This window comes from Lepus europaeus, chromosome 17 (assembly GCF_033115175.1).
Source record: "Lepus europaeus isolate LE1 chromosome 17, mLepTim1.pri, whole genome shotgun sequence".
Taxonomy (NCBI): domain Eukaryota; kingdom Metazoa; phylum Chordata; class Mammalia; order Lagomorpha; family Leporidae; genus Lepus; species Lepus europaeus.
The window spans coordinates 31528597-31786071 of record NC_084843.1 but is presented as its reverse complement, the minus strand read 5'-3'; the positions used below and the strand labels follow the sequence as shown (position 1 = coordinate 31786071).

At 51.4% G+C, this 257475-nt stretch overlaps 12 protein-coding genes across 21 annotated transcripts in view; 8 read left to right on the top strand and 4 right to left on the bottom strand.

The window, feature by feature from the left end:
• Positions 1-14780: 14780 nt before the first annotated feature.
• Positions 14781-21619, top strand: PGAM1 (phosphoglycerate mutase 1). Its single transcript, XM_062214474.1, has 4 exons — positions 14781-14983; positions 18691-18965; positions 19360-19540; positions 20508-21619. The coding sequence occupies exons 1-4, from the start codon at positions 14845-14847 to the stop codon at positions 20675-20677; spliced, it is 765 nt and encodes a 254-aa protein (XP_062070458.1). The 5' UTR covers positions 14781-14844; the 3' UTR covers positions 20678-21619.
• Positions 21620-26922: 5303 nt separating this feature from the next.
• EXOSC1 (exosome component 1) lies at positions 26923-38843 on the bottom strand. Its single transcript, XM_062214555.1, has 8 exons — positions 38752-38843; positions 38529-38644; positions 37351-37425; positions 33051-33139; positions 31576-31609; positions 30501-30551; positions 30288-30372; positions 26923-29808 (listed from the first exon to the last, which is right to left on the bottom strand). Exons 1-8 carry the CDS (start codon positions 38780-38782, stop codon positions 29702-29704), a joined length of 588 nt encoding a protein of 195 aa, XP_062070539.1. The 5' UTR covers positions 38783-38843; the 3' UTR covers positions 26923-29701.
• Positions 38844-39017: 174 nt separating this feature from the next.
• On the top strand, positions 39018-48962 carry ZDHHC16 (zinc finger DHHC-type palmitoyltransferase 16). 3 transcript variants are annotated; one of them, XM_062214854.1, is made up of 13 exons: positions 39018-39178; positions 40583-40693; positions 40858-41018; positions 43097-43344; positions 43510-43704; positions 43834-43922; positions 44604-44632; positions 45524-45657; positions 45795-45842; positions 46654-46739; positions 47385-47508; positions 47675-47745; positions 48378-48962. In XM_062214854.1, exons 4-13 carry the CDS (start codon positions 43102-43104, stop codon positions 48490-48492), a joined length of 1134 nt encoding a protein of 377 aa, XP_062070838.1. In that variant the 5' UTR covers positions 39018-39178; positions 40583-40693; positions 40858-41018; positions 43097-43101; the 3' UTR covers positions 48493-48962. The 3 variants fall into 3 exon arrangements, with proteins under 3 accessions (XP_062070838.1, XP_062070837.1, XP_062070839.1); XM_062214853.1 differs by lacking the exon at positions 40583-40693; XM_062214855.1 differs by lacking the exons at positions 40583-40693; positions 45795-45842.
• A 350-nt stretch (positions 48963-49312) lies between these two features.
• MMS19 (MMS19 homolog, cytosolic iron-sulfur assembly component) lies at positions 49313-77752 on the bottom strand. Of its 4 annotated transcripts, XM_062214847.1 has the most exons (31): positions 77632-77752; positions 65504-65552; positions 62402-62502; positions 61469-61554; positions 61066-61140; positions 60744-60813; positions 60226-60354; positions 60078-60139; positions 59559-59645; positions 59113-59187; positions 58642-58719; positions 57975-58113; positions 57567-57721; positions 57228-57306; positions 56806-56931; positions 56531-56612; positions 56086-56183; positions 55834-55983; positions 54755-54910; positions 53218-53317; positions 52639-52741; positions 52425-52493; positions 52071-52197; positions 51511-51611; positions 51306-51362; positions 50976-51162; positions 50612-50694; positions 50325-50489; positions 50184-50243; positions 49781-49881; positions 49313-49702 (listed from the first exon to the last, which is right to left on the bottom strand). In XM_062214847.1, exons 1-31 carry the CDS (start codon positions 77732-77734, stop codon positions 49675-49677), a joined length of 3081 nt encoding a protein of 1026 aa, XP_062070831.1. In that variant the 5' UTR covers positions 77735-77752; the 3' UTR covers positions 49313-49674. The 4 variants fall into 4 exon arrangements, with proteins under 4 accessions (XP_062070831.1, XP_062070832.1, XP_062070835.1 ...); XM_062214848.1 differs by lacking the exon at positions 77632-77752 and having other exon boundaries at positions 62442-62502; positions 65504-65548; XM_062214851.1 differs by lacking the exons at positions 62402-62502; positions 77632-77752 and having other exon boundaries at positions 65504-65525.
• A 566-nt stretch (positions 77753-78318) lies between these two features.
• On the top strand, positions 78319-138901 carry UBTD1 (ubiquitin domain containing 1). The gene is made up of 3 exons (XM_062214160.1): positions 78319-78677; positions 135749-135976; positions 137882-138901. The coding sequence occupies exons 1-3, from the start codon at positions 78608-78610 to the stop codon at positions 138265-138267; spliced, it is 684 nt and encodes a 227-aa protein (XP_062070144.1). The 5' UTR covers positions 78319-78607; the 3' UTR covers positions 138268-138901.
• Positions 138902-140416: 1515 nt separating this feature from the next.
• ANKRD2 (ankyrin repeat domain 2) lies at positions 140417-148849 on the top strand. The gene is made up of 9 exons (XM_062214777.1): positions 140417-140573; positions 143480-143581; positions 143829-143987; positions 144097-144204; positions 145494-145592; positions 145880-145978; positions 147560-147658; positions 147811-147909; positions 148638-148849. The coding sequence occupies exons 1-9, from the start codon at positions 140487-140489 to the stop codon at positions 148818-148820; spliced, it is 1035 nt and encodes a 344-aa protein (XP_062070761.1). The 5' UTR covers positions 140417-140486; the 3' UTR covers positions 148821-148849.
• A 408-nt stretch (positions 148850-149257) lies between these two features.
• HOGA1 (4-hydroxy-2-oxoglutarate aldolase 1) lies at positions 149258-175480 on the top strand. 2 transcript variants are annotated; one of them, XM_062215325.1, is made up of 7 exons: positions 149258-149783; positions 162719-162847; positions 163040-163167; positions 163741-163875; positions 164134-164230; positions 165743-165876; positions 174591-175480. In XM_062215325.1, exons 1-7 carry the CDS (start codon positions 149573-149575, stop codon positions 174738-174740), a joined length of 984 nt encoding a protein of 327 aa, XP_062071309.1. In that variant the 5' UTR covers positions 149258-149572; the 3' UTR covers positions 174741-175480. The 2 variants fall into 2 exon arrangements, with proteins under 2 accessions (XP_062071309.1, XP_062071310.1); XM_062215326.1 differs by lacking the exon at positions 149258-149783 and adding an exon at positions 157324-160005 and having other exon boundaries at positions 162719-162801.
• On the top strand, positions 149791-157261 carry C17H10orf62 (chromosome 17 C10orf62 homolog). The gene has a single exon (XM_062215327.1). It carries the CDS (start codon positions 153579-153581, stop codon positions 154413-154415), a length of 837 nt encoding a protein of 278 aa, XP_062071311.1. The 5' UTR covers positions 149791-153578; the 3' UTR covers positions 154416-157261.
• A 2678-nt stretch (positions 175481-178158) lies between the features above and the next one.
• MORN4 (MORN repeat containing 4) lies at positions 178159-194505 on the bottom strand. Of its 3 annotated transcripts, none has more exons than XM_062214517.1 (5): positions 194408-194505; positions 182675-182772; positions 180217-180331; positions 179725-179834; positions 178159-179475 (listed from the first exon to the last, which is right to left on the bottom strand). In XM_062214517.1, exons 2-5 carry the CDS (start codon positions 182739-182741, stop codon positions 179327-179329), a joined length of 441 nt encoding a protein of 146 aa, XP_062070501.1. In that variant the 5' UTR covers positions 182742-182772; positions 194408-194505; the 3' UTR covers positions 178159-179326. The 3 variants fall into 3 exon arrangements, with proteins under 3 accessions (XP_062070501.1, XP_062070500.1, XP_062070503.1); XM_062214516.1 differs by lacking the exon at positions 194408-194505 and adding an exon at positions 193836-193951; XM_062214519.1 differs by lacking the exon at positions 194408-194505 and adding an exon at positions 185278-185353.
• A 2900-nt stretch (positions 194506-197405) lies between these two features.
• Positions 197406-231230, top strand: PI4K2A (phosphatidylinositol 4-kinase type 2 alpha). Of its 2 annotated transcripts, XM_062215116.1 has the most exons (10): positions 197406-197881; positions 207101-207301; positions 208656-208832; positions 212944-213075; positions 213858-214011; positions 219157-219218; positions 222839-222938; positions 223642-223775; positions 224222-224281; positions 228905-231230. In XM_062215116.1, exons 1-10 carry the CDS (start codon positions 197447-197449, stop codon positions 229064-229066), a joined length of 1617 nt encoding a protein of 538 aa, XP_062071100.1. In that variant the 5' UTR covers positions 197406-197446; the 3' UTR covers positions 229067-231230. The 2 variants fall into 2 exon arrangements, with proteins under 2 accessions (XP_062071100.1, XP_062071101.1); XM_062215117.1 differs by lacking the exon at positions 208656-208832.
• An 836-nt stretch (positions 231231-232066) lies between these two features.
• On the bottom strand, positions 232067-239659 carry AVPI1 (arginine vasopressin induced 1). Its single transcript, XM_062215118.1, has 3 exons — positions 239495-239659; positions 233422-233718; positions 232067-232649 (listed from the first exon to the last, which is right to left on the bottom strand). Exons 2-3 carry the CDS (start codon positions 233706-233708, stop codon positions 232493-232495), a joined length of 444 nt encoding a protein of 147 aa, XP_062071102.1. The 5' UTR covers positions 233709-233718; positions 239495-239659; the 3' UTR covers positions 232067-232492.
• A 17209-nt stretch (positions 239660-256868) lies between these two features.
• Positions 256869-257475, top strand: part of MARVELD1 (MARVEL domain containing 1) — a 3948-nt gene continuing 3341 nt past the window's right edge. The window contains exon 1 of the mRNA XM_062214778.1: positions 256869-257475. This exon is cut by the window's right edge and continues 1255 nt beyond it. Coding sequence (XP_062070762.1) covers positions 256869-257390 — 522 coding nt within the window. The 3' untranslated portion in view covers positions 257391-257475.

The following is a 257475-nucleotide window of genomic DNA, read 5'->3' as shown; positions in this document are numbered from 1 at the left end:
CCACTTTGGATTTTTCTTTTTAAGATTTTATTTATTTATTTGAGAGGTAGAGTTACAGATAGAGAGAGGGCGAGACAGAGAGAAAGGTCCTCCATCTGCTGGTTCTGGTTCATTCTCCAGATGGCCGCAGCTAGGCCAATCCGAAGCCTGGAACCAGGAGCCTCTTCTGGGTCTCCCACACAGGTGCGGGGGCCCTAATCATTTGCAGGCCATTAGCATAGAGCTGGATTGGAAGTGGAACAAACAGCCAGAACAGGAACCAGTGCCCACATGAGATGGCAGTGCCACAGGTGGAGGCTTAGCCTCCCATGGCACAGCGCCGGCGTCTGCCCTGGATTCCAGCTCCTGCTAATGCAGACCCTGGAAGGCAGCACTTGGGCCCCTACCACCCCCATGGGAGATGTGGCTTCGCCCTGGCTTCTGTGAGCCTTTGTGTCGTGGACCAGTAGATAAAAGTTTCTCTCTCAAATAAAAATAAATAAATAAATATAAATAAAATGATACACTTAAGAGGAAGTTAAGAGTGGCCTAGAAGCGAGTTTTGGTCTGAGAGCCAGGGGATAGAAAGCAGTGAGGAAAGGGAAGACTGGCAAGAAAGCCACGGAGCAGCAGCCTGCATGCTGGCAGGCAGGGGTCTGTGTCTCCCAGGTCACGGGTCACAGGAAACCTAGATGACTGCTGACAATATTCCCATTGTTCTGCAGTAAAATAAGAACAATATAATGATGTGCAAGTGCCCTTTCTTTCATAAAGCAATAGTAAAAAGGAGGATTTTTCAAAGAATGTTATTTACCAAAATGAAGGGTTAGCTTGCTGACGTTCTCAGAATGTCTACAAACCACCAGTGTTGGCCAGCTCTTCATGGTTTGCCCAGTCCAGAAAGGTGGAGGGACCTGCTCAAGCGCTCACAGCGTGGTCATTTGTTTACTGAGACACAGCGACACTTGCCGTAAAGGAACTCAAATACACCAAACGGAGAAATTCTGTTCATGAAAAGACACCACGAAGAGCATTAAAAGACAAGCTGAAGAGCAGAAGGGGATATTTTCATTAGACTGCATGTAGTACGTGTTACCTGTCTCAAGCCGGAAACAATTTGCAAAGGGACAAAAACTTCTATTTGACATAAAAGCGTCGGGTCCAAGAGGAGACCAGGTGGAGTGCCCGAACGGGACACTGGCTTTGAGGAAGTGTCCAGGTTTTTAAGGCATTACTGTCTGTTCATCGGGTCATTCTATTGGGGTGCCCATCGGACAGGGGTTTCATATATGGATGTTGATTGGCCTGGGGCTCATGGAGATAACGGAGACGGCTTGTCGCGCCCCCTTAGGGGCTCAGCCTCCTCCACTGCCAACGCTGGGTGAAAGATTGCAGCCAGCCTGGAGGTGTGAGTTAAAGGCGTAAGGTCACACAAGATAGCCCAGATCTCCTGGAGCCGGTCCGACTCTCCCCAGGGGCCCAGCCCCTTCCTCTGCCAGCTCTGGGAGAAAGACTGCAACCAAACTGAAGGTGGGGAGTGAACCAGCGGATGGAAGCTCTCTCTCTTTTATTTCTCTTTTTCTATCTCTGTCTATCTCTCTCTCTCTCTCTCTCTCTCTCTCTGTAACTCTTCATTCCAAATTTTAAAAAGAGAGAATATTATAAAACTTAAAAAAAAAAAAAAAGTGTGTATCTGTTTCAAAACAAAGACATCCCCAAAATGGTGGTTAGCCGCCTTGCAAAGGGTGTATGGTGCCTCTTCGCCACCAGAGGGCGCTCCACCAACAACATATTAGGGCTGAGACTCCGTAGAGAAGCCAGAAAGGGAAGGCAAGGAACCAGGTGGGATTTCTAAAGTCGGATGGGGAGATGCAGGGGCCCAGGGTGGTGATGGCCTCTCCATTCTTTTCCTATTGGCCTCCAAACTGAGTCTCAACAGAACTGGACACAGCCACTGGATGAGCCACCATCTGGAACGGGCATTGGAAGTGCCGCAGGCCACCACTGGTGGTGCCAACACGGAGTCTCCTCCAGGAGGCATGAGTGTGGGGAGAACACAAGGAGCCAAAGTACACTCTGCCCCGGGTGCACCCCAGGGCTCACCTTCCTTCACCTTCCTCCCCAACAACGCCCCCCGACGGGCATCAGCAGTGCCCAGGATCAGCCACAGTACCTGTGTATGGCTGAGAAGGACCAGGCAGTCCTGTATGTGGATAGGTCCCGGTAGGCCCTCCAGAGTGGAATTCAAGCACCACTACTTGCTGTGTGTTTCTGAGCTTACTCGCTGAGCCTCAGTCTTCCCCGTCTGTAAAATGGAGGTGATAACATCCACCTCTAAGACAACGCATGCGAAGTCCTGAGCACACTGCCTGGTGCGGTGTGAGCAGCCTGCAAACGGAAGCCAGGATGATTATTAAATGCAAAACTCCTCTTGGGACCCGAAATATCTTCTCATCTGTGATCCAACTGAGGAGGACAGAGCAGGTGTCCACACTTCACAGACAAGGGGACACAGTTCCAAGGGATTCAGACATCCCTGAGGTCACACAGCGTGAGCAGAGGCCGGGAGATCCATCGCTCAGCCCAGGAAACTGCCCTGCAACACTGCTCTTTTTTTTATTATTATTGTTATTTACTTGAAAGTCAGAGTTACACAGAGACAGAGAGAAGAGGCAAAGAGAGGTCTTCCATCTGTTGGTTCACTCCCCCAGTTGGCCACAACAGCCGGAGCTGTGCTGATCCCAAGCTAGGAGCTTCTTCCAGGTCTCCCACATGGGTGCAGGGGCCCGAGGACTTGGGCCATCTTCTACTACTTTCCCAGGCCACAGCAGGGAGGTGGGTCAGAAGTGGAGCAGCCCGGACTCAAATTGGTGCCCATATGGGATATAGGCACTGCAGGCAGTGGCTTTAGACGCTACGCCACAGCACTGACCCCAACACTGCTTTTTAAAATGTCTGCAAGGGGTGGGCATTCGCACTGTGATCAAACCACTACTTGGGATGCCCACATCCCATATCGGAGTGCCTGGCTTTGAGTCCTAGGTTCACTTCTGATCCAGATTCCTGCTAACACAGACCCTGGGAAGGCAGCAGACGATGGCTCAAGTATTTGAGACCTTGTCACCCATGTAGGAGGCCTGGATGGAGTTCCTGACTCTTGGCTTCAGCCTGGCCCAGCCCTGGCTGTTGCAGGCATTTGGGAAGTGAACCAGCAGATGCAAGATTGTGTGTGTGTGTGTTACTCTGCCCTTCAAATAAATTAAAGTAAGTATATAACCATCTGTGAGGCTTATGTGCAAGGAACAGAACTGCCACTCCCAAAGCACCGAGGCCATGCAGAGTGGGAAGGCCAGTTTTAGGTTAGTGGCTTGTAATCTGTTATGACACTGAGCAGGAGGAAAGGGAAATTGAGGTTTAGTCTCTTGCTCCAGAGCGGAAATGGGTGGCCTGTGAGTGTAACTTGGGGCTCAGGCTCTGGGGCAGGGAGAAGGAGCCTTAAATTCCTGCCATAGCTGGGGCTAGGTCAGGTCAAAGTAGCACCAGGACTTCAACCCAGGCCTTCTAACATGGACTATGGGCATCCCAACTGCTGTGCCAAACGCCCACCCCAGGGATTTTGTTCTAACAACAGAAAATGGACTGGGGCCCACACTGTGGCATAGAAGGTTAAGCCACCACCTGCAGTGCCAATATCCCATATGGACGCTGGTTGGAGTCCTGGCTGCTCCACTTCCAATCCACTTCCCTGTTAATGGCCTGGGAAAGCAGCGAAGATGGCCCAACTCCTTGTGCCACTGTCACCCATGTGGGAGACCCGGAAAAAGCTTCAGACTACTGGCTTTGGTCTGGCCTAGCCCTGGCCATCACGGCCATTTGGGGAGTGAATCAGCAGAAGGAAGACCTCCCCTTCTGGCTCTCTGTATTTCTGTCTTTCAAATAATTAATTAAAAAAAAAAAAAAAAAGAAAAAAGAATGAAAGTGGACTGAGAGAGGCTCTCTGCGGTCGTGATAATAAAAACTACTGTGTACTTACCGAGCACTCACAAGAACCCTGTGAGGCTGGTGCACTATTGCACACATTTTAAACCCGGGGAAGCCAAAGCCAGGAAAAGCCAAGGAGTGGCGGGTCCCAGCCATGTGACGTGGCGGAGTGGGAACTGCAGCTCATTCTTCTACCCTGGGTGGAAGGAGGTGAAACTTCATGGTTTGCACACACAGAGCTCACAGGCTTGGGTCCAAAGGGACGTGAGTTGTGAAAGCCTGAGGCAACCCACCCCTGCCTGTCTCTCTCCGGCTTGCTGGGCTGGGGCTGGGCCGTCTGCCTCCCATGCGTGCTCCCACCATCGAGGTCCACCATGATGGGCTGCCATTAAGGGGGCTCCATGGGAGCCAAGCCAGTGACAGCACCAAACCTGCAAGCCTCCAAAGCAGTGGACCAAATAAACATCTTTTCTTCATCCAGAAAAATGGCTTGGGATAGCAATAGAGGATGGCCCAGGTCTTTGGACCCCTGCACCCATGTGGGAGACCCGGAAGAAGCTCCTAGCTCCTGGCTTCAGATCAGTGCAGCTCTGGCTGTTGCGGCCATCTGGGGAGTAAACCAGCAGATGAAAGACCTCTCTCTCCTTCTCTACCTCTCTCTGTAACTGTCTTTCAAATAAATAAAAGAAATCTTTAAAAAAAAAAAAAAAAAAGAGCCATTGCTCAGCTAAATGGAGATGACCCATGTTGGCGGTCCCTCATTGTCACGGCAGCAAAATGACCACTCTCTGGGGTGCGAGCTTTCTCATTCTCTCTTAGGTAAGAACGCAGTAGCTGAATACACCCACCTCGCCACTCCGCTGTGCTCTAACAAAGGAGCACCTGTGAGGCCAGAGTCACACCATGACAGGCTTCTCACAAGACCAAGGGCAGGCTAGGCCCAGGATGCTCCTGGTAGGAGAAAATGAAACCTGACACCGGGCAGTCCTTGGTCCAGCAGGGCTGCGGGGGGGGGGGGGGGGGGCAACTAATGGGGGAGGACTCAATATATGGCCATATGAGGGGAAAGGAATGCGGACGTAATACTTGTTTGTCTGGGAACAAAGAAAAGGGGTCTTGGTCTCCCAGCACTACACCGAGCGGGAGGTCAGGCCCCAGCATGCTGGACCCGTAATAAAGTCCCTTCGTTCTTTGCTTTACAGGGAGTCTCGCTGGTTCTTCCTATCTGGGTGGTCTGGGACACTTCACACCTTCGCTCAAGGCACTGGTAGGCTAACTGCCTGCCCAGGTTGTGGCTCAAGGCCCAGTGTCCGTCATCTCCCGCGAGGATCCCAGGGCCAGGGTGGCCCCTACACAGGGACCAGGGAAATTAGCTGCAGAGACGGGATCTGGGAACTCACCTCCACTGGGCTGGGTTTGGCATTAGTCAGACCTCGTGGCCAAGCTTCTCCCGGCCCTGCTGTGGCCTCTTCTTTTTCCCTCCTTTTTGGCTCCTTGGCTCCGTGAGAACCACGTGCGCTCCATGGTCTCAGCTCCCTTGGCACCAGGAACGACAGCCAGTGGCTGGCCACCTCAGTCCCCTCCCCCACCCCATCCTCCCTTTCAGCAGGGGCTCCTGTGGGTCATTTTTAGACTTTTGGAAAAACAGCTTTACTGAGATATAACTCACAGACCACAAATATGTATTTATTTATTTAATTTGAGAGAGTTAGAAGAGAGAGGGATAGAAGGAGAGAGACCGCTGGTTCACTCCCCAAATGGCTACAATGGCTGGAGCTGGAGCCAGGAGCTTCTTCTAGGTCTCCCACGTGGGTGCAGGGCCCCAAGCACTTGCGCCATCTTCTGCTGCTTTCCCAGGCCCATTAGCAGGGAGCGGCTCGGAAGTGGAGCGGCCAGGACTAGAACCAGTACCCCTATGGGATACAGGCAGCTTAACTGGCTAAACCAAAACTCAGCCCCCACACTTCACCTACTTAAGTTGTAGGAGTCAATAGTTTTTAGCATCTTCACAGATACATGGTATAAGGAAGAAGGGGAGGACAAAGAGGGGAACAAGACATGAACTCGCAGCCAAAACAAGTTTATTCAAAAAGAATAAGCCTGAGAGGGGCCCACAGCCAGCATGTGTGTGGCCCTGCCCTCCTGCAGACTGGCACTTAGTACTTAGCACTTAGTACTTAGCTGGGGGTCTGCTAGGGAGTGATTAGGTGGAGCTTAGCTACTTTGTACAAGCTTTTCAAACTCAGCGGGCCTTCCTCTCTGCGGCTGGTTAACTGGAAAGAATGCGGGGCGGGGTGGGGGGGTGTAGGGTTGAACTGAGAAACAGCCCAGGGGCTTGGAAGGCCCCAGGAGATTGGATCCGCTTTCAGGCAAGGAGCTAACATGGCTCTGAGGCCTAAGTCTTTGCTCTGTCATGAGACATCACCACTGTCAGTTTTAGAACACTTTCATCAAAAATGAAAAAAAAAGGAAAATGTAAAAACTCAGAAAGAAACCCCTGCCCCGGCCCTGCTGGCACTGAGCAACCTCAGGTCTGCCCTCTGTGTCTGCATCTATGCCTGCTCCTGCTCCAGACAGCTCAAGCACTTGGAATCGCCAGCGGAAACCGGCACGTTTCACTTCCTGTCTTCAAGGCCCATCCGAGTCGGATGAATCCGGGTTTGCATGTAACAAGAGCTTCATTCCTTTTCATGGCCTAACCCCATTCCATTGTGTGGCTGGCTGTGCATGGCTGTGCATCGGTTTGTTTGCCCGCCCATCAGCTGATGGACATTGGGGCTGTTTCTGCCTTTGGCTGCTGTTAACACTGGGCATGCCCGTTTGCTTTCCTAGATCTATTTTTTTTCCTTTGTGTCAGCAGCTGGGGAATTAGCTCATGTGGTAGAGCGCTCGCTTAGCATGCGAGAGGTGGTGGGATCGATGCCCACATTCTCCATGACTTATTAATGGTGCCTTGAAAAAAACTGTTTTTAAAGATTTATGTACTGGGACCAGCACTAAGCCTCTGCCTGCAGCCTCACAGCCCTGATGTCCCAGTGAGCTCCTGTCCTGGCTGCTCCTCTTCTGGGTCTTGCACACGGGTGCAGGGGCCCAAGGACTTGGGCCATCTTCCACTGCTTTCCCAGGCCATAGCAGAGAGCTGGATCGGAAGTGGAACAGCTGGGACTTGAACTGGCGCCCACATGGGATGCCAGTGCTGCAGGCGGCAGCTTTACCTGCTACGCTGCAGCACTGGCCCCAAAGGCCAGATTTTTTTAAGAGTTACACAGGGTTACCAGAGAGAGAAGGAGAGGCAGAGAGAGGTCTTCCATCCGCTGGTTCACTCCTCAATTGGTCGCAACAGCCGGAGCTGTGCTGATCTGAAGCCAAAAGGCAGGAGCTTCTTCCGGGTCACCCATGAAGGTGCTGGGGCCCAAGGACTTGGATCATCTTCTGCTGCTTTCCCAGGCCGCAGCAGAGAGCTGGATTGGAAGTGGAGCAGCCGGGACTCAAACCGGTGCCCAGATGGAAATGCCGGCACTGCAGAAGGTGGCTTCTCCCATTACACCACAGCACCAGCCCCTGGTGTGGATTTTTTAAAGATTTATTTTTATTTATTTGAAAAGTAAAATGACTGGGGGGGGGGGGGTGGCGGGAGGTGTCTTCTATCTGCTGGCTCACACCCTATGTGGCTGAAAGGCTTTGGCTGGATCAGGCCGAAGCCAGGATACTGAAACTCTCACCCCATCTGGGTTTCCCACGTGGGTGGGAGGGACCCAAGCAGCTGGGCCATCTTCTGCTTCCTTCCCAGGCACATTAGCAGGGAGCTGGATGGGAAGCAGAGAAGCAGAGATATAGGATGTGGGCGTCTCAAGTGGCGGCTTAACCCGCATTGCTACAATATCTGCTCCTGGCTTGGATTTAAAAATCTGTTAATTTATTTTTATTGCATTTGGAAGGCAGAAACAGAGACGGATTTTCCATCCACTGTTTTACTCCCCACATGCCTGTAACTGCTACAGCTGAGCCAGACTACCAGCAGCCAGGGGACAGGAACTCCATCCAGGTTTGCCACATGGGTGGCAGGGACCCAGGTACTTGAGCCATCACTTAGTCCCTCCCAGGGTGCGCATTCTAAGGAAGCTGGATTGGAAGCTGAGGAGCCAGAACTTGAAACTGGCACTCAGATATGGTATGTGCGTGCCCCAAGCCGCAACTTAATGGCTGGGTCAGTTGCCTGGCCTCTGGATTTCGTTCATTCAAATTCATCATTTTCTAAAAAGATTTATTTATTTATTTTATTTGAAAGTCACAGTTACAAAGAGAGAGGGAGCGGGAGAGACAGAGATCTTCCATCCACTGGTTCATGCCCCTGATGGCTGCAGTGGCCAGGGCTGGGCCACGTCAAAGCCAGGAGCCAGGAGCTTCTTCCAAGTCTCTCATGTGGGTGGTAGGGGCCCAAGCCATCCTCTACTGCTTTCCCAGCCATTAGCAGGGAGCTGGATAGGAAGTGGGGCAGTGGAGACATGAATTGGCAGCCATATGGGATGCTGGCATTACAGGCAGTGGGTATACCCACTACACCACTGGACCCTGAAGTTCATCAGTGTTGAGTGCCTCTGGCTTGGGGTGACTGCCACAAGGACACGGAGCAGAGAGCCACGAAGGTCTAAGCAGCAAGAGAGACTTATTTGGCCACAGTTGCTTCCTTCTGGCAGAGGAAGAAGCAAACCCCCGCCAGGAGCTGTGCGGTGGCTCCTCGAGGGGAAGAGGGTGCTGGGAAGTATGCTAGACAGGAGGACTCTGGCTGGGGTCACAGCCTGCCAGCTGCTTGTCTCCAGGACTATGGACTTTCTGCTGCACCTGCCCAGGGCTTTCCAAAGCCCAGGAATGACAAATGTCTTTGTGTCTTGTGTTCAGCAGAGATAAGAGTAATTAAAAAAAAAAAAAAAAAAGGCGGGGGGTGAAACTGTTATCTGTCACAGGCATTTAGGAAACCTTATTTTTTATAGGGTTGAAGTTTCTTCCCGGATTTAAGATGCTGTGATAGACGCTGAATGGATTCCTATTGCTGCTCTGGAATTCTGGCTTTGGGCGCCAAAGCTCTCAGGGTCCTTATCACAGGTGCCCTCCACCCTCACCGCCCCACCCTGATCGCTCTGGACAGCTGTCTCCTTCCCTCCCTCCCTCCTTTCCTTCCTTCCTTCCTTCCTTCCCTCCCTCCCTCCCTCCCTCCTTCCTTTCTATCTTTCTTTCTAGATTGATTTATTTATTTGAAAGGCAGAGTTATGAGAGAGGAACAGGTACAGGGTTGGGTGTGGTGGAGAGACAGAGCGAGTGCTTCCATCTGCTGGTTCATTTAACCAATGGCTTAAACAGCTAGATCAGGGTCAGGCTGAGCCAGGAGCCTGAACTCCACCCGGGTCTCCCACGTAGGGGTGAGGGTCCTGAGTCCTTGGGCCATCTTCTGCTGCATTCCCAGGCACATTAGCAGGGAGCTGCATTGGAAATGGAGCAGCTGGGACTCGAACTGGCACACATGTGGGATGCTAGTGCCACAAGTGGCAGCTTTACCCGCTGCACCACTACGCCAGCAGCTGTCTTTCTCCCCTGACTTTGGGGCCCTTCCCTGGAGATCGCCTCTGACCTGATAAATCTTGTCTCTCACCTTCCTGTTCTTTTGAATGGTTTGCCTCACTTTCATCATCTGGAATTGGAAGCGGCAGGATGTGGGGACTCACAGTGGAGCATCTTCCAGGTCTCTCCCAGCCCTAACACTGAGCATCACCCAGGGCATCTGCCTAGGGCATGAGCACTGTGCTAAGTGCATGGGCGTGTGGGTGTGTGACATGGCCCCAGTGCAGTCCCCAGTCTCTAGTAGATCTGATGCATGCATTAAAAAACTGCTGGGGCCAGCGCTGTGGCGTAGCAGGTAAAGCCACTGCCTTCAGTGCCGGCATCCCATATGGGTGCCGGTTCATGTCCCGGCAGCTCCACTTCTGATCCAGCTCTCTGCTGTGGCCTGGGAAACCAGCAGAAAAAGACCCAAGTCCTTGGGTCCCTGCACCCACTTGGGAGACCTGGAAGAAGCTCCTGGCCCCTGGCTTTGGATTGGTGCAGCTCCAGCCATTGCAGCCGATTGTTGAGTGAACCAGTGGATGGAAGACCTCTCTCTCTCTTTCTCTGCCTCTCCTTCATTCTCTGTGTGACTCGGACTTTGAAGTAAATAAATAAATCATTAAAAGTAACAACAACAGCCAGTGCCGTGGCTCAATAGGCTAATCCTCCGCCTTGCGGCGCCGGCACACCGGGTTCTAGTCCCGGTCGGGGCGCCGGATTCTGTCCTGGTTGCCCCTCTTCCAGGCCAGCTCTCTGCTGTGGCCCAGGAGTGCAGTGGAGGATGGCCCAAGTCCTTGTGCCCTGCACCCCATGGGAGACCAGGAGAAGCGCCTGGCTCCTGGCTTCGGATCAGCGCAGTGCGCTGGCTGCGGTGGCCATTGGAGGGTGAACCAACGGCAAAGGAAGACCTTTCTCTCTGTCTCTCTCTCTCACTGTCCACTTTGCCCATCAAAACAACAACAACAAACTCTGATGACCCAAGGTAAATATCCTATCAACGAGGTACAAAGTTACTGGAGTTTGTCCAAGGAATTCCAAGGAGAAGGAAGTCTTTCTGGAAGCAGAGGAGGTTGCTGAAAGAAGTAAAATTCCTTCCCCAGGGCTGGCCTGATGCCCAGAGTGCCAGTTACCTGCCACCCCTCCCAGGCACGGCGCTGGAGGAGAGGCCTGAACGCCTCTTCCCAGATTCAAACCTCTGAATTGGCATCTTTCATTAAGTCCTGCTGCCTTCTTTTTTTCCACACTTTTTTTTTTTTTTTTTTAAGATTTATTGGGGCTAGCGCTGTGGCACAGGAGGTTAAAGCCCTGGCCTGAAGCGCCAGCACCCCATATGGGCGCCTGTTCTAGTCTTTCAATCTAGCTCTCTGCTTTGGCCTGGGAAAGCAGTAGAAGATGGCCTAAGTCCTTGGGCCCCTGCACTCACGTGGGAGACCCGGAAGAAACTCCTGGCTCCTGGCTTCAGATTAGCGCAGCTCTGGCTATTGTGGCCATCTGGGGAGTGAACCAGCAGATGGAAGACCTCTCTCTCTGTCTCTACCTCTCTCTGCAACTCTGTTTTTCAAATAAATAAAATAAATATTTAAAAAATTTATTTATCGCCGTGGCTTAACAGGCTAATCCTCCGCCTTGCGGCGCCGGCACGCCGGGTTCTAGTCCCGGTCGGGGCACCGATCCTGTCCCGGCTGCCCCTCTTCCAGGCCAGCTCTCTGCTGTGGCCAGGGAGTGCGGTGGAGGATGGCCCAAGTTCTTGGGCCCTGCACCCCATGGGAGACCAGGATAAGCACCTGGCTCCTGCCATCGGAACAGCGCGGTGCACCGGCCGCAGCGCGCTACCGCGGCGGCCATTGGAGGGTGAACCAGTGGCAAAAAGGAAGACCTTTCTCTCTCTATCTCCCTCTACTGTCCACTCTGCCTGTCAAAAAAAAAAAAAAAAAAAAAAAAAAAAAAAAAAGAAAAGAAAAAAAATTTATTTATCTGAAAGAGTTGCAGAGAGAGAAGGAAAGATCTTCCATCCCCTGGTTTACTCCCCAAGTGGCTCCAATGGCCGGAGCCAGGTCAGACCAAAGCCAGGAGCCAGGAGCTTCTTCCAGGTCTCTCACTTGGGTGCAGGAGCACAAGGACCTGGGCCATCTTCTGCTGTTCTCCTGGGTACACTAATAGGGAGCTGGATTGGAAGTGGAGCAGCCAGGACTTGAACTGGTGCCCACATAGGATGCCAGCACTGCAGGGGTGGCTTTACCTGTTATGATACAGCACTGGCCCCTTCTTGAATTTCTTGAGAGCAGGTGGAGCACAGAGGGACACAGTAAGTAAGAGCTAGACTGGGAGTACAAATTAGGACCAAGAGAGAGGGACAGAAAGTCCAGGCTCAAAGGTCAAGATTAATGCCGGAAAGCCTGCACATCAGATAAGGGTGACGGAGCAGCAGGAGCCCACAGAGGGGACGTCCTGAGTGAGTGTTCTCAGAAGGCCCCCACCTCTGTGCAGGGCAGGCCCAGAGCTTGGCCAGGAGCCCTGTGAGGGCACAGCCTGGGGTCCTGAGTCTTAGACAGCAGCTTTGAGGTCTGAACAGCTTTCTAGTCTTCCAACTATCTTTTTCCTGCTACCGACGAGGAGGACGACAGAGTTCTATGGTTAGAGTGCTGAGCAAGTCATTGTGTTACCGGTGAATGGCAGGGTTCTTCACACAAGAAAGAATTCAGGCGTGAGACAGAGAGTAGTGGAAAGTAAAATAGCAAGGTTTATTAGGGTAGGTACATCTGTAAGAACGGATGGGCACCTCTCCATTCAGGACCTGAGAGAGAGTGCCCAGTCGCTCAGACTGGGGGAGAGCGGGGTTACATGGTTGAGTGGAGAGAGTACACCTGGGTGGGCCAGGCAGGCAACTCAGCAGAGGGGCAGAGGGCTGAGTGGGCAGTCTGGTAGAGGCCCAGGGTTTTTAAGGGGATGGGTCTTTGTCTTCTCACCTCTGCTCCTCTTGGAACAAAGGACTTCTTGGATGTAAATAGAAAAGCTCCTATCTGAGTTTTTCCCCTGAAGTTATCAGACAGGAGGAAGCCTGGCTGGCGCCACCCCAGTTAGAGGAAGGGTGAGCAAGACCCCCTGGAGGATCATGATCATCAGGATCAGAGAAGGATATTTGAAGTGCAGATACTGGGCTGCATCTGGAAGGTTATCAGGCAGAAGTGGTGGGACCCCACCACCCCCTGGCAGGTTACTGGGTAGAAGGGGAGGGGCAGGGCAGGATGTAGATACTGGGCTGCCCCTGAAACGTTATCGGGATGACTTTGAGATGCATATGCTGGACCCAGATGTCTCCTTAGGCCAGCTGGACTTCCTGGGTTGGAGTCTGGCTTTCTTCCCACTTCCTAGCTGTGACTCTGTTACCGGAGAAATTGCAGGGTTCTTGTCTTCGCGCAAGAAAGAATTCAGGCGTGAGACAGAGAGTAGGAGAGTAGTGGGAGGTAAAATAGCAAGGTTTATTAGGAAGGGACATCTGTAAGGACGGATGGGCACCTCTCCAGACAGAGCCTGAGAGACTGGGGAGGAGGAAGGAGTGGAGAGATTACACCTGACCAGGCCAGGCGGGCGGCTCAGCAAAGATGCAGAGAGCTGAGCGCGCAGTCCAGTTGAGGCTGGGGGTTTTTAAGGAGATGGGTCTTGCTTTCCCACCTCTGCTCCTCTTGGAACAAAGGGCTTTTTGGATGTAAATAGAAAAACTTCTCTTGAAGGTCTGAAACAAAGGACTTTATGGATGCAAATGTTATCAGACCAGAGGAAGGGAGCAGGGTGTTTGAGATGCAGATACTAGGCTGCACCTGGGAGATTGTAGAAGGCAGAAGGGGGCGGGGCAGGATGCGAGGGCCAGGCTGCCCCTGAAACATTATGGGGATGACTCTGAGATGCAGATGCATATGCTGGACATAGATGTCTTCTCTTTAGGCCTGTCACACACACATAAGCTCGTAACTGACTACCTACCTAACAACTCTGCACACAGTATTTCTCATCCATGGAATGGGGCTATTGCGGTACCCACATTGTATGGATTGCCGGAGGGTTAAGAAAATAATTTAATTACTCTTGGCACACTAAAGTCTCACAAACAGTAGCCATTACTGCCACTTATCTTCAAACCAGTTGTAAGGGTTTCGGGTCACGTTGTCCCCAAATTGCTTTTTCTCTTCTTCTCAAATCCTCCCCTTTCTTCAAGGCTGATTAGTGCTTACAGCACAACAGAAATGTGCAGGCCACAGAGCCAGTTAGGGCAGAGCATGGGCTTGGGAGCCCCGTTCCTGTGGCCTTGGGCAAAGTACCTGTTTCCTCATCTGTAAGTGGGGAAAATGATAGCTCAAGATATGAGGATTAAATGAGTTATTGTCTGCAGTGATAACAAGCCTGGCCCTAGTAGAGGCTCTCTGAGTGCACATCAAAAATAAAACCTCCCCAGGGAGTCTGCTCAGATAAGCAGATACTTAACTATCTCACCCCGCCCTGCACGTCTGAAGGGACCTGAAGTTTGCTCTGATTTTGGAAGCCTGGAAGCGTTAACCTGAGGCCTGCGAGGGGCTGTGGCCAGAACTGGGATCAAACAGCCCCGCGTTGCGATCCGCAGGGTCAGTCAGTTCCTAAGCAAAGATCAGTGTCCCACTGAGAGGAGCTAGCAACCGCGACCCTTTACTGGGGCCCTTCAAGCAGACAGTATTTAATTTATTTTACCCGTATTCCTCTAGTCAACCTTGGCTGCCACAATCAAGCAGCCCCCAGGCGCGAGGACATTTTTCTTGCATCCGTAACGCAGGTAAGAACTTACTATGCCCATCTTAAAACTGAGGTTGAGAGCGTGACGCGTGGACCACAGGTGTGTGACCCAAACTGTACGGATGGGACGGGGATCCGGCGGAGCCGAACGACAGCTCACACGCAAGCGCCCGTCTTCCAGGCGGAAGCCGCCCGGCTGCACGCGCGCCGCTCGCACGCCCCCACCCTTCGCGTGCTTACGTGCGCTCCGTGACTGCCGCGGCGGACGCGGCGCCGGCGGCGGAGGACGCATGCGCTCTGGCATGCCGGCGCGCGCCCCCTCCCCTCGGCGGCCGCCGCAGAAGGAGGGGGCGCATGCGCGCACTGGGCGGCGGCGGGGCGTCACCGGAGAGTGGAAAGATTTGGGAGAGAAAGTGCGCGGGAGCCGGGCGGCGGAGCGCGAGTGCGCAGGCGCGGCCGAGGGGCGGGTTGCGACTTCGGAATCTCAGCGAACCCCAGTCGGCGCCGCATCTCCGTCTCGCCGCCATGGCCGCCTACAAGCTGGTGCTGATCCGGCACGGCGAGAGCGCCTGGAACCTGGAGAACCGCTTCAGCGGCTGGTATGATGCCGACCTGAGCCCGGCGGGCCACGAGGAGGCGAAGCGCGGCGGGCAGGCCCTGCGAGGTACGGCGTGGCCGCGGGGGGTGCGGCGGGCCGCGTGCGGGGACGGCGCCTCGGGCAGCGCGCTGCTGGGAGCGTGGGCGCGGGTGCGGAGTCTGCCTGCCGGCCCAAGGTCGTGCAGCGGGACGAGAGGGCCCGCGCCGCGGGGCGCACCTGGGCCGGGCGCCCCGCCGCCCTGTGCGCTCTGCCGACGTCGCCTGGGAAGTCCTCCACCTCTAACCCGGCCATTTACTGACTCGGGGCCGCGTCGCCCTGGATGGAGCCACCTCTGGTGGCCAGGCCATTTCAGGTTCTCCTTGGCCAGAAGGGTGGGTCGAGGTTGGGGCCCCTGGAGCGGCCGTACGCAAGCCTGGGGGCGGCTGCAGACCCTCACGGTGGGCTGTTGTGGTGCGCTGGGGGGCCTAACGGGCTTCAGGACTGCCCGAACCCCACGTGCTTGTGTAGGGCTTTGCTGTTCAGCCACATTCCCAAGTAGCCTTCGAAACGCATTTACAGATGGGAATGAGTGAATGAATGAATGAATGGAGTCGGTCCTGTCCACAACCCCACGAAGCAGGTTTTATCCTCCTCCCCAACCCGCCCTGGCCTCCTCTTCTAGTTGGTTACAGTGACGATTGGAAAGATGGTTTGTCCAAGGTCATACCTTTTCCCAGTCCGGTGTCCTTGCCCCAGTTCTGGGTGGAGGAACTTGTGGGCTGTTGGCCACGGAGGGGCAAAGGTGGAAGTGACAGAGAATGCCCATCAGGCCTGCCCCTCCTCCCTCTGGGTTTGGAGGCTCCTGGACTGAAGAAGTGCTCCCTGCCCCGCCCTTCTGCCTTCTAACTTTGAACAGAGAAGCAGCTTCGTGAAAGGGTCCTTGATGCGTGGTGGTGAGGCTGATGTTCGGCCTCGGGTCGCTTTCCCTGGCTTCTTGCCGTCATACATCCTTCGGAAATGAAGCGGAGCTTTGGGAAGGCTGGGCAGTGTCATCCTGCTGGAGAGGACTGGGTGCGTTGGGACGGCCCGTGGTGACCCCACGCCCCTGGGAGAGGCCAGGATAGGGAAGCACTGGTCAAGGAGGCCATTTTCTTTAGCTGTCTGGCAGGAAGTGCTGTGTGGGTCTGGTGGGTTGCTGATGACTAGCCCGGGACACAGCGATTGCCTCTGTCCTCCAAAACAGAGCGAGTGGCTAAACTTGCAGTCTGTAAAATAACAGACTCTGTTTCTTTTCTTTTCTTTTTCTTCTTTTTTTTTTTAAATTTATTTATTTGAAAGGTACAGTTACAGAGAGGCAGAGAGGGAGGTCTTTCATCTGCTGGTTCACTCCCCAAATGGCCTCCTCAATGGCTGGTGCTGTGCCAATCTGAAGCCAGGAGCCAGGATCTTCCGGGTCTCCCACGTGGGTGCAGGACCCCAAGGACTTGGGCCATCCTCTACTGCTTTCCCAGGCTACAGCAGAGAGCTGAATGGGAAGTGGAGTAGCCAGGGCTCAAACTGGCGCCTGTGTGAGATGCTGGCACCGGAGGCGGCGGCTTTACCTGCTATGCCACAGCGCCAGCCCCCACCAAGTCTTAATGCTGGGGTGAGGATAGAATTCACACCATGGCGTCCATCTGGCTGCCCTTTTGTTTCATGGGCAAGAGGCTTTATGCCTCTCACCTGAGCATTCTCTGGTAATGGTACTTAAGGGAACTGCTTTCCTCACTGGGGACGACTTGTGTATCCAGAGAAAGAGGCCCCACTGCGAGTGGAAATCGGTGCCATGAAACAGCCTGTGGCTGCTCAGCATGGGAGCTGAGGCTTGGGCCGTGGGCATCACTACCCATGACTCAGCCTTTCCTTGAGCCATTCCTCCTCTTCTGGTTAGGGAGGCCACCATAACCAAGCTACTAGGACTTGTCCTGAGGCTCTGCGACGATTGCGGGTGGGGTTGGTGTTCCCTGGTGATTAACCCTTCCTTCCTGGACTGGTGTAGTTCTTAACTACTCTTGTTCTCAGTTGAATGACTGCTAGAAAAATTCACTCTACTTTTTAGAAAAGTTTCTTTTTCTTTCTTTCTTTTCTTTTCTTTCTCTCTTTTTTTTTTTTAAGATTTATTTATTTCTTTGAAAGTTACAGAGAGGCAGAGGCAGAGGGAGAAGTCTTCCATCTGCTGGTTCACTCCCCAAGTGGCCACAATGGCCGGAGCTGGGCTTACTCGAAGCCAGAAGCCAGGAGCTTCCTTCAGGTCTCCCACGTGAATGCAGGGACCCAAGCACTTGGGCCATCCTCTTCTGCTTTCCCAGGCCATAGCAGAGAGCTGGGTCAAAAGTGGAGCCAGCTGGTTCTTGAACCGGCACCCATATGGGATGCCAGCACTGCAGGTGGTAGCTTTACCCACTACACCACAGCACCAGCCCCTCACTCTACATTTTATTACCATTGCTAACCTCAAGATGAAGCGATTTCTTTTTTTTTTTTTTTTTGACAGGCAGAGTGGATAGTGAGAGAGAGAGACAGAGAGAAAGGTCTTCCTTTTTGCCTTTGGTTCACCCTCCAATGGCCGCTGTGGACGGCGCATCTCACTGATCCGAAGCCAGGAGCCAGGTGCTTCTCCTGGTCTCCCATGTGGGTGCAGGGCCCAAGGACTTGGGCCATCCTCCACTGCCCTCCCGGACCGCAGCAGAGAGCTGGCCTGGAAGAGGGGCAACCGGGATAGAATCCGGTGCCCCAACCGGGACTAGAACCTGGTGTGCCGGCGCCGCAAGGCGGAGGATTAGCCTGTTAAGCCACGGTGCCAGCCTAAAAAGTTGGATTTTTGAGGGCCAGCATTGTGGCACAGCGGGTTAAGCTACCACCTACAGCTCTAGCATTTGAGTCTCAGCTGCTCCATTTCTGATGCGGTTTCCTGCTAATGAACCTAGGAAAGTAGCAGATGATGGCACAAGTGCTTGGGCTCCTGCCACCCATGTGGGAGATGAAGTTCCAGACTCCTGGCTTTGGCCTGGCCCTGCCCTGGCCATTTGGGGAGTAAACTAGTGAGTAGATGATTACCCCCTCCCTCTCTCCCTCTCCCACACCCTCCATGACTCTAGCTTTCTCACTTATAAATCTTTTTAAAATGTTGGGTCTTTGAATGACTTTTAGTTTATGTAATCCTTTAATTCTTTCCTTCATCTGGTAAGATGGCTTTTAAGAATTGTCTCCTAGGATTGCTATGAGGAAGACTAAATAAAACATATAAAATATTTGGCCCAGTGTGGGACAGATGGTAAGCTTGCTATAGAAGTTAGCTACTGCCGGTGCCGCGGCTCACTAGGCTAATCCTCTGCCTTGCGGCGCCGGCACGCCGGGTTCTAGTCCCGGTCGGGGCACCGATCCTGTCCCGGTTGCCCCTCTTCCAGGCCAGCTCTCTGCTGTGGCCAGGGAGTGCAGTGGAGGATGGCCCAAGTGCTTGGGCCCTGCACTCCATGGGAGACCAGGAGAAGCACCTGGCTCCTGCCATCGGATTGGCGCAGTGCGCTGGCCGCAGCGCGCCTACTGCGGCGGCCATTGGAGGGTGAACCAACGGCAAAGGAAGGCCTTTCTCTCTGTCTTTCTCACTGTCCACTCTGCCTGTCCAAAAAAAAAAGAATTAAATATCTGGTCAAATGGCTTGCAGTTGAATTACCTATGTAGGAGATCCACATACAAGAAAATTCTGGCACAGAGTAGATCTGATGAGCTTATCACTTTGCACTTGTGATTTTCAGACGCTGGCTATGAGTTTGACATCTGCTTCACCTCGGTGCAGAAAAGAGCCATCCGGACCCTCTGGACAGTGCTGGATGCCATTGACCAGATGTGGCTGCCGGTCGTGAGGACTTGGCGCCTCAACGAGCGGCACTACGGGGGTCTGACCGGCCTCAATAAGGCAGAGACTGCTGCCAAGCATGGTGAGGCCCAGGTGAAGATCTGGCGGCGATCCTATGACGTCCCCCCGCCCCCCATGGAGCCTGACCACCCCTTCTACAGCAACATCAGTAAGGTATGGACAATGGAGCTTTGCCCCTTGCCATGGCACCCAGCCTCTGGGCTTAGAGTCAGAGCTGCTAGGTAAAATTTTTATAAAAGAGAGAGATAATCTGCGATTCTGTGGTTCAATACCCAGTTGCTGGCAGCAGCCAGGCCTGGCAAGGCTGAAGCTAGGCAGTGGGAACTCAGTCTGAGCCTCCCACATAAGTGTCACATACTTTAGGCATCATTTGCCTCCTAGAGTATGCGTTACCAGGAGACTGGAATTGGGACTGGAGCTGGGGTTTGAACACAGTCCTCAGCTGTGTTCTGGACCCTGGCGAGACCTTTACCCACCCTTGGGAATTGAGAATGTGCTAACAGACAACGCTGAGTAATTGGTGACGCCGGGTTTTCTCGTGGCTTAGGATCGCAGGTATGCGGACCTCACTGAGGATCAGCTGCCTTCCTGTGAGAGCCTGAAGGACACTATAGCCAGAGCCCTGCCCTTCTGGAATGAAGAGATTGTGCCCCAGATCAAGGAGGGCAAACGGGTACTGATCGCGGCCCACGGCAACAGCCTTCGGGGCATTGTCAAGCATCTGGAGGGTATGTACATTTGGAACAATGCTGCCTCTGACCCGGGACTGACTTAGGAGGAAGGCGACCTGGACAGACCTGGACGTCCAGGGACGTGTTGGTAGCCTTAGAGACAGTCGAGACAGACTCAGACCCTGAGGCGTCTCCAGGCCTGACTCAGAGTTGGCGTCTACCCCCAGGTGGTCCCATACACAGTCAAGTTGAGGTGCTTGCCCACCTCTGGACTAGGAATGCCAAGTGCAGCTGCTAATAAAAGCTTCCTGTGACAACTGGTCTCAGCCTCACACAGGATCTGTCTGTGTCTGGAGTTTATAGGGCCTTGTGCCCTGATGCTAAGGTTTGGCAGGTGTGTAGGTTATCTGGGACGTCCGAGATGGGTACTGGCTGCCTCCACTGGGCTGCTAGATCCCCATGGTAGGGGACCTATGGTATACTCCTCTCTGCACCTTGTTGTGCTCCATGTTGTGCTTTTTCCTTATTTGCTTTTGAGGTGTAGAAGTGGGAATATGTCTGGCCCATGGGCTGTATAAACCTGTGAAATCATTTGATCTGGCCCTGCCAAGGCAACTGGAGGTGGGACTTGAAATGTAATAAATCTATGGCAGGCTAATTTCTAAATGCATAATTTGGGATTGGCTGCAGATGATGTTAACTGGAGCCCGTATGGGATGCTGGCGCTTCAGGCCAGGGCGTTAATCTGCTGCACCACAGCGCCAGCCCCAATGTTATAAATATCCAAATGCCCCCTGGCAGACTAAGGTTTCTCCACCCCTGGTTTAGTGGCTGAGAAATAAGTGTTGGCCTTTCCTTCCATAGTGGAGCTGTTAATACACTACAGCTCAGAATTATTAATGAAGATCAGAAAGGGTGTTCTAATTCTTACCAGATTCCTTTATCACCTGCAGCATAAACAGTAAATCTAGGGGGGTGATGTGGATTTACACTTTTCATGGCTGATCATGGTGGGTGTTTTCAGGTCTCTCTGAAGAGGCCATCATGGAGCTGAACCTGCCGACTGGTATCCCCATTGTCTATGAACTGGACAAGAACTTGAAGCCCATCAAGCCCATGCAGTTCCTGGGGGATGAAGAGACCGTGCGCAAAGCCATGGAAGCTGTGGCTGCCCAGGGCAAGGCCAAGAAGTGAAGGCAAGCAGGCGGACCACAACCCCCAGGACCACCCTCCCTGCCTGCCCATCCCTCTGCACCTGTCCCCTGCACATGTCACACTGACCACCTCTGTAGACACCTTAGGTTGTAGCTGCAGGGGGGGACTGGTGGCTCCTGCTTTTCTTTTAGCTATTTTGTCTCTTGCACCACTCTCTTCACACAATCTAGTCAGGACAGCACCCCTGGGGTACGGGCTGTCAGTCCAAGCAGAGGAAAGGGTCCTCTCTCCAACAGAGAGGTTAAAACGCCCATGTCTGATAGTGCTCTATTCATTATTTGCCTGCTGGAGTAGGGAGAGGGAGGAGCCATGAGCCATGCTAAACCTGACCAATGAGGAGAGGCAGGAGAGTCTGCCGTGTTCCCGGGAGCCAGACCTGTGGCTTCCACAGTCAGGTCACTGCCCCCGGGGCTCCAGTCATTCCAGTGGAGGTGAATGTAACTGCATGGGGATTTAAAAACACCACCGCCACTGCCTCCCTCACCCCAGAGGAGCTGGCTCCAGAGGCTGGGATCAAGCCCGAAGTAACTTTGGGATGCATTTACTTTTACAAAAGTGTGTGTGTGTGTGTGTGTGTGAGTGAGAAACTGATACTAAACAAAAGCCCTTCTGGGTTCCTAGTGGCGGTTCAGATAGTCCCCAGTGTGGTCACCAGAGAATCAGCCATTCCTCACACAGTATGGGATGAGCCTGGCCTCTAAGGGGTGGGAGCGCCCCCTGCTGCGTCTTAGGATCCCTCCCCTGCCTGTTTTGTGGCAGTGAGATGCCTCTTGATCACGTCCAAGTGTGACTTTCGCTGTCTGGTTCTGAATCGTGTTTTCCAGTTGCTTGGCCCTGCCACGTGTGCCCAGTCCTCATTCTGAGCATAACTGTACTGAATCCTTTTTCCAGGTCAGAGTAATAAAGGAGTGATGTGCAATATTTTCCTGTGTGATACTTCTTGTCCGAGGAAACCTTAGCATCCAACTTGGAATGTCCTGTTACCCAAGTCCTGTGTGACTGATTAAGATTTTTAGGAGTTGTCACAACTACACTTGGGTCTAAAGCCCAGGTCTCTAGGTTTCCCAGCAGAGCCTGGAGAGCTGAGCAGGGTGGCCCGGGTGGCCAGGCCCTGCATTCAGGTTGCTGCCCTGAAGCTCCTGCTCACAGGTCCTGGCTACTGAACACCCCTCGACCACAGTCAGGTTCTGAAACTCCATTCCCCTTTGCAGTAAGGAACGGCTTCTCATTTAACCCTCTCTGTCAGTAACTTACCAACTTGGTTCACACCTTTCATTTTGGGTCCTAAAGTTTTAACCTTGCCAGTCAACTAATTAATATCCTCAAAAATCATACACCTCCCCAGCGTGACTTAGTATGGAGGAGGAGGGATTTAAAGACTTGTTAGAATCTTTTTTAGTTACGGGGGTGTATTTTGAAAGAGACAAAGCTGATTCACTTCCTAAATGCCTGCTACAGCCAGTGCTGGGCCAGGTCAAAGCTATGATCAAAGAAAGCAACTCAGTGTCCCAGATGGGTAGCAGGGACCCAACTACTTGGTCCTGAATCAACTGTTGCCTTTCAGGATGCAGGCAGGACTCAAGACCCAGGCACTCTGGTATGAGATGGGAGTATCCCATGTAGCATCTTAACCACCAGGTCAAACACCATCTAAATGGAGTCTCATTTTATCTGGACAGTAACCTTACAACCTTCAGTAAGTCTAAGAAGCCTGGTGGATGTTATTCTCTTAACCTGTGCTGAGTCCTAGACTAGAAGTTTGACCAGGTGTTCTCACCCCAGCTGGATCAGTTTGTTCATGGCATCCAACTCCAGCTGTGGATGTGTGGGAACCTGGCCTTCCTCAGCAAAGGGCAGGTCTACTGCAGGAGTGGTGGATGTGTTGGTGAAAAACCCTCTATCTTCCGTGGTGTCTGCTGCCTTCGCAGGAAGGCTCTGGACTCCCTGTAGCCCTCCATTTGGGAAAGAGGCTCAGGATTTGCTTCTTGTTGCCCTCTACTGCCACCCAGAGTAGGGATGTACTGGTGGGAAATGAGATAGGGGTGTCCCATAGAGTTAAACATTTGTTGAGTTAGGCCAACTTTGTTCCAGTGACTCAGCCTATTTTTATAACCTAAGGTGTCACATGGAACAAGTGCTAGATCTTTTTTTTTTAAAAGATGTATTTATTTACTTGATGAGTTACAGAGAGAGAGGAGAGGCAAGAGGTCTTCCATCTGCTGGTTCACTCTCCAACTGACCCCAACAGCTGGAGCTGCGCCCATCAGAAGCCAGAAGCTGCTTCTGGGTCTCCCATGTGACTGCAGGGGCCCAAGGACTTGGGCCATCTTCCACTGCCTACCCAGGCCATATCAGAAAGCTGGACTGGAAGTGGAGTAGCCAGTGCTTGTATAGGATGTTGGCACCACAGGCGGGCAGCCCCTTAGATCATGTTTTGAACTTAGGTCCTTCTCAGGTGACACCCAGGCCAGACTCCCCTGCTTGGGACTGAGGGATTAGCTATATCTCTCCTGCCCCACAGGGCAGGTGTACAGTTAGAAGAGCTATACCCACAAATTGTCTCAATGCTGAGGGCCTGCTGTCTGGCTGAACAGTATGAAGCATGACTCCAAAGTGAGGCCAGCTCTGGAGGACACTCTTCCATGTAATCCATGGTGTCATTCGCTGGAGTCGGTTCTGCCACAGCCAAACTGCTTTCTGGTGCGACAGCAGAAGCAGCTGAATGAAAAAGTAATCCACTTCAGCTGGGGATGCCTCGTGTTTGGCCAGTAACAGCGAAACGATGCAGACGCTGTCATGAATCAAGGGAGTGGAAATCAGGTCAGAACAGAGCAGTTAGAGAAAGGCTGGGGTTCATTTATCCAGCCCTGGAGGAAGCCAGGCGGCTCCAGAGGTTAAACTCCTGATCCCTGAGAGCAGCCTGTCAGTGAAGCTGCTGGAGGCTCCAGCACAGGTCGCAGGACGGAGCCTCTGTTTTATTTTTCTTATTATTATTTTTAAAATTTTTTGACAGGCAGAGTGGACAGAGAGAGAGACAGAGAAAGGTCTTCCTTTTGCCGTTGGTTCACCCTCCAATGGCCACCGCGGCTGATGCGCTGCGGCCGGTGCACCGCGCTGATCCGAAGGCAGGAGCCAGGTGCTTCTCCTGGTCTCCCATGGGGTGCAGGGCCCAAGCACTTGAGCCATCCTCCACTGCACTCCCTGGCCACAGCAGAGAGCTGGCCTGGAAGAGGGGCAGCCGGGACAGAACGGTGCCCCAACCGGGACTAGAACCCGGTGTGCCGGCGCTGCAAGGCGGAGGATTAGTCTAGTGAGCCGTGGCGCCGGCCGGAGCCTCTGTTTGCTGTCCTCACCTTTTTTTTTTTTCTTGGACAGGCAGAGTACACAGAGAGAGACAGAGAGAAAGGTCTTCCTTTGCCATTGGTTCACCCTCCAATGGCCGCCGTGGTTGGTGCACCGCGCTGATCCGAAGGCAGGAGCCAGGTGCTTCTCCTGGTCTCCCATGGGGCGCAGGGCCCAGGCATTTGGGCCATCCTCCACTGCACTCCCGGGCCACAGCAGAGAGCTGGCCTGGAAGAGGGGCAACCGGGACAGAATCCGGTGCCCCGACCGGGACTAGAACCTGGGGTACTGGTGCCACAGGCAGAGGATAAGCCTATTGAGGCCGGTGCCGCGGCTCAATAGGCTAATCCTCCGCCTTGCGGCGCCGGCACACCGGGTTCTAGTCCCGGTCAGGGCACCGATCCTGTCCCGGTTGCCCCTCTTCCAGGCCAGCTCTCTGCTGTGGCCAGGGAGTGCAGTGGAGGATGGCCCAAGTCCTTGGGCCCTGCGCCCCATGGGAGACCAGGAGAAGCACCTGGCTCCTGCCATCGGATCAGCGCGGTGCGCTGGTCGCAGCACGCCAACCGCAGCGGCCATTGGAGGGTGAACCAACGGCAAAAGGAAGACCTTTCTCTCTGTCTCTCTCTCTCACTGTCCACTCTGCCTGTCAAAAAAAAAAAAAAAAAAAAAAAAAAAAAAGCCTATTGAGCCGCGGCGCCGGCCTGTTCTCACCTTTTTCAAAGCCCCATGTGGTCACTACTGTTTCTCACTTCCTTGACACTATGCAGGTAGTGTCTTACAGAATACTGATAGCTGAACATTTCTTGCTGGGAATTAACAGAAATGTGTATTTTTGTTGTCAGTCTTGTGGAAATTTAGAGTGGATCAATTCTCTAAAATATGATTACCTCTAAGACATTTTTACTAAGATGCGGCAAACTGGGATGGCTCTTAAGTGTGAGAGGTGTGGGCAGTAACACTCAAGGACCGGACTGAGGCGAAAGACAGTGCCCTGCCAAGTCCTGCCCAAATCTAGCCCACAGACGCCACCCCGTGGACCTAGGAGTCTGGTAAGTGTTTACTTACCTTATGGATCCAAGCTGGACTTTACTCTCCAGATCAGTCTAGCTTTGGGGAATCTGGTAAAATTAAGTTCTTGAGTGAACAAAATACAGGACTGGGCCTTGGAATCCACAGGTGACCTAAAAGGTGAAGCCCTCCCAAGTGCTCTCCACAGTCTTTACTTCGGGTGTCTGCTATGTACCCTGCATCCATTCTTAAGCCCCCAGCTGCTAACTCATGTCACTGTTCAGTTTTCTGGTTCAACATGTGACTCCAGTCTGCTTCCGATGGCCCGGTTAGGTCACGTCTACTGCTGCTCCTTGCCAGGCTCTCCTTAGTGCTCAGCAGCCTTTTAGTTGATGTTCTCATTTCCTTCCCCCTTCTCAAGTTTGATTTTCAGAGCTTAACTTTTGATTCCCCCCTGCCCTGGCCTTTATTTATTCGAGGCAGAGAGAGATCAACACATAAAGCAATTTAGAAATAGAGCTGCCCCACCTCAGCCAATCTAAATATCTGCCACAGGCAGGACTGGGCTGGGTTGAACCCAGGAGCTCAGTCCCTAGGTCTACGTGGGTGGCAGGGACCCAGGTACTTGAGCCATAAGCTATCTGCTGCCTCCCAGGGTACGCATTAGTAGGAAACTGGAGTCAAGAGCTAGAGCTGGGCCCAAAACCCAGGCACCCAGATGTGGGATGCGGGCACCTTCACTGCCAGGCTGAAGACCCAGCCCATGCTTCTGCCTGATTTTTCATCCTGCTGCTGGGGCCAGGACTCTGTCCCTCAGGCTGTGCTCTTTGTAAGTATTACCCCTCGGTCACAGACACATTTTTGGCATCTGTTCCCTGATTTACCTGTCAGGGAATCTGCACTCACTCCTGCTCAGGACGAATCCTGAAACCATGACCCACCTTGCCCCATCAGGAGACTCACGGGCCTGCCTCTCAGAAATGAGCTGGGATCAGGCTTCTCTCACAAGGCCCTGTAATCAGGAAATTGAGAGGTTATGACTCATTTGCTACCTGGAGCTGACCGAGAAGGCCAACATGGCCTGTTCCTGGCCGTGTGCAAATCAAGACAAAAAAGACTTCCAAGAAAAGGGAAGCAGAGTCTTCCAGACCACACTGCACCCACTTCCCACACTGGCACTAACATTCCTCCACATAGCGCTGAGCAGATGCAGGTTCCATTCCTTGCAGCCAAGAGCCCTGCCGAGGGGGTAGGTCAGGTGGTCCGTCATAGCTGTTACGAGGCTCATATCCCACATCTGAGTGCCTGAGGTTAAGTCCTGGCTCCACTCCCAATTCCAGCTTCCTGGGAGGCTCAAGTGGTTGGGTCCCTGCCACCCAAATGGGAGACCTAGATTGAATTCCTGGCTCAGCCTGAGCCATTGCAGGCATCTGAGGCAGTGGGTCAGTGAATTGGAACTTGGTCTCTCTCTGCCTCTGAGAAAACAGAAAAAGAGCCCTACCTAATGGCGGAACAACAGACAGCTAGCATCACCTGCCGGTCACTGTGAGACAGCAACCGACTCCGAGATGGCACCTCTCTCCCACAGAAGCACATCAGGTCCTCTGGGAGGCTAAAACACAAAGACCTACTCTGGGTTCACCCCACTGGATTCAGATCCAGAGGCCAGGAAGCAGGGCTGGGACACCTGCCTTATTTATCTTTTTAAGTTTCACAGGCAATTTTGAAGTGTACCTAAACTAGGCATAAAACCTCCATTCCAAAGCACAGAAAGAATAATTTCTTACTTGTTCTCGAAAATGAATTTCTGAGCAGCAATCTGTCCTATCACTCAACCATCCCTAACACTGTTCAGGCACAGCTGTTCAGTCAACTATGAGAACACCCACCAAGAGTTTTATTGAGCAATTGCTACAAGTCTGTTAGGCACAGTTCTGGCACCAGTGAGTCAAAGATAAGTAACACAGAATCCTACCCTAAAAGGAGCAGAGGCTACTGGGGAGATGGGCACGTAACTAACTCACAATCCAGTACCCAATGGCAGAAGGGAGAAAGTCCAAGGTGGTCTGCACCCAGGTGCTTCAAATGCTCTTTGGAAACTTGCTTACAGGTAACCATCCATGCTCTGCTTCTCCATCCTGACCAAAATGAGCCCATGCACATACGGGATGCCCTACCGAAATCCTCCACATGCTAGCCAGAAATTCTCCTGGGATGGGAAATAACTCTAGCTGGGTGCAGTTTGCTCACAGTGACTAGCAACCTCACCCCATTTGTGGTTATCTTTAGTACTGGCAGACAGGGAAAATATACACAGGCAACACAGCCTGCTCCAATAAAGCATTACAGAACTGCTCAGGCTAGACTGTGCTACTTGGGTGGCTCTCAAGGGCCCCCAATAACCTTCTATCATCATGTTCTGCTTCAGTTCTCTCTTGACAAATTTCTAACTTTACAAATTGTTTGTCTTTCCCCACTAGAATGTGTGCTAGACAAGGAGAGGACTCTGTCGTTTTTACTGCTTTACCTCCCAGCTCCTGCAGTAGAGGTAGGCTGAGCTGCTCAGTATATACTTATTGAACGAACAGTGTCCAACATGCGCTCATGACCAGGGAGCCTGTCTGACTACGAAGGCTCTCTAACGGCATGCCCCTGGCTCTGTTCAACAACGGCTCAGGGGAGAGAAGCTTGTCAGCTTAACCTAAGACTTCAGTGTGAATACGGCTCTGCTACTTGATGGCTAAGTGACTCAGGAGTAGATTCATTTGTGAAATGGTCTTTCCAGGGTCACTGTGAGGTGCAGAGGAGCATAAACACAATGGCTACGCTGATGTTCAGTTGGTAACACCTGGAAAGCACTGGAAAGAACTGAACTGAAATTTTAAGTGTCTACACAGTCTTTGATCAGCATTTTGCTTCTAGAAATTGTCTTGTGAAAGAATCACTGCCCACACAAATAAAAATGGCTAAGGGTTTCCTCCATAGTGCTAACAAAATCTGTAAAGTCTCAAAATACCTATCATTAGGGAACTGATTAAACAGCTACATCAAAGCGGCACAAAGCCTGGCATTTATTAGACACCTGATAAAAGGCAATCAGACAATAAATGTAACAAAACAGTAACATGTCCTGGGTACTTTTATGCATTTCTTCCTCATGATCATACCATTCAGATGAAGGAAAAGACTTAAACAAGTGTCAGTGTCAACATTCTGGTTGTTATGGAAAACTGGGCAAACCGCAAGAGGGGTCACTCAGTATTATTATTATTATAGATTTATTTATTTGAAAGGCAGAGGTATAGCCAGAGAGGGAGTGACAGAGGTATCTTCCACCTGCTGGTTCACCCCCAAAATGGCCTCAATAGCTGAGGCTGGACCATGCTGAAGCCAGGAGCCCAAGACTCCATCCTGGCCTCCCTTGTGGGTGGCAGGGGTCCAAGTACTTGGGCCATCTCTGCTGCCTTCTCAGGTGCATTAGCAAGGAGCTGGATTGAAGCGGAGCAATCGTGCCTCGCTGGTGCTCATATAGGATGCCGGCATCACAGGTGGCGGCTTAACCCACTGCCCCATGACACCGGTCCCGCTGTATTATTTAAAATTGCACGTGGATCTATCATTATCACAATCAAATTTTCAATTAAACAAACAACCCAGCATCAGCTACCTGTGGCTAGCAACTAGAGGATGTGAGGACACACCCAGGCAGGCTGACTCCAAAGCTTGCCCTCAGCCTTGGTGGGTGAACACTGAAAACGCGGGCCCCCGATGGACGTCTCTAGCAGCGCCACTTTAGGCCCGTCCTTCCCCTTCACGCTGCAACCCTTCCATCCTTGACTCCCATCCCTTCCTCACTCTGAGCTGGACCCTTCTTTCGGCTTCTGCACTTTATTAGGGCTGCTGTCTGCCTCGAATAGCTTCACTTTACTCCAAATGCTGTAATTCCTTTCTTGGCCACCTCACGTGAATGCTCTGTCCGTCTTTTCAATTCAGATGGGTCACCCAGTCCTGGAGTACCCATTACATCAGAAACCCGATTTTCACCAAACACTCTGCAGACCTATTCACGCGCTACCTGGATGAGCCCATCCGTGCTACAGTTTTCACTGTGCCATAATGTACTGAAATGAGGGGTGTACCTAGAGCTGGAACAGCTAGCAGAAGCACTTAAAACAGAACTCAAACAATGCAAAAGAGGCTAGTGCTCAGGCTTCGTCTAAGCAAATGACACCCGTCGGTCAGTGGGTGCGACTGGCAAAGCCTTGCTCTAAACATTATGACACATTCAGGGGTTTTTCCCAGCTCAAGACAACAGCAGCCTGTAATAAAATCCTTTTAGTAAAAAATGTTTTCTTGATCACAGCAAAATATACATATTTATAACAGATACACTGTCGGCAGGAACAGGCTATTTCCCACAGGCCACAGCTCCATTTGCTGAGCCTCCGGAGGAGGAATGTCATCACTCGAGGGAAGGAAATCCACCGAGAGCAAGCTCACAGGAAGGCGTCATCTGCACAATGAGTTTCCTAGTCGAGTCTTCTCGGGCAGCTGCTGGCCGACCCTGGCCTTTGACGACAATGCATCCAGATGCTGTTTTCATACCTATGCTCTCAGAAACAGCTGAGCCCTCCGAGGGGTGAACATGGCCTCCTAGGTCTGCAAGAATTCAGGCTGCACTCGGGCCACTTTCCGGAACTCCTTAGTGTGGGTCTTAGGGCACTGCATCTCACACCAGCTGATGGGAACCATCTGGACACCTGGAAGGGAAAAGCTGGGTTTGCAGCTGGGACCTCGATATTCGCTTGAAGCCCTTTTCTTTCGGATGGGTACAAAGCTGAAGTATTACCAGGCTACCAGCGAACCTCCCCTCATATGGGAAAACTGTGTTTATCTCACTGATTTACGAAGTGAGCCCCACCTCCTTAGGGCTAGCAGGATCTCTCATCTCTGCAGTAAGCACAACCACTCATCACCTGATGGGGGCATGCGATTTCATAGTTGTATGAACATCACAGGATGTACAGCTGCAACATTACTAGGTGATAATCTCATGCGACCACCAGCCCAGATGCAGTCTGTCACTGACCAAAATGCTGCTATGCAGTGCATCATGGTATCTACACTTATATTGCTTCCCAAACAATGACAAACTAGGGGAAGTCAGAAAATCAATGCATTGATCCCAAACCACACCACCCAGGGGAGAATCAGAATGTAGACGTGTAGACCAACTCACCTGACTCACTATGGGCCACCACCACTCCCAGCTCATTTTCAGCTGTGGTCAACAGGTAGTTGGACTGGGCGTCACCTAGAGAGATCTAGTCACACAACAGTGGTGAAGGAAAATGAGGGGTTACAAGTCATCCCCCCTTAGCCACTTGGGTTGTTTCTCTAGTTCCATGTCTTCCTCACGAAGAACCAGAAGTCTGCTGGGAATAAAGGATACCACTTTGGCCAAGACAATGTCCCCTGGACGGAAACTCTTGTATATTTCAACCTGTGAAGAAAGCATAGTGGTGTTAAGTGAAGCTCTGGATCAGAGCCACACAGAATCCTTAGTCCCTCTGGGAGAGCCTGTCGCCTATCTAGCCCCAGCGGGGAGAAGGCATCATAGCCTGTCAGTCAACATCATACAAATCCGATTTTGAATTCAGTAATCCAATCAGGAATCAGACTACTGAATTTACTGTAAAAAGGTACTACAGGGGCTGGCTTTGTGGTGCAGTGAGTTAAGCCACCACCTGCAACACATATCTGCATCCCATTTGAGCGCCAAGTAGAGTCCCTGCTGCTCCACTTCTAGTCTAGGTCCCGCTAATGTGCCTGGGAGAACAGCAGAGGATGGCTCAAGTACTTGGGTCCCTGCCACCCACATGGGAGACCTGGAGTTTCTGGCTTCTGGCTTCAGCTTGGGGAGTGAACCAGGGGATGGAAGACAGTTCTCTTTGTAGCTGCCTTTCAAGTAAATATTTATCTTAAAAAAAAAAAAAAAAAAAAAAAAAAAAAAAAAAAGGCGGGGCCAGCGCTGTGGCGCAGCAGGTTAATGCCCTGACCTGAAGCGCCGGCATCCCATATGGGCGCCAGTTCTAGTCTGGCTGCTCCTCTTCCGATCCAGCTCTCTGCTATGGCCTGGGAAAGCAGTAGAGGATGGCCCAACTACTTGGGCCCCTGTACCTGCATGGGAGACCTGGAAGAGGCTCCTGGCTCTGGATCGGCGCAGTTCCAGCCATTGCAACTATCTGGGGAGTGAACCAGTGAATGGAAGACCTTTCTATGTCTCTAACTCTTTCTGTAACTTTCAAATAAATAAAATAAATCTTTAGAAAAAAAAAAAAGATCTAAGAGGTACTGCGGTTGGCTCGGAAAGGTCCAGGATTAAATCTGAGGGGACAGCAATGAATACTTGGCTTCAAGGGCAAACCTAGCCCCACTCAGGTCAGATGAATGAACATAAATGTGAGCAACTGTAAAGGACTTCAATTGCTTCATTCATGGAAGAGAAAAACGAACCAACCAACAACCTTGTCTTTTTCAGTGGCTCGGACATCTTCCTTCCTGCAAAAAAAAAGTTCACCAAAGGTTAATTATCTCTGAGAAAGAACTGTCCTGAAGGTTCCTAGCAGGTGAAGGGCTCTCAGAGCAGACAGAAAAAGGCTTGATGGACCCAGAGCGAGGTGGGGAGGCATCCTTATCTTCGCCCACAGGAGAAAACACTTCCCCACTCTCAGACCGTGCGGAGCAGCAGGAGCAATATCTCTGAGTACAGAGAGAGATCAGAGGCGGCAGGAAAAGATAAGGAACTTTGCTGCTTCAAGAGGACTGGAACGAAGTGCCACAGAACCACATCAGATCCTGAAAAACTGAATTATCTGAGGTGGGTGTTTGGTACAGTGGTAAAGCCGCCACTTGGGATTGTCCACATCCTATCCTGCACTGCCCGGGTTTGAGTCCCCAGTCCGCTCTCCATTCCAGCTTCCTGCCAATGTGCACCCTGGGAGGTCGCAGGTGATGGCTCAAGTAGTTGGGTCCCTGCTTTCTATGTGGGACAATGGATTGAACTCCTGACTCTTGGCTGCTGTAGGCACTCAGGGAGTGAAACAGTGGATGGGAAATCGCTTTGTCTCTGTGTTTCAAATAAATGAAGCGAATAAAAAAAAAAAAAAAAAACCCTATTATCTGGCCTGTAATAATTGTCTTTTCTATAAGGAATCCATTGGAAAAAATATACCACCTCACAAATCCTTTCATTATCTTATAACCTTTGGGATTACTCTATACTAAGTTCAAGAACAAAAGTACTGGGGCCGGTGCTATAGTGCAGTGGGTTAACTCTCTGGCCTGAAGCGCCACTGTCAAGTGGGCACCAGTTTGAGACCCAGCTGCTTCACTTCCGATCTAGCTCTCTATTAGGGCCTGGGAAAGTAGCAGAAGATGGCAGAGGTCTTTGGGCCCCTGCACCCACGTAGGAGACTGGGAGGAGGATCCTGGCTCCTGGCTTTGGATTGGCACAGCTCCAGCCGTTGCGGCCAATTGCAGAGTGAACCATCGGATGGAGGACCTCTCTCTCTCTCTCTCTCTCTCTGTCTCTCCTCTCTCTGTGTAACTGACTTGAAAATGAATAAATAAATCTTTAAAAAAAAAAAAGAAAGAAAGAAAAGTACTTCTTTAAATGCTTTCTACTTTATTTGGTTCAAATCAGCCTAACACTGTCAATCTTCAGCTCTGTTTAATCTTTTAAAAGTCCTTTGTAGTATCTTATATACATATAGCTCATATAACGTGTTCTTTGGATATTAATGGGGAGAATCAAAGTACAAAGACAGAAAGATGGCAGGAGCAGGTACTGTAAGTGTTCCTAAAAATTCCAGTTGTCCTGACTATTCTAACCTCATTCCAGGTGTTGAGGCAAGTATTACAACAAGGATACTTCTTCTTAAAGATTTATTTATGTACTTGAAAGGCAGCGTGTGAGGGGGAGAACAAGGATACTTCTTACCGGATAGTTCCTCGAAAAGAGTTCTTAAGAGGTGTGGATCCCACGTAGAGGATGTGTACTTTGGCAAAACGTGAATTGATGCTGGAGACCTGTGGAATTCAAAGAGGATCAGCACCGGAGTATTCACAATTGTCAGCTCAAGGAGGCAGCAATGAACAGGGCTTTACTAGGACTTCAGCCCAAGATTCCAGTAAACATACCATTGAAGACAAGCTAGCTTCTAATTATCTCTGCCTCAGTGAGATTTGTGGATTAAGAGCAACTGTGGGCCGGCACCGCGGCTCCCTAGGCTAATCCTCTGCATGCGGCGCCGGCACACCGAGTTCTAGTCCCAGTTGGGGCGCCAGATTCTATCCCGGTTGCCCCTCTTCCAGGCCAGCTCTCTGCTGTGGCCCGGGAGTGCAGTGGAGGATGGCCCAAGTGCTTGGGCCCTGCACCCGCATGGGAGACCAGGAGAAGCACCTGGCTCCCGCCTTCGGATCAGCGTGGTGCGCAGGCCGCAGCAGCCATTAGGGGGTGAACCAACGGAAAAAGGAAACCTTTCTCTCTGTCTCTCTCTCTCACTGTCCACTCTGCCTGTCAAAAAAACCAAACCAACAAACAAAAAAAAAGAGCAACTGTGGCCACCCTACAGGGTGACTTGAGAACTAAAAATGACATACGTTGGGGCACCGATCCTGTCCCGGTTGCCCCTCTTCCAGGCCAGCTCTCTGCTGTGGCCCGGGAGTGCAGTGGAGGATGGCCTAAGTCCTTGGGTCCTGCACCCCATGGAAGACCAGGAGAAGCACCTGGCTCCTGCCATCAGAACAGCGCGGTGCGCCGGTCGCAGCGCGCCTACCGCGGCGGCCATTGGAGGGTGAACCAGTGGCAAAAAGGAAGACCTTTCTCTCTGTCTCCCTCTACTGTCCACTCTGCCTGTCCAAAAAAAAAAAAAAAAAAAAAAGACATACGTTATACAGATATATATATTTTTTATATTTATTTGAGAGACAGAGAGTTACAGAGAGGAAGACACAGACAGAAAAGTCTTCCATCTGCTGGTTCACTCCCCAACTGGCCACAATGGCCAGAGCTGTGCCAATCTGAAGTTAGGAGCCAGGAGCTTCTTCCGTGTCTCCCACGCAGGTGCAGGGGCCCAAGCGCTTGGGCCATCTTCCACTGCTTTCCCAGGCCACAGCAGAGAACTAGATCAGAAGTGGAGCAGCTGGCCTATGAACTAGCGCCCACATAGGATACTGGCGCTGCAGGTGAAGGCTTAGCCTACCATGCCACAGCACTGCCCTGGTATTTTTATTTTTATTTATTTGAAAGGCAGAGTTAAAGAGAGGCAGGCAGAGAGAGAGAGAGAGAGAGAGAGAGAAAGTCTTCCATCTGCTGTTTCACTCCCCAGATGGCTGTAACAACTGGACCTGAACCGATCTGAAGCCAGGAGCTTCTTCCCGGTCACCCATGAAGGTGCAGGGGCCCAAGGACTTGAGCCATCTTCTATAGCTTTCCCAGGCCATAGCAGAGAGCTGGATTGGAAGTGGAGCAGCTGGGACATGAACCCGTGTCCATATGGGATGCTGGCATTGCAGGCGGTTGGCTTTACCTGCTATGCCACAGTGCTGGCCTCATTATTTAAAAAAAAAAAAAAAAATTTTTTTTTTGACAGGCAGAATGGACAGTGAGAGAGACAGACAGAGAGAAAGGTCTTCCTTTGCCGTTGGTTCACCCCACAATGGCCGCTACGGCCGGCACGCCGCGTCAATGCGAAGCCAGGAGCCAGGTGCTTCTCCTGGTCTCCCATGGGGTGCAGGGCCCAAGCACTTGGGCCATCCTCCACCGCACTTTCGGGCCACAGCAGAGAGCTGGACTGGAAGAGGAGCAACCGGGACAGAACCCAGCACCCCGACTGGGACTAGAACTGGAGTGCCAGTGCCGCAGGAGGAGGATTAGCCTATTGAGCTATGGTGCTGGCCATGGCCTCATTATTATTATTATTATTTTTTTTTTTTGACAGGCAGAGTGGATAGTGAGAGAGAGAGAAAGGTTTTCCTTTTTGCCGTTGGTTCACCCTCCAATGGCCGCTGCAGCCGGCGCATCGTGCTGATCCGAAGCCAGGAGCCAGGTGCTTCTCCTGGTCTCCCATGCGGGTGCAGGGCCCAAGCACTTGGGCCATCCTCCACTGCCTTCCTGGGCCATAGCAGAGAGCTGGCCTGGAAGAGGGGCAACCAGGATAGAATCCGGTGCCCCAACCGGGACTAGAACCCGGGGTGCTGGCGCTGCAAGGCGGAGGATTAGCCTGTTAAGCCACGGTGCCGGCCGAGCTTGTTAATATTTTTAAAATTTATTTTTTATTTATTTCAAAGGCAGAGTTATAGAGAGAAGAGGAGAGACAGACAGACAGACAGAGAGGCAGGCTTGTTCATCTGCTGGTTCACTCCCCAAATGGCTGCAATGGCGGGGGCTAGTTCAGGCCAAAGCCTTGAGCCACTTTTTCTTCTGGGTCTCCCACATGGGTACAGGGGCCCAAGCACTTGGGCCATCTTCCGCTGCTCTCCCAAGCACATTAGTAGGGAAATGGATCAGAAGTGGAGCATCTGGGACAGGAACCAGAACCTATATGGATGCTAGTTTCACAGGCATAGGCTTAACCTACTACGCTACAATGCTGGCCTGTTATATTTTTAAAAGTCACAGTCCAACATAAATAGACACAGGGCATGGCAGCAAATCTAGACCTTTAGAAATCTTACTAAGAGGTATGTATAGCAGATGGAAAATTTTTTAAATGTTTATTTATTTGAAAGGCAGAGCATCACAGATCTTCCATCCTGTCTCCTCAAATGCCTACAATAGCTGCGGCTGGGTCAGGCCAAAGCCAGGAGCTCCATCTGGGTCTCCCTGAAATGCCCTAAAGTGTACATTTGTGACACAGTGGGTTAAGCCCTGCCTGCAACACCGGCATCCCACATGGGTGCTCTTTTGGGTCTCAACTGCCACCACTTCTGATCCAACTCTCCGCTAATGTGCCTGGGAAAGCAGTAGAAGATGGTTCAAATACTTGGGCCCCTGCTACTCACATAGGAGACCTGGATGCAGTTCCAGGCTCCTGGCTTTGGTCTGGTCCAGCACTGGCCGTTGCAGCCATTTGGGGAGTGAACAAGCAGATGCAAGATCTTTCCCCATCTCTCTCTCTCTCTAACTCTGTCCCTTCAAATAAACAAATAAAATCTTAAAAAAAAAAAAAAAAAGACTTTACATTTAATAGGAATCCTAGAGAATAAAATCTTTTGCTTCTCTGCAGAAAAAGGTCTCAGCCCCAGATGTTCAAAATTAGGTTTCCTTTTCACCCATTTCCTAGATGTTGGAGGGAACCACAAACTCAGGGAATCAGCTCAAATAACTATGCATACCCAAATTTAGTTCTCTTGATCGTTTTCCTAGAAATATCCAGACCACTCAGTCCAGTGAGACATTCTGTGATGATAGAAATACCATCTGCTGACCAAATTAGCAACCACTAGCCACAGTAGCTACTGAGCTGGAAATTTGATGAGTGGTTAATATGCTTAATGAAAAAAATTTTTTTTTTCTGACAGGCAGAGTGGACAGTGAGAGAGTGAGAGAGAGAGAGAGAGAGAGAGAGGTCTTCCTTTTGCCGTTGGTTCACCCTCCAATGGCAGGAGCCAAGTGCTTCTCCTGGTATCCCATGGGGTGCAGGGCCCAAGCACTTGGGCCATCCTCCACTGCACTCCCAGGCCACAGCAGAGAGCTGGCCTGGAAGAGGGGCAACCGGGACAGAATCTGGCGCCCTGACTGGGACTAGAACCCGGTGTGCTGGCGCCGCAAGGCGGAGGATTAGCCTATTGAGCCATGGCGCCGGCTGCTTAATGAAATTTTGGTACTGTCTGGCTATTTTGAAGTATTTATTTGAGAGACAGAAAGAGAGAGAGAGAGCACTTCCACCCACTGATGTATTCCTTAAATGCCTGCAGTGGCTGTGGCTGGGAGTCAAGCACTTAATCCAGGTCTCCCACATGGTGGTAGTAGCCTAACTACTTGGGCCATTACCTGCTGCCTGCCAGAGACTGCATTAGCAGGAAACTGAAGTCAGGAGATGGAGCCAGGGATCAAACCCAAGCGTTCCAACGGGCGATACAGGTACTTCAGCGATGTCATATGCTTGCCCTGACACTGTTAAATTTAAATAGCCATATGAGGCTAGTGGCTATCAGACTGGACAATGCAGTTCAAGAATGATCTTGCTCTGTGCACTGGGTTGGTGTCCTAAGCATGGAGGCTGGGAACAACTTACCTTACATGTTACAATAGAGCCCACATCTGGAAGTAATTGGGATTCTGCTTCTCTCATCACAGACACTACCGGGAGCTACAAAGAGAATAGTAAAAAATGAATGTTCTGGCTAAGCCCTGAGTAAAGTGTGGCTGGAGAGTTCGACAGGAATGCCTTGGCACAGAGCTGAGGTCACAAGGCAGATGGACTATGGATTCATTTACAGTCCAAGCCAGAGGGTCTTCCATTAGGAAGAGCCCCCGGAAGGCTGCTGTAGAAGACATAAGCTACCCACTCCAGAGCAGAGTTGGTTTTTTGGTGACTCTCGGAATTTCTCGGTACACCACTATATTACCTGTAGCCGTGGATTTGATTCTTCCCTCCAAAGTCGCACTGTTTCTATTTCTTATTCTATTGCCCAGGCTAACATTTGTAAGTGTTTCATAATACTGGATACTGGTTTCCTTCTATCTTTAGGGAATATCTGTAGGGCTTTCTTTTTGAGCACAAATGTTCTAATTCTGAATCCTCTTTCTATTGTGCTACGCATCTTTAAGCTGCTCCTTCCAAGACCGCGTATCTGATCGGGAGCTGGTCCTGGTTTAATCTCTGGAACTGGCCAGGACAACGTCGCTCATGTATTCAACTGACCATCTGCCTTGTGCTGGGCACTGCAGGTAAGGTGGTGCGGTCTGCTTGCGTGGAACTTTGGGCGTTTGCATGCTGAAACAAGTGCTGGGAAGTGAGTTGAACAAAATAAAAACAAAACTCAACCTTCCCCAAGCCCACCCCCGCCAAAATCCTTTCCAAAAAGTGATACGAGAGGCTAGTTGAACGAGGTCAGAGTTACATAGACCGAGGAGAGGCGCGCGTTCAGGCGGACTGCAGGAGACATGGGGGGCAGCGAGCCAACTGCACTGCAGGCAGTGCCGCCCAGCCGGATGAAGACGGACAGGTCGGGGCTACTCGGGCGGGATTCGGCTGGCTGCCGGGTTGACCGGGGTCACTCTCAGCTCGCAGCTGCCCCTAGGGGTCGGCAGCCCCAACCGCGCGAGGTCCACACGACCGGTGTGCGGCGCCCACGGCCACCCGAGACCAAGCCGTTCTACAGGGACGCGCCTGCCCCACCCGGGCCTTAAGGGCCGGAACTCAAGGGCAGCCCATGACAAAGAAGGGAGATGGCCAGCCGCCCCGCGTACCGCGCCGTTCTCGCTGGTCTTCGTTAGACAGCCGGCGAGGGAAGAAAAGATGTATCCGTGCCGTGTGTAGGTGCCGCTGCCCGGGCTGCCCTCCTCCAAGTTACACAGACGTTCGCCTGCGGAAAGAGCGCAGCATCGGTCACGGGTCCCCAGAGGCTGCTAGGCGTCCTGGCGTCCTGCCTCCGGCCCTAGCCGGGACTCCGTACGCGAGCCGTGCACTTACCCGGGATGCAGTACCTTACGGGTGGCGCCATGACCGCCACTCTTCCAGAGCCCGGATGGAAACGAAGCCGACGTCTCGTTGGCCGAATCCAGACACAGTGCTGCAGTAAGGAACGTGCCAATTGGCGGGCTTTGTCACGTGGTCGGCAGACGCGCCTCCTGCAGGGCAAACTCCATTTCCCAGGTTTCCCCGGGAGAAGGCCGGGGGCGGGACTTCGGACTCGTGTGCCTGCGCCTGCGCCTGCGCCTGGGGTTGAGGATGGGCAGGCGGCGGGTCCGGGTCCATAGGCAGGCGCGGCGGCTGGCGGGGCATGGTGGGACGGATTGAGCCAGGCCCGCCCGGGGCGCCAGGCTGGAGTAGGTGGCAGTGAGCTGCGGCCGAGGCTGCGGGGCGTGATTTGGCTGATCGAGGAATTGGCAGGCGGCAGGTAGGGGCGAAGCCGTGGCCCTTGCTCCCTATCAGAGCCCCTGTTTTGTAGGGTCGGGCCCTGCCCCAGGGCCCTGTCTTGAATCTGGTTTCTTGCTCTCCTCGCCCCGCCCTGCAGGGCCGTGCAGTCCTCGGGCGAGGCGCACCCTCTGAGCAACCATAACGCACAGAGCAGAAGTTAACCAACCCAACTTGCCCATTTCTCAGATTTGGAAATCCAACGCCAGGGTTTGACTTGGCCTGAGTCTTGAAGATAATTCAAGGTAGAGCACAAGCCGGATCCAAGCTCTTGGCTTCCAGTGCATCGCGGTTTGACCATGCCGCCTACCTGCAGGATGAGACTCGCTCTGCAGCTGTAGTTATCCGGGCCCTTCTTTAACTTTTGACGAACTGACCCGTGAGAAAGTTGCTACCCTTTCTCTTAGCGGGTTAGCCAGGAAGGGAAGTGGGCACGTGAATAAGTTGCTACTCTTTATGACTTCTGACATCTCTTGCTTGAGCTTGCACACGTCCTGAGAGCAGCATCTTTGTCTAGATGAGATTTGCCACAACTTTGATATTTTTTTTAATTTATTTGACACAGAGACAGAGATCTTCCATATGCAATGGAAGCAGGTTTTTTTGTTTGTTTGTTTAATTAATTAATTTGAAAGGAAGACATGGAGAGGAGGAGAGAGATCTTCCAGCCACTGGTTCATTCCCTAAATGGCCACAATGGCCAGGGCTGGGCCAGCCAGGAGCCAGGAGCTTCTTCCGGGTCTCCCACGTGGGTGTAGGGACCCAAGCACTTGGGCCATCCTCTGCTACTTTCCCAGGCGAATTAGCAGGGAGCTGGATTGGAAGTGGAGCAGCTAGAACTCGAACTGGTGTCCATATGGAATAGCCAACACTGTAGGTGGAGGCTTAACCTATAACAAAGCACTGGCTCCCTTACATATGCTATTTAACTCCCTAAATGGCTGCCCCTGCCGAAGCTGGGCACTGGAAATTCAGTCCGGGTCTTCCACATGGGTGACAGTGACCCACATACTTGAGCCATCAGCTGCTGCCTCCCAGAGTGCACCTTAGCAAGAAGCTGGAATGGAAGACTGAGTATGAGAGGCCAAGTGGGGTGTTAATCACTGCCAGACACCTGCCCCTGACTTTGGTCGGCTTCATCTGCCTTCCAGTGGCTTTAGAATCTGTCCTCTCGCCTCCCCCCCCATTGGTTTCCCCTTGGGAAACAGATGGCGCTTTAGAGCCCTGGGAAGAGGGAGCCTGTAGTCTCCTCTAATATGATGGCAGATGGCCACGAGAGCCTGTGGCTGCTGCTGCCAGGAGGACTCCGGTTGGTGCCTGGTGCAATAGTAGAACTGTCCTTTGCTCTGTTTCCTTCTCTCTGCACTGAGATCACCCCCTTCCTCAGACGCACAGGATGTTTGGAATTTTGCTTCGCCTCGGGGGAGAAGTCCATTTCAGTGGTGGCCCATGGGTGTGTTCCCTGGCGTCTCCCTACCTGCACACCCCACCAGCTACGGTGAGGAAGTGAGCAGGTTTCAGAGTCTGTGCACCCAGCTCTGCATCTACAAGCTCTCCGTTTACGTGTTCGGCTGATTTCTGGTTGGGTTTGCTTCCTGAGATGCTCTCAGTGCTTCAGTGCTACGATTCTAACAGTGGTTTCTGTTTCTCTCTCTTCATCAGGAACAATGGTAGCAGCAGATACTTACTTAGTGTTACTGCATTGGCAGGAGTGTCTCTGTAGGTGTCTGTAGGACAGACAGACATCTGACCAGCGTTTCCGCTTCACCATCCCTCCAAGTCATTCATCCAACAAGTATTTATTGAGTACTTCCATGAGCCAGGTATTGTGCTAAGTGCTTTATAAATATTTCATTTGTAACTTGCTGAGTATGTACTAGAATCCTAGAGGGTTAGAGCTGGGAGGAACCTTAGCATCTAATCCGTTCGCTCAGTGAATGGGAGCGCAAGGAGATTGAGTTCCAGTTGGGTTCAATAGTTTGCCCAAAGTCACAGGAGTGTGTGGGGGCACAGTTGAGCCCAAGTGAGTGGGCAGTTGTAAATCTAGTCCTGGAGGGAGGAATTTCCTGGAGAGCTCAGTTGAGGATAATTTAAAACGTAGTCTGACAAGGAGGTATTTGTTTAAGAGTAGGAGTGGTGGCTGTGAGGTGGCATATAGTTTATGCTTATTACAGATGAAAATTGCATGCTGTTATAAATATATATTTTTTAAAGATTTATTTATTTATTTGAGAGGTAAAGTTACAGACAGGGAGAGACAGAGAGAAAGGTCTTCCATCTGCTGGTTCATTCCCCAAATGGCCGCCAACGGCTGGAGATGCACCCATCCAGAGCCGGGAGCCTCTTCCAGGTCTCCCACGCAGGTGCAGGGGCCCTAGGATTTGACCCATTCTTCATTGCTTTCCTGGGCCATTAGCAGAGAGCTGGATCAGAAGAGGAGCAGCCGGGACTTGAACTGGTGCCCATATGTGATGCCGGTGCACAGGTGGTAACCTTACCCGCTACGCCACAGCACTGGCCTCCCAGGCAGTGTCTTAACCATGGAGCCCCCCTCCTACCCTGAGCTTTTTGTTTTCTTTTCTGTTCTCCTCCTTAACTCTTAACTTGCTAAGTGGTGATGGGAATGGCCAGTTTCTTAACCCGGTGCAGAGCATAGGTTCCTACTGAATTGTCTTCTCATTTTCTGTAGGCCTTGTCTGCTGGGTTTCTTTTCTTCACAGGGCTTGTGGAAGGCAGTAATTAAGTGTTTTCTTTGAAAGGCCTTTTGTGGGGATGAGCCAGGGTGCAAAGAGAGTACATTGCTCCAGTTACTGAACTGAAACCATGCCTCCAGTGGAGCAGCCTCCTCCAGTTTCTGCCGCATCTGAGCTGCCTATTAAATAAGTCAGTGGAGTCGCTGCAAACAAAGCAGCCTCCCTGGCTGCCTTGTGGGAAGGACTCCATCTGCAGGGTAGATGAGAGTGTCATCAGAAGATTCAGAGCGTGCGTGTCCTCTGTTCTGGGCACTGCCTGGGAAGCCAGTTTCCTCCCATGTCTGTTGAGTGAGGGAGGAACCAGAGAGATGAGTAGGAGGCACTCACAGAGGAGCATGAATGGGGCTAAAGAGCTGGAAGCTGGATGCAAGGCAGCGATTTGGAGGGGAGACCCACCACAGAGGGGCAAGCCCTAGGACCAACATGGAGACCCCTGCCCCTGCCCCTCCCCTGGTGCTCTGCTCTGAATACCGAAAGCTGGCCACTCTATCCTTGGGGTGGAGCTGGCAGTGGAATTGGAGACAAAGCATCTTATATCCTGCAGCAGGGAGCTGTTGTTCCTGCCGGAAGCCCGGCTGAAGCCTGCGGGCCTGACCATCAGCCCAGAGGGAGCAGGGGGAGTATCTTTTGCCAAGACTCAATAGTGCTGGGGAAGAACTAGGTGCGGGATCTGTAGGCTGTGGGCTGTCTCTTACACTGGCTGCTCCGTGGTCAACGGGTCAGGGCAGTCTGGAGACCCTGGGGTTTGGTGGCTGAAGTGGCCATGCCCAGGGACATAGAGGGCAGCTGTGTTGGCTATGCTCACTCAATGGCCTGCCCGCCCAGACAGCTCCAAAGACTGCTGTGGTGTGGGGCCACTTGCCTCTCACCCTTTTACCATGGCCCTTTACCCTTGGATTTGCTATACACTCACATGCCATACCGCAGGCTCAGAATCTCCAGGCCCTGCTCCTGTAATCTGGTTGGGACATTGGCACTGACATTCCTTAAAAAGAGTGAGGAGAACTTGCTTCACACAGCAGGTGACTGTCCTAGTTGGACCTCAGTCAGAGGCCTTTGCCCTTCCAGCTGGTGCTGTGGGCCTTCTCATTGGTGGGGTGCAAGGGACAGAGCTCAGGCTGGACCTTCACAATGGTGTGCTCTCCTAGGAGCCATGCGGGGCCGGCGGAGCCTGCTGCTGGGCCCAGCCCGCCTCTGCCTGCGCCTGCTTCTGCTCCTGGGCTATAGGCGCCGCTGCCCACCTCTGCTCCGGGGCCTGGTACAGCGCTGGCGCTATGGCAAAGTCTGCCTGCGCTCCCTGCTCTACAACTCCTTTGGGGGCAGTGACACCGCTGTCGACGCTGCCTTTGAGCCTGTCTACTGGCTGGTGGACAACGTGATCCGCTGGTTTGGGGTGGTGAGTGATGTCCAGGGAGCAGGAAAAGGGGTTTGTGGGGAGCAGAGGGATGTGTCTGATGGAGCCACACTGTACTTGGGAGGCCTGCCCCTACCCCCAGGGAAATGGGCATCCTCTCTGGGTGCAGCCGGCTCACCCTCTCTCAAACCTGCCCGGTGCTGGCAGGTGTTCGTGGTGCTGGTGATCGTGCTGACGGGCTCCATTGTGGCCATCGCCTACCTGTGTGTCCTGCCTCTCATCCTCCGAACCTACTCAGTGCCGCGACTCTGCTGGCATTTCTTCTACAGTCACTGGAATCTGATCCTCATCGTCTTCCACTATTACCAGGCCATCACCACCCCACCTGGGTACCCGCCCCAGGTGGGTCCATTTGGGGGAAAGGGAAAGGGGAGGGCTGCAGGCTGTGGGAGGCAGTCCCAAGAGTTGGGGAAGAGTGCCTTGATGTCTTAGAAGTGCTGCTAGTTGTGATACTCTTCTCCCTTTGCACAGGGCAGGAATGATATTGCCTCAGTGTCCATCTGTAAGAAGTGCATTTACCCCAAGCCAGCTCGCACACACCACTGCAGCATTTGTAATAGGTGGGTCTTGGTTTTGCTGTCTGTGAACCCCAGCTGGAGCCCTTTTATTTATTTAGGGGCAGAGAGATTGATCTTTATCCACTAGTTCACTCCCCAAATGCCCACAAAAGCTAGGGTCAGGGAAGCCTGAAGCCAGGGGCCTGGAATTCAATCCAGGTGTCCCACGTGGATGGCAGGGACTCAACTACTTGAGCCATCATCTGTTGCCTCTCAGGGTGCCCCTTTTCAGGAAGTTGCATTTGGGGGCAGAACTAGGACTTGAACCCAGGCACTCCAGTATGGGGTGCAGGCATCCCAGGCAGCATCTTAACTACCATGCCAAATGCTCACCTCTGCCTGTGGGCCTTTTGCTGTAGTCCTAGGCCTGGTGTTTTCTGACATCCGTGAAGCCCCCAACATATCTGGGCAGTGTGTCCTCTACCTGCGGACATGCAGTACTGGGATGATCCTGTGCTAAGGTATTATTTCCCCTTGTGGAGATGGAGGCTCAGAAAGATGAGTTAGCTTGTCCAGTATCATATAGCCAGTCACCTGCAGAGCTGTGGTTGAAGCCAGGCCTGGCCATCTTCAAAGTCTGTGCCCTTTCCACCTCAGCAGGATGCTGGTCCTTGTAGGAAAGGATTGGCACTGACATCTCAAGAACCTTGGCCACCATAACAGAGCCTGTGTCCTCCCTCACAGGTGTGTGCTGAAGATGGACCATCACTGCCGTATCCTTTTGCTGTCTCCTGCCTGAGGCCTTCCTTAGCTCCAGAGCACTGTCCAGGGTTGATGGCCACAGACCCAAGGCTTCTAGCGTCACCCTGCAGAAAACACTGGGCTCAGAAGTTAGTAGAAAACTTGTGGGGGTTATGTCCTGGGGGACAAAGGAGGTTCACAGGCTCACTGGGCCAGATTTCCTAAAGAAAGGGAATTTTTTTAAGTCATGCTGACGGTTACTGGGTAGAGATATTTGGGTTTCAGTGGTTGTCCAGTGGGTGCTAAATAGAACCACAGGTCCTGGTCCCCTTCTGCTATCCTTTACAGATATCTGGATAAAATTTACTCAAGGATTTCAATTTTTAAAAAAGATTTAATTAATTTATTTGAAGGAGAGAGTTACAGAGAGAGGTAGAGACAGAGAGAGAGGTCTTCCATTTGCTGTTCACTCTCCAGAGCTGGGCTGATCCGGAGCCAGGAGCTGGGAGCTGCTTCTGGGTCTCCCATGTGGGTGCAGGGGCCCAGGGACTTGGGCCATCCTCTGCTGCTTTCCCAGGTGCATTAGCAGGGAGCTGGATCAGAAGTGGAGCAGCTGGGACTCAGACAGACACCCATATAGGATGCTGGTGTTGCAGGCCAGGGCATTAACCCACTGTGCCAAGCACCAGCCCCAAGGATTTCAATTTTTATGATTTCCTGGTGGCATGTGAGGGCTCTGAGAAGTGTAGAACACTTTAATTTCAACCTTGGGAAAGAGTTCTGTATTATTCTGTGATGGAAAACAGTTTGTGGTAACTAGAAGCTCAAGGCTTGGGAGAATGTCCTTATGAACCAGGGATGACCAGAGAGGTCTGGACATCCTCTGAAATTATTGCTCTTGTCCTTAATCATTGACGCACCAGCCTGGCTAAACAACTGTGTGGGCCACTATAATCATCGGTACTTCTTCTCTTTCTGCTTTTTCATGACTCTGGGCTGCGTCTACTGCAGTTATGGAAGCTGGGACCTTTTCCGGGAGGCTTATGCTGCCATTGAGGTGAGCACGAGGTTAGATAGGGTGGCTCAGTAGGGTCCAACTTTAGGGGTTGGAACCTGTCCTTAAGGAATGGGGCTGGTAGCACTCCTATCACAGGGGCCTGAGAGTATAACCAGCACTGTTTTCCATCCTCTTAGAAAATGAAACAGCTCGACAAGAACAAACTACAGGCGGTTGCCAACCAGGTGGGCCGTCCCCACCCCACTGCCTCCTGCTGCTCAGGCCTGGGGGTACAGAGTTGCTCAGGCAACTGGGGCCCACCTGTTAGTTTGGTGTAGAGACAGGAGTGTTCAGGAGGCTGTGTGGGTAGACTAAGCAGCCTGGGAGCATCAGGCACTTCCCTGGCATATGAGTTTTCCTCTCTTCCATCACCATCTCTTTGGGCTGAGCAAGGACTCTGCCTTTGTGACGGCCTGAGCAGCAAGGAGTCTATGTTTGTGTGGTGGGATTCCAGGGACAGAGGTCAGGCTTGGCCAGTCTGCTTGTTTCTTGCGCCTGGTCTGCATCTGGGTCACCCTCCCCCCACCCCTGTGCCTTGCAGAGCTCCGTATTCTGAGCACATCTTGGGTTCCTAGGATTATACCTCTGCTGCCTTTCACAGTCCTCAGTGGGGCTCACGATCCTCTCCAGTCCATTTTGGGTGTGGGCCTGGTCTCTCGGGATCCAGCCACACAGTGAAGGAGTCTTGGCTGGGGATTGGAGTGGCTTCCCCTGGAGCCCCATGTGCTTTGTCAACCTAAAGGCTCAGGGTCAGCTCCACCTGTGCTTTGCCATCTTGTCCAGACCTGCTCTGCCCAGTGTTTGTCCACGTGGTGCCGCTGGACTTGGTTGGTCCCACCCATCTGGCTGCTGCCTTGACTCCTCTGTGGCTTTAGCCTCCCCCCTTCTCTCCACCTTGGTTTGGATCACTTCCTGCCTGTAGGTGCTGGGGCTCTGGGGGTAGCTGCTGGAACCCAACAGAGCAAAGGAGCCAGGTTTTGCCATTTTTTCCTCTAGACTTACCACCAGACTCCGCCACCCACCTTCTCCTTTCGAGAGAGGATGACTCACAAGAGTCTCGTCTACCTCTGGTTCCTGTGCAGGTATTAAACTCTCATTGTGACAGTTTTAAGGGGGCAGGCAGCTTCAGGAAGACCTTCTGAGGTGCAGGCAGGAACCTACCCTAAGAGAACTGGCACTGCTATAGTCTGACAGGCTGGCAAAGAGGCAGCACTTAGTTTTCTTCAGCATTTGAGGCAGGGTGTGAGCATATATTGGTCATGTGCCAAGGTGGGTTCAACTCCTTATTTCATTTAATCCTCACAGCACCTACCTAAAGGGTAGGCATAGACTACATTTTATGGATAAAGAAAACTGGAAACCAGGGGTAAAGTGATTTGTTCCACAACATACAGCCAGTACTGGCAGAGCTGGAATGGGAATTTTATGCCATCCCACTCCAATCTCTGCTTTTACTGCCCTCCACTATTTCCCAAACATGGGTCTTAGGAGATACAGAACATTATTCTTTATAAAGTAATATCTCATTTCTTTTCCCTTTCCATGCAGTTTATTCCTAGCCCTTTCATTGATGCTATTTATAGATGCTGTGAAATAAACGCTCTTCTAGGATGTTTGCCTGGAGAGATGGGGCAGAGGGCATGAGCCAGCCATGACTGCTCAGCAACTTCAGACCAACATCTCTAGATCTCTAACCCGCTCACCGATCTTTACCCCTCCTTTCTTAGTTCCGTGGCACTTGCCTTGGGTGCCCTAACTATATGGCATGCTGTTCTCATCAGTCGAGGTGAGACCAGCATTGAAAGGCACATCAACAAGAAGGAGAGACGTCGGCTACAGGCCAAGGGCAGAGTGAGTAGGATTAAGGGTTTGGGATGAGCAGGTGGGTAAACGAATCTATAAACAGGTTATATAAGGTCAGAATTTGCCAACCTGAGCCTTAGCTTAGCTAATTTAGTCTCAAACACTAGAAGATTAATAGAAGAAGTTTGTAGAAATGTTTTTCTTGGCCCTATAGGTATTTAGGAACCCCTACAACTACGGCTGCTTGGACAACTGGAAAGTGTTCCTGGGTGTGGACACGGGAAGGTAAAGTAAGACATGTAGATAAATGGTGTCCAACAACTCTGTTGTGAGCAAAGTGTTCTGGGCTGGCAAGCTCTTGGATTGTGGCCAATCACCTCCATGAATTAAAATGAATTAAAGTCATAATATGGGCTAGTGCTTACTGTATTAGATAGCATGTTTCCAGAGTTTAGAAATAGAGTTAACTTGAGCCAAAGAAGCTTGAGGCCCGAACTATGTGGTTTTGAGTCCTCAAGATGACTATCAAAGGGACCACCAGGTAGGATACAGTGGCCACTAGTTCCCTCTCAGTTACATGGCAGTGTCTTCTTCAGTTCAAGCCAATCATTCCTGAGATGAGGCTAGCCGTCCCACCCCAGGGGAGATCACTGCTTCCAGTGCAGTTCCAAGGGAGTGACAATCACACGACCACCAGTGCCTTCCAGCCTCCCTATCCCATCCTCATTACACTTCTGCCTACCACTGCGCTTGCAGCAGTCCCTTCAGAGTACCAGAGGATGTACACAGCACACACAATTGGATAGGGAAATGTAGGACTCTGTTATTTTTGTGCTTGGTGTTATTTGCAGAAGAATTTTGAATAGGAAGGATGACCGAGGACACTTGAAACTCATACATTTCTTTCTATTTTGCAGGCACTGGCTTACCCGGGTGCTGTTACCTTCCAGTCACCTGCCACATGGGAACGGAATGCTATGGGAGCCCCCGCCCTGGGTGGCTGCTCACTCAGCCTCTGTGATGGCAGTGTGAGCTGCCCTGTGTCAGCCTCCATTGGAGCATTCATCTTGCTTCCTACGTTGACCTTGTCTCACGGGCCACCAAGGGCAGCGTTTCTTGGAATCCTTGATCAAAAAGAGCCAATGGGCCTGCCTTAGCGTACCAGGCAGGGACACCTCCAGGACCAACCTTTTGGCCACTGCAGAAGCAAGACAGCATGGAGAAGTCCTAGGAACGACACCCCTTTTACTCAGGCAAACAGAAACTCCAGCCCCACACCAGGGGTCAGGCAGCTAGCTACCTTGCGGTGCTGACCCTGACTGCCTCCAGGCTGCAGCGCTGGCCTCGGGCACCACCTCTTCCACTTGCTGTCTGAGAAAATACCTGACTGGTACAGCTGAGATTGTGGCTTTTCAACAGGGCACATCACCAGGCCTGCCACTGGGATCACTGCCGCTTCTCACGTTGCCGAAGGGAGCAAATAAAGGTGTCTGGTTTGTAAAGATATGTAGCTTTTCACTCTGCCTCCCTCGGTGTAAGGCAAGGAAGGGGAAAGTCAGGGTCAAGGCCTGGTGAGTAGGTATCCTGGCCATGCCTTCCGTGCCTTTACTTGGAAGGGATGGATGCTCCAAAGAATTCTTTTTTTTTTTTTTTTTTTTTTGACAGGCAGAGTTAGACAGAGAGAGACAGAGAGAAAGGTCTTCCTTTTTCTGTTAGTTCACCTCCCAAATGGCTGCCACGGCCGGCGTGCTGCGCCGATCCGAAGCCAGGAACTAGGTACTTCCTCCTGGACTCACTCCAAAGGTCACGGATGCCTGGTTATGTGATACTGAGGCATATGGAGGGTGGGGAAAATATCTGACAGATAGCCCCATTACCAAAAGAAATGTTTATTCTCCAGCAGGTACACACATATCCACCATCCCTGGTCCTTGGGCCATGTTCATCTGCATTCACACCTCAGCAGCATATCTCCCTTTTCTTGACCTAAGACTTTTCTCCAAACCCAAGTAGTTTTACGCTTGGCTCCATCAGAAATCCATGAGAAACCAGGACTCTAGGTTTCTTATATAGCCATGCAACAGAGGGCCGGCATTTGTGCTGTGTCCATGGGGAAGGCAGTCCAGTGGTCTCCTTGCCTTGAGCAGGATAGCCAAGAATTAGTAATTCCAGGTAAGATTGTCTGACAGAACAGTCTAGACCAGGACCAAGGGCTCAGCTGCCAGGGCTCCCCAGCAGAAACCTGTAAGCAGGAAGAATGGTGGCAGTATTAGCATGGGGCTTGTTCTAGTCCCTTCTCTCCCCGGACCTAGAAACTCACCACTCTCCCCTGGCTGCTACGGCCTCCTTGCGCACCAGTCTCTTCTTATCATCCAAGGGTTTGGCTAAGGCTCGGATCACCTGTGGTTTGTAGGGGAGCAGCTGTGAAGACAGAGAGAGAAGCTTAGCCTTATTCAATCAAAGCAACTGGGTGTCACTTCTCTGTCTGTACAATGAATGTTATGAGGAAAACCAAATGTGTCTGATTCTTTAGTGATGCAGAGGAACAACATGGCCATTCTATTATGAGACAGTCAGGATTTACTGGGTCCATTCCAGGCCCAAGGAACAAAGTTCTTGCCTATCTAAATGCATGGCTAATCCCACTTAACTAACGCAAAAAAATGCTTTTTGGGCTCTCCTAAGACATTGCCAAGGCAGGGAGGGATACATGAGGCGCTTACCACCGGGGTGGGTAGGCGAGTGAGAGCATGCATGCACTGCAGAGCCGCGATCCGGACAGCCTGGAACACAACCACGAGGAAGGAGGTGAGGGGAAACTCGAGGAGCAGTGTAGCTGCCAGAGTTGCTGGGGCCCAACGCACCATGGAAGGGCTGGAGCTGAGGTTCAGAAACTTGGTGACGAGGGTATCAACATGAAGACTCATGACCTGGGGTGCTTCCAGCAGGAGAGGCTGAAGGCAGCTGAGCGTGGAGAGTTGGACCACACAGTCAGAGCAGGACAGGGCCTCCAGCAGCAAGGAGAGAAGCTAAGGAGCAATGGGAAGGGTACAGATGAGGATACTGTGCTGGCAGATTCTCTCTCCCCTGAGCCCCAGCTATGGGAAAACAGCTTTGTTGCCTGCTGCGAGGCTCCCACTGCAGGACTTACTGTGGGCAGCTCTGGCAACAGCACAGGCTTGGGCAGCCTGTTAAGGACATGGGACAGGCCCTTCAGGTAGTTTGGCTTCACATCTGTAAAAAATGAAAAAGTTGAGGGAAGAACCTGGGCTTAGACATTCAGCTTGAGAATTCAACACCAATCTCTGACAAGGCTGGGCTATCAGTCTACAGAGACATGAGCTGGGAGGGGAGAGGCACTTAAGGTAGATGCACTCACCAAAGGAAAAAGTGGGACAAGACTCAGGGTATTGAGCTTTCTCTGTAAACACACTATAGCTCTAAGGAACCACTCAGCGCCTAACTTAAGTCAGGGGATGTGGCTGTGCAAAGAGGGCCTTTGAGATTCTCCTCACCTTGGGGAGCAGCATGGAAGCCCTGGACCAAAGCAGGCACATTGTCTGTGAAGAACCGCTGGCGGAACATGATCCGCACCTCGGCGTGGCCAGCGCGAGTCAACACATCAGTACAGTCAGACATGAGCAGAGAAAAGCCATCGGCTGCTGCTGGGCCTAGTTCTGGATCACTCAGGAGGCCCATGAGCTGAAGAAAAGAGAATCTTTGAGATATGTCAGGGAGGAGAATGTTAAATACCAACATGGAAGATGCAAGTTATTTCTGGGAAGAATAAGATCAACAGCAAATTCTGTTTAGGTCCTAGGTTCTCCTGTTGGAAGAGGACTTACCCGGGTTGTAAGGCAGGAGCTGAGAGGATGGTATCTGAGCACTAGCGCCTTTGTTACCTGCAGAGAGAACACACAGGGCATGACATTTGAACTCCTTCCCAGCACCCTGTGAGGCAGCTGCTTATGGCTCAGGGTAAAATAAGGGCATTATATTGAACGAGATGCAACTGCCTGGGTCTAGCCAGAGTCCATCCCGCCTCCTTACCCACAGCAGCAGTGTGAAGGCCTGCCTACGAGAGGGCCCAGAGCCCAGGCTCGCCTCCACTGTGTCCACAGCCAGCTGGAGGAATTCGTCTAGCTGCTGCCCTAAAAGTGAGGGAGGAAAAGCTGATGCAAAGGCTACACAGTTTTTCCTTTAACAATGAAGGATATAAATTATTTAAATGCAGAGTTCCCCGAGAAGCCATTAGAAAAAGAGAGCATCGTTTTGCCTGGACAAAATGACTGGACACCAGCATGAGGGCCTGGTATTCTCATAATGCAAGGATACTAGTATTCCAAAGGATCGTCTGCTTCCTAAAAAGCATTATCATAGGAGCTCCACCAGGATGGCCAATCTAGAGCATTTCTTCTCTCTCTTAGGTTCCATTATGCTTTGCCCACCCTGACTCTTGGTCATGACTCTCGACACAAGGGCTGTCCAAGGATAGTGCTTTAGCAGCTGATGCCATTAGCAAGCTCCTCTTTCAAGAGAATGAGAACAGAGCTTGAAGCTTTCGTAGTAGACGATTCAGGAAGTCTCCTGGCCCAGTCTCATTGCAGTACCTGCAGGATGCTTGTTTAGGAGTCCTGCAAAACACTTGGCAGCAGCTGTGGAGGAGAAGGGGCAGCCATGGCAACAGCTCAGTTCCAACAGCTCCCGCATAAGTTGGTTCAGCTGAGGGATTTCCACCTGTAGAAAAGTTGGCCATGTAAAACAGACCCAGAGAACACTTGAACTCCAAGACCTACTCAGTAGAAAGTGGTAGCAGCAACCACGATGGACAAGATTTGACTTCTCTGGAGGGTCAACTACAAGATGAGCTCAGCCCATGGCAAATTTCAGCCCAGAGATCACCTAGGATCCACCTCTCCTTGGTGAGGGTTAAACCAGGGACCTGTCCAAATGTGCTCACTCACCTCTCGAGGCAAAGAGCAGACAAAGGCCATAAGCAGTGCAACCAGCCGCCTTTGCTCCACAGAGCCATCCTAGAAAGGAAGAGTAGCCCCATCAGGCCTGTCCTGCCAGCAGAGGGCTTGTCTGACCTTATACCCAGCCTAGATTAGCCTAGGAGGGTTAAGTTTGAAAGATCTAAGTTCCAAGATTCTCCCTGATCTAACCCATCAGACTCACGTGGAATGGCTGGAATCTGCTTGGAAAGCTGTTTTCAGGCAGAAAGGAGGTGTTGCCATCCAAGAAGAGGGGTACAATGCAGGTAACACTCTGGGCAGCTAATCTGGGGTAGAGTACTAGGTATTATCAAGGAGCCAGGATTCGAACGCAGCCCTCCCCTCCACAGCAGTGCTTTTGAATCTGAGTGGGAGTCACATTAGGGCCGCTGAGCCAGTGATCACTCGCGTATTCCACAAATGTTAACCTAGCTCATAGTATGTCCTATACTAGACCCTGCTGATAAAGCAGTGAACCGAATAGATCTAATTCCTCTTAGAGCTTCTAATCTAGTAAGAACTCAATGTAGTTTTAAAAATCCACAGCTGATTTTTAGGCACATCCACTGCTAAGAACCTCTGGCCCATGGCTCACCACCACCATGGTCCATTTTGTTTTGTCAGCACAACTCGCAAAACAAGTAACTGCCTTCACATTTAAATGCCTGTTAAAGGACAGATGATGAGATAGCTTGCTAGCTAGTGCTTCTTCCCAGGAATGCCATCCTCCCTGGGTTCAAGTTGTGTTTAGGATTACACTCACTCAGGGTTCAGGTGGGTGGTGGCAGTGCCAATAACAGACACCATGGCGACCAATACCTCATCCTCCAGCAGCACTTTTCTCAGGACAGAGGGCTCCTTCTCTGCAAAACCAAACCAACACAACACATGTAACACAGAATCCTGTGGTGATAACTGTGGTTCAGAGACCCAAATTATTAGGTCCTGTCATCCTGACTTGGGCTCAACTCTAGCCAGAGGAGCAGTCTTTTTTTTTTAAATATTTATTTATTTATTTGAAAGTCAGAGTTACATAGAGAAGGAGAGGTACAAAGAGAGAGGTCTTCCATCCACTGGTTCACTCCCCAACTGGCCATAACTGCCAGAGCTGCACCAACCCAAAGCCAGGAGCTTCTTCTGGGTCTCCCATGTAGGTGCAGAGGCCCAAGGATTTAGGCCATCTTCTACTGCTTTTCCAGGCCACAGCAGGGAGCTAGATTGGAAGTGGAGCAGCTGGGACTTGAACTGCCACCCATATGCAGGCACTGACTTTACCCACTATACCACAGCGCCGGCCCCAAGAACAGCAGTCTTAATCTGCCCCTGGTAGTCCTGAGAACCAGCAAAATAAGACACCAGAAGCAGAAGTGACCTGAGGGCCAGATAGAGTTCTTGAGAATACTGAACACAGTCCTTAGATTAGGCAGCCAGGGAAAATATAGAGTAAATCTGTTCCTAACATCAGAAACAATACTGTTAGAGGCAGCGCTTGGGATGCCTGCATCCTATACTGGAGTGCTTGAGTTTGAGTTGCAGCTCTGCTCTTGATTCCAACTTCCTACTAATATGCATGCTGAGAGGCAGTGGTTGGGTCCCTGCTATCCATGTGGGAAACCTGGATTGAATACTGGTTCCTGGCTTCAGCCTGGCCAGCCCCAGCTGTTGCAAACACTTGGGAGAGTGAACTAGCCGATGGGAGGTCTCTACCTGTCTCTCTCTCAAATAAATTTTTTTTTTTTTTAACAAAGTAGTAGTACTGTTAGTCTTTTGCAATTTAACAATAACATGGGTTTACCTTTATGGGTTCTTATTATTTATAGCAACCACCACATAGAACACTTACTGTTTGGCCAGGCACTACACACGATCTTATTTAATCTTTACTAACTACTCTGTGATGCACATATTACTCTAGCCTCGTAAGTGGGAAAGTGAAGCCTAGAAAGGGGGAGTTATCTTCAGTTGAGTTAGCAAATGGCAGAACTGAGGATAAACCTCAACTAGGTCCACCTGACTCCAGAGCTCAATTCTAACTAAACTAATTACGTTGCAATTAAAGGGAAACACAGTGTGCATCCTTTTGAATAATGCTAATACTAGTGGATTCTGGGTTTTGCCACTGGTCAGGTTGGAATCCTTTGCTCTCAAATGGGATCTCACCCTGCTAATAAGGGATTCAGAATGGGCCTCTGGTGGTATAAAACACAGTACTACTGATGCCCAGTGGGTTGCAGTGCTGCTCAATACCAGTGGAAGGCAGAAATTCCAGAGGATGGGAGGGAAGACAGGTGGAGAGTTACCTGGCATGGAAGCCTGCACAGCCAGGGCAAGCAGGCAAGGGATAGCTGTCTGGTGGAAATACCAGCAGCTCTCAGGGTCCTGCTGGCATTTTTCTGCCACCTGCTGGAGGCTCTGACAGATGGCAATAACTTCATTAGGTCCTGCAACCATATTTCCTGTAGTGAAAAAGTCAATGTTCTTGTATAAGGTTTGCTTAAAAGCACTTATAGGAAATGAGAAAAACAATCAAAGATGAATGGAGAGACCAAGAAGATCTTATTAAACAGATGAGTCATTTCACTTTCTTGGTTACTCTTCATCTGTTCAGCAATAGAAGCATCACATGCACATTCTCCTGCATTTTTCTTCACAACTCTAGAAGTATCGTTTCTTCACTTTATAAAGGAGGAAATGGAGGTCCAATAAAGTATCAGTGGTTTTTCCAGGGTCATAGTAAGTGCAGAGTCCAGAATCAAACCAGTGTTCTTTCTACTATGTAACAGCTGCTGAATCAAGTGCTGTGGAACTGGATCTACCACCAGGGCCAGGCACACAGAGCAGGGAGCTTAGGTTAGTGAGGACCATGGTGACCATGCGTAGGTTCCCAGGAGCAACAACTATTTTAACTTTTGCCTGGGAGGAATGCTTCTCAAACTGGAGGGCACCTATACGTTAGCTGGAGATATGTCAAAATGCAGATTCCGATCAGTGAGGGCCTGCCCTTCTGCATTTCTAACAGGCTTCCAGATGAATCTCACACTGCTGGCTGACCAAACGTTGAGTACCATGGCCTTAACAGTGACGCTTTTCAATTTTGACCCCACATGAAGATCACCTGGTCATTCACCAGTTATGGTTCCTAAGTCCCATTCCTTCTCAGAGACTGGCCCAACTTCACTTGAGGCCTTGGCATCAAGTGTTTTTTTTTTTTTAAGTTTATCTAGTAAGAACTAGATCAGGTTTATTTTTTTAAAGTTGACCATTCCACTCTTTACATACAGCTACAATTAGAACCACTGTCTTAGAGCCATCAGCTTCCAAACCTGGCTATAGCTTTCCAATTGGCCTAGATTCTTGCTTATTATTCCTGGGAGGTTACCTCTGTTCATCTGGCAGAGATGCTGCAACAGCAGAGGCAGTGTCTCCTTGACAATGCTGGGATGTGTTGAAACAGCTGACAGGGCTTGTAGACAGCGCAGATGCTGGCAGGGCTTGGTGGGCCCATCCCCTCTAGCCAAGTCTGACTCCCCTGAAAGCAACCAGAAGATAAGGCTGCATTGTGATTGCAAACATGAGGGCTTCTGGAGCCTTGATGGGAAGGGGTGGGCAAACGAAGCTTAGCGACACATACCTATGTGTAGCTCCTCAGCAAGCTTGGGTATTAGGTGGCTGCTGAAGGCCACAGGGTAGAGTGTGGCCAGGGCTCCTGATGCTTCCAGTGCTGCCACCCTGCTCGGGGCACAGAGCAGATGAGTATTAGCTGAGCCTTGGCCACCATTCTCTTGCCTAGTCCTGCCATAGACAGATTCAGGAGTGTGGGCTCCCAAGGCAACCTTGCTAAAGAGCAAGACTCAAGTACCTAGAGCCCTGAGTTGGACAGGACTTCTTAATGCCCAAGAAAATAGAGAACAGTCCCACATCTCTCCAACCAGTTAGCAGCCAGAGCCAAACAGAGCCCACCTTCCCTAAGGAGAGACAAGGGTCAGAAGCACAGAGCCCTGGTCCTTGCTGGATTTCTTGGTGCCAACACAGAGGCAGGGAACAGCTTGCTCTATCTCACTGCTTTAGATTCTCACCAACTCTGGGAATCCTCCTCCAGGAAACTCAGTCTGTGTAGGTGACCCACTGCCAGCTCCAAGTCCTCAGAAGATAGGAGATCTATAGTTGGAAGGAACATGAATCCCACTTTTCTTCCCCTGCAGCCACCACAACCCTTCCCAAAATCCCTTTAGAAATCCAAAATCATCCAGAGTTGCAGTCAGAATAGGGAATTGAGACTGCTCTTTACTTAAGACAGAAAATTGCAAGCAAGGGACCAATACGCTTATCTCTCCTTTCCGTTAGGATGTACCTGGCTGGGCACCCAAGACTGTGAGTGCACGGATGCCAACAAGCTGAAGCTGAGTGCTGGGGTCTGATAGGGCCATGAATACCAGTGAGCACAGCTGGTCCTTGAAAGCACTCAGAGGCCTTTCATCTAGGGAGAGACAGAGGACAAGTTAATATGGGATATGAGGATACCCTTATATCCCATACCCCTCACCAGCAGCGAGGCAAATTAAACTTGGGGCAGGCTTAAAGAGCCTAATCCTTTGAGTGTCCATGGAACACAGTGAAATAAACACACATCTCTGATCCATTAAGTGTTGTCTGTGCTTCAACCTCAGATCAGCAGACGCACAGTTCTAGACCACTCCTCTGTAGCACGCTGCCTTGCTACCCTTTATAGGCAACAGTGCTCACCAGGACACCACAACTGGCGAGTGATCTCACCTTTGTCTTCATAGCTCCATTTCTGCTGCAGCTTCAAGAAACCCAGGATCATTTCCAGGATTGTCCGCCTCTGGTTGCTCTGTAATGTTTCATGAAGTACTGTAGTCAAAGAACGTTTTTTGGTAAAGGATTTCAATCCTGCTAATCCGGAAGTAGGGAGAAGTAGCCTTTAGTCAAAGAGTGAGTCAGGGAAAGAGTGAACAAATGAACCAGGATCAGGGAATTAGGAGCAAAACTCAAGATCTACTATCTGGCCCAAGCAAACTTAAGGCTCTCCTGGAAAAAGGGATCCTAGCATTCTGGTGCTGTCACTTCCCCCATGACACCTGATCCCCTTACCTGACTGTGCTTGTGGAACTGTTCCAGCAGTAAAGGCAGAATGTTGCTGGTGATGTGGTCACAGGCCCGCGCAGATGCACCTGCAGCTGCCTGCAACAGTTTGGCACTAGGCCACACCAATTTCATGTCCGGTTCACAGAGATGATGCCTGCAGTCTAGAGAGGCAGCAATCACAGACCTGTGGAGTAGGCCTAATATTGTCTGATTCCCCTAAAGGCCACAGTGTGAAGACTGATACTTGGGATAATTTGCTAGCAGTTGCCACTTAGATTATTTTCAGTTCAAAGGAGGACTGCAGCCCCCATATCATCGAACGTATGGGAGCCACACATAAAAAAGTCACTGGCCCCTAAGGAACATTAACTCTACTGTGGTCACTCCCCTCTCTGGCTGTCATGGCCCCATTACCCTGTAGAATGTTGCTAAGGAAGGAGTCAAGGAGGTCCTCAGCATCAGCCCTCAGCACAGAGCGAGACAAACACGCAGTCAGGGAGTGGAGGGCCGCCAGGCCCTCTGCCTCCACCCGCTCACTTGCCGTCTGGAACACCTGTCAGGGAGGGATCCCATGGCTACTAAGATGACCTTGTACCAGGTGAGACCCCACCCATCTTATACCTATTTCCTTGGGGTGGGGCATGGGGTAGGGCTTTAGCAGATACCAAAAGAAATTAACATCCAGATTGAGTGTCTTTTCAAACTGGTATATTTTCATCAAGTCCTTAGTCCCAAGAAGATATACTTTTTGAAACAGAGAATGAATTCCTTTTCCTAAGTCTTCTCTCCCCTTCTACTCAGCACAGTGCCAGAGGCACCATGACCTATGCTTCATGCCACAGAAGGGCAGGAAGTGGGCATTGTGCAAAGGCGGTGAAGTGCTTTCCCCAAGCAGCTGATCCTCACACTGGAACACTGCCCTTTGTCATTCAATTAGAAGCATGTCCCTTTGCTTACTGAATAACCAGGCCTACACAGGACCTTGGCCCTGGAGACAACAAAGGGAAAAGGACAGGGTGCATTATTTCCCCTCATGCCTGACAACTGGGAACTAACAGAAGTGCGATTATTTAAGTAATACCTCTCTGCGGATAGAAGCCCAAAGGCTGGGGAGGAAGTCCTTCAGTTCCTTCTGTCCATACACAGCACAGCAAGCATTCTGCCAAGGGAAGCACAGGTACAAGCTGGCTACACACACAGACATGCTACATATGCAGGTACCTCAGTGCAATGGCACCTGAAGGAGCTTGGCTCTCAGCAGAAAAACCAGCAGGACAGCATCACAGTGCTACCCAGGGTACAGGAAAGCAGGAGTTTAACCTGACTGATGAGAAGCTAAGAAGGAAGCCCTGTCAGCCTTTACTTGGTTGCCATTCAGTTACAACAGGACAGTACTATGTGCAGCTGGAGACTTTAGCTCAACATAGACCCAAATCGTGGGTCATCCTCCTGAGGCCCATGAACCATTTCCTGGCTGTCTGAGAATCTATATCCGTAGAACTCCTAACTTGTTGAAAGGCAGCTGGATCCTCCAAGGAGAAAAATTACTTACCAGAGTCTGCAGAGAATCCAGCTTGGCACTGAGAATCTCGGAATCCACCTTCTCAATTAGCAGGGGCAGCAGGAACTGTGAGAGAGAAGTTGAGCCTGAGAGGTAGTGTCAGAGCCATATCAAGGAGCTAAACTCCAGTCTGGAATTGTGTCTGTAAGCTAAGCTTCTTGCCCAGCTGTGCCAGAACACCAGACACCAAAAAATGAGCAAGACAGCAAAGGTACAAAATTTCAAAAAGATTACTATCTTAAAGGAAGAGAAGATAAATTTTCTATACCAAAGGCCTAAAGATACCTTCCACAACACATTTGCAGGATGTCACATTCTAAAACATTTACCAGATCTTTTGTTTACCCCCATGCTTTCACTGTTCTTTCTTAGAAAAACTTTTACTGTTCTTTCTTCTATGTGCATGGGTTAAATACCCTAACCATGCCTAAACCCACCTCAGCAAATCGTGATGTAGAAGCCAGCACAGCTCGAAGACTCAGGATGAGATCCTCTCTCTGGATTCCATGGGGATCATTAGGTGGCTGGAAAAGAGAAGGGCCATGGGTTTGTATAACTCTTCGGAACACTCCTGGGCACAGACTTGAACCTGCCTACTCTAGCTCACACCAAACTCTGTCTTCTCCGAATAACTACAGTACTACTCATTTTGGTATCTAACTTCATAGTACTCCTTAAATGTTCCAATCTCCAAAGGCAGGGACCATGTTTTATAATCCTATAGCGCCCGGTACTGAGTACAATGGTTAAGGAGCTTAAGGAGGTCCTCAAATACATGCTGACTTGAAACCTTCCACTGATGTCAAATACTTCTCCATGTGCCTGTTTCCTGCAATGTAGATTCACAGGGGCAGTGATTGTTTTGTTTACCTGGACCCTCAGTGCCTAGAACCGGGCCTAGCATATGGCAGATACTCAACTAGTATTTGAATGAATGCAGGATGGCATTTACTTACAGGCGTGAAATCAACAGGGAAATAGCAAGAAGTCACTTCAAACAACTCCTCCACAAAGGGTCCTGTAGCAACAGAGAATGAGGTTGACTGACTAGCTTCATTCATTTGACAAACCCTAATCACCTAATTCACATCTACCAAGACATACCCAGGCTATAGTCTCTGGAGATGAGGTCATGGACGATACGGAAGGCCACCAGAAGATTACGGGGATCTTTTTCCCCATCCATCACCTGGATGAAGCCAAAGGTGAAGTCAGCTCCTAGGCCCTTTAGCTCTGGGAAGGAGAGAACAAGGTCACTACTGTTTCATGAGATAGGAAGCTTGGGATTTCTCCAGGTTTGTGCTGTCCCTCTGCTACCACTGCCTCTCCTCTCTTGCCTCTCAGAGCAGATCCTTTTTGTTTTCCTAGTCCAAAAGAAGTACTTGGCTAGATGTGTAATGATGCACACACTGTTACAGAGGCAGGAGTTTAAAATAGTGCCTCAAACTAACTCTACTCTGCCTTCATTTCACCAGGGAGAGAGTGGTTCTCTAGTTTCTCTTTATCATTCTCTTGAAATCTCGGCTCTTCCATACAAACCCTAGACTAAAATGAGTTCCATTAATGGGGGAAAAGTATGACATGCTTGCTTTTGAGGTTTTCCAGAGAGCCCTGCCTCTTACCTTCTTCCCGGATTTGCATGAAGTTGGTGATGATACTATAGACTGTGTGTCGGTCCACCTGTGGCAAGGACTTGGGGTGGGGACAGGGAAGTAAGTGAAAAACATGTTCAAGGAATATTTCAACTAACACAACTACTTCCTGCTTCACAGTCTCTAAGTATAAAGTCACCCTAAGAGGAACTATAGACCAAGGAATAAAGCATAAATATGGCCACAGGCCTACAAGAGTTCACAACTTAGAGGGTAACACTTTCTGCCATCTAATTCTAGTATGTCAATGGGTTGGAGACAGAGAATATGAAGATGATTGTTAATCACTCACCTGTACGTGTACCTCTTGGAAGATGGCCTTAAGCACAGAGACGGCCAGCCCTGGGGGCAGGGTTACACACAGGCTCTGGAGAAGAGAAGATAAATGAGCCTGGCTTTCAAGACAAAGTTCTACAGTAGGCTTCACTAGCTACAGTGGGGAGCACAACATCCTGGGTAACGAAGAAATGCTAACAGTGAGGGAGTTTCTCAAGCTGATTGGTCCTGTGCAGCTCCTTCCAGTTTGCTCCGAATTGCAGTGGCTCAAATGATAAAAAGCAGAAACAGTGCTACTAACATTAATGTAGTCCCACATTTGGTCCTCTACTCCTGTTGAGGCCTCACCTCCCCAAAGAGCAAGGACAGAACTGGACAGGGGGCCCCACTGTCACCGTTAAGCAATGAAAAGAACTCACAAGTGCCCTCAAACCCTGCAGGACAGATGGGATCACAAGATGATGGTCCTTCAGTCGATTCTCATAGAACAGGATCAGGTGTACAACTGCACAAACCAGATTCAGCCGTTAGTTGACAAAGCCATGAGGAGGGCCCACTAGTTTGCTCCTTCCCTAAGTTTGTAAGGCTGCTTTAGTTTGCGATGCACTAAAATTTTCTCCTTCAACAGATGCTCCATGCCCCCTGAACTAAAGGTATTGACTTGATTAATCAGGAAAACAGAGGGACATCTCTTTCCATTTCCACAAAGGTCCACAGTAAAATCAAACCCATTTGCAGACCCAGAACTATCTAGCTATGGAACTAATGCCCACAAATTTTTCTTCCTTCCTTCCTTCTTTTCTTTCTTTCTCTTTCTTTTCTTTCCTCTTTCTTTCTTTCTTCTTTCTCTTCTTTTAAGATTTACTTATTTATTTGAAAGGCAGAGTTAGAGAGAGAGAGAGAGTGAGAGAGAGGCAGAAGTAGAGTGAGAAATCTTCCATCCACTGGTTCACTCCCCAAATGCCCACAATGGCTAGGGCTGGGCCAGACTGAAGTCAGGAGCTTCATCCAGATTTCCCACGTGGGTGTAGGGGTTAAAGTACTTGGACCATCTTCCACTACTTTCCCAGGCATATTAGCAGGGAGCTGGATCAGAAGCGGAGCAGCTGGGACTCAAACTGGTGCCCATATGGGATGCTGGTGCTGCAGACAGTGACTTAATCTGCTGTACTACAGTGGCAGTCCCTGAAATCTATGTTTTAACGTCTTGATTCTAATCATCTCTGATACTTACACCAATGAGGAATGAAGACCTCGTGCCACCCCACCCCACCTTCCAAAATGGTTTGGATAGACACAGGAAGCCTTTGTACAGTAATCCAGGAAGCCATTCCTCCTAGTGATGCCAGTACCTTCCTTCTCCAGGAGCAGAGAGTGACACTGGAGTAGCACCTGTGACAAAAGCTGGATTCCTCGTGCCCGAGTCCTGGGTTCTGGGTTCTCCAGAGAAGATCTGAAAGTAGGAAGTAAAGAGAGAGTCTGCCATTACCCAGTTCAAAGCTCTAAAGAAGTATTTTTTTTTTTTTTAATTTTTATTTTTGACAGGCAGAGTGGACAGTGAGAGAGAGACAGAGAGAAAGGTCTTCCTTTTGCCGTTGGTTCACCCTCCAATGGCCGCTACGGTAGCGCGCTGCGGCCGGCGCACCGCGCTGATCCGATGGCAGGAGCCAGGTGCTTCTCCTGGTCTCCCATGGGGTGCAGGGCCCAAGCACTTGGGCCATCCTCCACTGCACTCCCGGGCCACAGCAGAGAGCTGGCCTGGAAGAGGGGCAACCGGGACAGGATCGGTGCCCCGACCGGGACTAGAACCCGGTGTGCCGGCGCCACAAGGCGGAGGATTAGCCTGTTGAGCCACGGCGCCGGCCTCTAAAGAAGTATTTTGCAATTAGTCAAACTCACCCTCTGCACATGGAAGCAAAGCCAAGCTCTGTTAAAAGAACAAGAGTCCAGGAAAAATGGTGCCCTTTAGTGATGCCTGATCCCCAGACTAACCAGGCATCAGCAGAGGCACTTGAGGGTTGTGAGCCAAGAGAAATCTCACTTCCAGGTCCTCCCAGCTGGGTGCTCTATGGGCACTATGCTCCCTCTTTAACCCCAGTGCTATGATTGTGATGTTCTTTTGACACAAAGCTTAGCAGCTACACACAGCATTTCTGAGGTGACTGGAAGCTACTGCTTACCCAAGACAGGCAGAGAATACATGTATTTTTGTAAGTTACCAAGGAAAAGATGCTGACAACAACCACCAAGGTCTAAGGGAAAAAGAAAAAAAACAAAAAAACCCAAAACTTTGTAACTGGAAGGTTACAGAGTGAGGTGGCCAGAATAAAATTTCTAATTGTGTTAGGCGATTGACATGGGGAATCCGGACTGAAGTGACAAGGTGGTTTGTCTTCAAAAGAGCTCTACAGAGATTACACTTAAGCACACTAGAAGTAGTTTAACCAGGAATGAGTAGGAAGCAGATTTCTGGAGGAGAGCTGGCCACACAGCTGTGTTAAACCTCAAAGAAAAGGCTATACACAATCAGGAAAACTGGGGCCAAAATTAGATGACTCTAGACAGAATGCTTAGGACATGAACTTATAGAAAGGTTTCTACTCAGAAGTAGAAAAATGTGCATTCAGAGCATTTAAAAATGGAACAAGGCACATAAATGCTCATAATAGCATTATTCAGAGTAGCTAAAAAGTGGAAATAATCTAGATATCCACTAACCAAGGAATAAACAAAAATGTGGAATATCTATACAATGGACTATTATTCAGTTAGGAAAGAAATGTAGCTGGGGCTGGTGTTGTGGTATAGCAGGATAAGCTGCCACCTGTAACACTGGCATCCCACAGGAGCACAGATTCAAGTCCCAGGAATTCTACTTCTGCTCCAGCTCTCAGCTAATGTGCCTAGGAAAGCAGAAGAAGATGGCCCAATTGCTTGGGTACCTTCCACCAATATGAAAGACCCGGATGGAGTTACAGACTCCTGGCTTTGGCTTGGCTCAGGCCCTGCCATTGCAGCCACTTGGAGAATAAACCATCAGATGAAAGATCTCTTTCTCTCTCTGTCTCTCCCTTTCTCCCTTGTAACTCTGCCTTTCAAATAAAGAAATCTGTTTTAAAAAAAAAAAAAAGAGTGGAACTGATACATACTTCAACATGGATGGACCCTGACAACATGTTAATTGAAAGAAGCCCATTATGAAGGTCATATAGTATATGAAATTTCCAGGTTAGGCAAGTCCATAGAGATAGTAAACGGGCCATACTCTGCTATCCTCCAGATGCATTAGCAGAAAACTGGAGGAAGCGTGCAGCATCCAGGACTCAAATCAGACACTCCAATATGGGATGCAGGCTTCACAAGTGGCAGGTTAACCTGCTGCACCACAGTGCTCTTGCCAAAGCTGTTATTTATAAAAAAATGGACCTGGGGCTGATGCTGTGGTATAGCAGGTATAGCAGGTAAAGCAGCTGTCTGCGGTGCCGAAATCCCATATGGGCACAAGTTCAAATCAGGGCTGCTCCACTTCCAATCCAGCTCCCTGGTAATACGCCTGGGAAAGCAGTGGAAGATGGCCCAGGTGCTTGGGCCCCTGCCAACCAGGTGGGAGACCTGGAAGAAGCTCTTAGCTCCTGGCTTTGGCCTGGCCCAGCCTGGTTGCTGCAGCCATTTGGGGAGAGATCAAGTGGATGGAAGATCTCTCTTTCTCTATCTCTGTGTAGCTTTGCCTTTCAAATAAATAAATCAATCTTTTTAAAAAAATAAAAAAATGGACCAAGGTCATAACAGTGTGAATAGAAAAGTAAGTCTGTCATGTGTCAGGAATGCACAAAAGTTTGTGTTATTTTCTCCCAATTTTCTAGTTTTCTGTTTCAGAAGACATGCTGGCTGTGACAGTGAACACCCTTGCTAATAAGACTTCCCAACTTCACTGGTCTACACCAAATGAAATGAGGAAAGCAGGCATTATACTATAAGTGTGTATTTCCTCTGCTGCTCAGAATTCCAGGTTAAAACACTGCTCTTCTGTTTCTCACGCCTTCTTCCTTAGTGGGGATCGGGGACAAGGTCATCCTCCTGGCAGTTCAGCTTATCTGAGTCAGCTTGGGCTGCCTGGACAAGGGGGCTGAGTAGCTCCCAGCTCTAATTAAATGACAGTTGATGGCCTTCACCCACCTGTCTCAACCCAAGTCTGAAGGCTGAGCCAGGAACTGATGTGGCTGACAGGCTGTGTGTTCCCAAATACTATCTGAAGGAACCTCAGTTGGGTGATGTGAACCCTTCTTTGGGAGAAAAATGAAAAAGCATAGGTTAGACTGAGTTTCTGATATAGAGAGGGAGTGTTGGGCTACCAAAGAAATTCAGGCTCGAGGAAGGTAACAATGTAAAAGTAATTTATTTTCAGAGAGCACAATCAGGGTTGGAGAAGAACATTCTTGAACAGAGGCTCTTACCCAAGGGCTTCCACCACTTGCAACACTGAATAGCTGCCAGATTTCACATCTAGAGGAAATAAAAGAAAGAAATATGAACATATAGAAAAACTCCCCCCATCAACTACCTCCAACTACCAATGTTTCCTGCTACCCTAGGCCTTGTGCTGTGGAGCCCATTACGCTTGCCAAGATCTTCTCCTAAACAAGCAGCATTATTGCAACACTTCAAAAATGCGGCTTCAGGTATTAAAATTGAGAAGTTAATATATCACTTGTAAATGTGGTTGTATATTTTCTCTGGAAAATATGAAAAAAAAAACAAAATATTATAAATGAAATAACTTATTAGGTGGCTGGGTACAAAATTAATATAAAATCAGATACCTTCATATACATACATGTAACAGTTTATAAAATGACATACAAGAAAAAAAGGTTTTATTTATAAAAGCAGAGAGAGAAAATATTTGACTATAAACTTAACAAAAAATGTACACCATTTCAATAGTGAAAAGTTTAAAGCACTAATGAGCTAATATTCAATGCTTGACAGGAAGGGTATTATCACAAACACAAGAGATAGAAAGCCCTGGTGAGGATGTGGGAAAAGGGAACCTTTGTACATCAGCTGCTGGGAATGTAAATCATTATGAACAACAGGTTTCTCAAGACCCTAAAAGTAGGACTACCATTTGATTACACAATCCTACCTGTGCATCTATAGCCGAAGGAAATGAAGCCAGAATCTGAAGAGATGTTTGCAATACTATTCATGATTTCAAAAATCTAAAAAATACCTGTGTTGAACTCATCATAGAGTTCATAGACAACGTGCATCATTAAAAAACTATGTATGGGTTTTCGTGAAATAATCAGACTTCTTACATGCGTGGGCTTAAAAATTTTTGCACCATAATCAGCTTATTTGTTATTTCTATTTTCCACAAAATTTCTGAAGTACCCTCTGTATTAGCATACACAATGGAATATACATAATTATGTACACCATAAAAAATAAGAAAATCCTGCCATTTGTGAAAGGATGAACCTAGAGGACATTACTAGAGGAAATAAGCCAGATATAAACAAATAGTGCAAATTCTCACTTCTACATAGACTCCAAAAAAAAGAAAAGATGGCCCAATTCCTTGGGCCCCTGCACCTGGATGGGAGACCCAGAACAGGCTCCTGGCTCCTGACTTCGGATTGCACAGCTCTGGCCAATGCATTGGGGCCATCTCGGGGGGGTGAATGGAAGACCTCTCTCTCTGTAACTCTGCCTTTCAAATAAATAAATAAATCTTTAAAAAACAAAACAAAACAAACCCAAGTGAGTAGGTAGGCATGTCATACTCTTCAAAGCCTCAAGGTGACAAATCCCCCAAATTAATATATAATTTTAGGGGCTGGCGCTGTGGCATAGTGGGTAAAACTGCCCCCTGCAGCTGCAGCGCCGGCATCATATATGAGCACTGGTTCAAGTTCTGGCTGCTCTACTTCCAATCCAGCTCCCTGCTAACGTGCTTAGGAAAGCAGTAGAAGATGGCCCAAGTCCTTGGGCCCCTGCACCCATGTAGGAGACCTGGGAGAAGCTCCAGGATCCTGGCTTCAGATCGGCTCAGCCCAGGCCATTGTGGCCATTTGGGCAGTGAACCAGCAGACGGAAGACCTCTCTCTGCCTCTGCCTCTCTGTAACTCTGCCTTTCAAATAAATCTTTTTTTTTTAAAAAGAGATTTCAAATACAGACTTAGATAATTTTTTCACTGTATCTTTTTTAAAGATTTATTTGTTTATTTGAAAGTCAGAGTTACACAGAGAGAGGAGAGGCAGAGAGAGAGAGAGAGAGTGAGAGAGAGAGAGTCAGTCTTCCATCTGATGGTTTACTCCCCAGTTGGCCACAACGGCCGGAGCAGCACTGATCCAAAGCCAGGAGCCAGGAGTTTCTTCCTGGTCTCCCACGCGGGTGCAGGGGCCCAAGGAGTTGGGCCATTTTCTACTGCTTTCCCAGACCACAGCAGAGAGCTGGACTGCAAGTGGAGCAGCCGGGTCTCGAACTGGCGCCCATATGGGATGCCAGCACTTCAGGCCAGGGTATTAACCCACTGCGCCACAGCGTCGGCCCTCTTTTTTGTCTTTAACCTTGCAGTTTCCAAACAAAATGCTGTCTCCCCAAATTATAAGGTCAATCCTTTCTCTCACTCTATTCCCTTCAGTGCAGGTACGTCTAACACTAGTGATATAGCAAGCTTCCTGTCCCATCACAGTCCCATTCTGGGAAGCAAGACCTCTTTTAGAGAGAGGTAGTCCTTCCGTTGGTTCACCCCCCAAATGGTAGCAATGTCTGGAGCTGGGCCAATCCGAAGCCAGGAGCCAGGAGCTTCTTCTGGGTCTCCCACACAGATGCAGGGGCCCAAAGATTTGGGCCATCTTTTACTTCTTCCCGAGGCCATAGCAGAGAGCTAGATTGGAAGTAGAGCAGCTAGGACTAGAACCGGCACCCATATGGGATGCTGGCACCACAGGCAGCGGTTTTACTCGCTACACCATAGTGCAAGCCCCAGCAAGACCTCTTGCTGTGTGTCCTTTTGGACTTTCCGAATGTGTACAGGTGAATAGATTACTTGGCAATTTTAGCAGCACACCAGTAACTCACAAAGATCTAGCAGATAAATAAATCTTGCACTGTAATATAGTGGGTAAAAGCCACCGACTGCAGTTCAGGCATCCCATATGGGCTCCGGTTCAAGACCCAGCTGCTCCATTTTCGATCCAGCTCTCTGCTATGGTCTGGGAAAGCATGGGAGACTCAGAAGAAGCTCCTGGCTCCTGGCTCTGGGGCCCAGCTCTGGCTGTTGAGGCCATTTAGGGAGTGAACGAGCAGATGGAAGATCCCTCTCTCTCTCCCTCTCTGCCTCTCTGTAACTCTACCTTTTGAATACATAAATAAATACAAAAAAAAAAAAAGGTGAGTTGAGCTGGAGCACGGAGAAGTCTAATCAGAAGAGGAAAAGGAGAGCTCTAGTTAGGATTCATAGCTTGTAAATGGCATCAGTTTAGACATCAGGCACTCTTAGCCATACTTATACCAGGATGTGGAAGGCCGAGCCATTGCTCCAGCTCCTGAGAAACAGACAAGGGAAAAACGAGAAGGCTGTAGGTTGGGGAAAGGGGCAGCAGTCAGACCAATGGGACAAACACACCAAGGAACTGACAGTTGTGTTACATACGAAATTCCTTAATGGCAACCCTATCATAAAAAGAAATACCTACTTCTGTGTTACAAACCATAATTATACTGCACCATTTGGGAAGGCAGAAAAAGGGCACTTCCTTGGAAACTTCTGGCTATAGCCTAGAAAGCTCTATTGAAAGATTTATCTAAAAATTATTTCAGTAGTGGCTTTAAGAGTTAGCAGTTGTACACAAGAAGCCACAGGGAACTGGTAACTGTTAATTGCAAAGGACAACACTGAACTGAATAATTTTTCTTCTGCAACATCATTAAAGTCTTTTGGATGGTGGGCTAGAGTCTATCTTTGGAAATACTTTGAGTGCTGTACAACAAAGACCTCACAGGCTCCATTCAGTGGCCTTTAAAAAAAAAAACCATAAACATGGTGAAATGCAAATATTAAGTGCACAATTAGATGAGTTCTAACAGAAGTGCACGCCTGAGTAACTAATGGCCTGTCAAAATACCGAACATTTGCATCACCAAAGAAATTTCCACTACGCCCCCTACTGGTAAAGTCCCATTCCCATAGGTTGCCTCAAACTTTATAATTTAAAATTACTTCTTCAGCATTTGCTATACATCAATCTGAGATTGGCTTCTTTACAATCACCAAGCAGCATCCATCTGCATGTGACTCCTTGAATCCTAGCACGTGGGCAAACTCCTGGTGCAGCCCTCCAACATTCCTATTTTTCCCAAGGATCCTATCTTGAATTCATGTAGCACAAACATAAAAGAAATGAGAAGTGTAAAAGCAGAATACAATTTTGGGGGAATACAAAAAAATAAATCCATCACAGAATAGTAAATAAGAGTAAAGAAAATAGAATTGATTTTGGGGGATGTTTTTTACAGAAGTGAGTAAATTGAACATCTTATTCTATTTCTGATGAGTTTGCCTCAGAAATGCCTTTCAAATCTTACTCCTCCTTTTCTTTTTTTTGCAGTATTTTTAAAAAGATTTATTTATTTATTTGAAAGAGTTGCACAGAGAGAGAAGGAGAGGCAGAGAGAGTCGACTCCTCCTTTTCATCTCTGTGACTATATAGTAACTGCCTTTAAAAGGCTTCCCACTTTTTGGTGTGGTGACAATGTTCTTGGGGCAGGCACTGTGGCACAGCGGGTTGAGTTTCTGCCTGTATCACATACAGCCAGTTGCAGTCCTAGCTGTTCCCCTACTGAACCAGGTCTCTGCTAATGCTCCAGAAAAAGCAGCGGAGACAGCCCAAGCACTTGGACCCCTTCCACCCACTTGGGAGACCTGGTTGCAATTCTGGGCTCCTGGCTTCAACCTGGCAAAAGCCCAAGCCACTACACCCATTTGGGGAGTGAATCAATCAATGGATGGAAGCTCACTCTCTCTCTCTCTCCCCCTTTCTGTAACTCTGCCTCTCAAATAATAAGTAGATTAAAAAAAAAAAAAAAGTTTTTGAATTACCATTGAATGTGGTAATAGTTGAGGAACACAGTGAATATGCTAAAAGCCATTCAACTGCTTACTTAAGAAGGTTAAATATTGAGTTTTACCTCAGTTAAAAACAATCAAATCTTTCAATCCATTCGTGCTCTGAATACACAATAGCTCCCCAACTCACCAAGCTCCATTTGCTCCTTACTGCTTAAGACTTGACTCCTTGGCTCGATGTCCTGCACCATCTAGTCCCCAAATTCCCTTCCCCTTCATGGTGATTCCTGTCATTCAGTCCCAGGAAATCCCAGTGTGCAACACCCTTGTCTGGAGATAGACAGTCTCTGGGTCTGGAGCGGCCCTTCCCAGCCCTTCATCTCAGGAACTTCAGCTCTCCCTTTAGGAGCCAGATGCAACGCTGACTTCTGCGACGCCTTCCTCGCATCCTTCAGAGTTACTTCCACTTTCAGGTTCCCTCCAGACTTCTCTATAAAGTCACCTATGTGTTTTCATTCAATATCTATTATAATCATATACTATGTCCAGGCTTACAATAAAAGTACAGACAAGGAGCTTCTAATGAGCTCACAATCACGGTGTAACAAGTGACATAGTGACAGAAACAGGCTGAGTCGGCATTTGAATAAAATTCCTGGGTTTGTGGATCACAGGTCACTAACTTTCAGTGATTCTCTCTCATATTTTTTAAGAGTGAAAATCTATCTTTATTTTATTTTTTAGAAAGCTTTTATTTAATAAATATAAATTTCATAGGTACAGCTTTAGGAATATAGCAGTTCTTCCCCCTATACCTGCCCTCCCAGCCTCACTCCCATCCCACCTCCTACTCCTTCTTCCATCCCATTCTTCATTAAGATTCTTTTTTTTTTTTTTTTTTTTTGACAGGCAGAGTTAGACAGTGAGAGAGAGAGACAGAGAGAAAGGTCTTCCTTTTTCCGTTGGTTCACTCCCCAAATGGCTGCTATGGCTGGTGTGCTGCGCCGATCCGAAGCCAGGAGCCAGGTGCTTCCTCCTGGTCTCCCAGGCGGGTGCAGGGCCCAAGCACTTGGGCCATCCTCCACTGCCTTCCTGGGCCACAGCAGAGAGCTGGACTGGAAGAGGAGCAGCCGGGACAGAACCAGCGCCCCAACCAGGACTAGAACCCAGAGTGCCAGCACCACAGGCGGAGGATTAGCCTAGTGAGCCATGGCGCTGGCCGAGATTCATTTTTAATTATTTTTATATACAGAAGACCAACTCTATAATTCTCTTAACATTATAAATTCTCCTAAATAACTGGAATATTTGGAAATACTATGTACTTAGGACTCTTGGGATGAACAAAGAGTTAACTTTCCTAAGGATAGTTTCAGTGGTATTAAGGAAAAATATGAATAAGTTCTTCTCCCTTTATAAGCAGGCCCAAGTTTTTCCAATGTATTCAAGGTTTGCTCTCTAAAAATGGACCTACTAGCACCTCCTGACCACCCATAATTTCCTCAACAGGGCACCCATTCGTGTAGGACACTGTGAAAAGGTCAAAGGGGTATTTATATGAGCACCTTCACAGAATGCACAATAAGAACTCTGTCTGGTGGACTTACAGCCTCTTGAGAATCCGGAGTAGCTGCCAAAAAGGGCAGGGAGAGGGGATGGCAGAGTGTGGGGTAGGAGGATAGGAAGGAGTTGGAGAGAAAATCCCAAACAGGACTAGATCCCAATCACACTCTCAAAATGCCCTTTCTGCTATTGATGCCACAGACATTTCTCAAAACTATATTCTAGCGTTTTTCCACAATTATTTGTGGAATAGTGATCTCAGGGAATTGCAAATGTGGGGGAATACAATATAATAAAGACTGACATGAAAGAAAAATTCACATAACTAAGTAGAAAAAAAGTGATATCCATCACCTACAAATACAACATGTCCAAAATTTACTGTCCAAATCAGCTCCTTTCTTAATCTCCATTTTTTTTTTTTTTTAATCGAGACAGGGCCCATTCATTGATTTACTCCCTAAATGTCTATAAGGAAGCAGGAACTCGATCCAGGTCTCCTAGGTGGGTGGCAGGGACTCAGACTACGTGGGCTTCTTTCCAGGGTCTGCACTAGCAGAAAGCTGGAACAGGATCTGGCTATCAAACCCAGGCATTTGGATATGGGATGCAGGCAACATATCTGCCAGGCCAAATGTTTGTCCCTCAAATTTCATTTCAGGGCAAAGTATCTCCTTTTTCCTCATATTTTGTTCAAAATCTTGATGTCATCTTTTGAGTCCTCCCTCTTCTTCAAGTCCTAAAACTACAAAGGTATTTCAAGTTGTGGAAAGAGGGAATTAAAAGGTAAGCTGAAGCAGGCATTTGGCAGTGGTTAAGATGTTGCTTGATGGGGCCAGTATTATATGGTAAGCTGCCTCCTGCAATGCCTGTATCCCATACCAGTGCTGGTTTGAGTCCCAGCTGTTCCACTTTTGATCTAGCTCCCTACAAATGTGCCTGGAAAGCAGTGGAAGGCAGCTCAAGTCCTTGTGCCCTTTTACCCATGTGGGAGACCCAAATGGAGTTCCTAGTTCTTGGCTTTGGCCTGGCCCAGCCTTTCTGTTATAGCCATTTGGGGAGTGAATCACAGGATGCAAAAATCATCTTTCTCTCCCTGTCACCTTTCCTCTCTTTTATAACTCTGCCTTTCAAATAAGTAAATAAATCTTAAAAAACAAAGAAACAAACAAAAAAACGCTGCTTGGGCCTGTGTCCCCTGCCCTGGGTTGGAACCCTAGCTGTGCTTCCAGTTCTAGCACTTATTTGTCAGTGCTATGTTTCAACAGCATTAGGCTGCAGCTTGGGACACCCAAATCCAGTATCAGAGTGACTTGGGTTTAAGTACTAGCTCTGCTTCTGATTACAGCTTCCTGCTTATGCATACCCTGGGAGGCAGCAGATGGAGGCTCAAGTAGCTGGGTTCCTGCCACCCATGTGAGAGACCTGGATTGAGTTCTGGGTTCCTGGCTTCCACCTGGCCCAGTCCTGGCTGTTGCAGGAATTTGGGGAGTAAACAGATGGAAAAATATCTCTGCCTTTCAAATATTTTTTTTACAAGCTTACTTTGGTGTCCAAAACCTTAAAATCCATATCGATTTTTCACAATATGGATTTTTCATGAACTTTCTGAAGACCTTCTGTAGTTAGATCTCAAATCACAGAATCTTTCTTCAACTCTCTCAAGCCATTCATTTAAGTAGTTTTTATTGGATGCCCACTTATGAGATTGTGGTAGAAATGGGAGGGTAGAATGCAGAGATGCATACAGACATAGCTACTAAAAATGTCTCCCTAATAAGTATAGGAGTGGTTGAGAAGTAAGTATTACAAAGACTCTGAATTCTGAGGTGTGAGATGTTGGCTGCTGAAATAATCTGAAAACTCTAGGTGTGAGGGCACACTTAGTCTTGGCCTTGACACATGGGTCTATCTTGGTTTAGACAGAGCTAGTGGAGAGAACTAGAAAGGAAAACAGGGAGTAGGGAATAAAGGTGACTACATGCAACTAAAAGTTAGGGAGGAACAATGGGGCTGGGACAGGTAACAACAGCCTTTGAAAGGCTGGACTGCCAGGCCCTTTTCATTCCATCACCAGCACCTTCTTTACAGCTGAATCCAGATGCAAAACAGAGTTGGTGGTAGCTGCCTTTCTGATCACAGTGGTCTGTCTACATTTACAATTTGTAGTAAGCTGCCGCTATTGCTGCATGTGGCCTGCACAGCTGGCTGGCCCCTTTAGGACTAACAGAGCTTGACTTACGAAAGAGGATTAGAAAGCACTCCTTATTCAGGGGTGCCTCAAAACTGTGTCAGCCTTCAACAATTCTAACTAGGGCTGTGATCTAAAATGGAGAAAACTAACTTAATCCCCTCAAATTCACTTTCATTTTATGGCTCCCTTCCTCAAGGATCTACAATGACTCCTATGACCTAAAATGGGTCATTCAAATTCCTCTCCCTGGAATCCAAGGTTATGCATAGTCCAATCCCACTAAACCCTTTCAAATTTACCTGTTATGCTTTCTCTGTACACCTTTTTTTTTTTTTTTTTTAGGAAGGCTATATTACAACAGGGCTGTTACAAAGTCTTTGCTGAGCTGAGTTGAATTTAAAATTTACAATAGTTTAGGCCATTTTTTTCAGACACGAATAAAAAGACAAATTTTTAAAAATGTTTTTCAGGCCGGCGCTGTGGCAAACTTGGCTAATCCTCTGCCTGCGGCGCCGGCATCCCAGGTTCTAGTCCTGGTTGGGGCGCCGGATACTGTCCCGGTTGCTCCTCTTCCAGTCCAGCCCTCTGCTGTGGCCCGGGAAGGCAGCGGAGGATGGCCCAGGTCTTTGGGCCCTGCACCCACATGGGAGACCAGGAGGAAGCACCTGGCTCCTGGCTTCGGATTGGGGCAGCGCAACGGCCACGGCGGCCATTGGAGGGTGAACCAATGGAAAAGGAGGACCTTTCTCTGTCTCTCTCTCTCACTGTCCACTCTGCCTGTCAAAAAAAAAAAAAAAAAAAAAAAAAAAAAAGAAAGTTTTTCACCTACTTGGAAGGCAGAGAGAGAGAGGGAGGGAGGGAGGGAGGGAGGGAGGGAGGGAGATCTTCCATCTGCTGGTTCATTCTCTAAACACCTGCCAGAGCCTGGAACTCAATCTGGGTCTCCTACATGGGTGGCAGGGTCCCAAGCATTGGAGCCATCATCTGCTGCCTTCCAGGATGTATCAGCAGGAAGCTGGGTTGGAAGCAGAGAAGCCGTCTCAAATCTGCAGTCTGATATGGAATATGGTGTCCCAAGAGGAGGTTTAACCTGATGTGGCACAGTGCCTGCCCCCCAAAATAAATCTCACAAAAATGTTTATGAGAATTTAGCAGTCCTTAATCAAGCTGCTTTCTCAAAGTATGTCCTGAACCAGAAAAAAAAAAAAAAAATTCTTGTTTTCACAATGTACAAATGTGAAAGAAATGTTACAAATGACAGGGATATAGTCATGAACCATTTTCTTGGTAGGAGATTGGATTAGACAGGTGGATGCCTTTGTTAGAATCAGTGAATGTACATTCAAGATTTGTGTACTTCACTGGATTTAAATTTTACACCAAAATAAACGATAAACTCTGGTCAATGATCTGCATCTCAAGTTACTTAGAGGGAAGTGTATTGATACCTGCAATTTAAGTGGTTATCTACAATTTAAATGGATGATAGACATTTGATAAAGCAAGTTCTATTAAAACGTTAATGGAAGTATTTAGTTGGAGAGTATGTGTGCTCCTTATAAAATTCTTTATAGACTGCTGAATGGTAGAAAATTTTAAAACACTGGGAAAAATGACACTGATAACACTACTTGTAATTGTAAGCACTGTTAACATATTACACTTTTCATATTTTTTTTAAAGTTTTATTTATTTATGTGAAAGTCAGAGTTATACAGAGAGAGAAGGAGAGGCAGAGAGAGAGAGGTATTCCATCCACTGGTTCACTACCCAATTTGTAGCAATGACAGCAGCTGGAGCTGTGCTGATCCAAAGCCAGGAGCCAGGAGCTTCTTTCAGGTCTCCCACGCGGGAGCAGGGGCCCAAGGACTTGGGCCATCTTCTGCTGCTTTTCCAGGCCATAGCAGAGAGGTGGATCAGAAGTGGAGCAGCTGGGACTCGAACTGGCACCCATATGGGATGCTGGCACTGCAGGCAGTGGCTTTAGACACTATGCCACAGTTCAGGCCCAATCGTAGAGTTTTAAGATGTTAAGTTTAGGGGCCGGCGCCGTGGCACACTAGGTTAATCCTCCGCCTGCAGAGCCGGCATCCCATATGGGTATCGGTTCCAGTTCTGGTTGATCCTCTTCCAGTCCAGCTCTCTGCTGTGGCCTGGGAAAGCAGTAGAAGATGGCCCAGGTCCTCAGGCTCCTGCACCCACATGGGAGACTAGGAAGAAGCTCCTGGCTCCTGGCTTTGGATTGGCGCAGCTCTGGCTGTTGTGGCCATTTGGGGAGTGAACCAACGGAAGGAAGACCTTTGTCTCTGTCTGTAACTCTACCTGTCAAATAAATAAATAAAATCTTAAAAAAAAAAAAAAAAAAAAAAGATGTTAAGTTTAGGGGCCAGCATTGAGGAACAGTTGGTGTCCTGGCTGTTTCATTTCTGATTCAGCTCCCTGCTAATGTGCTTGGAAAAGCAGCAGATCACACAAGTGCTGGGGCCCTTGCCATCTACATGGGAGACCCAATGGAGTTCCAGGCTCCTGGCTTTGGTAGCGCTGGGCCATTGCAGCCACTTGGGGAGTAAACCAATGGATGGAAGATCTCTCGATCAATCTCTAGCTTTCCCTTTCTCTCTGTAACAGCCTTTCAAATAAAAAAAATAAATAGGGGCAGCATCAGACATTTGCTGTGTGATGCTTGCAGACCACCTTGCATTTACCTCTTATAGCATGGCTGTCTCTCCCCCCCAAACTGCAAGTTCTTGGTGGGCACAGATCTAGTTTGTATTTATAGTCATACTGCTCTGCATCATTTTTGGAGACTGTTCAATAATGGTGGAATGACTGGTTGAAAGTGGAACATTTCTGGCAGATTCACTATTTCTCACATATTTTAAAAGTCAGCATGTTCAATTTCCAAGAGAAATGTACCCTTTATTTTTACCAATTTTGTATTTATCAATACAAAATTTCCAAAACTTGTCTGTACTGCCAAGATCATTTTGTATTACTCAAACCCAAGATCCAGTCATCCTGACATTCACTTAACAACGTTTTAGATTTTTTTTTTCCCTAGAAGAGCTAAGTCTCAGAACCAAAGGAAGTCTAGGATTGTTTTTATTCAAATCTTTGACAAACTGCCAGAACTAAGAGATTCCCTGAACAGGTTCAAAGCAGAGGAGACAGGGGATCTGGGAAGAAGATAAAAACAACGCCGCATAAAAGTCACGATGCAAAAGTAACCAAGAACTTCACCAAGACACAGAGGGAAAGTCTGGAGGAGGATGCGACACCACCTCCAGTTGCCCCAGACTGGCCGCTCGGTTCGCTCCGACTACAGCCACTCCCAAGATGCCGCGCGCCGCGAGCGGACGCGCCCAGCAGTCACCTCCTCACGTCAATCTCCACAAACAACGTGGTCTCCCGGAGCCGGCAGCCCGAGCCACCTGAACTCCCGAGTCTGAGCCCCAGCTCCCCTCCCGCCCGCGCCGCAGCTCTCCGGGCCTGCGTCTCCTCATCAGCAACATGTAATGACGGTCTACCATTGGCTGTGAGGAGACGTCGAGAGTAAAAGCGCTGTATGGAAGATGCGCGCGACTCTCCAACTTGTTACGCTTCTTAAGCTCGATGCTCACTAAGCAGCCCTGAGACTGATCTCTCAAAGTCATCCTGCCCCTCACTCCCTTCCCGCCCCGCGCCTGTGCTGAGGCCGCTCCCTCCTGTCGGCCCCCAAGCGGAAGGGGCCCGGCGCAGTCTGCCGTACCTGCAGCCACCTGGTCAGCGGGGCCCTCCTGCTGACCCATGACGAAGTCTTGCACGAGTCCCCACAGGGGGCCCGTAGGCGCCGCCGCCTCCTGGGGAGCCATGACGCTAACGAGCGACCGTGGGAGGGGAAGGAGGCGGAGGCGCGAGACAGGCTTGTCTGCGCACGCGCCCCCTGAGCCAATCGCCGGGTGGATGCCGCGGGGGCGGGGCGCTCCCTGGATCACGTGGCCGCCAGCTCCCGATCGGGCAGTTCCAGGGAGGGGAGGGAAGGGCAGGCCCCTCCCCGAGGGGCGGGGCCTGGGGCCGGGCGGTGGCGCGGAGAGCGAAGGCGGCTCTCTGGGTACGCAACCCGGGGCCATTGAGGGCGAATAATTCCCGGCCCGGCTCCCCGGGAGACGGGCTGCGGGGAGGACACCTGGTTGGGTGGGGCCGAGGGGCGGTACGCACCCTGGGGGAAGCCAATGAGAAAATCAGGCCCGGCCCAAGGGGGCGGTGCCGTGGGGGGTCACATGCGCACCTGGGGCGGGTGGCGGCGGCGGCGCGGGCACCGCGAGCCGGCGGAAGGGAGTGGGGCCGGGCTGGGGCGGGGCTAGGCAGGTGAGTGACAGGCTGCGGGGGGCCGGCCCCAGCTGGGCGCCCCAAGCGAGCCGGGAGTAGCTGCGGCGGTGCCCGCCCCCTCTCTCCGCCCCTTCAGCGGGGCTGGTCTCCGGCCGGGCACCGTCGCGGGCCCCCCTGGCCCGGCCACCTGGGACTGAGCTGGGGAGTCGGCCACCTCCCTCCCTCCCTCCCCGGGCCCGCAAAGTTTGTGGCGAGGCCGGCGCCGGGGCAGAGCGCGCCCCCGGGGGGGAGATCCGGAGCGTCAGATGCCGGGCGGCAGGAGCCGTTGACCCGGGACGCCGCCGTCCGGGGCAGGGGCGCGGAGCAGCCGACCACCCCCCCGCCTCCGGTGCATGGGGGCCGGCTGAGGAGCCAGCATGGGCAACTGCGTGGGGAGACAGCGCGGGGAGAGGCCAGCCGCCCCGGGACACCCCCGCAAGCGAGCAGGTAACCACGGGGAACGAGCAGGGCCACGGGCACCCCGCCGGCCGGCCCCTGCTCGTCGGGGCCCTGGGCTCCCGGCGCGACCTCCCACGGCCCCTGGCGCCTGGGCTCTCCCGGCGCAGCTCCGAGCCTGACGAGGCCCGGGACGCCGACCGGGCTGCGAGACCAACTCGCTCCAACTGGGAAGCTCCGGGTGGCCGGTGGGGGCGGGGGCAGGAAATGTTCGCAGACCGCAGCGGGGCCGCCGCGGGGAGGAGGGCCGGGGGCGAGGGCGCCGGCGGCCTGGCAGCCCGGGCCGGGGTCGGACGCCTGCCCGTCGGGGCGCGGCGCGAACTGCCGGGCGGCCCCGCCACTCGGCGCGGTCGGTCGCTCCTTCCCGAGACTGACTGTGTCATTCTCGGGCTGCGGATCGCGTCCGCCGGAATCCGACTTGCAAAAGCAGCGCAGGACTCTGGGAAAGAAATCTTTATTTTTTTTTCCCCCGCGGGGCTTTGTAGAGGCTCCTGGCCGTCTGGGAGTTGGGGCGAGGTGGGGTGCGGAGCGAGAGGCGCCCTCGGGTTTGCGGGGCTCCGCGCCGGCGCCTGGAGGGGGCCGCGCCCTCTGGGGATCCGCGGACCGGCCGCGCCGTCTCGCTCTCGCGGTGCGCCCCTTCAGTCCTGAGGGCCGGCGGTCATTCTGGGTCTCACTTCCTTCTCCGAGGGTGTTGCAAGGACCTTCTGAGAATGATAAAATCACAGACTGTATTGCTCGGAGGGACGCCGAAACTTGTCTGGGTTCCAGACAGATCCGCCTCCTCCGCTCCGAGTAGAAGGCTGGCCGGTTTGTCCGAAGTCACACAGCGAGTGAGCCGTGCGAGTGGGGCTGGCGGCAGCGTCCTCCTCCAGCCCGTTGCCACATAGCCCTCGGTGAAGGGGAGCCGGACGCAGAGTTGTGAATGAAGTGGGAACTTCAGTTTCCCACCTGCTCCGCCGCGGAAGCCGGGAAGGAGGATGGGAAACCGTCGGGGAGGCAGGGAAGGATGTCTGTGCGGTGCACAGGATGGCTTGTGACGGAAGAGACGTGTTTTCATAGGATGGAGCGGTGAGACTTAACACCGAAACCCCCGTGTCGGAGGGCAGCCCGGGCCATTCTTCTGGCTGAGGAAAGTGGATGGGCAACTCAAGGGCTTCCTGCCTTCCTTCCTTCCGTTCTTTCATTCATCCCACAAATATTTGTTGTTTTTGCAGTGAGCCCTGGTAACCGATTTTGTAGCATTTTCCTCTGTTGACACCTGCCTTTACTTGAAACTCTGCCCCCTTGCCTTCTTGGTTTTCCTGTCTGGTCACTCCTGCCCACTGGCGCTGCCACCTCAGAGGAGCCAGACTCCTGCGGTGCCGTCTGAACATTCTTTTTCTCTCACTGTGCTCCCTCCCATGGCTTTGTCCACTGAGAAGACTTTTTTTTTTTTTTTTTTTTAAGATTTTATTTATTTGAAAGTCAGAGTTACAGAGAGGGAAGGAGGGAGGGAGAGAGAGACAGAGTGCCCTTCCATCCACTGGTTCACTCCCAAATGGCCGCCACGACCCAGGCTAGGGCAGGCGGAAGCCAGGAGCTAGGGGTTTCATTCAGGTCTCCCATGTGGGTGCCCAAGCATTTGGGCCATCTTCTACTGCTTTCCCAGGTGCATTGACAAGGAGCTGGATCAGAAGAGGAGCAGCAGGGTCTCGAACTGGTGCCCATATGGGATGCTGGAGCGGCAGGCGGCAGCTTAACTCATTATGCCACCAAAGTCAGCCTCAACTGGGAAGACTCTTACACTTGATCTTCAGCTATTACCTCTCCCCTGTACCCCGGACCCTCATCTCTAAAGGCCCCCAGATGCTGATGTTGACCTCAGATCTAACGCAAGTCTGCATCTCTCCCTGCCAGCCACTTGCCTTCTTTCCTTACATTCTTCAGCTGCCTAAGCTGTGCTTCTCAGAACTGTTTAGATGACATCTTGGCTTACTTGCCTTCTGCCTACCTGCCAGTCACTGAGGCCTGCAGGTCTTGTGAAGCTGCTCCTTCCCACTCGACTTCGCACCCCTGTCACCGGCTCAGGTCCAACTCTTCTGCTAGGCTGAAGTGCGGTCTCCACCAAAGGCAAGTAAGTTTGTCTTCATTCATCCATTACCTACAGCTGGTAGTCTCCTCCCAGAAGGTGTTTGTTAAATCAGCCACAAGGGAGACATAGGAGAAGCTCCTGGCTTCAGATCGGCCCAGCTCTGACCATTGTGGCCATCTGGGGAGTGAACCAGCAGATAGAAGACATCTCTCTCTGCCTCTCTGAAACTGCCTTTCAAATAAATACGTCTTTTTTTAAAAAAAACCACCCTGTCCCAAACTCTGTAGTTTCTATCTTCAGAAATCTTTCTGCACCTTCTATTCATGCAAGAATTTTCCTTGTCAAGTCTGGCTGGGACTTTTAAGACCTGATTTCTTTCTCTTCCTGATGTTAAGGCCATCAGTGTTTGCTCTTACCATTTCCCCTTCTTAAGGGTAGACTTTCTTCTCTTCATGGTCCACCTTGAATCCTGTGTCTTTCCCGAAGCAGCCTGCCTGACAGCCCCAACTCACCTACCCTTGCCCCAGCCCTAACCCCAGGAGAAGTGAGTGTCCGCTCTGAGAACTCCTGCAGAACCTTAACCATGCCACTCAACAATTACCTCCTCTGTGTGATTAGTTATGCCTTGGATGTTTACAGTCTTGTATCAGCAACTGCAATGCAGCCTCGAGGACCTGGGTTCTCTCTTATCCTTGTGTGTGTGTGTCTCTCTCTGTCACTCAGCATACAGCCAAGTACATACGTACTCAGCACAATATAGAGGAAGCACTCAATATTTGTTGATTTTTAGGAAGCTAACCAGCTTCATCCTTCCATCTGAATTTTTCATGTAGACATTTTGCTAAAATATGTTTGCATTTTTTTCAACCTGCTAGTATATCGTTATTTTAATTCTGTGGGTCTGGCTATGAATAGCTTGATTCATAAAGTCCAAAGCTAAGAAGAGCTCTGTGTGGTGACCAATTTGGTAAAAGCGAAGGAATCCTTCTTAACTTCACAGCATGCACCTGGCATTCCTATAGCATCTGCAGCTTACCTTTGACAAGGACACAGTGTTATTTGTAAGGGTAATGCCCAAACTCCAGCAGCTCCCACTGTAACTCTTACCCTTCCTTTGTCACTGGCGTGATGGGAAGAATCCCTTTACAGAGAGCTAGATCCTGAGTCCTAGTCCTGGGCCTGTAGCTCAGTGAGCCTGGGCAAGCCATCATATCTCCTTGAGTCATACTTTCAATATCTTGGAAAGGCAGGGGGTTATCCAAGGCCATTAGAGGTGTTCTGTCATCTTCACAAAGGCATCTGTTCAAAACTGGGAAAGTATTGAGGCAAAATCATACACCTGTAATACCACCCTTTATCCTTAATTCCCTGGTCTGAGTTACTTGCCGTGTGAAGCTGAGACTCTGGTTGAAGGATTCCCTGGTCCTCTCATCAAGTTTTGTGATTGTCACTCTTCAAAAACATTTTTTTGGCCGGCGCCGTGGCTTAACAGGCTTGCGGCGCCGGCACACCGGGTTCTAGTCCCGGTTGGGGCGCCCGATTCTATCCTGGTTGCCCCTCTTCCAGGCCAGCTCGCTGCTATGGCCCGGGAAGGCAGTGGAGGATGGCCCAAGTCCTTGGGCCCTGCACCCGCATGGGAGACCAGGAGAAGCACCTGGCTCCTGGCTTCAGATCAGCGAGATGTGCCGGCCGCAGCGGCCATTGGAGGGTGAACCAATGGCAAAAAGGAAGACCTTTCTCTCTGTCTCTCTCTCTCACTATCCACTCTGCCTGTCAGAAAAAACAAAAACAAAAAAAAAACCCACATTTTTTTGTTGTTACTCTTAATGCATCCCCAGGGGGTCTGTGTTCCTCCCCTTCAGGTTCTAGTGGTCCTTGAATAATTCAGAGAATACTTGCAGATTTATCCCTTTGAATTGGCTCTTGCCACCCCAGAAGTATATATCGCTGTCCGCTGTCCGTGAACTGGGCAAAACAGCCCCTCCCGCAGCCACTGCAGGGAGAAATAGAGGTGGTCTACTGGCAAGTCTCTTGCCCAGCTCCACCCTTTGAGAATGTGGTAGGGCTGAAACCCAAATACCTGACTCTGATGTGCCAGGCGTATCCACTTACAGGGTGGACAGTCAGCCCCAGGGCCCTGTTTTGGGCTGGTTGGGCTTGGCACTGTGGTTGCAGGAGTCTGTTTCTCGTGTGGGCTGTGTAGCTATTCTTGAGGGAGTAATTGGGCAACTTCTCCCTTTGCTCAGTAAATATTTACTGAGTGCCAGGCACTTTTTTGGCTGTGAACAGACATGGTCCTTGGCCACACGGAGCTTACAGTCCTTGCAGGGGGGATGGACAATAAAAATAGTCATACAGATTACATGTGATCATAGACATGATTCTACGTACAATATTACATCTTATTACCTATGCTGGTGGCTCCCACATTTATAAGTTCAGCTCATCCTCTCCAGCCCTGGCCTTGTCTGTGTCTGCCACCTACTCAGCACGTCTGATGTCTAAAAGGCTTCTTAGTTTTATGAGTCCAGGACAGAATGAACCGTACTGCTAACCCTGCCCCCTCCTATCTTTCCCATCTCAGTTAGTGGTGATTTCATCTTTCCACTTGCCCAATGCCCCCCACACTCTGGAGTCATCCCTGGCCTCTCCCTTTCTTTCACATCCCACTTCCCTCTAATCAATAAATCCCGTTGACATTGCCTTAAATATATCGCGAACCTGACTCTCACCACCTCCACCGTTTTCACCCTGGTCTAAGCTACCATGAGCCCTCTTAACTGACCTTCCTGCTTCCTCCCTTGTCTCCCGCCAGACTATTTTCATCACAGCCACCAGAGTGATGCTATCAACTGTAAGTGAGATTTTGTTGCTCTTTTGCTCAAACCTTCCTGTGACGCGCCATCGCATTCAAAGTCCTTGTGTTGGCCTTTAAGACGCAATGAGGTTTTTGCCCGTCTACCTTTCTTAGGCCATCTCTTGCTCTTCCTCCCGATTATCCCCCTGGTATCTGAATGGGTCCCTTCTTCCCCTCCTCCCAGTCTCCTGTTTAGAGTCAAACCCTACTTAAAATTGATCTCTTCCCTCTGCTACCTGCTGTCAACGTTGTCCGACTCCTTCTGTTTTATTTTTCTCCATAGCCTGTATCATCTTCTGACTTTGGCTGTCTCCCTTTTCAGAGATTTCTTGTTTTCTCCTTGGCACTGAATGCAGTGTCTGACATAGCTGGTGCCAAATATTTGTTGGATGAAATTAGTCTGTCTAAACAGAGTTGGTAAGCTGTATAGAAGACCAGGAAAGAGCACACCTGCTGATGGATCTCACACCTCGGATGGGTGTTAGGGCATTTATTGTAATGAAGGGACTTAAACTGCAACCTCAGAGTGATATCTAGCTCTGTGCCTATGGCATATCTCGATACCCATTCTCCTAGCGAGCATTCAACCACAGCAGATCAAACAGTTAATTAAGCTAAGTCTTAGTGGTGTTTTTGTGCCCTAGGATTACCTTTTCTCTTGCTTGGGTAAGGTCTAAATACCTGGGATATGATTCCCTGTGGTGTGAGAGCCTTTGGCTGGGAGATCCTGGGGCTAAAGCAGGAAAGTAGAATGATGCCTCTCCCTGCTTAGGATTCTAACTGGACAGTAGCCCTTTCTTGTCATTTTGTGTGTGCATCTACGTAAGAACACCAGACACATGTGATGTTCTCAGTCTCGAACAAGCAGGCAGGGATGGGGTGGCTTAATAGACCCTGAGGCAAGAAGTAGGGTTTTGTGGATTCTCGGGCTCTCATGGACTTGCTGGATAATTTTTAGAATCATAGAATTTTAGAGCTGAATAGGAACCTAAAGATTTCTTTAACCTCTTTTTCCCTTATCCAGCTATTAAAAGGACAACAAAGATATATCCACTCCCTGCCTAGTTCACAGAGATGTGGTGCAACCTATATAAAAACTGGACAGACTCCTTTAAATTTTGAGTGTGCTGAGGTGAAGATATTGTAGGCTAGTGTTCAGGGCCAAGCGTATCTAAAGGGGGAGGGGGTCTAGTCTCTTCTTTGCCACTTGCTTGGGTGGTGATCTTAGGCAGGTCGTTTGTGTTGTACTCAACTCATCCTCTATATAAAAAAAATTATGATAGTATTTCCAGAGATGTTATGAGGTTAAAATAAGCTAACTGTTAAAATTACTTTCATGGACTTCAAATATGTGGTCCCAACCTGGAGTTTTGTCTGGCATTGGTGGGAAATGAAGCCTTGGTTCGCCACTCCTTCTAGCTGTTTGTGATTTTGGACTTGCCTGCAGATCTCTGTGTCTCGGTCTCCCCATTTGTACAGTGGGGTGACTGCCACCCTGCTCATCTCTCAGGTTGTGGGGATCAGGTAACTCTCTGGATGAAAAGAGTTTTTGTGAACCTGGAAAGTTTCTATTATTCAAAGCTACAGGATTTTTACACACAAAAGGCATACCCAGTGACGTGTCCCCCACCAGATCATTGAAGCTTTACTCTTTTTAAGAAACAAAACTTTAAAAGGTATATTTTAAAACTGTTTTTGGATGGGAATCTTTCTGAAACGAACGATATGCTTCCAAGCAAAAAATGCAGAGCATAAAGAACGTGCTTTTTGTGAGTCAGGGTTGGTGAGTTCATACGTGTGTCCAAAGGCCCTGCTTTGCTAGAGGGGGCCACAAAGGTTCTTCCTCTGAGAAGCAGTATCTCTGGAGGGAGAGAGTGGGGGGTGAGCAGGAGAAAATTGCTAGAGGCGACCCATTCCCAGAGTGCCCAGGCCGGACAGCCCGACTGACAACAAGGTGTGTGTGTGTGTGTGTGTGAAAGAGAATGAGAGGGAGAGAGACCAGTCACTTACTGTGCTTATATTACTGTGAGCCCCAAACTAAATGATTCCTGGCTGCTGGTGCTTTGGGGTTCCTATTTCCACCTACAGTCATTGCTCTGTCTTTTCTTTAGAAGTCAGTGGTCACTTTCATTCCTTTCCCATTTAAAAAAATTGTGGTTAAATACTGCACATACAGCGTACTGTCTGAACTATAAGGGTACAGTTCCATAGCAAAATACATTCGTGTTGTGTAACAGCCATCACCACCCTCCATCTTCAGAGGTGGTTTTCCGTTTTTCCTGCTGAAACTCTACCCCTTTAACACTAACTCCCATTCTCCCCTCCCCCGCTCCAGGCAACCGACATTCTCCTGCCTGTCCCTTGACACCTGTGCACTTGACCACTGTGCTACCTCATGAGGGTGGAGCCCCGCAGTGTTGGTCTTCTTTCCAGTGTCTGTCTTCAAGGACCATCCAAGTCGTAACACAGACCAGTGGCCTTCCCTCTGAAGGCTGGGTACTGTTGCCCTGCACGTGTCCTTTCACCCACGGATGGACTCGGCGGCTGCCTGCATCCGGGGCTGTTGTGAGGAACGCAGGCGCCCCTGCTTTCGGCGGCGGTGTTGGGTATTTACCCAGAAGTGGAGTGGCTGGGTTGAACAGTAATTGTACTTCCAGCGACTGTGCTGTTTCCATTCGCACCAGCAGTGCCGGGGTTCTGACTTCTCCACGTCTCGCTCAGCACTTGTTATTTTCTGTCTGTTTGCTTGGGTTTGGGTGTGAAGTGGTTTCTCGGGTGGCGGTCGTTCCCACGGGGCACACACGGCAGCCCCTCCTCTTCTCTGTGGAAGCAGACAGCTGGGCTTGTTAGGGTTGTGTCCAGAGAAGGAGCACATTAGTGTGAAGTGGCGCCTGAGGGTTGTCCAGAGAGTGAAGTCTGTGAGCTCGGGTGGACCGAGCCTGCCTCCCTTGCTGGTCCGTCTGGTCCGTCAGCATGGCTGGCTTCTGGGTTCTGCTCATGAGGTCGGCCGGTGGAGTGGATGGATACATGGCTTCTGCTCAAGCAGGCGTTCGGCTTGAGGCCCTTCGTCTTTGCTCCCACCGCATGCAGAGGCTGCTCTCTCAGCTCCCTTTTGCAGAGCTGGAGGACTGCAGCTCAGAGGGGAGAGTGCAGGGCTGTTACAGTGACCTGGCAGCTTGGGGGTGTGTCGGCTTTGGGAGGCCATGTGCTTCTCTGTCAGCCTCTAGGAACATGATCACTTCCTCTGCAAGGAAAGGAGATGGAGCTCAGTGTGCCACACCCCTCTGACCACCCCAGCCCCTCAACTCCTGGCCCTGTTGCCCTCAGTGGGGGAGCCTGTCGCGAAAAGGGCTGGAGCACCTTCTGCAGGGTGTGGGGCCCATGGAGAGGATGGCTGGTTCCCGAGTGTGAACAGCACGCTCTCTTAGAGGAATGGCTGGGGCAGCCCGTCAGTCACGAAGCAGCCTGGATCTTGGAGGTGTGCCCCTGAGCGTGGCGTTTTGTCGTTTCCAGGGACTCGGAGGGATGCAGCACACAGCAGCTCTCTCTTGCTGGTGTTTGCTGTAGGTTCATCGTCGTGACCACTGTAGGCGTAGATGTGCTTCTCACCTGTTCACAGGTGAAGAAACCGAGCCTCAGGGAGGCCAGGAGTGCCTGCTGCCTGCTGCCTGCTGCCTGCGGCCACACAGTTTGTAAACTGCTGAGCCATCGCCCGAGCCAGGGGCTCCAAACTCCGAGCCCAGGCTTTTGCCCACTGTACAGTTTATCCTCGTTAGAATGAAAGGAAGAGAACGTTTTATTCTTTATTTTTTTTTGTCTTTAAATGAGAGTTTATTCACTCTTTTAGGCACCTTGCTCAAGCCATTTGTAGAGCTCACCTTATCCTCCCCCTTTCCCTATGGTAATGTTTCTCCCTGGTTTCCACTTGACAAAACTGGTGGTCAGGAAAGTAAATTAGTTGCTGGGGGTCTCTGAAGCTGAGATGAGGCAGAAGCAGAGCTCAGCCTTAAGGACTTGGACTTGAGTTCCCGTGCTCAGAGCTCATTCTGTTTGTGAGCCACGCCCCATCCTATGAAAAGAATGAGAGGTCTGCAAGCCGCCTTGGACTGTGGCCAGCCCCGTTCTTCCCATTGCTGTCTCTCCCCAGCTTGCTTGCTTATTTATTTATCTATTAAAGATTTATTTATTTATTTATTTGAAAGGCAGAGTTACAGAGAGGCAGAGGCAGAAAGAGAGAGGTCTTCCATCCACTGGTTCACTCCCTGAACGGCAGGAGCTGGGCCAATCTGAAGTCAGGAGCTTCTTCCAGGTCTCCCACACAGGTGCTGGGGCCCAAGGACTTGGGCCATCTTCTGCTTTCCCAGGCCATAGCAGAGAGCTGGATTGGAAGTGGACCAGCTGGGTCTCGAACCAGCACCCTTATGGATGCTGGCACTGCAGGCAGTGGCTTTACCTGCTATGCCACAACACCAGCCCCTCCTCCTGTAGTTTTCCCAGCACTCAGACCACAGCCTCCATACTTTTTTTTTTTTTTTAAACAGATTTATTTATTTGAAAGAGAGAGCAAGAGAGAGAGAGGGAGAGAGGGAGGGATCGATCTTCCCCAAATGGTTACAATGGCCAGACTAGGCCAGGCTGAAGCCAGGAGCCAGGAGCCAGGAGCTTCATCTGGGTCTCCTATGTGGGTACAGGGGCCCAAGCACTGGGGCCTTCTTTCAGTGCTTTCCCAGGCACATTAGCAGGGAGCTGGATCGAAAGTGGAGCAGCCAGGACATGAACCGGTGTCCATATGGGATGCTGGCACTGCAGATGGCAGCTTAACCCACTGTGCCACAGCACCAGCCCCCAGCCTGCATACTTAAGAGCCATGTTGAGTATATCCTCTTGGATCAAGATGCTTGGCACACAGTAGGTGCTCAGTAAATAAGTGTTGGCTGTTATTTGAGGGCCAAGTGTACTGGACGCAATAGAATTCCAGCCAAGATTGTATTCCTAAAGAGAAACACAAGTAGGATGCAAACAGCATCATTCCCTCCTCTGTCCCTAGAGTGAAGCACCACTTTCCAGCTCCCCCATGCCAGGCACTTGGAGAAACGAGTGCCTGTGCTCTGCAGGCTTGGGATGATCCCCACCTTCCCGGGGGAAAAGAGGCACCAGAGAGTCACGTGAGCAGAGTGCTGGCAGAGTCAGGTGTCACTCTTTGTAATTAATAAGACTAATGATCCCTTGCTTTGCTCAGCACTTTGTGGCTGTCGAGTGCTGTCTCAGGGGCTGTGCATCAGCTGATCCCCACAGCCATCCCGTGAGGCAGGGCCGCCGTCGTTTTTCCATTTCACAGATGAGGATCCCGAGACGTGGGGGGGAGTGTTAAGCTGCCCAAGGTTGTTGCCTAATAAATGGCAGGAGCTGTAGGGAGGCTGTGGCTCTGCTATCTTCTGGTGCTCAGAGCCTCAGTTTCCCACCCTATAAAATGGGGACACAAGGGCACGCCACTTAGAGTAGTCGAGGGCTAAATGTGATGCGTGCCAAGTGCCTAGGATGGTGCCCATGCTCAGAGCGGATGCTGAGCAAGTAATGGGGGTGGATTGCTAAAGATGATAACCAAGGCAAAGCTCCTTGTCCCTTAAACTTGCCTTCTACCAACCCTCATTCAGCACAAGGTCGCCTCCCCTGTTCTTACCTGGGTAGTCTGGTTCTGGCTACCTCTGGTCCCTTGGAATCAGAGTGTACAGAGAGGGCTTGCCGTGAGTTGCTTTTAATCCACAGACTCTGACGTCCTTGAAAGAGGATGTTTCTAAAATAGTGTTCCCTTGGTGGCAGGTAATTACAACAATTATGTGATGAGAATTTATTCATTTGGTATCTATTTGTATTTTGTTACCCCAGTGCCTCCAGCTTATTAACTCTGTAACCTTGTTTTGAATTTGGGAGCCCTCGGTTTCCTCATCTGTAAAACGGAGACAACAGTACCTGCTCCACAGAGTCGTCGTGGGGTTAAATGAGCATCTGCATGTAACGCATGGTACCCGGGATGTATTGTAATTCGCTGGATGTTGGTTATTGTTGCTTGCTGTTGTCACCATGCATAGCACTGTATTTCAGCCCACTCCTAGTTGGGATGCATGGCCAAAGGACTTCAGACACAAGACCTAACTTCCTCAGTGCACCCTGGGTTATCTACGATTCTCACAGTTCCTTTCATTCAGGAAGGTGAATCGGAAACAAGTAACAAGACAGTGATGTTTTCATAGAGATAGCCTTGAATCCAGCTCCATTTTTTTTTTTAAACTGTGAATCATTCACAAAAAATGTGAGAACTGCCAGTCTCATTAGTAACAGATCACTTGCAACACACCCCACAACTCTTGCTGCTGATTCAGCAACAACCAGTGGCAACTCTTCCAGGCTGTCTCCAACCAGAGTCTCACGTCCGTTGCCCACTGGGTCAAGGCTGGTGAGTGCTGGCAGTTTGCTGTGGCCCATCTTCAACTGGGCAGAGTCTCTGCATCCCCCAGGACTCCCTTCCTGAGCTGTCACCCATGAACTCCTGCTCTGTGAACTGCCAAGAAGCTGACGATGATGCTGCCTGCCTGCGACACTGTCGCACATGATAAGCAGCCCTCTGGCACCCAGGCCTGAAAGCTCTTGTCTTATATTCACTGGATACAGCTGTTGATTTTTTTTAAAGATTTATTTATTTCTTTATTTGAAAGTTACAGAGAGAAGGAGAGGCAGAGAGAGAGAGAGAGAGAGAGAGAGAGAGAGAGAGGTCTTCCATCCACTGGTTCACTCCCCAGTTGGCCGCAACGGCCGAAGCTGCGTGATCTGAAGCCAGGAGCCTGGACCTTCTTCCAGGTCTCCCACACGAGTACAGGGGCCCAAGGACTTGGGCCATCTTCTACTGTCTTCCCAGGCCATAGCAGAGAGCTGGATTGGAGGTGGACCAGCCGGGACTTGAGCTGGTGCCCATATGGGATACTGGCACTGCAGGTGGCAGCTTTATCCGCTACGCCACAGCGCTGACCCCATAGCTGTTGATTGAATGCACATCTAACCCTCCTCAGCAGCCACGGAGCTGCAGCCCTGGCTCTCCTTCCTTCACTGAGAGTCCCGGTGCCATTCACTGACGTGGGGGTCACCAGCATGAGGGTCACACGCTGAAAAAGGGAAGATTGTGCATTCCTGACCACTGTTTGTAACTCTCAGCCTTGGGATCTTTCCATGCCATACCTACCTCATTGTGAATTTCAACAAAGTGCTCACTGGGCCCTGAACAGGTACGGCTGGTTTGCTGACGTCATTGCCACCTGTGACTGGCAAATGAGCTACTTCTGCCAGTGCTTGCACTACACATCCTGAATGTGCCAGAAAGTACACTTGGGACAACCTTCGTGCGTTTGTCCTTCCTCTTGCTTCTCCCCACCCACTATGCAGTATCTGGGAAACGGACCACGCTGTTCTCTGTAATATAAGATAGTGCACATAGTTGCATTGATTTCTGTACTTAGTGAAAATGCTCTATTCCCCCTGAATAGACTGCCACACAGCACAAGCATTTCATTCCATAAGCCCTCACAGGAGTGTCAGGGATCATTGTCATCAAGACCAGAATCATTTATTAATCTCCTGCCACGTGTAGTAGGTATTTGACCTCACTGTCTTCAGTTTTTTTCAGTCTACAGTGTAGGCACAATTCCCTCCACTTTAATCAAGGCCTGGGCACCTCCATTTTACAGATGAGGAGACTGAGGCTCGGGAGGTTCAGACACTTGCCTGTTTGAAACCTGGCAGTTGTGTTTTGGGGAACTGTACCTAACAGTGGTGAACCCCGTCTGCATATTTATTGCATTTGCCTTGTCCCAGGCATGGTCAGCCAGGGGAGCACTGTGTGAAGGCAGTTTCTGTCCTCAAGCAGCTTACGGTGGGATGGACCAAATTTGCAGTCTCTGTGATTTTGGTTTTTCCAGACCCCTTTCCACCTCTTATCCCCCCTCCTTTACACAGACCCATCACACACAATGCCAAGGGTCCAGAGCAGTGACTGCTCTGCGTGGCTGTGTTGACAACCCAGGCTGTCTGCTCTGTCTGCGCTCTGCCCTGCTGCCTTCTGTGCCCTCACAGCAGCTTCACAGACCCCCAGTGCATCAGTGGGCCCAGTGTGACGTGCCGAGTCCAAGTCTGGCTTCCGAGGGAGGAGACGGGAAGCCTTATTTGGCCAGCAGTTCACTGCTATTGGGAGTTTTTATAAGGCCCAAGTGAATTCTTGAAAAAATCTGGAGTTGGTGTTGTGGCACAGCGGGTTAAGCCACCTCCTGCAACACCTGTATCCCATAATGGAGCATCTGTTGGTGTCCCAGCTGCTTCACTTCTAATCCAGCTCCTTGCTGATGTGTCATGTGGAGACCAGGATGACATTTCTGGCTTCAGCTTGGCCTAGCCCTGACCATTGCTGCCATTTGGGGAGTGAACCTCTCCCTATCCCTGTCCCTGTCCCTGTCCCTATCCCTGTCCCTCTCCCTGTCCCTCTCCCTCTCCCTGTCCCTCTCCCTCTCCCTGTCCCTCTCCCTCTGTCCCTTGAGTTAACAAATCTTAAAAAAGAAAAAAGCACACAGTATCCACATGCTGTGTGCAGTGGGGTTGGGCTGTCTCTTAGGGACAGGATGGGCTTGTGTTTGGGGTCAGTAGGTGGAAGGAACACTGCATGCAGTGCTTTCATCGGCAGCTGGCCTCTCCTGTTTGGAACTGAGCCTAGCCCTGTGCTGCTGTGTCACGTGGCCCATGGCAGATGCAGGGCCTGGCCCATAGTTCACTGTACAGCCCTGGGCAGTCTCTGAGCTTGACGGTAGCATCTCTCTATGCTGGGGCCATGGCCTAGAGGAAGTGTCCCAGGAGAGACTGCAGCCTAAGAACGTGTTCTTCATGGGTCTGGCTCCCAGTATAGCACTAGTTTTGTCAGCTGGATCTAGAGCCTTAGTTCTAGAGGTGAAATGATCCCTTTTTAACAATGTGTGAGGTTGACAGTTTTGTTCAGAATCCACCCTACTTTTGTGGGGAAAATAATTGGTATTACAAGGAAGTTCAGCCAGAAGAACTTGGGGACTGGTTCAGACAAGTCAGCTCACCAGGCTGTGGTCCACGCTGCATGGCAGGGGGTACTGGTGTCTGATTCAGGAACTCCGACCCCATTTCCCATGCCCTTTCTATTCCATCCGGCCCTATTCTTTCACATATGTGCATATACTATGCATGATCAGTGTGTGTCTCCTGACCCATGATGGCTTATGGCCCACTGGAAGGAAGATGCAGAGACCAAGATGTGATACCACTTCAAACAAGACAGTATGCCGATGAGTGCAAAAGTATGCAGTGTAGATGAGCTGAGGCAAAGGCACTTTTGAAAGAGTCGAGCTGGGAGAGAACCTGTGGGCTTGAGTTGTTGAGGAAGGATAGAGGGACTCGGGTTGCTACTCGCGAGATGGGTAGGATTGAGATAGAGCAGGTGTTAGCGGTAAACGGGCAGAGTTTTTAGAAGGGCTAGAGGTTTGAGTAGGGGATGCAGGCTGGACAGAAGAGAGGCAGAGGCAGAGAGAGAGAGTTCCTCTACCTGGTGGTTCACTCCCCAAATGGCTGCAGCAGCCTGAGCTGGGCTGATCTGAAGCCAGGAGCCAGGAGCTTCCTCTGGGTCTCCCCAGGACCTGGGCCATCTTGTGCTGCTTTCTCAGGCCACGGCAGAGAGCTGGACTGGAAGTGAAGCAGCTGGGACTCAAACCAGTGCCCACATGGGATGCTGGTGCTGCAGGCAGTGGCCCCACCTGCTACACCACAGCGCCAACCCCATTAAGTTTCTTTCTTTTTTTTTTTTTTTTTTTTTTTGACAGGCAGAGTTAGACAGTGAGAGACAGAGAGAGAGAGACAAAGAGAAAGGTCTTCCTTCTGTTGGTTCACTCCCCAAATGTCTGCCACGGCCGGTGCTGTGCCGATCCGAAGCCAGGAGCCGGGTGCTTCCTCCTGGTCTCCCATGCAGGTGCAGGGCCCAAGGACTTGGGTCATCCTCCACTGCCTTCCCGGGCCACAGCAGAGAGCTGGACTGAAAGAGGAGCAACTGGGACAGAATCCGGCACCCAACCGGGACTAGAACCCGGAGTGCCAGCGCCGCAGGTGGAGGATTAGTCTAGTGAGCTGTGGCGCCGGCCAGTTTTTTTTTTTTTTTTTTTTAATTGTAAAAGTTCTCTGTGTTGGGGGCAGGTGCTGTGGCATAGTGGGTGAGGCTGCCACCTGCAGTGCTGGCATCCTATTTGGGTGCCGGTTCGAGTCCTGGCTGCCCACTTCCCATCCAGCTCTCTGCTACGGCCTGGGAAAGCAGTAGAAGATGGCCCAAGTCCTTAGGCCCCTGCACCCACGTGAGAGACCCAGAAGAAGCTCCTGGCACCTGGTTTTGCATTGGCGTAGCTCTGGCCATTGTGGCCATCTGGGTAGTGAAACAGTGGATGGAAGACCTTTCTCTCTCTCTCTCTCTCTCTGCCTCTCTGTACCTCTTTCAAATAAATAAGTAAATCTTGAAAAAAAAAAAAAAAAAGTTCTGTGTGTTGGAGTTGGAGTAGAAAATGTGCCAGGAAACCCAGAGAAGGAATTGTTCCCACCCCAGGGAGAGCCTCTATTCTCATTTGGTGTTTATCCTTCCATTTTTCTTTTCTTTTAGGCACAAAGATCAAACAAAATGTGTGCATCAAGAGTATGGAAGGGCTTGAATAGTGAATGGGGCCGATTAGGTAAAGGGAACCTCTCTTTGTTCTGTTTTTAAAATTTTTAAAAAAGATTTAGGTGGAAGGTAGAATTACACACACACACACAGAACAAATATAGTGGGGCTGGTGCTGTGGTATAGTGGGTTAAGCTGCTGCCTGCAGTGCCGACATCCCATATGGGCTCCGGTTTGAGTCCCGGCTGCTCTACTTCCCATCCAGCTCTCTGCTGTGGCCTGGGAAAGAAGTGGAAGATGGCCCAAGTCCTTGGGCCCCTGCACCCAAGTGGGAGACCTGGAAGAAGCTCCTGGTTCCTGGCTTCAGATAAGCCCCAGCTTCGGCTGTTGAGTGAGGCCAACTGGGGAGTGAACCAGTGGATGGAAGACCTCTCTCTCTGCCTCTCTTTCTCTCTGTCTGTAACTCTGACTTTCAAATGTATAAATAAATCTTTAAAAAATTAAAGGGAAAAAGAACAAATATAGTAATCTGCTGATTCACTCCTCAAATGGCCCCAATGGCCAGGGCTGGTCCAGGCGGGAGTCAGGAGCCAGGAGCTTCCTCCAGGTCTCCCATGTGGGTGCGGGGGCCCAAGGGCCATCTGCTGCTGCTTTCCCAGGTGCATTATCAGGGAGCTGGGTCAGAAATGGAGCAGCCAGGCACTCGTGGGATGCTGGTGGCAGCAGCTGAACCCGCTATGCCACAATGCCACCCCCCCCCTTTTAAAGATTTGTTTATTTGAACGGCAGAGTGATAGACATAGGGAGAGACAGAGATTTTTCTAACCACTGATTTACTCCCTAGAGTCTTATAATAGCCAGGGCTGGGTCAGGCTGAAATCAGGATTCAGAAACAGCATCTGGATCTCCCACGTGGGTGGCAGGAGCCCAAATACTTGGGCTGTCTTCTGCTTCCTCACAGGCACATTAACAGGAAGCTGGATTGGAAGCTGAGACTCGAAGCAGTTCTCTGATATGGGATGCAGGGTTCCCAAGTGGTGGCTTAACTCTGCACCACAATGCCCACCCCCTCTGTTGGGTACAGATGAACTGAAGTGGTATGGGGAAAGGCACCCAGCATCCTTGGGCAGGCAGGTTTGGAGCCTGTGCCTCTCACCCTCAGAGCCCATTTCATCACCTGCTGTGCCAGTGTCAGGTTAACTCTTCTCGAGGGAGACTCCGGGAGGAATTTCTCCTGGGTTGTGGCCCAAGCTTGCTTCCCACCCGCTACCTCCAGCCTCCTCTGCCCCGGACTCCTGTCTTTCCCCTTCACCACCTGGGCTCTGAAGCAGTTCTCCTCCTTGGGCTGAGACGTGGAGCCAGTTTTGCCATGCCGCAGACCTTTGCTGCTGCACAAGGTCATTTCGGGGGAGAGGCTATATATAGCGGAGGACCAGCATCAGGACGGCTGCACATTGTTCAGGCCGGGTAGCATCACCCTTCCGCTGATGCAGACAGGGTCTCCCCGCACCGAGCATCCGCTGGTGGGGTTGCAGTCAGGAGCAGCAGGGAGCCCGGGGCAAGTCCAGGGCAAGTCAGTTGTATTATCATTGCCCTGTCTGCAGATGCCCTGGGCATCTCTGGTTCCCCGTCTGAAAGTGGATCCCTTTCAGATACAGGCTTGCGAGGCAGCCGAGTGTGTTCAACCAAATGGGCACTGTGCTGGTTGAAGCCAGGGAAAAGCACCCCCTCCCCACCGCAGGGGTTCCATTTAAGTCTTGCAGGAATCCTGTGGAGCACACAGTTTGAAAACCACTGGGCAGGATGAAGCTCTGATGTTTCCTCCAGCCTTAGAATTCCTGGCTCTGGCCTCACGCGTTGTCTCTGGCACTGACGATGTATCAGCAGGATTGTAGGCGTTGTGACCTCCTGGAGAATCTTCTGATCGTCTTGGGTAGGGCTGGGAGTATGGCAGAGGGCAGCAGTCGCCGGGCAGAGTCGTCTGGAGTGGGGAAGTGGGGCATTTGCAGATAAACTTTGACTTACTGGCCTGCGCTTGGAAAAGCAGCTTTTTCTGGCCTGCTTCTGCCTTCCTTTCCTTTTGGTACTGGTTTGCCCAAGGAGGAGATGAAAATGAGGATATAATGCATTTTAGGCCAGGGAAGTGCATTTCATTTAAGTTGCCTGGGGCTGAGTTAACACGTCTTCTAGGGAGCGCATTTGTAGAGCGTGAGTATGCCTTAGGCAGAGTAGGAAAGCTGGGAGCTGGGGCCAGTTTTTCTTCACCCAGCGAGTGTTTGTTGAGTACCTGCTCTGTGCTCATGGAGGGGCACAAGGGAGATCCCATTTGTGGAAGGACCCCGATGTCAAGTAATAGAAACCACCTGGAGCTCGCCTAGCAAAGGAGGCATCTGCTACAGGTTCTCGGGACTCGGGAACCCACAGGCAGGTTGGCCTTAGGTGGGCAGTGAATAAACCTTTTTAGATTCTCCTTCTGTCTCTCAGCTTTTCTCTCTCTCCTTTAAAAAATATTTATTTATTTATTTATTTGAAAACAGTTACAGAGAGGCAGAGAGAGAAGTGTCTTCCATCTGCTGGTCCATTCCCCAAATGTCCGTAATGGCTGGAGCTGGGTGAGTCTGAAGCCAGGAGCCAGGAGCTTCTTCCAGGAGCTTCCATGTGGGTGCAGGGGCCCAAGCACTTGGGCCATCTTCTACTGCTTTCTCAGGCCATAGCAGAGAGCTGGATTGGAAGTGGAGCAGCTGGGACTTGAACCAGCGCCCCTATGTGATGCCGGCACTGCAAGTGATGGCTTTACCCTCTACACCACAGTGCCAACCCCTTTCAGCTTCTCTTTGGGTTTCCTTTTCTGCAGCCTGGCTCCCTCCCTCTTCAGCTTACAGGATTGAGCCAGACTGAGATGGCCAAGGTCTCCCAGCCCCAAAGTTACATTCGCAGGCCTGCCCAGCCTGAGTCACGCCTCTGGCTTTGGTCTCCTCAGCTCTAGCCAGGGGAAAGGGTTACACAAGAAAAAGAAGACCTGGGTAGATGGGGGCAGCCCCAGAAAAGGAGAACTTTGAGTTGCACAGACAGCCCAAACTGTCCACTTCCTGGGCCTTAATGGGTAGCTGTGGAAGGTTCCAGGAAGGAAACCAAGTGTACCTGGAACATTCTGTAGCTGCACAAGGAGACAATAGAAGAAGCGATCCTCAGCACAACCTGTTTGTTGTCAAATACGCGGCCTCTCCAGTTAGGGTAGTCGGACAGTAGGAACAGGGCTCCCAAGCTTGGTGTCAGCAGGGTCCCACACAGGGAGCAGAAGCCCATCCAGGTTAGCTCAGGGAAAGTGGCTTTTTTTGAAGGATTATGGCAAGGTGGCCTGCCTCCCGTGAGCTAGGGCTAGAAGGCAGTCAGGATTGGAGGTGGCTCTCTTTTGGGGGCACGTAGCCTCTCTACTTTTATCTGAGCATCTGCTCTTGGCTTCTGTCTCAATAGACCCAGCCTTCTCCTCTCACTCATCTGCTCAGTCCATGGCCAAGCACACCAGGATTCTGGCAGTCAGCAGACTGGTGTCTCTGCATCGCAGGCCACCACGGCACAGGCAGTGCATGGGGGCTGGATCACGCGCTGTGCAAGGCTGCTGCTTTCCGGCCTTTGTGCAAGGTGGGCGCTGAGGCACAAGCGGAGCCTTGAAGGCTGGCCTAGGGGAGAGAATGTGGGAAGGCTACCACCCTGAGCTAAAAGCAAAGGTGCCAGGGGAGAAGGGGGTATGTTGCTTCCAGGAAAGGGAGTCAGAGGTGAGACCTGAGATCTGAGCAGCACCTTGACTGCTGAGCTATGGGGCAGGGCTGTGGAGGTGATATGGAGACACTGGAATCAGGACCAGGGCCATGCAGAGGGGGATGGAAAGGATGGCTGGGCAAGCGACAGGGCAGGATGGAAGACAAGGATACCAGCTAGGAGGCTTGGGCATTCCAGGCAGACAGGGAGGGATCAGGAATGGAAGTGCAGGGGGGTCCTGAACTCCCTCTGAGAAAGACAACACAGGGCTCGATGACAAATTGGCCAAAGCAGAGCGTGGGCCAGAGATGTCAGAGGTGGGTGGTCAGAGCGTTGGGGAAGGCCCAGCAAACTGGGGGTGTGGGAAGAAGAGCAGTTGGGCTGCTGCAGAGCTTGTGGTGGTTTGCGTTGGGAGAACTTTGAGTTGGGAGTGGACTTAAAATGGAAAGAGAAGACCTGGGGTGAAGGAGGAGACTGCCGGAGAACAAGTCAGGAACTGTAACCCCGGCCAAGACTCCTCAACTTCCTCATCTTCAAAATGGGAACTACAGCTGCCCAGTGCCCTTACAGAGATATGGGAAAAGTCAAAGGTTATGTATATGACAATGCTGCTTTTTTAAGGTAAATAACTTCTTTAAAGTTTTATTTATTTTTATTTGAACAGCAGAGTGGCACAGAGAGATCTGCTGGTTCATTCCTCAGATGTCTGCAACAGCCAAGGCTGGGCCAGGCTGAAACCAGGAGGCTGGAACTCAGTCTGGGTTTCTCATGTGGGACCCAAGGACTGGAGTTCTCATCTGCTTGCTCCCAGGTGAACATTAGCAGGAAGCTGGATTGGAAGTGGAGCAGGGACTTGAATTCAGGCACTCTGATGTGGGACACAGGTGCCCTATATGACATCTTAACTACAGCCTGTGCCACAACTCCCTCCCTGACTGATTTATTTATTTGGGAGGCACAGACAGAACCCCCATCTGTTGGTCCACTCCCCAGATGTGCACAACAGCTGCAGGCCGAGTGTTAGAGCCAGGTCCAAGGAACCCATCCCCGGTTTTCCAGGGACCCAGCCAACCACATAAGCCATCACCTGCTACATGGGAACAGCAATCTGGGCTTGAGAGCTGAACTGGGATTAGAACCCAGGCACTTTGATGTGGGGTACAGTCTCCCAACTGCTTGGTCAAATGCCTACCTCCCTGACAATGCTTTGTGTATCAGCAAGTATCACACAGACAGGTGGCACCATTGCCGTGGCCTCTGTGGGTGGCAGTGCACAGACCCTCTGTGGGATCAAAGAGGCTTTCTTGGGCCTGGAATGTGAGTCTGGCTCCGCCACTGCTGCCCCAGGCTCCTGGCAGGTGACATTGCCGCTGGCTCGCAATTGCCCCGGGTGAGGTAGATGGAGAGCAGCACCCATCTGTCTGCAGCTCACATGCAGGGAAATCCAAGTGATCTCCCCAAGTGACGTCAGAGGCCCCTGCCCAGTGCTGTGTGTGTAGAGACCAGTGGGTAGGCTGAGGAGGAGGAAGAAGGCTGAGCTCTCCTTCCCGGGGGAAACAGGCAGCTGGGCAAGGGCCTGGGTGTGGGCCAGCTCACTCCAGAGTGGCACTGGGTGGGCTTCAGCCCCCACGTTGCCCTCCTTGGCCTGTTCCCCACAGAGAAAACCGTGGAGCACTTGCTTCAGAGACACCAGGAAACAGGATGATGAAACCTGTGTCCCGTTTTGCCTCTGCCTGGGGAAGAGAGCCCTGAGGGGCAGTAAGTGGTGGCCGTGACTGGAATCCTGGCTAAACCTTGGACCGTGGAGGAGCCAGAGGGTTTGAGGAGGAGAACCTGTGGCCTACCTCCTTGGTCTTTCCTGACCCTTCTCTGTCCAGGAAGGCACAGCAGCCTGGTTCTTCCTCATAGCTGTCCTCCCTCTGGGATGGGGCCATGCTCTCCTCTGTGGCTCACATCCTGTGAGAGCCAGTGGCTGGGGCCTGCCTTCTGGCTCACCAGTAGCCTCCTTCCTCCAGGAGGCTCCGCTTCGGGGTCCCTGCCAGTTTTCGGTGTGTGACTTCCTCATCCTCCGGCCCCTGTGGACACCCCATGTGTGTCCATTTTCCTCCCCGGAGCCCCTTTCCCGGCCCCTGCTTCCTTGGTATTCTCCTGCCTGCGCATTTCCACGCTCAGCCCCTCTGAGTGTTCCTTTTCCTGAAATGGGGCAGCTGTACATTCCCCAGGCTGCCCAGCTGCTCTTGTGCTCTACCACGGAGTCCGTGTCGCTGAAACAATAGCGAGGAAATGGGAACAAGAGGGTTGCCAGGTGCCTCTCGCCTGCCCTGCCAGCTGCCAGAACTCCTCCTGGGAAACGCGCTGGTGACAAACATTGTGAAGCCGGCCCTTGCAAATCCCTCCTGCGTTCACTTGCTGTTCTCTAGACACTGTGCTAAACAGCGTGCGTTTGTTATCTCGTCGTCTTCATAGCCCGGTGAGGCAAGTTTGTGATCATCCTCTCAGAGTTGAGGGAGACTGAGGCATGGAGTGAGTCAGTGGCAGAACCTGTGTCGTGGCCTGCCACGCCCATCCTCCTAGCCAAGGTGAAGAGGAGAGCTGCCACAGGCCAGGCATCTCTGAAATCTAAACTTGAAGTTCTCCTGTCCCCCAGCGACCTGTTGCGAGGAGGAATCAGCCCAGATAAGGAAACCCCGCGGTGTCGTCCTTGGAGCTGTGCTTCGTGTCTCTTCTCCACACCCCAACAACAAAAAGAACCTTTGATGCAAAGGCTCCTAGGGATGTGTCTCTGCTGTGGGCTCCCCCGTACTAATGTCACATTCCGTGGCTGGGAAGACAGCTTCTTAACAGCCTTCAGCACTCACTGGACACAGTGCTTGTAAAGGGACTCAGAAGTAGAACTAGTAGTCTACTCTCTCGACTTAGCTTTGATGATCTTCCCTCTTCGGCTGCAGCTCCATCCTGTTTTGAGTACCTGAAATGCCCCAGGGGTGGCCTGTTCTACAAATTCTTTGTGGACCTGGAACATTTCCACTCTTTGTGGTGGGTCCTTTGTGTTCTATTATTCTCTAGCCATGGTGATTGTCAGTCAGGGGGACAGAGAGATAGAAAGAAATCCTGGATTGGGGTGTATGTGAAGCTTGAGAAGCATATTTAATATCACAATCACATTTTGGGTTTGAAAAAAATACTGTGCCTTTTTTTTTTTTTTTTTAAGAATTAGTTAATTATTTGAAAGGCAGAGTTACAGAGAGAAAGGGAGAGACAGAGATCTTCTATCTTCTGGTTCACTCCCCAAATGGCTGCAGTTGCTGAGTCTGGGCCAAGCTAAAGCCAGGAGCTTCATTTGAGTCTCTCATGTTGGTGGCAGGGGCCCAAGTACTCAGGCCATCTTCTGCTGTTTTTCCAGGCCATAGCAGAGAGCTGGATCAGAAGTGGAGCAGCCAGGACTCGGATGCTGGCACTGCAGGCGGTGGCTTTACCCACTATGCCATAGTGCTTTTTAAATGTAAACATTGCAAGTGGAGTTTGACAGACTCTTGAGTGTGTTCCAGTAATTCTCCAGCAGGCATGGCAGCTTTAAGTGGGGGTGTCTATGTGTTTATCACTGTGCTTTAAAACATTGTCTCCCAACCCTGTGTGTCCTGTCATTCTGTCTCCTACAGCCCTGCAGGTGTTGACTGGCGGTCTTCGAGCATGGTGCCTACCATATGGGGTCCAGGGAAAGGGGCAGGAGCTTAGAGCAGGTGCAGTGAACACTATGTTGCTATTGGGGACCAGAATCCTGTAATGGAAAATCTTGTGCCTTGGTGGTTAAGAGAACAGGTTTGGATCAGACTGAGGCAGAGTTTGTTTTGTTTAGTTAATTATTTTAAATTTGCATTTATTTTCATTTTTATTTGATAGGCAGAGAGATAGAGATCTATCTTCCATCTGCTAGTTCACCCCCCAAATGCCTGCAACAGATAGGTGTGGCCCAGACTGAAGCCAGGGGCCTATAACTCAGTCTAGATCTCCTACAAGGGTGTCAGGGACCCAAGTACTTGAGCCATCATCTGCTGCCAGGTGTGCATTAGCAGGGCCCTGGATCAGAAGCTGAGGAGCTGGGGCTTGAATCCAGGCACTCTGCTATGGGATGCAGGTGTCACAGGCAGTGGTTTAGCTACACCAATGGGCTGCCCTGCCCTGCCCCTGGCAGTTACAATCCCTGTTTTACTACTTAGAGTAGTATTCCTTAATCTCTTTAACTAAACCCCAGCTCCTTCATCTGTTAAGTGTGAGGTGGGTAGTACCTGCTTCATGGTGCAGCTGTGAAGACTAAGTAGAATAATGCATGTTGCCTGGCACCAAGCTGGGACCCAGTCAACCAGGGTGGTGGAGGCTGTTCCTACCCACCCTGCTTGCCTTGTCTGGGATGAATCAACCCCTCTTGGAGCTCTGGGAGGGCTGACCCAATAGCTTTGCCACTTGCTTTGCCATATGCTCGGTTGAAGGTATTATTGGTCCTGGAGAGGGCAAAGCTAATCTGAAGCATATGCATCATTATGTAAAAGCCTCAGAAGCTCAGGCGTGCATTGAGTTCCTACACTCCGGGCTCCATGCCTGGTCCTGTGTGTGCAGCTGAACAGAATCAATGTGGCGCTGCCCGGGTGAAATGCACAGGACCGTGGGGAGTAATCAAAATGTAATATTTGCTGCAACGGAAAGAATAGGGTATAGGAAGAGAGTATTCGGGTAGGAGAAATGAATTGTTTTGGATGAAGGGTCAGGAAGATGACCCTGAAAAAGCTGGCACCTGAAGCCTGAGACTGGGGCAGCTTTTTTTTTTTTTTTTTTTGACAGGCAGAGTGGACAGTGAGAGAGAGAGACAGAGAAAGGTCTTCCTTTTTGCCATTGGTTCACCCTCCAATGGCCACTGTGGCCATCGCATCTCGCTGATCCGAAGCCAGGAGCCAGGTGCTTCTCCTGGTCTCCCATGGGGTGCAGGGCCCAAGCACTTGGGCCATAGCAGAGAGCTGGCCTGGAAGAGGGGCAACCGGAATAGAATCCAGCGCCCCGACCGGGACTAGAACCCGGTGTGCTGGCGCCGCAAGGCGGAGGATTAGCCTGTTAAGCCACAGTGCCGGCCAGCTCTTTTCTTATGTATCCCTCCCACCCCCTAGCTCTGGTCAGGGCTGTCTGCTGGGCCATGCACCACCTTTGAGTGAATTGGAAAAAGGTTCCTCAGAGCAGGGCAGCCCTGCCAGGACCCAGGGGTGGTGAGAGAGTATGAGCTAGCCCCTGGTCCTGGTTCTTAACATGATGGGCATGGCCTAAGGGGTGGTAGGTGGAGGGAACTGTGTGAGAAGAAGCCACTGGCAGAAGCTGGAAGCCACCTGAGTTTTTGCCTTCCTGGTGAGGAGGTGATTGGCCTTTTGAGGAGAGGAGGCCATATCTGGAATTCTGTCCAGAGCTGCTGAGCTGGGAGCAGTAGGCACTCAGAGGCTGGTGTCCATGGGGCTGTAGTTGGTGACTTTTCTGATCGTCTTCTCACAACAGATGTCCCTTCCCTCATGTTCAGTGAACAGAGGGCCATTAGGAGGGAGGGAGAAGAGAGTTCTGCTGGGGAAGCTGGGCCCAGACTGAAACCTTTGGTCCTGGCAGCTCCTGTCCAGCCTTCCTAGAAGTACTTTGTGCTAAGTTCTGTGCTAATCTCGTTATTTAATCTGGAAAATCATGGCCCTTTCTTTGCCTTCTATTTAAAAAAAAAAAAAAATTTTTTTTTTTTGTTTGAAAGAGATCTTTCATCACTGGCTCACTCCCCAAATACCTGCAACAATTGGGACTGGCAGCTTGGAATTCCATCCAGGTCTTCCACGTGGGTGGCAGGAACCCAAATATTTGAGCCATCATCTGCTGCCTCCCAAGGTTCCCATTAGCAGGAAGCTGGAATCAGAAGCAGAACCAGGAATCAAAACCCAGCACTCTGATATGGTGTGCAGGTGTCCTGAGAAGCATCCTAACTGCTACACCAAACACCTGTACCAGTCAGGGGTCTTTCTAGCTTTGTGTTTGTCTTCTCACCTAGGGCACACAGCCTTCCATTCCACAGGCAGGGATGATGGGCACAAATGCGAGTGATGGTTAGTAAAGGATGACTGTGCTGGACAGACAGGCCTCTTCCCGGGGGAGGGTAACTGGGCCTGCTGGAGTTCAGTTCTAGGTTTTTGAGTGCACATGAATCGTTGGGTTATGGCCTAAACTCTAAGCTGTCTTGTTTAGCAGTGAATCTGCAGTGTGTGGCGCGGTGCCTGGCTCATCATAGGTGCTCGATACGACTTGGAGATTGCAAAGCCAACCCCCTCCCCCAGCACCTCACCAGGAAAGATGGCCAAATTCTAACTGAGGTTTTCTGTCCCCTTTCCAAGGTCTGCCATTGTGCTACGGCTGCCTAGTGACAGAGCAACCAAGCAATGTTTAGGGAACTTGGAATCAAATCATGAGGAACTGGGACTGCTTAGCAAGAAAGCACAAAGGCTTGGGGAGAGCAGGAAGGCTGTCTCGAAATCCCCAAAGCACCGTCATCCTGATGCGTTTCCATCTGTTACCTGGTACATGGGACGTGCCCTTCCTGTGGGTCAGGCATGGTGCCAGGGCTCCACGCACACTATCTCATTCAATCCCCTCGACGGTCCAAGGAGGAGGATGTCCTCATCTCTGTTTATTTAATAAAGGAGGCAACTGGGGCTTAGATGAAATGACCCGCCTAGGATCATCGACCTGGGATTTGAAGTAGGCCTCCTGGGCTCCAGGGCCTGTGGAGCACTGGAGTGAGTGAGTGAAGCCGCCACATAGCGCTTGTTGCCTGGAGATCCGGCATGTCATTTCAGGAGCTCGAGCTGGCATTCACAGGGAGGAGTTCCAGAAAGTTAGTTTTCTGCTCCCCATAAGGGAGGCAGCTCTCTCTTGCTAAAGAAGAGCTGTTGGAAATGGGAATGGGCTGCCGCTGAGAGCCCAGCCTCCTGGGAAGGCCGGGGTCGGCATGGAAGGGATGCGTGCAGCAGCCAGGGCAGAGACCGCGGGCCTCCCAGGGGCACTTCGCTCCTGCGGGATCTGGTTCTGCAGAAGGTAACTCTTCTGCCGTAGCCTGGATCAAATTGGGAGGGCTGCATTTTCCAGACTGCCCAGGTCAGCCCATCAGGGTTCTGGTTCCTTGTTCTTTTTTTTTTTTTTTTTTGACAGGCAGAGTGGACAGTGAGAGAGAGACAGAGAGAAAGGTCTTCCTTTTGCCGTTGGTTCACCCTCCAATGGCCACCACGGTAGCGCGCTGCGGCCGGCGCACCGCGCTGTTCCGATGGCAGGAGCCAGGTGCTTATCCTGGTCTCCCATGGGGTACAGGGCCCAAGCACTTGGGCCATCCTCCACTGCACTCCCTGGCCACAGCAGAGAGCTGGCCTGGAAGAGGGGCAAGTGGGACAGGATCGGTGCCCCGACCGGGACTAGAACCCGGTGTGCCGGTGCCGCAAGGCGGAGGATTAGCCTGTTGAGCCACGGCGCCGGCCTGGTTCCTTGTTCTTGAAGCCTCAGCTACAGGCCTAGTTCAGGAGCTCAACAGCAGTGCATACGTAGCCTCCTTTGGAATGGCTCATGCCACCACCTGGCCAGGTCTCCGGACCCTGGCATGGAGGCTGTCCATGGATGTTTGCTTTGTTAGACTGGTGGCCCTTGACTCTGGCTTTGCCTCACTGACTCTGTGGCCTCTGGTTGGCTCTAGGTGTAGAGGGGTGTGGTAGAGTCCCAGAGCCAGCCCCTGCCATAACATCCAGTGAGCTGGGAGGAGTGGGAGCCCTTCTGCAAACCTCAGAAGGCTGTAGGAACTGGCCTGGCAATGATGAACTGAGCCCTGCAAGACATGGATGAGATGGCCTCCTCAGCGCCAGGGTGCTAGGGCAGGACAGCAGAGTTGGAAATGCCCTCAAGCTCATGGTGTCCAGCCGCCCATTCAGTGTAGAGTTCTTCTGCTTAGCACCCTGGGCAGCTGGCCAGCCAGACTTGCCTTGCATGAGACCAGCTTGTGAACCTGCTGGGGAGTAGAAAGTCTTCCTTGTGTTGGACTCTACACAGCATGTTTCTGGGCACCTCTTTGCCCCATGCCATTGCCATATGAGAGCAGCTCCTACCATTCATAAAACTTGGGTGAGCCCAGGGTGCCACTTCCGTGTCTCCCACACACTGGTCCTGCATGAGCAGGTCTGTTTCCCTGAGTGAGGTTTTCCTGTTCCTGCTCCTGGGATCCAAGTCAGGATGAGCTTTGGTGGCCTGACAGCACGGTGAGGGTCAGAAAGGGTGTGTGACTTACCCAGGTCATCTCAAGTTTGTGGCCAGGCCACAAACCCCGGAGACACTCAATCTTTTCCTTTCACTGCTTATACACATTGTGCTTCCTTCCTGACCTCTAGAATGTTTTATGGGCAGGATTCTGGGAGCCCTCCCCTCCCTCCCCCCCCCCTTCTCTTAGAAAGCTTTTATTTAGTCCGGTGCCGCGGCTCTATAGGCTAATCTTCCACCTGTGGCGCTGGAACACCGGGTTCTAGTACCGGTCAGGGCGCTGGATTCTGTCCCGGTTGCCCCTCTTCCAGGCCAGCTCTCTGCTATGGCCCGGGAGAGCAGTGGAGGATGGCCCAAGTCCTTGGGCCCTGCACCCCATGGGACACCAGGAGAAGCACCTGGCTCCTGCCTTCGGATCAGCACAGTGTGCCAGCCGCAGCGTACCAGCTGCGGTGGCCATTGGAGGGTGAACCAACGGCATAAGGAAGACCTTTCTCTCTGTCTCTCTCTCACTGTCCACTCTGCCTGTAAAAAAAAATAATAATAATAAAAAGCTTTTATCTAATAAATATAAATGTTATAGGTACAGCTTTTGGAATATAGCAGTTCTTCCCCCCATACCCACCCTCCCACTCCCACCCCACCTCCTACCCCTCTCCCATCCCATTCTTCATTAAGATTCATTTTTAATTATCTTTATATACAGAAGATCAACTCTATACTAAGTAGAGATTTCAACAGTTTGCACCCACACAGACACACAAAGTATAAAGTACTGTTTGAAGACAAGTTTTACTGTTAATTTTCATAGTACAACTCATTAAGGACAGAGGTCCTACATGGGGAACAAGTGCACAGTGACTCCTGTTTGGGAGCTCTTTCTAACAACAAGGTCAAAGCCTTTGCCATTCTTCCTTTTTAGAATTGTATGCAGCTGGTGGGGTAGGGGTGAGTGGGGAAGGACAACTAGGAACCATCTGGCTCCAGGAATAGGACATGGAACTCGGAGCAGGGACCCTGGGGGCCAAGATGCGATGGCTGAGGGCCAGGCACTGGGCCACCATGGCTGCTCCCTCCTTTAGAGGCCTTTTCCCTCCCTCTTTCTTTCCTGGTCTGCTTTTCTCCTTTCTCTCTCCCAGTGAAGCATCCCTGAGCTTTGCTGCCTGCCAGCTTCTGCAGCATCTTCAGCCCTGCCCACCTGGGGCCTCCCAGGCCCTGAGATGCAGCCCCTGACAGGTCATGTATCTTCCCCAGCTAGACAGCCAGACCCACCACTGCCGAGCGACCCCAGTGCACCTGGCAGCTGGGCCATCAGAACCTCAGCAGACACTCTGGGTGCCCGCCTGCCCAGAACACTTACTTGCCTGTCTCAGGAGCTGATAGCTCACTCCACAGGGACATTTTATAGACAGTGCCTTAGCCCTGAAGGACAAGTCCAATGGCAAGAATTTCATGGCTCATGGCGGCCAGCAAGGAGAACATTGGCGTTGGTGCCAGGCATATCCTATGTTTCCTCCTAACACCATGCGAGGTGGCACCATCATCCCTGTGTGACAGATTTGAGGGTTGCAGGGCCAGTTACTGGGTGGGGTCAGAACGTGGATCACGTTCTGCTTGGCTCGCCTGCGGTCTTCGCTGCCTCTGCAGGGCCTCTGTCTTCTTCACCATTTCCTACCTCGTGTGTTACACATGTCCTGCCTTGTTACAGTCCCTGCTGTGAGCAAACAGTGATGGTTGTGGAAGGTGGGCTGGAGCTGTCAACTGGGGCTTGATGAGCCAGATAGAGCTGCCGTGGTTGGGCAAGGAAGGGCGGTCACTGTCCCCCGTCCCATGCCTTCTGGTTGGTTGTGTGCACTGAAGGAGACAGCAGACCCAGAATTAAGGCATGGCTGTAGCCCTGGGTGGACTCCTGATGCTGCTGAAGACACAGCTTCCCTGAGCCCTACTTCCTGCTTCCTAAGTGGGAAGAGGCATGGGTGGGGTGGTGCCCCCTCCCTCCGGAGCCAGTGCCTTCCCTTTTCTTTTATTTGGTGAGTATGAGGAGACCTACCGAGTGCGCTTGTGTGCATTTGGATCGTTTCCTTAACCCTTTCTTTTTTAAAAACAATTTTTATTTATCTTCATTTATTTGAAAAGGCAGAGTAACAGGGAGGGACGGAGGGGGGGGGAGAGAGAGAGAGAGAGAGAGAAAGAGAGAGAGAGAGAATCTTCTGTCCTCTGGTTATTCCCCAGTTGCCTGCAACAGCTGAGTTGGGCTGGTCCAGGTTGAAGCCTGGAGCCTGGAGCTCCATTCAGGTCTCCCATGTTGGTGACATGGACCATCCTCTACTGCCCCCACACAATAATGCACACATTAGGAGGAAGCTGGATCAAAAGTGGAGGCAGGACTTGAGTCTTGGCCCTCCAATACGGGGTGTGGACATCCCAAGCCAAGGCTTACCCACTACATCACAATGTTTATTGCTCCGTTCAGTGACAGTCAGGCTTCTGTACCCTTTCCTGGCTCTGATGCTACCTTTCCCCCTTCCCACAGCACCCTGCGCCACGCCCTCGTGCCTCTTACAGGTTGTGCCCCAACATGTGATCCCTCTTCATCTCCCCAAGCTCAGTGGCTTGGCTGGGAGCTGGAACTCCCCAGGCCCTCCAGCTGGCACCAGGAGAAGCTTTTTTTTTTTTTTTTTTTTTTTTTTTTTATTTTTATTTTTTTTGACAGGCAGAGTGCACAGTGAGAGAGAGAAAGAGAGAAAGGTCTTCCTTTGCCGTTGGTTCACCCTCCAATGGCCGCCGTGGCCAGCGTGCTGCGGCCGGCGCACCGCGCTGATCCCAAGGCAGGAGCCAGGTGCTTCTCCTGGTCTCCCATGTGGGTGCAGGGCCCAAGGACTTGGGCCATCCTCCACTGCCTTCCCTGGCCATAGCAGAGAGCTGGCCTGGAAGAGGGGCAACCAGGACAGAATCCGGCGCCCCGACCGGGACTAGAACCCGGTGTTTTTTGTTTTGTTGTTTTTTTTTTTTTAATTTTTTTTTTTTTTTTTTTTTTTTTTTTTTTGACTAGGAGAGGCTTTTGTGGACAATGACGACTTCAGTTCCGTTGGCACCCTGCTCACTCTGTGAAGGCAAAGTGTGTTCAAGAGGGTAAAGCTAAGGCCGGCGCCACGGCTCAATAGGCTAATCCTCCGCCTGTGGCGCTGGCACACCAGGTTCTAGTCCCGGTCAGGGCGCTGGATTCTGTCCCGGTTGCCCCTCTTCCAGGCCAGCTCTCTGCTGTGGCCCGGGAGTGCAGTGGGGGATGGCCCAAGTGCTTGGGCCCTGCACCCCATGGGAGACCAGGAGAAGCACCTGGCTTCTGCCTTCAGATCAGCGCGGTGCGCCGGCTGCAGCACGGCGGCCATTGGAGGGTGAACCAACGGCAAAGGAAGACCTTTCTCTCTGTCTCTCTCTCACTGTCCACTCTGCCTGTCAAAAAAAAAAAAAAAAAAGAGTGTAAAGCTACACTGCTGTGTCACGGAGGCCTGAGAACACAGTGGCCTCAAGAATGGGAAGGTCTGGGTTTTTTTCTGTCTCATATAATATGCCTGATGTCCTTGATGTGAACAGGTTAGAGGAGAGGTAGCTCCACTTCCGGTGGCAATTTGGGAATCCAGTTCCTGGGAGTTGTTGTTCCGTCATAGAGCATTGTCGTCCACACGGTTGAACCCAGGGTGCTGCCATGTCTGGGTTTCAACCGAGGGAATGAAGAAAGAGAGGGAGGAGGCATGAATAATTAGACCCCAGGCCTCTGTGGCTCCCAGCCCTTCAGCTCACATCCCATTGGCAGGAAGGTAATCACATGGCTACCCTGACTGCAAGAGAAGCTGGGCTGGTATGTGCTCAAGAAGAAGAGGGAAATCCATCTGGGTGGACAGCTAACATCTACAAAAGGTGGGAAGTGGAGGCCAGTGCTGTGGTGCAGCAGATAAAACTCCCTGTGATGCCAGCATCCCATATGGGTGCCAGTTCAAGTCTCTGATCCAGCTCCCTGCTAGTGTGCCTGGGAAAAGCAGCAGAGGATAGCCCAAGTGCTTGGGCCCCTTCACCCATGTGAGAGACCCAGATGGAGTTCTAGTTTCCTGGCTTTGGCCTGTCCCAGTCCTAGCTGGTGGGGTGAATTGACAGAGAGCAGACCTCTCTCTCTCCTTCTCTCTGTGTAACTCTGCCTTTCAAATGAATGAATAAGTAAATCTTAGGGAAGGGATATATTTTCAGTTGCACACACTGAGACAAGAATGTATCCCAGCCAGTAATGTGCCTGCTCTCTTGGGCAACTTGCACACATCCCCTCCTTGGCAAATATTTGTATGCCACACTCTACTACACAAACCCAGTGAACCTGAAGCCGAGTATGGCAACCTTTGCCTTTTAGCAACGGCAGCATAGTCTAGAGAGGTGCGTGCAGAAAGCAGACAGTGTGAACATGCCAGAACGAAGATTCGCCTTTGTTGTGGGCAAGGCAGTACAGGTACAGAGCAGGAAGAGCTCACCAGGCCCTTGGTCTGCTCGCAGCCATTGGACTGGAAGGTGGAAGGAAGTGCTGACAGCAGGTCTGCCTTGGGGATTTGGGAGGGCTTCTCAGAAGCGGCAGCATTCAGTGGGTGCCGCAGAGGGGATCTTCACAAGGGAAGAGCAGCAGCAGACGCAGGGAGACATGGAAGCCATGGTTGGTGGCTCAGTGTGGTCTGAGCACCGTGGAAGGGAGTAAGAGAGGCATGTGGCTCCCTCCCTCCTCCATCTGCTCTGCACCTGTCTCTGTGTTAGAGGCCTTCCCTGGTTGGCCTTTCTAAAACTGTGTCCCTGACATTGCTTTATTTTCAGAAGAACACATCTAGATACCTGGCACACTCCGTCTTGACTTGTGTGTTATCTTTACTCCTGCCAGACTCTGTACTCAATGACAGCAAGGACTTTGCTTTGTATGGCAAATAGTAGGTACTCAAATATTTGTTGAATGAATAAGAATTTGCACTGGCCATCACATTTTGGAAAGTCTTGATTTCCATGTCAGGGAGTTTGGCTTTTATTTAAACAGCAGGGAGCCACGGGACGTTTTTGAGCAGGGGAGTGAAGGAGGTTGCGGGCAGCAGCGAGGAAGACGGATTGGACCAGGGAGAGCGTGGGCCTTCCTTGGATCTGGTCCTGCTCCAGAGGACTCACCCTTCAGCACAGGGTACTGTCTGTGTGGTCTGGCTATGCGTTCATGGGCACAATTATCTGGAGCCAAGTGTAGGATTCCATCTCTGACAGATCTTTGTCTCTAACCATGGGGTGACTGGGGGCTGACCTCTGCTCTGCTTATTGGGGGCCCAGGATGATCTAACAGGCTCTCCTGTGCCCTACTTGTGGACGTGAATATTGATAGTCTTTCTGGAAAGAGTTTGGCAAAAGATACCAAGAACCTTAAAAATATCCCTACTCTTTGGCCCAGAAATTCCACAATGAGGCCTTTATCCTAAGGAACCAAGCCAACGTGTGTGCAGAGCTTCATGTGCAAAACCTTGCATCCCAGCGTGAACAATTGGAAACAGCCTTGTGACTCAGATACCATGCATGTCCATCCCCTCCTCTCTGTCCCCACTAACACTCTGCCTGCCACAAAAGAGCCCCTCCAGAAGACCTGAGTCCAAGCCTGTATTATTGCTCCTTTACTGATGCAGCAACCTCCCAATAGGTCTTCCTGTCTCCAGCCTAGGTCCCCTGGCCCCACCCTCCATGTGAGGTCCAAGGTGAGCCATCCGAAATGCCTGTCTTCCTCCACCTCTCCTCTGCAGAGGTTCTCCCTGCTCCAAGGGGACAGTGTCCCAGCTGTGTCACCAGCTTTGGGGCCCTTCCTGCCTTGCCTTCCCTTTGACTGCATCTCCCATTGCCTTCTGCCTTGCATGGAGCGCTGTCGGCTCTCCAGACCCAGCTTGCCTAAGAGCACCCACGGGCTCGCACGGTTCCCCCTCCTGTGAGCCCCTCTTGCCCTCTGCCTGGCTAAGCTCTCCGTTAGCACCCAGCAGACTTCAGGGCCCTCCACAGGCTGAGAGCCCATCGCCTGTGGTCCTTGTTCTGGTGTACACTGGTCCCTCAATGTCCACATGGAATTATTTCAGGAGCCAATGTGGATACCACAGTGAGGATTCCTGAGTCCCTTGTGTAAGGTAGCATAGTGTTTGCATATAATATACGTACATCCTCCAGTATACTTTAAATCACCTCTAGATTACTTACAGTGCCTCACACATTGGAGATGTTTCAGTTGTTATATTGTTCAGGGAATAATGTCAAGAAAAAAGCTTGTACATGTTGAGTTCACTGTCTGTTAATGCTTATTTATTTTCATCTGCTTGAAAGGAAGAGCAACAGAGAGAAAGAGAGAACTTCCATCCTCTGCTTTGCTCCCCAGAAATCCACAGTAGCCAGGCTGCGCTGGACTGAGGCCAGCAGCCCAGAATACCGTGCAGGGGCCCAAGCACTTGGGCCATCATCCTCTGTTTCCCAGGTGTATTAGCAGGAAGCTGGATCTGAAGCAGGGCAGCTGGGATTCTAATCAGCTGTACACAACATCAGCCCTTTGGTACTTTTTAGAGGCTTTTTGATCCACAGTTGATTGAATCTGCGGATACAGACAGAACCCAGGCATTGGGGCCATATATTACTATCCTTGTACATTTTTTAAAAAATAGTTATTTATTTGAAAGAGTTAGAGAGAGGAAGAGACAGAGAGATCTATCTGATGGTTCATTCCCCAGGTGGTTTCAACGTTTCAGCGGCTGGGCTGAGCCAGACTGAAGCCAGGAGCCAGGAGCTTCATCCAGGTCTCCCATGTGGGTAGCAGGGGCGAAAGCACTTGGGCCACCTTCTGCTACTTTTCTCAGGCCATTAGCAGGGATCTGGACTGGAAATAGAATAGCTGGGACACGTACAAGCCGGGACGCCAGCATTGCAGGTGGCGGCTTTACCTGCTGAGCCACAACACTGGTCCCGTACATTGGTTTCTAACTGTCCCTTTACTTCTTGTCTCTGTTCCCCAGTATGGGGCCTGACACATACTAAAAGCTTGATACATGTATCTTGAATTAATGAACAAATGAATGATAAGAAGAGATGCATCCTATACAGTTCACAGCACAGAGTAAATGCTCAATAAACCTTTATTGGATGATTCTGTGTAACATAAACCAAGCAGAATTTTTTGAAGTTTCTTATTTATCCTGGATTCCTTTTCCCTGAGTCAGTCTCTAGGGTAGAACCTGGGCATCTGAATTTTTATGAAGCTGCCCCAGGTGACTCTTTGAGAGTCACTGGTATAGCAGCTGGTGTAGGGTTAAAATAAAAATAGGGGTAAGGCTGTGATAATGGTGGAAGCTCCGATCATACCTATCATAGGATCCCAGCAATGTGTATGTGCATTGAGATGAACAGAAAATACTTCCACATGCTATTGCTGGTTATTTTTGGGTGATGGGATATGAATGACTTACTTTTTTTTTTCTCTCTGTATGTTTCTATTATGTAATTTCTCTCCATTTTAGCATATGTCATCTTCTAAATAGCATAAAAGAAAGCAGCAAGGCAGTTAGGCCAGGGGTTCCTGATTGAGCTTGCAGCCTGAGCCTCTGGCCCTTTCTGAGCGCCGGCCTTCTGGAGCTCCAGGAACCTGCTTGGTGATCCTGGAGACAGATACTCCCTAGGCCCAGAGCAGGCTGCCCCGTGGTTTCCAAGTTCTCAGGCGAGGGAGGAGGTTGAGGAGTGTGATAGACCTTGATGAGATGAGATTTAAAAAAAAATTTATTTTTATTTATTTGAAAGACAGAGTTACAGAGAGGTAGAGACACACAGAGAGAAGTCTTCCATCCGCTGGTTCACTCCCCAAATGGCTGCAATAGCCAGAGCTGAGCCAGTCTAAAGTTAGGTGCCGGGAGCTTCTTCCAGGTCTCCTACGCGGGTGCAGGGTCCCAAGCACTTGGGCCATCTTCTACTGCTTTCCCAGATCAAAGCAGAGAGCTGGATCCGGAGAGGAGCAGCCGGGACTAGAACTGCTGCCCATATGGGATGCTGGGGCTTTAACCTGCTGTGCCACAATGCCCACCCTGAGATGGGATTTTGCTAAGAATTTGCCACTACCAGGTAGCCTCTAACTGGTACCCAGAATAGAAAAGCTGGCCTGGAGTGCGATACGGGGAGACCCCAGATCTGGGCCTCAGCCAGCAGGAAGGCTCAGCCTGCAAGGTACTGTGATGCCGGGGCTGGGTGTTCCACCACACTGGCAGGCATGTGGGGCAGGGTGGGACAGCCAGGTGGGACACTGAGAGTTAGAACCGTGAGACAGATGAGAAGCAGACAGTGAGAGGCAGCTAGCCAGATGGAGCCCCCTGAACCTAGGTGCTCAGGCTGCGATCCTGGGGCCGGTGCTGGTGTCAGCCCTGGGGACATGTGTTTACTTGTTTGTTGTTTCGGGCCTTCTTCCTCCCAGAGCCTGTTCTGAGTCCACCCAATCCGGGGAAGCTCTTCCCCTCCTTTAAGCCCTGCTGGCTTTTGTTCATGCCTCCATAGCCCTCATCCTTTTCTGTGTTTTGTTCTTGTTTCCCTGTTCTGTCTCAGGGCCCCCCTGAGTGCAGAGTGCAGACTCAGGCCCGAGCAGTGCCCAGCCCGTGGCCGGAATCCAGGGAAGGAGAAGGGCTTTGCGTTCCCTCTCCCAGCTGGAAAGGTCAAGGCCCAGTGCTAGAGCAGAGAGGGCTCTGCTCCTGGCCTTGTGGCTGGCTCTTGCCTGGTGCTTCCCTGGGTCACCATGGCAACGAGATGCTCACTGGCAAGCAAATAGCATCCCCCATGCAGGGCTGCCAGCCTCAGCAGTTCTTGACCTCCAGCTGAGCTGAAACTGAGCGGATGCCTTTTCACCAGCCGGGAGCTGAGCCCACAGGGCTCTGTCCCTGTCCCTGTGGTGGCTGTGCTGAAAACAGATACCTCCTGCTGTCCCGGGTTTGCCGCCTCCTCTCCCCTCCAACCTCCACACTGCCAGAGCCTGTCTGGCATCTGTGAGGGGAGGAGTTTTGGGGCAGAACAGGTGGTCTCCTAGCTGGTCGCCTCCTACCAGCTCCATCCTGTCTGCAGGGAAGCCTTCTTCCCTGGGTCCAGCTTTCTCCTGGGTTGTAGCACCTTGGGAGGCCGCCTTTCCCTAAGCTCCTGGGAAAGCTGCCCCTGCCTGGCACACCTGAGAGAATGAGGCCTGACCTGTCTGCTCTACCTTTTTACAGCCCCACCCCCCACACCCCAAGTCTGACTCAGCTCTTGCTTGACACAAATCTTAGGCTCTCGTTGGACTGGTCTCAGGAAGGGCAGGTGATACAGGCCTTGGCCCGGCTCTGCCGGGCTAACCAGGCCTTGCAGCCTTCTGCTGCTTGGAAGCCTTGCAGCCAGGACTCGCCTGTCTGCCTGTGTTCCCCTGAGACAGAGGCCTAAGGACCCTCCCTTGAGTTCCTCTTTCCTGCCTTTTGTGGATGTTCTCTGTTGGCCCCTTTCTCGCACTCACCTGTAACTTTTTTCCAAAAGCCTTGAGCTGATCCACTCCCTGGTTCATTCTCTTAGGTTTTATTGAACCCCTATTGCGTGCTGGGCACTGTCCTGTCCTGGAGCTCCTGGCTTGGGTAAAGCCTGCCCTGGTAGCTTATTTTCAGTGCAGCTCACACAAAGTGGGTTCACTTGGATTCAGAATAGCTAGGGACAGTCTTTCCTTAGAGGTATCTTGTGAGAAGGAGACAGCCGAAGTCCCAGCTTAGCTGTCTGAGCCTTGTCATGACAAGGATCTCCTATTGCCTTTCCCAGTAAGTTTCAAGATTTTCTGCCAATGACATTTAAAGAAAATCTTAAGGAACACATGTGTGCATACATACAGACAGTTCCTGCTCTTCAGAAAGGCCAGTACATACACAAATCCATATCCTAGAGAGTCAAAGCCCGCCACCCTCCCCTGGCGGCAGAACTGGTGTGTATTCCTCCAGGCCCTCTTCTTCATGGATGCTAACGCTGTCTTGGCAGCCTTGGGCGCCTTCAGAGCTGCCAGTTTTCTTGAGAGGCACCCTGGCAGTTATTGCACCCAGACCTCTGGCCAGTGTAGACATGGCGTCTGGTGCACAGGCATCCTCGCTCACCTCCCCACCGCATCACGCCAGGCCAGCAAACATAGCCCTCAAAAGCTCTGGTTGGCCAGGAGGGGTGGCCTTTCTCCCTCCTCCACACTGAGCCCCAAGCTCCACTCCACTGGAAGAGGACTTGAGTGGGGAGCTCTTACCTGACCACCCAAGGCGGGGAGACTTCTGGGCATTTCTGCCTGTTTGCTCCCACTCTGGCCATGTCTCTCACCTCTTTTTATCCTGTCCCGTCTCCTGGCCTTGAGAAACGGAGTCCCAGAGATGTCACAACCTTCCAAGTTGACTACAGTGTCTCCTCTGGGCTGACCTCCTATCTGCTTGCTGTGAGCCCCCGATTTCCATGTGCTGGCTGGAGGTTTTCATTGATAGATATACCTTAGCATTTCCATATTTTTTAAAAAAAGATTTGTTTATATATTTGAAAGTTAGAGTTACAGAGAGGGAGAGAGAGGTCTTCTGTCTGTTGGTTCACTCCTCAGATGGCTAGGGTTGAGCCAGGCCAAAGCCAGGAGCCAGGTAGCTTCTTCTAGGTCTCCCACATGGGTGGCAGGGACCCAAACACTTGGGCCACCTTCCAGTGCTTTCCTAGGCCAGTAGTAGGGAGCTGGATTGGAAGTGGAGCAGCCAGGACTTGAACTAGCCCTGTATAAGATGCTGGTATTGCAGCTGGGGGTTTTACCTGCTATATCACAATGCCGACCAACCCCCCAGCATTCTTATTTTTAAAAAAATTAATCTCTAAATGTAGTTGAAAGAAAGTTCTTTGGAGACCTAGGGGAAGGTAATGAGTCTTTGTTGTGACAGTGTTGAGAGAGGCTCTTCACTCCCAGCGTGGCACAGCTGGGGAGAGCTGCAGCCCATCGGCCGGGGCAGAGGGGCTAGAGGAGAGCACAGGGCTGTCCTGTGGTGCTACAGCTGCAGTGTGCTTTAGAATGTCCCCTGCCCACCACACAGAGCCTTGTGTTCAGTGTTCATGTGGTCCGGACTTGGTCAATGAAGAATGAAGACCACTGTTCAGTGGGAGGCCTCGACAGGATCTCAGCCTGTCCTGCCGGCCTGCACTCGCCGTCCCAGCCCAACTGCAGGCCTTTGCTGCTTCCATACCTGCCAGCTGGACCACCTCCTTTCCCTTACTTGCTTCCAAGGCCATGCTCACAAGGTCATACATCCTCCAGGAAGTCTCCCCATGTGTGCTCTTTCCCTGTGTTGCTTCCCCACATCCTCTGGAGTCCCCTTGATGCCATTTCCTGCTTGGTAGCTATTCATTTAACTAACACTGAGCACCTACTCTGTGTAAGGCAGCAGGTGTAACTGGAGGAGAGTCCCAGGCCCTGCCTGGGAGAGACTGGCATTCTAATGGGAGAAACAGAAAAACAAAGAAATACCTGCAGAGAGGGACTCACCAGGCAGAGAGCTGGGACCGTGCAGGGAACGGAGGAGCCCACTTGAGTTAGGTTGGCAGGGAAGGCCTGTCTGCACAGCTGCTTGTTATGCATTGAGACACACATTAAAGTAGTGAAAATGCCACCCTCATTTTCTTAGGCCCCTTGAGTGCCTGGCAGGGCCTTGGGCACAGTGGGTGCTCAGGAATTGTGTGTTGAAATGAAGCTGGGCTTGAGCACCCTGGGAGCCAGTAATCCTTGCCCTCTCCCGCCTTAGGGCTTGCTAGCCCCGCCTCCAGCTGTCATTTGACCCTGAAGAATTGGGTTACCTTGGGGGTGGGGTGGCAGGGTCCTGTGAACTTGAGCATGGGCCAGCACAGCTGCTCCAGGGCCAAGCCCATCGGCACTGGGGTAGGCTAGCTGGAGAGCAGACAGCCTGGAGACTGCCCGGGACTGGACCTCTTGCATCAGAGCCTTTTTCATCACTGTCATCATTCCAAAGGGAAACTGAGGCCCTGAACTCACACGCCATCCCTCCCTCTAGCAGCCACAGAGGCCACTGTCCCGTCCCGTCCATGGGGAGGATAAGACGGGAAGCCTGTGCAAGGGTGAAGGGGATGTTTGCTGCTACCCAGGCCCCGCCAGCCCTATCGAGCCTGTGTATTCCCAGAGCCCTCACCCAGAGGCAGCCTTGGCGATGATCTCGCCCAGCTCCCTCCCACCCCTTTGGCAGCTGCATAAGTGAGTCCTGGCAGGTCTGGGTGTGTGCACTCAACAGACGCCTCACGTACCTGCATTCTAGGGCACCAGTTTGCCTGCTTGTTTTGTTTTTTAATTTGCATATTGATTGACTTACTATGTATTATTTGTGTACTTTAAAAAATGTGCCACGGAGTAACACATTACAAGGACTTCCTGAATCATACAGTGGAATATTTTCAAAATAGTGAGCATGAACAGAATGTATTGGAAAACCAAAAAAGGATGGTTCTACACCCTTGGTGTGATTCAGCTGTAGTGCAGACAGTGACATGAGCTCGTCTGGTCAGGGCCTTGTCCTGCTCGGGTGGGCGTCCAGCGTGCCTGGCCCAGGCATTTTAATGCTGAACAGTTTATGAATGACTGTGGCAGTAATTGGAACGGTTTCCCCTGTAACAGGGTCCCCATGGATTTGTGAGTCTCTCCCCCTGCTGGGTGCCAAAGCATTTTTTTTTTTTTCTTGCATGGAATCATGTCTCCCTCCTGGCTGTGTGTGCACATATGCATGCCATAACACATGCAGCTTGTGCCTCCCGGTTTTGAGCAGAGGCTGTGAGTGTTGGGAGCTCCGGGCTCTTCCCCTAGCTGTCTTTGTGCCTTCAGAGCACCACACAGTCTCTACAGAGTGGGTCAGAGCTCAGAGGGGCCCTGGAACCCCTTGTTCAGAGAGGGCCCAAATGAGGGGCCCATGGCAGAAGACCTGCCCCAGTCACATGGTGTGGTAAGGGCCCTGCCAAGCTAGACTCCTGCTGTCCTGGCCTAGCTGAGCTGGAGGCTTCCCAGGCCTTTTCCCATGGGTAGCTTTCCCTGGGAGGCTGCGGTGGGCAGTGCCTAGTAGGGGCGGAGCTCATCCTCCAGAGCCTGGGGTCTCATGGACGTGTGGACAAGGGCGGTGTGGTACTTCGCCTCCCCACAAGAGCTGCACTTACCTGCCTCAGGGAGTGGCCTCCTTTGAGAGCCCTCACTACTTCCTTTGAAAAAGTTTTGCTGTTTAAGAAAAAGTTCGAGATTTGTCGTTACCACGGACCACACCATTCTGTGGGGAGACCACAGAGGTAAGGAGACCCCTCTGTGTTTAGTTGGGGGTCTAGCCTGTGTCCTGGCTGAGGATGTGCTGTGCAGGAGGGCTCAAGGTCAAGGCATCCAAGAGGCTGCGCAGCCGTTGTTTGTCCCTGGCCTTCCAGGTCCACCTCCCTTGGCATTGCCAAAATAAATAGTTCAGGACGCCTGGCCATTTCTGCCCCCTCCTGAGGCCCTTCTGGAGGCAGGAACCGTCTCTGAGGACGGGGGAGGCGCCACCTGCACCGGGCAGCCTGCAGCCTGCTACCCTCCTGTACAGGGGGCTTGGGTTTTTACTTTCTATTTCACAGCAACATCACATAACTCAGGAAGGCCATGGAATGGGACTCAGTAATAAATGCTGGCGGGGAGAATTGACACTTGCCCAGAAAAGGCTCACTGAGTCACCTTGAAAATGCCTCCTGGGCACTGTGCACTGAGCACTGCACCTGTGGGGGTCACGATGCGGCTCTCAGAGCCAGCCGCCTCCCGGCTACATGACGACTTCATACATAGCGAGTGCTGAGAGGGTACCTGTGCGTGTTGTGCGTGCTGTAAATGTTGTTAACGTGGTTATTGCTGCCCTCCTCATTGCCGTCCCAGAAGGCAGTCAGTTACTGTCCCTCTTGTCTTTCTTTTTTGAAGAGATATTTATTTATATGAAAGGCTGAGTTAGAGGAAGTGAGACAGAGCGAGTGAGCGCTTCATCTGCTGGTTCACTCCCCAAATGGCTGCAGTGGCTGGGCTGGATCAGGCTGAAGCCAGGAGCCTGGAACTCCATCTGGGTCTTCTGTATAGGTGGCAGGGGCCCAAGCACTTGGGCCATTTTCTGCGGCTTTCCTAGTTAGAGCAGCATGGAGCTGGATCAGAAGTAGATGGCCAGGACTCAAACTGATGCTCATATAGGATGTTGGCGTCACAGGCTGTGGCTTAACTCTGTGCCATGATGCTAGCCCCTGTTTTCCAGATGAAGAAACTGAGGTTCTCAGAGATTAATATGCCCAAATCAAGCAAGTAAGTGGCTGGCAGAGCCAGGGCTGTTTCAGGTCTGGAATCAGAGGCTTTTGGCAACTCCAAATAGCACTTATCTGGCCCTAGACTAGGAGCTGGGCAGCCAGGCACCAGCACGAAGGGGCTGGGTGCTGCCTTGAAGAGCTCGCAGCCTGGCGTGGAGGCGACTCGGGCCCCAGTGGGTTTGAGCCGAGCCAGGTGCTGGGAGGCGTGGCAGGACTGGCAAGCAGCATCAGCGCAAGCTTCCCTCCAGGGCTGGAGGCAGAGGTGGTTCTGTGCCTGTCATCTCTGCGTCTGTGTCCACGGTGGAGGGGCACCAGGGAGTCTCTTTGCCCTGGGCAGATGGCAGGCAGGACAGGATCTGGACAGGCAGCTGACTGGCAACGAAAGGATCTGAGGCCACTGGATTCCTGCTGCTGCCTTGGAGTCTCTGAACCTCAGTGTCTACATCTCTAAAATGGGAATAATAATACTCACCTCACAGGGTTGTTGTAAGGATTAAGTGAAATAAAGTATGCGAACGAATTTCTTGATAACCCTAAAATTAGTTCCTTTTAAAATTAAAAAAAAAACTCTTAAATTAATTTTCTGCATTTCCAATGGACCCAATTATTTCCAGTAAAGAATTCTATTTTGTTTTCATTTGAAAATTTCTTCCTCATTTTTTAAAAATTTTATTTAAGTTATACAAGTTTCATGTATTTCATAGATACTTTTTTTTTCTTTTTTTTTTAAGAGAGACAAGAGAGATCAATCTTCCATCTGCTGGTTTACTCCCCAAATGGTCACAGTGGCTGGGGCTGGGCCAGGCTGGAGCCAGGAGCCAGGAGCCTCTCCAGGTCTCCCATGTAGACGTAGGATCCCAAGCACTTGGACCATCTTCTGCTTTCTCAGGCACATTAGCAGGGAGCTGGACTGGAAGTGGAGCAGCTGGGTCTCTAACCAGTGCCCATATGGGATACTGGCATTGCAGGCGGTGGCTTAACCTGCTATGCCACAGTGCCGGCCCCCTAAAACTAGTTCTTACACAACTGGTAATAATGGCTAGCAGTTTTGAGTTTCTCCCCTGTGCCCCACCCAGGACTAGATGACGTACAGTATCTGCATCTTCACAATTTTCTCAGGTGGGCAGAGTTGTTCCCATTATATGGAGGTAGAAACTGAGGTCCAGAGATTCAGCTGCTGCCCAGGGTCACTTGCAGGTCCTCTTGGATTCCAAAGCCACTGCTCCGTGCTTCAGATCCTCCTATGTTTTCTCCTCTTCCCAGCCCCTCCCCTCATGGCAGGGTGTGGCTGAGTGAAGTGCTCCTGACCGCCACCCAGGCCTGGCAGCCAGAGGGAGGGCGGAATGGGCTTCACCTGCCCACGGGCTCCAGGTTGTGAGCCCCCAGCAGGCTCCCCTCCCTTCCAGTCAGGCAAGTCAGTCTTGCTGGCCTGTGAGTCACACCAACACTGATGAGTCAGGTTGTTCCCTTGCTAGTGCCCACAGCAGCTGGGGAGGGGACAGAGGGTTTCTTAGGAAGTAGACCTCCTTTGCTCTGCTCTCCCACTCATCCCTGTGCCTTGGGGCTGCTCATTTTCCATCCAGAGGGCTGGTGCTCAGACATGGAGGAAGAGTACTTTGTGTCCTCACACGGAGGGTGTCCTGGTGCTGGCCACACTGGGCACGCGAGATCAGGCCTTGGGCTGCATTGAGTCAGGAGGTGGGAGGGGTGAGGAGGCCTTCCTTGTGAGTAAGGAGCAGACCAGGCCAAGGCTGTCTGACTGCAGAACCCGTGCACTTGGCCTCTGGGCCTGGCTTGCCCTCTCCTTTGTATGAAGAGGGGATTTGCTCTGCACAGTGTGGCTGGGCTCCCTGTGCAGAGGGTCTGCTAATTCATCCCCATCTTGCCTTCTGAGCAGCCTGGCCGCCAGCCTTCCAAGGGCTGTCCAGATGGTCAGCTGCCGGCAGCACGGGGTTCTCCCTCAGCAGCCTCTGCCAGCCTCTCAGAGGCCTAATTAAATGCAGCCAACGCAGCCAGCCAGCTAGGCAGGGCAGCCTAGTTCCAGTTCAGTGCCTCTCAGCCCAGGCCATCTGTGAGAGTCACCTGGAGAGCTTTTAAACACCTCTGATGCCCAGCTGTCCTCCAGAGCAATGCAGTCTGTCCCGGGGACGAGGGCCCAGGCCCCATGTGTTCCCTGCACCACGCCGTATTGCCCCTCAAGAGCCTGCCCTCCAGGAGTTGACAGTCACATTGCAAGGCCAGCACAATACATGGGAGCACGCATGTGAGGCAGCGTGAGACTCGGGGCCAGTGTGGGACGGGTCAGGGCGGTGGGTGGGGCACTGGGGCCAGAGGGCCCGAGTCCAGCATCCTGATGGCTGGAGTTCTGGACCCTGCGGTGCAAGGGCAGGAAGCCAGGGAGGACACTGGCCTGCCAGGGCTGGTGAGTCACGGGCTGTAGAGGAGGAAGGGGAAGGGATGAGTCAGGCACAGCTGCCTGCAAGGCCAGGCCAGGCTTGGGAACATGCATGTGCCCAAGTGCAGAGCTCTGTGGATCCGCAAAGTGAATGCCGAGCGTCCCGAGCCGTGCCGCATGAAGAAGCGGGCAGTGAGCCTGAAAAGCTTGGTGTCCAGGTCTCGAGAACGTCGGGCATCTGTGTGTGCTCTCTGCACCGCCCACAAAGCTCCCTGGGCATGGTGGCACCTCCGTGAGGTGGCGAAGCCAGTGGCATTGGCACCTGGCAGATGTCACAGCAGTCAGGATGGAAGGGACCCAGGTCCTCTGACTGCAGGTGCAGCCCTGGGAAGACACAGGCCAGGAAGACAGTTCCTCAGGGCCCCTTGCTGGGGTGTGGACTAAGTGACTGCTCTTGAGAGAATTTGGAGCCACAAGCAGGGCAGAGACTGTGGGGCCCTTTCTCACTCCAGCTCTGGGTGCTGTGCTGCCTGCTGTGGGACAGAGGGCTGATGAGGTGGGGCGTGCAAGACCCCAGCGGCTTGGTGCCAGACAGACCCACCTGGGCTGCTGAGTGAGTTAGGTTGAACAGAGACAATAGGTTTCAGGTCAAAATAATAATGAAGAAATAACTGCCTAGTCTAGAGCAAGAATGGTGCTCTTTTTAAAAAACAAAAAAGATGGCTGGCTCCGTGGCTTAACAGGCTAATCCTCCGCTTGCAGCGCTGGCACATCAGGTTCTAGTCCCAGTTGGGGCGCCGGATTCTATCCCGGTTGCCTCTCTTCCAGGCCAGCTCTCTGCTATGGCCCGGGAAGGCAGTGGAGGATGGCCCAAGTCCTTGGGCCCTGCACCCCATGGGAGACCAGGAGAAGCACCTGGCTCCTGGCTTCGGATCAGCACGATGCGCTGGCCGCAGCGGCCATTGGAGGGTGAACCAATGGCAAAAAGGAAGACCTTTCTCTCGGTCTCTCTCTCTCACTATCCACTCTGCCTGTCAAAAAAAAAAAAAAAAAATTTGTCTGAAAGGCAGAGTTACGGAGATAGAGAAAGCAAGACCCTCCATCTACTGGTTCATTCCCCAAATGGCCGCAATGGCCAGGGTTGGGCCAGGCCGAAGCCAGGAGCTTCTTCTGGGTCTCCCTTGTGGGTGCAGGGGCCCAAACACTTGGGCCGTCCTCCATTACTTTCCCAGGTACATTAGCAGGGAGCTAGATCTAAGTAGAGCAGCTGGGACTCGAACCAACACCCTTATGGGATGCCAGCATCACAGGTGACAATTTTAACCCACTACATCCTTGACTCGGCCCAAACAGAACCCACAGATGCAGAGTGCTGGCTGTATGTAGACGGAAGAGTAGAGGAATCCATCGTGAGAACATGATAGAGTGTACTTAGACTAAGATAGCTGCAGCGTGATCTTAGAGGCCACTGTCACGGGCATCCCCTCCTTGATTGAAATGTCACCACACGGTGTGTGGCTGTGTTCAGTCCTCCTTGCCTCCCTGAGAGGTGGGGCTGGGCCTGTCCCCGACCTCCTGGAAGATGGGACTAGAAAGCTTAAGGCAATTGCCCAGGGTTACTTAGCAGGGTTACTTAGTGAGGGAGCTGATGCACAAACCTAGGTCGCTCTGACTCCAAACCTGTACCCCCAGCTTCTGTGAGTCTGTCGGGGGGCTTGTGCTCCAGCTCAGGGTCACCATAGCTACTAGTACCTTTCAAGGGCACCACAGGCTTCCTCATGGCATAGCAGGTGCCCCAGCTCAAGAAGTGCACGGAAGCTGGATTGTCCCCAGCAGGGGTGTTGGTCTCCACCACTGAGCCCCACACTAGCCTTACTGAACCAGAGTCGTGGGCAGGTGCCCAGGTCTGTGTTGCTGTGAAGTCCACAGGCGACGGCCCAGGTGTCCTGGGAGGGTGCTACTCTGGGATTCTGTCTGTCCCTAGTGGGCGCTAAAAGGTCAGGCCAGACTCGCAACTCCTGTGCTCTCGTTCCCTGCATGTTTCAGCTGCTGCTTTTTCTGTCAGCATGGTCGTCATCTCTGTGTGTTCGGCTCCTGACAGCATCTAGTTCTGGTTATAATTCAGCTGTCTCTGGTGGTGGAGTGGCCTGGTGGGCAGAGTTCACTCCCTAACCCTAGCATACGCGTGTGCGCGTGTGCGCGCACGCACACACACACACACGTGCTTGGGAAAGAGCCGTGGGGTCTGGAGCAAGTCCGCCACCTCTCAGCCTCAGTTCCTCATCTGTGGAGGGGAGTGGCGAGACCCAAGGGCTTTAAGGTCCCTTCCAGCTTGAGGATTGTGCTGTGCCCAGGGGCACGTGCCTGATGGAGTGTAGTGTCCGCCTGTAGCAGGGAGGGGTCTGGGCCCCACATTCGGCCTCTGGACACTTGGCTGCCAGCTGGTGCTCACCCGGTCCTCCTTGACAGCCCGGGTGGCTGCTGTCTCTGCCTGTGGAGGCACAGTGCCAGAGAACCTGACTCCCCTCCCTGGTGTCTCGAGGTAGCAAGGAGGCTGCTCGGAGACAGCAGACCTTTCTAGCCACCTCCGGGGAGTTCCTGTCTCATTCATCAGCTGCCGACCTCCCTCTTGTGCCCCAGGAAAAGTGCTGACCCTACGCTGTGTGGCCGGCACTGGGAAGCAGACATCCATCAAGGCCGCTCTTTGTCTCTGTCGAACTTAACCTCATTTAACCCCTGCATTCTTCCGCACACTGAGATAAAGACCAAGATAAGACCAGCAGGACTTCTCAAAATTTGAGCAACTCTCTGCAAAAGCAAAAAGATGGTAGTGAGCATTCTTACCTTGGCTTGGTTGTCAGTGACAGTAGCTACTGACCAAAGTGCCAGGCAGAGTACTCTCACTTATTCCTGCTGGGGGTCCTTGAGGTGAGGGTTAGGTCCTCTTTTTACTGATGGGAACACTGAGGCTGAGGTCCTGCGGCTGCCTTCACGAAGGTGGTCTGCAGCCAGGGAGAACGTCTGAAGCCCCTGGGGGGAGGAGCCAGACTGCAGAAAGAGACCACAGCATCCCTTTACTCACACTCATCCGAGTGCCACGTTGCCAGAAAACACGTGCAGTCAGTTGCCATCCAGAGCTGTCCATGGTCAGGCCAGAACCTCTTTGTGCTTGGGAATGATGTATCGGTACATGGTGAAGGTACTTGGGCCTCTCTGTGTTTATGCACGGTCTCACTGCAACAAATGGGCTGTGCTCCGAAGCAACAGATGATTCAGGGTGGGCCTTGGCACAGCAGTCAAGTCACTGCTTGGAATACCACATCAGTGTAGGGTGCCTGGTGCCTGTCCCAGCTCCTCCGCTGCCAATCCAGTTTCCTGCTGCTGCGCAGGCTGGAGGGCAATGGTGATGATTCAAGTACTTGGGTCCCTGCCACCCACATGGGAGACCCGGATTGGGTTCCCAATTCACAGCTTCAGCCTGGCCCAGCCCTGACTGTTGCAGGCATTTGGAGAGTGAAGCAGCGGATGGAAGATCTTTCTCTCTCTCTCTGGATTTCAGATAAAATGAAGATAAACAAGTAAATAACAATGTAAAGAAAAGAGTGATTCATAGGAGCTTAAGGACTTCTGGCATATGGCTACACTCTGGGAGTGCAGGTCCAGTCTCCAGCAGCCTCAGGACAGGGGTTAGAACCCCAGCGTCAGGCCTGTGGTTCTGTTTACCATCGAGAGCAGGTAGGCCAGGAAGTGGCTGCGGGGGGGTGCTGGGTTGGTCAGCACCGCTGCCCGGTGAATGTGCACGTTGTATGCGGTGCCCTGAAAGCACACCCTGTCTCTGCACTCTTGTGTGCTCCCTTGTCCACACCCTCCAAGGTTCTGCCAGAGTCTGTTGCTCTTGGCAACACTTGGCCTCCCTTGGCCACACAGGTACCGGGCCCTCGTGGGGCTGGGGTTCTGGGCTGCAGCCCCGCATCCGGAGCCTGTTTCCCGGCTGCACACCTTGGTGACGGGTTCTGTCCCTCCCGCCCACTTCACATGCAGTGAGATTTGTTCACAAAACGGAGTGCCCTGTTCCCCGCTGGCAGGGGCTTCTTCTTGGCAGCTCCCCTGCTCTCTCGCCTGACCTGCCTCTCGCCTCTCTTGTTGGTCTTCAGCTGTTACCAGGACCTGCAGTGTTCCATGCCCTGGCAAGGGGAAGATGAGCTGGAGGTGGTGAACCGGAGGTGGTCCCAGCCTCAGGCCCACAAACGGATCCTTGCTGAGAACTGTGGCTGCCCTGGACTGGGCACCATCCCAGAGGAAGAGGTGCCAACCTGCCTTGATCCTCAGCTCTGTCCTGACCACCTGGGACCCAACAGCCCCAGGAGGGCAGGCAGGTTAACAAGCCCTGCTTGTTGCTTAGCAACTAGCCTCACCCCTTCACCTCCCTGAAGCCTGGAGCTGGGGCCCCAGGGACTGCAGGGGGAGGAAAGGCCACCGAATCCCAGGGTGTGGGAGGTCCCCCGCTGAGCAGAGCTGGGCCAGCACTTTCCCATGGAAGGTTACTCAGGCTCTGAGGGTCATCCCGGGCTAAATCGAACTATAAATACCACGCTTCCTGAAGGGATTACCTGGGCCCCATGTCCCCTGGCTGCACCCGCCCCGGCTGCTGGCCTCATCCTCTTCTGGGGCCTCTGACCTCTTGTCCCTTCTGCCAGGTGGGGCCCTTGTCCACCTGCATCGCCCTCTGTAGCTGCTGGCTGTGGGAGGAGGGGAGGTTGAGCCTCACCCTGGCCGAAGGGCACTGAGACCCAGGTTGTCAGGCAAGGCGGCCCTTGTTCCTGCCTTCTCCTGCCTGGAGCCTCATCCCTCACATCAGCAGAGCAAACTCAGACTTGTCCCTCAATCAGGAAGGACACTGCTGACCCCATCTGCGGAGCAAGGCCTGGGGACAGAGCTGGGGAAGCGAGTGTGGAAGCAGCATGGGGATTTGCTGTGGCCATACCTAGGGCCATCTCCTGGCTGGGGTGGGTAGACCGTCTCAGGAAACTTCTGCTCCCTTAGGCTGTTCCCAGGCCTCCTGTCACATCCCTGTGGCTGAGTTAGGCCAGTCCCCAAAGCCGCAAGAAGGATCTCCTGGGGTCCCAGGCCAGAAATGAAAGAGCTGCCTGACTTCTCCCCCTGCAGACCCCGCCCCTGCTGTCAGCAGTGCCTTCACCGCTCCCCGCCCACCCTGTGCTGTCAGCTCCTTCTCCCTTCGGCACACACATGCTGAGGCCCTGCAGGGGGCTAGGCAGAGGGAGTCCCGCCTTCCGTGTGGTCTTTCCCAGTGAAGCCCTGTGAGCGCGCGCGCACACGCATACACACACACACACACACTTAGATGCACACCCGCTCCTGGCAGCTTGGGAAGGCCCTTCGGTGCTGTCTCTCCCACTCTCCTGCAGAGCACTCCCTGGGGGTGGTGTCGCCAGACACCATTCATTACCGAGGCCAAACCCCGGCGTCCCCCGTCATTATCCTCCCCCAACCCAGATGCGGTGCCCTCTTGCCCTCGACCCTCCCTATCCCCTCCACGTCAGCGTCCACAGCAGCTTGGGAGGCCATAGGCTGAGCTCCTGGGTGTGAAGGCGTGCTGGAGTGTGCCGTTGCCTCTTGGGCCTCTCTGTGTTTATGCACGGTCTCAGTCTGGGCCAGGCACGTGCCCCAGCTCGGCCCCAGGACCCAGTGGGTCTAAGAATCTGCCTTTGAACCCTCGCCCTGGGAGACCCGAATTCACACAATCCTTGGCGACCCCTGCTTCTGCCTCCACCCGGATGCATGTTCTCTGCTCAATGCAATAAGATCTTTTGCCACCCCCCACCCCCCACCCCCGCTGCTGTCACAGAGACTCACACTCTCGGTGGGTGCTTTGCCCCCAGACCCTCCCTGCAGGTCGTGTCCCTTGACTGCAGAATGATCTCCTAACTTTTTTAGTACTCTCTCATGCCAGCTTCATTAAGGACAAGGACGGGAGGCTTATCTAGGACGGGAGAGGCTTATCTAGATGTCAGTCAGAGCCGAAAGGCTCAGGGCTGCCAACAGCTGACATTCTAGCAGCCTCGGGGGCTTTGGGCTTCCCAGCCCCACTACCCTCAGACCCTTCTCTCGGTTCTCCAAACCCTTCTGGGCTCCGCTTGGCTGCTCCCAGAACTGGCCCCCTTCCTCATTAACACCTTCTGTTGTGTTATTCTTAGTACTAAAGTATTAAGTTCCCTTTGTAGAAAACTTGTCCAACAGAAGCCCTCCAGAAATCATTGGTAACTGCCCTTCAGAGGTACTCACTGGTGCCATTTTGCTATATTATACATACTTTTTAAAAAATATTATTTTGAAAAGCAGAATGACAGGGAGAGAGATCTTACATCCACTGGTTCACTCCTCAAATGTCTACAGTAGCTGAGGCTGGGGCAGACTGAAGCAAGGAGCCCAGAACTTCATTCCGTCTCCCACGTGAGTGGCAGGGACCCAGTTACTTGGGCTGTTATCTGTTACCTCCAAGGCACATTACCGGGAAGCTGGATCAGGGGGCCCATGTTGTGGCACAACAGGTTAAGCTATCGCTTGCAGCACTGCCATCCTGTTTCATAGTGCCAATCCTGGCTGATCTGCTTCCCTTCCAGCTTCCTGTTAATGTGCCTGGCAAAGCTGCTGCTGCTGGCCTAAGTCCCTGCTACCCATATGGGAGGCTGGGATAGGGGGGACAGAGTTCTAGGCTCCTGACTTCAGCCTGGCCCATCCCAGGCCATTGCGGCTATTTGGGAAGTAAACCAGCAGATGGAAGATCTCCCTCTCTGTCTCTCTCTCTCTCTATTATTCTTCCTTTTTTTTTTTTTTTTTTTGGAAGGGGGGCTGGTGAAGGGAAGCTGGATTGGAAGCAGAGTAGTCAGGACTTGAACCAGGCACTCCAGTATGGGATGCGAGCATTCCAAGGGTGCTCTAACCCACTATGCCTCAACACCTGCCCCTATTCATACTTCTCTGGAAGGGAAGCTGGAGCCAACAGCACTTGCTGTTCTGGAACCTTTTCGCACTGTGTTTCCGGCATCTCCATGTTGCTCGGCATCCTTCCTCATAGTCACAGAATGGCTGCTAACAAGTGCCTTCTACAGATCTTACAGCCTCGTTCTGATGCATTCATTATGTTTTCTCTCTCACACCTGATAAAAATCATGCTGAGTCAAACACAGTTGTGATTATTTTCTTAGAGTAGATTCTTAGAAATCAAATAGCTAAGCCAAGGGGGGATACCTTTTTCAGTTTTCCACACCTTTCCAAAGGCCCTCCGGAAAGCTCTGCGTTTGTGTGGCCTGTGAGTTTTCAAAGCCTCCTGCTGCCCAATTTGTTTTGACTCAGCTAACCATAAATTATTTTTAAGTGAATGAAATTTATTGTTTTTTAAAGATTATTTTATTTGAAAGAGTTACAGAAAGAGGGAGGGAGGGAGAGAGAGAGAGTAAGGTATCTTCCAACCACTGGCTTACTCCCCAAATGGCCACAACAGCCAGGCCTGGGCAGGGCTGAAGCCAGGAGGCTGGACCTTCATCTGAGTCTCCCTCTCTGAGAAGTGGCAGGAGCTCAAGCACTTGGGCCATCCTCTGCTGCTTTCCCAGGTGCATTAGCAAGGAGCTGGATCGGAAGTGGAGCAGCCGGGACTAGAACCGAACCAGCACCCACATGGGATGCTGGTGTCACATGTGGTGGTTTAACCCACTATGGCACTCTGCCAGCCCCAAGTGAATGAAATTTAAATGTTCATCATCAATTTGCTTATAGGCTTTGATTTTCTGTGTATGTGGCCAAGATTGTCAGCCACAGTGCGTAGGGATCAGACGCTTGCCTGGGGTCTTCTATGGGCTTTCCGCTGGGGCTGGAGAACTGGGTCTGATATATCCATGCTGCCTTGGCCCCTGCATGAAGGGGCCAACTCCAGCCCAGAGGTGCCGTGTTGCCCTCTGCTGGCCACAGGTACATTGAGGACTGAGATGGAGGTGGTTGGGCTCCTGCTGTTTTCTTACTTTCACCCCACCCGTCCCCGGCCCCCTGCTTGCCATGCCCATTCTATTGTAGCACAAAAGGCTCCATATCGAAGGTGAGGATTTCTTAAATCACTGTGTCATGGCTCCCCGCAGCTGCTGTCAGTACTTGAGGTGGCTCACTCTCAGTGTGCCCGACTGTGGGTGGGAAGTTTATGAATGGCAGGAAAGCCAGCTGCTGTCCATGTGGCAAGGGAGGTGACCTTGCAGGCTGCCCAGAGAGATCTGTGAGCAGAGGGAGCGTCCCTCAGGGGCATGCCCAGTGAGGGGATGGCTTTGAAAGGGGCCTCCACTTTAAGATCAGTTCTTTTGCTTTCAGGAGAGAGATGTGCGTCCACACGGTCACAGCTCAACTGTCCTTGGGGTCACAGTCCAGCAACCTCAGTTGTCAACAACAGAGCCAGAAAGCGAATATTTAAAAATGTCCCAAGGCCTTGTTCTCTTTCCTGTGGGAAGTCTCTCAGACGGCGCCACCTTGTGGCCTGTCTCAGCCCTCAGGTTAGCAGGGGTCACTCTACCTATGTTAGGGGCAGCAGACAGGAGACCAGCGAGAAGGAACATGAAAGGAAGAGAGGCAGGCGGCAGGAGAAGAGCAGCAGTCAGCTCCATTTCTAAAAAGCTGTGTGTGGAAGGGCCTCTGGGCTGTCACTGTGTAGAGACGGTGATCCGATGCATCGGAGCCCTTGCCTGAACGTCAGGCAGACTTGAGGAGCCAAAGAGAGGAGGAGCTCAGGGGTCAGTGTGGACCTGCATCCCAGGGCAAGGCAGAACCCCTTCCCCGCCTCCCCAGGCCAACGCAGCTGAAGCTGGGATGTGTTTCTTCACACATCCCTTTCACACTCTGGTCCATCTGCTGTTGGTGTGTGTGGCTGGTGTGAGGGAGGGAGTTCCTGTATGAGAACCTGCAGCCCAACACCTCAATTGAGTGGCTCCTGTCCCACCCCTGCCGCCCCGTCAGCGATGCATGTTCCCATGGATGCCCTGTCCGTTCCCTTGGCCCGTTGGGCCCTGCTCCCGCACTGTGCTAACCTGCATAGCTTCGTAAGTAGTGTTGATAATGGCAGTACACATCCTCCCACTTCATTCTTCTCTAGGAATATCTTTGCTCTTCCGTATAAATTTTAGAATCATCTTGCCCGGATCCTTGGGGGGGCAGAACCAACTCCCAGCTAAGAATTTTATTGGAAGCACGTTAAATTGCTCCATTGAGGGGAGAATGGACATTTTTGGGATTACTTTGAGTGCTGCCTCATTCCGTTCTCACTGTGCCCTCTGGAAACCGACTCCAAATGTTGGACCATCTGAATTTCAGTTACTGAATTTTTTCATTTCTGGAAGTTCTATGGGGTTCTTCTAAAAATCTGCTTGGTCATTCTTTATAATCTCTTCTTCCTTACGGTTTTAAGTCTCTTTTTTCTCAGACTTGTTATTTCATAATCTGTCTCCAATAAACCCCATGTCTGAAGTCTTGTTAAGTCTGATTCTTCTGCTGCTGTTTCTGCTGGCTCTTGCTCATATTGACTTGTTTCCTTGCATGTTATGAATTTTTTTAAACTATGACCTTGTTGTTTATTTTCCTTGAAGCTGTATTTTGGGAGTTTTTAAAGGCCTGGGTTGAAGTTGTTTTCCTCCAGAGAGGATTTGCATTTCTTCCTGCCAGCCCAGGAACACTTGAAATTAAATGTTTGGCTGCAGAGTTTTCTGCCCACACAGGTAGCTGTGAACTCCAAGGGCAAAGCACAGGATGGAGTCAGGCCTGAGGGTGACCCCTCCCTGTCCTTCCTCATTACGTGACCACGGGGGAGTCATGTGACCTCTCCATCTCTGTCCTGTCATCTATGGAATAGCCATCCCCATGGTGGAATGGGGTGACTTAACAACAGCGAGCCTGTGTGGGTTCACCGTCGCACACAGTAGGCTGCCAGGGAGTGCCGTTCTGTTCTCGTTCTCTTGGGCTGAGGAGCCCCCTCCCACCTGGCCAGTGGGAGCAGCCTGCTGGCAGGCCCTCCCTCTCGTAGGTGTGAGTTGTTGTGGAAGCGAAGTGACCTCGCTCCTTGAATCATAGAGATGCTTCTGGCCTCTGTTAATGACCACAGTCTGGAGTTGTCTTGCATGTCACTTGGAGCTGGATGACAAGAGCTCCAAGTGACAGTGCACAGAAATGTTTTTCTTCTTCAGATGCTGCAGAGTTGTTTGGTTGGTCATGATGTCTAAAAATATACATATGGTATAACATTAGTAGACATTACAATTGCTTATCATATTTAATCATGTAGGAAGTTGACAGTAATACAAAGGTTACTTGAAAAAATTCATAAAAAATTGAATTAAAAGATAAGTAGTTTGGGCAGTTTTGAGCTCTGCATTCCTTCTTCATAATACATATTTTTCATTAACTTTTTAAAAATTTATTTATTTATTTATTTGAAAGTCAGAGTTACACAGAGAACGAAAGGCAGAGAGAGAAAGAGAGAGGTCTTCCAACCGCTGGTTCACTCCCCAATGGGCCGCAATGGCCGGAGCTGAGCCAGTCTGAAACCAGGAGCCAGGAGATTCCTCCAGGTCTCCCATGCGGATGCAGGGGCCCAAGGACCTGGGCCATCTTCTGCTGCTTTCCCAGGCCATAGCAGAGAGCTGGATCAGAAGAGGAACAGCCAGGTCTCGAACCGGTGCCCATATGGGATGCTGGCGCTTCAGGCCAGGGCTTTAACCCACTGCGCCACAGCGCCGGCCCCTTTCATTAACTTTAAAAAGAATTTATTTATTTGAAAGGCAGAGTTACAGAGAGAGAGGGAGAGACACGCAGATCTGCTGGTTCACTCCCCAAATGCCCAAATGGCCTCAACGGCTGGAGCTGGGCCAATCCGAAGCCAGGAGCCAGGACCTTCCTCCAGGTCTCCCACATGGATGCAGGGGCCCAAGAATTTGGGCCATTCTCCACCGCTTTTCCCAGGCCATAGCAGAGAGCTGGATCAGAAGTGGAGCAACTAGGACTTGAACCGTCACCCATATGGGATGCTGGTGTCACAGGTGGCTGTGGCTTTACCCGCTACATCACAGCACCAGCCTGTCATTAACTTGTATGAATGAATTTCAAAATTGTGTACAAGATAAACATCTTGTAATTCCATTTTCCATGAACTTTTGGAAATACCCTCGAGTAAATGTGACTTAAATAGAAAGTTGCATGTCAGCGTGAAGATATCTTCCATCCTCTCTGGAGCCAGGAATATCAAGAAATACATTTAAGGCTGGCGCCGCAGCTCAATAGGCTAATCCTCTGCCTGCGGCGCCGGCACACCAGGTTCTAGTCCCGGTCGGGGCGCCGGATTCTGTCCCGGTTGCCCCCCTTCCAGGCCAGCTCTCTGCTGTGGCCAGGGAGTACAGTGGAGGATGGCCCAAGTCCTTGGGCCCTGCACCCGCATGGGAGACCAGGAGAAGCACCTGGCTCCTGCCATCGGATCAGCGCGGTGCGCCGGCCACAGCGGCCATTGGAGGGTGAACCAACGGCAAAAGGAAGACCTTTCTCTCTGTTTCTCTCTCTCACTGTCCACTCTGCCTGTCAAAAAAAAAAAGAAAGAAAGAAATACATTTAATGATGGGAGCCCGACCCTCCTGAGGAAATCAGGGACAGAGAAGCTGACGGGACATAGTTCAGGTGCTGATGGGCTCTGAGTCGCACTTTCCCCGTGGGCAGTATGGCGACAAACTGCGGTCCGAATGGAGCTTGTGGTCAGAGTGCTCGCACCTCCGTGAAGCCGGTGCCTGCATGGATTTGGACAAATGATGGGCTCTGCGCCCCGATTTCCTGGCTGCTGGGTTGTGTTGAGGAGCAGGTAAACAACGAGCCCCAGGTGCCTCTCCTGTGATCTGGCACAAGTCCACTCCCTACATGGAGGCAGTTGTTAATTTGTATGCATCCACATCCTTCCCAGGATTTTTATACTGCACCCGTGCTGCTTTGCAATCAAAAGTAAAATTAAAACTTCAGCAACAAAGGCAGTCCAGGCGGTCCCCGCTTCTGATGACTTGATCTGTGGGTTTTCAACTTCTCTGGCAGGTCCTCCTTCAGGGGAAGCTGGGCTTCACATCGGAATGTGCCCCTTTCCAGGGCTGGCCGCGGTGCTGCAGTCCTCTCTCACCACACTAGGTGGCAGCACCCGCAGTTCCGAGTCAGCCGAGGAGGGTGACCGCTGCCACTCTGCTCCCGTGTGCTGTGTTGTTGAGCTAGAATGTTCTGTAGCTGAAGTGTATAGATGTATTTCCAGCTTATAATTGATAGTGTATTCTCAGGACATAACCTCATTGTAAGTCAAGAAGTACTTAGGTATGCTTTGCTGGCAATATAATTTGAAATACTATTAAGATGGGATGCTACATACTTCCCTGTTACTGAAAAGGGACCCCAGAGACCTAAATATTTAGGGGTTAGCACAGCAGAATGCCAGGCAGGCCAGGGCCCAGCCCAGGGAGGTGCCTGGGAGAGGGCGAGCCGCTGCTCTGATTTGGCCTTGGAGATACTCAACTGCCCTCTTTGTCCCACCTAGGCCGCAATGAGCCCCTGAAGAAGGAGCGACTCAAATGGAAGAGCGACTACCCCATGACCGACGGGCAGCTGCGGAGCAAGCGAGATGAGTTCTGGGACACAGCCCCCGCCTTCGAGGGCCGCAAGGAGATCTGGGATGCCCTCAAGGCAGCCGCCTACGCTGCTGAAGCCAACGACCACGAGCTGGCACAGGCCATCCTGGACGGAGCCAGCATCACCCTGCCTCATGGTGCGTGGGCGGGGCCAGTGCCTGCGTGTCCCTGATGCCGGGGTTGATCAGCATGGCTTAGGGGTGGAGGAGAGCTGGTGGCCAGCCACGTGCCAGGAGTTTCTGTCTGAGCTGGAGTTCGGGGGTAGTGGGTGGCTATTCACTGTCCGTTCAGACAATCCTTTCTGAGCATAGACCAGGAGTGAGGGCACAGAGGACAAGTAGCCTTGGGCTCTGCTTGCCTAATGAGGGAACAGGCAGGCACCAGCAAGGCTGTGAAGTGGTGTGGTGCCTGCAAGCTGAAGACCTGCTTGGGGCCCTTTGGGCTCCCAGAGCATCTAAGACACTGACCTCCTCTTGGGTTACTATGTGCTGGGCGCTGACCTAGAAACTCGCACTGAGTTATCTCATTTAAGTTCTTAGCAGCCTTACGGGGCCAGGTAAATCAGCTGTGACCATGTGGAGCTCTAGAGTCATGGATATGGGTCTTTTTGTTTTAAGATTCCTTGATTTTTTTTGAAAGATGGAGGGCAGAGAGAGGGGTGGGGAGAGATCTTCCACTTTTCCCCCTGCTGGTTCACTCCCCAGATGTCCACAAAGCAGGGCCAAGGCCAGGATGAAACCAGGAGCAGGAACTCCATCTAGGTTTCCCAAGAATTTGGGGCATAATCTGCCGACTCCCAAGGCACATCAGCAGGAAGCTGGATCAGAAGCTGAGTAGCTGAGACTTGATCCCAGGCATGCTGTTACAAGGTGTGGACCTCCTAGGCCATCAGCTTAACCCTCTGTGCCTCAGCACCCACCCCGCAGTCCTGGATCTAAACTTGAGTGTTTCCATTTCTCAGCGGTGTGACCTTGAGTAAGGAGCTTCGTGAATTTAGAGCCTGAAAATCTTGTTGAGAAGGGGAAGTGGTTCGACAAGATGTGCACAGTGTTACCTTGTCCAGTGCAGCACTTAGGAAATGCTCCAGGCCCAGACAACATTTCTGCGTGCACTGCATAGTACAGTGAGGGCCCTGAGTTCTGGCTCCAGCGCCCAGAGCATGTGCTCAGGAAAGATGTGTTGAATGAACCAATGAAAAGTTAAGGATTAAGGGGGCCGGCATTGTGGTGTAGCAGGTAAGGCTGCTGCCTGTGATGCCAGCATCCCATATGGGCACTGGTTCAAGTCTCAGCTGTTCTACTTCCAAGCCAGCTCCCTGCTAATACACCTGGGAAAAGCAGTGGAAGATGGTCCAAGTGCTTGGGCCCCTGTACCCACATGGGAGACCCAGAGGAAGATCCTGGGTTCTGGCTTTAGCCTGGCTCCGCTCCAGCCATTGCAGCCATCTGGGGGAGTAATCAGAGGATGGAAGATCTCTCTCTCTCTCTCCCCACTGCCCCCCCCCCCCCATAACTCTGACTTTCAAATTAAAAAAAAATCTTAAAAAGAAAAAGTTAGGAACGAGCCAGTGCCTGCTGGAGCCAGGATGCCAGCTCAGGTCTTCCTGACACCAGCCCTGTGTTCCTCTGGTCATAAGGCTGTAGGGTGAGCTTGGAGCCTGGGTGCCGCGTGGTGGGTGTCCGGGTCTGCTGAGGCTGCCATAACAGACACCACAGGCTGGGCGCCATCAGCAGCAGAGGTTTGTTTGTCAGCTGGGGAGGCCGGAAAACCCAAGATCAAGGCGCCCACTTCTGGCATGCAGATGGTGGCCTTCTTGCTCTGTCCTCACACAATGGGAACAGCGAGCTCTCTGGTGTCTCTTCTTACAAGGCTGCCGTCCTATGCACACATAGCCCTACCCTTGTGACTTCATTTAACCTTAATGAGCTCTGTATGGGTTCTATCTCAGACTGGGGGTTAGAGGCTCAGCTTGTGAGATGGGGTACAGGGACATTGGACAGCAGGTCCCCGAGCCCACTCTGACCACCCTGCCTTTCCCATAGGTACCCTCTGTGAATGCTACGACGAGCTGGGCAACCGCTACCAGCTGCCCATCTACTGCCTGTCACCGCCCGTGAACCTGCTGCTGGAGCGCATGGAGGAGGAGAGCCCGGAGCCCCCGGAGCCCACCCCCAGTGTGCGCCGCGAGTTCCCGCTGAAAGTGCGCCTCTCCACGGGCAAGGACGTGAGGCTCAGCGCCAGCCTGCCCGACACAGTGGGGCAGCTAAAGAGGCAGCTGCACAGCCAGGAGGGCATCGAGCCCTCCTGGCAGCGATGGTTCTTCTCCGGGAAGCTGCTCACAGACCGCACACGGCTCCAGGAAACCAAGATCCAGAAAGATTTTGTCATCCAGGTCATCATCAACCAGCCCCCGCCACCCCAGGACTGACGGGTGCACGGACTCCTGGGAGGAGAGGCTCCGGCCCGGAGCACTAAGCCCCGACCCTGCTGCTGCCTTTGAGTGCTGTGATTTTTCCTGAGGGTGCCTCCCTGCTGTAGGGCTGCTGGGTGAGCGAGAAGGGACCCTGCCTCCCGGGGGCACGTGGGCCATCAGTGCCTGGCGCCCAGGGTGCAGGACTGCTGCACATGGGCCTTGCCAACCTTGTCAGAGAGAAGGCTGTGCGGGGCCTGCCACCCCGCCTGTCTCCCGCAGCAGGCGTGAGCCACCAGGGCAGCCTGGAGGCCTCGGAGCCCAGAGCCGTCATCTGCTGCCGCCAGCCGTGCTCACTCCAGTTTTCTGCTCAGGGTCTGACGCAGCTGCTGTCTCCCTCCTCTGCCCCGGACATGGTGCCAGTCCCCTGGAGGGGAGGGAACCACCGGGGAGCCTGAGGCGGGCCTCTGCCTCTCCTGGCCCCAGCACAATTGGCAGAGGGGAGGCGGGTGGCTGGGCTTCGCGGCAGGGTCTGCACAGGGCTGTCTCCTCGCTGTAGCCCAAGCGCTGGGGGATCTGCAGCCTGCTCGTGGCCCCCACGGCAGGTCCTGTCACAGACAAATCTGCATATTTATCAATAAAGCCTTTTGCTCCTTCCCTCGCGCCTGATGTGTGACCTCTGGAAGCCTCCCGCAGCTCTGTTCTGGGTGGGAAAGGGTGGGCACAGCCTCCCAGGTTCTCTGGGCACAGCAGAGTGTACAGCAGTGCAAGCCTTGAAATGCTCGCCCTCTGGGCCCTGAGGCCAGCTCCTGTCCTGTTGTCACGGACCGTGACAGAAGCCTAGACTTCTCTTTAAAGTGGAGGTGATGCCACCTGCCCCACAGCCTCCGTCAGTTGCCAGGAGGGCCAACTGGGAAAGCAGATGGGAAACTGCTGTGCAGGTGAAGGTGGCGTGCCAGGAAGGTGGCACCAGGGGCTGCGCTCTGCTGCTGCAGCAGGAGGAGCCTGGCTTCCGGCTCCAGCCTGCAGGCCAGACCATCCTGACGGCGGCCTGCGGGAACCCTGGAGGCGCACCCCTGTGCTGCTAAAGCCAAAACCCCGACAAACTGGGACTGTAACCATGTGTCAGGCTTCTCTCCACTCACCAACAAGGGACTGGGGGGGGGGGGGGCGACAAAGGAAGTGCTCCCTGTGCTTCCTTAGGGGTGGGTGTGTGCTTGGGCGGGGACAGGAGTCCCAGGAAAGGTTGCTCAGCTCAGGGCAGCCAGGTGAGTGTTGTAGTGAGGGCAGCCGCTGTCCCGGGCAGGGTCAGCCTGGGTCAACCTGGCTCGAGCCTCCAGGTTCCGGGTGTGGTACTGAGCAAGTCCAGGTCTGCTTTTCCTCCGGGTGGGAGTGTCTGTCGGCATGCCAGCCCCTGCTCATGGTAGTCTGGCACTGCCTCGGCCTGACAGGGAAACCCGGGGAGGGAGGATGATCATGAGCAGCTGGGGCCCCCATCAGCTGGGCTTGGCACTGAACCTGGGCTTTCTCGGAAGACCCTGCGAGTCGTGCCAGGCCGCCTGCAGAAGCTGAGGCGCTGAGGGAGTTCATACGCCTGACAACCGTGACAAAATGCCCTGTTGCTTCACCAGGGGGCGCTGTGGGACGCAGGGAGGCAAGGGCCGCAGGAGCCTGGATTAGAAGAAAGCAGCTGCCCGTAATCCCACCAGTACCCTGGTCCTCCGGCCTGGACGAGGCAGAATCTGCCCCCTCCCCAGAGCCAGCAGGGCCTGTTCACAAGACAGCCTTGGGGCGCAGGCCTGCCCAGGGTCCCTGTGTTTGGTTTTCCTTGCACTGGCTGGGCAGGGTTTCCAGGCATCCAGCAGGTGGCGGTGCCATCCAGGTCAGGGGATGCATCTGGCGGGTCCCTTGTGCAGCCTGGCTGCCAGGGCAGAGGTCCAACCAGGCCCAAGCACTCAGGACGCAAGCTGGACAGTCTCTTTCCTGCAGCCCTGCTCTGTGGGCACTGTGCCCTCCAGCTCCAATAGGCCAGGGGTTGGAGAGGGGCCACTGTTCCCATTCCCTGGCTCTGGCCTACCCGCCCCTGCTCCCTGGGGCTGCCCGAGGTGAAGGTGACAGGTGGGGGAGGCAGGTGGAGAATCGGGCCAGTGAGCTCATGGCAAAAGCTCCCAGCTGGGCGGGGTGGAGGGGCTCGGGCCTATAAAGCCCCCAAGGCCGCGTGGCTGGGAGTGGCAGTCATGGACGGCACCATGGAGGGCTCCGAGGCTGTGCAGAGGGCCACGGCGCTCATCGAGCAGCGGCTGGCGCAGGAGGAGGAGAGCGAGGTGCGAGCAAGGGATTGGGGGTCTGTTGGGAAGGAAGAGCCTGACTACCACACCTGGGTGGGAGGACAGGTGTCCCCCTCGAAGGGCTCACCCGGCCCCCATTCCCTCCCCAGGTGGTCTTGGCAGATGGCTGGTGGTGGGAGTCTGAGGCTTGAGCCCTTAACACTGAGAGTGTGGGGAAAGGGAACCGGGTTGGGCTCCCCAGACCCTGCCCACAGCACTGGCCTTCCGGAGATGGGCCATGCAGGGCAGACAGCTGGGCGCCGCCTAGAATGTCAGGAATGTGTGGCCCTGAGATCCCCCAGCTGCCGGGTGGGAGACTGGGGCAGGGGCACCTCCAGAGGTTGGTCATCCAGGAAGAACACGGACAGGGAACAGAGTGAGGAAGGGGTGCTGGAAAAGGAAGCGTGGATTTCCCCAGGACTGGCGGTCGCACTTGGGGAGGCCTTTGGGGTCGTATTTTCTGGGGCTGTTGGCTTGTCTTACTCACCGTATGATTTAAAGCAACACTTGACCGACTGCCCGCTCTGCCAAGAGCCCGGTGCTGTGACGAGCCAGAGGACCCGTAAGGGCCAGAGCATGCTTTGTTTTCACCGACCCAGCATTCATTTTTGTCAGCGTTTGTCAGCTGCACAGCCAACCAAGAAACAAAGCAGATGGAAGACACAGGCAAAGCGGGATGTGGATCGCTCCCACGGTGGCCCCAGGACCACTGTGGACAGGATGAGTTGTAGGTGGAGATGGGGGCAGGAGCTAAGGTTTCACGGGTGAACATGGGGCCGGTGTGAGAAAGCCTGGAAGCAGGGGATCAGGCTGGAGAAGGGAGGCAGGGGCCAGGCCAGAGGACCCTGTAGGAGACACACTGTGGGCAGTGGGGAGCTGCGCCGTGTTGTCGAGGGAGGGACAGCAGTGCCATCCGACCTATTTTAGGAGAGCAGCTCCTATGGCCCTGAGAAAGGCTTGCTGGAGAGGGAAAGGTTATCCTTGGCAGGAATGGGAGGGGGAGATAAATCAGTATTAGAGGTAGGCGCTGTTCTCAAAAACCGAGTGTGGCTGAATGAGGAGGCGAGGAAGAGGGAAGGATCAGGACTCCAAAGGGAGAAGAGGTCAGGTTTGTGAGGGGAGCACCTGGGCTGAGGCATCCCTGGATCTCCAGGAAACCCACCGCCCACTCCCCCAAGGGCGTGTGTGCATGGGACAGGCATGGCGGTGTTGTTTCTAGAGGGCTGCCACTTCAGCAGTGGACACAGAACAGTCCGCCATTCATTCATCCAGCAAATACAGCCCTGGGGCCGTTAGGACACAGGGTGCCCACAGAGTCAGCCTTCCCATAGTGTCTGCTCCATGCCAGGCACTGCACATGTACCACAGTCTACCAATAAGGTGGAAGTGTGTTTTGTGAACTTAACATCCAATTCAACAAATACTTATTGAATCCCTACTGTATGATCGCCCACACATCTGCAGTGAGGGTTTATAGATCCTGGTAAGACCTGAGTGGGCATTCCAGCCCCCAGTAGTTTCCACCTGGCCCCAGCCAAGCAGAGTTCTTGGAGGAAAGCCCCTGTCTGGTCTGCACCCCTGGCCTGCCATGGGAGGGTAGGGAGGGCCGCCAAGGCCAGCTCGGGGGCTGGAATGCACATGTGGGGAGAGCACTTGGTTAGGGTGAGTTGAGGACTTGGGCCATCTTCCGCTGCTTTCCCAGGCCATTAGCAGGGAGTTGGTTGGGAAGAGGAGCAGCTGGGACTTGAACTGGCTCCCATATGGGATGCCGGCACTGATGGCAGGGGCTTTACCCCTACGCCACAGCTCCGGCCCCTCGGGTCATCTCACGCCCCGGGAAGAACAATGTTTCAGGAGAGACCAGCACCGGGAGACCTGCAGCCATGTGCAGGGGAGAAGACCTCCCTCAGGCCCGTCCTAGAAGAGGCTAGTGCCAGAGCTGAGGGAGCAGCTGAGTGAGCTGTGGGGGACATTCCTGCTGGCCGCCATCTTGGCTTGGCCCCCTCCAGCCTGAGCAGATGTCCCTGGACTCACATCCATACAGGAGGACTTCCAAGAAGGGGGAGCTAGCCTTTCACCCACGGGACCCAGAGCAGCAGGTGGAGAGGGGATCTGGCAGGGAGTGAACAGGCTGAATCCCCTCACTCTGGAAAGCAGCTCTTGCTCCTGTCCCTTGGCTTCCCAGGAGCCACAGTCTGCAAGCTCTAAACGTCACAGATCAGTGAAACCGAGGGGGGCAGGGAGGCTGTGTCTGACAAAGCTGCCGAACTTTCATATTGCGAACTACAGCCATTTTTAAAGCTATCCTCTCCAGTTACAATTATTTCATCAAAGTGACTTTTTAAAAATTTATTTGAAAGGCAGAGTTACTGAGAGAGGGGGAAAGACAGAGAGAGCACGCGAGGTCTTCCATCTGCAGGTTCACTCCCCAAATGACCACAACGGCTGGATCTGGGCCAATCTGGAGCTAGGAGCTTCTTCCGGGTCTCCTACGTGGGTGCAGGGGCACAAGCACATACACGGCTTTCCCAGGCACATTATCAGGGAGCTAGATCGGAAGTGGAACAACTGGGACTCGAACTGGTGACCATATGGGATGCCGGTGTTACAAGCAGTGGCTTAATCCTCTAGGCCACAATGTTGGCTCCCAAAGAGAATTTTTAATACTTAAAAAAAAAAATCTTGGTGCTTGGCAAAACGAATATACTTAGTGGCAGGAAGCCAGTATATTTACTCCAGGTCCTGGTAGGCTGGGGACCCATGGCTGTCAGCAGGGTTGGGTTTGAGGCAGAGATGGGGGGCTGTGACAGCTGCCTCTTTTGGGGGCTGGGGCCTTGGGGTGGTCGGGGGAAGGGCCACCTGCCTCCCCTGGTGCTAGATTCTGGTGCTCTGTTTGGTCGCAGAAACTGCGAGGAACCACCACGCGGAAGCTGCCCATGGACTTGCTGGTGCTGGAGGACGAGAAGCACCAGGGTGCGCAGAGTGGGGCTGTACAAAAGGTTAAGGTGAGTGCGGGACAGCCCAGGGATGCCTTGCTCCAGGACCCACAGCTCCACAGCTCAGGCATGTGTAGCACCGGGAACTGCAGCCGCGCCCCAGGCCCGCCGCACAGGACGGCCCCAACCTGAGGCTTCTGGAGAGTCGGACCTCAGTTTCCTCTCTCGAAGGTCTCCCTCCCCAGCCCACCCCTACCCCCAGCAGCCCCCCAGTCTCTGGGCCCCAAGTGGGGGTTGATGGGCCATCCCCACGCAGGGCCAAGAGCGCGTGCGCAAGACCTCCCTGGACCTGCGGCGGGAGATCATCGACGTGGGCGGGATCCAGAACCTCATCGAGCTGCGGAAGAAGCGCAAGCAGAAGAAGCGGGAAGCCCTGGCCGCCTCGCAAGAGCCGCCCCCGGAGCCTGAGGAGATCGTAAGGGCCCCGGGGAGCAGTGTGCGCGTGCGCGCGCGTGCGGCGGGGTGCGGCCAGGGTGGCTTCGGGTCACCCGCGCGGCCCTCGGTGATGGGCTTCGTGCCGGCAGACCGGCCCTGTGGACGCGGAGACGTTCCTGAAGGCGGCTGTGGAGGGGAAGATGAAGGTCATCGAGAAGTTCTTGGCCGACGGGGGTTCGGTGGACACCTGCGATCAGGTGATGCCTCCCTCGAGGGGCTGCCGTCTCTGCCCTCCCTGCTCCAGGCCGGGTGTCCTCTGGGTGAGGCGGGAGAGTGTGCAGAGTGGGATTTACCTAGCTCCTTCTCAGACCCTTTCCCAGCTCAAACCAGCTCCAGAGCAGCCAATGTCCCTCGCCTGTTTAGAGAAGAGGGGAGTGGAGGCAAATAAAGAGCCCAGGACCAGGGGACTGGACTCAAAACCCATCTCTCCCACCCACTAGCTGTGCAACCTGTGGCTGGGCTGGGCACGTCTCTGTGCCTTGACTTCCTCCGCTGTGACATGGCCTTCTTTCCTTGCAGTATGTTAGAAATGGAGTATTAGTGCCTCGATTAGTATCACTGAATGAATGGAAAAACTGTAAATTAGCTTGTGGCAAAATATAACGGGAAATATGCCGTTCTAACTGTTTTAAAGTGTCCAATTCGGTAGTATTAGTTACATTCACGATGTTGTGCAATATTTGCCATTGTTTTTTAAATTTCTAGATTTTTCTCCATGAAACTGCCTCTTTCACACGGCATGGGGTGCTGTCTTAAGCACACATGGTTCCTCACCTTCGGTTTGCATTGCTGCAGGCTTTGAGCTCGTGTCCTTTCTGTCCTTTACACCCCAGGGTCTTGGTCCTCTCGGCCGGTCCGAGCACTGCCTCCTAGTACCGTGCTAGGTGGGAGTACAAAGAAAGAAAGCAAGCGGAGGGTGGGGGGATTCTGGGGAGTTGTCCCCAGAGCAGTAGAGACACGTGCTGTGGCCTGCGTGTTTCGAGTCCAAAGCAGGAAGCAGCTGCCCTAAAAAAGGAGGACGTTCATTTCTCCCTCGCGGCAATCATCGGTCATCAGGGAGCAGCGTGACCTGCTCATCCTGGCCCTGTGCTAGGCACTCGGCAAGACTTGGCCTGCCCGTGAACTCTCTCGCGCAGTCCAGGCCACCTGCGGCCCTAGGGCAGTGCTGGCCTAGAGGTTTCCAGTGAATGATGTCCATGAGCTGTAAATTGAAGGATAGCACATTTTCCTCAAGCGTATGGGGTGGGCGGAACAGGCTCATCTAGCAAAAGGAAGAGCCTGTACCGTGGCACGGTTTGATGTGGAGGTCAGAGTCCATGGGCCACATGGCTCCAAGACTGGCCTGGATAGCACATAAAGGAGCTGGCAGAACACAGAGGACACAGGGACCCAGCGCGGGGGTCAGAATCAAGCCATGGCAAGGCCATGGGAGATGGGCTCGGTCCTGGGGTCAGAGGCCAGGCCCTGAAAGTCTCTCTGGGGACAGTTCCGCCGGACAGCACTGCACAGAGCATCCCTGGAGGGCCACATGGAGATCCTAGAGAAGCTTCTGGAAAGTGGGGCCACTGTGGACTTCCAGGATCGGGTAAGTGAGATGGCAGGTATTGAATGGAAGGCGGGAGGTGGACCCAGCACCAACAAACCCGCTTTCCTGCAGGCCTGGGACACAGACGGGCTGCACAGGGCCAGGTCCCACCTCCAGTGGGTCGTGGGGCAAGCCCCAACTCCCCCCTGTGCTTGCTGTGCCTCTAGCTTGGACAAGCGGGGCCCTGCGGGTTCCTCTGCCTCACAGGAGTGCCCCTACCCATCCCCAGCACCTCCCCTCGGGCTGTCCCCCTGTCCCCATGGTGAGGCCTCATTCTTCCCTTCTAGCTGGACTGCACAGCCATGCACTGGGCCTGCCGCGGGGGCCACCTGGAGGTGGTGAAGCTCCTGCAGAGCCGAGGAGCAGACAGCAACGTGAGGGACAAGGTGAGACAGCGCTGCCAGATGCAGCAGACACCGGGTGGCTGTGGGGAGGAGGTGCGGGCAGAGGGCAGGAGAGCCCAGTGAGCAGGGAGGAGGTGAGTAGGGCTGCAGGACAGGGAAGCCAAAGCCGTGAACTGCTGGGCCTCTCAGCCAGGGACGGTCCTTGTCATCACTGCAGCCGTGAGGGACCACCATCTGGGCATGGGGGCAGGAAGAACAGTGGCCAGGATGACAGGCCACTTTCCTGGGGGCTTTGAGACCCTGGAAAGATGCAGGATCGGTTCACCCATGCAGTCCTGCACCATCTGCTGTCTGTATGTATCCAGCCATCCTCCCACTTAGCTGTCCGTTCATTCATCCATTCATTTGTTTTTCCACCATCCTTCTGTTCATTCATTCCTTCTCGTGTAGCTTTAAACAAGTGACTTAGACTCTGAGCCTCTGAGCCTCATCTGCAAAGTGTCTTGCAGAATTCTACTGTAGATTAGGTGGGAAAATCCATATAACAGATTATTTATTCAACATAAGGCTCAAGGTTTTTTTTTTTTTTTTAAGATTCCTTTGTTTATTTGAAAGGCAGAGTGAGAGTGAGAGAGAGAGGGAGGGAGGGAGGGAGAGGTCTTCCATCTGGTGGTTCATTCTCCAAATGACCACAAAGGCTAGGGCTGTGCCAAGCTGAGACCAGGAGCCAGGAGCTTCATCCTGTCTCCCACATGGATGGCAGGGGCCCAAGCACTTGGGCCATCTGCTGCTGCTTTTCCAGGCTGTTAGTAGGGAGCTGGATTGGAAGTGGAGCAGCCAGGACACAAACACATCCCAGCACTTCAGGCAGCAGCTTTACCTGTTATGCCATAATACCAGTCCCCAAGCTAATGTTTTATAAGCTTTTGTCATGCCCATCAGATATCATCTCTCAATAAATGGTGGGGGTTTTTTTTGTTTTGTTTTGTTTTTTTGTTTGTTTGTTTGTTTTGTTTTTTGACAGGCAGAGTGGATAGTGAGAGAGAGAGAGACAGAGAGAAAGGTCTTCCTTTTTGCCGTTGGTTCACCCTCCAATGGCCGCTGCGGCCGGCACATCTCGCTGATCTGAAGCCAGGAGCCAGGTGTTTCTCCTGGTCTCCCATGCGGGTGCAGGGCCCAAGGACTTGGGCCATCCTCCACTGCCTTCCCAGGCCATAGCAGAGAGCTGGCCTGGAAGAGGGGCAACCAGGATAGAATCCGGTGCCCCAACCGGGACTAGAACCCGGTGTGCCAGCGCCACAAGGCGGAGGATTAGCCTGTTAAGCCATGGCGCCGGCCAATAAATGGTGTTTATTATAATTGTTAAAAGAAAGATGGAGGAATGAAGACTTGCTCACAGGTGGGTGAGAAGGGAATCACAGACAGCTTCCTGGAGGAGGTGGCATTTAAGGTTTTAGAGTTCAACTACTGGGCTGGATGATGGGAAATAGCACCAGTCCCTGCTCCTGCTTGGCTCAGGCTTTGGCATAAGAACTTGGGAGCTGGGTTTAGAGCAGCCCCCTATCCTGGGGCTCCATAGTTTGGACAACATTGGCCAGCAGTTCCCGCTTACCCCTCATCCAGTTGCTAAGCACACCCCTGCACGTGGCGGTCCGCACAGGGCAGGTGGAAATCGTGGAACACTTCCTATCCCTGGGTCCAGACATCAACGCTAGAGACAGAGTGAGTGCTGGACACCTCCTGCTTGGCCCCCATAATGGGTGTGGTCCTTCCCTCTGGGGCCTGCAGGGTGGGGTCTCTCGTCCCTTTCCCGTTGCCCCGTGCCCCATCCTGCTGCCCCCAAGGGCTGTGCTGAGTGTCAACACTGGCTCTAGGAAGGGGACAGTGCCCTGCACGATGCAGTGAGGCTCAACCGCTACAAGATCATCAAGCTGCTGCTCCTGCACGGGGCTGACATGATGGCCAAGAACCTGGTGAGTTCACTGCTTCGCTGATTCTGTGATCGGTGTGGGCGTTTGCACACTGGAGGTCTGCTGGGCCCGTGTCATTGGCTCTGGCTCATCATCACAGTACTGGACTCCTCCTCTCCAACAGCAGCCTCCCAGCTCCCCCCGGGTATGTCTGTGTCCGGAGTACACATGCAGAGAAACAGCAGGAGGGGCAGTGAGAGGTCCTCCCAAAGGCCCCACAGAGAGGCCAAAGGGAGCCCCGCCAGGCAGGCCTACCGAGGCCAAGGCTGCGAGGGACACAGCTGGCAGGAACCCAAGAGCTTGGGTGCCCCACCAGTCCTAGCCCACCATGTTAGTTCCTGGTAGCCCTATAGGTCCAGCTCTTCTTGGGGACCCAGAGCTGTCACAAAAGACAGGGGTGTGTGTGTGTGTGTGGGAGGCACGGGGGCTCACTCTGGCTTAAGAAAGGCTGACAGGATCTCTGAGAAGCAGGGAGCTGTGGAGCGGGTGTAGAGGAGGGTTTTCAACCTTAGTGGGTGGACGCTTGGGGCTGGATAACTTTGTTGTGTGCCCAGCAGCATCCCTGGCCTCTCCCTGCTGGGTGCCAGCAGCACCCATCCTCCATGTGACCACCCAAAAGTCCTGACACATTACCAGCTGCCTCCAGTGAGAGCCAGGGATGTGGCAGAGGGCCCCTTCTGGAATAGCCTTGGCAACAGAGAACAGATTTTCTGTTGGTCCCCCTCTCCCAGGCAGGAAAGACCCCCGCGGACCTGGTGCAGCTGTGGCAGACTGACACCAGGCACGCCCTGCAGCACCCCGAGCCGGGACCCGAGCAGAACGGGCTGGAGGGGCCCGACGAGAGCGGCCGAGAGACTCCCCAGCCTGCCCTGGCCCAGCCCGAGGGTTCTGAGGCAGCCCCCAGCGCTGTCTGAGGACCCAGCGCAAGCGAAGTGCACCCACAAACTCCCATAATAAAGGCATTGTTTTTGCTACTTGTCCGGACTATTCTGGAATGAAGGAAAACCGGGGCGAGGGTGGTCCTGGGGCAGGGGGAACGTCGAGCCCTTTCTTTCCCTGCTGTGGCTTCTCCTCCTTCTTCCCGGCCCTTCCCAGTACCCCAGGGCCAGCCTCGGCCCCTGCATGAATGAGCTGGGCGAAGCACTCGCCCTGGGCCCCGCCCTCCTGGTGACCACTGCTCTGTGGGGCTCTGTGCCACCTGCGCAGGCCCGGCCACGAGGCCACCTCGGCAGGAGGAGCCTGCCAGGCCGGCGGGGCAGCTTCTGGCCAGGTACGCCCCGCCTCCCGCAGGGCGGGCCCTGTCAGCCAATCAGCTACCTCCAGCCGCAGGAAGCCCAGCCAAGCTCCTGGCTGTGGCGCTGGGAATTGTGGGAAGAAGGCCCAATTGCCTGCTAGAGACTGCAGTTGGAGTCAGGACCTCAGGAACAAGCCCTGCATCCGGCCAGAGGGACACTGGGTTGTGGCATTTCTCCACCTGTCCGCTGGGGCCTTCAGGCCTTACCGCTGACCCTGGGGGCGGGGGCTCAGGCCTGCCCCGTTGCTCAGGAGTCAGAGGGGCAGCAAATTTTTAACCAGATGCATTGATCATTAACAGTGGGTAGGAAGGAGGCCAGACTCATCCTCAGCCGAGGGCACAGAGCGGCTGGCTCTCGGGCCTCCTGCGGAGATGCTGAGGCCTCAGCTGTGGTCCTGCGTGAGGCGGGGGCTGCGCAGGGGCTTGTCCAGGGGCGGGAGGGGCTGGGCCTCGGGGGCCGGGAGGAAGGTGGACGTGGCGGGCATCTACCCTCCTGTGAGCACTCCGTTCACTGCCACGGCAGAGGTGGACTACAGGAAACTGGAGGAGAACCTGCGGAAGCTGGGTACCTTCCCGTTCCGAGGTAAGCGCGGCCCGTCCAGGGCGGCAGGCAGGGGGTGTGAATGACCCATCCTCTTAAGCCCCTCAGAGGTGGGTGCAGGGCATTTTATTATGGGAGAACACGGCGGGCACTGGTCTGGAGTCAGGACCGTGACCCTGAACTAAACTACCTGCCTCAGTTTCCCCAGTTGCCACCTGTAGAGTGTCTTTTTTCTTTCTTTCTTTCTTTTTTTTTTTTTTTTTTTGAGTAAGATTTATTTAAGTCAGAAAGCTGCCGCAGGAGCCAGGTACAGGTTACACCTGTAAGGTGTCTTTTTAGTTCCCAGAGTTATTGTGGGGCTCAAACTGGATGATGGGTGTGAAGGTCCTCACCAGCCAGGCCCTCTTGGCCGGTGTGAGGGCATGCAGCCTGCGGCGTCAGCTCCCTCGGAGCCCGTTTGCACTCTCTTCTGGGCACAGCCTCTCTTGGCAGGACTAGTTCTCCGTGTTCCAGCTTCTCTGATTTATCTTTCCCTTTAGGTGGAGGTAGCCCCACTCTGAGGTCAGAAACCAGATCGTCTTTGTGCTGTTCTACATGAATTGCAGCCATGTCTGGGATGGCCTGTTCCATCCCTCCTGCCCTCATCTAACAGCCATGGCAGTCCCCTGAGCTGGTGCCTTCAGTAGCACCATCTCACAGATGGGAGCCTGGGGCTCAGTGGTGTGGTCACTTGCCCAAGGTCACTCAGTGAACCCATGAATGAGCATGCTCTGCCTCACTGCACTCACTCTTGTTTCGCCCACTGAGCCGCCAGGCCAGGCCAGGCTGTTCCAACAAATGGTGCTGCATGGGTACCAACTTTGGGAACAGGTGCAGTGTAGTGGGCACACCTGTAGACAGACTGCTTTCAGATCACAGCTCTTCACTTACTACGGGGTAATCTCTCTCAACCTCACATGGATTGACAACGCCCACATCATGTGAGGGTTGGGAGGAGATCTCAGGGAATGCAGGTGAAAAGCGGAAGCTGTAGGGTGATGTACGTGAGGAGACACTGCTTCCCATGATCCTAATTATTCAGATGACAGTGATTGGCTTTGTGACAATGCTACTTTAGGACAGTGACTGCTGGCCACACTGAGACCCCATTCATAGCTCAGTGCTGAGGTGATGTGACCCTTCCTTCCCTAGAGGACAATGAATGCCCATGGACAGCCACACCGAGCAGGGACACAGTTTCTAAGTAAGTCTCTGCTGCAGCTCGGCTCACTGGGGCCTGCAGGTTTGGGCCGAGGCCTGGTTCCCTTAAAGAGAAGCCAGAAGCTCCTTAACTGGTTCTGCTTCAGGTTCCAGGACACTCTCCTTCGGTGTTGGGGAGGTGGACTTTGCATCTGCAACTCCAGACCTTCGGCCTCTTCCTCAGGTCCTCCCCCTGCTGACTCCTGCAGAAGGCAAGGGGTGCTCGGGAGACCGCCAGGAGGACCACACGTGCTCCTCGTCCGTCTCCCTTGCAGCCCATGCAGGCTGCATGTGGCAGGGGCCCTGGGAGAAAGCCCTGCATCTGGAGGTAGAGGAGCTAGGAGAGCATCCTGATTCTGCCTTGGAGAAATCACAGCCTCTCCAATCCAGCCTCCTCATGTTAGCTGGGATCCGAGCCTTCAAGCTCTGGGCCGCGGTGCTCAACATATTCCCCCAAGGAGTCAGCCCTGGGGCACTGGCACAGAGAACACAGAGCCAGAGAGTCCGGCTGCTGTTCCCATACACAGGCAGATTGTCCAGGAAGGAAGCAGTGAACCATGGTAGCTCTAAAATCTGCCTCTCTTGTCCGGGCCTGGCCCCTGGGATGGACTTTGGCCCAGCACTCAGAGGAGAGGAGGGAACCATCACATACCACACTGCAAAGCCCTCCTGTGGTAGGACACAGGTTCTCTAGAGAGCTGTGAGCCTGCCCTCGATGCGTTCTTGAACGTCAGAGTCCTCTGGAAAGCATCGCCTGCACTGTGTACTCCCCTCTCCCCCGCCACCATCCCCCGGCATTCCCAACTTGTTACTGCTCATTTGAATAAAGAATATTGTTTTAAAGTAAAAGTTGTATCAGAGACCGCAGGGAAGGGCTGTGCTGAAGGGCCGTTTGGCCGTGAACTCACAGCCATAAACAACCCCAAAGATGGACTTTGAATTGTTTTTTTTCCAGATGAGTTTGGTGACAGCCATAGGCCAATCCAGCAGGACTGGGGAGATGATGTTCCCTCTCAGACTTTAACCTTGTATCTTACTCTTTTGGTAGCTAAAGTGGACCATGGCTTCTTGTGTATATTGAAGCCGTTGCTCTGTTAAAGGAAACGTATGTTTTAAATATCCTAATTTGTACAGCCTTCGCTTGGCATTTCTTCATTTTTTTTTTTAATGGTTAGATGCCTTTGAGAGTGAAAAGAGAGTGGTCCAGGCCTGTTTCTACCCTAAGAGGCCCTGGGTATTTATTTAGGACCCTGAGAAAGGCTTCCATAGAACAGTCTTTATGGAAAGCCTGGCCAGTAGGCCCACTGCTCACAACCTGGGCCCTTGAGTCAGCACAGGACAAGCTGATTGCCACAAAACAAAGAATGACAGCTGCAGGGCCAGCCTTGGGGGCATAGCAGGTTAAGCTGCCACCTGTGACGCTGGCAGCCCATTTGGTTGCTGGTTCAAGTCCCAGCTGCTCTACTTCCGGTCCCTGTTAATGCAACTAGGAAGAGTGGAACATGGCCCAAGTGCTTGGGCCCCTGCACCCACTTGGGGGACCCAGGTGAAGCTCCTATCTCCTGGCTTTGGCTTGACCCAGCCCTTCCTGTTGCGGCCATTTGGGGAGTGAACCAACTGATGGAAGATTTCTTTATCTCTCCCTCTCTCTCTCTCTAATACTGCCTTTCAAATAAAATAAATCTTTGGGGAAAAAAAAAGAATGAGAGCTGCATCAAACCGAGCACATTTAACATAGGGCAAATTCTGGGTTTGCAGATGTATCACCAAGGCAAAAGGTAGTAGCCTCCGTCCCATAATGGCCCCAGGGATCTGAGACCCAGGGGTGAAGTCTGTTGTCCTATTCACTCCGCCTTCTCAGCCCCCTGCTTGCCTTCCTCCATTGTGACCTCACTTATTCCAGAATGAGCTCCTTCCTAGGCCCATTTCCTTCCGGGCTCTGCCCTTGAATGGGGCAGAGGCTGCAAGTGGGGTTGGAATAGGCCAAGCTGCCAGCAGAGATGGACCCTCAGCCCCAGAGAAGGAGACACCTCAGCCCCAGATGACCAGGACTGGATGCCCCTGCAGTCAAAGGGCCCTCTGCCATGGCCAGCCTGAGCCAGCCTGTGCCCACAGAGGGCCACCACATGGGGAGTGGGGGAAATGAAAGACTGGAAGGTAAGGACTGAACTGCAGAATGGGTTCCAAGCAGAACACATAAGGGACTCAGAGTTGAAGAAGCTGCCCTTCCTGAAATTGAGAACAGCTACTGAGGTAGAAGACAGGACCCAGGCCTTAGGCAGTGCCTGCCAGGCTGGATGGGAGGGATGCTGTGGTCCCTCCCCACCCCACCCACAGCTGCCTTCCTCATAATGGGGTTCATTGCTGAGGTGGGAGGGGCATCCCAGGGAAGACACAGTGGGGGCCCCTGCCTGCCAGACACCCTCTGGGAGCATCCCCTTTCAAGCATGAGCCACACCACCTGGGCTCCCCCAGTTCCAGTGTGCTCTTAGCTCTGCCTGCCCTGCGTGGGTCCTGGAGACCTTCTGGGAGCTCATCCAGCAACCATCATGCAAGGTGGTGCTGGGTACGACCCTCCTGCTGGGGGGTGGAGGCCTGATGCTGTGGGCACAGCACAAATGGAGACAGAAGACAGCCCTTGAGTCTGCACGGGCCAAGCACGAGCCCCCAGAATGCCACCGAGCAAAGAAGGAGAGCTGGATCAAATCTCATTTTAGTCGCCTTTCCGAAGAGAAGCTAGTTCCCGACCTCTGTGCCAACTCCACCAGCGACGCTGCGCAGCCTGAGAGTGGGAGCGGCGAGGCCAGTACCACCATTCGCATGGAGACTTTTACCACTAAACAAGGAGGTGGGGGTGCAGCTCTGCACCGGGAGGCCTTCACCAGCAGGCAGAGGATGTCCGGGGCCTCAGCGATCAGAGAGACCCAAAAGGAGTCTGGAAAATCTCCATCCACAGATGAGGCCACGTGGGCTGCTGTGGCTTCCTGCACCAAGGAGATCGACACCAAGGGGCGGCAGCTGGCTAACTCCATGCTGCAGCGGGCCATGGCTCACCAGCACTCGGGCCACCTGGAGTCCAGAGACATCAACCAGGAGGAGCTGAAGGCCTTGGAGGAAGTGGAAATTAAGCTGAAGGGCAATTTCCTCACCCATCGGGAAACCACCATAGCTGGTGCCAACCACATACATACTTTCCATGGCCACCAGAACCAACAGGGTCATCCCAGCCACCCAAGCCATCAGAGCCACTTAGGCCACCAGAGCCACCAGGGTCACCCTGGCCACCCAAGCCATCAGAGCCACTTAGGCCACCCGAGCCACCAGGGTCACCCTGGCCACCCAAGCCATCAGAGCCACTTAGGCCACCAGAGCCACCAGGGTCACCCTGGCCACCCAAGCCATCAGAGCCACAGTTTGTCCAACCGCAGCCACTAGATCTGTGACTCCTTTGAAGCCACCTAACCATGGATGGACTTGCCCCTTCCCCGAGCAGGGCTGGCCCACACACACAGGCTCGTTTTCTCTCATGGGACAACCTGTGGGGCCCAGGGTAAGCTGCTGCCACCCAAGTTCCTTCTTCTTCAGGCTCCCTCTGTGGGCCCTTCCACTCCGTGATGGCCCTGAGGGAGGGAGAATGGGAAGGAAGCAAAGTAGCCCAGATGGACTCTGAGGTCCCCGAAGACCCACCCAGAGAAGATGGAGGCAGATGCCAGGAGCAGCTGAGAGCCCCTTGCTGATGCCAAATGCCTGAAGCTGAGCCAATAAAGCCTTGCAGCCCCTCACTCTGACCCCAGGGCTCTGCAGGCGGCCTCCGATCTGGGCAGGGGTGGAGGGGGAAGGTCCTTGGCTGGGCCTGATTTCAGACTCCATAGAACAGCTTTCCTGGCCTCAGAGGCTGGGGATGGGATAGCTCCAGAGCCCTCAGTAGCCACCTGCCTGTTGCCAGGGAAGCGGGAAGTGCCTGGTATTGGGGCAGTCGGGCTGAGAAAAGGGCTTTCAGAAGCCAGTGGCCAAACCAGGTTGGGACTGGGGGCCCCTCTTCTGGTGCTGTCCTCATTTTGTGTCTTCTCCAGTCTGTGGCGCCGCTCCCTGCAGCTCTGTCACCTGCTTCCTGGGGCCCACTGAGATCCATGCTGGCGCCTCCCCGCCACCCACATCCGTGGCTACTCAACTGGGATAATGAGTGATCCCTCCTTGTTTGTGTTACCATAGCCGGGGCCAGGACTGTGGCTGCTGCAGCCTCTTCTCTGTGTGTGTTTGGTACATGCCACGTCCTGTGTCAGGTCACAGGCCCAGAGGAAGGGATTCCATTATCTCAGGCATCTGGGATTCAGAGGCATAACTTGCCTGGGACGTGGCTGGGATTAGAGCCCGGCTCTGCCTGACTCCGACATCCATACCCCTGTCCCTTCCCTGTGCTGCCTGCCAGTCCTCTTCCCACCATCCCCAGATGGTTCTCCCTCTCATGCATGCCCTGACCTCTTCCCACGTGTCCTGACACATTCTCTGCTCTCCTGCCGGCCTGGCACTCCCCCTGCCGCCTCTTCTTGGGTCCCAAGAAGCTATTTCTGGGGCAAGGGGTGCCACCCCCGGCCCCCACCCTGAGTCAGGCAGTTAAAGCAACTTCTTACTGTTTGGATCTCTTACAGAGTTACTGGCAGTTATCAGCCTGTGGACCTCAAACTCCAGGGGCTCAGAGTCACTGCATAGGATGGATAAATCAACAAGCCCCCTAAATGTTGCTAATTAGTTTTATCACAAACAGGAAGGAGTGCATTTTTTGGCCATTACTAATAAGTGACTATAAGCAAAAATATATGTTTACATATGTTATAAATAAACATTGTATTTAAAATAGTTCATCCAAATTTTAAAATATTTGAGAGAGAGAGAGAGAGCTCTTCCATTTGCTCGTTCACTGCTCCCTCAAATGGCTACAACAACCAGGGCTGGGCCAAGCTGAAGCCAGGACCCTGGAATACAATTCAGGTCTTCCATGTGGGTGACAGGGACCCAATTACTTGGGATATCATTTGCTACCTCCCAGGTTTCATTAGCAGGAAGTTGGATCAGAAGTGGAATAGGGAGGAAACTGGCACTCTGATACTTGATGCAGGCATCTTAACTACTGTGCCAAATACCACCCCCATAAATATTTTAATTGGAAAAAATGGTGTCAATCAAACTGGGAAATGTTGGAGGTTGCTAAATTAGAAAAAAAGTGAAAAAGTGATAAGGTTTGGTTTCTGAAAGTGAGTAATAAAACATATACTCAGATCTGGAAGACCTTAAATTCTAATTAGCTAATTATGACTTTGGAATCTTAACTTTGACAAATGCTTCAGGCAGTAGACGGGCAGTTACGTATTGGCCTCTCACATCAGAGTACCTGGATTTGACTCCCGGCTCTGGCTCCAGACTCCAGCTTCCTGCTAATGCACACCCTGGGAGGCGGTGGTGACAGCTGGCTTAATGAATTGGGTTCTTGTCAACCCTTAGGAGATTGCTTTCCTGGCTTGGCCCCTGAGAATTTGAGGAATGGACTAGAAGATAGGCACTCTCCCTGTCTGTCCAACTCTTTGTGTTTCTCAAATCAGTAAATAAATAGTGTTTCAAACTGGCAAAATTAAAAGTTTATAACTAGTGGTATTGTACCAATGTTAATTCTCTGGCTCTGATCACTGTACCACAGGTAGATAAGATGTTGTTCATGGAGGTTGGGGAAGGGAATGTGCAAATTCTCAGTCCTATAAATTAAGAAAAAGTTTTCAGCAGCAGCACTTGGTGTGGACTAAGGATGCCCACAACCTGGCTGGCACTGTGGCATAGCTGGCACCTGTGACACAGCATCTCCTGTGAGTGCCAGCTCAAGGCCAGGCTGCTCTACTTCTGATCCAGCTCCCTGCTAATGGCCTGGCCCAGCCCTGGCCATTGCAGCCATCTGGGGAGTAAGCCAGTGAACCAGTGAACAGAAGAGCTCTCTCTCTGTAACGTTGACTTTCATATAAATTTTAAAATCTTTGAAAAAAAAGGATGCCCACATTCCATTTCCTGGATTTGAGTCCTGGATCTCTCCAGATTCCAGCTTCCTGCCAATGTGCACTCTGGCAGAAGGTGACGGCTAAGGAGTTGGGTCCTTACCACCACTTGGGGCACATGGATGGAGTTCCCAGTCCTGGCTGCTGAAGGCATTTGGGGGTGAACCAAATGGGGAAGATCTCTCTCTTTTTTTCTTTTAATGATTTTTTTAAAAAAATTTATTTGAAAGGCAGGGTTACAGAGAGGGGGAGAGAGAGAGAGAGAGGGAGATAGGAGATCTCTCTCTTTCTCTGTCTCTCTCACTCCACCTTTCAAATAATTAAATGAATCTTTGAAGAAAAAGAGAGAGAGAGGACGCGGGTAACTCACTGTTAGCCTCATACAAAGAAGGGCAGCTGACACCTGCCAGACTCCTAAGAGAGTTAGCTATGAGGGTGCTGGCTTCCCAGATCAAGGCTAAGTTCCACTGAAGTTCCGTAGGAAACTATGGAAACCTTTCAACAGGAAATGCTCATTTCTTCCCAGGGGGAGGTTGAATCACATCCTGCAAAAGAGTTCTGTCTCAGAGCAGCCTGGGGGCCGTCCTTTTGCGCAGCAAGCTGTCACCCCTGCCTCAGTGGGTGGAGGAATGGAGGCCAGAGGAGGGACTAAAACAAGCTGAGGACAGAACCAACTGTGGAGCCCTCAGGGAAGAGGAAGTGAAGAAAGCCTGGCGGCTTCCCAGGCGTCTGAGAAGCAACCACTCGGGAGGCAGAAGGTGTAGCAGGCAGAGGAAACAGCCTGAGCAAAGGCGCAGGGGCAGGAGAGTGGCTGGGGGACCCTGACAGGCAGCAGCATGGAGGCAGCCCCGGGCCAGGAGAAGCAGCCAGAAAAGTAACTCTGAAGCTTAGAGCCAGGGAGGACTTTCAAGACCCTCCTCCAGTCCAGTTTCTTACTTTATATGAAAGGCAATATCCCACAGGTGAGGTGGGAGATTGAAGGGTTCTGAGGACCTCTGATTTGTGAGTTGGTAACAGGGAAGTACAAGGAATAGCTAATGGGGGTGTTCAGAGGAGAGAGGTCCTAGGGAGGGTCCTGGAAGACTTCTTGGAGGAGGTGACAATTGTTGATGGACCAAGAGGACAGAAGAGTGGCAGGGGATACTCCTTTTGTGAGAGACTTGATTCCTTTTGGCTGCAGTGAGTCATAATGTTGCTTGTATGTCCCTGTCTCCAAACATCCATTCCCCTTCCCAGGCCATCCAGCTCCCCAGAGCAGCCGGTGTAACCACTGAGGCAGGGGAGAGTGAGCCTCTTGTCTTCCAACTACAGGGCCCTCCCCTCCACCCACCCACCTCAGTTTTAGGCTTGCACACCCTCTCCTGACTCCAGAAGAATTCTTGCTGATGCCGACTAAGCACCAACTTCTGAGGACTTTACCAATAGCATCTCATTTAAATGACAGAGCAACTCTTTGCAGGAGGTATCAGTAGTACCCCATGTTTCAGTTAAGAAGCCGAGGTCTCTCTCGCAGCTGGTGGGAGTGGGCGTCCTGATGCCCCACTGCCTCTCTGCCACCTCACTTTCCTCTGACCCACAGGGACCCTGGCCTTTCCCTGTCCTGTGGCCTCCTCTCCCACTGAGCAGGGGCACAACAAGCCTGGAACCAGGCACTGAGCCAGGGTGACAGAGGGGTCCCTTTGTAGCACCAGTTCACAGATCCCGGAGCACTTCCTGGTGCGTTTTCTGAGCCTTTAAAACATCCCTAGAAGGTAGGCTTGAAATGATCTGTCCATTACAGAAGGAAATGGAGACTCGGAGATGCACTTTTCTTGCCTAATAGCCAGGGACGACTCTTGACTCTAGTGTCTCCGATCTGTACCACACCCACGCTTCCCTGGCCTGGCATTGCTTCCTTCTCGCGAGGCAGGGTTGGGTCGATGTCCACCTTGAAGAGACGAGAGAGGGTGGTGCCAGGGAAGTTGGGGGCATGGGATCTGTGGCTGCCTCCCAGAGTACAAGACCCTGCTGTCATGCTGTTGAGGCCAGAACTGCCCGTGGGGCCCCAGGGGCCTCTGGAACTGACTGCCAGGAGGAAAGGTGACTTAGGGAGTGAGTGACCGTGGCTGGGTCAGTGGCCAGGGTGGCAGGCAGGGGTGGGGAGGACAATGTCTTTGGCACTTGAATGGAGGAAGCCATGAGAGCTTGATCTTTGAATCTTTAGTCAGATGCGCTGGTCCAATGCCAGCCGGGCCAGGCAGCTTTGCAAGGGGGTCTGAATCCCAGGAAAGCACGGGGACCATTAGGCAGCAAGACCCAGGGAGGCTCCCAGCTTGGTGCTGAGTAAGGAAACTTCCAAGGGCAATCAAACAGAAGCCAAAAGCTATTTGCCCCTATTCCCTCTAATGTCGCCAAGACAAAAACTGAGAAGAAAAAAAAAGCAAGTGAAGCGAGAGATACTTTGGCCACCGGCTCAGGGGATGGTAAGGATGTTGTGGACAGCGTGGAGCAGGCTTTGCAGTGAGAAGTTGAGTCTGCATCACGCCGCGTCCCCATACGGATGACTCATAGGAACAATATCTCTTGGTGCCGGTGCCAGGAAACTCTGCATTTTCCAGCGCAGCTGCTTTGCTTTTATCTCTGGGTTCTGCATATCTGCTAGCTGACCATGTTTCCCTTCTGGCTGTGACTGTCGGGAAACTCCAAGTCAAATGCGCGGTCCGTCTCCTCCAGCTGCATGGCCAGCACTGCTCCTGCTTCACGTTCCCCCAAGTCACTTTCTGTTCACGCACAATCCTGTTGCATTGTGTGCTGTATCTGCAAACTGCTTCAGTTGTCTTAAAAGTGCAGTGAGGTGGACAAGAGAAGGAAAAAGAAGAGGAAAGGGGAGAGTAAATGAAAAACACCTAAGGGGAAAAGAAACCGAGAAGAAAATGGATTCTACCGATGTTCCCTTATGTTCAGCTGATGAGCACCAGTTCTGTCACAGCTCGTGCTAACTTGCCTGGGTAAGAGAAGCCTCACAAATAGAAAATGCAAGATAAAACAATGAGATATCACTTTGCATGCAGGACATTGGTTAAAAATTAGTTCTGATGGTACCAAGAGTTGGCACAGACGAACACCAGCAGGCTCTTCCGTGCTGCTGAAGAGGTAGACGCTGAGTCATTAATGTGGCACCCGTGATGCTGCATGTGGGCATGAGTCAGCAATTACACACCCAAGTGTCTGAACTCCAGAGGAACTCTCAGACTGTGTACTCATACCCAAGATTTTTTTTTTTCTTGTGCGTCCTGGCATGTGGTACAGCAGCAGATCAAGCCACCTCCTGCAATGCTGGCATCCCTTATGGATACTGGTTCAGGTCCTGGCTGCTTCACTTCTGATCCAGCTCCCTGCTGATGTACCTGGGAAGGCAGTGGAAGACAGCCTGAGTACTTGGAGCTCTGCCAGCCATGTGAGAGACCCAGATGGAGTTCTGGGCTCTTGGCTTTGGCCTGGCCCAGTCCCAGCCATTGTGGCCATTTGGGGAGTGAACCAGCAGATGGAAGGTTTCTCTGTGTCTCTGCCCCTCTGTCCGTAACTCTGCCTTTCAAATAATAAATAAATAAATAAATCTTTAAAAAAAAGAACATGCTTGCTGTAGCATCTTTTGCAGGAGCAAAAAGAGGGAACATTTTACATGTCCTCAGCAAACAGATGAAAAATAAATTGTGGCTTAACCAGACAATCGAATGCTACGTAGCAATTATAATGAATGGATCAGAGTTAAGTATGGTGCTACAGACAAAGCTCAAAACATGTTAAACAAAACCAACAAACTGCAGAAGGTTATAGAAGCTGGATTCCATTTCTACAAGGTTGAAAACTGCAAAAGTGATTAGATGAGAATCCCCAAAAAGTGTGTGGACGATGACGATTAGAAGATGAGCTTATTTGGTGCCAAAAATATTGAAATTCCTGCATAATTCATCCATATATATATATATATATTTAAAACTAATTAATTTATTTGAAAGGCAGAGCTACAGAGAGAGGAAGAAACAGAGAAAGATCTTCCATCTGTTTGTTTACTCCCCAAATGGTGGCAACAGCCAGGTCCTGCTCAGGACGAAGTTAGGAGCCAGGAACTCCATCTGGATCTGCCACATTGGTTGGCAGGGGCCTAAGCACATGGGCCATCATCTGCCACCTTCCCAGGCACATTAGCGAGAAGCTGGATTAGAAGTGGAACAGCCAGGACTAGAACTGGTGCTCTGATATGGGAGGCTGGTGTCACAAGCAGTAGCTTAAACCACTGCACCACAATGCCAGAACCACATAATTCTTCCCAACACACATTTTCCATGAACTTTTTCTTTTAAGAAAAGATTTATTTATTTGAAAGGCAGAATTAGGGAGAAAGAGAATTCTTCCATCTGCTGGTTCACTCTCCAGAGGGCCTCAATGGCCAGGGCTGGACCAGGCTAAAGTCAGGAGCCTGAAGCTTCTTCCAGGTCTCCCACGTGGGTTCAGGGGCCCAAGGACTTGGGCCATCCTCCACTGCTTTCACAGGTACATTAGCAGGGTGTTGGATTGGAAGTGGAGCAGCTGGAACTTTTTTTTTTTTTTTGACAGGCAGAGTTAGACAGAGAGAAAGATCTTCCTTTTTCCGTTGGTTCACCCCTCAAGTGGCTGCTACAACAGTGCGTTGCAGCTGGCCGGCGTGCTGTGCCGATCTGAAGCCAGGAGCCAGGTGCTTCTCCTGGTCTCCCATGCAGGTGCAGGGCCCAAGGACCTGGGCCATCCTCCACTGCACTCCCGGGCCACAGCAGAGAGCTGGACTGGAAGAGGAGCAACCGGGACAGAATCCGGCGCCCCGACTGGGACTAGAACCTGGGGTGCTGGCACCGCAGGCGGAGGATTAGCTTAGGGAGCCGTGGCACCAGCCAACAGCTGGAACTTAAACCAGTGTCCAAATAGGATTCTGGCGTTGCAGGCAGCAGCTTTACTGGCTATGCCACAATGCCAGCCTCTCCATGAACTTTTTGAAGACCCCGCATGTCTTGTTCATGGGTCCATATGTCTGTCTGAAGTAGATAAAGACACAAATGGAAACAATAAATACCTGAGTCTGACAGAGAGCTAAGAAAGAGGAAGGTGATCGGGGAGGGTTCCCATGGGTGCTGGGAGTACAGTTGTGACTTATATTATTGTCTATTCTTTTTGGTGTGGCTGAAGCATTTCATTAAGGCAAAGAAAAAGGGCCATTGCCTGTAACACTGGCATCCCATATGGGCACTAGTTCGAGACCTGGTTGTTCCACTTGCGAACCAGCTCTCTGCTAATGGCTTGGGAAAGCAGTGGAAGATGACCCAAGTGCTCGGGCTCCTGCCACACATGTGGGAGACCTGGAAGAAGTTCCCTGGCTCCTGGCTTCAGCCTGGTCCAGCCCCAGCCATTGCAGTCATTTGAGGAGTGAACCAGCAGGTGAAGATTCTCTCTCTGTCTCTCCTCTCTCTTTGTAACTCTGCCTTTCAAATAAATAAAATAATTTTTTAAACAAATACAAATGATATGAACACTAGCATTGCACCTGCTGGCATCAGGGAAGAAATGTGTTGAGAAACACGTGTTGGGGAGGTAGGCACTTGGGGGGGGGGGGTTGTTGAACGCCAGTGTCCTGGTGGTTTATAAGGGGGTAAGATGGTGTCAGTCGCTGTGATGGGTGCTCTGTTGCAGGCTTCGTGGTCCAGGGCTCCACCGGCGAGTTCCCCTTCCTGACCAGCAGCGAGCGCCTGGAGGTGGTCAGCCGTGTGCGCCAGGTTATTCCCAAGGACAAGCTCCTGCTAGCCGGCTCCGGCTGCGAGTGTGAGGCCAGGATTCCCTGGGTCCTGGGGGTGGGCTGTGGGGCTGTGGAGCTCCAGGCTCCCGGCCTTTGGTCGGGTTCCACCTACTTGTTCTGCCCCTTCTGGACATGCCCAGACCCCGTTGCTCACCCCAGTGTCCCTGGCACAAGTCTCGTTCCTCCTGCCCTCACCACCCTCCTTCCTCCTCCTGCAGCCACTCAAGCCACAGTGGAGATGACGGTCAGCATGGCGCAGGTCGGGGCTGACGCCGCCCTGGTGGTGACCCCCTGCTACTATCGTGGCCGCATGGACAGTGCCGCCCTCATCCATCACTACACCAAGGTGGGTGTGAGGCTGGGCATGGGGCAGAGGCCAGGGACCAAGAGGAGGTGGGTGAGGCAGCGGCTCTGCCCCAGGAGAGGAGTGAGAGAAGCTGGGGTGGGGGGGTGAGCCTACTTCCTGGCAATACAGCTCAGGAAATGGTGGCATGCCAATTGCATCACTGTGTGACATGGAATAACTTGCCTAACCTCTCTGTGCCACAGTTTTCTCCCCTCTAATATGGAAGGGATGATGGTATCTACCTTGCAGGGATGTTGCGAGGAATAAATGAGATCAGAAGCACATAGGGCTTGGAACTGTCTGGTTTACAGAAGGCACTCGACAAAAGGGGGCTTCAAAACCACTGTGGAAAGGTGTGATGAAAAGATAATGTGCATTTCCCATGAGCCTTTGGGGACCGCTCGTAGACATCACCCACTCACTTACAGTCAGGGTGTGCAGCACCTTGGCTTACAGGTGGGAGGTAGAGCTGTCCAGGTGGCCCTGCGGTGCCGTGGGCCAGCAGAAGCAAGCCTCTGGCTTGTCAAAGGACCTGGGGCAGCTGTCCTCTCCCTCTTTTCTCTGCGCCCCCAGGTTGCTGACCTGTCCCCGATCCCTGTGGTACTGTACAGCGTCCCAGCCAACACAGGGCTGGACCTGCCTGTGGACGCGGTTGTCACACTTTCCCAGCACCCGAATATCGTGGGCATGAAGGACAGCGGTGGTGACGTGAGTGGCAGCAGCTCCCGGCCGGGGCCCCGCTCCTCCGTCTCTGGACTCTAGCGCTTTGACTGCCAGCTTCAGGGCAGCTCTCAGGTCTCTGTCAGCCCCTGGCTCCTGCTTGGGTTCTTTCCCTGGTGCAGGCTCTCTGTGGCTTTCAACTTCAGGGCATTGCTCAGGGAACCGGGCCCTTGTTCTCCCACACGTGTCTGGGCTTCCTCCAGGCCGAGGCGGGGCCCAGCTCTCACATGGCGTTTGCTGTTGCAGGCCACCAGGATCGGGCTGATCGTGCACAAGACCAGGAAGCAGGACTTCCAGGTGTTGGCTGGATCGGCTGGCTTCCTGCTGGCCAGCTATGCCTTGGGTAGGCTGCCTGCTGCTCTCAAACTGTCGGGGGTGACCAGGATCCTGCCAGGCAGCCGGGTCGGCCAGGAGAGACAATGAGGGCTGGGGCTGGGGCTGCAGAGAGTGGCTGCCAGCCTGCCTGCTCTGAAACCCTGGAGCCCTGGCCGCCCTGCTTGCTTGGGTGCTTGACTGTGACCACACTGGGTGGAGGAAGGTGGCAGAGTACAATTCCCGGCCTATAGGAGGGACACTTGCAGTTTGCTCTAAACCTTGAGCCCACTCTTGGATGACAAACTTGGCTGCTCTAATCTTTCCATGTAAATCATTCTCAGAGGGCAGAGACATTAGGGACCTCCTCCCTACTCCAGGAGTTCATCTTCCTCTCTCTCAGTCCTAGGCTGGAATAAATCGTCAGGTGCCGTTCCAGGCCAGGATCCTAGGAATGTCACTGAGACCACCTGCTCTTGTCTGTTGGGGTCAAGGTCCTAGGGTTCAGGTTGTCCTTGAGCCAGGGAAGGCAGGGAGGGAACATCTGTTCCTGCCAGCTGCAGCCCCACTGAGTACAGGTTTGCGTGACTTTTTCAATCCCACAGGAGACGGGGCTGCTTCCTTTCCCTCTGGTCACTGCAGACTTCAGCTTGTTGTCTGGGTCCTTGCACATCTCCTACATCCTTGCAGGGTTGGAGAGAGAAGCCATTTCCACCTTGCTCCTGAGAGCAGAGCTGCTGGAAAGAGCACAGCTCTGGAGACAGAGGATCTGAGCTGGAATCTCGGCTCGGCCATTTGTTCACCGCATCACACTGGGCAAGCACCCACCCTCTCTGGGCCCGAGTTTCTACCCTACAAAGCAAAGTAGCGTGAGGCCTAGAGAACGCCAGCCCTGTGTAGTGTCAGCTTATTCCATATCCTCTGCTCTCGCTCCAGTCTCGAGGCCTCTCCTGCCTGTCAGAGGTGGCAAGGCTTTCTGAGACCCCAGCCTGCTCATTTGCCTGGAAGAGAACAAAGCAGACTAGAGAGGACCTGTGACTTGTCCAAGATCACACAGCCAGTGGAAGGAAATGCCCAGACTCCCAACCCTGTGCCCAGAGCTCTTTCCATCCCTGCCCCCACTGCTGTCCCAGGCTGAATTCTCTGGGGGGGGGGGGGGGGAATAAGATTTCAGAAGAGCAAAGGCTTCCAGTCCACTTCACCCTCTTCCAGGCCGGAAGACTCAGGGGACTACTGGGGAATGCTGGAGGGGTCCGCTGACAGGTGGGCCTGGCCGAGGCAAGTGGTGGGGTGCGGGGAAGGACCTGGCTTTGAGCTGCCTTCAGGCCCTGCTCCCTGCCCTACCAGAGCAGCTCTGGGCCTGCAAGCAGCATTCTCTCTGGAAATGTGTACTCTGCACTCACAGAACGTGCCTTTGATGTGGCCCACCAGAGTAGAGAAATCCACATCCTGTGTCCCCAAGAATGAAGGGGCGCAGGGACCAGGGCTTGGGATCCCCTGTGGGAAGCATTTCTGGCTGATGTTCTGTATCTTGCTCTGGCAGGAGGTGTGGGGGGCGTGTGTGCCCTGGCCAATGTCCTGGGCGCCCAGGTGTGCCAACTGGAGCGGCTGTGTCTCACGGGACAATGGGAAGAGGCACAGAAGCTGCAGCATCGCCTCATTGAGCCAAACTCTGCGGTGAGCCTCCAAACAAGGGCAGCAGTCGGGGAGGGGGTGGGGATGGGGGGTCATCTGCATCCTCATTGGAGCAGGAGCCAGGGCTGGTGCGGAGCCCCCACTCAGTCTCTTCCCTTTCAGAGCACATCCCAATGTGTTAACTCCTTGTTCCTCCTCCAGAAAATCCTGGCTTAAGACAAAGTTGAGCCCTGTTGGTTCTTTTTTTTTTTTTTTTTTTTAAGATTTATTTATTTATTGGCTGGTGCCATGACTCACTTGGCTGATCTTCCACCTGCGGCGCTGGCACTCCGGGTTCCAGTCCTGGTTGGGGCACCAGATTCTGTCCCGGTTGCTCCTCTTCCAGTCCAGCTCTCTGATGTGGCCCGGGAGGGTAGTGGAGGATGGCCCAAGTGCTTGGGCCCTGCACCCACATAGGAGACCAGGAGGAAGCACCTGGCTCTTGGCTTTGGATTGGCGCAGTGCGTTGGCCGTGGCAGCCATTTGGGGGATGAACCAATGGAAAAAGGAAGACCTTTCTCTCTGCCTCTCTCTGTCACTGTCTAACTCTGCCTGTCCAAAAAAAAAAAAAAAAAAAAAAAAAGATTTATTTATTTATTTGAAAGGCAGAGCTATACACAGAGAGGAGAGGCAGAGAGAGAGAGGTCTTCCATCTGATGGTTCACTCTCCAATTGGCCGCAACAGCCGGAGCTGTGCCGATCCAAAGCCAGGAGCCAGGAGCTTCTTCCGGATCTCCCACGTGGGTGCAGGGATCCAAGGACCTGGGCCATCTTCTACTGCTTTCCCAGGCCATTGAAGAGAGCTGGATTGGAAGTGGAGCAGCCGGGACTGGAACCAGTACCCATATAGGATGGTGGCACTGCAGGAGGTGACTTTACCTGCTAAGTCACAGTGCCGGCCCCCTGTTGGTTCTTAAGTTTAAGGGAACGTTAGAATTCTTTTAGGTATTCAGTTACAGCTGGGCCCAGGAATATGCATTGGAAGAAGCATCCTGAGTGATGGTGCCGTGAGTGATCCTGGACCATCCTTAGAGAGAGTGAACCAGGGACGTGTCAGTCAGCTTTCAAGAGGCCAAAGTCTGAAAAATAGAATGTGGAGGGACGTGAAGGAGAGAGTAAAAGGCCGAAGGCATTCAGAGCCCAGGCTTTCCCAGAGAGTTCTTTCTTCACATAATCTATGTGCAGTCAGGCCCTGATCCCCAGTTCTTGGCTGGGTAAGCCAAGAAGAATTTGAGATGAAATGCTGGTCAAGTTCAGAGCCATTCTGAAGCCTGAGGCAAACAAAAAAGTGTATGCTCCCATATACTGTTATTACATATGTTTTACATTTTTTTTAAAGGTTCTATTTATTTATTTGAGAGGCAGAGTTACAGACAAAGAGAGGGAGAGACAGAGAGAAAGGTCTTCCATCCACTAGTAAACTCCCCAAATGGCTGCAATAGCTGGAGCTGAGCTGATCTGAGCCAGGAGCCAGGAGCTTCTTCTGGGTCTCTCACGTGGGGGCAGGGGCCCAAGCACTTGGGCCATCTTCCACTGCTTTCCCAGGCCACAGCAGAGAGCTGGGTCAGAAGAGGAGCAGCCGGGACACAAACCAGTGTTCATATGCCACAGGTGTAGCTTAGCCTATTACACCACAGTGCAGGCCCCTAAATTAAGTTTTTTACTTTGAAATCATTTTTGGTTCACAGCAATTGTAATAAATGTAATACAGATAGATCCCATGTATCTGTTAGCCAGTTTCCTCCAAATGGGAACATCTTAAAAAGCTGTATACTGATTTCACAACCAGAGTATTGACATCAATACAGTTGTAGTACGGAATAGTCCCAACACCACGGGAGCCTTCATGTCGCCTTTTGATGGCTGCACCTCCTCACCCCTGCCCCCATACCTTTGCACCCCGAGAGACCACATATGCTCACCGTTTGTATAATTTTGTCAGTTGAAGACACTGTGGACACAGTATATATAGCTTTTGGGGATTAGCTTTTTTCACTCAGCATAATTCTCTAGAGATTCATCTAGGTCACTGCATGTATCAATATGTCATTCTTTTTCATTGCTGAGTACTATTCCATGGGATGGCTGTACCATGGAATAGCCAATTTAATTATTTACCTGTTAAAGGATAGGTTTTTCGTGTTTTTTTGTTTTTTTTTTTTTTAAGATTTATTTATTTTAAAGGCAGAGCTTCAGAGAGAGGAGAACTTCCATCCAGTGGTTCACTCCCCAAATGATTGCAATAGCCAGGTCTGGGTCAGGCCAAAGCCAGGAGCCAGGAATTCCACCCAGGTCTGCCACATGTTGGCAGAGGCCCAAGTACTTGGCCATCTTCTATTGCTTTCCCTAGTACATTAGCCGGGAATTGGACCACAAGTGGAGCAGCAGCTGGAACTCAAACCACACTTTGATATGGGTTTCCTGTGTCACAAGTAGTAGCTTAACCCACTGTGCCACAACAGTAGCCCCAAGGACAGTATTTGGCTGATAAAAACTGCAGTAGGGGCCAGTGCTGTGGCGTAGTGGGTAAGGCCGCCGCCTGCAGTGCCTGCATCCCATATGAGCACCGGTTCTAGTCCCGGCTGCTCCTCTTCCAATCTAGCTCTCTGCTATGGCCTGGGAGGGCAGTAGAAGATGGCCCAAGTCCTTGGGCCCCTGCACCCACATGGGAGACCTGGAGGAAGTTCCTGGCTCCTGGCTTTGGATCGGCACATTTCTGGCTGTTGCGGCCAATTGGGGAGTGAACCAGTGGATAGAAGACCCCTCCTCCCTCCCCGCTCTCCTTCTCTCTCTGTGTAGCTCTGCCTTTCAAATAAATAAATAAATAAATAAATCTTTAAAAAAAAAAACCGCAGTGAACAAGTTTTTATATGGCCTCAGTTTTTATCTTCATAGGATCAATGTACAGCAGTGCTATTGGAGGATCACACGATGCTCAGTGCTTTAACAAGCTGCCAGCCTGCTCTCCAGAGTGCCTTACCATTTTACATTTCCACCAGTGTAAACATATGAGTGATCTTCATTCTTGCCAGATTTTGGTGTTGTGACTATTTTTAATTTTTAGCTATTCTGATGGCTTAGGCAGTAACATCTCCTTGTGGCTTTAATTTTCATTTCCCTGGTGGCTAATGATATTGAACAGCTTTTTGTGGTTTTTTTTTTCTGGTTTTTGTTTTTTTGCAGTCTGTGTCCTCTTAAGTCAAACATGTTTTTGTGTCTTGCCCCTTTTCTAACTGAATTTTTTTTTTTTACTGTTGAGCCTTGAAAGTTATTTATATCTTCTAGACACGTCCTTTTCCAGATATATGGCATGTAAATATTTGTCTCCCAGTCTGTAGCTTGTCTTTTCATTCTCTTTGCCTTTGTGCAGTAAAAATTTTAAATTTTGACTTCACCCAATTCATCAGTATTCCCTTTTTTTTGGATTGTACTTTGAGAGTCAAGTCTCAGAACTCCTTGCTTTTAGCACTAGATTGCAAAGATTTTCTCCTATTTTTTGCTAAAAGTTTTATAAATCTGTTTTGTGAATCTGTGGCCCGTTTTGAGTTCATTTTCTGTATAAAGTGTAAAGTTTAGGTCAAGGTTCATTTTCCCCCCATGGATACCCTCTTGCTCCAGCACCATTTGTTGAAAAAGCAATCTTTCCTCCACTGAATTGCTTTCATACCTTTGTCAAAAATCAGTGGGGCATAGGTGTGTGGCTCTATTTCTGGGCTCTCTATTCTTCCCATTGATCTGTGTGTCCTTCCCCGGTACTACCACCCACACTTGATTGCTGTTGCTATGTGGCAATCTTAAAATAAGTCTTATCAAAGACTGATTCCTTCCACCTTGTTCTCTACCCCCCCGAGCAAAAAAAATTATTTACTCTCTTTCCATGTGAATTTTAGAATAATCTTGTTTATATCTACAAAAGAATCCTGCTGGGATTTTGCAAAAATCGTGTTAAATCTGTACATCAACCTGGGGACAGTGTCATCTTTACTATGTTGTTTTCCAGTCTTTCAACATGATGTGTCTACTTAACCAGGTCTTTATTTATTTCTTCATCATTTTATAGTTTTCAGCAAAGAGTCCTGTATATGTTTTGAGAAATTTGGGGGCACTTAAAATGGTATTATATGTTTAATTTCACTATCCATGTCTTCATTGCTAGCTCAGGACACACTTGGTTTTTGCAGGTTTATGCTGTGTCCTGTGACTTACTGGTTCTAGGAGGACTTTTTGGACAGATACTTTGATTTCTACACAGACGGTCCTATCATCTTCAAATAGGGACAGGTTTATTTCTTCCTTTCTGATCTCTGGGCGCCTTATTTCCTTTTCTTGCCTTATTGCAGTAGCACTTCCTGCACTGTGTTGAATAAGAGTGCATAGAGCAGTCTTGCCTTGTTTCTAATATTTTATTTTAAAAATATTTATTTATTTAAAAGGCAAAAGGCAGAATGAGAGAGAGAGAGAGAGAGAGAGAGATCTTCCATCTGCTGGTTCACTACCCAAATGGCAGCCACAGCCAGGGCTGGGCTAGGCTGAATCCAGGAGCCTGGAACTCCATCTACGTCTCTCATATGTGTGGCAGGAACTCAAGCACTTGAGCCATCTTCCACAGCTTTCCCAGGCCCATTAGCAAGGAGCTGGATTGGCAGTGGAGCAGCCCTGACTTCAACCCATGCTCATATGGGATGCTGGTATTGCAGGCAGTGGCTTAACCCCCAGTACCACAATGCTAGCCCCTATTTCTGATATTAAGGGAAAAAAGTCAGCCTTTCTCCATTATTTATAATGTTAGCTCTAGGTTTTTCTAGATGCTTATTATTAAGTTGAGGATGTTGCCTTCAATTCCCAGATTTCTTAGAATTTTTAAAAATCACAAATGGTGTTGAATTTTGAAGGATACTTTTGGGCATTGACTGATATGATCATATGACTTTTTCTTCTGTTAAAACTGTGGATTACATTAATTTTCAAATATTTGACCGAGACTTCTTTTGCTAAACACCACTTAATCATGATGTAGAATTATTTTTTAATAATTTATTTTCATTTTATTTGAAAGGCAGAGACAGATCGTGTATCTGCTGGTTCCCTCCCCAGACACCCATAACAGCCAGAGCTGGCCAGGCCAAGGCCAGGAACCTGGAAGTCTATTTGGGTCTCCCACGTGGGTGGCAGGAACCCAAATACTGGAGCCATCACCCGCCCTTCCCGGATGTGTATTAGTAAAAAACTGGACTGGAAGCAGAGTAGTTGAAACTCGAACCAGGCACTCTGATATGTGATGCAGGGACCTCAAACAGCAAGTAAACTATACCTGAAGCCTGCCCAATAATTCTTTTGATACATTGCTGAATTCCACTTGCTAATAATTTGTTGAGGACTTTCATGTCTCTGTTCATGAAGAATATGGTCTGCAGTTTTTCTTGTTTTGCATAGCTTTTGTCTGGTTTTGGTATGAGGGTAATACTTACATTCATAAAATAAATTGGGAAGTGTTCTCTCCAATTCTGGAAGAGACTTGTTGATTTGGTATTAAATCTTCTTTTGACATTTGTAGAATGCTCCAGTGAAATTATTGGAGCCAAGAAACTTCTTTCTTAGGAGTTTGTCTTTTTTTTTTATTATTACACTGTGCACCAGGCTCTGCACTCAGCTTCCACTGAGAGCTCCCCGCTGGAGGGTCAGGAGTGTCTCCCTGCTGCTCCCCTGCCTGGCCCATTGATGTCACCCATGTGTCTAGGAGGGAGTCAGGGGATGAGCTGGCCTGGGGTGGCCTCCTTAACGGTGGGCAGTGGTGAGAAGCGCGACTGTCCTCGCTGGGGCCTCTGACACTGGCCAGCCAGGACTGAGCCGTGGAGGCTTAGGCTTTTGTTAACCCATTGCTGGCCTGTCTGGAGAGAGGTGATTGCTAGAGTTCTCCATCTTGTTAGGCTTCCCCTTTCCCAGTCCGTTGGCAGAGAGAGCAGCCTGGTGTTGGGCCTGTATTGTCTGTGCCCATTGGCATTTCATGGTTGCTGGCTCCTTGTCTAGCCCCCGGGGTTGTGTTGGTCTTTGGGGGTCCCTGGTTGGTCTTCTACCTTCCAGAGCCTTCTTATGTCTGTTCTTACATAACATCCAGGATTTTAATTGTACTTACTGGGAAGAATAGGGGCAAGTACTTCCACTCCATCTTCCTGAAAGTTGTGTTGTTCTCAGCGGTGCCCCTCCAACCCCTTCAACGTTAATGTAGTTGAAAAGCTAAAAAATTGGTAAGTGGGTACATTAGAACTCATAGCACTATTTTAGGTTTAAATATTATGTGTATATCAAAAATAGAATTTATTATAACTTAATTTCTCTGACTTTAATAGGAGCAAACTTATCACTTTTTTTCCCCCAAATCTAGGAGAAAAAAATAAGCATTAAAAAACAAATAAAATCAAGTGGATAGGGGCACACATGTTTACTTTTGCCTGAGGCTACAGTTTGGCAAGACTTAGCTCTGTCAGATCCTGTCTTTATCTAAAACTTTATTCTTCATGGATTTTTAAAATATTGCATTGATACGTTATTCATTTTGATGAGTGAGGTTTTTGGCACTCCCTTATGTTTTCCACGTGAGGCTGAGCCAAGCATCACCCTCACAGCAGATTCGCTCAGGGGTCGGGAAGTGAGGGCCGAGGAGAAGCACGAGTCTCCCGAGATGGGAAGCTCGTCCTGGGATGGGCCGCTCTGTAACAGCTTGGAAGGACTGGCCTTAATGAGGCCTCTTAGCTGAACCCCACAGGGCCCAGGCTCTGGGTGGGGTCTCCACCCCCAATCTGTGAAGGAGAAGGCCTGGACCCCGCATCCTATCAGGACAGGAAAAGGAGCAGCATTTGGGACCCTGGGGACTGACCTGGTATTCGCAGTGCTCTCTTCACTGGATCCTGTGACACCTCTGTGGCGTCACTGCTGTCACCACCTCGTTTTTCAGACGAAGTAGCTTGGGTTGCCCACTGGGGACAGCAGACGTCCAGCTGCTGTCCCCTCTCCCTTCACTCTGTCCTCGTTCCTGTGCCAGCCCGGGCACTTGGTCAGGAATGCCTGGAACACCTTCTGCTGCCTGAATTGTAGGCTCAGACGCCCCAAGAGCACTTTGATGTCACCCTCTCGCCCTGCCCCGGTTGAACACTGTGTCCTTCCCACACCTGCCCTGCGCTCGACCTCTGGCCCTGGTGTACTTAGGGCTTTCCACAGCCTCTGCCCACAAGGCCTTCAGGGCGGGAAGAGGCTGTGTCCACGAGGTCCTCGGAGGCCCGCAGTGGTAGCAAGCTCTTCTCCAGGTGCCGCTCGGTTCCTTCCCCTGCCCTGGGTCTTTCCCACCCACTCAGGTCTGGGGTACAAGCCAGGCTCTCTGAACACCCCGGGTGGGAGCAGGCTGGGAGGAGGGTCCAAGCCCAATCTTGCTGAAGTCTACTGGCCTCTAGTGGTGAAGAGTTGTTAATCATTTACCCTAAGGTCCTCTTTTTATTTATTTGTTTGTTTTATTTTATTTATTTATTTGAAAAGCAGAGTTACAGAGAGGCAGAGGCATAGAGAGAGGAGAGAAGGAGAGAGAGAGAGAGAGAGAGAGAGAGAGAGAGAAAGAGAGGTCCTCCATCTGCTGGTTCACTCCCCAGGTGGCCACAACTGGGCTGATCTGAAGCCAGGAGCCAGGAGCTTCTTAGGGGTCTCCCACGCTGGTGCAGGGGCCCAAGGACTTGGGTCATCTACTGCTTTCCCAGGCCATAGCAGAGAGCTGGATTGGAAGTGGAGCAGCCAGGACTTGAACTGGCGCCCAATAGGATACTGGCACTGTAGGCAGCAGCTACCTGCTGTGCCACAGCGCCGCCTCCCCCTTTTAATTTAAGCCCTCTTAATTTTACCCTACATGGAGCCCATATTTCTACCTTCCCTCCAAATAAAACTTGATTAAGTACTGGTTACTGTCTTAGTTTTTAGGCAGTCAAAGATTAATCTAACATTACTGATCAGCATGCTGTAACCAATTGCCATACCCAAACCAAAGAAACTTGGTGCCTCATTGAGTTGGTAAAATTGCAGGCCTGATTTTAAATTAAGACAACAGCTTTGAAGTCCCCTAGGCCCCATTCATGGAAAGGCCCTTAGAGCCCCCTCCTGTTTTAGACAAGAGAACTTGCTTAGAAATAACAAGTCAGTGGCCCATGGTGGCACAGCAAAATGTCTTTGGGTGGTAGCATTTCCTCTCCTGTGAGAGTGTGCAATTCAGAGCCAAGGGAAGAGCTATGGCTATGTGGGTGGGGGATCTGCTAGGCTGGGGGAACAGGGGTCTGAGCTGTGTGGGAGGCGCTGGGAGGCCCTTCTCCTTCCTGGGTGAGGTACCAGGCACTAGGCCACAGACTGGGGCTTTTGTGGCCAGATCTGTAGCCTTGCCGCCTTCTGCCATCACAGCCTGAGGATGGAATGGCGCCCTGCTCCCTGTTGGGGTGGGTCTCTCCCTCGAGACCAAAGGAGACGCCTTCCTTCCTCTGTCTGAGCTTTTGGCGTGTGGCTCTAATACTGACAGGTTTGGGTCTCTAGGTCTGGATTCCATTCTACCCCATGTGTCACAGAGAAGTGCTAGTGTTGCTTTACTGGGGCAGGGGTTGGAAAGTCTGAAAGTGACAGACGTCTGGGCCCCAGGGGTGTGCACGTGTGAGGGGGATTCCCCATCCCTTCTAACGGGCCCTGCTTCTTAGGTGACGCGGCGCTTCGGGATTCCGGGGCTGAAGAAAGTCATGGACTGGTTTGGCTACTACGGAGGCCCCTGCCGTGCGCCATTGCAGGCGCTGAGCCCTGCTGAGGAGGAGGCCCTGCGTCTGGATTTCACCAGCAATGGCTGGCTCTGAGAGCAAGCAGGGGACCTGCCTGGCTGAGCTCGTTTGTCTCCTGCCTTGCACCTGCAGCTTAAAGGCGTGTGGGAGAAGCAGGGGTACTGACCTCTTTTCCTACTGGGGTCTTCCGGCACTCTTATCCTCATAGCCCTGTGACTTCTCACGTTTGTATCCTGCATCTGAGTCTCTGAGACCTTCAGGCTGGGAAGGGCAATGTCTCACGGTCTCTACTGCACACGTGTTCCTGTGACCCAAGGCACTTGAAGCCAGAGCAAGAGAGGAAGGGCAGGGGGTATCTGGGCACAAACAGGTTTTACTGACGGGATCACTACCTAGACTTGGGGCTACAACCCTTAGGCTTAGGTAGCCAGGGCTACCCTAAGAGCCTGTGTCTGACTCCTTCCAGGGGTAGCGGTAGGTTAGGAACCTGGATGGAGAAGCTGCTGGTCTTGGAAGGGCCAGCTGCTTTCTACCCATCACACCCTTCCCCAATCTGCCTACCTTCACCACACATTCTTGTCTCCAACTCAATTCAACTGTTAATGCAGGGAGACAGCCTCCAGCTCCTTCAGACTGCTAAACCATGACACCTGGTGGATAGACATTATAATCTAGAGACTGCAGTGACCGGCCCAGGTCCAAAACAGTAGGAAAGCGGTACTTGGCCTTGAGACAGGGCCACGTTTTGCCTATAGGCTGTCTGCTTTTATTATTAAAAAGAATCACCTTGTTACTATAATAAAGTTTAAAGTAAAGCTGGTGTGGCTCTGTTCAGATGGACACTCCGCTGCTCTGTAGACCTTGGGTCGCCTGGCTGCGTGTCAAGAACCTCTCTGGAAGTGCCTGAGCTCTCACAGCGGCCTTTCTGCAGGTCTGAAAGAGCCCTAACAAGACTGGGCAAACAGGCATTAGATTAATGGTGGCCTAGGAAAGACTTAATGAATTTTTTAGTGGGAAACTTTAATAGGCAAGGAGGCACAATTGGGATATTTGGAGACACACAGTATGTTAACCAAATAGCTTTTCTCTCTCTCTCTCTTTTTTTTTTTTTTTGACAGGCAGAGTGGATAGTGAGAGAGAGAGACAGAGAGAAAGGTCTTCCTTTTTGCCATTGGTTCACCCTCCAATGGCTGCTGCGGCTGGCGCATCTCGCTGATCCGAAGCCAGGAGCCAGGTGCTTCTCCTGGTCTCCCATGCGGGTGCAGGGCCCAAGGACTTGGGCCATCCTCCACTGCCTTCCCGGGCCATAGCAGAGAGCTGGCCTGGAAGAGGGGCAACCGGGATAGAATCCGGCGCCCCAACTGGGACTAGAACCCGGTGTGCCGGTGCCACAAGGCGGAGGATTAGCCTGTTAAGCCACGGCGCCGGCGCCAAATAGCTTCTCCAATGTGGTTAACCCTCTTCCATAGTAGTATCTATGTAATGGCAGAAAAACTGAAATTTTTTTTAAGATTTCTCATTATGTTTTAGTTTTTTAAAAAATTTATTTGAAAGGCATAGTTACAGAGAGGGAGACACAGAGATTTTTTTTTTTTAAAAGATTTATTTATTGATTTGAAAGGCAGAGTTACAGAAAGAGATGGAGAGACACAGAGAGATCTTCCATCTGCTGGTTCACTCCCCAAATGGCTACAACAACCGGGCTGGGCCAGGTTGAAGCCAGGAGTTAGGAGCTTCTTCCAGGTCTCTGATGTGGGTTGCAAGGGCCCAGGGACTTGGGTCATCACCTGCTTTCCCAGGGGTACCAGTAGGGAGTTGGATTAGAAGTGGAGCAGCCGGGATTAAACCAGTGCCCATATGAGATGTAGGCGCTACAGGTAGCAGCTTACCTGCTATGCCACGGCACTGTCCTGTCCCTGACACACACACACACACACAGTTTCATTTGCTGATTTACTCTCCAAATGGTTGCAATGGCCAAGGCTGGGCCAGGCAGAAGCCTAGAGCCAGGAATGCCATCCAGGTCTCCCACATGGGTGGCAGGGCCCCAAGTGCTTGGGCCATCTCTCACTGCCTTTCCCAAGCACATTAGCAGGGAGCTGGATCAGAAGTGGAGCAGCCAGGACTCACACTGGCCCTCGTATGGATGCTGGCATCGTAGGTGACAGCTTAACCCACTGCACTACGATACCAGCCCCTAAATATATTTTAAATGACTTATTTATTTGCCCAGGTTTGAGTTTTGGCTCTATCAATTCCAGCTATCTGTTACTGTGCACCCTGGGAGGCAGCAGTAAATGTTTAAATAGTTGGGTCCCTGCCACCCTGCTCCTACGTTGAGCCTGACCCAGCCCTGGCTGTTATGGGCATTTGGGGAGTGACCCAACAGATGGGAGATCTTTCTGTCTTTCAAATAAAAAAATTACTAAAACAAAAGTGTAAAGTTAAGAGTTAAATAGGAGTGGGTGTTTGGCCTGGGTTAAGGTGCCTGCATCCCATAACAGAGTGCCTGGGTTTGATACCCAGCTCTGGCTCTTGGCTCCAGCTTCTTGCTAATGCATCAATGGCTCAAATGATTGGACTCCACCCACCAAAGTGGGAGATGAATTGAGTTCCTGGCTCCCAGTTTTGGCCCAGCCCAGTCCCAATCATTGCAAGCATTTGAGGGTGTGAATCAGTGGATGAGAGATCTTTCTGTCACCCTTTCTGATCCCTCTGACCCTCAAATAAAGGGGGTGTATGTGAGGGAAATGGATCCTGGCTTAGGACTGAGGTTAGAGAATAACACAAACAACATCAATTTTCAATGGAAAGTAGGCATCTGGGTGGCACTAAAGCTTGGGGCTTAGCCTCTGGGCTCCTTTCATGGCACCTGTCAGAGAAGACTCAGGCTTAGGGCTGGGAGAAAGACAAGGCTGGGGAGGCAGGCTAGTGTACTGGTGAAGAGCGTTGCCTTTGGGCTTAAACAGAGCTGGATTTAAGTTCTGGATCTGCCCCTTAGTGTGTCTGCGGGACTTGGGAGAATCCAGCTAACCTCCCTGAGCTTCATCAGTAACACAAAGGCGATAATAAGAGGCCTTCCTCTAGGGCTGTGCTGAGGACTGGGCAAGATCATGCACCTCAAAGGCTCGGCGTGGCTGCAAGGGCGCCCTGGGCAGGAGCTGACTTGCCTGAGGCAGCCCAGCAGGTCTGGTAGCAAAGTGGTCTCAGGACTTGGCACTCTGATGCTTAGGTTATGAGGAATCCCGTGGAAAGGGAGTTGGAGTCAGGGAGAAAGGGACACAAATCCCATCTGGCTCAGCACTTGCTCGTTTGGGCAACCTGAGCCTATCTGCATAAAAGAAAAGTTCACTTCACACCCCCACTCTGCAGAGGTTTTGAGAATCAGATGATATTACATCATTCAGTGTGCAGGTCAGTCCCAAGCCCCAGCCTGATTAACTTTTAGAAACATCAAGCCCAAGGACGAGAAAGGAAAGCTAAGCAGAGGCGGTTCTTGTGATCTGTTTAATCTTCATAAACACTTGCTCTACAGTACAATCCAGAGAATAAACAGAGGCACACGGCTATCGTTTTCACCACAGTCTGCTGTGGAGGGACAGGCGCGGTGAGGATACGGACTGGGCCACGTGTCCGGGTCACAGGGTAACTGGAAGCCCCCATGTAACTGTGCAGGGATCCTATCGGTCAGGAGTGATCCCAGGTCTCATGGCAGAAAAGTCGCAGTGAACCAGATGCACAGAGTCACATGCTCCTAGTTCACCACAGTCCTGGACGGCCAATTCCACTTACACGTAAGGGGTGTGGTTGAGTCTGACCCACGGCACACTGGGAAAGGCCGTTGTCAGTCCACGCCATCCCCAGGGATTCAGTTCCCTCCACGGTGGGCAGTCAAGTGAAGTGCTTACATCTACTCTGCCCTGGTGTAACTAGTGCAAGTTCTGTAAGGGGACTGCGTGTGCGAGTCTTTCTTGAAGAGCCCATGAAGGGGTCCTGTTTGACATCTAAGGAAGGAGAGGCACAGATGGGGATCACCTGCTGCAAGGTAAGGACGACAGCTTGGACAGTCAGGGAGGGGAACGCCGCACGCTTCCTGGATCCGCACAGAGGGACAAGCAGAGAGGAGGCTCGTTCTGGGTAGAGTGTGGAGCAGGCCTCCAAGCAGCAGCGAAGGAGGCAGTACCAGAAAAGCTCTGCCAACTGTACTACGTGCCCCCGTTCCTCTCCCTACTTCTCCAGGGCAGCACAAAGCACAGGCCCTATGTAGAAGTTAGCTTCATCCGCCCCAGATGTAGGCAGAATGAAGATTATTCTCTATCAGTTGGCAGAAAGGGGTAGCAGGCCCCATCTGGTCTGCACTGGCTAAGCCTAAGTTGTAGGAACAGAGATAACGAGTGAGACAAGGTGGCTTTCCCTCTGTCCTCTTGCACCTAAGGATGAAGAAACAACAGACTGCTGGCAGCTGGGCAGGGCCCGTGAGCAGACGCCCTGGCATTTCCTGCAGCTGGGTCCCGACTGGCAGGTGCCGGGCAGAGCACAGGGCTGCTGCTCCGCAGTCCTCTCGGCTCAGCTCGGCTCAGATCTGGTCCGACTGTTCACCTCGGCTGAACCACGGGGCCGTGGTCCTTCCCAGTCCTCGGCAGCTGGTGCCCAGCCCCGCATCAGGCAGTGAGGCTCCTGGCTGACTTGGAGGCACTCTGGGCCCGCTGGACCACGGCTGAGCACTTCTCCCGCCGCAGCAGCTTGTTGTTCTCAAACAGGCCCTCGTTGCGCGGGATGCCATGAGAGCCATCGGGAAAAGTCAGCAGGCCTTGGGGAGGACAGACAAATACGGAGTGATGGTGACACTAACGTTGCAGAGGCTAGCTTGGCGTGTCAAGGCCAAAGATGGGAAAAACTCGCGGCTCTGCTCAGGAGTCCTCCGCAGGGCAGCTGGGTGGGGAAGCATGGGGGCACAACCCCTGCGGCTGTAGGGTAGCAGGGGAGGGGCTGCACTAAAAAGGTATTTCCACCCTGCTGTGCCCGCCCAAGGCACCCGTCCCGGTGGGCTGAAACTTACCAAAACCATCTACTCTGCCATTTTTAAATTCCCCCTCAAAGGTCATGTTGTCATGTCGGATGAAGACTCCGACGCCATTAAACTTGCCCTGAGCAAACTCCCCCTCGTACCTGCGGAAACACCAAGATGTTAGCCTTTAGTGGGCATGTTAGCCATCCGGGTTCACTGAGGCCAGCAGCTGCCGCTATGTGTTCCTCACTAAGACCCAGGAGCAGAGCAGAGCTGTTGGCACCGAGCCTGGAGCTCTACCCAGCCACACCCACCCCATTCGCAGCCAGCAGAGAAGGGTCGGAGAGTATGTGTGATGTGAGGCCCGAATCTCAAGGAAAGAATATAGCGAGTAGAGTGCAAGGCCACTCACTCCTTGATATTTCAAATTTTAGATTGATTTCAAATGTCACCAACAAAAGAGCTGCTCACTCCCTGCCTGCCCCACTTTAGAATCAGAGCCTCCCCAGTGGAAGGCTGAGAAAGCAATGACCTGATACCCACCTTGAGCCATCTGAGAAGGTCAGTACCCCGAAGCCGTTAAAAAGCCCATTCTCAAAATGACCCAGGTAGGTGCCACCATCTGCAAACATCAGCTGACCAAAGCCATGCCTGCGGCCTGAGCAAAGAGATGGACAGGTGTGAGGCTGGAGAGGGGCAGCTTCTGGTCCCTTCTCACCCGTCCAGCATCCCTTACCTCCCACTCCTTGGACCCCAGAGGAAAGAAGAGAAGCCAGGGCATTCGCAGGGCAGAATGTTAGCCAGTCCAGGCACCAGGAAAATACTGCTCCTGGCACTGCCCATCCTAAGTCACAGGCATCATCTATGGAGCAGGGTCCCCCAAGTATGAATGGTAAGTGGGCACTTGAAAAAAACCCCACCTGGGGCAGGAGTCTGGCCTAGGGGTTCAGATGCATGGGCTGTTTGGGCCTTTGGGGAATGGACCAGCAGATGGGAGCTCTCTGTCTGCTTCTCAATAAATACATAAGTAAATCAAAATAGCTAACATTTATAGTAGTTGCTATGAGCCAGCCAGTCTTCTGGCTTCATCTAATTTAATCTTCATGAAAACCTTATGAAGTAGGCATAGTACTATTTTTACTCCATTTGCCAGGTGGGAAGATCGAGGCAGGGAGAAGCTAAATAACTTGCTGGAGATCACAGAGCTCTGAGCAGGGGAGCAAGATTGCAGATGCAGCGGGCAGCCCGACAGGTAGCCCCAACACTCACCTTTACACAGGGGCCTCCCTGAGAAATAAACAGACGTGTCCCTCAGACTGGGAGGCTCCTGGGTGAACCTGACACCCTCCCTGGCAGCACTGGCTGAGCTCTGTCTGGTCCATACTGTTGTGCTTACCCACTGAATGGACCAGAACACAGAGCAGCATGTCCTTCAAACACAGCTGAGGGTGTTCCTTTGGTGGACAGAGACTGCCCCCAGCAGAACCTCAGGCAGTCTCTCCTCCAAAAGGCCGTCTTTGAGGGGACAGCAGGTGTTTGGGAGGCAAGAGAAAAGGCTTGGGATGGGAAGAGGCAAGGTCACGCCCCATCTGCATTCATCGGCCACGGGGATCTAATGTGAGCAGAATGAGGTGAGTGTCTGGTAACAGCTTGAACTGCCCTTCACCTGCGAGAGGGCAGCAAGTCCAGCCCCTCGGGGCACTTCCTGGCTTGCTAGCCCTGGACCCACAAGACTTCAAAGCAGCCAGACTATGCTTCCAAACTGAATGTCATCAAACTGCTTCCTGCAGAGTGTCAGGCTCCAAAGAATTTGACTAGTCCTATGAATGGACACTTCCAAAGGTAATGAGCTGTGTGTCACAGGAAATTCAAGGCAATGAATCTCATTTGTTCTTGAGTGTCTGCCCTACTTTTCAGATCTTCCTAACATTTTTTTAAAAGATTTATTTATTTATTTATTCATTCATTCATTTATTTATTTGAAAGGCAAAGTTACAGAGAGGCAGAGGCAGAGACTGAGGCAGAGAGAGAGATCCTCCATCTGCTGGTTCACTCCCCAGATGGCCACAACAGCCACAGCTGGGCCAATCTGAAGCCAGGAGCCAGGAGCTTCTTCCGAGTCTCCCACGAGAGTGCAGGAGCCCAAGTACCTGGGCCATCCTCCACTGCTTTCCCAGGCTATAACAGAGAGCCATATCAGAAGTGGAGCAGGGGCCGGTGCTGTAGCATAGTGGGTAAAGCCGCCACCTGTAGTGCCAGCATCCCATATGGGTGCCAGTTCAAGTACCGGCTGTTCCACTTCGATCCAGCTCTCTGCTATGGCCTGGGAAAGCAGTAGAAGATGGCCCAAGTCCTTGGGTCTCTGCACCCAAGTGGAGGACCTGGAGGAAGCTCCTGGCTCCCGGCTTTGGATCATCGCAGCTCTGACCGTTGCGGTCAATTGGGGAGTGAACCAGCGGATGGAAGACCTCTTTCTCTCTCTGCCTCTCCTTCTCTCTCTGTGTAACTCTGACTTCCAAATAAATAAATCTTAAAAAAAAAAAAAAAAAAAAAAAAAAAGGTGGAGCAGCCAGGTTTCAATGCCGGCACTGCAGGTGATGGCTTTACCCACTATGGCACAGTGCCAGCCCCCCTAACTTCTTAACATTCATTGGAACCAATTCATTGCACTGAACTCTGTACTCTAATTTATGGACACTTAAAAATAATTCACTATACTCTGCTGGGTACATTAGCATTTATTTTTTAAAATTCCCAAATAATATTACTGAAGGATGAAAGGATGTTAAAACATCCTTTCAAATTTAGAAATGTAAAGATTTAATTCACTTGTGGGGGTTTGGATGAATAAGAGCATTTTCTAATTCTTTTATTTAACCCTAACATAGAACAAAGGAAAGGCACTCTGGAATTAAGTCCTGGAGTTGGAAATAGTCCTGAAGCTCCATAGAGTTGGCTGTCTAGTCTGGTGCCCTGGGATTCCCCCAGGGGTCCTTCTCACCCTCCTTCCACTCGCCACGGTATTCTTCCCCACTGGAGTAGGTGAAGGAACCCTTTGTCAGGGTCATGGTGACAGCTTACAGAAGAAAAGGGTGAAAGCTGTAGGAAACAAGCAGAGGGAAACAGTGTCACAGCACGGCTGGAGGGATGCTCCGCAAAGCATCGCCGTCACACTCTCTGAGGCCACCAGGCCGCTACATCTCCACTGACTTGGATACTTTTAACAAAAACACCTACTTCTCCAACCGCCGCCATCCTCACCACCTCTGCCCAAGCACTATTATCCTCCTCTTGGTTTTAAAGGTTTCAGTTAGTTCCAGTTCTCCATGACCTGGCAGTGGAGGATTAATGGACAATGATTTACTCAACACCTACTATGTGTTTAGTCAACACATACAGTCTCTTCCCTCAGTGAGATTATAATCTGGTCGATTCAACCAACAAGTAAACACTGAATTATAACAGAGGTAATGCAATCAAGTACCAGCTTGGATGGCAGAGATTAATGAAGACAAGGGATGGGTGGGGTTTAAACGAGCAGGGAGAAAGCAGAGAGCAGTTCCAGATTGGGAACACATGGGGAATGGAACGAAACACAAAAGAGCAAGGGAGACATGGGCAGTTCACAGGGAAAACAAGCCTGGTCTTACTATAACAGTTTATTTAGGGAGCAATAGGACATAAATTGTTGAGGTACAGTCAGCTAACATCTTAAATCTGAAAATAACCTAGTGGACTTAGTTGTCCAAATACTGTCATTTTGTGGCTGGAGGGACAGAAGCCCAGAGAGGTTAAGGGGTGGGTTGGTGGCTGAGCTGGAACCTGCCTCCCCTGACCATGGCTGGCCCTTTCTCTCCCATACTCTATCCTCCACTGTTAGGTCAGGCTAGTTTAAGGAGACCCGTGAAAACCAGGCAGAAGAGCTTATAGCTGATACGGTGGAGAAAAGAGGAAGTCTGGGGAGGAGGGGGTGTGAACAGGGATGGAATACGATAAAAGCAGTGTTCCTGAAAAAATGATTTCGGCAAAGGGAGCCGGAGGGATGGGGTAGACAAAGCCTACAGTGAAAAAAGTTTGCAAGGAAGATGTGATAACTGAGTAGACCATTAAAATGGGTGCCGTTTTTCTCCCTCCATTTGTGCCCATGCCATATGACATGGCAGATCCTCCCATTAAGAGGCAGTATTTATTTACTCCCGTGCCCACTGGACCTGGTTTGGCTGTGTGAGTTGCTCTACTAACGAGGTATTTGCAAAGGTGATGGAGTACCAGGCTTGCATTTGGACCTGATCGGCCCCCAGGATGATGAGCGGCTACATGGAGCAGCTGCTCCAGCTGACCACAGATGGGTAAGTGAGCTCAGGCAAGACCAGGAGACATTTAGGGGCTTTTTCTGTATCCTTAGTGATGTGTGAATGAATACATTATTTGATTTCATTTCACAATGAACTTTACCCGGTGGGTATCATCATTATTTCTTCTTTCCGAGCCCAGCCTCAAGCTATAACTAACGTTACAGAATCATGGGATACATCAATGTGTGTTGTTGGGAGCCACTGTGTTTTAGAGTGGTGCATCTGTGTACAGCAAAGCTGCCAATACGGTCAGGTAGGAGTGGGTGGTCTGTGGGATAACTGGGTAGTAAGAGCAGAAGGAATGACCATCAGCATATCCCATAGCGGAGAAAGAACAGCCAATAACATTTGCAGACTGCCTCTATCTGTCTTCATACCAGTGGTAGAAGAATATTGTGTTCAAGGAGGTCCTGGAGAGTGAGAATATCCAAAATAGCATTTACTATAGAGACAAATAGAATCCACTGACATGCACCAAACCCTCAATCCTTGTTTCTTTTTTAATTCCAGAAGCCTTTTTATTCATTCCTTCATCTTTTCCAAATAAAAGCAATACAAGGTTTTCACAAGTGATTATGGCAATGCAGAGTCGTAGGCCCACCCACACCAGACCTCTGAATCAGATTCTGCAGTCAGAGCTTGAGGATCTGCAGTTTTGTTTAAGAAGTGCACCGTTGGATTACTGCAAATCTGTGAACTGCCAGTCCACTAACTGGAACGCTGTGCGGAAAAGCTCTCTGAACTATAAAGCATCCTTGACAAATCTCCCAAGATGAACAGCTGACCCGCAGTCTGACCCTCAGGCACAGGGACCTGTCGGAAAAGCGCACCTTTTCTTCCAGGCACTGGGACCAGACCTAGTGCGCATAACTGAAGGGATTCCTCAGCTCCTGAGGCCGAGGGCCAACGACTCTCTCTTCTCCTTTAAGTCCCAGAGGTGCGGAACCCACACCCGCTGTTAAAGGTTACAGTGATGCTCCACTATGAAAGCCGAGATGGAGTTGCAAAGAAGGGTCTGGTATATTTTACACAAAAAGGATGCTTTAAATGTTCAACTAAAGGGCCGGCGCCGTGGCTCAACAGGCTAATCCTCCGCCTTGTGGCGCCAGCACACCGGGTTCTAGTCCCGGTTGGGGCACCGGATTCTGTCCCGGTTGCCCCTCTTCCAGGCCACCTCTCTGCTATGGCCCGATGGCCCGGGAGTGCAGTGGAGCCCCATGGGAGACCAGGAGAAGCACCCGGCTCCTACCATCGCATCAGCGCGGTGCCCTGGCCGCAGCGCACCGGCCGCAACGGCAAAGGAAGACCTTTCTCTCTGTCTCTCTCTCACTGTCCACTCTGCCTGTCAAAAAAAAAAAAAAAAAAGTTCAACTAAAACCACCAGGACATTAAGTTTGTCTTTTTCAAATCGTAGTGGGTTATGGCGCTGCATTATTTACACTCCAATCCTTGTGGCATAACCCTCAAAGATCAACTGGGCTGATGCCAGAGAAGCTACCTGAAATGTGTAGCAGGAACCAACACTTACGGACCACTTACTGTGTGTGTGAATATGTGATCTACTTTCACTTCCAACAACTTTATGAGGCAAATATCAAGATCTCCATGTTACAGTTGAGGAAACTGAGGCACACAGAGGACAAGCAAACTAATGAAGGTCACCCAGCCAACCTGTGTGATCAGAGCCCTGGCAACTGGACTCTGGGGCTCCCTAGGTAGTGCACAAATTTACGTTATCCTATCCTATGTTGCCTCCCAGTATAATGGAGCAGAAAGACCTGAGTTCAGTTCCTGACAGCAGATAGACCTGAGTTCAAACCTTAGCTCATCATGTAACCATGGGCAAGTTACTTCAGTGTTTCTAAATCTCATCTATAAAGCAGAGTTGATACTCAAATACCTACTTCACAGATTTGGCAGGTGGATCAAATTAAATAGCATACATGAAAGTACCTAGAACACGCATGGCCCTGCCCACTACACGTTAGTTTCTTCTCCTCCTTCAGAAAGAGACCTATGGGGTGGGCATTTGGGGCAATAATTAAGTTGCCACTTGGGGCGCCTGTATCCCACATCAGAGTGCCTGGCTTGCGTCCTGGTTCAGCTTCCACTCCAGCTTCCTGCTTATGCACACCCTGGGAGGCAGCAGGTGGTGACTCAAGTACCTGGGTCCCTGCCACTCACGTGGGAGACCTGGACAGAGTTCCAGGTTCTTGGTTTTGGCTTAGCCCAGCCCTTGCTATTGCAGACATTTGAGGAGTGAATCACTGATGGACTATATGGGTTTCTCTGCCTTTCAAATAAAATTAAAATAATACAAAAATTTTAAAAAGACATATAAACATGCATATGCTTACTTAAATGGAAATTTCTCTCAAGTCTTTGCTCAGTATAAAAATGTTACCAATACAATTCAGGTATCTTTTTTTTTTTTTTTTTAGAAGATTTATTTTATTTACTTGAAAGGCAGAGTTACAGAGAGAGGGGAGAGAGGGAGAGACAGAGAGATCTTCCATCTGCTGGTTCACTCCCCCTCATGGCCACAAAGGCCAGAGCTAAACCAGGCTGAAGCCAAGTGCTTCTTCTGGGTCTCCCACATGGTTGCAGGGGCCCAAGGACTTGGGCCATCTTCTGCAGCTTTCCCAGGTGCATTAGCAGGGAGCTAGATTGGAAGTGGAACAGCTGAGTTTTGAACTGGTGCCCATATAGGCTGCCAGTGCTGCAGGCAGCGGCTTTACTTGCTATGCCACAGTGCTGGTCCCTCAGGTAACATTTTGAAATAGAAAAACTCATCAATTTTGACTAATGAGGTATATACTAAGCAGAGAAAAATCCAATTAAAGCTGTCACCCCTTCATTCTATATCCACGTCCCATGGGTATTGTAATTGTGGCCTTATTGTCACACCAGGTTTTGTAACAGTACCCAAAGCCCAGAGATGACGTGATGGGAGGACAGTCTGGCTGGGCGTGGGGCGTAGGGTGTGGGGTGGGATGCAGTCACATCTAGGCCCTGGCCCTGTCTCAGAGCTCCAGTTTCTTCATCTCTCAGACACAGGGGCAGGTGAGTTCTGAGAATTCCTGTGTTCTCACCCAAATATGGAAAAAGTTCCATTTCTAGCTCATAATGAAGGCCTGCTTAATGGAGGCTGTTTGAGAGCTGTTTGGGGGTCATTTGTCTGGGATTTTTGCATTTCTCCAGACAGCAGTCAGGAGCTCCAAGTCCAGGCTCTCTGGCAAGCACCACTCTCTTCCCATCCTAAAGCCCCTGTGGAACCTCTGGGGGCTCTCAGAGGAGTGCTGCTGGCCCTGCTGTGCCTTCTCTGCCCTATCAGTGTCCCATAAGGTCAGCATCTCATTTCAGGCTCACAAGGCTCTTATCATCAGCCCAGCATCAACGTGTGCTGGGGTTGAGGTCAACGTGACTCTGCGGCAAATACAACTTTAATGAGGGGAAGAGAAGCAGTTTTCCATCAGAACTAAAGAAGGAAACTATTTCCACTCCAGATAGGCATTTTGATAGCTACAGACCATCTTCAGCTCTTCCTAGGACTAATTAACTCACAGCACCAAAGGTCAGCTTATGGTACAGAACTGTTTCTTCCCTTCAGAAAACACATCCGCTAGAATCTGCGGGGCTGCATCTTCCGCTAAAGCCCCCATCCCATACATGAGCATGAAATCACCCCTTACACAGGAAGACTCTCAGATAAGGGCATTTCCTTTATGTGTTTGGCAGGGGTGCGGGTGTGGACACTTGGCCCAGCAGTTAAGTTACAAGTTAGGGCTTCTATATCCCATACTGGAGAGCCTGGGTTCACTGCCGGGCACCAGCTCCTGCTAAAGCAGACCCTGGAGGCAGCAGAGATGGCACAGGAAATTGGGCTCCTGTCTCCCACAGAAGAGACCTGGATTGGTTCCTGGCTCCCAGCTTTGGCCCCAGCCCAGCTCTAACCATTATAGACATTTGGGGAGTGCACCAGTGGATGGAAACTCTTTCTTTCTCTATCTGTCTGTGTCTCTCTGCCTCTCAAATAAATACAAAATAAATTTAAAAATTTTTTTTTAAATGGCAGCAGTTAACCAACTTGCCTTAACTCAAACTTCGGAAGAAGTTAGTACAGTGGGAGTTGAGTAGCCACAGTGATGACACAGTATTTATTTACTTTTTTAAAAAAAAGTTTTAAAATTTATTTGAAAGGCAGAGTCACAGAGAGAGGGAGAAGCAGAGGAGAGAGACAGAGACAGAGAAAGAATCTTCCATCTGCTGGTTCAGTCTCTGAATGGATGCAATGGCTGGGGCTAGGAGTCAGGAGCTTCATCCAGGTCATTCATGTGGTTGCACTTGGGCCATCCTCTGTTGCTTTCCCAAGTGCATTAGCAGGGAGCTGGGTCAGCAGTGGAGCAGCCAGGACTTGAACTGGCACTCATACGGGACGCTGGCCTCACAGCCTTGTGCTATACCACAAGGCTGGCCCCTATTTACTTTTTCTTAAGCTACACAAAACTTCCAGAGTGGTATTTCTCCTTATTCCAGGGAACCCAGTAGAAGGTCCCTTGAAAGGGGATTTTTCTCCAGATTGAGAATTATCATGGACAGAATACTCTGAGACATCAAGTTGTAAACCCAACTACTATTTTTGGTGTGTGGTTAGCTCTTGGGGAGTATATCCAAAATATCTAAAGGAAGTCAATACAATTTGAATGATTATCTTATTATCAAATATAGTAGACTGCATTTTCCAAATACGTATGCAGTAATACCCTTTGTTTCACATTTCTTCTACAATCTGACCTTGCTACTGACCCATCAAAGGATGGAATCCAGCTCCCCTCTCTTGATTCAGCAAACTCATAACTGCTTTGACCAACAGAACAATTTGGATGCAATGATGTGCTCTGAGATTAGATCATGAAAGGTGACACAACTCCTGTCTTGCTCTCTGGTACGCTCACACTGGGAGATCTGGCCACCACAAAAGAAGTGCAACTACCCTCAGGCTACCACAATGTGAGGAAGCCAAACCACACATTGACGCTCCAGTGGGCTATCAACGAATCATCCTAGCCCAGGCAACTGGCATCTCTGGAGGAGCCTGCAGCCTCTGAGCCTGCATCCGATCTGTGATATCATGCAGCAGGGAGAGACCAACCCTATGAGAGAATTCCTCCAAATTCCTGACCCAGAGAATCCATGAGCATCATACGGTTGTTTTAACCTGCTAGGTTTTGGGATAACTTGCTATACAGCAACTGGAACATCATCTCTCAGCCCAATCCTGCCACTGTCTTCTCCCATTTGTTTTCCAAACTACATACTACATGGGGAGGGCATCGGGCTTAGCAGTTAAGGCTCTGATGTCTCACATCAGAGTGCCTGGGCTTGATTCTCAGCTCCAGCTTCTGACTCCAGCTTCCTGTTAACGCAGACCTCAGGAGGCAGCAGTGATGGCTCCAGGACCTGGATTTCTGCCACCACATGGGAGACTGGATTGCATTCCTGGCTCCCAAATTGCTGTTGTGGACATTTAGGGAATGAACCAGAGTATGGGATCTCTCTCTCTCTCTCTCAAATAAATAAGTAGGCTAACCTTTTTTTTTTAAGATTTATCTATTTATTTGAAAGGCAGAGTCACAGAGAGGCAGAGGCAGAGGCAGAGGCAGGCAGAGAAAGAGAAAGAGAGAGAGAGAGAGAGAGAGAGAGAGAGAGAGAGAGAGAGAGAGGTCTTCCATCTGCTGGTTCACTCCCCAGATGGCCACAACAGCAGGAGTTGCGCCAATCTGAAGCTAGAAGCCAGGAGCCTCTTCCCAGTCTCCCACATGGGCTAACCATATTTTTAAAGTACATACTATACATTTGTATTTCTGTTTTTCAAAATTTCATTTGAAAGAAAAAAAATCTTCTATCTACTGATTCACTCCCCAAATGCCAGCAACAATCAGGGTTAGGCCAGGCCAAAGTTAAGAGCCAGGGGCCATTGCTATGTTATAGCAAGTTAGGCTGCTGCCTGTGGTGCCAGCATCCCATATGGGTGCTGGTTCTAGTCCTGGCTGCGCCATTTCTTTTTCTTTTCTTTTTTTTTTTTTTGACAGGCAGAGTTAGATAGCTAGAGAGAGAGAGACAGAGAGAAAGGCCTTCCTTTTTCCGTTGGTTCACCCCCCAAGTGGCCGCTACGGCCGGCACACTGTGTCGATCCGAAGCCAGGAGCCAGGTGCTTCTCCTGGTCTCCCATGCGGGTGCAGGGCCCAAGGACCTGGGCCATCCTCCACTGCACTCCTGGGCCACAGCAGAGAGCTGGACTGGAAGAGGAGCAACCGGGACAGAATCCGACGCCACGACCGGGACTAGAACCCAGTGTGCCGGTGCCGCAAGCAGAGGATTAGGCAAGTGAGCCATGGCGCCAGCCCGCTGCTCCATTTCTGATCTAGCTCTCTGCTAATAGGCCTGGGAAAGCAGAGGAAGATGGCTCAAGTGCTTGAGCCCCTGCACCTACATGGGAAACCTGGATGAAGCTTCTGGCTCCTGGCTTCAGCCTGGCCCAACCCAGCCATTGTGGCCATCTGGGGAGTTATCCAGTGGATGGAAGACTTCTCTCTATCTGTCGCCCTGCCCCATCTATCTCTGCCTTTCAAATAATTAAAATAAATCTTGAAAAAAAAAAAGCCAGCGCCGCGGCTCACTAGGCTAATCCTCCGTCTGTGGCGCCGGCACACCGGGTTCTAGTCCCGGTCGGGGCGCTGGATTCTGTCCCGTTGCCCCTCTTCTAGTCCAGCTCTCTGCTATGGCCCGGGAAGGCAGTGGAGAATGGCCCAAGTTCTTGGGCCCTGCACCTGCATGGGAGACCAGGAGAAGCACCTGGCTCTTGGCTTCGAATCAGCGTGGTGCAACGGCCATAGCGGCCATTGGAGGGTGAACCAACGGCAAAGAAAGACCTATCTCTCTGTCTCTCTCTCTCTCACTGTCCACTCTGCCTGTCAAAAAAAAAAAAAAAAAAAAAAAAAAAAAGCCAGGAGCCAGGAACTCCATCTAGGTCTCTCACATAGGTTTGGTGTTGCCTCCCAATTACATTAGCAGGAAGCTAGAATAGAAATGCAGAGTAGCCAGGACTTGAACCAGGCACTCTGATGCAAGATGCAGGCCTTCGAGGATGTGGCTTAACCTGCTATGACACAATGATAACCCCTCTATTCCTTTTTGAGCTAGGGAAATATAGCATATTTCTTTCAGTAGCTGCTTTTTAAAATGATGTCTATTCCCCAGACCACAACCAGAAGTACTAATTAAAGGGAACCATAGGCAGAATGCATGGGTTTTAGGCCACCGCTGAATACATTGTTAGAATCTGCTACATGTGTCCAAAAAAGTGACACCATCACTGCTTAGAACAATGTCAGAATTGTAACTTATGACTTTTGTAATTTGTCATGCTACTTAGAAGTCAGTTGCACAGCTGCTGTGCAAAAAGGAATTTTACCAGTCATGATGGTCATTGAGATAAATCTGGTTAACTAAGGTATATCTGGCACTGATGAAGACGGAAAAACCCAATGCTGTGATAAAAGATGCAAGTCAATGTTTGTGTCCGTCATTCAAGTAATATTTTAAAGGGTACAGTCGGGGTATGAGTCGGCTTCATGTGCACACATGGGATCTACTCACAAGCAGATGATTCTCACTGGCTCCCACCCTTTCTGCACTCTTCACAGATGGGTCGCAATGGATCAGTCCAAACATTTACTTAAGAGAAAATTACTATTTGAAAATTTTTTATGATTTAAAAATTTTTATAACTCCTCAAATGTCCAACAGCCAGGGATCAGCCAGGCCCAAGTCAGGAGCCAGAAACTCCATCTGGGTCTCCCACATGGGTGGTAGGAACCCAACTATGTGGGGCCGTGATCTGCTGCCTCTCAGCTGCATTGACAGGAGGCTGGATTGAAGGAGAGGAGCCTGGACTCCAGCCAGCACTCAGATATGCAATATGAGTATCCCAAGCAGTGGCTTAATCTGTTGTGCCACAACAGCCCCCAAATTACTAATTTTCCCTGTAAACTAATAAATTATTAGTCTGTATAACACACTATAATCCTGCTGTCTTTATTTTCTTCTGCCCCAGATATTTTCAGATACAACTCCGAGACAGTAATGAGAGTGTTTTCATGCTTTTTAAAATTTTAAATTAATCAAACTTATGAAAAAATTCATACATTCACAGTAACCTGTGTCCAAATCAAGAGGATTAAAAAAAATTAAAAAAAAAAAAAAAAAAAAAAAAAAAAGCTTGTGAAGGGATAGGCACTGTGGCACGGAGGATTAAGCCAGCACTTGGGACACCTGTATCTGACATCCCGGTGCCTGGGTTAAGTCCCGCCTCCGCTTCTGATCCAGCTGTCTATTAATGCACCTGGTAAGCAGTAGATGATATTCCAAGCACTGGGTCCCTGCCACTCATGTGGGGAACCTCTTGGCTTCCACCTGGTCCAGCCCTGGCTGTTTCAGAAACTAAAACAAAAGAATCATCCTCTATAAGTCAGGAGCCTAGAACTCCAATGGGGTCTGCCATGTGGATGGCAAGGGTTCAGCCCAAGTACTCCACCATCTTCCACTGCTTTCCCAGGAGCTGGATCAGAATTGGAGCAGCTGGGACACGAACCAGTGTCCATATGGGATGGCCTGCAGCCTACTGAGCCACAATGCCAGGGACCTCTTTTTAGGCTTTTTTGAATGAACTTGAAATAATTCTTGGGGCCTGCGCTGTGGCATAGCAGGTAAAGCCACCACCTGCAGTGCCGGCATCCCATATGGGCACCGGTTCAAGTCCGGGCTGCTCTACTTCCGATCCAGCTCTCTGCTATGGCCTGGGAAAGCAGCAGAAGATGGCCCAAGTCCTTGGGCCCCTGCATCCAAGTGGGAGACCCTGAAGAAGCTCCTGGATCCTGGCTTCAGGTCGGCCCAGTTCCAGCCATTCCGTGAACCAGGAGGTTGGAAGACCTCTTTCTTTCTCTCTCCCTCTCTCCTTCCCTCCCTCTATAACTCCTCCTTTCAAATAAATCTTTAAAAAAAAGAGAGAAATAATTCTTACTCTAACCTTGTCTACTTCCACTCGAAAAGTCAAGAAACGTATTGTTAGTGTATAAAGGTCTTATTTAGGAAGGCTGTGGGATGGTTAGGTAGAACAAAGTGGAGAGAAAATACTGGCAGCAGAAAGAAGGTCCCAAACCGCTGACGACTACGAAGCCTTGGACTTGTGGAGGGCGCAGGACAGTGGCACTGTCAGAAAAGTGTTCTATTTCAACGGAAAGGAGAACGGGCCTAGCAGAGGGGCGTGATTGCTGCTGGCGCCGGAGAAGCCTGGAGACGCCAGAATGCGGGATGTCACCCATCAATAACTGAGGCACCGCAGTTCCCCACGCAGGGCCGTGTGGGACGGCTCTCCACTGGAGCGTGACGGGGGCCGGCCCAGACCCCGAGGGCAAGCCCCTCCACAGCCCACTCTCGCTTCCAGCCCCGCCACTCCCCTCCACGCGCGTCTGCTCCCCGGCCCGCAGCGTCTTCTGCGCACACAGGTATGCCTGCCGTTCCCTCCCAACGCAGCCCCGGACGCTGCGCTCGCCCACTTGAGGGCCCAGGCCATCGCAGGCGTCCACCCCACCGGCGAGATGGGAGGCCTGGGTCTGGGACCCCCAAGGGCTGCCGCCCTCCAGGTCGGCGCCTCAGGGATGGGACCGCGGTCCGACGATCTGCCCGGCCCCTCAATCCCTACCCGCGGCACCACACTGTCCCGGCCCACATGCGCCGTCTGCTAACCTGGGCTCAGCCTTTCGGGACGACCGTCACGCCCCGATCCTGGGGGCTCAGCAGCGGGGACCTCCTCTCTCAGCCACTTCCACCAGCGCCGGCCCCACTTGACGCCGCCATCCCGGGCAGCGGCACTGGGCACAATCCCCGCTGCCCATTGGCTGTTGCCTAGGCGACCGGGAGCAACGCCACTCCCCATTGGCCCAGCCCGCCCCCCGCGCCATCTTTGTGCGGGGCAGAGTGCTTCGAGAGCCGGGCAGAGTCTGAGAGAGGGGTGGGGCCTAGCGAGTGGTTCAGGCTCCGCACCTGCGCGCGAGCTGTAGGCTCGGTGTGAGGCTCGCCCACCCAGAGTCCGCCTGGCGGAAGTGTTAGCCTCAAACGAAACCAACAGTGACCACCAGCCAGAGCGGCTGCGTCCCATCCCCACGTCGCATCCCCACGGTTGTAAACGGCCCGGCCGCGGAGTCGGAGGACAGCACCAAAACCCGGCTTCAGAGGCGCAGCTTGGTCATTGTAATGCGCCGGGGAGGGCGCCTGAATTTGATAACCCTGTGCCCGGCACTGCGATGGGAGGGCAATACCTGTGCATTCGTTGTCGTTGTCACTACCCAGATCCTCTGTGTTGATACAGAGTGCCGAGACTGGACTCATCTGCCCGAATACTACGTCGCCCGCCCGCGAATCCACGTGTTTATCCGCTGGGCGAGGCGAACGCAGCACGCCGCGAGGTTCTGTCGGGCTCGGGAAGCTGTGGGCGCTGCTCCCGTGGGACTGCCTTACTCCATGCACACGGAAAAATCAGGCTGTATTATTAAGAGAAGTGCATATTGAGAGTCGGCAAATCGCTTCTCTGGATTGGGGTTTCCTCGCCTGTAGGACAGAAATGATCGTGATAATAATAATAATGCCCCCAGGTCTTGTGTGAGTATACAATGTAAAGTAAATGGAGATTTAAAATTGTTTCTCAAAAGACTTGGGGTTGGGCATTTAGACTAATGGTTAAGACCTACCCCCACCCTCCTCCAAGTCAGGGGCCTGAGCTGTAGTGCAGGGGGCTAAGCCACTACCTGGGACCCCAGCATGCCATCGTCCAAGGAGCCCTGCTTCAAGTTCCAGCTGCTTCGGCTTCTGATTCAGCTCCGAGCTCCTGTGCCTGACTCCTTGCTTCCAGGCCATTTGGGGGAGTGAACCAGCGGCAGATGGAAGATTTTTATCTCTCTGTCTCTGTCCAATGCTCTTCCTTCTTAAAAAAAAAAAAAAAAAAAAAAAATCCAGGTCCCACACCAGTGTGCCTGAATTCGATGCCTGGTTCCTGACTCCAGCGTCCTGATACAGACCCTGGGGGGCATTGATGATGGCTCAAATACTTGGGTTCCTGACACCATTGTGGGAGGCCTGCATTGCCTTCCTGACTTGGCCTAGACCCTGCTTCCCCGCTCCTCCTATTGCGGGCATTTGGGGAATGAGCCAGTTAATGGGAGTGCTGCCTCTCTCTCTCTCTTCCTCTCCCTCTCAAATAAATAAAACAGACAAGACTTGGATTCTGTGTTCAAATACCATCTCTGCTACTAACTCTATGTGACTTGAAGCAAGTAATTAATATCTCAAGCCTATTGATATTGGACTAGCAGACCTAGAAGATCCAATCCAATGTAAACACTGGTAACATGAATGATGGTTACATGCTAACATATGTGATATTGTCTAGAGATATAATTGCAGTCATTGAAAGAACAGAATGTGAGGAAGCAGGTTTTGTTAGAATGAATATGTATTAGAAAATATGGGGCTGGTGTCATGGCATAATGGGTTAAGGATCTCATATGGGCACTGGTTCAAGTCCCGGCTGCTCCACTTCTGATCCAGCTCTCTGCTAATGGCCTGGGAAAGTAGTGAAAGATGGCTCAAGTCCTTGGGCCCCTGCACCCATGTCAGAGACACAGATGAAGTGCCTGGCTTTTGGCTTCAGCTTGACCCAGCCCTGGCTATTGTGGGCATTTGGGGAGTGATCCAGCAGATGGAAGATCTCTCTATCTCCTCCCTGTTGCTGTATATCTCCCTTTTAAATAAATAAGGCCCCCTGTAGCCCTGCCCATGTCAGGCACTGCTTCTGCCCTGGTAACCCAACATGACCCTGGTGCCCCCAAACCAAGCAGGCTGCTCTCACCTTCTTCACAGCCAGCTCCTTTCCTGTTGGCACCTTTTTTTTTTTTCTAACCCGACACCTTTTTTCAGTGATCTAAGGCATAGCTCAGAGCAAGTGCCCCACTTAGACTCTGCCAACTCTGCAGCCTACCCCCAAATCAGTGAACTCCTGTTGCGAAGTTTTCAGCTCCCTCTGTGCACTTCAGCTGGAGGGCAGGAGCTGTATCTCCCTTCCTCTTTCCAATAATAAAAATGTGTCATGGGGGCACACGTATGGTGCAGTGGTTGAGTTGCTGCTTGGGATGCCCACATCCTATATCAGATGTGCCTGGTTGAAGTCCTGGCTAGTCCATTTCCTATTCCGCTTCCAGCTAGTGGGCACACTAGCATGGCTGATACTTGAATTCTTGCCACCCAGAAACCCGAATTGAGTTCTGAAGCCTATGACTTCAGCCTAGTTGGACCCTGACTGTTGCAGGTATTTAGAGGGTGCGCCCGCAGGTGGAAGAACTCCTGACTTTCAAATAAAATAATCTAGATATTAAGGCTTTACGGTGGTGAATAAAAGTCATGAACCTCATGGAATTTTAAAGTCTCACGGGACCATATCTTTCCTCAGGACCATATCTTTCCTCAATTAACAAATAAGCATTGACCTTTTGGGCCAGCGTGGAAGCTGCATGATTTACCTGTTTATTTGAAAGGCAGAGTTACAGAAACAGAGGGGGAGAGGTAAAGAGAAAGAGATCTTCCATCCTCTGGGTCACTCCCCAAATGGCCACAACGTCTGGAGCTGGGTGAAGCCAGGATCGGCATCCAGGTCCCCCACGTGGGTGCAGGGGCCCTAGCACCTGGGCCATCCTCCGCTGCTTTCGCAGGTGCATTGGCGAGGACGCGGGATGGGAAGCGGACAGCCGAGATTCGAACCAGCATTCCGATGAAATGTCCCAGACTGGGCTTTTTAAAAACTTGTGATGGAGGTAGCACCGGGGATTTTGTTTCTTTTCTTTCCTGCTATCTCTCCTGCACTTGCAACATAGTAGGTGGTCAATTAATGACACAAAGCCTCACAGCCAGCCCCCAGTTAATGACGGACTGATAGGAAGGTTGCTGTTTTGAAAACGTCCTCAGACCTGTCAGCCAATTGGAAGCTAAGGGGCGGGGCCGGGGTGGTCGCGGCAGAAGGCGTGTCTGACCCTGGGCTGGCTCCTGGAGCATGCGCAGTCTCCACAGAAGGTGACGGGAGAAAAATGCGGAGGCAGCGATTGCGTAGGAGTAAGTTCTGATTGGTTGCTGTCGGCGCGCGAGGGGCCGTGCCTACTCGTCGCCAAGTAAACAGGGCAGGGTAGGGGCGGGGCCAAGGAAGCGCCGCGGCCTGGTTGGCCGGGAGGGAGGTGGGGGGCGTCGCGGATTGGTCCCGGCTGCGAGCTCAGCTGTGCCGGGCGCCCCGGGTCCCGGAGCCGGCGGCCTGAGGGATGGACGAGACGAGCCCACTGGTGTCCCCCGAGCGGGCCCAACCCCCGGAGTACACTTTCCCGTCGGGCTCCGGCGCTCACTTTCCGCAGGTGCCGGGGGGCGCGGTGCGAGTGGCGGCGGCGGCCGGCTCGGGCCCTTCTCCGCCAGGCTCGCCGGGCCACGACCGGGAGCGGCAGCCCCTGCTGGACCGGGCCCGGGGCGCGGCGGCCCAAGGCCAGACCCAGACCGTGGCGGCGCAGGCCCAAGCCCTGGCGGCGCAGGCCGCGGCGGCGGCGCACGCCGCACAGGCCCACCGCGAGCGGAACGAGTTCCCGGAGGACCCTGAGTTCGAGTTTGTGGTGCGTCAGGCCGAGTTGGCCATCGAGCGTGGCATCTTTCCCGAGCGCATCTACCAGGGCTCGAGCGGAAGCTACTTCGTCAAGGACCCTCAGGGGGTGAGAGCGGGGCGGGAGGGCCCCGGGGGAGTGGAGGTTTCGCACCGCGGGGCAGTGGGGAGGTTTGAGGGGTTGCGGGGTGCCCCTGAGGACTGGAGTGGGGGAGGCTCTGCGGAATGAAGAAACAAATCAGAATCTGGCGGGGGAGGACCGAGCGGAAAATGAAAAGAGGAAATTGCCCAGATAGAGGCCAGGGCCCCCGCAGTGTGGTGGCGGGCAGTGCGCCTCTGGATGGAGTCGAGTCGCGTGGGGACAGTCTGCCTTCTGCTAGGGTCCTTCCAGCCCTTTAAACTGCGGGGACTGCTGTGTGGCCGTTGATCTGCAGATCTGCAGGCTCTGGCCTATTCTCTCTCTGGACGAAGCGCTGTGCCGCTGTCCTGGAGGATGGTGAGCCATCCGGGGCCCCGAGCGCTCACCTGCAGCCTTGTGCGGTGACGATGTCTCATGCCACCGTCCCGGGTCGCCTGTTCACTGTCGTTGGTGATAGAGTGGGCGGCCTGCACGGTTTCATCTGCCCTGGTATTGCTCACTTCTGTGAAAAGATTCCAAGTGGACTTTTGGAAACATGGGGCTGTGTGCTGCCTTTTACCTTCATTTCTCCCAGCACTGTCAGCAGCAGTTGGCTTTTCAGCGAAGGCCAAAGTGTTGGTGGTGACCTGTATTTGTTTCACCTGCGTGCGTATTAAGGGGGAGGGGGATAGGATATGGAATGACCAAGGCAGCTGAGAAGTAACCTTTAAGCTTTTTGAGAGCTGCAGAAGAATTTAAGGCATTTGATCAAACCAGGGCTTTCATTGAAAGATTAGTGGGTTAAGAAATATCAAGCCTTCCCTGTCGAAGTTTTCAGATGCACCAGAATGTCTTACTGGAAGGGAGTATTATTGTAATACTTAACTAAAATGATGGTGTTAAATTTTCCCTACATCTCTTCTGTGTGAACCCTTTATATGGGCCTTGTGGTTTTTTTAAAGATTTATTTCATTTTCTTTTTAAAATTTTATTTGAAAGGTAGAGCTACAGAGGTGGGGGGAGACACAGAGAGATCATCCATCTGCTGGCTCACTTCCCAAATGGCCACACAGCTGGTGCTGGGCCTATCTGAAGTCAGGAGCCTCTTCTGGGTCTCCCAAGTGGGTGCAGGGGCCCAAGCACTTGGGTCATCCTGTGCTGTCCTTCCAGGTGCACTAGCAGGGAGATGGATCAGAAGCGGAGCAGCCAAAACTTGAACTGGTGCCCATATGGGATGCTGACTCCTCAGGTGGTGGCTTTACCTGCTACGTCATAGCACTGGCCTCAAGATTTATTTCTTTATTTGAAAGACAGAGTTAGAGACAGAGAGAGAGAGAGAGAGAGAGAGAGAGAGTCTTCCATCTTTAGGATCACTCCCCAAATGGCTGCAACCAGGCTGAAGCCAGGGAGCCAGCACTACATCTGGGTCTCCCGAGTGGGTGTCAGGGGTCCCAAGTACTTGGACTATCTGCTGCTGCAAATCAGAAGTGGAACAGCCAGGACTGGAGCTGGTGCCCATGTGTGATGCGGGCTTGATCAGCTGTGCCATGACACCAGCCCTCATGTGCTGCTTTGCCAGGAGTCCTGAGAGGTCAGGATAGGCTGTGACTTGCTAGTGTGGTTACATTCATTGAATGATGCTGTTATTCACCCAGAGTGGTCCCTGTGTGAAAAAATCAGAGAGCAGTTCTGCCATGGACTGAATTTATAGTACTGAGTTGGGGAGCTTTGAGATAGTCTTTCCAAGGCCCTCGAATAAGGGCGCTTGAAAGCACAAATAGGAGCCATCATTCTGGAGGCAGAGTGTTTCCTGAGCTCCAAATGTGAGCAAGATGCTGTCTTCTTTTTTGTTTGCATACAGCATGAGATTTGAGATCTGAGTTGTTTTCTGTTGTCTCTTTGGAGGGTTTTCTTTTTAGCTTGTTGGCTGAGGTAAGAATGGGCTGAGATTATCTTTGATAGGTACAAGAGGAGGGTTTTTTTTTCGTGACACTGTTTCAGCTCCATTGGAAGTGTGTCGGGTCAGCTGAGAGGTGAGCTGGTGCACTGACAGGCGGGGATGATGTGAGCTCTCTCATTTTACCTGGCAGGTCAAGTACCAGCATGTCAGAACGTGGGCCACAAGAGTGACAGACCGTAGGGGTGATTCTCGGTGATTTTTAGGATCCCAGGCTCTAGAAGGGCGCTTTTCCTTTGTTGGAGAGGAAGCTGAGGCACAGGTGCCTGGTCAAAACTTCCCAGCGTAGCCGTTGTGCTCCCGCTAAGGAAAATGTGGTTTCCAGCAGAAGACCACTTCCTAAACACCGCGGAGGCTTAGCCTGGCCCATGGACTTAACTGTAGTTGGTGTTGTCATCTTTGGCCCTGATACAAAGGTATTTATTGATTTTGATTTCAGCAAATACTTACCACATGCCAGGTACTGTTTTAAATGCTTTGCAAATAATACCTTCCTTCTCGTAACCACTTTCGGAGGTAGGTTCTATCATCCCCACCAGTGACAACACTGAGGCACACACTGTGGCCCAAGGTCTCACAGTTAGCGAAGGGTGGGGGTGGACTGGACTGGCCCAAAGGGTCGTGCTCCTGACCACTGTGCTCCACGGCCTCAGGGTTAGTCATCTGAATTTCTGATTTCCCTTTTCGGCAACTGTATCGGTTAGTGTTGAAGTTGGCTACGTCTGATAGAGGTTTTAAAGACTTGAAGAAAAGTCCCCTCACAGGGGAGATAGACGAACCTACAGACTGCGGTGGCACTTCTGTTTGCTGGGACCCAGGCTTCTGCCTTCTAGCTCATCAGCATCCTGTGTCTTCCTCTTCATGCTCCAAGATGGCTGCTTAGGCTGTAGACACCTTGCCTGCTTTCCACTGGGGGAGAAGGAAAGTCTGTCCCCACCCTTTAAGGCACTGCCTAGGAGTTGCCATTGCTCACTGCTCTAGTAGTGCTTGCGAACGTAGTCTTCATTATGCTCTAGTAAAAATCAGGGATTTTGTTTCCAGGCAAGAAGGGGAATAGAGATGGAGGGAAGCAGCAGTTTCTGTGACAGCTACTTTCGGAACTTAGACAGTGGGAAATGTTCTGGGAGCTGACAGCCGTGATTCCACTCCCCAGCTCAGGATGGTTTCCATCACAGGGTGAGCAAGGGGCCTGGAGTAGTCAGATGGAAAATGCTAGATGAGAAGCCGCGGTGGGGAGTGCTCGCGTTTCCCTCCTCACTTTCGTCCTTCGCTGCAGGTCTCATGCTCACTCAACTACAAAAGAATTCCTTGAGCAGTTTCTCTTTCAAGTTGCCAGGAAGACTAGATGCTCGTATTGCTAAGAATCACACACAGCATGTGACTCGCTATGTTAAGAGGATTAGATGAGGTATCACATGTGGAAGCCCATGGCATAGTTCATGGTGGTTAGTGGGAGCTCAGAGTTTTTGGTTTTGTTTTTAAGTACTGTATTTACTGACCTCTGGATTAGACTTTCTTGGATACATGGTTTTGAATAAGGCAAAAGTGGTATAATTTTGAGAAGGTGTTTTCATACATTGAGAATGATAATTCATTAGATATGCTAAGTGTTATTTGCATCAAAACATCAATTATGATTGTAAAGATAGAACCTACATGTTGTAGTAACATGGCCTCAGATCAGTGATTTTTGAGTCTTTTAAAAATCTGAGCGAGTAGGGCAGGTGTTTGGTATGGCAGTTAAGAGGCTGGTTGGAACACCCACGTCCCGGGCCTTAGTGCCTGGGTTTGTGTCCCAGCTCCGGTTCCTGACTGGAGCTTCCTGCCAATGCAGGTTCCAGAGGCAGCAGTGATGGCTCAGCTCAGGTGGTTGATTTTTGTCATCCGTGTGGGACACCTGGCTTGCATTCTGAGCTCCCAGCTTTGATCCCCGACTGGGGTCTTTGTGGGCATTTAGAGAATGAACCAGCAGATGAGAGCTTTCTCAAATAAACAAATAAATTCTCAGATATATCAAAAAGTTTGTGGAAAATACATATGTAACAGCTGTGCATGGGTTTGAGAAATTTTTGCAGTGAAGTAACTTGTCTTTTAATTCTTTTTTTTTATTATTATTATTTTTTGACAGGCAGAGTGGATAGTGAGAGAGAGACAGACAGAAAGGTCTTCCTTCTTGCCGTTGGTTCACCCTCCAATGGCCGCTGTGGCAGGCGCATCGTGCTGATCCGAAGCCAGGAGCCAGGCGCTTCTCCTGGTCTCCCATGCGGGTGCAGGGGCCCAAGCACTTGGGCCATCCTCCACTGCCTTCCCGGGCCACAGCAGAGAGCTGGCCTGGAAGAGGGGCAACCGGGATAGAATCCGGCGCCCCGACCAGGACTAGAACCCCGTGTGCCGGTGCCGCAAGACAGAGGATTAGCCTGTTGAGCCACAGCGCCGGCCCTTTTAATTCATTTTTTCAAAGAATTTATTGAAATCCCTTCATACTTTATCCATCAACATCATTTTCCATGTTTCAAATGTAAAATTGTTACTTTTTAAAAATTTTTTTATTTTTAAAATTTTTTTGACAGGCAGATTTAGACAATGAGAGAGAGAGAGACAGAGAGAAAGGTTTTCCTTCCATTGGTTCACCGCCCCCCCCCCCCCCCAAATGGCTGCTATGGCTGACGCGCTGTGCCGATCTGAAGCCAGGAGCCAGGTACTTTCTCCTGGTCTCCCATGCGGGTGCAGGGCCCAAGCACTTGGGCCATCCTCCACTGCCTTCCTGGGCCACAGCAGAGAGCTGGACTGGAAGAGGAGCAACCGGGACAGAACCGGCACCCCAACTGGGACTAGAACCTGGGGTGCTGGCGCCGCAGGTGGAGGATTAGCCAAGTGAGCCACAGCACTGGCCATAAAAATTGTTACATTTTTAAGTATGCTGCTTCCAGCTACCTGTGCCCATCAGGAAATTGTGATGTCCATCCTCTCGGTAGAGAATCACAATGATGTCACTGAATAGAATCTCAAACAGAAAAAGATATTTTTTCCGTTTTTTTTTTTTTTTTTTTTAAACAGCATGGAGTGTTTTTTCTTTTTCTTTATTTTGGAAGCAGAGAGAGAGGGACAGAAGCAGAATGTGAGCGAGGTCATTACATTCCCCAAGTGCACACAATGGCCCTGAATCCAAGAGCTGGGAGCTTAATCCAGGTCTCCCCCATGCGTGGCAGGAACCCGATCCCTGAGCCATCACTGCTGCCTCCTGATCTCTGCGTTCGCTGGAAGCCGGAATCAGCAGCCAGAGTTAGGGCTGAACCCAGCTACTCTGCTGTGGGACATGGGTGTCCTAACTGACAACTTAACCACAGGCCACATTGCCTGCCCCTAAAATTCTTTTTCTGAAATGTTAAGAGGCAGTCAGTGAGGTTTGTATCTCATATACTAATGTAGAGCTTGAAATTTTAAGCATTGTCTACCATCCATTATAGGAAGCCATCCCAAGCCACAGTTGTAATGGGTGAGGCAGATTGGGTCCGTACCATGGGAAGGGAAAACCAGACTCATCTCTTCCACTACATTCTGTCTGTTTGGACCTCAGCTTCTTTCAGGTTTCATATATTTGGAGTAGCCTATCCTTTGCTTTTGTGAAAGTTAACATGTAAATAAATCTCCACCTGAATAACTAAGTCAAGCTATTTCTTTCCAACCTCTTAATACAGAATACAGCAGTTACAGAGTGTGGCCCAGAGACCCCTAAGCATTCCTGTATGGGAGCCAATAGTCAAATTATTTTCGTACTACTTCTGACTCTACTTGCTGTTTCCATTTTCATTTCCCTCCTAGTGTAGAGTGGAGACTTGCAGAAACCTCATGTTGTGTGATGTCAAAATAGATTGACTACAAAGATGTGAAGATATAGTTGTCTTTTCTTAAGCCAAACACTAGAAACATTTGCAAAAATATCTGCTCACTGAAGTAGCATGTGAAAATATATTTTTCATAAAATATTTTTATGCTAATATGTAATAGGTTTGTTTTATTAATTGAATTAATAAATAGTTTTCACATGTCAGTTTGAATTTCAAATTCAGCAGATATAGCATTTTCCCACATAAAAGCTTTTGAGGGGATCTTTAATAATTTTTAAGAGTTTAAAGCAATCTTGAGACCCTAAAGTTAGAAAATGATGCACTTAATGTTTACCAAATTTTCATCAAAAACTGTTATTAAAGGTCATTTCTATACATTTGACCATGAAAGTTCTGTATACTTCAATATGATATTGATGTGCTCAACTATCTTTAAGTTTAGGTCCTGGAGGAAAGGGCTGCTTGTGGCATGGCTTAATAGCCTCCTTGTCATTGCTGGAAGGGTATAGGGAATTCTCCAGGTCCAGGTTTCAGTAACTGGTTTGTGGGTCCTGACACCAGCCAGTAAGTAGCTTCTGTTTCCTTGCGTGGCTCTGTTTTTATCTCTGACTTTATAGGCTGTTGCTACTTAAGCCATCTGTACCTTACCCGCTGCGTTTAAAGGGTGAATAGTGAGTGCGTGTTAAGGAATGTGTTTTTAAAATATCGACTCCAAACTGAAGCTTTCTGCCGGATGTAATAAAGAAGCTGACAGTCTGTTAGGGAAGAGGGAGGGTGGTAAGACAGATGAGTCAGTAGTCATTTTCTCTCAGCTGAATGTGGGTGGGTGTCTTTCTAATTTGAGTGGCTTTAGAGTTCTCCATGAATGAGGAGAGTATTCTTGAGTAGTCAGGAAGGTAGCCGATCCTATGAAGTGAACATCAGGTTTGGAATTGGGGCCGGAGGCTGTTTTAGGTCTCTGTCTAGGAAATCTGTCCAGTGGTTGCACATTGTCTTGCACAAGCTAGATGTTGAATACCCATCAACAGAATTGAATTGAACTGAGGTTTCAGCTTAGTCCTAAAGGGCGCTTGTCTCCCTTTCTGTGTCAGTGGCCTTCTGTCCACCCATCCTTCCTACCCTCCAGTCCTTCATTTATCTAGTCCACACAGTAGTCTTCAACAAAACCCCTGTACTACTGAGACCACCGAAATCATGAGTGCTTTGAAGAGTCAGTGAAATGCTTTCTGATTCTCTTCCTCGTGCAGGAGAGTTGAGAAGTTTGTGGGGTCGGTCTATAAATGGCATTGGCTTCAGTCTTGGCCTTCAAGTTCTGCTTTCTTTAAGTGAAGTAGTTAAGCCTCAGCCCTGGCTGTGGGAATGTCTTGGTCTTTCACAGAGGACCAGTTTGCTGCACTCCGCATTGTGTTTCTCCATGGAACTGACTGTCGTGTTCTGGGATGTGTTTCAAGCTGCGCCGTGGTTTTGCTGTGCAGGTTCCAGAGAGTTACAGTGGACTTATCCATCATTCTCTCAGTTGTGAGCCTGCGGATGCCGCTGCTTTGCTGCTCAGAGGCTGGAGTTCCGGGGAGCAGAGACAAAGTCAGCTGACTGAGGCCTCTTGCTAGCTGCTTAGGGTCAGAGAGTCGCTCTGAAGTCTTGGGATGTGAATGTGTACGTTTCATTCTTCCCAGTAAATAAGCAAGTTTGTTTGTCTTTTTGGATGAAGGAGAGTTCTATGTTTCTCTTTGAAGGAACTGGCCTCCGATATTTATCGACCAATTACTGTTAGAGGCACAAGCCTAGGCAGTTCCTAATACGAGTATGAACTTAATGGAGGCAGATGGGTGTATGTTATCTGCAGTGACCTGCCACTCAGGAAGTGACACCCACAGCAAGATGTCTTATGACCCAGATTGGCTTGAGTTGGCAGTGGAGTAAGGGGAGAAGGAGTCATACAATGCAAAATGAATCACTTGGAGAACATATTTGCTTCTCTTCCTTTGAATTACCAGTTTGGGGTTGGAGAGAATGAGATCAGTGCAAACCTCAGAGTGCTGAATGGCTTGTGGAAGAAAATGTTTGGGGGGGAGGGCATTGGTTTCTAGGCATCCCGTATTTCTGAAGACCTTTGAGAATTAAATTATTGTCTGCTAGAGAAAATGAATCTAATCTTTGTGGCAGCTCATGTCCTGGTCTCTTGCCTATTAGAATTACTTAGAAGAACCTGTCTTAACCAAGTAGCAGATTTTTTTTTTTTCTATTGTGATTTTTCTCTTTGGTTGTTTTTTTAGCTTGTTGTGCCTAAATGTTTAGGTTTTTTTTTTTTTTAATAATTTACTTATTTGAAAGGTAGAGTTACAGAGGCAGAGAGAGAAAGAAATCTTCTGTACACTGGTTTACTCCCCAGATAGCTGCAATGGTCAGAGCTGTGCCGATCTGAAGCCAGGAGCCAGGAGCCTCTTCTGGGTTCCCCCATGAGGGTACAGAGGCCCAACCACTTGGGCCATCTTCTACTGCTTTCCCAGGCCATAGCAGAGAGCTAGATTGGAAGTGGAACAGCCAGGACTTGAACTGCTGCCCATATGGGATGCTGGCACTGCAGGCGGCAGCTTTACCCACTACGCCACAGTGCTGACCCCCATTTAAAGTTTTGTTGACACCCAGGAGAGTGAGATAGTAAGGCTGACAAAGGAAATCAACCACTGATGAAGGAATTTCCTTAATTTCATTTCATAATGCCCTCCTTACTTCCTTTCAGTTGATAATTTTTAAGTCTTTACATGTTTGATGCAGAGCAACAGTGTGTCTGTATGTTGCTAAGAAGTTGGAATTTAATGGTGTTAAATTTCTGGCATGCCATATAAAGGACTATCCTGTAGTTTAAAAGGGGCAGATAGACATGTGAAGAACGATAACATAGTATCCATGATAAAGTATTCCTCACTCCTTGGGGAACAGATTACTTTGGTACCTTCTCTGTGTGTGCATGATACATTGTGTGTGTGTACGCTCCCTGCAGCACCATCCTGACAAAAGATTGTTGCCAGTGACTCCAGATATGCTACTGAGTTGGCTTCTGTATCTTGCTCCTAGAAATATAGAAATCCACTTACCTCGTTTGTTTGAGGTACCAGTAAGAGGTGGGTGCCTTTCTGAGGGAAGAGAGGTGGTGAAAAGGAGCCAGGCAGCAGGAGGAACAGAGACTCGGCACCTCCACTGGCCACACCCCTTTCTGGCAGTGGTTCTCTTAGCTGCACACGTGATTTGGTGTCTTCCCCTTACAAACTGGGGAGGAGCCTGCATCTGACTGGAAGTAGGGATAGCTTGTCCCTTCTCATGCCCTTCTAGATTCTTCCTGGCTTAATCAATGTATTACTGTTATCAACTTGCCTTTAAGGTTCTCTTTTTCTTTTGCCTATATAGAAGATCATTGCTGTATTCAAACCCAAGAATGAAGAGCCATACGGGCAGCTTAATCCCAAGTGGACCAAGTGGCTGCAGAAGTTGTGCTGTCCCTGCTGCTTTGGACGTGACTGCCTTGTCCTCAACCAGGGCTATCTCTCAGAGGCAGGGGCCAGCCTGGTGGACCAAAAACTGGAGCTCAACATTGTACCCCGTACAAAGGTCAGTGACCCATTTCCAGGGAGCCTCAGCATCTGGTCAGTTACTTGGGGCTAGTGGATCCTTGGGTCCAGTGGGGACTGTTTGTGCTTGGATGCTGCGTTTCTCAGCCTTTTTTTTTTTTTTTTTTGATAGTAATAGGGATTTATTTATTTATTTATTTATTTATTTTTAACAGACAGAGTTAGTGAGAGAGAGAGACAGAGAGAAAGGTCTTCCTTCCATTGGTTCACCCCCCAGATGGCCGCTATAGCCGGCACACTGCACCGATCCAAAGCCAGGAGCCAGGTGCTTCCTCCTGGTCTCCCGTGCTGATACAGGACCCAAGGACTTGGGCCATCCTCCACTGCCTTCCCGACATCCTTGCTGGCATAGGATGGATTTGCACATACCTTGTTTGTGCTAGAGACTTCACTGAGGTTCTGATGAAAGGTTTGGACCCATCTCTACTCCCCCACCACCAGATATGCTTCAATACAGAATCAATTGATACACTTCCCGGGCCACAGCAGAGAGCTGGACTGGAAGAGGAGCAACCAGGACAGAATCTGGCGCCCCAACCGGAACTAGAACCCGGGGTGCCAGCGCCACAGGTGGAGGATTAACCTAGTGAGCCTCGGCACCAGCCAATAGTAGGGATTTAAGCTCATTATTTGATCATCTGATAAAAACTATCCTGAGAGGATACACAATTTTTGCATGCAGTTTCAGGAATTTTATGTGCTGCTTTTTTTTTTTTTTTTTAAAGATTTACTTATTTATTTGAAAGAGTTACAGAGAGAGAGAAGGAGAGGCAGAGAGAGAGGTCTTCCATCTGCTTGTTCACTCCCCAATTGGCCACAACAGCTGGAGCTGCATTGATCTGAAGCCAGGAGCCAGGAGCTTCCTCTGGGTCTTCCCACATGAGTACAGAGGCCTAAGGACTTGGGCCATCCTCCACTGCTTTCCCAGGCTACAACAGAGAGCTGGATGAGAAGTGGAGCAGCTGGGACTTGAACCGGCACCCATATGGGAGGCCAGCACTGCAGGCGGCGGCTTTACCCGCCACACCACAGTGCTGGCCCCTTTACGTACTTCTAATTATGGGCTCCCTCTGCCCTTGGATCCTGGGTAAACACAAGCTGGTTAGAAATCTAGCTGCTTTTGCAGCTCACTCTTTTAGACTTCTGGACCATTCCACCATTTGGATTTGGTCAAGAATGGAGCACTTAGGCAAGGTCTGGCAAGAAGGACTAGGATGGGTTGAAGGTTGAAGTAAGGGTCTGAACTGAAACTCTTCCAGGGAGCTGATGTGGAAGTTCCCTGACCTATTTTTTGGCTATGGAATTATGGGACTTGTCTGATTATATCAAAATAGGGGTCCCAGATCCAGGCAGATGCCGGCATAGGATGGATTTGCACATACCTTGTTTGTGCTATAGACTTCACTGAGGTTCTGATGAAAGCTCTGGACCCATCTCTACTCCCCCACCACCAGATATGCTTCAATACAGAATCAACTGATACACTTCAGAGGAGTTTTATGGATACCAGGGTAAGAATTTCTGTACTGCAAGGCTTATAAGGGGAAGGAATCTCCTGGGCAGGTTATGAACATTTGGGAATACACCAGCACTGTGGGGTCTGTGGCTCCCTGAAGTCTGCCCTAGGGCTGCAGAGGTGGCTGCAGGGCTCCAGGTCGTACCTGTCTTTGAGAATCTGATGACAGCTGTAGATCTGGTTCTCAGAGAAACATACATGTATTTCCAATCGCTGATTTGTATACAGCTTCAGGAAGATGGTTCATAGACCATTTGAGGGCCGTCCACGGACCCTCTGGGGACCATGCCCCTAGATCAAAAACCCCTGCTTGAGGATTTCTTCACAGGTTTTAGATCTCAGACTCTGTGAGCAAAGTGACTGATCAGCAGATAGGAACTTCCCTTCAAACCCATGTTTTCTCTTTTCTCAGGGTATTTTAGAAGAATATGTGACTATCTTAGATGTTTGACAGTATTTGCCCCTTTACCAGTAAATTCCAAACAATTAGCCAGCTAGTTTGTAAGTCTGAAGAGGTCAGAGACCTCGTCTTGAGATTCCCTCCTCCTAGTGTCAGTACTGGCTGGGTCAGTGAATGCGTGTCTTGACAGTTGTGAGAAATAGTATCAAAGATAGCCCAGATTAAGTTCAGTGGAGGGAATGTTCACCAGGCTTGCAGTTCCCGTTTGACATCTCATTCATTGCCTGGCCATGCAGCTGATTCCTTCCCTTGATGCTTTAATTTTCTCTGCGTGTGCTCAAAATTCAACAGCACACTTTGAGCACCTAGTTTACGTAATGCTCCTAAGTTTCCTGCCTAACCTGAAATCCTCCTACTAGGCCTCTCCTGGATTCCAGAAACTCTTTTAAATGCTCCTTGCTCATCACTGTGTAATTTCCTTCCTCTGCTGGGCAGTAGAAGACTGCCTCTGGCGCCAAGCTTGCCTGCTGCGCTGCTGCTCTGAATTCCGTGTCTGAGAAGCAGCGGCTCTGCAGCTTTTAGTTGTGTGATCCTTGAGCAAGTCACTTAATGCCCCAGGCTGTTTCCTCACTCTAAAAATGGGAACACAGTTACTACTTTGTAGAGCGTACATCAAGATTACACAAACTAGCCCGTGTAAAGTACACAGCCTGTGGACGTTTTATGAGCAATTCTTTTTTTTTTTTTTTTTTTTTTTTGACAAGCAGAGTGGACAGTGAGAGAGAGAGAGAGAGAGAGAGAGAGGTCTTCCTTTTGCCACTGGTTCACCTTCCAATGGCCGCCGCGGTAGGCGCGCTGTGGCCGGCGCACCGCGCTGATCCGATGGCAGGAGCCAGGTGCCTATCCTGGTCTCCCATGGGGTGCAGGGCCCAAGCACTTGGGCCGTCCTCCACTGCACTCCCTGGCCACAGCAGAGAGCTGGCCTGGAAGAGGGGCAGCTGGGACAGAACCGGCGCCCCGACCGGGACTAGAACCCAGTGTGCCGGCGCCGCAAGGCGGAGGATTAGCCTAGTGAGCCGTGGCGCCGGCCGTTTTATAAGCAATTCTAATCATGAATGTCACTCCCGCAATCCCTATCTTCCCATCTCCAGTCTTCCTTCCATGTTAGAGAACCTTAATGAGGCCTAAGCGACAGCAAGTATACTTGTCTTCTGTGAGACTGAGATGGGACAGAATTTTGCAAGTTTAACATGCAGCTGCTGGGTGGTAAGAGGACTCTGACTTCTTCTTGTTTCTCCACCCTTGTGGCAGGATTCCTTCTGCTTGATGAGAGCATCTGTCACTGTGGAAATGGGACTCACCTTACACAGCTTCTAATAATAGGGCTCTTAATTCTCATGGGCTGTTCCTGTGAGTTTGCAGGTTTGGATAGTTTCATTAGTCATAGAGAAAAAGTGGTTTGTTGGGAAGAATGATCACAAACAAATCTGAAAGGGGAAAAAATGGTGGTTTATGCCTGGAGAGAAACCAAGGTTTTCACTGCGGAATCTGGCAAGGGAGCCTTGGGAAAGCCCTTTGTCCTGCATTCCTATACCTGAGTGCTCTGATTTGTAAGGCGGGAAGGGCCTGTTACAGCGCTCTGCATATCCTTTTTACGTACCCTGTTAACTCTGGGTGTATGGATGGGTGGTAGAATGAATAGGAGGGAATTGTTTTGCCTTAAATGTACATGGGCACAACGATTAGTTGTGTTGGACTTAGGAAAATAATTTTCTTAGAAATTTGATTTTAGAAGCCGGCGCCGTGGCTCAATAGGCTAACCCTCCGCCTTGCGGTGCCGGCACACCGGGTTCTAGTCCCGGTCGGGGCACCAGATTCTGTCCCGGTTGCCCCTCTTCCAGGCCAGCTCTCTGCTATGGCTCGGGAGTTCAGTGGAGGATGGCCCAAGTCCTTGGGTCCTGCACCCGCAAGGGAGACCAGGAGAAGCACTTGGCTCCTGGCTTTGAATCAGCGCGATGCACCGGCTGCAGCACGCCGGCCACGGTGGCCATTGGAGGGTGAAACAACGGCAAAAGGAAGACCTTTCTTTCTGTCTCTCTCTGTCCACTCTGCCTGTCAAAAAAAAAAAAAAAAAAAAAAAAGAAAGAAAGAAATTTGATTTTAGATATTTATTACAATGAGGGTAGTTCAAAAAGTTATAGAAAATGGAATTAAAAGATAAATTTATTTTGTACAAGAAATTTTGCAATTCATGCATATAGGGGGTCTTCAAAAAGTTCATGGACAATGCACGTTATGAAGAAACTGCAGATTCTTCAAGAAATGGGTTGGGAACTGGAGGTGAGACTTGAACCCAGGCACTCGGATATGAGATGTTTGCATCCAGAGTGGGATGTGGGCATCCAAAGTGGTGTCTTTTTTTTTTTTTTTAAAGATTTGTTTATTTATTTGAAATTCAGAGTTACATAGAGAGAAGGAAAGGCAGAGAGAGAGAGGGAGGTCTTCCGTCTGCTGTTTCACTCCCCAGATGATCGCAACAACCAGGTCTGTGCTGCTCTGAAGCAAGGAGCCAGGAGCTTTTTCCGGGTCTCCCATGTGGGTACAGGGGTCTAAGCACTTGGACCATCTTCTACAGCTTTCCCAGGCCATAACAGAGAGCTGGATCGGAAGGAGAGCAGCTGGGACTTGAACCAGCACCCATATAGGATGCCAGCACTGCAGGTGGCAGCTTTACCTGCCACGTCACAGAGCCAGCCCCCCAAAGTGGTGTCTTAATGCTATGGCAGAACCTGCCCCTCATTAGTTTTAGGAGAGAAGTTCAATGTGCAAGTGGATAACATGGAAGCACGTATGGGTTACAGTGATATCACTGCAGCTGGACAGTCGGGTGTAATACGGATGAGCGTTGAAGCAGTCGCTTTTGAATAGGCAAAGCAGGCCTCCGTGTAAAAACCAGAGGGCACAGAAGAGGACACAGAACATCCAGCCTCCCTCCTGCTGCTGACTTCTGTCCACTCAGTTTCTGCTCAAGGCAGCTACTATTACTAGTTTGTTGTGAAGGTGCCAGGTACGGTCTCTGCCGAAATAGGGCAGTCCATTAAAAATGAAAACTAATTATAACATTTATTTTTCTTTTTGGGAATATGAATAATTGCAGAAAGTACAAAATTCAAAAGGACATAAAACTATGTAGAGTAAATTACAATTTGTTTTTATCTGGAAAGAAAATAGGCATTAGGCTTAGTCTTCTAACTCAGAAGGTGACTGCATTTGTCAGGGTAATTCACTAGCTACTGTAAAAGCCTCGGAATCTCAGTGGCTTAATACAGTAGGAGTTTATTTCTTGCTCATGTCTCAGGTTCATGTCCATTTGGCAGTTCTCCTAGGTCCCATGTCATTCCTGTAGTGACAAGGTGGGGATCTTCTGTGATGAGACTCTGCACTTAGAACCCTTCATTTCCACCTGCACAGAGTGGGAAATATGAACTAAGGGTCATAGGAGATTTTTGGGGCAGGCCTGGAGGTGATTTGCCTACATCACTTTATCAGCATCTTATTCTAGATGCTAGGAAGGCTGAGAAATGCCATCTTTCTCTGTGCGGTGGAAGAGAAACAATATTGATAAGCATGTAGCTATTCTCTGCCGTAGTGTTCTGGTTCCTTAAGCTTGACTCTAACCCAGGTATCTCTTTTCTTTCCACTGTAGGTGGTACACCTGGCCAGCGAGACCTTCAACTATAGTGCCATTGACAGGGTGAAGTCCAGGGGCAAGCGGCTTGCGCTAGAGAAAGTGCCAAAAGTGGGGCAGCGGTTTAACCGTATCGGGCTACCACCTAAGGTATAGCTTGTGCTTCTGTGGCTTATCAGTGGTGATTTTTTTTTCTTTTCGCCAGGCAGAGACAGTGAGAGAGAGAGACAGAGAGAGAGTTATAGACAGTGAGAGAGAGAGAGACAGAGAGAAAGGTCTTCCTTCAGTTGGTTCACCCCCCAAATGGCCGCTATGGCTGGCGCGCTGTGCTGATCTGAAGCCAGGAGCCAGGTGCTTCCTCCTGGTCTCCCATGCGGGTGCAGGGCCCAAGGACTTGGGCCATCCTCCACTGCCTTCCCAGGCCACAGCAGAGAGCTGGGCTGGAAAAGAAGCAACCGGGACAGAACCAGCACCCCAACCGGGACCAGAACCCAGTGTGCCGGCACCGCAGGCGGAGGATTAGCCTAGTAAGCCATGGCGCTGGCCTGTCAGTGGTGATTTTTTAGTGGCATGGTCATCCCAGTGGTAACAGAAGGTGTGTCTGGATTTGGATGTGGGCATGGGAATAGCCTGCCTGAGGCGCTGTCGTCCTCGTTTCTGTGAAGGGCCTGAGGTCTGGGGAGTACTCTCTAGTGACCTCGCTTCCTCACTTTGCCCCTGTGGACCCGTAGGAGGGACTTCTTTAATTTGGATGGATGACCACTGCCATACCCCCTTTTCTTGTACTGAAAAGGTGGGGAACAAGTACGGATCTTGAAAATGTTCCTCTTCTATTAAGAATTCTTAGTGCCTTCGTGAGCACCTGGCTTACTCCTGGGGACTGTGGATGTGGGCTGTAGGGAAAGACTGTTGTTCCTTCGCCTTGGTTCCAGGTCGGTTCATTCCAGATCTTTGTTGAAGGCTACAAAGATGCAGACTACTGGCTGCGGCGCTTTGAAGCAGAGCCTCTCCCGGAGAACACCAACCGGCAACTCCTGCTGCAGTTTGAGCGGTTGGTGGTGCTGGACTATATCATCCGCAACACTGGTGAGGAGCTGCCGGTGATCCCATGCCCTCAGCTGGGATCATGGGGGCCACAGGGAACTGGAGGCTTTTGGGGCCTGGGAGGCAGAGGGACTTGTCAGCATGAATTTCTTCCCCAAGCCAGAAGGGTCATGGTCATTTGGGGCAAGTCTCAGATAATACTTTTCTGGATTGAGCTTTGTCCAGACACTTGTGTCCAGACACATGTAGTTAGGCTACTAGAGGTGGTAAGGCCTGGAGCTAGTATTTATATTTTATCTTAACCTTTTTTCTGGCCCCAGACAGGAGACACCTGGCTCTTCACAGAATCATGAGGAGTACAATTGTCCCATAGTCTCCACTGGGGTTTGGTTCTGGGACCCCCCCAAGGATGCCAAAATCTGTGGATACAAGTCCCTTATATAAAACCGTGTACTATTTGCATATAAAAACCTATGCATACCCTCCCATATATATAATTTTAAAGATCTATTTATTTGAAAGGTAGAGTTACATAGGCACAGGCAGAAAGAGATAGAGAGAGGTTTCTCCTCAAATGGCCACATTGGCCAGAGCTGGGCCAGTTCAAAACCAGGAGCCAGGAGCTTCTTCCAGGTCTTCTACGTGGGTGCAGGCGCCCAAGCACTTGGGCCATCTTCTACTGCTTTCCTAGGCTATAGTAGAGACCTGGATCGGAAGTGCAGCTGCTAGGACTGGAACCGGTGTTCATAAGGGATGCTGGCACTGCAGGCAGCAGTTTTACCTGCTACACCACAGTGCCAGCCCCCCTCCCATATATTTTAAATTGTCACTAGATTATTTGTAATACTTAAGAGAATGTAAATGCTACTGAAATAGTTATGTTGTATGGTTTAGGGAAGAAAAATCTGTACATGTTCAGTGCAAACGTATGTTTTCCAAATACTGTTGATCTGTACCTTGTTGAACCCATGGATCTGAAGCCTGTGTGTGTGGAGACCTGCTGGTCTTAGTCCCTGGTCACTCCTGGCTTTTCCAAAACAGTACTTCCTGAGGTAGAGGTGTAGGTAAACGATTTAAAAATATTTTTTTTTCCAATGCAAAAAATCTACATGTATTGAGGACAAAAGTCTAAACTCATGCCTTATTGGAGCTGTTATTTTGTCTTTTTTATTATGGTAAAGTACACACATCATCAGATGTACTATCCTAACCATGTTTTTCTTTCTTTATTTTTTATTTTTTATTTTTATTTTTGACAGACAGAGTGGATAGTGAGAGAGAGAGACAGAGAGAAAGGTCTTCCTTTTTGTCGTTGGTTCACCCTCCAATGGCCGCTGTGGCTGGCGCACTGTGGCCAGTGCACCGCGCTGATCCGAAGGCAGGAGCCAGGTGCTTCTCCTGGTCTCCCATGGGGTGCAGGGCCCAAGCGCTTGGGCCATCCTCCACTGCACTCCCAGGCCATAGCAGAGAGCTGGCCTGGAAGAGGGGCAACTGGGACAGAATCCGGCGCCCTGACCGGGACTAGAACCTGGTGTGTGCTGGCGCCGCAAGGCGGAGGATTAGCCTGATGAGCCACGGCGCCGGCCCTATCCTAACCATGTTTAAGTGTACAGTTTAATGACAGTAAGTTCATTCAGCCTATTGTACAGCCATCGCCACCACCCATCTCTAGAACTCTTTGTATCTTGTAAAACTGAAACTGTATACCCATTAAATAATAATTCTCCATTCTACTTTCTGTCTCTGTGATTTTTTTTTTAAGATTTATTTATTTGAAAGGCAGAGTTACAGAGAGGCAGAGGCAGAGAAGGAGAGGTCTTCCATCCACTGGTTCACTCCACAGATGGCCACAATGGCTGGGTTGTGCTCATCTGAAGCCAGGAGCCAGGAGCTTCTTCTTGGTCTCCCAAGTGGGTGCAGAGGCCCAAGGATTTGGGCCATCTTCTACTGCTTTCCCAGGCCATAGCAGAGAGCTGGATTGGAAGTGGAGCAGCTAGGACTTGACCTGGTGTCCATATGGGATGCCAGCACTGCAGGTGGTGGCTTTACCCGGTGTTCCACAGAGCCAGCCCCGTCTCTGTGTTTTTGATTACTATGGATATGTCATATAAGTGGAATCATAAAGTATTTCTCTTTGCATGATTTGCTTGTTTTGCTTAGCATAAAGTCCTCAAGGTTCATCTGTGTTGTAGTCTATGTCAGAATTTCCTTCCTTTTTAACACACTATTTGTGTTCCATTTTATGTTGCATACACTTTGCTTGGATGGATCAGTGGGTACTTGGGTTGTTTCCACCTTTTTGCTCTTATGAATAATGCTGCTATGAACATGAGTGTACAAGTATTTCTTCAAGACCTTGCTTTCAGTTCTTCTTAGTATATACCCAGAAGTGATATTGCTGCATCATATGGTAGTTCTATTTTTAATGTTTTGAGGAACCACCATTCTGTTTTCCATAGCAGCTGTACCATTCTGCTTTCCTACCATATAAGGTTTATAAGGGTTCCAATTTCTCTGCATCTTCACCAATACTTACTTTTCTTGGACAGTAGCCATCCCAGTGGGTGTGAGAGGATGTTTTGTAGTTTTGATTTGTAGTTCCTTACTGATTAATGACGATGAGCATCTTTTCATGTGGTTAATAGTGTATCTTTTTGGATAAATAATCTGTTCAAGTCCTTTGCCCATTTTTGAATCAGTTTGTTTATTTTCTTATTGTTGAATTTTTGAAGTTTTCTCTATTCTTAGATTATGGATATTAATCCCTTATCAGATCTATGATTTGTAAATATTTCTTCGCATTGTTTTGCATTTTCAGTCTGTTGATGCTTTTGATATACAAATTTTTAAAATTTGCATGAAGCCCAATTTTATTTTTTCTTTTGTTGCCTATGCCTTTGGTGTTCTATCCATGAATCATTTCCAAATCCACTTTCATGAAGCTTTTACCCTGTGATTTCTTCTAAGAGTTTCACTTCTGCTTAGGTTAGTTTCCCTTTGACGTGGAGACTATTTTAGTCTTTGTCTGCTGACCATGACTTTTTGTTTGTTTGAAAGTATCTTTATTTCTCCTTTATATTTAAAGGATATTTTTGCTGGGTATAGAATCTGGGCTTGGTAATTATTTCAGTAATTTTTCCAGCCTTCCATTATCTTCTTATTTCTATGGGGTTTCTATGAAGTCAGTAATGTTGTTGCCTCTTTGAAAGTGTTCTGTCTTTTTGTGTACTCCTTTTAGGATTGTTTTTCCTGTCTTTGGTTTTCAACATTTTGACTATGATATGCCTCAGTATTTTATTTTTTTATCCTTTTATGGATTCATGGGGTTCTTTGAATCACTGATAGATTTTGTCAGTTTTGGAAATGTCACAGACATTATCTCTTTGACATTATTTCCGACCCATTTTTCTCTGTTCTCCTTCTGAGATTCCAATTACATGTTGTTAGATATATCCTTTTTTCTTGTATGCTTTATTTTGGCTATTGTCTCCCAAATCACTACTTCTTTCTTCAGTGTGATATGCTGTTAAATTCATCTATAGAGTATTTTTTTATTTTTATTTTTCAAGATTTATTTATTTATTTATTTATTTGAGAGTCAGAGTTACAGACAGAGGGAGAGACAGAGGAGAGGTCTTTCATCCGCTGGCTTACTTACCAAATGGCCGCAACAACCAGAACTGGGCTGATCAAAGCCAGGAGCCAGGAACTTCTTCCAGGTCTCCCACACAGGTGCCGGGGCCCAAGGACTTGGGCCATCTTCTACTTCTTTCCCAGGCCATAGCAGAGAGCTGGATGGGAAGTGGAGCAGCCAGGACTCGAACCGGCATCCATATGGGATGGTGGCACTGCAGGCGGTGGCTTTACCTGCTGTGCCAAAGCGCCAGCCCCCAGAGTGAGATCTTCTATCCACTGGTTTACTCCCCAAATGGCTGTGACAGCTGGAGCTGGGCCAGTCCAAAACCAGGAGCATCTTCCAGGTTCCCCATGTGGGTCCAGGGGCCCAAGCACTTGGGCCATCTTCTACTGCTTTCCCAGTCCATAGCAGAGAGCTGGATCGGAAGAGGAGCAGCCGAGACTCAAACCCAAATGTGATGGTGGCACTGCAGGTGGTGACTTTACCCACTATGCCACAGCACTGGCGCCTTCTTGAACATTTTAAAGTCTGTATATTTCCATTCTTTGGAGTGTGCATAGATCTGTATTCATTTTGTGTTGTTTATCTTTGTTTTTATTTATATTGTCTCTTTGTTTATATGTTTCTTTTTTATTATTGTAATGTGTCTACCAGAAATTATAGACCTATCTGAAGGCCCAGGTTGCTTATATAAATCCTAAGGGTTATATTGACAAGCAACAAGGGCACTAGCAGTGTAGCCACTCAGGGTGATTTCCCAGGACCTCCTTTCCCTTATCAGTCACTAAGTTACAGTTGTGTCTCACTTGTGCCAAGGGCAGTTAGAACATGCTTGCTGCTCTCATCCATTTCTTTCCAAGTCAGCAGGTGCTCAAAGAAAAAGAAGCCACAAGTGCCAGGTTCCCTTCTCTGGATTACTATTCTCTCCCAGCTCTATTTAAAAAAATAAATAAATAAACTTTTTAAAATTAAATTTAACAGGCTTTTTGAAAATTGTGTGTGTATACACACGTGGGATACCATGTGATGTTTCAATATATGTATACATTGTGCAGTATACAACCAGGGTCTCCTAGCTCTTTACCCTTTTTTTTTTTTTTTTAAGATTTATTTATTTGAAAGTCAGAGTTAGAGAGGAAAGGCAGAGAGAGAGAAAGAGAGAGAGAGTGAGGGAGAGAAAGAGAAAGAGAGGGAGAGAAAGAGAGGTCTTCCATCTGCTGGTTCACTCCCCAGTTGGCCAGAACAGCTGGAGCTGCACTGATCCGAAGCCAGGAGCCAGGAGCTTCTTCCAGGTCTCCCATGTGGGTGCAGGGGCCCAAGGACTTGGGCCATCTTCTGCTTTCCCAGGACACAGCAGAGCAGCTCTTGACTCTTAAGTTCTTTATGGTCTTGTTAAAGAGCCTTCAAGAGATTTTTAAGTATTTTTAACCAGATTTTGTAGTTGTTCCTAGTGGTAAAGTTGGTTCAAGTGTCCAAAATATTTGATCTACCATTATTTAAATGCCAATTCCTCCCAATTTTTCTTACTAATTTTATATTTCTATTCACAGATCGAGGCAACGACAATTGGCTGATTAAATATGACTGTCCTATGGATAGTTCTAGCTCTCGGGTAAGAGGTTGATCCATTGTCTTGAAGAAGATGATGAGGAGTATCTGAATATTATCAAAACACATAAGATGGCCCACAATATACATTGAGAATATATACATTGAGAACAATCAGAAAAGCATATGTGTTTAAAATTAATAGGTTGTATTTGATATAGTTTTTCCCAGTCTGTGTTTTAGGGAAAATTCTATTTGATGTTAATAAGAATAGCATTTTGTCTTGACAGTTGAGGCACTGGTTGAGGCATCATCCTCCCAGACTAGAGTACCTGGGTGTGATACTAGGCTCTGGTGCCTGCCTACAGCTTCCTGCTAATGCAAACTCTGGGAGGCAAGATGATGGCTCAAGTAATTGACATGAATTGAGCTCCTGGCTTTGGTCTAGCTCAGTGCCAGCCATTGTGGGCATATAGGGAATGAACCAGTGGATGGGAGCCATTCTATCTGGCTGTGTGTCTGTCACACACACACACACACACACACACCCGCACCTCTCAAATAGTTGTGTGTGTGTGTGTGTTTAATTTGACAGCCAGAGTTAGACAGTGAGAGAGAGAGAGAGAGAAAGGTCTTCCTTCCATTGGTTCACCCTCCAAATGGCTGCTACGACCGGCGCATTGCGTCGATCCGAAGCCAGGAGCCAGGTGCTTCCTCCTGGTCTCCCATGTGGGTGCAGGACCCAAGGACTTGGGCCATCCTCCACTGCACTCCCGGGCCACAGCAGAGAGCTGGACTGGAAGTGGAGCAACCGGGACAGAACCAGCACCCCAACCGGGATTAGAACCTGGAGTGCCGGCACCGCAGGTGGAGGATTAGCCTAGTGAGCCGTGGCACTGGCCAATAGTTGTGTTCTAAACAGCAGCATGAAGGAAAGATCAAGTAAGTTTGGAGCATATGTATTACATGCTGTGTTCCTCTGTGTTTCATATTGTATAGTAGTATGGTAAAAATCTGAAGAGTACTGCATTGAATTAACCTAATTTTGTTTGGCACAGTGATTTCTACATTAAAAAAATTTTTTTTATTAATTCATTTGAGAGACAGAGAGAGCAAAACAGATAGAAAAAAAGAGAGCACTCCCATTCTTTGGCTCACTCCCCAAATGCCCACATGACCATAGGAGCTGAAGTTGTGAACTGGGAACTCAGTCCACATCTCCCACATAGATGGCAGGTACCCATTCACTTGAACCCCATCACTGCTGCTCCCAAGGTCTGCACCAGCAGGAAGCTGGAACCAGGAGCCAGAGGTGGGTATCTAACCCAGGCACACCGTTAAGGCATCTGGGCAGCCTAACGGCTGGGCCAAATCCTTACTCGTCTACACTTTTTAACCGTGGATTGTTTCCTCACAATGGACCACAGTTCCATGGAACATAAATTAAGGAAAAGCTGCTTCTGAAACTTTTCCCTCACTGTTTTTATCTTCAACACTTTCCTCTGTCACTGCTCAGTTTATACATTTTTAAAAATTAGTGGGCAGGCTACCTGGAGGAGAGTGAGCTTGGTTTTGATTCCTTACAGTGTTTTTACTTCCTTCTGAAATAGTGGCTCTCAAGTTTTGTATCTGAATGATATTAAAAATAGGCACAGGTATTTGGCACAGCAGTTAGGATGCTGTTTGGGATACCGGAATACCATGTTGAAGGGCCTGGGTTAGAGTCCTAGCTCCACTTCTGATTTTGTTTTGTTGATGTGCACTCAGGGAGACAGTGGATGGTGACTCAAGAACCTGCATCCCTCCCACTCATGTGGAAGACCCAGACTGAGTTCCAGCTCCTGGCTTCCACCTGACCCAGCTTTAACTATTGTAGACATTTGACATGGAAACCAGTGGATGAGAGATCTCTGTCTCTGCCATTCAAATTAAATACACAATTTTTAAAATAGTACAGATTCTTTAGATCTTTTACTCAGAAATTGATTCATCAGGTCTGAGGCAAAACTTGGGATTCTGCACTTTTAATAAGGTGTCCCTAGGGAATTCTGTTGGTGGCATCTGGAAACCACAGTCCCTGTTCTGTGATGGGTGACACCAGTGAACTTGAAGTGTGCAGCCTAGTAGATAATGAGCAAGTTGCTCTGACATGGGCTGTCGCAAGTGACCTGCCTACTCCGATATTCAACTCTTATTTTTATCTTCAACTCTTTTCTTAAAAAAAGATTTTGGCCGGCGCCGTGGCTCAACAGGCTAATCCTCCGCCTTGCGGCGCCGGCACACCGGGTTCTAGTCCCGGTCGGGGCTCCGGATTCTGTCCCGGTTGCCCCTCTTCCAGGCCAGCTCTCTGCTGTGGCCAGGGAGTGCAGTGGAGGATGGCCCAAGTGCTTGGGTCCTGCACCCCATGGGAGACCAGGAGAAGCACCTGGCTCCTGCCATCAGATCGGCGCGGTGCGCCGGTTGCAGCGCGCCGGCCACGGCGGCCATTGGAGGGTGAACCAACGGCCAAAGGAAGACCTTTCTCTCTGTCTCTCTCTCTCACTGTCCACTCTGCCTGTCAAAAATTTAAAAAAAAAAAAAATTAAAAAAAAAAATAAAATAAAAAAAAAGATTTTTATTTGAAAGGTAGAGTGACAGAAACAGAGGTATAGACAGAGAGATCTATCCACTGTTTTCACTCCCCAGATGTCTGCAACAACTGGATCTGGGCCAGGCAGGAGCCAGCATCTCCATCCTGATCTCCCAAATGGGTGGCCAGGGACAAGTACCTGGGCCATTTTGCACTGCTTTCTCAGGTGCCTTCACAGGTGGTTGGGTCAGAAGCAGAGCAGCTGACACTCCAGTATGGGATGCTGTCACTGCGTGTGGTGCCTTAACCTGCTGTGCCACAATGTGGACCCCTCAATTCCTGTGTCACAGAAGCAGAACAGACTCCCGTGGGGAGAGCAGCCAACTGTTATCTTCTGTGGTTCTCTCTTCTCATTGGAGGGTATGGCCAGCTCCAGTGAAGTGGACTCAGAGTTAAGGTCCACGCCGAAGGACCCTGGCTGAGAGATAACGGACTTTTCTGTGCTCAGGATTCTGGTTGCCTTTCCCTGGAAGGAATGGCTTATAGTTATCTTTGTTTTTGTCATTATCATTCTTACTGAGAACTGTGGCAACGCCTAAGGCAGTGTTCCTTTTCTAAGATAAAAGGACTCAGAACCTTGTATGAACTGTTAAGTTTGCCATAAATGGAGGGAACCTCTGGCTCAATGGTGAAGATGCTGCTCAGGGCACCTGTATCCCATTCAGAATGTCTGGCTTAAGTCCCATCTCTGCTTCCAATCCAGCTTTCTGCCAGTGAACTTCCTGGGAGGCAGCAGCTGAGGGGTGTCTGCTACCCGCATGGGAGACCTGCATTGGGTTCTGGGCTCCTGGCTTTGATCTGGTCCAGCCCCAGCTGTTGTGGGCATTTAGGCAGTAAACCAGCAGATAGAAGATCTTTCTGTTTCTCTGTCTCTCTGCCTTTCAAGTAAAACTGAAAAGTAAATGTAATGCCATAAATGTACTAAGTGCAGAGAACAACATGGAAGCCACTTCAGAGGGCAGCTCCAAGTAAGCTGAATAAGGATTGTATCCAAGGGTGCTGAAAGGGCCTGCGGCAGGTGGGCTCCTCAGTAACCAGCTTTCTTTGCTCTGCAGGACACAGACTGGGTGGTGGTGAAGGAGCCTGTTATCAAGGTGGCGGCCATCGACAATGGGCTGGCCTTCCCGCTGAAGCATCCCGACTCCTGGAGGGCATGTAAGGCTCCAGACTGCTGGGGACAGGCTCTGTTCTTCTTGCTGTGTAATGGGGATAGGAATATCTCTCTCATGGGATTGTTTTCAGAGTTATTAAAATGATGCAATTCAGGCACTTCAGCACTGTGGCCAGCAAATGGCAACTGTTCCATTATGTAGGCCATTATGATTTTACCCTCTGCTGTTCCCTTTAGCTGCATAAAGGTGATTCAAAATTAGAAGCATAAAGATGAGTTTTTTCACCTCCACCTTGCATTCTTCTCATCCTATGTAAGGACTGTCTTTTCATAATTTATCCTGTTTGTGTCTCCACAGACAAGCTGCTCCTAGTGTTCTGTCTCCCTTGTTGACATTTCTAACCCATGATACTTGAGAGATTTTTGGAAAGCAGGAGGGGGGATACAATGAGGAGGTCTCTAGCCCCCTTTCCAGCACTCGCCTTCCTTTTAAGAAGGACCGTCCCAGGGTCAGTGGCAGGTGGCTGCTTCTAGATGGGCCTGCAGCCTGGAAGGTCATGTGGTATCTGCAAAGGAGCTCTGGGATGGGCAGATCTGTATTGCACGCTGCTACCCCCACTTGCTCATTGTGCACTTCTGAGTCTTCTGTTGTGTATTAGGGTCTCCCTCTGAAAGTGCCTTGGTGGTAGAAGTCTCAGAGACTTCCATTCTAACACCAGCTTTGCTTTGGGTCTTTCCTCTTTTCAGATCCTTTTTACTGGGCCTGGTTGCCCCAGGCAAAAGTCCCCTTCTCTCAGGAGATCAAAGATCTGATTCTTCCAAAGATATCGGACCCTAACTTCGTCAAGGACTTGGAGGAAGACCTATACGAACTCTTCAAGGTCAGCCCTGGGAACCCCAGAATTATTAAGAAATACAGGGAGGGATTCCTGACAGTTTTTCTAATTGATCCTGACACAAGCCAAGAAGGAATGGTTAACCTGTGAAAAGCAAGGCTCCCCGGGGACGCGGTTTGGCTAGGGTTGAAAGAAAGGAGCAGCTGTGACGCATCGCCCTGCTGAGCATCCTGGGCATCATGTGGCTGCAGGGTATTCTCAGAGCTCTCATTTTCAGCGGAGGCTGAAGCTTGGAGTTGGAGACATGGAACAAGATATTTACTTGTTCTCTGTTTCCCCACCTGTAAAACAGGAAGTTCTTAGGGTGGTGACTCACCAAGCCCCACATGCCTTATGTAAGTTTTCTTTATCAGGGTTTTTAATTAGGGGAGAAAATGGATTCCTGTGAGCCTTCCCCACAGGTCCCCTCTCTTCTTATTCTCTGTTTGCAGAGAGATCCTGGTTTTGACAGGGGCCAGTTCCATAAGCAGATTGCTGTCATGCGGGGACAGGTAAGCCTGGGACACCCTCTAGGGGTTTTTGGGCTCGCTCTGGGAGGGTTCTGTGCTGCTGTTGAGCAAATGGGCAAAGCTTGTGTTTTGTGCCCTTTTCAGTTGTGCCATACGTCCATGTTTGTGATCTGCCCTAACCAGGGTAGAGGAAGGGTGGTCATCCCAAGTCTCCTGCCTCTTCCATGGTACCCAGTGCTTGTTGTCACACCATGTGCTGGATATTCATTGGCAGATAAACCAGTGCTCCCTCTCCTCAAGTTGCCAAATCAGATCCTCTCAACCTCTTACAAGCTCTGTGGGCTTGGGCAGGAGCCTCTGCTTCCTGTTTGTAGAGAGAGTTGGGATTGCCAGTCTGTGATCAGTGTGTCTGGATTTGAAGCCTGGCTCTGCCATTTGCCAACAGTGAGAATTGGGCAGGTACTTAATCTCTTCTTTCTTTAGTTTTTCCATTTGTAACAGGATTTGGTTCATAGGGTTATTGTGAGATAAATTAGTTTAAACAGTTGGAGTAGTCCTGGCATATTGAAGAACTCAGTAGTGATAGCTATTATGATTGTGATTTTTTTATATAGAAAAGTCAGCTTCTCACATCTTTAAAGGATTAATGGGTCTTCCCAGCCATAATACATTTACTGCTTCCTACCATTTAGCAGAGACTTCTGTTGAGGGCACCGCTTGGGCTTGCTGAGCCCATTTTCCCCAGAGATGGGATGTCAGAGGTTTTGGCTTTAAGAGCTGCAGTTACAGGGCTGGCATGTGGTGCGGCAGGTCAAGGCACAGCCTGTGATGCCAGCATCCCTTAAGAGCAGCAGTATGAGTCCCGGCAGCTCCACTTCCATTCCAGCTCCCTGCTAATGCATGTGGGGAAGCAATGGAAGATGGCTCAAGTGCTTGGGCCCCTGCCACCCTTGTGGGAAGTCCAGATGTTCCAAGTTTCTGGCTTTGGCCTGGCCCAGCCCTGGCTCTTGTGGCCATCTGGGGAGTGAACCAGTAGTTGGAAGATCCATCTTTCTCTCTCTTTCTCTCTTTCTCTCTAACTCTGCCTTTCAAATAAATAAAAATAAATCTTAAAAAAAAAAAAAAAAAGCAGCTGTCTGAATGCCAGTATCATGGTCTTTCTGCCTTTCCCCAGTAATGTAAGGGCCCAGCGCTGCTGGCCGACTTTTTGGAAACCTCAAAAGTCACATGATGTTCTCTGGTATTGTACAGCTCAGGATAAGGGACTAAACTTCCTTCCAAGCTTATACAGACTATGTGTCTGTATTGTATATCTTCTGGAATCCTTTGCCAACATCACAGCAGCCATCCCACTAGATCCAGCTAGGGCTGTTACCAGAGTAGCAGGGGCTAGAAGAGGTCAGAGGAGTACGTTTCTGTCTCTTTCCATCTTGTGCTCTTGGTGCCTTCACAGGGGCTTTCACATCACCTAAAAAAGAAGCAGGCTGAAATATAAGCTAAGGAAACAAGCATTCATTCCAGAATAGGCATTGCAATCTGGCCACACAGCCAAGGACTAACCCAAGGTGTGTTCCAGCAGGGAACTGGGGAGGAGGAGCATTTTTAGGAATCAAGCAGAAAGGTAATCTGATCTTGTGCCACTTGTTTTGAAACTTTCTAGATGGTTTGCTGGGGCTGCAGCTGGAAGATCGCAAGTGGGGTTGTTTGGTGGCAGTCAGCAGCCTGGCTCTTGATGAGCTGACTCGTGGACAGTCAGGGAGTTTACATGGTCACGCACACTCAGCCAGTTTGCCTTTCAGGATGACAGGTAGTGAGATAAGACGGAGTCTGTCTGCTTTTGAGTAAGTTCCCAGAACAGCGCCTACCTCCTGACATCTTAAGGTTCCATGATCATCCAGCTCCTCCCAATGCACGTGACTGGTACTCACTCAAATCCTTACTGTCTGCCATTGACACAACAAAGTAAAGTGAGCCTCTCTCCTGCAGGGATCAGCATAGGGAAAGAGACCATAACCTATCTACTTAACTGAATGTAGCCTTTCTTTACAACTTCTGTGTAAATCTAAACTTATTCCAAAGTTAACATTTTACTTAAAGGAGCAGTGATGAGACAGCATTGGAGGCAGAGACAGAGTAACATGCCATATGCTGACTCGTTCCCTAAGTGTCCACAAGAGCTGGGAGGCTGATTCTGGGAGCTGGGAACTCAATCCAGGTCTCCCACATGGGTGGCAAGAGCCCAGTTACCTAGCCATCACTGCTGCCTCCAGGGTCCACATTATCAGGAAGCTGGTCTCAGACGCCAGAGCTGGGGTTGGAACCCAGGTACCCCGGTGTGGCATAGGAGCATCCTGACTGCCATCTCAGCAACTAGGCTGAATGCCCACCCCCGGAAATTCCATTTTTAAGGAGTAAGGAAGCAATCATGGATATGCACAAAGCATTTAGTTAAAAAAAAAAAAATACAGTGCAGTATGGTTTATAACAGTGAAAATGATATAAATTAAATTAGTGAATAAGAAACAAGCAATTAAAATATATAGAAATAGGGGATGGTTTTTTTTTTTTTTTTTGGACAGGCAGAGTGGACAGTGAGAGAGAGACAGAGAGAAAGGTCTTCCTTTCCGTTCGTTTATCCCCCAGTGGCCGCTGCGGTGGGCGCACCGCGCCGATCTGAAGCCAGAAGCCAGATCTCCTGGTCTCCCAGGCAGGTGCAGGGCCCAAGCACTTGGGCCATCCTCCACTGCACTCCCGGGCCACAGCAGAGAGCTGGACAGGAAGAGGAGCAACCGAGACAGAATCCGGCGCCCTGACCAGGACTAGAACCCGGAGAGCTGGCGCTGCAGGCAGAGGATTAGCCTATTGAGCCACGGCGCCGGCCAAGAATAGGTGTTTCGATTAGTGGTTTAGATGCTACTTAAGACACCTGCATCCCACACAGGAGTACCTGGGTTTGATTTCCGTATCTAACTCCTGACTCGAGATTCCTGCTGATGCATACCCTGGGAGGTGATGGCTCAAGTAATCGGGTCCCTGCCACCCATATGGGAGACCTGGTTGAGTTTCCAGCTCCTAGCCTCAGTCTGGCCAGCTCTGGCCATTGCAGCCATTTAGGAAGTGAACCAGCAGATGGGAGGGCTCTCTTTATGTGTCTGTCTCGCAAATAAATTGTTTAAAAAGATTTATTTATTTTTTGAAAGAGTGACAAAGAGAGGTAGAAACAGAGAGGGGGCTTCCATCCGCTGGTTAACTCCCCAGATGGCCGCAGGGGCCGGAGCTGTGCCGATCCGAACTAGGAGCCAGGAGCTTCTTCCAGGTCTCCCACACAGGTGCAGGAGCCCAAGGACTTGGGCCATCTTCTGCTGCTTTCCCAGGCCATAGCAGAGAGCTGGATTGGAAAAGGAGCAGCCCGGACTAGAACCGGTGCCCATATGGGATGCCAGCACTTCAGGCTAGGACTTTAACTTGCTACGCCACAGGGCCGCCCCTCAAGTAAATTAAAAAAAAAATTTTTAAAGGAATTGCTGAGTCAGAGAGTCCGTTCATTTTTAAGCTCTTATTGTCAACTTGCATATGTGACAGACTGTTCCACAGCCATGTGGGAGGGTGCCTATTAAATCTTGAAGCTTGGGGCCGGCGCTGTGGCATCAGGTAAAGTCGCTGCCTGCTGTGCTGGCATCCCATATGGGCGCCAGTTCAAGACCCGGCTGCTCCACTTCCCATCCAGCTCTCTGCTATGGCCTGGGAAGGCAGTAGAAGATGGCCCAAAGCCTTGGGCCCCTGCACCCATGTGGGAAACTTGGAAGAAGCTCCTGGCTCCTGGCTTTGGATCGATGCAGCTCCAGCTGTTGGGGCCATCTGTGGAGTGAACCAGCGGATGGAAGATCTCTTTCTCTGTCTCTACCTTTCTCTCTCTGTCTGTGTCTCTCTCTCTCTTTCTGTCTCTCCCTCTCTCTTTCTGTCTCTCCCTCCTCCCCTCCCTCCCTCCCTCTCTCTTTTTTTCTCTCTGCCTCTCCTTCTCTCTGTGTGTAACTGTGACTTTCAAGAAAAATAAATAAATCTTTAAAAAAAACCTTGGAGCTCTGGCAGAGCCATAGCTTTACTAACTGGAAGGGCAAACAATAGGTGGCATTTGTTTGTGTTTTTTCAAAGATGTATTTATTTATTTGAAAGGCAGAGTTGCAGAGAGAGAGGTCTTCCATCTGTTGGTTCACTCTACAGACGGCCACAATGGCCAGGGCTGTGTTGATCCAAAGCCAAGAGCCAGGAGCTTCTTCTGGGTCTCCCATGTAGGTGGAGGGGCCCAAGCACTTGGGCCATCTTCTACTGCTTTCTCAGGCCATAGCAGAGAGCTGGATCGGAAGTGGAACAGCCAGATCTCAAACTGGCGCCCATATAGGATGCCAGCACTGCAGGCGGCAGTGCTGGCGGCTTTACCCACTATACCATGATGCTGGCCCGCTTGTGTTTTTTTAAATGACTGGAGAAGCTTCTACCTTCTATTTATTGCCATTTTGTCTGCCTACTTTGCCTGTTCATCTGATTTTCCCTTGAAGTGTTTGGCTTTCTTAGCGATCTGTTGGAGCTCTTTCTGCTGATGTCCCTTCAGAGGCAGACCTGGGGTGCCCAGGCTTTCCCTTACCCGGCTCGTTCTTCTCACTGCAGATCCTAAACCTGAGCCAGGCCCTGAAAGACAACAAGAGCCCCCTGCACCTCGTCCAGATGCCGCCCGTGATCGTGGAGACAGCCCGTTCTCACCAGCGGTCTGCCAGCGAGTCCTACACACAGAGCTTTCAGAGTCGGAAGCCCTTCTTTTCATGGTGGTAGCGCTAGAGGCAGGCAAAGGAATTGCTGTCTGAGACTCGGGCTGGAAGGAGGCCTGGGGAGCCAGGTGCAGGAAAAGCCAGAGGAGCTGGTGGAGAGCAGCGCCCTGAAGAGCCCTCCCTCTCTGCTCGCCACCCCCAGGGCTTTCCCACGCACAGGGAGAAGCACAGTCAGGGACAGTGAGTGCCCTTGGGCCCTTCTGAGTGCTGGGTGCCCCTGGAGGGCCGTGCCTGTAGTCCAGGGGCCTGCAAAGGAGCATCTCCCTTCCAGTGTCTCCTGGTGGCAGGCTGGGAAAGTCCCTTCCTTCCCTGACACCTTGCTCTGCTGCAAAATTCCCTGTTATATTCTGCATCAGAAAAACCAACCAACAAAAACAAACTTAAATGCTTGTAGCAGATCCCCAGATCCTCCTATGTAGAATCCTTTAATCTAGACCTAAATTTGCATAGACAGACATTCGGGTACCTCGCAGTTGCTTATGTCAGAGGAGCACTCGCAGCGCTGACAGACAGGAGGCCCACCTTTCCTTTGGGTTTTTGCCAAATCTTCCCTTTCTCCTCCCACCACTGTTGTAGGCTGGCTGCAAGCCTCCATGTCCTCACGGCGAGGAGGCTTTGGTGTGCACTGCCCCGTGGTTCTGCACACAACCGAGGCACAGACCTCTGCACTCTGCCCTGCTGCAGCTCGCCTGCCACTCAAGCAGACACGAGAAGGGCTGGACAGGATAGCATTCCTATCTGGACAGGAAACTGACGCCCAGCCTGGAAGGGTGATATGCACGGCCCGAGTGTATGCTGGAAACAGCAAGTGCTCTCTGGGTGGACTTGTCCAGCCCTGCTTCTGGAGTCCTTGGTTCCAGCCCTCTGATTCATTCCCCTGTTCTTTTAAATGTTTGTCTTCCCAACTCTCAGCTTAGGAGTTCAGTTTGGGCTCCAGAGTGGGTCCCTGTGAGGACCTAGGGGTGAGTCTCGGCCCGTGAGAGGACAGGATGTTAGGTTGTTGAATTTCTTCATGTGCTACCACTGTGGCTTGGTGGAAGAAACAGGGCATTGTATGCTGCCTTCTGATGGGCAGTTTCCCCTTTGCTTCCTGACTTCTTGTCCCATGCTGGTTTTCTGTGGCCTCTCGAGCAAGGCAGGGCCCTGAGGACAGAGGCCTTCACACTGTCACCAGTGCCTGTCCCCTCACAGTGCATATTCTCACTTCCCGCTGCTCCCCACCCCTGCCAGATGGTCAAGCCCTTTCCACACCAAAGCAAAGAGTGGCCTCAGGAGGGAGTAAAAAGGGTATATTCCCGTGGCTGTGTGGCAGCTGGGTTCATGCCCTGTGGTTCTGGCAGCCTGCGACTGGGCAATCAGCCTTGGAAAGAAACTATCATGAAGGTTTGAAAAACAACCAAAGAAAGGGAGTGAGAATGGTGGCTGTGTCTGCTTGCCTGGCCCCTGCCACCCAGGATGCAGAGCAGAGACATAAACCTTGTCAGCTGGGCCTGCTGCTCCCCTTCCCTCCCAGCCCCCAGGAGCCAGCTTGTCCTGGGCTTCCACCCAGCTGACAAGAAGATCTGCAAGAGCTGGACATGCATGCCCTGTGGACAGAGGCATGGTCCTGCCTGCCCAGTCCTGACAATCCCATCCAGCTGACCTGAACTCTGGCCTTGGGAACCATGTTGGAGAGAGTACCTGCCTCCTGACCGCAGGAGCTAGTGGGGGACCCAGCACATCCAGCTCCAGGGTCCTGAGGAGTCTGAAGAGCAGCCTGGTGGCTTCCTACAGCCAAGCCAGGTCTGTGCATTGTCCTGATCCAGACCAGCTCTGTGATCAAAAGGAAATTGGGTCCAATGTAAGAGGGAGCCAGTCCCAGACCTGGCAGGCAAAAAAGTGTGGGACGTCCTTCCCTGGCCTGTCTACTCTCTCCTGAAGCTTGTGCTCAGGTTGCCTTGAATGTGGACTTTGGGAGGGCCAGGGGCCCAGGGTGCCAGGGAAGGCTTCTGGTGGCCCTCCGGAACGGCTCATCCCTCTGCGGCCGTGAGCCCTGTTCCCTGGTGTCAGGGAGTAGAGGCTGGGCTGGGAGTGCTGCTGCCCCTGTGTCACTCTTCGAATGCACTGTAGAAATTGTATGTAATGTATTTAAATCAATGCAGATGTATGAATAACAAATCCAATTCTGACCTTTTTTGACCGGTTTTCTTTGGGGAAGGAAGACCAAGAAGGGAGAATATAATTTTAAGGACAAAGTAGGGAGGCTGAGACATGGTTCCCAAGGCTGTTCTTATCTCGTAGAGAGACATGGGTTCTCCATCCAACATCCCAGTGCTCTGAAAACCAACAGTATTTTCATAACTCATTTGACACCAAAACCTGAATCCAAACCTGTACTGATGTCAAACTACTAGTAATCATTGGGTATCCTTCTTAGTGTATTTGTTACCTGTTATCTATTTTAAGAGATGTTCCCCTAAGAGGGATTATACAGTACCCCCCTACTGTGTACAAGTAAAACAATTCTGAATTCCAAAATCATCTAGCCCCCAGGGTTAGGGTTAAGGATGTAGACTGACAGCGTCTGACAGGCCAACAGAGGGCATCACTGCCTAGGTTTGCAGTCTGCCCCCTTTGATGAATAGTCAGATAGGATGGGAGGAGAGGCAGGGACGCTGACGAGCACTACAGGGCACTGCTTTTGAGGTGGAGGCAGACTAGGAAGAGAAAACCTTCATTTCAGGGGTTTCCGTAAACCTATGACAGTGCAGATGGCTAAAGGATGATTGGTCCAGGCCGGCCCACGAGGGTGAAGAAGCCACATGAGATGCCGGAGCCCACAGCTTTGGCTGCAGACTCAGCCAGCCAAGGAGCCAGCACCCACTGTGCAGGGCTGGCCATCACGGCCCCCATCGGCCTCTCCTGCAGACGAGAGCTGCCCGCACAGCGCCCCCCCCACCCTTCTTCCCGGTCACCCCTGCCAACCCTGGTTTCTAGATCCTCCCCTTCTGTGACAGACACGCAGTTCTTGATGCAGATGTGTTTATTTGCCACTTAATACCACAGCTCCCTCGTGCTGACCTGATGGAGCTGGGCTATGGGAAGGCTGCTAGCCCGTGCGTCACAGTAGCAGACGTGAAACGCTGTGTCGGAGAGCCTGTCACTCGACTCCCGGGGAGTATCATGCAGCCAAGTACAGTGCTGGGTGGGGAAGGGCTGCGGCAGGAACGGGCGCCGTTCTTCCTCCTCCAGGTAAGGAATGGGCCCCACACAACAGAGCCAAACGGACATCTCCTGTTCTCAGCGGAGTAGGCCGGGCAGCCTCCCTTCCCTTTGTTTCTTGTGTAGGGCTGCCTGCCTCAGGCCTCTTGCTCTTTGCCTCCCAGGCCCTCTGGCAAAGGTCCCCGTGGTTCCTGGGGAGGACACTGCCGTTCCCCACCCCTTCCCTGGATCAGTGTCTGATCTGGTGGAGGTAGCTTGTGGGGTCCGGCTTCCTCCAGTTCTGGCGGATCCTGGCACTCGTCCGGGAGGCCAGACGCTGCTGGCTGGAGGCAGTCTCTGTGGCACGACGTTGTGGGTCTGCCAGTGGAGTGCGGGGCTCTGGGATCCTGCATGAAACAAGGATGTGACAAAGCAACATCAAGGGACAGGATGGAACAGAACTTCAGAGATGCTCACCAAGTAGACTACAGAACACTGTCGAGGGCGAGGCGGGACCTGTGCTCCTGGAAGACGTCCTCAGGTGTCACGGAGGCAGTGTTTGGAGCAGTGACTACTGGCTGACTGGACCTACTGCAAGCAATGAAGCTGACTCGGGATCCTGGCACCTACTGAGGCCTGGTCGGACCTGATGTTCTGACTGTGATCCCCAGAGAAGGCAGTGGGAGGAGGATCCCCGAGTGTCATAACCCACAGTGATTGATCTGGGCCATGTGGTTTGGCCAGGGCCCTTGGGGATAGCTGTTCCTGGGCTGGTGGTGAGCTATGCAGAGGGTGGATGACCAGGAAGCTGGGAGAGATGCTATCTACAGGTCAAGTTTCTCAACAGCCTTGAACCCCTGATGCCACTACAGTACCTCTCTATGATACAGTCTCTGGAATCCCATAGCCAAGATTTTAACTAGGCTTGCTTTTGAATGTTACCTGGTCTACAGCAGGGAGAGATTAGTCTGTCTTGCAAACCACATTCCCTTCCACCTGGCTGAGAACCACTGCAAAATGAGAGTGTTGTGGGGACCCCTTTCCACAGGGGTGCCAGTGCTAGCTAGCCACGTGGTGGCACCATGTACCCCTCACAACTACCCCACGGCACACCAGGCACTGCCGGGACAGGCCTCGGTAGTGCTCTCCATCTCTCAGCCTCCCAGCAGGGGGACATACCTGAGCCTGCTGCAGGGGTGCAGCGAGTGGCCCAGCACTTTCCGCCGAGGAGGCCTCTTCCTGCGCAGCTGCCTCAGGGCCTCAGCCACTCGGTGGTCCCCCGCACACTCCCAGATGACCTGGGCGCGCTCCTCGGCCAGCTGGTCCCCGCTGCGTTGAAACAGGCCCTGGATCTGCAGCAGCTCCGCGTCCTGGAAGATGTTGGCCGAGGCCTGCTTGCGGCCCCGGGCCTCCGTGGGGGCCTGCCACGGGGGCGGCTCGCTTACCACAGAGGCTGGGGTGCCCATTGTGGGTGCTCTGAGGGCAAAAAGCAGGAGATAGCAGCAGCTCAACAGGTTCTTCCTGGCTAACCCCGAGGCTCCTGGGGTTTCTGTTCTCCAGGAGCCAGCCTGGAGTAAGTCTCTCACCAAGGGCACCCTGGGGAATAACACTGACTTTGGCAACTGCCTATGGGTCAGACTGCATATTATCTCATTTAAGATTCACAGCCACCAGTGAGGCACGAATCATTGTTAGTCCACATTTTACTGATAAAGACGTGTAACTATGCAGTCACAAAGCCACATGTGAGGGGCTGGCGCTGTGGCGTAGCGGGTAAAGCTGCCGCATGCTGTGCCTGCATCCCATATGGGCACTGGTTTGAGTCTTGCTGCTCCACTTCCGATCCAGCTCTCTGCTATGGCCTGGGAAAGCAATAGAAGATGGCCCAAGTCCTTGGGCCCCTGCACCCACGTGGGAAACCTGGAAGAACCTCCTGGCTTTGGATCAGTGCAGCTCCAGCTGTTGTGGCCATCTAGGGAGTGAACCAGCAGATGCAAACCTCTCTCTGCCTCTGCCTTTCAAGTAAATACATAAATCTTAAAAAAAAAAAAAAAAAAAAGCCACACATGAGTGCAGAGCCAGGAGAGCCCAGGTGGGTGTGGCGCTAAGGGCCAGGCAGATGCCAGGCACCCTTGGCGCCCATCAGCCACTGCTGTGCAGCTCTCGTCAGAGGACACTGATGAAATTCCTAAGTCCACGTCCCCAGGAGGGGCATGCGCCCACCCTCACTGCACAGAGGAGGATCCGAGGAGCAGGACGGAGTCACCCACGGCCATGCCCCAGACTCCAGATAGCCCACATGCGCAGCTGGGAGGCACGGGGCAGTCAGGAGGCATGGGCTTGGGAATCTCACTCCTACCCACCTCCACCACTTCCGTGCCTCAGTGGCTCCCTATGTGGGGTGGGCAGCTGGTGGAGGGCAGCCCTTGGTATGAGGGCAGAGTGATACGTAAGTCACCGAGACCAGCGCCCAGTGTGCTCCTGCAGGTTGAGCCCCCTACCCCAAATGCTCAGGATCACACGTGTTTCAGAGTTTGGATTTTTCAGTTACGGAATATCTGCATACATATAATATGCTCTGGGGCCAGAACCCTAGTCTAGGACACAAAACTCCCTTATGTTTCACATAGACCTTATATACATGGGTGGAGAGCAATTTTATACAATGTTTTTAATAACGTTGAATCAAAATTGCATGGTGAGGGGGCCAGTGTTGTGGCACAGTGGGTTAAGCCACCACTTGCAATGCAGGCATCCCATTACCAGAGCACCAGTTTGAGTCTGGGCTCCTATGTCCAGCATCCTGCTAATGAGCCTAGGAGCGGACAGGAGTGTGCTGTGGCCCCCTCCTCTGCTCAGTACAGGTCTGTGGAGCCCTCCTAGGCCCAGGCCTGGTGGGGGAGGAGGGAGCAGGTCCTGCTGCTTCCCCAAAGTCTGACTGCCTGAGTCACACTTACTCCCCAGCTGGCAACAGAGACAGCAGGCAAGCAGCTTCAAAAGGGGAAAAGAAAGTGAAAATAATACATACAAAGACTGACATGCTCATTGTCAGACAGGCAAGCAGTATCTTAGAAACAAATAGCACCTAGGGTTCCCAGCCTCAAGGCACTGGCAGTCTTGTTCCCATTAAGACCTCCCAGCCACACCTCCTCCCCTCCTCCTCACCCCAATAGCCATCCTCATTATTCTAGCAATTTCCACTCACTCTGCCTGACTCAGTTTCTCATCTGCTATCCTAAGAACCCCACTCTCTTTTCAAAAGTGTTTAATAGCTAAGATAAACCCACAAATGACATCCAGATAAATTAACTTTATAAAAAAGTATATTTTAATCTGGAAATTAAAATCGTAAAGTCTGGGAGTCGTAAGGTCTGCCTCTTCTGGGCACTGTTAGGGGGATACGTGATCAGCCCCCAGAGTGGGATGACTTCCACTCCCAGTGACCAGAGGATGACCATCACCAAGGAACACATTTAGGCTGATAACAGGAATGAACCCCAATTCTAGGGTGGTTAGTGTCAGGTAACCCTCAAAACAATCCTGAGGGGCTGGCGTGTGGCACAGTGGGTTAGGCTGCTATGTGCGATGCTGGCATCTCTTCTTAGAGCTATGGTTGGAGTCCTGACTGCTCCACTTCCTATCCAGCTTCTGGCTAATGTGCCTGAGAAAGCAGAGGAGGAAGGCTCAAGTGAGCCCCTTCACCTACGTGGGAGACCTGGATGAACCTCCAACCTCCTAGCCCAGTCCCAGCTGTTGCAGCCATTTGGGGAGTAAACCAGTGGATAGAAGACTCTCTCTCTCTCTCTGTCTCTGTCTCTGTCTCTCTGCCTTTCAAATAAACAAATCTTATTAAAAGAAGAAGAAACAATTTGAAGAATCAGTGTCCTCAGTCCATTGCATGCAGGATGAATGGAAGAAGGGAAACAGCCACAGGTGTGAGGACAGCGGCTCAGCCCAGGCCAGAACCTGGGAGACACCAGCCACCGAGTGGCCTTGGCAGCCTGGCTCAGAGCACGTTTCTTTTTTCTTCTTCTAAGATTTGTATTATTTTAATGGCTGGGGCTGGGCCAGGTGGAAGCCAGGAGCATCTTCTGTGTCTCCCAGGTGCATTAGCAGGGAGCTGGATCGGAAGTGGAGCAGCCAGGACTTGAACCAGTGCCCACACGGGATGCTGGCACTGCAGGTGATGGCTTTACTCACTGTGCCACAGCACCAGCCCCAGAGTACATTTCTTCTCAGAGGCGCTTCAGAGTTCCCACCTGATTCACGAAGGGGAACCCCCAAAGAAAGGGAAGCCCATGAATTAGCCTGCACGGTGGAGTCCATCCAGCCACGTCAAAGCTGCTTCCTGCATGACAGCGACAGCTACCCCAGTCTTGGCCCCCCGACGCCCTGAGGAGGTAATCGAGCTTCTGTAACACAGAGCTCTGGGCTCCAGCCCTGGCTCAGAGGCCCCAGGCAGTTCATGGGTGCTGCGGGCCAGATGCCTTCCCCTCACTGAGAGGACCATTGGTGCTGATGGTCTCTGGCGAGGCTGGGTCTGTGTGGCAGGGGATGGGATTGCTGACGTGCCAGGGCCTGGAAGCCAAGGACAAGACTGGCTAATTAGGAACCAGGAAACTCCCCAATGCAGCGGCCCCTCCCCTCCTTCAGTTTCCCCTGGAAGCCAAACCCTGCTTTGCTGCAGTGGGCTGTGGGGTCAGGATTTGGTAGACGACAGAGAACTCACTGCTACTGCGAAGCACCCTGGTGACCTAGACTGGCTACGGCATAGCCCAGAGCAGACTCCTGAGCTGGGCTGGGGTGGTTGAAGAAGGCATGATGTCCCTTCTCTCCGATTCATGCAATATCACCTCCAGCCAAAGAGTGGCGCTGAGGATCACACAGCAGCACTTGTCCTGGGGAGGAAATGGCTGGAACCTGACCCCTCAGAGAGGGCCAGCAACTTCTGAAAGGCTGGACTGGACTGACGGCCTCCAGCCAGCCGAGCTACAGACACGCCAACAAGAAGCCGGCTGCACCTCCAGCCTCAGCCACACCTCCACGAACTGTGGGGAGCGCTGGGCCCCTTGATATTTTTTTCCTTAAATTTCTTAAATTTTATTTATTTGAAAAGAAGACCAAAAGTGAGAGGTCTTCCATCTATGGTTCACTCTTCAAATGCCCGCCACAGCCAGGGCTGGGCCAGGCTGAAGCCAGGAGCCAGTGGCAGGGACCCAAATACCTGAGGCGTCATCTACAGCCTCCCAGGATGCGTTAAGCAGGAAGCTGGATAGGAAGTGGAGGAGCCTTGAACCAGGCACCCCCATATGGGATGCGGGTGTCCCAAGTGGCAGCTTAACCCTCCACCACACCCACCCAGCCTTTCCAGATTTGGGGGACGCTCGTTCTTGGCTCCGCCTCCCACCCTGGGATTCAGACAGCTGAGTGAGGCTGGGGAAAAAAAATGGCTGGATTCCAAGCAAACTTTGATAAATCTCGGGGAAACTCGTGAGTGGTAAATCAGAGCCCTTTCACTATCAGAGGAAACTGTTCCTGTCTCATTTAATGCCTTCGCCAGTCACTTTCCCCCTAATTTCCTGGACGAGCCCTTAATCCAGGAAAGCTGGTGTATATCTATCTGAACAATGCAATTTTAAAAGTGGAAAATGAAACCATCGGGCTGTGAAAAGAGCACAAATGGGCCTTTCATTTCAGCGTGGACATGAAGATAAGTGTGTCTGCACAGGTGCGTCAAGACCAACTGCAGTATATTTCAACTGGCAGAAACTCGGGGTAAAATGGCCCCCAAAGTAAATGCTCAATGTTGAAAACACCCGAATTCAGCTTGTCTTGGCATGGGCAGTAAGTGGGGAGCTACAGAGCTCTAACAAAGAAATGCACTCAAGAAGCAGCTCACCAGGCAGAGTTTGCTGGGGAAGGCAGCTCAGGCAGCGGGGATGCGGGAGCATCTCTCTCACAGTGGTCCCAGGAGGCCTGGGTAACCCGGAAGGGGAGTGCGCTCCGGGGGAGCTGGGAAACTCCTGTTTCCACACTCTGCTGGCCCCCTTTCCACAACCCTGATGACGGCAATAATCTCTGTAATCAGAGGCCAGGGACCTCAGAAAAATAACTGGAGGCTCTGGCCCAAAGCCCAAATCAACACTTGAGGCCCTGGCCCGCTACCCTGCACACACATGCCGCTGATCGGCAGCCAGAGTCTGGGGTCCAGTCCAAACGGCCCACAGGGTCTCCACGTCTGTGCCCCAGGACGCAGAGAAAGGCCCTTTGCTCACACCACAGCGCAGCGAAGACCTGGACACAAAGTGGGAGTACAGAGATAACCACTCTTTCAACAGGAGTTCAAGAACCCCGGATTCTGGCTGTGTTCCTGAGACCTGGGTGTCCTTGGGCAAGCCTCAGCTCTCCCTGCCTCAGTTTTCTCATCATCAAAATGGTGAGGAAAAAAACTCAATATGGAGTCCTGGCATAGAGCAGGGCGCTGTGTGTGGGATGGATGGATGGATGGATGGATGAACGGTGTAAGAGAAAGGCTGTCCGACAGGACCATCATCATCACTGCCATCAGCAAACCCCAAGAGGGGCCCTCACTCTTAGAAGGCAGCAAGGGCGATGGGTTCCTCTGTGCGCTCCTAAATCATTGCTTTCTGGGGGAGGTATTGTCACCCCCACGAGGAGACACGTTTTACAGATTGGAAAGCTGGAGATCACAAAGGCCACGTAACTTGCCCAACGCCACACAACTGCCGGGATGGAGGCAGGGTCCGAACCCAGGGAGTCTGCCCGGACCTGCCGAGGTCGTCGGGGGCAGGCAGGGCCCAGGGGACTCACCATCTGCGTCTGCGGGTTTTGGAAGGCGCAGGGATCCCGGGCAGGCCCCCCTCCCTAGCTCCGCGCCCCTCCACCCGCGGGAGTGACAGCGGCCACCCCACGCCGAAGGGCCGCAGATTCGGACAGGGCAAGCCCGGGCGCGCCCGCCCCAAGCCCTTCCACGGCCTCGCGAGGGCCGGCGCAGCTCCGAGGGCCCGCCGTCGAGGTGCTCCCAGGGGCCAGGCGGCGTTCACGGACCGGAGCTTTGCGGAGGGCATCCCGGCCGAGGTCACACGGCCACATCCCCGCCCTGCACCGGCTGACCCCGAGGCTCAGAGGGAGCCGCCTGGCGGAACCGGGGGCCCCTCAGCGGTTCGGGGGCGCGCGTCCCGGCGGCCTGGGCTCCCATCACAGACCCGAGCCCAGCCGCCCACTGACCTACCTGGTTGCCCGCGGCGAGCCTCCCGCAGCGCCAAGCCGGTCCAGGCCACCTCGGTCTCCGCCACGGTTCCCCGGAGAAAACGCTCCTGGGCCCCGGAGCAGCCAATCCTTGCCCCGAGCCTCTGGGAGAGCTTCGGGCCGAGCCTCCCGAAATCGAACGCGGATCTTCCGCGGACCAATCAGCGGCGGGAAAGGGGAAGGGGGCGTGCCCGACTCCGCCCCCTCCCTCCGCCGGCCTAGCCGGCAGAGTGCGGCGATTCCCCGAGTCCAATCAGCGGCGGCGCAGCGGCGAGGAGGCGTGCCCGCCTGGGCCCCGCCCCCCACCCGGCCGCCCTCGCGCGGCGTCCTGGAGGCGCCCCTTCGTTGACGTCAGTCCTCCAGGCCCGGGAGCCGGACGGGGCCGCATTCCTGTCCCTGGGTGCGGCGGCCGCGGCCGAGCCAGCCGGGCACACGTGACTGATGCCCCTTTCCCCGGGCCACAGGCCAGCGCTCGCGTCTCTGCGGGCCGAGCTGTAGCGTCTGAAACACCTCCCCGCCCACCTGGGCAGCGTTACGGGCCGGATGAGGCGTCAGTGCAGCGGTCAGACCCCGGGCTTCAACGCCTTGACGTCAGGGTTCGAAGCTCGAACCAGCTGTGCCACATCGGGCCAGTTCCCTGAACAGAGTTTGTATTCGCTCGGTATCCATCGGGGACCTGGGCTGTGTCGGTTCTTTGACAGGCAGTAAACTGGGGAGATTACAGCCCGGGAGAGATTACAGCCCCAAGGGGGAGGCAGACACCCAACCACGGTACCCAGTTTGCGGCTGGAAGAGGGTAGATTGGAGGCGTCGGAGCTCCCTTTGGGAGGTCCTAGAAGGCTGGAAGCGACACTGAAGCCGAGCTGAAGGAGTCCCAGGTGGGGGAATGGAGAGGTGTGGGCTGAGAAGGGCGCGCAAGGGCCAGGGCCAGGCAGTCGGTGGTTGGGAGGAGTTAAACAAGGGTGCACGTGGAGGAAGCAGAAGGCAGAGGCAGGCTAGGAAGAGGTTTGCGTTTGATCTTCCGAGGCCTTGAACCGGGTGGAGTTCTGTGTGTTCTTGTAAGAGGCCCTCTGGCACTTAACTAAGGTGCCACTCATGCCAGTCCGCGCTTTACCACACCAGCTCAGCTCACCTGGTGACAGATTTGTTTCTCGAAGGTCGCTCTGGCCAAGCTTGCACCTGGATTTGGAGGGGGCAGGAGTGGATACGGGGGTGTCCCGTAGGCTCCCCCGAGACCAGATGAGATCGGGCACGTAGGGTGGTCGGGCCGTGGACTTCCCGTAGGCTCTTGATGGATGCTTGTTCATCTTCCTTAGAAGATGAGGGGTTGGCCAGCGCCGCGGCTCACTAGGCTAATCCTCCGCCTGCGGCGCCAGCACCCCGGGTTCTAGTCCCGGTTGGGGTGTTGGATTCTGTCCCGGCTGCTCCTCTTCCAGTCCAGCTCTCTGCTGTGGCCCGGGAATGCAGTGGAGGATGGCCCAAGTCCTTAGGCCCTGCACCCACATGGGAGACCAGGAGGAAGCACCTGGCTCCTGGCTTCAGATTGGCACAGTGTGCTGGCCATAGTGGCCATTTGGGGAGTGAACCAACAGAAAGAAGACCTTTCTCTCTCTCTCTCTCTGTCTCACTGTCTAACTCTGCCTGTTAGAAAAAAAAAAAAAAAAGATGAGGGGTTGTTTGTGCAGTTGCTTAAAACCCATCAGGAAGGGGGCCTGGGTCTGGGCAGCTGGCCCCCTGGCTTTTCACTTCAGAGCTGACCGTGTGATACAGTTTGATGTCTCTTGTGTAAAAGTTCCAAGGGAGAGGGGTAGGAGCCAGCGCCCTGGGATTCGGGAGTCCCTCCTGGACGGTGAAGGGGATGTCTGAGCTTCCTCGTGCCACGGGCTGCACTTTCTCCTTCGGCACGAAAACAGGCTCTTCCCGTTTCCTGAAGCTCAGGGAACATGTTGGCAGGAACAAAGACATCAGCAATGTGGCTGTGCACGGGGGTGGGGGTGGTGGGGTGGTGGTGGTGGTGGTGGTGTATTAACTGCAGAGCCTTCCAGCCCACTGCTGTGTGCGTTCCCAAGCCAGAAATCTGGGCCTCTGAGCCAGGCCTGGCTTATCAGTGCTTGGAAAACCAAAGCATTCTGGTGCCTTGAGCTCAGATGGCTGCCAGCGCACGGCCAGGAATTGTGGCTTCCAGGTCAGATGTGACTAAGGCTGGGCGGGGAGTATCTGGTGTCTCCAAACATTTTTGCCAACATGTGACCGTGTGCTTACCACACAATGGAACCACTTCTGTTGTTTGTTACAGCTGTATGAGTCAGTATTTCTGACAAGGAGTGACACTTCCACCGTCATCTGGGCCATGTGAGGCCTCTCCAGGAGTGGGGCCATGTGGGACCCACAGAATGGAGCTCTGGGGCAGTAACCACCCCTGCACGACAGCTGGCTCTGGGCTATGGACACTGGTATAGCTCAGGCCAGCAGCTGGGTTTACTCAAGGCCCGGATGAAGGTGGGATGACTGAGGAATTCCAGTCTGGCGAATACTTTACAAAGTTGTTTAAAGATTTTGTTTCATTTGAAATGCAGGGGGGGAGGGGGAGGAGAGAGGGGGAATCTTCTGTCTTCTGATTCATTCCCCAAATGGCTGCAACAGCTAGGGCTGGGCTGGGCCAAAGCCAGCATCCAGGAGCTTCATCAGGTTTCCCATGTGGGAGTTATGGGCCCAAGCACTTGGGCTATCTTCCACTGCTTCCCAGGTGAATTAGCAGGGAGCTGGATCAGAAGTGGAACTGGGGGACTTGAACTGCACCCATGTGGGATGCTGGTGTTACACGAAGCAGGTTAACCCATGGTGCCGGACCCCTGACAGATACTTCAAGGGGACCAAAAACTCAGTAATCAAGATAGATGCTGGCTGGCACTGCAGCTCACTAGACTAATCCTCCGCCTGCAGCGCCAGCACTCCAGGTTCTAGTCCCAGTTGGGGTGCCAGATTCTGTCCCAGTTGCTCCTCTTCCAGTCCAGCCTTCTGCTGTGGCCCGGGAGTGCAGTGGAGGATGGCCCAAGTGCTTGGGCCCTGCACCCACATGGGAGACTAGGAGGAAGCACCTGGCTCCTGGCTTCAGATTGGTGCAGCACGCTGGCTGTGGTGGCCATTTTGGGGGGTGAACCAATGGAAAAAGGAAGACATTTCTCTCTCTCTCTCTCTCACTGTCTAACTCTGCCTGTCAAAAAAAAAAAAAAAAAAAAAAAAAAAAAAGATAGATGCTATCATAATGCAGCATTAAAAATCAAAGGTAAGGTAAAAAAAAATTCATGATGAGCACAGTATCAATTTTTAAAATAAAAACAGGCTACTGTTTGTTTTATGACTCTGCATTATTTTGGGGTAGAACAGTCACTTCCTATCAGCCCACAGTCCTCAGTAGCCTGCCATGGCAGGCCCCGACAGGTGGCTCTCTGAGGGTGGACAATAGCGTGCACACAGCCGGGGCACTGTGGGACTTTAAATGTAGTCATGCTTGCTTTCTGACTATAGTGCTTTTAGCCACTTTTTCCACTTGGTGCAAAATACAAAAAGATATTTTCCCTTCTGTCGCAAGCTCCAATATGGTTGAACCTGGGGTTGATTTTTCCCGCTCAAGGGAAGCAGAGTTGAGGTAAGGGGTTCTAGCTGGCCAACCCTAAGTAAATAACTTAACCTTTCTGCCTGTGTATAAAGAAATGATCAGGAATATATAAAGAAACACACACAGTGGAATATTATAGTCCTGCTATTCACAACCAAATGGCTGAACTTAGAGGACATTATTCTAAGTTAAATAAACCAGATACTGAAAGACAAATATTGCATGATGCATCACTTATATGTGTAATCTAAAGCCACCAGACCGGAGTAGGCACTTAGCCTAGTGGTTAAGAAGCCCATGTCCCATAGCAGAGTGCCTAGGCTCGATTCCTGGCCTCAGCTCCTGACTCCGGCTTCCCACCAATGCGACCCTGGGAGGCAGAGCTGATGGCTTAAGTAATTGGGTTCTTGCCAGATTTGCAGGAGACATGGATTGAGTTCCTGGCTCTTGACTCTGGCCCTGGCCTAGCTCCAGCCATTGCAGGTATTTAGGGGGTGAACCAGCAGATGGGAGCGCGGGCTCTCTCCCCACCTCTCAATTAAATAAATAAAAAAATCAAGCTTAAAACAGCAAAGTGAGAGGTTGCAGCTGCTTGAGAGGTGGGAGCAACGTGGAGATGCTGGTCAAAGAGTATAAACTTTGAGCTAAAGGATAGGTAAGTTCTAGCGATCGGATGAATAGCATTGTAGCCTAGTTAACAATGTGTCATGTACTTGAAAATGTTTGTCGGAACTGTGTAGGCCTTTACTTTGGAGAGAGGGTGAGAACTTCTTCACTCCTGAAAAAGTTACTTGTACTTCTTCATGTGGAATTGTTGCCTGGGTATACCGAAGTTCAGAGCACCTGGAGGAGTGCGTGTGGAAGCCGAGTCTCTGAGCAGGTGGGCTCTGGTGGTGGTCAAGGTATCGCCTCGCGGCACCCAGCCTGCCCTTCGCTGTGCTTTGGGATTGCCGAGAGCAGGCCTGGAAGTGTTTTTTCGGTTTCAGCTGGGCCCATGCTCTGCTTTGTCAGCAGAGGGAGCTGGCAGGACGCTTTCAGAGGCAGGCCCCATCACCAGGCCCCTGCCTTGTGGGCGACTTCCGTGCTGGCCTCCTCCAGGGTGCCTTCCTAGCAACCTCCTTGGTTTCCAGGTGCAATACCTTACTGTGGACAGTGGACCCCAGCACTGCAAGTGGCAGATTCCCAGGAAGTCCCGGCAGCACAGCAGCAGCCCGTGAGCCACAGCCATATCCTCTCCAGTGAGATCCGGATTCCAGCCCTGCTGGGAGGACCAGGAAGGGCGCTTCACCCTGAGTGTCCATCTCAGCCCAGGCGGTGGAGGCTCCTCCTTGCACCTCTCTTCTCTCCTCAGTAGCCACATCCTTCAGGACTCCCAACCCTGTTACGGACGCTTCTTCAGATTGAACTTTCTGTGCTCAAATTATTGTGTGGTTTCTGCCTCCTGTTTGACTCTGACGGATGCAGTGGAGAGCGGTGGGTCTGGTAGGGTGTGGCCAGCAGCAAAGAGGGGCAGGTGTTCGGCACAGTGATGACACTGTGGCGCACCTGGGACACCCACCTCCCGTGTGACTGCGCTCCCCGGCGTGGGTGGGCCTTGTCTGATCAGCTCAAGGCTGACTAGAACAAAAAGGCTGAGCTTCAGGTGAGCTGGCGGGCACTCCCACTCTGCTGCCTTTAGCTGAGACATGGGTTTCCTCCTGCTGCTGGTCTGCAGCCCGTCAGCTTCAGACTGGAACCCACCCCACCCCCCCGGCTCTCCTGGGGCTCCTGTTTGACCATGGCAGGTCTTCGGACTTGACAGCCTCCATAACTGGCTGAGCTACATCCTTATCAGAAACCTGTCTGTCATCTGTCCGTCCATCCATCTAGTCTCTCAGCTCTGTTTCTTTGGAGAGCCCTGACCGCCCCTTTTCTCTTGTCCATAGACCAGCTTCCTCCACTCACTGAGAATTTCTATCCCTGGAGCCAGTGTTGTAGTGCAGTGGCTTAGACCGCCTCCTAAAACACTAGCAACCCATATGGGCGCTGGCTGGAGTCCTGGCTGCTCCACTTCCTATCCAGCTCCCTGCTAATATGCCTGGGAAAGCAGCGGAAGATGCCCAAGTCCTTGGATCCCTGTCACTCATGTGGGAGACCTAGGTGGAGTTCCAGGCTCCTGGCTTCAGCCTGGCCTAACCATAACTGTTGTGGCCATTTGGGGAGTGAACCAGAGGATGGAAGCACTCGCATGTTCTCTGTCTCGCTCTTTCTCTCTAGCTCTGCCTTTTAAATAAATAAATAAATCTTTAAAAAATAACTTATACCCCCACAAATTTGCTTTATGTACTGGCTTTGGCTATCCCAGCATTAGTTCTATTCAGGATTGACTGTTCAGCTGGATTCCAGAAGGAATTTTTAAAATTATTTATTTATTTATTTTTATTTTATTTTATTTTTTGACAGGCAAAGTGGACAGTGAGAGAGAGAGAGACAGAGAGAAAGGTCTTCCTTTGCCGTTGGTTCACCTTCCAATGGCTGCCGTGGCCGGCGTGCTGCAGCCAGCGCACCACGCTGATCCGAAGGCAGGAGCCAGGTGCTTCTCCTGGTCTCCCATGGGGTGCAGGGCCCAAGCACTTGGGCCATCCTCCACTGCACTCCCAGGCCATAGCACAGAGCTGGCCTGGAAGAGGAGCAACCGGGACAGAATCCGGTGCCCCAACCGGGACTAGAACCCGGTGTGCCAGCGCCATAAGGTGGAGGATTAGCCTGTTGAGCCACGGCGCCGGCCTATTTATTTATTTTTAACTTGAAAGGCAGACAGAGAGAAATCTTCTATTCACTAGTTCATTCTCCAAATGCCTGCAAAAGCCATGGCTGGACCAGGCTGAAGCCAATAGCTAGGAACTCAGTCTGTGTCTCCCACGTGTGCGCCTGCTGTCTCCCAGGGGGAGCATTAGCAGGAAGCTGAATCGGAAGTACAGCCAGGACTCAAACCCAGGAACCCCAATATGGGATGCAGGCATCCCAAGTGGAGTCGTGGCTGCTGCACCAAATGCTCACCCCAAGAAAAGGAATCTGATAGGCCCAGCTTTGGTCAGAAGTGGAGCAGCGGATAGGGGCTGGCTGTAAACTATGACTCAGCTGTCTCAAACCACCAGGAGTCGGGGTGGAGAGAAGGCTCCCATGGTAGGAGGCAGGCCTCCCGTGCATTTCCACTCTAGTGAAGATTCCTGTTGCTTCTCTATTTTTTAAAAAATTTACTTATTTGAAAGGTAGGGTGACAGAGAGAGGGAGATACACACACACACATCTTCCATATATGCTGGTTTCTCTCCCTAAATGCCCCCAAGAGTTGAGCCGGGCCAGCCCAAAGCGAGGAGACTGATTCCATCTGGGTCTCCCAAATGAGTGGCGGGAACCCAAGTACGTGGGTCATCAGCAGCTGCCTCCCCAGTTGCATTAGCAGGAACTAGATCAGCGGTGGAGTAGCCAGGACCTGAACTGGCCCTCGAACATGGGATGCAGGCATCCCCAGAGGCAGTGTCACCTGGTGCACCACAATGCCTGCCCTTCCTGTTGCTTCTCTTGATCCCTAAATGCCATGCTCTTGGCTACTTGGGTAAGGTCAAGGTCCTCTTGGGTCTTTGGTGACTTCTGTGACCTTTGATTTCTGTGGACCATGGACACATGTCCCGCTCTGCCTGACCAGGTTGGGGACAGAGGTGCAGATTTCCTGGCAACAGTTTGGGGAACTCTCCATGATTCGCCACATCTCTAAGAGACTCCAGTGGTGATGGGTTTTGGAGACTCAAGTGGTAGCGGAAGGGAGACCACATGACTTCTGTACGGTGTCTTGAGTGAGCAATGTCTGGTAAGGAGAGTCTTGTGGGGCTGGAACCCAAGGGGAAAGTTCATGGTTAGAGTGGCCTCAGAGAATGTAAGGCAGCCCTGGCCCTTCCAGGGACGGAGATGGAGTGTGACACCAGGGTTCTGCACAGCGCCTCGGACGCAGTGCTGGAACCCCAGGTCCTGGCCTCCCCCATTAGCTTATAGTGCCCTTCCTGCTTTTGTGATTGCAAATCAGCCTCTTACTAAAATGGACTCAGTCGAGGAGAGAGGCAGCCAGCCCGCTGGGTCCCCGGACAGAAGATCCCCGGGGTCATTTATCTCCTCTAAAGATGTCATAATATCTATAATTTAACATCAGATGTTTGGTCTTGTCATGAAGGGTCTCTTTTCCAGGGACCCCGGGTCCTGAGCAAAAAATAACCATCACCTGCACATATCCCCCAGACTGACTGGAGCCCACTTTGCCACCACTGACGTTCCCTAAAGAACATGATATTCTGACCAAAGGAGGGTCCCGAGCACTACAGACCTTCCAGGGACTTGGACGTGAGCTAAGCATGCACGTGTCAATCCCAACTTCAATCTGTAGGGAGCTTTACCCCTGACCCTTCAGTGAGCCCAGGAATTAACAGTAGCTGTCCCACTCCTTGCTATCTGCACTTGGAAATAAACACCTGCTTTCATTTCCTGGTGTCAGTAACTGTTGGGCAGGCAAACCCAGTTTTGGGGTGGCACGGCAATTTTGAACCAGTGTTGGAGGATGTTTTATCACGACAGTTCCTTGCTCTGCCATTGACTAGCCCGTCTCTGAACCCCACTGTCTTCATCTGTCAAGTGCAGATGTTAAAGTCCCTGCCTCACAGTGTTGTTGGGAGGGCTGAGGAGGAGATACTGGGAAAGGTGGCACAGAGCACCGTCTGATTCCAGCCTGGCCCTCGAAGTCCGCCCTCCAGCGTTGATGGCACCTGGGTCTCACCTTGCATAGCTGGGTGAGAACTGGAAACAGCGCACACGAAGTCACTCTTCCTCAGTGCAGATGTCAGGGCCTGTACCAACCACCCCCACTCTCAGCACCTGCTGTCCGGCCCGTTCCTGCTGATCTCTCCCACAGGATGGGGCCATTCTTCTCCCCACCTCTCAGGGGCAGACCTCTGAGGTTTCGGGTCCTCTTGGGCCAAGGCTGACATTCCAAATAGATGCACCTGTTAAACTTGGATTGGGAGGCTGGCGCTGTGGCATAGTGGGTTAACCCTCTGCCTATAGTGCCGGCATCCCATATGGGCACTTGTTTGCATCCCAGCTGCTCCTCTTCTGATCTAGTTCTCTGCTATGGCCTGGAGAAGTAGAAAATGGCCCAAGTTCTTGGGCCCCTGCACCTGCATGGGAGACCCAGAAGAAGTTCCTGGCTCCTGGCTTCGGGTCAGCCCAGCTTTGGCCGTTGTGGCCATCTGGAGAATGAACCAAGGGATGGAAGATCTTTCTCTGTCTCTGCCTCTCTCTATTTGTAACTCTACTTCAAATATAAATAAATAAAATCTTCAAAAAAAAACTTGGATTGGGAAATATCTGAACTCCATTTCCATCTCTATGAGCTGTGTGATGCTGGATGATTCACAAAACTTCCTGTGCCTCAGTTTTTTTTTTTTTTAAGGTTTATTTATTTGTTTATTTGAAAGTCAGAGTTACACAGAGAGAGGAGAGGCAGAGGGAGAAAGGCCTTTCATCCTCTGGTTCACTCTCCAATTGGCTACAATGGCCAGATCTGCGCTGATCTGAAGCCAGGAGCTTCTTCTGGGTCTCCCACGCGGGTGCAGGGGCCCAAGCACTTGGGCCATCTTCTACTGCTTTCTCAGGCCATAGCAGAGAGCTGGATCGGAAGAGGAGCAGCTGGGACTCAAACCGGCACCCATATGGGATGCCGGCATTGCAGGCAGTGGCTTTACTCACCGCGTCACAGTGCCAAGCCCAACCTCGGTTTCCTCAATTTAACAGCCCCAGCAGGTAGAAAGCAGCTGGCACATGCAGATGGTGGTGATGTCTGGTGAGCTACTTCCCCTTGTGTTCCCTGGTGGTGACTTCCCAGTCCATCCTGCCTCAGGGTGCCCACCGTGTACATGAGGTCCCTCCTTCCCCCGGGAGTGTGGTCCAGTAGGATTGTAAGTCCCCAACATAGGTCCCAGCAGGAGGCACCCTCAGCACCTCATGGGCATCCTCTTGATGGCACAGCTTTAGGGGCAAAAGACAAGCATCAGGGGTACCTGTGGCTCCTGGTCTGGTTCTGGCTGGCATCCCCTAGGGAGTGAGGGCTGAGCCAGTCGAATACCTTCACTGCTGGCCAGGCCCTGACCATGCTTCTGTTAGCCTTGCTCTACCAAAACCTTCCTAGAGTCCAGGCTGCCTCCCAGCTCAGGCAGAGGCTCGTGTATTCCTCAGGGGTTGGAATCAGAAGCTCACGAACCACCTGGTGTCCCACGCAGCATCTTCCAGAGGGGACTTCATGCACCAAAAATGTAGCCTCTGTTCCCACAGTCTGGAGTGGCCACCTTGGCCCAGCGATGAGAGTTCATGTACTGACCCTGACTCCACAGCGCTCCTGCAGGGCCACCTTAATGTCTGGGTGCTCTCCCAGTGGGGTCGCAGAGTGAGCGCTGGATCGTGAGTCAGGAGACCTGGGTGCTACACTTGGCATTTCCCTCAACAACCAGCTGTGTGACCTGGGGCAAGTCACTTCTCCTCTCTGGGTCTTGATCACCCTTTCCATAAAATGAGAAGCCTGGAATAAATGATCTTCCAGGTGTCTTCCAGCTCAGGCCAATAACTGTGGCAGGATGCCAAGTCCATAGCAGATGTCCAGGGAACGTTTAGCAATTGAATGGGAAGAGTCCAGGCAGAAGTGTGCAGAAGAAGGCTTACCTTCCTGCTGTATTGTTTCCATTGTCCCTCCATTGTTATATACATGCATTTTAGTTAACATTGCTCTGTATTAAAGATAAGTAAGTCTTGGGGCCTGCGCTGTGGCATAGTGGGTAAAGCCGCCGCCTGCAGTGCCAGCATCCTGTATGGGCACTGGTTTGAGTCCTGGCTGCTCCACTTCCAATCCAGCTCTCTGCTATGGCCTGGGAAAGCAGTGGAAAATGGCCCAAGTCCTTGGGCCGCTGCACCTACATGGAAGACCCGGAAGAAGATCTTGGCTCCTGGCTTCGGATTGGTGCAGCTCCGGCCCTTGCAGCCAACTGGGGAGTGAACCAGAGGATAGAAGACCTCTCTCTCTCTCGCTCGCTCTTGCTCTCGCTCTCGCTCTCTCTGCCTCTCCTTCTTTCTGTGTAACTCTGACTTTCAAATAAATAAATAAATCTTTTAAAAAAAAAGATAAATAATTCCTAATGCCCAAAATATGTTAAAAGTAGAGGTAATAAGATAATCCCTGGGGCCAGAGCTGTGATGCAATATGTTAATCCTCTGCCTGTGGTGCCGGCATCCCATTATGGGCGCTGGTTCTAGTTCCGGCTGCTCCTCTTCTGATCCAGCTTTCTGCTGTGTCCTGGGAAAGCAGTAGAAGATGGCCCAAGACCTTGGGCCCCTGCACTCACATGGGAGACCGGGAAGAAGCTCCTGGCTCCTGGCTTCGGATCAGTGCATCCTCGGCCATTGCAGCCATTTGGGGAGTGAACGGAAGGAAGACCTTTCTGTCTCCCTCTCACTGTCTGTAACTCTCGAATAAATAAATAAAGATAAAATCTTAAGATAATCCCTATGTAAACATTCCTTTTGGTAGTTTTTATGAAGGACTATCTGCGGAGTGACCCTTGCTAGCCCCCCTCTGGGAGGGAGATGTCACAGCCTTGGACTTGGTCACTGGAATGGTGGGAAGGGAAGGGCTCATTACTAGAATCTCCATATCTAGAAGATGCTTTTAGATTAGACGAGTAGGTATATATGCGCATTTTTTGGTAAATACCCACGTTTATTATGGACAAAGTTTATTCTCCACCACAGCCACACTTTATAGATGTCTTGGGGTGGCAATGTGTGACAAAAAGTAGAGCTGGTGAATATTTGTTATAATTGATAGAAAAGGTGCATCCTGGACCTGGAATCGTTAGACCACCTGTGAGCAGTCAGCGTGTATCAGAACTTCCTTACTGGACCGGCGGCAGAGGGGCAGAAGGAAGCACAAAGCGAGGGGTGTCCTGTCTACATGTTGATGATAGCCATCGGTGGACATGCATGTCTCTTGGCTGTGCTGTGGGAGTACATTCAGTAAGTGAATGCAAACATGCCTTCTTGCTGGTATTTGGATAATACCATTCTGATCATGAGTTCCCTTAGAACACGCAGTAGGCACCGTTGCTGTGAGTGTCACTGTAAGGGAATGCAGCGTCTTACTTGTAATTCAGCCAAAACTTGTATTTAGAGGCCTGCCTGCTGCTCTTTTTGTCTTTTACAAAATTTTTGTTCCCAAGAAAATCAATTACATTTTTTCCTAACAGACTGAGTTGATGTAGTATATTTTTGGTTATCAAAATACTCACACAGCTTTGGGATTTGGAACTGGTAAATATTCATGAGGTGTGAAGAAACATGATCCATACATCCCATAGCTCAGTCACATACAAGCGGATGTTGTGTGTGCGCGCACGGGACCCAGAAGGACACGTTGAACTCAACTGCTGGTGATTGCGGATGACTTTGTACTTTGCTTCTTGTGTTTTTCAGTTTCCTGTAATGCACTTATTAGCTTTGAGAAAATGAAGGTTATTTTTAACCTCTCCCCCCTCAAAAAAAAAAAAAAAAAAAGAGTCCAGGCAGCTTCTGGTATCCGGTTGCTTTCTTGCCATGCACTTTTCCTCTGGTGTTAGCAGATGTGTCTCCAGCGGTAGCCCAGTGCCGGCTGAAGGCCTGGCGCACCAGAGGTGTTAGACAAATGTGCACAGACTCTATATACTCAGAACTTGCACAGTGGCCCAGGGACTGAAGCTAGAACAGGATCTGACTCTGATCACTGCTGATTGTGGGATCTGAGGTCGGGCCACATGAACCCTCTTCCAAGCTTCCCTTCTGGCAACACTGGAAGTCATGGCACCAGGGCTTACCGCACGGTTACCCGTTCCCTGGGCAGCCTAGGCCCTGCTCTTCCTTTTGCCTGCCTTACAAGCTGATGAGTGGACCTAGTGTGGTTTCACAGAGGCTGGGAGAAGACATGCTTTCTGGAGTCAGAGCGGCACGAGCCTCGGAGTTGTCCGCTCCCCTTGTCCCCAGCTCTCACAGGGGCCCAGGTGCACGTTTCACCAGCTGAGAGCACTGAACCTGGAGTCCCACCCCCGTTCCCACTGCCACTGTTTTTTATCATAAGCAAGTCTGCTCTTTGGAAGATGTTTCTCATCTCTCAAGGCTGCAAACTCAGCCCTGAGAAACAGTTGGGTCACGAGTGGCCATGGGGGCCGGGGCTGTGGCACAGTGGGTTAAAGTCCCTGGCTGCTCTACTTCTCTGATCCAGCTCTCTGCTATGGCCTGGGAAAGCAGTGGAAGATGGTCCAACTGTTTGGGCCTCTGCACCCAAGTGGGAGACCCAGAAGAAGCTCCTGGCTCCTGGCTTTGGATCAGCTCCACTCTGGCCATTGCAGTCATTTGGGGAGTGAACCAGCAGATGGAGGACCTCTCTCTCTGGCTCTACTTCTCTCTAATTCTTTCAAATAAATAAAATAAATCTTTAAAAATAAAAAGTGGCCATGGCCTGGCATTATTGGCTATACCTAGTGATAGCATCCAGAGGCATACAGGACCCACAGGGACTGTGGCTCCCGCCAAGGCTTGTTTGTCATCGCTGCCTGTTGAAACTTATCCACCTCAAATGACACCCTGTGCTTACGGATTGCCCAGGCCTCCCCTCCCCGTCCCCACCTGCCCTTTTGCGTTTTCCTTGTTACCCTCACCTGCATCTCTCCCAGCATGCCACTGCCAGCAGAGAGCAGGCACTCGCCGCTGGCCGGACCTGGTCCTCTGCTGCTGCTTCCCACACCCAGATTGTGCGCGTCAAGCAAGTGCTTTAATCATATTTGTTGAGTTAGATAGGTTCAAGATCTTTCTGCATAGTTACATTTTTCCAGAAAGTCTGCTGTACCACCCCTTGGAGTGTTTTCAGAATTCCAGAGGCTAAAAATATCATCTCCAAAGGCAAGGGAAGATGCTTCCTTGTAAGGACCAAGACTGGACTCCTGAGGCTGGAAGTTTGTGCCCAGCAGATGGCGCCCTGACCTGCAGTCTCCGATGCCTTTTTTAGAAGAAGGGAAGGCTGCCCTATCCTCCCTCCCAATGCTGGCCCAAGTCCTCTGCTCCCAGGAATCCCCTGCCAGCAGTTGGGCACCCAGATCCAGCCCTACTCAAGATAGGCAGGAGTGGGGGTGGGGAGCATTGAAGAGGTCAGTCCGGGGTTGCTAAGGGATGCTGGGGGAAAGCCCTGGAATTGGGTTCAGAACACTTGGTTTGTGTCTCAACACTAACACTTACAAGTTATGTTTCTATGGTCAAGGCCTCAGCCTTCCTGGGTTCCTGGGAGAGCAGCTGAGGGACTCTGAGTGTGGACGCAGAGTCAACTCCTCGGGGATCCTGTTTAAACTGTCACAAACGGCTCTGTGAACAGGGTCAACTTTTTATTTATTTTTAAAGATTTGTTTGTTTACTTGAAAGGCAGAGAGAGAGAGAGAGAGAGAGAGAGATCTTGTATCTGCCAGTTTACTTCCTAAGTGGCCACAATGACAAGGGCTGGGTTGGGCCGTGGTCAGGAGCCAGGAGCTTCCTCCCAATGTCCCATGTGGGTGCAGGGGTCATCTTCTGCTGCTTTCCCAGGTGCATTAACAGGGAGCTGAATCAGAAGTGGAGCAGCCAGGACTCAAATTGGCGCCCATATGGGATGCTGGCATCGCAGGCAGCGGCTTAACCTGCCATGCCACACGTCAGCCCCAACTTTTTTTTTCTAAGATTTATTTATTTATTAACATTTTTAAAAATATTTACTTATTCATTTGAAATTCAGAGTTACAGAAAGAGAGAGGGAGACAGAGAGAGAGGGAGACAGGAGAGAGGGATCTTCCATCTGCTGATTTACTCACCAAATGGTCTCATTGGACGGAGCTGGGCTGGGCTGAAATCAGGAGCAAGAATTTCATCTGGGTCTCCTAGATGGTGGGAGGGGCCCAAGCACTTAGGCCATCTTCCACTGCTTTCCCAGGCCACAAACAGGGAACTGGATCAGAAATGGAGCAACCTACACACAAACTGGCACCCATATGACAGATGGTGGCTTTATCCCCATGCCACAATGCTGGCAATGCCTCCAAGATCAACTTCTTTAACCTCTTAAGTCCCAGTTTTCCCATCAATGAATAAGAGCTAATAGCAATCATTTTCTCGGGTTGAGGTAAGGATCAAGTAGAATAATGAATATCAAGTGTCCATAGTAACGTCAAGTGTGTAGTGAGTATTCAACTAATAAATACCACATATACAGGGATGAGCACTGTGGCACAGCAGGTTAATATACCACCCGGGTCATCTGTGTCCCATATGGGAGCCCCTGGACTCCAGCACCCACTTCCAACCCAGCTTCCAGGTAATGTGCACCCCAGGAGGTAGCGGATGATGGCCCAAGTATTTGAGTCTCTGCCACCCATGTGGGAGACTCAGATGGAGCTCCAGGCTCCTGGCTTTGGCCTGGCCCAGCCCTGGTTATTGCAGGCATTTGGGAAGTGAACCAGTGGATGGATGGAAGAGCTCTCTCTCTTTTGCTCTGCCTTTCAAATAAATGAAGCAGACTTTTAAAATTCCCTAGGAAACAGATATTATATCACTTCCTTAAAAAAAAAATGCCTTATATATCACTAGACCTTAAAACAGTGCTTAGCACTTAATTGGAGCTCAATATCTATTTGCTGAGTAAAAAAACTTTACAAGAGAGGGAATAGAAGCACTAAGAGGCTTGGTAGTCCCTGGGTCCAGGCCCCAGCACTGAGTGGTGAAGCCGCAGTGCAAGGTCGGGCAGTCTGACTCCCGGGCTGGTACCCAGGCCTCCGTGCCCCACTGTCTTAGGTGTGGATGTTACACATCCATATGTGCTTATTGCAGATATGTGGTTGGAGCTTTTTCGAGTACTGGTGGCAGTGAGTGGCATTCCCAATCTGAAATGCCCCATAGCTTTTCTCCCCTAAGGATGAGAGCCAGGCTGCCCAGCCAGGCCAGGGGCCAGTGGATTCTTGTCATGACCTGCAGATGAAGGACTAGCCCTGCAGCATGGGCTCTGCTGGAGGTTTGATGCATACACCGTACCCAGGGTAAGAGGGACCCTCTGAGTCACCTGCTCCGCTGACAGTTACCAAGGTCTCCTTGGTGCCAGCTGTGCTGCAGCAGACTGGGAACCACTGCAGAGGGATGCATTTAAATTGGGCATCCACTGGCTGGCACTGTGGTGCAGTAGGTTAATTCTCCATCTGTGGCCCTGGCATCCCATATGGGCACTGGTTCTAGTCCCAGCTGCTCCTCTTCCAACCCAGCTCTCTGTTCTGGCCTGGGAAAGAAGATGGCCCAAGTGCTTGGGACCCTGCACCCACGTGGGAGACCCAGAAGAAGCTCTGGGCTCCTGGCTTTGGATCAGTTCAGTTCCCGCGGTTGCAACCATTTGGGGGAGTGAACCAGTAGAGGGAAGACCTTTCTCTGTGTCTCTCCCTCTCACTGTAACTCTGCCTCTCAAATAAATAAAATCTTTTTTTAAAAAAAAATAAATTGGGCATCCAAGGATAAGTAGGCATTTGCCAACCAAGTGGGGCCTGAGATTATTTGGGAAATTGAAAAGGATTGGGAGGGTCGGCTTGGTGGGTGAGAGCATGGGTAAAGGAAGTGGATAACCAGGAAGTTAGAAGTTGGGGCCAGATTGTGAAATGCGCCGCCACGTAGAAGAGGCTGAATTCATGCTGTGTCCCCGAACGAAGCTGGCTCTGAAGGGGAGGCAGAACCAGCTGTAATTACAGTTGTTTGGTCTGAACCTCTCCCTTCTCACTAAAACGAGGACAATTGTATGCCTCTCTGGGTGCACTGAGGCTTGAGCAAGAATGTACGGAAGGCATTCACCCCGCGGGGCTTCGCGGGGCATAGGGCTCCCGCGCATGGGGCCCGGGCCCCCCAGGTAGCCCGTTTTCAACCCAGGCCAGACTGGGAGAGGCCGGTGCGCTTTGCGGGAGTGGGACGACGCGGTCCCCTCCTCCGACACCACGAGGGTCGCCGGATAAAGTCTGAGCCTACCTCTGGGCAACAGGAATTGGGGCGGGTTGGGGGCGGTGGTGAGGACCGGCAGGGTAGGCCACTGCGGACCCCCTGCGGATAACGGCTGTGGGTTCAAGACCAGCACCTCTCCCAGTCCTGGCCAAGGAAGGGCCAGGAGACCCCGGTAGCGGCGAAGGCCCAGGCCGAGGCTGGGAAGCCGCGCTCTTGAAGCCAGGCGGGAGCCCGCGACTCAGGGCGCGTCGGGGCGGCCCCGGCCGTGGGCGCGGCCGACCGCGGGGTGCGAGACCGCCCCCCGGGGCCGGAGGATGAAGGAATCCGAGCGGCGGGGAGAGGGGGGAGCCCGGGCGCAGAGCGAGGCGGAAGGAGAGATGGCAGGAAGCCGGGGGGAGCGAGCAGGGGAGGAGACGGGAAAAGGGCGGGCAGGAGGGTGGAGAGAGAAAGAGACAGAGAGGGAGAGAGGAGGGCTAGGGGCGGAGAGAGGGGAGGAAGGGTGCGGAGCGCAGCGGAGGAAGAGAAGGACCGCGAAGGGGACCCGGCGAGGCGGCCGCAGCGGGCACCCGGGCCGGGCCGCCCCCGCGAGCAAGGCGCCGCCATTCCGCTGCTCGGGCCGCCGCCGCCGCCACCGCGCCCGGGGGCCATGCTCCCGCCGCCCCCGCGCCAGCCGCCGCCCCAGGCGCGCTCGGCCCGCGGCGCGGTGCAGCTGCAGCGGCCGTTCCTTCGCGGCCCGCTGGGCGTGCTGCGGCTGCTGCAGCTGCTGGCCGGCGCCGCCTTCTGGGTCACCATCGCCACCAGCAAGTACCAGGGCCCCGTGCACTTCGCGCTCTTCGTGTCGGTGCTCTTCTGGCTGCTGACCCTGGGCCTCTACTTCGTCACGCTGCTGGGCAAGCACGAGCTGGTGCCCGTGCTGGGCTCGCGCTGGCTCGTGGTCAACGTGGCGCACGACTTACTGGCGGCCGCCCTCTACGGCGCGGCCACGGGCATCATGATCGACCAGACGCAGCGCCACAGCTACTGCAACCTCAAGGATTACCCGCTGCCCTGCGCCTACCACGCCTTCCTGGCGGCCGCCGTCTGCGGCGGCCTCTGCCTCGGCCTCTACCTGCTCTCGGCTCTCTACGGCTGCTGCCGTCGCTACCAGGGCAAGTTGGAGGTGGCGTGAGGCCGCCTGCGCCCGCCCGGGCCGCGACCCGGGCGGAGGACCCTGCCACATCCCTCCCGCAGCCGTGTCCCTGGCCCCCTCCCCG

Excerpts from the sequence above, each read along its gene's own strand:
- PGAM1 (XM_062214474.1), top strand. The coding sequence starts at position 14,845 with ATGGCCGCCTACAAGCTGGTGCTGATCCGGCACGGCGAGAGCGCCTGG. Across the intron at positions 14,984-18,690 it reads CGGCGGGCAGGCCCTGCGAG|ACGCTGGCTATGAGTTTGAC; the intron begins GTACGGCGTGGC and ends TGTGATTTTCAG. Across the intron at positions 19,541-20,507 it reads CATTGTCAAGCATCTGGAGG|GTCTCTCTGAAGAGGCCATC; the intron begins GTATGTACATTT and ends GGGTGTTTTCAG.
- C17H10orf62 (XM_062215327.1), top strand. The coding sequence starts at position 153,579 with ATGCTGTGGGCACAGCACAAATGGAGACAGAAGACAGCCCTTGAGTCT.
- UBTD1 (XM_062214160.1), top strand. The coding sequence starts at position 78,608 with ATGGGCAACTGCGTGGGGAGACAGCGCGGGGAGAGGCCAGCCGCCCCG. Across the intron at positions 78,678-135,748 it reads ACACCCCCGCAAGCGAGCAG|GCCGCAATGAGCCCCTGAAG; the intron begins GTAACCACGGGG and ends TGTCCCACCTAG. Across the intron at positions 135,977-137,881 it reads CAGCATCACCCTGCCTCATG|GTACCCTCTGTGAATGCTAC; the intron begins GTGCGTGGGCGG and ends CCTTTCCCATAG.
- AVPI1 (XM_062215118.1), bottom strand. The coding sequence starts at position 233,708 with ATGGGCACCCCAGCCTCTGTGGTAAGCGAGCCGCCCCCGTGGCAGGCC. Across the intron at positions 232,650-233,421 it reads CACCCCTGCAGCAGGCTCAG|GATCCCAGAGCCCCGCACTC; the intron begins GTATGTCCCCCT and ends TGTTTCATGCAG.
- ANKRD2 (XM_062214777.1), top strand. The coding sequence starts at position 140,487 with ATGGACGGCACCATGGAGGGCTCCGAGGCTGTGCAGAGGGCCACGGCG. Across the intron at positions 140,574-143,479 it reads CGCAGGAGGAGGAGAGCGAG|AAACTGCGAGGAACCACCAC; the intron begins GTGCGAGCAAGG and ends GTTTGGTCGCAG. Across the intron at positions 145,979-147,559 it reads ACAGCAACGTGAGGGACAAG|TTGCTAAGCACACCCCTGCA; the intron begins GTGAGACAGCGC and ends CCCCTCATCCAG.
- MORN4 (XM_062214517.1), bottom strand. The coding sequence starts at position 182,741 with ATGACCCTGACAAAGGGTTCCTTCACCTACTCCAGTGGGGAAGAATAC. Across the intron at positions 180,332-182,674 it reads CCGTGGCGAGTGGAAGGAGG|GCCGCAGGCATGGCTTTGGT; the intron begins GTGAGAAGGACC and ends CTCTTTGCTCAG. Across the intron at positions 179,835-180,216 it reads ACCTTCTCAGATGGCTCAAG|GTACGAGGGGGAGTTTGCTC; the intron begins GTGGGTATCAGG and ends GTGTTTCCGCAG.
- HOGA1 (XM_062215325.1), top strand. The coding sequence starts at position 149,573 with ATGCTGAGGCCTCAGCTGTGGTCCTGCGTGAGGCGGGGGCTGCGCAGG. Across the intron at positions 149,784-162,718 it reads GGGTACCTTCCCGTTCCGAG|GCTTCGTGGTCCAGGGCTCC; the intron begins GTAAGCGCGGCC and ends GCTCTGTTGCAG. Across the intron at positions 163,168-163,740 it reads TCATCCATCACTACACCAAG|GTTGCTGACCTGTCCCCGAT; the intron begins GTGGGTGTGAGG and ends CTGCGCCCCCAG.
- PI4K2A (XM_062215116.1), top strand. The coding sequence starts at position 197,447 with ATGGACGAGACGAGCCCACTGGTGTCCCCCGAGCGGGCCCAACCCCCG. Across the intron at positions 207,302-208,655 it reads ACATTGTACCCCGTACAAAG|GGGTCCCAGATCCAGGCAGA; the intron begins GTCAGTGACCCA and ends ATATCAAAATAG. Across the intron at positions 222,939-223,641 it reads TCCCGACTCCTGGAGGGCAT|ATCCTTTTTACTGGGCCTGG; the intron begins GTAAGGCTCCAG and ends TCCTCTTTTCAG.
- ZDHHC16 (XM_062214853.1), top strand. The coding sequence starts at position 43,102 with ATGCGGGGCCGGCGGAGCCTGCTGCTGGGCCCAGCCCGCCTCTGCCTG. Across the intron at positions 43,345-43,509 it reads TGATCCGCTGGTTTGGGGTG|GTGTTCGTGGTGCTGGTGAT; the intron begins GTGAGTGATGTC and ends CGGTGCTGGCAG. Across the intron at positions 46,740-47,384 it reads TACCTCTGGTTCCTGTGCAG|TTCCGTGGCACTTGCCTTGG; the intron begins GTATTAAACTCT and ends CTCCTTTCTTAG.
- EXOSC1 (XM_062214555.1), bottom strand. The coding sequence starts at position 38,782 with ATGGCGCCACCCGTAAGGTACTGCATCCCGG. Across the intron at positions 38,645-38,751 it reads CGTAAGGTACTGCATCCCGG|GCGAACGTCTGTGTAACTTG; the intron begins GTAAGTGCACGG and ends CTCTTTCCGCAG. Across the intron at positions 30,552-31,575 it reads GAGCCACTGAAAAAGACAAG|GTTGAAATATACAAGAGTTT; the intron begins GTTGTTGGTTGG and ends CTTTCTTCACAG.
- MMS19 (XM_062214847.1), bottom strand. The coding sequence starts at position 77,734 with ATGGCTCCCCAGGAGGCGGCGGCGCCTACGGGCCCCCTGTGGGGACTC. Across the intron at positions 59,646-60,077 it reads TCCCTGTTGATTTCACGCCT|CCACCTAATGATCCCCATGG; the intron begins GTAAGTAAATGC and ends TCTCTTTTCCAG. Across the intron at positions 52,198-52,424 it reads TCTGCTCTTTGCCTCGAGAG|GTGGAAATCCCTCAGCTGAA; the intron begins GTGAGTGAGCAC and ends ACTTTTCTACAG.